The 288,358-nt window shown below is 42.3% G+C and overlaps 8 protein-coding genes and 1 pseudogene across 16 annotated transcripts in view; 2 read left to right on the top strand and 7 right to left on the bottom strand.

Moving 5' to 3' along the window:
• Positions 1-64,026: 64,026 nt before the first annotated feature.
• CENPC (centromere protein C) lies at positions 64,027-83,339 on the bottom strand (the record flags this gene model as incomplete). The annotated part of the gene is made up of 16 exons (XM_080638394.1): positions 64,027-64,103; positions 65,544-65,634; positions 66,043-66,197; positions 66,512-66,607; positions 68,066-68,164; positions 68,947-69,051; positions 71,346-71,414; positions 72,285-72,358; positions 73,582-73,620; positions 74,206-75,046; positions 76,206-76,594; positions 77,225-77,413; positions 78,320-78,536; positions 78,643-78,733; positions 79,805-79,890; positions 83,141-83,339. 16 exons carry the CDS (start codon positions 83,337-83,339, stop codon positions 64,027-64,029), a joined length of 2,817 nt encoding a protein of 938 aa, XP_080494520.1.
• Positions 83,340-89,662: 6,323 nt separating this feature from the next.
• Positions 89,663-116,590, bottom strand: UBA6 (ubiquitin like modifier activating enzyme 6). 3 transcript variants are annotated; one of them, XM_080631900.1, is made up of 33 exons: positions 116,471-116,590; positions 115,478-115,539; positions 113,829-113,923; positions 113,013-113,041; positions 112,124-112,218; positions 111,476-111,587; positions 110,304-110,384; positions 109,634-109,756; positions 109,268-109,391; positions 107,957-108,060; positions 107,099-107,161; positions 106,030-106,106; positions 105,295-105,361; positions 104,941-105,084; positions 104,224-104,291; positions 103,875-103,953; positions 103,592-103,672; positions 103,136-103,213; positions 101,687-101,868; positions 100,979-101,084; positions 100,177-100,266; positions 99,986-100,066; positions 99,256-99,384; positions 98,693-98,744; positions 98,526-98,589; positions 97,558-97,627; positions 96,804-96,875; positions 95,496-95,613; positions 94,340-94,533; positions 93,473-93,600; positions 92,542-92,629; positions 92,061-92,155; positions 89,663-89,965 (listed from the first exon to the last, which is right to left on the bottom strand). In XM_080631900.1, exons 2-33 carry the CDS (start codon positions 115,516-115,518, stop codon positions 89,830-89,832), a joined length of 3,066 nt encoding a protein of 1,021 aa, XP_080488026.1. In that variant the 5' UTR covers positions 115,519-115,539; positions 116,471-116,590; the 3' UTR covers positions 89,663-89,829. The 3 variants fall into 3 exon arrangements, with proteins under 3 accessions (XP_080488026.1, XP_080488027.1, XP_080488028.1); XM_080631901.1 differs by lacking the exon at positions 99,986-100,066; XM_080631902.1 differs by lacking the exon at positions 104,941-105,084.
• Positions 116,591-123,591: 7,001 nt separating this feature from the next.
• On the bottom strand, positions 123,592-166,273 carry LOC308218875 (transmembrane protease serine 11E-like; the record flags this gene model as incomplete). The annotated part of the gene is made up of 10 exons (XM_080613341.1): positions 123,592-123,753; positions 125,292-125,434; positions 126,158-126,417; positions 127,201-127,396; positions 130,498-130,536; positions 141,133-141,296; positions 144,472-144,539; positions 157,731-157,849; positions 158,575-158,696; positions 166,110-166,273. 10 exons carry the CDS (start codon positions 166,271-166,273, stop codon positions 123,592-123,594), a joined length of 1,437 nt encoding a protein of 478 aa, XP_080469467.1.
• A 9,520-nt stretch (positions 166,274-175,793) lies between these two features.
• On the bottom strand, positions 175,794-191,536 carry LOC308218870 (transmembrane protease serine 11E-like; the record flags this gene model as incomplete). The annotated part of the gene is made up of 10 exons (XM_080613329.1): positions 175,794-176,224; positions 176,631-176,773; positions 177,644-177,912; positions 178,114-178,294; positions 179,974-180,012; positions 181,000-181,163; positions 182,743-182,810; positions 183,214-183,329; positions 183,752-183,875; positions 191,444-191,536. 10 exons carry the CDS (start codon positions 191,534-191,536, stop codon positions 176,063-176,065), a joined length of 1,359 nt encoding a protein of 452 aa, XP_080469455.1. The 3' UTR covers positions 175,794-176,062.
• Positions 191,537-220,446: 28,910 nt separating this feature from the next.
• YTHDC1 (YTH N6-methyladenosine RNA binding protein C1) lies at positions 220,447-242,579 on the top strand. 5 transcript variants are annotated; one of them, XM_080629412.1, is made up of 19 exons: positions 220,448-221,784; positions 221,892-222,098; positions 225,630-225,731; positions 226,204-226,532; positions 226,665-227,019; positions 228,233-228,322; positions 228,826-228,879; positions 229,495-229,589; positions 231,383-231,491; positions 231,592-231,709; positions 232,729-232,813; positions 234,717-234,883; positions 237,389-237,471; positions 238,693-238,729; positions 238,822-238,861; positions 238,964-239,026; positions 240,540-240,674; positions 241,558-241,765; positions 241,865-242,579. In XM_080629412.1, exons 4-19 carry the CDS (start codon positions 226,227-226,229, stop codon positions 241,888-241,890), a joined length of 1,971 nt encoding a protein of 656 aa, XP_080485538.1. In that variant the 5' UTR covers positions 220,448-221,784; positions 221,892-222,098; positions 225,630-225,731; positions 226,204-226,226; the 3' UTR covers positions 241,891-242,579. The 5 variants fall into 5 exon arrangements, with proteins under 5 accessions (XP_080485536.1, XP_080485538.1, XP_080485534.1 ...); XM_080629408.1 differs by lacking the exon at positions 221,892-222,098; XM_080629410.1 differs by lacking the exons at positions 221,892-222,098; positions 228,826-228,879 and having other exon boundaries at positions 220,447-221,784.
• A 2,016-nt stretch (positions 242,580-244,595) lies between these two features.
• LOC308227129 (UDP-glucuronosyltransferase 2A2-like) lies at positions 244,596-259,640 on the bottom strand (the record flags this gene model as incomplete). Of its 2 annotated transcripts, XM_080629457.1 has the most annotated exons (6): positions 244,596-246,364; positions 247,894-248,113; positions 248,862-248,949; positions 249,370-249,501; positions 250,749-250,897; positions 258,905-259,640. In XM_080629457.1, 6 exons carry the CDS (start codon positions 259,638-259,640, stop codon positions 246,085-246,087), a joined length of 1,605 nt encoding a protein of 534 aa, XP_080485583.1. In that variant the 3' UTR covers positions 244,596-246,084. The 2 variants fall into 2 exon arrangements, with proteins under 2 accessions (XP_080485583.1, XP_080485584.1); XM_080629458.1 differs by lacking the exons at positions 244,596-246,364; positions 258,905-259,640 and adding an exon at positions 252,864-254,136 and having other exon boundaries at positions 247,382-248,113.
• LOC308226748 (UDP-glucuronosyltransferase 2A2 pseudogene) lies at positions 256,202-257,179 on the bottom strand (annotated as a pseudogene). The gene has a single exon. The product of its transcript is annotated as a UDP-glucuronosyltransferase 2A2 pseudogene (transcript).
• Positions 259,641-268,844: 9,204 nt separating the features above from the next.
• On the bottom strand, positions 268,845-270,363 carry SULT1B1 (sulfotransferase family 1B member 1; the record flags this gene model as incomplete). Its single annotated transcript, XM_080636275.1, has 7 exons — positions 268,845-268,977; positions 269,052-269,232; positions 269,308-269,402; positions 269,489-269,615; positions 269,721-269,818; positions 269,917-270,045; positions 270,216-270,363. 7 exons carry the CDS (start codon positions 270,361-270,363, stop codon positions 268,865-268,867), a joined length of 891 nt encoding a protein of 296 aa, XP_080492401.1. The 3' UTR covers positions 268,845-268,864.
• A 10,632-nt stretch (positions 270,364-280,995) lies between these two features.
• The window catches only part of SH2D4A (SH2 domain containing 4A), a gene marked incomplete at both ends in the record, with an annotated part of 8,910 nt that continues 1,547 nt past the window's right edge, over positions 280,996-288,358 (top strand). The window contains 8 exons of the mRNA XM_080626723.1: positions 280,996-281,170; positions 281,902-282,061; positions 282,588-282,747; positions 284,709-284,774; positions 285,199-285,337; positions 286,495-286,711; positions 287,110-287,240; positions 288,078-288,298. Coding sequence (XP_080482849.1) covers positions 280,996-281,170; positions 281,902-282,061; positions 282,588-282,747; positions 284,709-284,774; positions 285,199-285,337; positions 286,495-286,711; positions 287,110-287,240; positions 288,078-288,298 — 1,269 coding nt within the window. The remainder of the gene's footprint in view (positions 281,171-281,901; positions 282,062-282,587; positions 282,748-284,708; positions 284,775-285,198; positions 285,338-286,494; positions 286,712-287,109; positions 287,241-288,077; positions 288,299-288,358) is intronic.

Here is a 288,358-nt window from a genome sequence, read left to right as displayed (position 1 = left end):
GGCAATTCCCCCATATACATGTTCACTAACAGGAGGAAGAGCAGCTAGGGTGCTGGTGGCATTATCTCAAGCCTTCTGAAGGCAATGAAGGTTATTTTCAGGCACATCTCTCAGATTTGCCTCATGTCAAAACCCAAAGGTTTTGAGGCGCCCAGATTTCTTGACTGTTTAATTCTCACCAGTGAGGCCAGGTATCCAAAAGAGCTCAGCTCTGCCTAATGTAATTCTGACAGATATTTTTTCAAGTGCCTTTTTATTGGTATGCAGCACGCTAAGAGCCACTGAAGATTTGGCAATTGTGTTTGCTCTTGAAGTCTATTAGATTTAGAAGTGCCACCATCTCTGCTTCCTTGTAGGAGGGTTGTTTTCTTCAGCTATGGCATCTGTTCAAGCCCCCAAGGGGTTTTTGAGCCAACCAGGCTGCTCCCTCTGAGGAACCCCCCCCGTCCTGCTGACTGGCCAGGGGGCTACATCAGCATGTCTGCAACGTGGATTTCATAAAGGTTACCCATAGGAAAACCTCCCACCGTTCATTTCTAGTATTTGTGGGAATCTCGTCAAGCTGCTAAAAGACAGACCATTGCCTCTGCATAAAAACAAGTGAAAGTGTATTCCTCCCCAACTGTCTAGTGTCCAAATGAGATCAGATTGTTCAGACTCTCATATGGCAGGGCCTGGCTTTTGCAACTGCAATGCATCAGGAGATAATCGTGAGTTAATATAAAGCAATGGTAATGAACAATAAAGAATGCTTTATATAGTTTTATAATCATCATACTGCCCCATTATACCCAAATGTACCCATAAATCTGCCAAAGGAGGCAGCTCTACAGCAGAGACACTTTTATATGTATTTAAAAAACGGGGAAAAAGTCATATCAATCCTTGGCAGACCTAATCTAGTATCACACAACTTTTATCATAATACCAGTAGCATTAAACTGGATGTCCACTGCTCTGTGAGATGGTGGCAGTTTATTGCAAGCCAAAGAGAACTGGCACACTGAATCATAGAACGGTTAGGGTTGGAAAGGACCTCAAGATAATCTAGTTCCAAATCTCCTGAACAAATGGGGGCTTTGCCAGCAAGAATAAAGCACTTGTGAAGTGAAATAGGGAAACCAAAATTTCTCTCTGTGCCATGGACCCTTCATGGATAGCCAGACACTACAGAAATTTCCAGTGTAGCTTGCATGAAGCCTCAGAAATCCAGATGACTTTTAGGAAATGCTGTGCAAGCTGGGATGTGGCCCCAGTGGAAAAAGGAGGTGGCATTGCAAAGGGTCTCGTTCACAACTAGCAAGGTGCTTTCAGTACAGTCCAATACACATAGCAGGACTGTTGATCACATGTGGTTGGAGTATGTTGGATGTTTTTCCCAGCCCAGGCTTTCATAAATGAGCAACACCAGTGCTCACTATCAGAAAAATCTTAGAGCTGAGAGCTTGGCTTTCCCGAATTAGGCTGCAGAGAGGTGGTTGAAAATTTCTTTACAAGCTATTACTTGAGAAAAATTGGACTTTCAGCTAATCACAGGCTCATGCACAAGGGGCAGTTTTCAGTGGAAAACTCTGATTTCTCATCTTAGAAACTCAGCAAATGGAAAAGCACATAGTGCTTCATGGAAAACATTCACAACAGGAAAACAGAAAAGCAGAGACTTTGAGTACTACTTCCACTAGGCCCTGAGGTGGTGCTTTCAAACTAAGATATTTAGGCTGTTGTCTGCCTTAGTATTTTACGTTTCTGTGTTTCAAATAGGCCACAACACTATCTATATGGAAAGTGTTGAATCATTTTTCCCACACACACGGTTGAAAGTGAAGGTATGAATAGCATAAATGGTGTATACTGACACAAAGCCCTGCATCACATTTGCAAACATGACTGTGGATTTTATCCTTCCAACTTACACCATTTCTGGCTATCGGTGCAATCACAACCATTAATCAACTTTTAGAGGCCCCCAGTCGGCACAGAAACCCTCATTTATGACTTTCCAGAGAGGTTGCTGTTTATTTCTTAGGACTATTTGCAAACACTGCTGTCTGCTGTTTAAACACCCAAAGTAATTTTGCCTGAATATTTTCACTCCCCTGTTTATGACCTAAGCCAAAAATCTGGGGTCATTTTAAGCATTTCTCTAATAGCTGTATGCATCCAGTGAGCTGAGCAATCTTCAGAAGAGCAACAGAAATTGAAGAACTGGAAGGAACCAAGGCCAGCTTTAAAAGTGGAATCCAGAAAACAAAGTTCCTGCTAGTATTGCTGCAGGCAATCCAAAAGGCATGCCTGAGCTGCTTCTAATCATACCAACCCTGCTTCCCAGCAGGAGGTAAGGGAGGAATTGTGACACAAAACTGACAAACATACCTTTTATTTCACATCACCCAGAGTACCATGCTGAGAGTCATGATTCAAGCTTTTCTTAGGAAAACTCACTCTGGCTTATTGGGAGCATCATTTTAGCAACTGATCAGTGCGATCCCAATTAGAAAGAGCAGTCAAAGCCAGAGATGAGCCCCTCAGTGAGGGTTGGATCCTGCACTGCAGCCAGCAAACACATATTCCTGCACAATTACTGTCCTTCCTGGTAATGCATCGCCCCAAAAGCTGCCTGCCCACATGTGCAGCTTCACCAGGGATGCATCCCACATCATGGTGGCGGGAGGGAAGGATGTGCCCTCAGTGTCTCATGGAACAAAGGGAGACTACGGAGAAGAGTCACAGACCTACGAGCTCCACAGTCTGCTTATGGTAAGTGGTTATAGGCAGCTGTGGGTACATCAGAAGTGGTTTTAATATAGATCAGACGAATCTGCAGCAGCTCAGCAAGTGAGAGCACACGTGAGCCAAATGGCCAAAGTCCAGACTAAACAAGACCACATGTTGTGCAGAGATGTTTGCAGCTACAACGCCACCTGGCAGCCGGAAAGGACTTTCCAGTAAGAGCCACCTTGCTGTGACTTTTAATCATGCATGCATAAACAACCTCATCTTTGCGAGGCAAAAGGTCACTTTGTCAAGATAGACTAAGTTGCACACTTGATCATTTAATTGCCCTTGCTTAATTATTACAGTCTGGATCACAGAAGTCTTGATCTCTGAGAAAGGCTCTCCAGACCTTTCACTGGGCTCTACCTCAACGTGAACTAACAAGTGTTGGGGAATGAAATCTGAACTATAAATAATTTAAAGCAATGTATTATCCATGGACTGCTTTAAAGAATAGTGTAGGTGTAATAGGAATATAAGCCATGGCAATATCGGTGGAGAGGACAAGCTGCCAATCTTTGGTTTTCCTACAAGTAAATGTTAAGGGTTTCTTCGATGGCCCAGCTCCAAACATCAGAATCTCAGCTTTTGGTAATAATAATAATTATTGTAATTATAATTATTAAGTATAATAATAAATTCTTAGGATGATGGGACCAAAAAAAAAGAGAAAGAGATCATCAAAACTCAAACAAAAGTGTAAAAAAAAAAAAAAAAAAGAAGAAGAAAAAATAAGTTAAAATAATGATGCCAAAGCTCTGATTTTTCAATTTCCAAGCACATTTTATCTGCGGAGTGAGGATATCATTATGAAGGAAACGCAGTGCCTTCAAAGTTCATCAAGAAGCCGAAGTCCAAACAAATTTAGCAGAATGGATGAGAAGGGGCAAGATTTTGAGAACACAGCAGTGAAATGATAATAAATCCTCTTTCTGTGTTATTTTGTGAAGCTTACTCCTACTTTCAAAAATAACTTTATTTCATCAAAGGACTCAGTGACAGAATTGTTGCATGCCAGCCTAAATTACAGCCTGTCAACAGAAACAAAAGCCTTAAGACAGGAAAAGTTGTTGCAACCTATGACAGTGGGATGAAGCCAAGATGATTTAATATGGGAACGTAGGTGGTGTGCTGCACCCTTCTAATCAAAATCAATGGGCCTGAAGTTCAGTGATCTGCCGAGAAAGCAACATAAATAGTAACACATATCAGCATTGCTGTAGTTAATGAATGCTGTTAACACTATGGCAGGTCTTTGGCATACTTAGCCCAGCAGAGCTTTGCAGCCTTTGGAGAGGATACAATGGGAAAAGGATTGTGCAAGGCAATGAGACGAGCCCTAAAGTCTTTGCTCACAGTTATACAATTGAATAAAATTACTAAGTCTTAGTAGAGACACAGTTTGCCAGTTCTCATTATGGCAAAATAATGTGTGAAAATAATGACACCTGGGATCTCAGAATTGGGGAGAAATCATAGAATCATAGAATCATAGAATAGTTAGGGTTAGAAAGGACCTTGAGATCATAAAACCCAAAGATCTGGGGTTTTCTGTGCTGCTCATCTCCACATTTTGAGGGAAAACCTCAGGATCTTTCTGCTCATTGAGAAAACAGTGTAAATTGGATCCCATCTCCTTCAACAGAACTCATGCTCTACAAAACTGTGTAATATCCCAGCTCTTTAAATCTGCAGACCCAAAACCGAGGAGAACACAGGGATAGCCCCATTTAATAGAATTAAGGGAATTTATAGTTTCCTGGTTTGACACACATTTTGGGGGAAAATCACTTTCATCTTGATCTGAACTAACTCCCCAGTGACTTCAAGCAGAAATTAGAAGACCTCTAAATGTTTCATGGATTAGTGTTTTCCCGCCTTTGTAAAACAGGTTCCAGTCAGTTTGGCAGGGTGAGAGGCTCAAATAGAAATGGAACAGAGAACCATATCAATACTTGAGAGCAGATTGGTCTTTCCTGCATCTTCTGCCACACAGCACTGGTAGCTTAGGCCAGCCCAGAAGCTGAATTCTTGTCACAGGAAAAAGCAGGCACTTTGAGTTCAGTGTTGCTTCTCCATCTGCACAAGCTGCACAAGGGACAACCTCAGCACTGAGATGCTGTAAGAGGCCCTTATTTTTTCAGGTCTGTACTAGGCATGCAAGGAAAAGAGGTAGCAGGGGAAGAGAAGATGGAGTGTTCCTGACGGGGCAAGAGAAGACCTGCTCTCTAGAAAAGATCACCATGGGAAGTAGAAAATTGAGAAGCTATTACAGAGGTAAGCCAAACTCTAACTTTTCAATATATATTTCTCTTGCCTTATTCCCTGAGGAAAACGCTGTATTCAGAGGACTTGGAATAACTCTACCAACATATGCATTTCTTGTAAGTAGCAACTGCTGTTGCAAAGGTCAAAAAATTGGGGAGAGGGGAGATTATTACTGAGATCCATCTTCTGAACGAACCATCAACAGCATATTTATTTATCCTGTGCTTTGAGGGAATTGAAAATACCTTTAAAGCTGTTTGAGTTGCACACCCTTTTTCTTAAAAAAATTACGATTAAAAGTCTTTATACTTGCTGCAGCATGTTCTGTGGGAATTACTAAGAATTAAAATAATGGTTTGATCATGGTAATATGATCAAAATGGTATAACAGAGCTGTAAAAAAATGCTGAAAGATAAGGAAAAATGTCATAGATTTCTTTCCCGATCGTGGAAACTATTCAAATAAAAACCAGCAAAACATTATTAACTTTGCTTTCTAAGGGAGCCATGAATTTCAGACACTGTGTATGTCAAAGGAAAGTATTTTTCCACAGACATTTGAGTGAATAGTGAATGCCAAATACTTCTAACATACCTATCCACTTGCTGGCACCTTCCAGCTCTCCTTGCTTCAGGCAGCAAGATGTGAACAACCACTTGGCTTCTAGTATTTTTTCCCAAGTAACTCCCAAGCATCTTCTATTATTAAGGTGGGAAATTATAGCATCCATGATAATTAGAATTGATTTAATTATTATTATTATCATTATTATTATTATTAACTGCTATAATCAACAAAAATCGGAAGCTTTCCTTCCTGCTACTCAACCACAACTTTACTAAGGAAACATGCAACACAGCACCTCATTCAGTAATACAACAAAAGCCATCTGCTATTGTCTATGGCACAATGTCTTAATGCTGACCTGTCCATGGACATGTAACAAGTACTCTGTGCTAAAGCCAAAGCAGTGCTTAAAACATTGTTATTTTAGGTTTCTCCACATCTTACAAATTGAAGTGATCCATATATAATCAAGATAAAAGACATAGAGGTACACAAACAGCATTTGTTTTCATCTTGGTGATATGAAAAGGAAGCTCATGACGTACAGGAAATTACCAAGTGAATTACTTCCAGGAAGAATACAAGTTGTTTGACTCAAAGATTTAGTTATATTTGGAGTATCATGGATTAATTGAAAAGGCAGATTAGGAGAAACTTGAGAGATGTGTGTGTATACACAGATGTGAGGGTCTGACTAAGTTTATATTTGTATTTATTTGCAATAGTTGCTTTTAATGGAAATAAAAGAAACAGTCCAGACCATGAAACTGGAACTGATTTTGCAGGAATTAGATAAAAAACTACCAATCTAAAAAAATTAGAAAGCATAAATAGGTATCCATTTAAGACTGCAAAACATCCAACAGATAAAGATGATTTGGTATAAGACTCAAAAGACTGCAAATCATTGATAGAGGGTGAAATAATATACATATATATATAAACTGTATTCTAGTATAGATAAAATATTCTGTATTTTATATCTGTATATTTGTATAAATAACATAGAAAATTCACAGTCAGTTGTTTGCTCAATGTAGCTAATGGAGTTTCATGGAGCAGAAATGAGAGCCAAACTTTATTTAGGGTATTCTATGCAGTGGATCCAAAAAAAATGAATTCTAAAAGATTCCTAACTCATTTGGTTTCAGAAGAAGACAAATTAAACAGCAGAGGTGACAAAAATACTTAAGGCACACAAAACTCCTCTTGCATCTTTCTCCTTCAGCTCCTGAAAACAGAACTTTCATTTTATGGGACTTCAGCCACGGTAGTCATGAAATCAGTGAGAATCTTCCCAGATACGTTTTCTCTTCCTGCACTTCTCCACTGAAGTTACCTACATGGAAAGTGAAGACTCAGAGACATAAGGAAAGCCACTTAGACTTAGATTTTTTCGAAATTGATCTTTCGATCACTGTCCCTAACTGTCCCTACTCAAATTTCATTCATCCTTCACTTTAGGGCTTGGCCAGATAATGTGCAACACATTTGGACCTTGTCAAACTGAGGGACATGCCTGAAAGTGAAGCATCAGTGGTGCAAGTGGCCTATATAGGTAGAGATGACTGTGTCTTGACAGCTAATTTCAATTTTACAGCCTGCAACCGAATGCCTGAACAGATCTGCTTCTTTTCTGTCTAGTATGAGGGAAAAGCCACGCATTCTATTGCTAGAAGCAGGCCAGGCAGAACAGAGTGTGCAGCAGGTACCTGGTAGCGAGGCAGCTGGAGCTATCACACAGGAGACAACTTTTCTGCTCTTTCAGAGTGAGTGAGGATTATGCCAAGCCCTAATGTTCCATACAAAGGAAATGAAACCACTCAACATATTTTACAGCTCAGGGAAAATTGTTGCTTCATTTTTCCTCAGATGAGGTATTTAGCTCTATTAGCAGGACATTATTAGATTTATTACCATGTCAAGTCCAAGAAAGCTACTGGTTTAACTCTTGGTACAATCCGGTTGGAGGGAAGAGAAGTGCACAGATTTGAAGTGGGCAGGATTCTTGTTAAATGCATTAATAAATGCAACTGTGTTGAGCCAGTAAGACACATTAGGAGAATGCAGTCATCCTGAGAGAGAAATCCACATATAGCTAAGCATAGGAAGGCTAATGTACAAAGAGAATAATGATGCAGTTCCCACTTCTTACCTAAAAGCAAGCAAAAATGTTTGGGGCCCTGTGCAATATGAAGCTGCACAGTGTTTCCAAAGGTTGTTTGGGCTCTGGATTTCCTAGGAATTAAGTCCCCAAGTGCACTGCATTTCCTTAGCTGAGCTAGGAGCAGTTGCGCTTTAAATGCTTCAAGTTCAGAGTCCAATACCCCTAACTCTTTCTGAGCAGCACCGTACTACATCATTTCTATGAATTTCACTGTAATCATTTGTGAAGTAATATCTAATGCCCAAATGCATACTCTGCTTGCCACCACAGCTTGCTTTCTCCTCCATCTGAAGAGCAAGAAGAAATGAAAGTTCCCTATAATACCCCACTGCGTTTCATGTTCTTAAGTACAGTGCCCTAAAATAGACTTTTAATATCCCTTACACGATCAGTGAGTGTTGTGGCAAGCCCTTGCATCACCACAGTGGGATACTGTGAGGGACAAGTCTGGATGAAAAAAGAATTAAACAACAGGCTGTAGCTGAAGATTAGAAGGTGGAGGGGCAGATTTGATATCTAAGGAAGCAAAAGGGAGAAAATACACCACGAGCAGGCCCCAGTTTCCCTGCCCCCCTCCAGCCACCAGCTAGTCACAAAAAGAGTTCAGGAGAAGATTTGCATTTGATGGTGTGGCTTGTACAAGGCAATGAGCACAGACTCTCCATTACTGAGCGGTTGTACCACTAGGCAAGCAGGAGCAAAGGAAACAAACGGCACCCAGTACTGGCTAGGCAGCATGAAGGACAGTCTCAATTCCACCTACCCAGTGGCTCTGCAAGCCACTTTCTGACATACGGACCAGAAATGAACACCAAAAGTCTCCAGAGCTTTACCACTCAGTGATACAAAACCCACAGCACTTCTTGTGCTGATGCAGAATATCAACATGCTTTGCACTTATTTGGCTAATATTCATTTGTGCACACACAGATGCCAAGTCTGAAATTGCATTCATTCATTCTTGTCATTTAATTCAAGAAGCAAAGGGAATAACCCTGTTTTTACTAACGCCTATAAAATCATGCTGTTGCAGGATTCAGGTGCTTCTTGTCCACCAAAGTATCTTCCAAAAGGCTCAAAGAACAGATGTTGGGCTGCTAACCAACCCAAAAAGCAAACAACAAGCGTGAGGAGGGGGGGAAAGCAGGACTAATGAAACCCTAAGAAAGTGCTTGATGGTTTCCACAGCCAGCGCATCTTTCTCGGTGACAGATAATTCATCTTTTACCAGCTCCCACTGCCTAGAGACCAGGCTCTTGGTTGTTTTCAACTAAACCTACATAAACCAAAGTATTTTCAATCAGGAAACCAGATGTGATGGGGCCTGCCCCAGCCTGTGACAGGGACACACAGGCTAATTATGATTGATGCCATATCACTCTCCAGAAAGCACCCACTTGCCACATCAGGTGTTTTTATTGTCATTTATGGAGTGATGATGGAGGTGCCAGCAAAACTGAGGTCTGGGGTCAAGGAAAAAGGGACAGCAGTAAGAAATAGCCAATTAAGCTTTCCCTGCTCACCAGGAGGAGGAAATAGAAACACATTAAGCAAAAGCCACATAGTGATTTTTTTCCTTATGTTTTCCTGCTCTCTGTGGTCCCACAGTGCTGGCACTGCTCATGCTGAGGAAGACCTGGACGAGGAGGTGGCTGCCACGGTTAAGCTGTGGATCAACATGGACGAAGCTGGGAGGGGGATGCAGAGCCATGGGGCCTGCTGGGGACAGAGAGCTGGCTACGAGCACAGTAACAGCTGTAAAACCAGCAGCATTTCAGATTTTGCCGCACAGCATTGCTCCTCTAGGGGTTATTTCCTATCAAACATCTCTGCTTTCTAATGCATGTCTGACTTTGGAAGAGGAAAATGCTAAGAAATCCACATATGTGGGAGTTAGTGTGCAAACACACATGAGTCCTTGGCATTTTTCTAACTTCTACCCAGTAATGGATATATGTGGTGTGTGTCACACATAAACACAAGTGGAGAAACTCAGATTTCCTGTGCTCAAGTGTTGACTAGTTTAAGACAGAAGAAAGGCCTGAATCTGATACCTCACAAAAAGATGCAAGCCTCTCACACTTAAAATGTGTTCATTGCCATGCGGTGAGCTTTACGTGTCTTCTTAAGCATACTAATGCCCTCTAGAGTAGTTTTCACAGCCTTTTTCCCCAAACCAGTAACTGCTTCTGTCTGTGGACTCAGGTAAGTTAACATTTCTCTGCCTCTCACTTGGCAAAGGTTTAGTCATATCTAACTGACATGCTGCTGTGCTGGAAACTCAAAAGTAGGAGCAAGAAGTGCCTTGGTGAAGCAGGGAGGAAAGACAAGGCACTGTTCTCTGTTTTAACTATTGCAGTTGTGTAGCACTTCTGAATTAGGCATGGCTTCACATCAGACAGCCATAGCTGTCATCTTCTGTGAGTTACAAATATGGATCAATGGTAAATGAACTATTGTGCTTCACTTTATTTTATGAGTTAGACCAACTTATTGTCTTGATTTTTCATTAAAATACAATAAAGCTTATAAATTAATAAAGGCAATAGGATCTGCAGAGCCTGGTATTGAATGAGCTGGGTAATTTCATGTGTGAGGTTATTTATCCTCCAGTTGCAGACTCACTTTTTCTTTTCCCCCTCTCCTCCCCTCCTATTTAAACTAATCAGAGCCATTTCAGGGAAGGAACAAGGTAAAATGGAGTCCTGAAATTGGTTTGCTCAGGCATCATTGCTGGCTGGGGCTCTCAGCTCAGTGCCAGGACAGAAGGAGCTATCAGACAGCCCAGAAAGCTTTTGCACACTATTTTGAAGGCATTTCCATGCCATTAAGGACAAACAGAACACAGCTGGAAAACACCTTTCACTACCTCCTGTGTGTCCTCAACTTGAGCTGTCTAGCTCAACTTAACAAATTCTATGTCCAGCAGTACATGTTTGCAGAGTTGCAAATGATGCCTTTTCTCATGAGAAACATCATGCTTCCAATCTGGGGGTGTCAGATTTGAACGGTGTCTGGCTGTGTACGTGCACAGGCACCTCAGAGGGGGAAGCTTCCCTGGGTGCACCTCCAGGTGAGAGAGGGGCTATGATGAGTGCTTGATGTCTCTGCTGCAGGGAGACAAGGTGGTGCTGGGAGAGCAGACGGAGGAAGGGAGTTTGTCAAAGGGTCCCCTTGTCTCTTTTCCACCTGTCCCCATCCACCCAGCACCCAGGAAAGCGTGCATGCTGGGGTGCAGGTATCTGGCACCTTGTCACCTACACCAGGAATGTATGAGCATCTTAATTTGGATATTTATTTAGAAGTTCAGATGCTGGCCTGGCCTATAGAAACTCAACATATAAAGAATAAAGCTCATGTCTCAAAGCTTGGCTTGTCCACATATTTCTCCAACCAACTTTCCAAGGCTTTTTATCCTAACCTTGCAGCCCTGATGTTCCTCTGCAGTGAAATGATCAGCATTGAAACAAGGGATCATTTTCAGCAGATCATCTGGGTGTGTGTGGGGAAAAATAAACAACTTTCACATTAGTTGCAGAGAAGTGAACAAATGAATTACCCGCTGTTTTCAGCCAGTCATGAATAATTCAAATTCCCCTGTGTCAGTGGATCTAATTAGTAATCATCCAAACTACTCTTAAATTATCTAGTTTTGAGTTACTTGCATAGCAACGACACTCATTTCCGATAGAATTATTAATCCATTTGCCAGTGTGAGACCGCCAGGGCAGAGACAGTGGGAAGCCATACTACCAGTTAATGTTATTAACGTTTCTTTAACAATTAACCTATCCGGTGTTCAGGGACAAACGGCATATGTCACTTAGAGAGATATTTTTAAAGCTCTGTGGATACGTGCCATAAGTCCTGCTGATTTGGCCACCTTGAAAAGCAGGGAGCTGTCGTTAGTGAAGGCTTGACCCTGAATGTGCAAATTGCACAGGAACCGAGAGAAAATATGAAATAATAGAGTTACCAAGATATCATAGAATAGTGGATTCACACATAGAGGTGTGAATCCACTCCAAAAAATGATTTTGCAAATGGAACAGTGCTTTTCATTGTTTCCCATCAAACAAGAGAGATCTGTAATTTGCTTTCCCTGTTGCTAATTTGTTCCCAAATGCAGCTCATGTCTGAAGCTCACTTGAGAGGTCCTTTCCCACATTGTCTATCTGATTCTTCCATCAGTTCTTCTCAAAAGGGAACTGCTAGTTTCCCAGTTTCACTAAACTGTGTACCTCAAAACATGGCACAGCTGAGACTAGTCAGGAAGCGGCATGTTTTTATTTAGCATAATTCGGTAAATAATGAGTGTATCATGGGTTTTCCCTGTCCGCCAGGTATTCATAGTAAAACACCTGCTCCAGGATTGATCTGTAACTAAGCAAGGTCAGGGTCAGACCTCTGTTTAGGGTAAATCCTCCCACATCTATTGCTGTGGGATTTTCATATCTCATTGTGAAACATCTGGCACTGATGCTTGTCACAGATGGGATACTGGGTTAGACAAAGCCTAGATCACGTAAAAACATGTTCCCAAACTTGATTGGTTTTAAACGGGTTTTTAAAGTTACGAATCCAATATTTCCTTCAAATATACCCTTCCGGAGAGGCAGTGCCATCTTGCAAAAAGGTAACAGTTTGACATCCCATAGAGAAGCTCTCACTCTCAGCTAAGCAGCATCTGGATCCCTTGGCAGCTCATTGCAGCACCCCATGCCCTGCACCAAAACTGTCACTAAACCAATTAAATAGCAGAAGGGATGTGCTTAGGGCAGCTACCAGCCCTAACTCCATCACTAAGGAAGTCACTTCGGTGCATCAGCTACCAGGACTGTAAATACCAACAACTCACTCCTACAGCTCTTAATACTTTCTATATCATTTTAAAATGGGTTAACTCCTTTTGAAGCAAATCACTTTGGGGGCTTTACTGGAAACTGATATTTGCAAGCACACTACATAAAATGCTTTTAAAATCAGTAAAACCTAATTGTCAAAAGACAAAGGAGAAATGAACTTTTACCAGCCCAGGAAACCAAGAGACCTGTCATTATTTAGAATTGCGAATGTTTTCTCATTAGCACAATGTGCTGTGCTGGAGCTGGCCATGTGGAAAAGTTCTGCATGATAAAATTACATGGGAGAGAGCACAACAAAATTTTTATTAAATAAAGAAATACATTGATGCCACCAAAGGAAAGAAATGAAGCTGTAAACATATTTCCCAGACATCAGCTAACAGCAGGAGTTTACAGTTTTTCTGCAGTGGCCAAGTATAATAAAATTGATCTGTTGACTATACAGATCCATAAAATAGTTTACACAGAGATACAGTTGTTGCCAGTTGGATCAGAAACAAAATTCTTCCAAAAGAAAGTGGCCTTATAAGCATCCTTTTTCCATTACACATCATGGCAACTGCAGGGTGAATGAGGGCCAGATTTCTATGGAGTTAGGTGCTTTGGGCTGGAAAGGAATTAAAAACCCCTGGACATTCTCCTCCTTGATGTAAACACAGGCTGCAGCCCTGCTTCAGGCATTGCAATTGCCCTGGCAGAGGAAACTGGTTTGCAGGGTGCTTTGAATTGGTTTGGCAGAGACAGGAGAGGTAATGGGAGATATTCTCTCTTAACACCTTCCAGAAGCAAACAGCTTAAACCACCATTAGCACCAGGGTCCACCAGCTAGTGCTGGTGTTTAGCTCCCAGGTCTCCTTGTCCTCACTCTGATCCAGATGTCCTCCTCAGAACTCCTCAGACAAAACCCACCAGACCAGGCTTTCAACATTGTTACTCCATGCAATCAATTCTGGTCTATTATTAGTGACAAATTAATTAAATCCTAAAAGAAAAACCAAACCTTTAAATTTTCTCACTTAAAAACTCACTATCATCCAAACTTTGATGATACATGGTTCATAATCTTGATCCAAGAACCACATCACTGCAGATGGACATTCAAGCGAGCTGGGAATCGAGGAGCTTTTCTTATAGAATCTGGGGAAAAGGGACATTTGGACATAGAGAAAGAGAGTTACCTTATTTCAGGCCTACAAATCCATCCCTGTGAGGGAGGAAGCACTCCTGTCTCCATTGCACACACAAGGTTAAAAGACCTGTGGGAAGACAATGCAGAGCAAGAAACTGAACCTGAGGCTCCAAAGAGCCTGACTAATGTCGAAACTGTTGGAATAGGCAATACCTTGCTGCAAGCCTCTTTTCCCTAACATTAGTCTACCGATTACTAAAGAAAATCAGTATGTAAAATATGCAAAACCATAATTCATTATTTCACAATGCAACATACACAAAATCTTCCCCAATGCACTGGCATTTAGTTTGAAATATGCCAAGGTTAATAGCCGTAATGTAAAATCGTTATCTGCAGCAGAGTATTTATTAGGACCCTCATGCACAATGCATTAACAATTTGCATGCAAAGAGGGCTGCAGTGGTTCTCTGCAGGAGGCTGAGAGCATGGTATAGCTGACAGAGCTGGAAGACTTCAGGAAAAGCATCACACTGAGCTGTCTCACAGACCAAAGCGGGACTTTGGGCCAGCTCCAGATGCCTCTCTCCTGCCATATACCCAGGGCAAAAAGCAGTTTTTCTGGCATTGCTGGGCAGACAAGAATAAGTCATTTGTACCCCTTTTGGTGTAAAGAACCCTGCAGGCACTGGGGACATACCTCAGCATCAGCTGCCAAATTGTGACAGACACCTGTCAAAGCCTTCCAACACTAAGTTTTTCGGGCATGCATGTGCTGTATACGGTTTGAAAAATGCTGCTTTGGTACACAACAGGTCTGATATTTAACACTAGTATTAACAGAGTCAGCCAGCCCCCAGCCCCTCAGACCTGCAATTCAGCAGAAGTCACCTCTAAAAGCCTCAAAGAGGGACAGAAGTCCACATTTCTGTCACTTCTTTGAATTTTATAACTTTGGAAGACCTCACAGCCTCCCATACTCGACACTTGAACTCTCCACCTTGCACAGTAGCTCTAGGACAAAGCTTCAAAACTCTCATGGGAGACATGAAACTGCTTGTCCAGCTGTAGGAGCACAGCTCCTGCTTGCAAATATCCGCAAAAAGTGTATACATCCCTTCATCCTTCTTTTTCCTGTCTTGGTTAACTGTAGTATCAGATCTTTTTTTCCCCATCTGTATCTTTTCCATTCTTTTTCTATGGGGGTTACAGGTCTGGGTTGCAGTGGTTTTTTTTCCCTTGAAAACTCAACATTATCCAAACAACATTAAAGTTTAATATAAAACAGAAAACAAAGAAAATGTTTTTCCAGATAGGTGTTTTCCACATCCAAAATAGGAGCTATGGTTTTAAGCAACCACAAGGCACAATTAGATGTCTCAAGCAGCATGCCCAGAATTTATAAAGCCTCACTGAGGTCATAAAACCAGAAGAAAAGGGACATTGCAAGACCATCATGCACAAAAGAGGATGATGTAGACCGTCATGGAGAAGGACACACACATCTACAGAAGACCACTGACTTTATGGACTTTCCATCAGACCAGCAAAGAAAACTGGGCTTCTTCAGAAGCAAAAAAGCCTTCCTTATTTTTTAATTCTGGAGAGGAAATCAAGATCCCTCATCTCAGGTGGCTTTCATCTGAAGTGAAGAAGGTGCTGTCCTGGCAATTTGCATATATCTTTTGCCATGTTCCAGTGAAAATACTAAGCTGAGACAGACTCTTGGTTTGGCTGTGGTGCATCAGAGGTTCTTATTAATGTGATCTGTCACCAAGCCAATGGTTAACATATCAGTCTTTCTACAAGGCCCGTTATCTTGCTGCCGAACTCCAGCTATGAATGATGGCTGTGTGACTTGCAAATTGCTGGTACAGTCTGCGAGGCAAAAATCAATAGTCCCTCTAGAAAATTCCTGCTCTAATCAGGCCTGGATTTGATACAACAAGGACAAAAACATTTTCTTCTGGCATTTTTAGGCTAACTTGTGAGAGAACTCACTCATGCTACAGCATGTGCCAGGATGTTTGTAAGCTGTGCTGACGAAGTTGAGTGGCTCTAACGTTTGCACAAGGCCAGGAGTAAGCTGCCCATGAGTTTCAAGAATGGTGCTTGATAGCCATATAAACAAGGCTGCACAACAGGGTGACAAATCATGACCACCGCTCACCACTATTCCCCAAATGGATTGAATTTTTGTCAGAACACAACAAAGAAAACACCAAATGTCAGGTATATCACACTCCTAGCAGGTGTTAAAAGATATTTGTTCACATGCTTTTCCCCCCTTTTAATTACCATTAAAGCTCTCTCTTGGGCTCCTTTGGAGCTTCTTTTCCTCCCCAGCCGCAATCTGCTAGAGAACAAGTATTGGTGAGGCTTCAGCCAGATGTAGACTGATATTCCAGCCTGGAACTACTGATGAGGAGGCAGGAGAAATAAATCTCTGCATGCAGATGCCTGCCAAGCTCATCATCTGCTGAGCAATGCCTCTCCAGGGACCACGCTGACTTTTTAAGGATTTGGTTTATTTTTCTTTTAATAACAAACATGCAGCTGTTCCGTGTTTCAAATCACTCCCATTCACTTTTCTTTTTTTTTAAAATCTCGTTTCCAGCTTGTTTAGGGGAGGGCAAGTACTTGACATGCAGCAAAGCCATCAGTCAATGGTTTCACATCCTTGAACCCCAGGAAAAGGAAACTACATCCCTCCAACACTGCTCCCACACTCAATGACAGAACTCTGCCCCTTTCCCCCTTTGAGCTGTGGCACCTTACTGTACCCTCTTTTACCCCTTTGCCCCCTTGCATTAGCCAGCAAACCCAGGCTTCAAAGCCCCTGAGGTGTCTTTGATCCTCTCAGCCTCGTCCTGACAAATACTTTCCCCACCATCCAAAACTGAGGCACAAGATGAAAGGTGTGAAGATGAAAGAGCAGGAGAGCGAGCTTGACTCCTGAGGAAAGGTGGGACACAGCATAAAAGCCAGACTGCAGCTATCAGCACAGCACAAACAAGAAACATGACTTGATCCCAGTAAGAAGCCACTTTACTGCAAGCAGTTCTTAAAAATGCAGGGAAGGGATGCAAGCAATGGAGCTCTGCTGGCTAACGCTGCTCCATTCCAACCCACGGCTGCATGCAGCAGCATCACCTCGTGGAAATGATGGTGGGTGAATCTGCAGGAGGAACCTGCACTCTCACAGCCACAAAGCCAAATCCCAAAAGCTGCAAGTTGCAAGACCCTGCTGAAGCACATGGGCGTCACACAATTCCTATGACCTAAAGGCTTTTGCATCCACTCACACCACCTCTAGTGTCTTTGAAGAAAAGTTCCTTCCAAAATTCCAAAAACAGCAATGGAAAAGTCAAAAAGGGCAAACAGGGATCCCATAATGCTTAGAAACTTTTAAGACAAAAGCTGTTAGTAATAGGGGCCTCAAATGAAGTTTCACATCTAAAAAATAAGCCTTGCTTTCAACAGCACTAGTTGCTGCTGGGAGCTCTGGATATTTTTGTAAAATCAGGTATCATGACGAATTGCATGAATATACTCATTTTCATACTAAAAATCTGTTCACTATGCCAAATTGTGCCCTCATTTCTACAAGGGGTTATTTGAAATAATGGAGTCACCTCTTATCTGGGTAAGCTTAAGGTTGTCTGCTTGATCTTTCTGAGTAACTGCTATTCAAATATTTTTCAGTATTTTTTTCCTTTGGAACAGGATTTTTCTTTAGCAATAAATATCCAAAATGCAGACTTATTTTTTTAATGGCCTGGGATTTTCCTGCAAACTATGTTTGTAGTGTCTTGGGCTTTTTGGCTGCTCAAAACTATTTGGATAATCCATTTCGGTGACAAAGCATTTTGATAATCATTTGAATGATGCTTTCAGAAAAAAAAAAAAAAAAAAAAAGAAATTATTATTCAAAATCTTTTAATTTCCTGACAAATTTGGGCCACAGCTGGGAAACAACCTTCTTAATTCTTTGAGATGCTACCCGTTCTTTAAAATGGCTCCCCTCTCCATTCTGTGCTTAGATGTCCTATTACATCCCTTACCTATGATCACAGCAAAGATGAAACTTCTGAATTGCCCTGCTTCACAAGAAAAAAGAAATGAAAGGACAGCAACTCCATTAAGTCCTAAAGAACAGAACATTTGGATTCAGTATTGTGACCCCAATGGCTATTTGATCCTGTGAATATCTGAGGCATTTATTACCCCCAAAACCCACTGCAAATGCGTTCCAGATTTACGTACTTATTTTCCAAGGTATTTTTGAGAGTATTACCTTGGGTTTGGGGAGGGGTTTATCTGTGGATTCCTACGTTAAACATATGACAAATACTCCAGCACACCCAGATTGTGCCTATGAAGCTACAGAACTGCAGAAGAGCCTCCCTGGAATGAGCTGATCCACCGCAGCAGCCCTCTACACTCTGTCCAAGGTTTTCAAAACTACCTGGGTCACTGATAGTTATCATCAAGGTAAATTAAATTCTCTGTCATGTCATATCACAATTAGCCAAGCTCCCATAATCATCTTCTATCTTGCTAAGTCCCTGAGTAGGCAGTTTGCTATCTGCTGTTGGGAGATAAGATAGATGCCCACATAGCTGTGAGAAATGCCACTTTTCTGGATACACACAATCTCTTTCAAAGGCAATAAATGCCCAACAAGTGCTATTCCGCTTTTTCCCATAACCTTTCCTCCTCCGTAAGCTGACTATCACAGGTACTCTGCCTTCCTCCTGACTGCAGGCCCCATTTATACACTTGCCCATCACTTTTCCTAGTGTGGGCATGCAGTACGAGATACAGAAGTGCCTGTCTGCAATTGGAGAACTCATGCACCAACATATGCATGTATCCCTCGCAGGGATGCTCCCTGTGAATACTCAGCAGAGGCAAGAGAGGGAAATGCAGAACAGCCTCTAGTGCATAAAAAGAAGCCTTAGAACAAGAAAGGGTCTCCCTGCTTCAGTGTACCTATGCTTATACCTCTATGAGCTCAAAGTCTCTAAACATATCAGATTTCCTTCAGTGCAGTTCTGTGTCTCTCTTTACCTTGACTGTCATCTGGCTTTTGAAGATCAGAGCTGCTGAAATTGAAAAGTTTATAGCCAGCTTGTAGCACAGCTCCCACCAACAGCTAGTCAGAGCAGTGTCATCCTTCCACTGTTCATAAACAGCCTCAATGAGAGCAAAAATAAAAGCTAACAAATGGTAAACTTTTGTAAATACTTTTTATCATTACTCACCAGGCTCATAAATCTCTTGCACGTTAGACAGTCAGACTAACAGGACACAGAAATTTTGCTGTTAGCATCATAAATCTTTCTCATGTTCTTTCTGTGGCTATAACAACAGAAATTTATTGTAGCTTTCATTTCATCCCATATTCTGTGTAATTAATCTCGATGTGTTGCTGTGTACGTTTAGAGACAGTACATTTTGTGCCTGCCCATTTGTATTTTTTCAACAGCAAGTCCTGAGTTAATATATTGTGTTATATTATATATAACCACTGACCATAACTCAGAACACAACACATTTTCATTTTGTTGCCCCATTATTTTTGCAGTAAGTCGATACGATATGAGGTGAAGCGTGCCTTGCTCAGCACTTATCGATCTGTCTGTTTGCTCATTGCTTACATCAAAACACTACTTGTCAGCTCTGGCTCTGTTATGATTATCTTATCAGGCAGGAAACGACAGCCTCAAAAACTAAACGCTACTCAACATCCAAGGTCAGGTGATACCAACAACTAGCCCAAAGGTTTTCCAGCAAGGCAGAGATTAGTAATTAAACGGGACCAAGTCTCTTTTCTATTAAGGGCAACTCTACATTGCAATCAGGAAAAGCAACTATAGTAGACAAAAGAATGTTTCAACCACCTCTTGCAGCTCAATGCAGGGATGATGCTAGAGTCACAGGACTCCAAAATGAGAGGAACCCCATGGACCACAAATGACAGACAAGCTGTCTTAATTTTTTTGGTGGAAAAAGTAGTTTAGAGTGTACCAAAATGTTTTCCATATTGCTATAGGGAACACTGATTTCATGGGAGATTCCAGTGAAGCAGAGATGACATGGATTGGTTTGGACTTTTTACCTCCTCGGCAAGCGCCTTGCACACTGGAAAACCATAACCCAGATTGTTTTTAAGGACATTTAGCCAGTTGTGTGTTAATGCAGCATATCAGTATCACTTTGGACCACAACCAAATGTCCAATGTATCACCTCTCTGCACATTCAATGCACCAAGATAGCATATCACATTCATTCATCTTGCCCTGGCCTCATATGATACCACTTGAGCAACAAAAATCACTGCACCGTCTTTCCTCTGTGTTTCTAAATGATAGACTTGCCCTCTGTTTCTTGCAGACTGCTGCTCTAAAGTTGTTAAAGAGCTTTGAAAAATACATTTAGAAAGGCAGCTCTGCTCTTTCAGAGCATGCAGCAAGGCACTGCCTGAATAAATGAATACGATTAGCGAACCCCTGCTTAAAGGATCAATCACTTTGCCTTTGTAAAGAAGAGCTGTGGAGAGACAGACGCCAACACCCAATGTGCTGATGCATTTTAGAGTTTGTCACCATGGGGGAAGGTAGGGCTGTGAGTGACAGCAGATCCTCTTCAGGGTTTGGGTCACACTCTCTTAAAAATCCAAACAGGGAGATTTATGGCTGGATTACCAATTGACTGAAATAATCTAACCACCTACCCTGAAAATGACCAAGGCACACTAGCAACCTCCAGTGTACAGCTGTTCTACTACAGTTTTAAGTGAGCAGCTTTCCCATGCTTGGGAGGTACATACGGGTGAGACTTTGGTGCTCTGGAAGGACCTTGTCTCTCAAGGCTTGCGGTCTCTGCAGAGAAGAATTTACAAGTGGATCAGAGCAAAGAGAAACCCAAATATTCCCTGACACAGAGGGACTCTAGCAAGCTGTATAATGGCAGAGTGCAGAAAAGGCAAAATCTTCTCCCCAGTGCTTGGCATTACCCATTACCAAATTATCACTTGTCTCAATCCCATGCTTTGAAGGAGGTAGGTGAGATCAAGCACCATCAGCACTGAAGGAGGCCCCCAAGCAGCACAACACAGGGCTAACAAACCCTTGCGCACTCTATCAAGCATCTGCCATCTCCTCTCTGTGGAACAACAGCTAGAGAGTTCAACCTGGGTTGGTGCTGGACCTATGTGATCCTTGGGGGGCTTGAGGGACACAAAGAGACCTCAATCACCATTTGAGCCTCCATGAACTGGGTCAGGCAGCTATGTGGAGCACAGAATTTCTTCTGCTTCTTTCAGCATAAGGCTGCAAATCAAGTTTAGTCTAATTCATTTGTGGCTGTACAATGCCAGCACCCAGCAACTCAACAGTCCACATAAATACAGACCCAAATTATTTCTTGTAACATGCTTATAAAGAGGAACTGAAGAGAATTTCCATGCTCTGTATTGTTTGCATTACCGGTTTGGTTTGTTGGGGTTTTTTTAATGTAATCCAATATATTACAGCTAAATCTGATGAGGAAACAGCTCACTAAAGTCCCCAAAGGATTGTTTTCTTGTGTTTCCTGATTGACGACTGTTTGATTTCACTTTCATGCACTGGATTTCTAATTTCAACCTATCCATATCCAAGTTTCAGTCAAGTTACAGACCAAAGGGGGCTCATATCCCTTCTCTCGCCTGCTCTGCTGCCTGATCCAGCCCTTTTAGCAAAGCCCACTTTTGGTCTATAGAACTCCATGCTTTATGCTTTGATGCACACAGTTTTCCTACCATGTCTCTCCCTTAAACCTCCTAGCTTCTGCTTTGGAGTTTCTCATTTTCCCAAGTCTCTTTTTCTCTACGAGATGGTCTCTGACTTCAAGGCTCACAAGAGCTGCCTTACAGCTACATCAGCTTTTCCCCTCTATAGTTTGCAGAAAGTATGGACAACATCCTTCAAACCCATTTCTCTTTTATTATCCAGAAAAAGCCTCTTCTCCACAAAAACCATGAGGGGCTGCTGGCCATAAGATGCTCCCATTGCCTGGTATTTTGCTCCCCTGGGACAACTGAAAGGAAAAGTGCTAATGGTATGATATCCATTTTGCAACTGCAATATGCTTCTAGGGGGAGATAATCTAATTGGTACCTTATTACTGGAGCACTTTAACAGCAAAACCAGTGATGGGAACGTGTGCGCTGAAGCGCTCGGTCGTTTGGGGAGAGTTGATACAAGCTGTGGTAGCCCAGCTTATCACTATGAACTCTGAGAAAATTAGATAGAGGTGAGCTGAGAAAGGGAAATTCCTGAACTAAGCTGAACTCTGTTTGGATCCCAGAAAAGCCCAATTAACTTCCTCTCTTTTCCTCATCTTTTGGGACAATTCAGTTCCAAATCCTGCACCTCAGCACCTCTGATCCCAGCACTTCTCAAAATCCTGGCATGGCTTGGGGAACCTCCACTAAAATGGAACTTTAGTGTAATCAGTACAAGGCACTGCCAGGGTGCACCAGCCACTGAGGGTCTGCTGATATCCTTTGGGGCTTCACCCTTTGGCCTCATCTGTGCGATGAGGGCACTTCCAGCCTCCTGACACTGCTGACATTGAGGTGGTCAGAAACCACAACCCAGCTTACAAAGTACAGCTGAGTCTTCATTTGAATACTCACAAGGGAGAAAAAAAGGTCTTTTATTCAGTTCATCCCTCCTATTATTCTTCTTTGCACATGCTGCGTTTGTTTTTGTCATTAGGTTTCCAAGTGTCCCTAATAAGATATTAATGAGATGCTAATTCAACATGCAAATTACAGGAGACTGGCATGGAAGGGTTGCTATATTTAGAGCCAGAGCAGGGTTTTAATGGCTGTCTTCACCCATCTTGTGCCTTTTGTCAATTGCTTCCTTACTCCAGTGAGCAGCCTTGCATCCCTGAAGTGTATAGGTGACCTTGGGGGTTAGGAGAAATGACAAGAATTCTGGACTGAGTTACCACAGTAGTAATGAAAAAATCCCACTGTATTCCAAAGACATTGTCAAAAGGAAGCCTTCTTAAGCAAAACTAAACTAAAATAAAATAAAAATACCTTGGACCCTTGCCCATTCAGGAGCAATAGCAAGGGGAGGGGATGCCCTGAAAAACAAGATGCTCGCTGCTACACTGTAGATTTCAGGAGTGATGCCGGGATCAAGATGGGCCCCCATCACAGAAGCTTGTCTGAAGAAGCAGAGGGAGAGGGGTGCATTTACATCCTGTGGTCCAGCACAGGCAGCACAACCTGCCCCATGGCCCGACACATAGACAACGGATCAGCTCCTCCATCCTTACTCATAACGGAGCCATGTCTGCCTTGAGCTCATTGCAAGCATACCAGTATTTTGCTCTCTTAAAACAAATCTTGTCAGAAATCTTATTCAAAGAAAGCAAGCAAGCCAAGTGCTCAGGTGCTGAGGAATGTGAAATACTCAGGATGGACTCTCCATCCCCATCACCTTCACGTTCCCATGTCATGCATCTCTCTCACAGTCAGCGCAAAAAAGCACCTTCTTGCATTGAACATGAAGGGAAGCTCTGTGAGTCACTCCAGAGCTCAAGGCTTCTATTTTGTCACCTGGAAACTGAGAATGAGGATGCAGCCTTCTCTTTATAAATGTTGTAGCACCACTGACTACAAATAGATATTTTTAACCATAGTGACTTTAAAGGTGCTCAAGCGTGAAAGAAGACCTAAGCAGTTAAAGCAACATGTCCTTTCTTCCCAGAAGTTGTTAGAGCACCCTACCCCAAAGGTTATCATAGGAGGCCTGGATCTTGATAGGCTTGATAACCATGTCCCTTTACATTTTTAGTGTCAGGCTTCAGAGTGCTGGAACACCCTGCCCTTAAGTGACAGAATTATGCTTCCCTTCACACCAGGGATGAAACTCTTCAAACTGCCAATGTACCAGGCTTCCAGCCCACACACAGAATTTGTAGTATTACTCTGGTTTTTAGATATTACCCTGAATTTCTGACAAGACCTTTGCTTGCAGACAGACAGCTCCGTGGCTCTGATGCTTCTTACATGCTTTGATCATTTGCATCGGCTGAGAAACCAGCTCCGATTTTATGGATTTTTATGGTTTCTTCCCTCTGAATCATAGTCTCCAGACTAAAATGCTCCCAAAATCTCTGCACACTTCTCCCTCCCCCAATGGTTTTGGCTGGTTTTATTGTTCTGAGGCACCAGACAGTTTTGTTAATAACGGTAAATCCTTTTAGCCTCTGGTTAGTGCAGGTTGCGCTGTGATTGACAAGGTAATAAAAGTGTTAATGAGAGAAACTGGCACAGCCAGAGATCAATAGTTGCCAATAAGAAAAACAATTCTGATACTTAATTTCGTAGAATTCCCCCAAAGCGGTTGAAAATACATCACAATTGGTCTATTTTATTGTTTAATAGATGTTCTCTCCCTGGTGCTCTCAGAGATCAAATTAACTAGAGATTGGGCACAATGGCAAAGAAGAGAAGAGGACCTCTGTTCCTCCGGATCTCACAGGACTGTTGGGACATGGAGCTCTAGGGCAAAGCCATTTCTGAAATAAATGTGCTTGGGGCTATCGTTCCCAGTCAGATAATTTCCCCAAATCATTCCTTCTTTGTGCACACTTTTCCTGCAGTACAAATCTAGGGAGGGAAATACCACAAGGCCAGCTCTAGTGCCAGTGGTCATATCTGGGTTACGGCCGCAAGTTCAACCATAAGCAAAAATGTTGCGTCTGTTGTGCTGCCCCAAAGGGCAAAGCTCGAGGCACGATGAAGGAGAAAGGAAAGGGGGAATGTCCTTTTAATAAGAAACCTAAAGAAGCAGCTTTAAGGTTAGTACCAATCTGGGTTTTTGAGAGCTAATTAGAGCAGTAAATCACATGAAGCGGATGCAACTTATAGTATGGATTAACATCAGTTGCTTCCTAACAGGCTCCCATACATGGCACAACCCTGTGTGGCCCTAAACTCCCTGTAATACCCTAAATCTCCTCTCACAAATTTATGTGAGGCCAGATGCATATAAAAGCCTAATCCCATTTCAAGGGCAGCTGTTACATGTAGGAAAACATGTTCTGGCAGTAGGAAGCACTGCCAAACTAGGAATGCAGTGAGAATAGGGAAACAATTTCAAGGGGGGCACAGAAAGTCTGTAAGTCAAACGAAGGAGAAACTGGTATGCACTCATGAAAATATGGAGCAGGGGAGAAGGACCAGCCCTTCACAACGCAAAAATGACAGTGAATACATTTTCCAGATGCTGGTTGGATTATGCACTGATGGTAAGGCTACTTGGACAGCTAATAGATGACAGTTTGTGAGATCCCATTGGTTGTGCACAGAAGCATCTTAGCAAAGTCAGAGTGAAACACTGAGGCCTCTCCACATGGTCTGTGCTCACGGAAGACACTGCTGTGAAACCCTTTCCCTGGCATGTCAAAGAAACCTCCAGTTCTGACAGCAGTAATTTTTGATATATATACATTATTATCCTACAGAAAAATTCCATTTCTACTCCCGCGTTATGAAAGGCTCAAGGCATTTTGTTGAGCTGAACATAGAGGGACAACAGAGGATACTGATACAGGGCTGACTTTGAGCTCTAAGCCCAGCAGTCACCAACATTGGTGGCAAAATGTCACCTGACTTGAGAATAAGCAGAGCTTGGGCAATGTTGAAGGCTTTCAGAAGTGTCTCCACACTATTATTTTTATGCCTAGGAATAATACGTAGGTTCTAATGCAGACTCCGATAGTATTACACATCACTGGTGTCTGTGGGCCTTCAGATAGCCCTAAGAAAGCTGGGGAATGCACATACTCTCACTTTACATCAGGAAAGCTCTGCACAGTGATAAAGGGAGGGCAATTTTTCAGCTACCCAAGCACACAGATGGCAGGATACCAGGGGGCCGCTCCTACTGAAAGCTTCGGTGTGAGCTCAGAGGTGCTGTGAGCTGCACTCACAGCTGGCAGGAGAGGAGTTATGCCTGAATTTTCCAGCATGGGCCCTTCAGGTTGCAAGTAAAGCTATACGGAGCCAAACTGCAGCTCCAGTCAGGCACAAGAGGTCTCCTAATGCAGGCTCTGCCAAGGCAAGTACCGATGTCTGCTGAACAAATACAACTATAGAAGAGCCAAAAAGTGTAGCTAGCTCCAAAACACCTCTTCCTTCCCCCTCCCATCCCACAGCATAATTAAACAAACATTTCTGCCTCTAAACAGAAGAGAATAATTGGAATCAAAGAGCATGAAGGGAGACATCAGCATGAAAAGATACCCAGATGACACCAAGGGGTTTGGCTTATCCCTTTGGCTTTCCCCCCCTTTTCTTGTCCTGTCTGTATTGATGTGGTGCTAAAACCTTGTATTGTCTGACTGCATTATTATTAATAGCAACTGATACCCCAGAGGTCAGGGTGGCACTGCAGCTTGCCATTCACTTTAATTATCGACGTGTGTCAGCTTGAGGAATAAGAAGAGATAAGGTGAGGATTATTGAATCCCATCTTATGCTGTGTGTTATCACACCCTCTACATCCAAACTGGTTCCTATCAGCCTTTCTCAGCTCACTGCAGGTGGGGAGGAGAAAGCAAGAAGGTTTCCCCTTCACATTTTAATTTTGCCCATATCTTTCCAATTTTGTCCAACATAAATTCTGACCATCACACTAATGGCTACATTTGCCCTCAGGCTTGGCTTGTGGCCAAAGCATTTAGGTATTTAGCTCTTCAGATATCCAAATACTGAGGTATTTAGCAATACAGAAACCTAAATATTTAGATGTGTCTGCAGGAACTGTTGTTGTATTTAGCATCATATAATAGTTTTGGCTGGACCTTTAAAAGCCGTCTAGTCCAATCCCCCTGCAATGAGCAGGGACGTCTTTAACTAGATCAGCTTGCCATGACCCACATCCAGCCTGGCCTTGAATGTTTCCAGGTGGTGTTCAAGGCCAGGTTGGATGAGGCCTTGGGTGACATGGTTTAGTGTGAGGTGTCCCTGCCCATGGCAGGGGGGTTGGAACTAGATGATCTTAAGGTCCTTTCCAACCCTGACTATTCTATGATTCTATGGGACATCTACAACCTTCTCTGGGCAACTTCAGACTTTCACTGAGACAGGTCATGTTACCAAGTACATGGCTTAGTCTCATTTGGAAGGACCAGACCAGACTAAAGAGAATTTAAAGATGCAGACAGAATTCCCCATTCTCTGATAAATCTCACCATTTGCTGTCATTTTACCCAGTCTCAACACTGAACTAAGCGAGCTGAAGCAAAACAGGGAAAAAGATGGATTTTCCAATCAATGAGAAAGATTAACAAGATCTCAAGTGCAGTAAATATTTTCTCAACCCAAAAAAGCAAACTTTTGAGTGGCGTATTCAAAGAGAGAGAATTGACATGTGGAAAAAAATGAACAGATTCCCTCTATCTGCACAGGGTCCTCTCCATTTAGTGGGCATTAACACTAAAATAATATTAACGCATTACTTATGGAAATGTATGCAAAAGCTGAACAAGAGGAGGTACCCACATGCACTAAGCACGCATGTTAATTTTGAAAGGCAGTTCAAAAAATGGTAGCATTTTATCTATCCTGTCATTTACAAACCACATAACTCAGCTCTTGAGTTCCAACAAATTGCACACTCCCAAATGTAACTCATTGTGTTTGTTGGTGATAAAACAAGATTAAGAGAAAGGGAGGGGTTGAATGAAGCTTTCTGTGGGGAACACTACCCGAGCCACTATACAGCTTTACCCCATTTTCACGCAAGGCACACATACCTTGTTAGCATCTCTTTTAATGCTTCCAATTATGATCAAGAGGCAGGTAGGCCCGCCACATGAGTTAAAGAAAAGGTCTTTGACAACCCCCCTTCTGTATTGAAGCAATGAAATATATATACGCAGAGCTCCAAACAGTTTGCTCCCTTTCAAAGCATGATGATTACCTTTTACAGACGCAATGACAAGAGGCGCCTTTGGCAATCCCATGGTCCCCGTCTTCTGAGAACTGGCAGAATGAGGGGGTAGAAGAGCCTAGAAGCCTTTTTTATCCTCCTTATTTTTCTTTGTCACACCATTAAGGGTTCAATGAATCTCGAATTAAATTTCCCTGACTGCTGTCACCATTTTGATTGATAGGTGTCCTTGGATCCACCTCAGCAGGGCATGCTGTTGCACCAAGCCCCCTTTCCCCTTGCCATCCATTATCAGCTTCTTGTCATCATTACCTTCACATGTCAGTTCATTTACCACAGAAACGGTGTCACCAACTACTAGGGGCGATAGAAAAACATTTGTTACAAATAAGGAAAAACTCTAATAAATCAGGTTATGCCTCAGTCTGAAACTCATGGAAAATGAGTATTTGTCCAGCATGCTTGTTCACAAGTCACCCTCTAAAACACTTTTTCCTGTCCTTATATAAGACCCTAAAAAAAGCACACAAAATATACCCATTATCAGAAACAACAAGCAAACAGGGCAGAGCCATGTGAAGATGAAGTTAAAACAGCATTTACAGCTTAGGATTTTCTTCATTTTGAACAACAGCAAAAAAATATGAACACCAGAGTTAACTTCAAGTCCCTCGTACACTAAAAACATATAAACCACAGAAGCTAAGAGTCCTTGCTGCTTACATTGGAGATTTTCTACCAAAGTGATTTTTCATCAGATAGCAAATACTTTGTCAAAATTAAAGCCATTTATATGAAGGGGTCATTTGCAATTAATTTCTGATTGCAAAAAAGAAATCAGGAGGAGGGGAACAAGACATTTTGAGCCTCTTGAAATGTCATAGTTTTTACTTTTGTTTGTTTCAAAACTTGAACTTATAAGAAGTTATTGTTAAAAATGGAAATGTCCAAAGCACAATGTAAAATTTTAGATTCATCAAAAAGGTATTTACATTTATTTAATTAGATTTAAAAGAAACATAAAAGTTTCCTTTTGACTTTCACAGTCTCAGGACAGAATTTGTCTCTCTTTGGGAACTTCACTGAAACTGAGAAAATCTACATGGGGTGAGAAAACCATTCTGTGTTTGTCACCAGTGCATGGAGAAGGGCAGACTTCAGGTTACATATGTACATGCTAGTGTCCTGGCTAGGACAACTGCCAGGTTTTTGCTTCCTCCTTCACCATCTTGTGGAGAAGGAATCTGTCTGTGACAGACATGCCTGTCCCTGAAGTGATTTATATATAAAAAGGTCTTTATACATAGCACGCCAAAGACTGTATCCCCAAGGATTGACAGACAACCATTTGCTTCAATCTCTCTTCTCCTTTTCCCCTCTGATCACCACCAAAGCATGGAAACACCTCTAGATGCTTTCCAATTAACAACCCAGCAAGGGAAGATCTGCCCTTCAAGAATAAATAAGGAAACCCAGAACAGCCTTGCTAAATTATTTGCAAATGAAACCTAACTGCAAGTGTGCTGCAAAACACCATCATCCCCGTCCCAGCAACAGCTCCTCATACAGGACAAGGTCAGCATAAATTGTGCTGAACGTGTTAATGCTCAGGGAACCACAACTGCCATTTATATGAATGAGTTTCATCCTTTGCTAGAGGTTTTTATGCCACAGTAAAGGGTAGAAGTGTTGGTGCAACATGTTAGACAATTTTCCTAGAGCTCGAGCCCAGTTCTTACCTCTAGTTCCCACAGTCTATTCCAAGGGAGACAGTTAACCTCACAATAAGGGAACACTAGCTTTTTCCTTAGAGGATGTTTGGAAGACCATCTAAGCAATTAAACAGCTTCACTGCTACTGAAATCAGGAGGATTAGTGCTTTTAAACCCCAGGGATCTTCGGTTCATCAGTCCACCAGTACACATTTTTTCCTCTCTGTTTATAACTGATTTTAGCTGATGCTTCCAGGAGCAGCAGGATACTGGGTTCACATAGGGCTGTGACTGCTGGGGAAGCAGAGGATGCAGGTTTGCAAAGGCCACTCTGGAGCACCACAACACTGAGCAATCTGCTCTGATTTATTATGCAATTAGCAGTGGGTGCAGCTCAGTGCACTGCCTATAAGACACAACACTAGCAAAGCCCAGTGCTTAAGGCTGACTTCATACTCAGGCACCTAAATAACCACCCTGGTGTTTTTTACTAACTTCAATGAGAATTTTGTCTGGAAATGAAGATAACTTCCACAGATTCTCAGTGCTGAAAGTCTCCATCAAAGACTATAAAACTAGGAACAGCGATTTTAAATGGATGACTTTCACATAGCCTTACTGTACTGGATACTGTAAAGACACAGAACACAGACTCAGCTTACTGTAAAACCAGCAGTGAAAATGCTTGCTTTGCAATGGAGATGCATAGACAAATCAGAGACGAGGGATTCCTCTGGGAAATCAAGTCATATTGTAGCTATAAAAACCAGATGCACATGGGGAAGGTTTTCAAAACATATGCATGAACCATGATAAACGCTAGGCATGAGATGGCTGGGTGGATCATGTATGGCTCCTTCCCATACCCAGACCACACTGTCAGGTGGCAAAATATAGGGTGAACATCATTTTGTAAAAGGCAATATTATTTTAACTGCCCAATATTCTCTGTGCTTGCTTTTGTTCACTTGAAATCCTCCAGTTGTGACAAAACTCTCAACTCCTCACAATGTGGATCAAAAAAATGATAAAGTCATCCACTGCGTTTCTATTGAATATTTGTTCCAGTGACTGCCTCTTGCTTACTGGATACAACGAGTCAGGGCAAGACAATTACTGTTTGGGTTTTTTCCGATGGCTATTCCGAAGTGTCCGAGCAAACCACAGCTCCCTTAGCCTATTGAACATGCCCTCAAGGCAGCTTCCCTCCCCTCTGCCATTCACAGCAGTACACCTGCTTTGATTCTTCTGTGTGTTACTACAACCCTCTAACTTAGCAAATAACTTTGAGTGGTAGAATCACTCCTCTTCATCTACAAAAACTTTTCCCAGCTCTTCCTATAGAAACACAGGTGAAACACAAGTGCAGAGAAGTTACCCCTGCATGAGAGTGTCCAGAGATGAACAAGAGCCCTTCACCACTGAGGATGGGATGTGGTGCTGCTCTTATCAGATGGAAGAACTCTGTTGCTATAAAAGTGTCTTTTTGTACACTTGCTCCTTGCTGGCAAACAGAAGATTGAGATACAGAAATGCCAAGCCACTAATAGGGCCAAACTGGACATCAGAGGAACAAAACTTAAGTAAAACCTGACTGCACGTGGCTTTTAGTGATACTGTTTGTAGGAAATGCTTGAATTGCAGTTATAAAAGTGGTAAAAGGAGCTGAAGGAATAGCCCTCCCCAGCACTGCAGGCCTTGAATAGATCCCAGGGGGATCTATCTGTCCTGGGGCATCAGGTGCTACATACATTTTTCGTTTCTTTTTCTTTTCTTAAGCCACAAGTTTGACCATGAAGAAGGGTTTATTGAAAAACAAACCAACAAATTATTTAAATTTAATAAAAAATAATAATAAATTAGAAATCAATGATAACTCACAGCCTGAAGTCCAACTTTGGCGAGAAAGATCAGCGCACACTTCACTCCCCTAAACCTGGATGGTTCCGCAGCAGCCAAAGGCGTGGGCACTGCACAACCCCTTGGCAGTCCTCAGGGAAAAACACAATCAAGAAAGGGCAAAAACTGCAACCGCCAAGGAATGAGGTGGGGGAAAGTGTGGAAAACAGCTTTGCAAGCACTGAGGTGAGAAAGAAAGGAGGAAGGGGAAGAGGTGCTCCAGGTAACCAGAGCAAGATCGCCCTGTAGCGTGTGGAGGAAAGGGCCTACACCTGAGCTGAGGGGTATTTCCTGAACGTGTGACTTACTTAAATTAGTCTTCATTAAATTAATCATTTTTAAGAGATGGGAAACAATGAAAAGAGTATTCCTGGTGACTAAGCAAGCTTAAGCGCCATGAAAATGAGTTGTTCGGCATCATCACTACCAAAAATGAACTTTGCTTTAGCTATGAAATATGTCTGATGAGATGGTTAAAAAAAATGGAGGGTTAATTTGTGGAAGTGACTAAAATAAGAATTTCCTGACTGTCCAGCAGCAGTTTAACAGGGTATCTGCTATCAACTGGCAATTAAGAAGTGTTAAGGGGAGCAAATCCAGAGAGAGAACTGGAGTTCCTAAGTTCAGCATAGCTTGGCTTTCCTGGACTTCCATGAGCTCAGCACAGCTTAAACCATAATAATTATTATATTAATAAAAAAATATTAGCAATTGGTTACAAAGGACTTCTGAAAGTATTTTACAGTATTAGACTGAATGGAAATTTCGCATTTTCTCCTCATACTAAACTAAGCATCTCAAACTAAGGCTCAGCCAGGAAGAAATTTAAGGGTCAGAAGGCTACAAACAGGGAAGATTTTACCCAGCTACACCTGCAGCTGGGCTGGAAACTTTTATTTTGAGTCATTTCAGAGAGAGACATACAGTTTTGCCATGAATTGTTAAGGCAAAAGGACACACATCACATCTCTCAGTGAGCTATTCCAACAGTTAATTCTCTCATTGTTAAAATCTGCCCTTTGTTTTGTAGCCTTCAGTTTTCAGCCTTCAAATCTCATTGCACCCTTGTGGGCTCAGCTGAAGAGCACTTTAGCTAAAGAAAACATGGCTACACTCAGTCTTTGATCAAATCACTTTTCAGTTTGCTCTTTGTCAAGCTGAATGGGCAGAGCTTCTGGGCAGTTCTCACATCTTTCATTTTGAAGGGCAATCACGGAAAATGCAAGACATTATTCCAGGAGCAGCTTCACAGGACTCAGTGTAAACCTTATCCTCTTGCCCCTAAGTCTTTCAAAAGACCATCATATTTACACAGTGCTATCTTTTTCAGGACAAATAGTGCCACTAAAAGCAAGAAATTAGGTGTTCCCCCAGATTGGCACAAGATGCCTTCTATTCTCCAGCTCTGTGTCTTGCATCCTGAAAATTCAAACACACAACACGAATAACTCCACTCACTTTAAAGCACTGTTTCCTTAATGTCTGGTAGCTTTTTTCCCTTAATCTTAACCTACTAAGTCATTATTTTGCTTTAATTATAACTGAAGTGCTCCCTCCTGGCTGTGGGTATGAAGGGAGGCACAGACAGGAACTGTTTGATGTCCATTTCACTGCAATAAGCAAGTAAAAATGAAGATAAAATGATGCATAATTATTGTCACCATAAACACCACTTGTCATCACCCATGTCTGCTGGTGGGTATATTATTTATAATTTGTAATGTATATATGTATAGATGCGCCTATAGACAAACCTGGATATAACCACTCACAGAAAACAGATTCTTCAGGACAGAGCATCTCTGATCTGCAAACCGAAGCACCACCGTCCCTACCCAATTTGAGCTGATTGCTGCCCTTGTAATATACCTGTACTCACCAGCACTCAGGGAGACAACAGATACAAAGCAACCTGCAGCTCCGAGCCCTTCTGATCATCTAGGGGGGCAGAAGGGCTCTATAAAATGACATCAGGCCCAAAGGCTTCTCTTTATAAGGGCATAAGTAATGGTTTATACATATGATATCCAGCTCCTCCAGGGAAAGACCTCCTGTTTTATTCTACTCCCACAATGTCCCACAGCTGTGCCTTTGAACTGGACCTTTTTTCCATTGTTAAAGAGTTGTGCCATTTTCTTTATTTAGCGCTTGAGTTTTTGTTTAAAAATACAAACCGCCAAATTGTAAATCTTAAGCAGGAACAAGAACCATCTGTGCATACTTATGAAAGTATTCTGGCTGGAGATATGTTAAGGATGGAATATGGCACAAATGCAAATTCCTGCTTGGGATATATTTTTTAAATACTTTTTTTCTACAGAGGAGGCAAATGATTTATTTCTTCTGTTGCTTAGGTGCTTCAAGAGGAAAATGGGCACTTCTGCTGTTCTGCCTCCATTCCTAGGTGTAAGCCCACACATGTACGATAAAAGATAAAGCAAACCACAAACAGTCAAGACCTTGGCACAAAATGCTTCCTTGCTACTTTGCCCCCAGGCTAGATAATGTCTGGACTAATTGCTGCCTGCACGTGTATGTCAAACTGTCCCAGATGTTTTATGATTTACTGCTGTAAAATGAAAATCAATCTAAAAGCATAAGAATGAATCCAAGGTTAATCACCCTTCTGCTACCGACTCCAACTTCCCTACCACACACCTTCAAAAATAGGGGTTTTTCCCATGTTTTGACCTCACCCAAAACCAAACTTAGCTGGCTGAAGAGTTACCTAGTTGGAATTTAAGCCACCAAAGTCTAACCAGGATCCTGAAAAACCATCATGCAGCTGTTTCCTACACATAGTTCACCAAAATTCATCAGGCACCATGACAGATTGCCAGAAAGTTTCCAGGTTCTCCAGTCCTGCTCTGCATGCTGGAAAAATGTAAGCCAAGCCACTGGGCTTCTGCTCACATGCAATCCTAATAACAGCCCCCAAACAAAGGGTGCCTCATGCATTTCCCTTGGGCTTGTTTGGAGGCCCCCCTTCTGGGATTTCACACCAAACACAGTGGGAGAGGTTGCTCAGAGGGCAAGATGTGGTTATAGTCCTTGTCCTGTTGCAGTGGATCTGGACCCCTTCACTGTGGGATTCCAACCAGGGAAGAGCATTGCTGACCCTCCTTCCAAGCAGTATAACTGTGCTGGAAGAAATTACTTTGGCCAGGCAAGGTAACCGGAAAGATCTTGCGTTGCTCCTTCTATTCCATAAATAAGCATATGCACTGCAATATAATGCATGGTTGGACTGACCCTTTCCAGCTCACTGACTGCAGAAAAGTATTTTGAAAATTACTCTAATGCATATTTACCCAATGGACCAGAATAATTCACTTTGACACATGAATATGCCTTATTAAAAGCTGCTTACACACAGGTTACTCAACCCAATTCTCGTTTTCATCTGTCTGAGGCATGCATGAAATACTGTGTTTATTACATGTAGGTTAATTTCTCCTGTCTCCTGCTAGAGAAAAGAGGGTGCCTTAAAAAGAGTACAATAAAAATGGTTACAATTAGTGTTTCAGATGCTATGAACTGGATGAAAGAAGTCTGTCTGTAACTGAAGCCAAGGGAGGGGTCAGCCTGGCATTGCAAGCCTTTAGTAGAGCCTGTTGCGATAGAACAAGGGTTAATAGTTTTAAGCTAAAAAGGGGAGACTGAGACTAGATAGAAGGAAGAAATTTTTTACAATGAGGGTGATACAGCACTGGCACATGCTGCCCGGAGTGGTGGTAGGTGCACCATCCCTGGAAACATTCAAGGTCAGGCTCTATAGAGCTCTGAGCAACCTGGTCGAGTTGAAGATGTTCCTGCTTATTGCAGGCGGGGTTGACTAAGTGATCTTTAAAGGTCCCTTCCAACCCAAACCATCCTATGATTTTATGAATCTTCACACCCTCTGTAAAAAGCTTCCCATAGAAGGTGCAGCCAGAGACCCTTTTGCAACATGTTCTGAAAACGCTGGTTTTTCAGTGGGATAAGAAATCTTTTCCATTACCCTCATCCTTTGCGACAGGCCAGCCCACTCGCTACATGAGCCTTCTTCGCTTTATGTATTGGGGCCAAGTAGCACCCGAGCAGCCCTGGGGAAAAGTGCTTTAATTGCCAGTAATACAATAGCTCCACTTAGCACCCGCAAAGCAATTCAAAAATGGAATCAAACATTTTCTGGCTACACATTTAGGGAGCAGCCGGCTGTGTTGGCATGTTACTCCATTACTTAACCACTGGGTCATATATCTGTGACTACAGATGGCTTTTACATCCGCACCTCTTAAGCAGCATCTGATACCATCACCAAACCCTGGCCCAAGGGAAGGAATGCATCCGTTCTGACCAGAAAGACTTTTCCCTTTAAATTAAACACCATCTCAGTGAAGGTTTTTCTGTGGCCCCATTAGACCCATGGAAACAGCCTTCCTCGTCTTCAGCATGGGAAGGACTACTTGGCTGCAATTCAGCTGCAGCTCTGCCTTGCAAAATACAAGAACTGGCAAATAAAATGACTTTTCCCTGTTGATCTCTCACCCACGCTGCTTCTGAAAACTTCTAGCCATGTTTTTTAACTACACTTTTTCTCCAACTCCTCTTCATGTGAGTCTTCTTTTACAGGCATCTCCAAGGTACCCTCAGCCTCCAGGGATGGCTGCAAAAATATAACTGTGCAAGTACTGGCAATGTAAACCTGCTGGGCTTAACGCTAACATGGATATAACAGCTTAGCCGGTGGCTGCACAGGGAAGGTAATGCAGAAGATCAGCAAAAAGTGCTTTGGGCTACCTGAGCCAATATACCAGCAATGTCATGGATAGTCCAAAATATAAAAGCAGAATGGTCTTACAATCAGATCCACAATCAGCTTATCAAGTATCAATATGAAAGTATTCCCACTGTGGATCCTGCTGTAGGCCAGGTACTCTGTGGCAAAGAAGAACTGGTACAGACCGCAAACTCTTGTCCCTTGGCCTACTGTACTTATGTAGGCTTTGCCAAAAGCCTCAGTGGATACTTGTGGTCTCTCATCCCTGTCCTCAACCAGAAGCTAAACCTTCAAATGTCTCATCTTTTCTTAAATATTTTGACGTCTATGGTTATATAGTGAAAGATTGTTTTGCTCGAGGAAAACAATGATGGGTGAAAATCACATAAAGCTCCTCGGGACATATTTCCTTATTTGCATGCTTCCATTCAAGGCAAACCACTTATGACAGCAAACCATAGTACAATTGCTTCCTGAGATTTTGCAAAAACATGGATGCGACATGGTGTCCCAAACCTGGAAAAGAATCCCAGTGTGGAGAAACTTCCAGAGTCAGCTCTAGTTTGGGATATTTCACAGATTCACAGAATGGTTGAGGTTGGAAGGGGCCAGCAAAAGTCATCCAGTCCATCATCCATGTTCAAGCAGGGTCCCCTGGAGCACATTGCTCAGGATTGAATATCTCCAGGGAAGGAGACTCCACAACCTGTCTGGACAACCTATTCCAATGCTCAGTCCTCCTTCCTCACAGTAAAAAAGTTCTTCCTCATGTTCAGGTGGAACTTCCTGTGGTTTAGTTTATACCTGCTGCCTCTAGTCCTGTCACTTGTCACAGCCTCAGCCTTTCTTCATATGAGAGATACTCCAGACCTTTAATCATTCTAAAAGCCCTTTATTGGACTTGCTTCAGGAGCTCCATGTCTCTGGGTACTGTGGAGCCAGAACTGGATACATACTGGACATATTTGTACCAAAAGAAGCTATTTTGGCTCAGCACTGCATGCTCATCCTTCCCCGTGATCAGTCACAGCTGACAACATGCCAGTTGAAGATGGTCATAGGTGATGGGCTTTCAGAGTGAATTCAGGGGCTCGAGGGGCACAATTGGATGAACATAGCTCCAAACTGCTGCTGTAAATAGGAATTCACTTCTCAATGCATCTACTTCAATCCTTAAGTGGAAATCCTTGCATGGAAAACACTGGTGTTTTTCTCCAAAGCATCAACTTTTTTCATCTCACAAGCTTGTCGCTCTTAAGAGTAGCACTTGGTGTGTTTGTCTGGCTTTTAAATCTAGCAAAATTCATCATAATCTGCAAGAATTGTAAAGAAAAGACAGGGAACCACTGAAGAGTATGGTTGAGATAGTTTGGCTCAAAATGATACATCTCTCAGCACATGCTGTGCGTGGGTAGTAAGAGCTAAAAAAAAAAAAAAAAACCAAAAAACCAGCTAAAAAAAATAAAATCTAAAAAAAATCCTTATGGGATAAGATTAAAAATGAGGTAAGAAAGCAATGTACTAGGGAGGCAAAATCCATGGCTATGAAACTAACCTTACGTGTTTTGGAAGGAAGGCTTGATCTTAGGTGATATATGTGGCCCTGCCTGAAGAGTTGGTGCTGGAGGACTTATCTGAGGCTCATACAAAAGCCCTCTGTCACCAGTATCCTCAGTGCCAGAAAGACAGGGTTGGAGCCATGCTTTAATCGAGAGCTTAGATAAAGAGCATGTTTCTCCACTGGGGAATCTGGGTGGTATAAATCTGTACTCTTAACAGGTTTGAGTCTTGGGGGCAGGCATGCTCTGGTTGTGAGCACTTTTCCTAGGGGTAGATAAAAGGCGCCCATAAATAAAGCTTTGAAATCTTCCAGGAGAGGTTAGCAATACAAATATGGGCACATGAAGCTCTGCGTAAGCAATAATTCCACAGATTTTTATTAGAAAGCAGATATATGGGAGCAGCAATGCAGGATAAATCAACTTATCTGCCTCCTTACTGGCTTTTATGATAGGCATTAGCAGTACCGACCGTCACAGAGATCATAACTGCTTTATTTCAAATGTCTCTGTAAGGCATATTCAAATGCAAGCAGTTGTTATTCTTTTTTAAGTATAAAACTTAAATCATTGAATTGATGACAAAAGCATTCCTGGCAAACAACAAATTTGGGGGGAGGAAGAAAGGAAGGAAACAGTGATCTCATTTGTTTGTTTTGGTAAGGTTCTCTTGGAGCCTTGGAGGCAGCTGACATGCATTGCTCTGGACATGGCTAAAGCAGTGTCTACCTGCTGACAGGGTGGCTTGGGGCTGCTGAGGGGAGCCCAAGGACCCATTGACTTCTCCTTTAGGGCTCTGGAATGAGTTTTACTCTTGCAATACTGATGCCACCAGCAAAACACAGAGTTTAATCTTAGCTATCTCCTTGAATAAATCAGGTTATATATAATCTGATTATGCATATAATATAGATGTATAAATTAAGTAGATAATTGGTAAACAATGGCCTTGCCAACAGAAATATTTTAATACAAGGTTGGAGAGGCTGTTCTGTCTTCAGTTATATTTCTCTCTTTCTAGGGTAGTATTTCAAAGACAATTAACAAAGTTTTGCACCTAAACCTAGACCTGTAAAGGTAAACAACTTCTATTGGCTTAAATACACGTGGGAAACCAGGCACTCTGCTCTGGCTGGGAAATCCCCGGAGCCTATTCTAAGCTTTGGGAAGAGGAGACTGTTATGTTGGTATCAAAGTAATGTGTCCTTTCACCTTTCTCAACTGCTCACTCGACACATACCACGCAGTGCACAACTTGGTGAGCTGAATCATACAATCACAGAATGGTCTGGGTTGGAAGGGACCTTAAAGATCACCTAGTTCCAACCCCCCTGACATGGACAGGAACACCTTCCCACTAAACCAGTTTCAAACACCCAGCCTGACGCTGAACACTGCCAGGGATGGGGCAGTCAATATTTCTCAGTGGCAGCCTGTTCCAGTGTACCACAGAGATCATAACTTCACAAAGTAAAGAATTTGTTCCTAATGTCTAACCTAAACCTACCCTCTATTAGCTTAAAGCCATTCTCCTTGTCCTGTGTCCTTACAAATGTCTCTCCTTGTCTCCTTGTCCTTACATGTCCTTACAAAACGTCCCTCTCCAGATTTTCTGTAGGGCCCCTTTAGGTCCCGGAAGGCTGCTATAAGATTTTCAAGGAGCCTTCTCTTCTCCGTGCTGAACAAGCCCAACTCTCTCAGTCTGTTTTCACAGGAGAGGTGCTCCAACCCTCTGATCACCTTTATGGCCTCCTCTGGACTTGCTCCAACAGGTCCGCATCTCTCTGAACACAATACTGAAGGAAAGGTCCCACAAGTGTGGAGTAGAGGGGGAGAATCACCGCCCTCAGCCTGGTGTTCGTGCTCCTTTTGATGCAGCCCAGGACACGGTTGGCTTTCTGGGCTGGAAGCACACGCTGCCAGCTTATGTTGAGCTTCTCATCACCCAACACCCCTATGTCCTTCTCCTCAGGGCTGCTCGCAATAGTCTCTACCCAGCCTACTAGATTTTACTTGGAACTGCCTTTTTTCGATTCACTTTGTAGGCAAGACTGGATGCAGTGTCACATAAGATGGTATCAGTACAGAAGATGAAAGGTAGTTTTATCCACTGTTTCATCTTCTGCTGATTATCCTCCTCTTGCCACATCTGTGGCAATTCCACCCCTTTCAGTCTCTCCTGCCTTCCATAATACAACCCTGGAGAATAATCAGACATATAAACGCAATTTTCTTCCTCTGTGGTTAGTCCTGAAAAATAGTGCTTGGTCCATATGTTGCTTCTGACACTATAGAAATGATGCTATGGATTAATTACAGCTGGGGACACTAGGAGGAGGGAGTTTTGTGCATGTTGCTCTCCCATGAGGTGCACAGTTGCGAAGCAACCTGACACATCTGCCAGGGCTGTCTAAGAAACTATTAGCCAGTTGCTACCTCCTGTGCTCAAGAGCTGCAGGCAATTTCACAGTAATAGTTTCTCAGTTTCTTTCACGCAGGCAACCGTGGTGCCGAGATACTGACTTAAATATGTATCATGGAATGGCATCCTTAATAGAGGTTTTACAGGAACAAAATGTATATGGGTAATCCAGAAAGGCTGGTTTCAACTGACAGCTTCATTATTGCTCTGAAGATGCATGGCAGGCACCACAGGCTGGGAGCAGCCACAGGAATGGACAGCTTTGATTCGGGTCATGAGAACGATTCCCCAGCCTACCTGCATCATCTCAGGGATAAAATCAGAAGCAATAGCACAGGGAGCCTCAAAAAGTACAATATTATTGCCTGTATTGCAGTTGCATAGCAAGGCTTTGGTATTAGGGGAGTGACAGGGGTGGCTTCTGTTAGAAGTGCTGGAAGCTTTCGCTGTGTCCGATACAGCCAATGTCAGACGGCTCCCAGATGGACCTACCACTGTCCCAGGCCACGTCCATCAGTGATGGTGGTGGTGCCTCTGGAATAACATAGTTAAGAAGCAGGGGGAAAACCCTGCACAACTGCAGCCAGAGAGAGGAGTGAGAACATGTGGGAGAAGCAGCTCTGCAGACACCAAGGTCAGTGAGGAAGGAAGGCAGGAGGTGATCCAGGCACCGGAGCAGAGATTCCCCTGCAGCCCATGGTGCAGCCCATGGTGAGGCTTTGTCCCCCTGCAGCACATGGAGGTCTGTGTTAGAGCAGGTACCCACCTGCAGCCCATGGAGGATCCCACACAGGAGCAGGGGGCTACCCAAAGGAGGCCGTGACCCTGTGGGAAGCCGCTGATGGAGCAGGCTCCTGGCAGGACCTGTAGCCCTGTGGAGAAAGGAGCCCATGCTGGGACAGGGGAAGAGTCTGAGGAGTCCTCCCCTGAGGAGGAAGGAGCAGCAGAGACAACATGTGATGACGTGACCATCAACCTCCATTCCCTGTCCCTCTGTGCCACTGCGGGGAAAGGAGGTAGAGAATGAGGGAATAAAGTTAAGCCTGGGAAGAAGGGAGGGGTTGGGGGAAAGGAGTTTTAAGATTTGGCTTTTTTTCTCATTATTCTACTCTGGTTTGATTGGTAATAAATTAAATTAATTTCCCCAAGTTGAGCCTGTTTTGCCCATGACAGTAATTGTTGAGTGATCTCCCCCTGTCCTTACCTTGGCCCACAACCCTTTTGTTGTATTTTCTCACCCCTGTCCAGTTGAGGATTGAAGTGACAGAGCAGCTTTGGTGGGTTCTGGCATCCAGCTATAGAGAAGCAGAGGTGAGTTACTGGGAGGCTGGAGCACTCTGGCTTGAAGAAAGGACCACAAACTGGTTTTCTCTGTAAACACAAAAAGAAGGAAGACTTCTTTGCAGCAAAGCTGGGCCAAGTATGGAAGTTGCTTGGTGTAGTCTGGCATCAGAATGAATTTACCTTTGGTTTTTTTAGTAAGAGGGAAGCTGAACTTGAAAGCAAAGGCAGTTTGAGTATGTGTATTCGCAGAAGTAAGTTTAAGGCTCATTGCAGACCAATGAGGTAGGAGATCATCTTGGGGACTTGATTTAAAGCATCTGGAAGCCTAAATGACATTTAGTGCCTTCAGAAAACTACCTGAATCCTCGAAGCAAGGGCAAGCTCTAAATTTTGACAGCACTGTCAAGATGTGTACCCAGTGTTCGGAAACTCCTCCTCCTGCTGCTGCACCACTTGCCCTTAGCAGTTCCCTGCCCAAATGGAGAGAAGGCAAAAAAAAATCCACTAAAGGACCTGGCCCTGGAGGGATGCATTAGCTGGCATTATTTTCTCAGTTGTCAAGTTCCAGTGATTCAGAACAAGCAGTGATGCCTCTGTATGGCTATAATGACGTTCGCTGTCAGATACATGAGCCATAGGAAAGGACAGGGCTGTAACTTTATTTTAAGCTGGATGGGCTGTAGCTAAATCTCCTGAATCCCTTTCAGCTTCGGAAATAGCTTTCCCCTATCTCTATTTTCTACCTGGCACCTTCGCATTGTTTGTGCTAAAAAGAGGAATGATACTTTTAATCTCGAAAATGCCTTTAGAGCTTTGGAGTGGATCATTTTAAAGTCAACAGTGTTTAAAGCACATTAATGTGGGTATTCACCCAAAACAGTTTTATTTCTGCGTGTAACTGATAAATGTGTGAAAAAACATAAGGTGAAAGAGGTGGGAAAACAGTCTTGCTTGAAAAAGCAAACTGTGGATCCCCAGTGAAAGGAGCATCATACAGCACTGACGGCAGTTGTGAATTTTCCAGTGAAACACCTTTTCTTATTTTATATTTTTTTCCCTTGGGAGAATTCTCATTTGTCTCAACTGGAAAAAAATATCCTCAGAGGTTTCAATGGCATTTTGCTGGGAAACAGGCAAGCTGTTTGTCAGAGCACCCACCTGTACCATGAGCAGTCTTCCAGGGCTGAGGGCCGGATGGCAGCACCGTCCTCTCCCTGGGGTGCTGGTTGCCCCATTTCTTTGCTATCCCTGGTTTCCCACGTTTAGGCAGTGCCAGAGGAAGAGATGAACAGAGAGAAGTTTGTAATAAAAAGGGACTAGGTGGTTTTTTCTAAGCAAACTTAATTAAATGTGAAAACCAAATTTTTCCCTGAAGTTTTATGGTGACAATTTCGTGGGATATGCTTTTTTTTTAACTGTATTTTCCTGCCTAACAATTCTGGGTGTCAGTTCATGGCCCAACACTTTTCCTAGTGTTTGGAAAATGCTGATTAGTCAGACTATACTGGGAGAATAGCTTATTGGATAAGCTATTTAAATCTTTTATTATTTCTATTATAATCTTTTAAAACAAAGATGGTAGCTGATGCTCATCATCCTGGCATTATTCCTGTGCACAGACAGGGTAGTGGAAAATTGGGAAGGGCAGAAGCAAACAGTACTGTGCTATTCTAGCAGGAAAGAAAAGTAAAGAGAAAAACCCAATTTAAAATAGTTTAAAAATTAAGAAAGAATTGGGTCAGGTGGATTCTCAGGCATCATGCGCCCTTTTGCATTGACATTTGCCTCTATCAGTGTAGAAGACCTGAAAGCCCAAATGTAGATTGCATATCTGTTAATGGCAATAAATAAGTGCTATCGTAGTTTGCTAAAATGAACTGGAGGGGGAAAAAAATCAGGCCAATCATTTAAAACAGGCACTTGTACAGCTCTTAAAGATGTGCAATATGATTATAAAACAAATCAATAAGCTTTCAGACTTTCTGAATGTCATCGGAAATGATTAGGTTACATGAATGGGTCTGAGCTCACCCCTCTCAGGCCCCAGGGAAATCCGAAGTGCCACATTTGGACCAGAAGGGGTGCACTTGTCTCAGAAATGTGAATTTTTGTCATTTCTGCCCCTAAAGGATGTTTATTAAGAGAAAAAGTGGCTGGAACTATAGCACAGTATGCTACCATTGCGATACTCTTCTTTCAACATGGGTAGAAATCCGCTTCTAACAGCCCATAGGACACGCGTGAAAATGCATCAGCTCAAGCAGATATTCCTGTGAATTTGGGTCTTATGTAAACGGCATGCTTAACAAGAGCACCATAAAAGGGAGACATGCTCACCCTTGCAGCTGACATTTTGGAGGTGCTTATTATCCTTACATAGCTACTTAAGCCTTAAAGGTGGTGCAGACAGACTCATCATGAGTAGCAGAAACTGATGAAAGTTGATGTCTTCTTGCAGATCCGGCCTTGTTCATCTGAGTCTCCACTGCCTCGGTCCCTGTAGCTATTCAGATCTCTGTAAAGCCAAACTGGAGAGGTTTTAGGGAGGAGAAATCCCACTCCCCCCCGTCACGGTAGCTGCTTCACAGCCAAGGAGCAGAGATCACTCTTAGTTGGGGATGAAGAAGAACTCCGACCAAAAAGTAATTAGCATTGGCTAATTAATCAGACAACCTGCATGTGTGGATTTTCTAAACCACAGGCAAGGAGAGCTCTCTGGAAAGTAAAGTGCAGTATGCACATATTGCTCCCCAAAACGGGAAAGACGCTAAGGCAGCCCATTTCAGTTTGCCTTAGAATAGTATCAGTGTTGTAAACAACCTCCTTAGAGGAGTTTCCTGAATTATACTGGGAAAATCAGTCCCACTTAAAGAGAAAGCAATAGAAATATTTGCATGTGCTCAGAATCAGGCCAGAAAACTATTATTTCTTGCATCTTCCACTTATTCCTTTGTGAAAAATGTTCCCAGTAAACTTTCCTACCTTATATTTTTCTCTAAAGTCACACAAACACAATATTGGACCATAGAGGACTTAAGGCTTCAAAAATTTATTTTAGCCTTTTTTCTGTCAGCAATGACAAAGGCCATGGGGAAGAGACCAATGGATCTCATTATGGACCTTCACGGCTCTTCGGCCCAGCATAATGTTTTGATGAGAAAGCACAAAGTGGTGAACTGGGTGAAGGTGCCTATCTTGGCTCTTCGTATGGAAAAGACAGAACTTACAATCAACCACGCACAAAAAAAATGTACACCAAATAAATCTTGAGGGTATCAGCAATGAGATGTACTGACTTGGTAACCCCATTAACGTAATGCCCTGGCTTCATTGAACTCAACACAACTTTTGCTATTTTCAGTAAGATCCTGAGCTTTTCCGTTATCATCTTAACCACATTTTGCTGGGGCTGGGTTTGAAGAATCACTGAAAGATTATAGTTACGTGAAAAGCGAATTCTCATCTGTCTCCCTTGTAAATAAATAAATAAATAAATATGGAAAGGTCTTTAAAGAAGAATAACTATTCCACTTCAGCTCTCCAAACCAAAATGAAAAGCAGTTTAAATTCAGGAGGTTTTGTGTATTTGTCAAAAATACTTCGTATGGGGAAAACCGAGCAAACAAAACCCACGAACAGAAAGAATCACCAGCAGTTTCTCCCAGACAAATTTTCATTTTGACTAAATCTATTTCTGTTGTGCCCAAGGATAAAGCATATCAATCCAGGAAATAAGTGTGTGGGCAACTTCCAAGAATAATCAGGATTTGCAATGACCTTTTATTCTAGGCAAGCAAAGGCAAGCAATATGATGGATACAGGAAATAATTACTGAGAAACAAGGAAATTTGCATCCAGCACCAACAGCAGTGAAGGGGGCAATGAAATGTGCTCACTTTACACAGAGGGTTACAGTGCCATGTTATTGCAGACAAATGAAGGGCTTGTATTAAAAATGCATAATTTAATCAAGGGAAAAACTACTAAGCAGATTGAAATATGCAGACATGATATTGGTTTTTTAATATTAGTGTTATTAAATTCTTACAGAATCACCCAAATGTAAATTAATATAAGGAGAAACAGTTAACAAAATTACAGGACCAGATCAAACATTCCTGCTTGTTCACCAGCGTCCCGCTGACTTGCAATATTAGGGATGGCATAAAAGGCTTAGGATAAAATACTTCATGTGCTGATCTAATAGTACTTTTCCCCATCAGAGCAGCTTGAAATGAGCCCCGACGCGTTGATGGCACTAGGCAATCAGGAGCTGAGGATTGGTATCAGTGTCTCTGTCTTGGCCCAAAACAGAGCTGCCACCTCCCTGTGCCGTAACCTGAGCATGGCCAGAGGGCTGCCAGCTCCACCTGACATCAGCTCATGCTACGATGACCAGGAACTTACTTCCTGGACATAATCAACCTCCAGAATTAATATGTGCCCTGAGAAAACATTTATCTAATGTATTAAAAAACATTAAAAACATCCTCCATTTGTGCATGCACAGGTGATGCACTGCCTCTGCTCAGCGTCTCTTGGGCTTACAGCACCTGCCCTTACCCCGTGCTCTCACTGCTGGTACTAAACTGCAGGCTTCCTACTTGCCCATTTTACATGAGGGCGAAACAGCTGGGCAGAAAGGGGCTGTCAACTGCCAAGTGAAATAGTGCCTTGGGGTTAAAGCTAGGAAAAGACTCCAAGTCCCTTTTCTCCCTTTTGAGCATTTCTGATATGCCAGCCCTCAGCAGAGAGATGTCCTTGTCTTGAAACTCAAGGAACTTGGGGCTCACACTTGAGACTACGTGCCTGTTTCACTCTGAGTTACAGCAAGAAAGTCACCCTGTAACACTATTCTTTCAGAAAATGAAGAATTACTAATGTTGAATTAGTTTACAAGAGTGCCTAGAGGCTCCAGCCTCACTGTTTCAAGCAGCATAGATACACCAGAAGAATTACACTTTGTAATTTTTCTTCCCTTGTCAATTAAAACATAAACACTGTAGAGCAGAAATGCTTTCTTTTCATTTGCATTTCAACTGCTAAGGTCCTAATCTTTCAGGCATATCTGAACGCACACAAAGTGGCTCACCAAGCTACTTTCAACCATTTATCAGCAGTGGTGGCTAACCAGAGGTCTCAGTTGACGGGAGGTTAGCAAATGTGACACCCATCTACAAGAAGGGCCAGAATGAGGATGTGGGGAGCTAGAGGCCCTTCAGCCTGACCTTGGTGGATGAGGGAACGGCTGTAGACGTTGTCTACCTAGACTTTAGTAAAGTCTTTGACACCGTTTCCCACAGCATTCTCCTGGAGGAAGTGCCTGCCCATGGCTTGAACGGGTGTACTCTGTTGGGTAAAAATCTGGCTGGATGGTTGGGCCCAAAAAGTGGTGGTGAATAGAATTAAATCTAATTGGCAGCTGGTCACGAGTGCTGGTCTCCAGAGCTCAGTAAAGTGGAGCCAGTTCTGTTTAATCTCTTTAAACAATGATCTGGACAAGGGTGAGTGCACCCCCAATAAGTTTGCGGATGATACCAAGTGGGACAGTTGGAGTGCTGATCTCCTTGAGAGTAGGAAGTTTGTTCAGAGGGATCTGGACAGGCTGGATTGATGTGTCAAGGCTTAAGGAAGGCTGAAGGGAGACCTTATCATTCTCTACAACTATCTGAAAGGAGGTTGCAGTGAGGTGGGGTCGGTCACTTCTTCCGAGTAACAAGTGATAGGACAAGAGGAATTGCCTCAAGCTGTGCCAGGGGAGGTTTAGACTGGATATTAGGAAAAATATCTTCACCAAAAGGGTTGTCAAGCACTGGAACAGGCTGCCCAGGGAAGTGGTGGAATCACCATCTATGGAGGTATTTAAAAGGCATGTATATGTGGCACTTAGGGACATGGTTTAGTGGTGGACTTGGCAGTCCTGAGTTAGCGGTCAGACTTGATGATCTTAAAGGTCTTTCCAAACTAAAGGATTCTATAATCCTATTCTAAAACAGGTACCAATCATTTAATGTTAATACTGATTTCCACCAGCACTCTACACATGAGAAAAAGAGAAGATGCAAAGCATGAAAGCAAGGGAAAGTAAACAGCAGGTGTGGCCAGAAATACACGGAATTGTTCATTTTGCAGAAATAGCTGTAGACGCTTTTAGACCAGAAGCTGATGTGTCAGTGTCACTTCCTACTTCTTTTTCATTCTATATTATATTATATTATATTATATTATATTATATTATATTATATCTATATTATATTATATGAGCGCTTGTGACACTATGTGCAGCAGGAGATGAAGCCAAGCCAGATTCCCTTTGCTTCCTTTTTTCCCTGATTTTACCACCTGGTACCTGCCCTGATCATAGGTCCTGCATGAGCCAAGCACCATGGCACTGCACACACGTGGCCACCAGCAGCAATACATAATGTTCAGGAAGCTGCTGCTGCTCTCAATTCCCTGCTATGTTACACCAGTGTTAATGAGGAGTAAATAATAATAACAAATAAGCTTTCTTCAGCTGACAGTAAGGTGTTCAATATTCCTGAAGCCACTGGCAACTCAGGGCCTGTTTCCAGAGGCTTCTGCCTAGCAAATATTGCAATACTGCAACACCATATATCCTGGAAGAACAACTCTATGGCATAAACTTCAGCACTTCTCATCCTGCCAGGTGAGGAAATCCTTTGCAGATGCATGAAGTTGGAGGGGATACTCACCCTTATGGGTTGCAGCCTGCCTCGTGCAGCATGTGGCTCTGGCAACCCTCTGAGCTGCAATCCCACCTCAGTTTTTCTTCCTACCATAGCAGCATATCCTCCAAAAAGAGAATCCCAGCTCCTTATAAAGTCAAGTTCCCCAAAGGAATCTCACAGATTTAGAAGCAGCAGACAAAACACAGTGCTATAACCAGGCCCAGCAGCGTGGCAACAGGGCGAGCTTACACATATGCCGCTCACAAGACCCCTACTAGGCAGCTACAAAGTCCAAAGCACCCTTCCAAGCTAATGCACCGAGCAGCACTTTCTTGCTGTAAACATTTCTGGCCTTAAACAAAGTGTTAGGCAGAGTTAGTCTTTGCTGATTTGTGTCATGGGATAATTCCCAGGCCAACAATTGTTGTCCCAGATGGCTTCACCTGTTTGTGACACAGAGCTGGTACCACCATCTTTATATCTGAGGACTTTTGATGTCCCTAGGACTGAGATATGACCTGAGGATTCAGGAGGCAGTGGCTTTTGGGTGGACAGATGATAGAACATGGACAGGACCCTGCCCCTCAGCTGAAATCGGATGTCACTGGCTTGGTCACTGGTAAGCACAAAATTTAGGAAGATCCCCAGTAAAACGTAGTAGCTACAGGCATATCATTTCCTGAAACTCTTAAAAGACCAAAGCACTGGTATTACCCACTCTTTTTCTGTCACCTTTTTGAGGTCTCCTTTATTCCATGAAGGGTGATACAGAGTCAACAGCTAAGAATTGAAAACGTGGACGGAATATGTATAAGCAAATCAAGAGGGCAACCCTTTAACTTCTTGAAGGTTTCAGAAACAAAACACTGGAAGAAAAACTTAGCAACTGAGTTCCACTTCATTAGAGAGAGATCCATTTCCAAAAGAAGAAATCATCATCAAGATGGAAATACAACAGTTAAGCAACAGGTCGGGAAGGGAAAAAAAGATGGGTGTTTCTGCTGAAAGCCTTGCAGCTGCCTTGTCCTACACTTTATTGGCCTCTAGTGGAAAACAGAAGCTATGTCTTGCAATCACAAACCTACATTTACAGAGCACAGGGGAAAATATACTACTCCCCATCCAGAGTTTGAATACATACCTGACAAAGGAATGCAAGGCATGCGACTAAAAAGGAGGACTATTCTGCATTAGCTACATATACAGTGTTGGTCCTGCTACCATTCAAGGAAGACATTGAGTTACATATTTGCTCTTTTCTACATACATTCCCATTCAGGTGCATTTCTTAACTGTCTGCCACAACAGAAATAAAATTTCACCTGCAGAGGCACTAATTTTGTTGACATTTGGACTAGAAGTTCTGAACTGTTGTATGCCGTCTGCTGAATGTTAACCCTTGTGGCACTCAGATTGCAGTGGTTTGGCTGTAAAGTAGACTCTAAAATAAGGATTTCAGTTGCTATCTTCTGTAAACACAGGCTATCAAAATTAAAACATTAGCTTGTAGGGAGCAGACAGCGATTGCGGTAGCAGTTCTGCCTTTGTATATATTCAGTGATTCCAAACCCATGGCTCCAGATTCCATGGATATAAAGAAGACAGGTCTCCTCAATTAATTAAAAATAGGAACCATAATCAAAAGAAAGCACTAAGCAGGATTCACAGGAACAAACCTCCGGTAAGGTAAGTCAATGGAGGGCAGTAGGCTCAATGCAATGAAATTGGGTAACATAAAAGACCAAACACTGGACGGAGCAGAACTCTCAAAACCAGAGCCAGCTAAAAAGCAAACCCAGGTCTCAGTAGAACTGTGCACACCAACAAAGAACAGCTACCTCCTGAGCAGAGAAGGAATGTCAGTCACTGGTGAATGCTGGTCTCCTTCAGCTGAGTGTAAATCTGTGCGTCCCTCCAACAGCTCTGGCAGTTTGGCTTGGTTTCCTCCCTCCTCCAGTGCCTGCCTTCTGGAGCCCAGGGTGTCACAGTAGGGTTTGCTCCTGGGAAACCCTAGGGAGCATGGAGATGGTGGTAGGCAGATGGCAGCACCGCAGTTGGCACCACATGGGTGGCTTGGCTGGTGTTCAGCAGAGGCATGGCCCTGCATTCAGCTCCAAGGATGTACTTTGAATCCTCTGCAGAGGCTAGGCACTCGGGAGCCTCAGCACACAGGAAAAGAGCAACAGGCACTCTCAAACCTAGGATAAAACTGATTCAGAACATGTTTTCAGCGTATTTTGACTGGATTTTGTGTCCATTTGCTCCTGCATTCATTTTACCAGCCTCTATGCTAGCCTAGGGTACAGGGGCACGCTATTAGAAGCGTTTTGGAGGCTGAACTGCCAAAAAAAAAGTGCAAACAACCAACCAAATTAAAAAAACATGACAAAACATCACAGCATGCACGCATTCATTCGTTCAGAGATGATGCAAAAGCTACCTAGCAGATCTGGGAAAAAAAACATTTTTGAAAGCCAAGTGCAGTCTCCTGGCTTGCTTGTTCTGGCCAAATTGCTTGCATTCCCTGTTTATCTCTGAGCAGAGAACGGAAAAGACACCAACAGCCGAAAGCCACCAAGTTCATCTTTTTTGACAATTCAGAAGTGTTCACACCACCCACACCGTGTGTGTGAGTGTGAGAAAGCAATGTAAACAGCAACAGGGAAACTGCAAGCAGTAAACACCAGGTTACATCTTGCTTGAGTCCCCTTGGCTCAGTGCTGACCCAAGTGCTTTTTCTGCAACATTTAGTGGAATAACCTAAAGCAGCCTGATTCTTATGCCATAAATGTAAAATAATCAAGCACGGGACTTGAAGCCCAAAGAAGTTGTGAATGCTCCATCCCTGGCAGTGTTCAAGGTCAGCTTGAACAGAGCCTTGGGTGACATGATCTAGTGTGGGGCATCTCTGTCCATGGCAGGGGGGTTGGAACTAGATGATCTTAAAGTCCTTTCCAACCATAACTATTCTGTGATGCTGTGATTCTATAAACGCTTGGGGCTGGCTGAACTCCCACCTGTAAATGCTACAGATTAGTTATATTTATTTCCTTCATGAGGAAAGAAAAAAGAAATCAAATACAATCTGTCTGAGCTGGAAATAGGCTTCCCTCCACCTCTTGCACAGGCCGGGATCTTGGAAAGAGCAGCTGAAAGTAGACACAGCTTGTATGGTAGAGCTTCACCAGGCTGGGGCAGCACCAGAAGCAAAGCAAGGTTACTGTGGCACAGGAAAGCTTTCTCCAGTGTCAAGAGAGGCAGCCAGGAAAGCTTCCCACATCTCATCTACTTTACAGTCTTAATTCCTTAGGCTGCAAAATGTTTGGCACTGGTTTGATATATATCTGTCGGTTCAGCATGTGTATGGATAATGTGCAATTTAAAACAGAAAAGGGAAAAACAAAAATAAAAATCACATGATCCTTAACAGACAAATTAAACTTGCACATCTGCAGAGGAATGGGAGTCTTATTTTAGTAATAGCTGAATCACGTAAGAAAGCACTCACAGTTACGCACCAGCAGACCACATCCCTAGTTGCTTCCTAGAGGAAAGGAGGGTCCATTTAACTCAAGATACTGAGAATACACAAGAGACTCACATGGTAAAACCAATCCTGATCTGCTAAAGATGTGCAATAAATGTGACTTTTCATGATCTCTTCTACCATCAGTGGACAACCTGGGGCTTATGAGGCTGTTCTCAAATCCCAGGCACTAGAATTTGCCTTTACACCCACCATATTTCAAGGCTCAGAACTGACTTGGTAATCCCCAAGCAGCGACTCCATGGCTGTCAGAGCACGCTGAGCAAGTAACTCCTAATGCTGATTGGGATCATTTTTAAGACTGGTACTTTTCACCTATGACAATAAAGAAAATTAGGTTGAATTATTCTACAGAAAATACAAATTCAGCCTCAGCTTCTGCTGTGCCCCTTAAGAATGGCATGCCTTACCTGTGTGTTCATCACTTCTTACAGCTCCTGAAACATTTTAAACCTTCCAGTGACATGACAAACTTGAAAAAGTACATCTGTCATAGCTGGAGGAACTGAACAAACACCATCAACCCCCCCCCAAAAAAAAAAAACCAACAAAGAACCAATAGAAAGATACAGGACAAAGAAGCTCCTTGCTTCCTAAAAGTGAATACTGGGTCACCGTACAGGTTTTACTGAAACTGCCCTCCTTCTGTGAAGTTATGACTGAGTCCAATTAGCACAGGAAGGGCACATGTTCTGAGTCTTCCAGGTTAAGGCAGGTAAAAGAGAAAGTCACATTAACAATCTTCCTGATCATCAAAACACAGTACCTGGTATATGCGGTTATCGTTCTGTTTCTGTCCAATGCATTGATTTGATCCAATTAACAAGAAACTGCTATGGACTGTTCCGGATAAAAGCACCACCGAAACACTCGGCGAAAAGCTGTAATGATTCCTCACGTCAGATCGCAAGCGCAAGAGAGCATAACCCTGTCTGAACAGTCTGGAAGAGCAAAGACAGCCCCCAGATCCATGTCCTGCCTTAGGGATCCTGCATGGCAACCTACACAGCAGCTCACCAGACCAGAGCAGCGCTCAAGTCAAATCAGTGCTGGGTCCTCTGCAAGAAGGCCTAACCGTTGTATGATTCTATGACCTGCTCCTTCCCATTTCACACAGCCCAGGGGCACAAGCATTGCACACACTTGCCCGGGTAGCAGACAGCTGAGCAGCAGAGACACATTCTCTGTGGCTCTAGTTAATGGTGAATACTTACTGGAATTGAGAACTGCTGGTCAAAAGCCTGCACTTTAGCCAGGCTCTTACCAGCAAAACAGTGACAAGCGCTGCTTGCGGAAGGTTGATGAGAGTGAATGTTGTAAATGGAGCTTACAGAATAAGAGTAGAAAACTCCTCTTGCTCGCTTCTCTGCAACACTTAAATAAGTTCACACACTGTCATTTGTTAACACAGTACACTCTTGTTCAGAAGATTTTTTTTCCTTACCCTTTCACCTCCAAAAATTGTTTTGGTTCCAGAATTGTTTTAATACTGACCCAGACTCCAAGTTTTAAATGCTGGACAACTCCACAACACTTAGCTTGCCATCAAAGCAGTGGGTTCAGATGAGGCAGAGAGACTTTAAAAATAAACCAAACCAAACCAACTGGCCACCACCACGCAGCACGACGCGTGGTATGCCTGCAGTTCAGTTTGGGTTTTAAATCATTCCTAGGGAGACCTACTTTTACAACCCCCGGTACAGGTTTTTGAGAAAATGAGCTTGTTGCTGTGGAATTAATAATAGACCTATGCAAATTGATATTCCCAGGAGACAAAGTAAAGGGAAAAATATTAAAACCTGATGCTCCTGGCAAATGAAAAACTAATGGACCATATTTTCCCGAAGGGATGGGAGGTGCTTTCATTCTATTTCATTCTGATGACTATGCAAGACCTGCTGTAATAGGTAACCCTCAGGGAGTACCACCTCCAGCTAAATGGAAACACCTTGAAAATTTCACACAGAACAGAGAGGACAGCGTAAGTCACCACATACCAAATCTGAAGAGTACTGGACGATCGCAACACTGCATCAGAATGTGGCTCTGTCTACAATTTACCTAAAAACCAAGTAAGTCTGCAATATTTCAACCCAGAGTTTCTGTATACAGAAACTGTACACAGTTTCCTGCTATGGCAGGAGCAGCAAGGATTTGAACTGGTATCAAAGCAACTGTCAACGAGGGACATTGTTTTTTTTAAATCTAATATATATATCAACATGGCTCAGTGCAAGGTCCTGCACTTGAGTCACAACAGCCCCAGGCAATGCTAGAGGCTTGGGGAAGGATGGCTGGAAAGCTGCGATTTGGAAAAGGACCTGGGGGTGCCGACTGACAGAGCTGAACATGGGCCAGCTTGTGCCCAGGCACACAAGGCCAGCAGCATCCTGGCCTGTATGAGCAATAGTATGGCCAGCAGGGCCAGGGCAGCAATCACTCCCCTTTACTTGACACGGTGGAGGCCACACCTGGAACACTGGGTTCAGCTCTGGGCCCCTCACTACAAGAGAGACATTGAGGTGCTGGAGTGGGTCCAGAGAAGGGCACGAAGCTGGTGAAGGGCCGGGAGCACAAGTGTGATGAGGAACAGCTGAGGGACCTAAGATTGTTCAGTCTGGAGAAGGCTCAGGGGGACCTTATTGCTCTCTACCTGAAAGGAGGTAGTAGTGAGATGGGGGTCGGTCTCTTCTCCCAAGTAACAAGTGACAAGAGGAAATAGTCTCAAGCTGCACCAGGGGAGGTTCAGATTGGGTTTTAGAAAAAATTTCTTCACTGAAAGAGTTGCCAAACACTGGAATAGGCTGCCCATGGAAGTGGGTGAGTCACCATTCCTAGAGGTATTGAAGACATGTGGCACTTGGTGTAGATGTGGCACTTAATGACACAGTTTAGTGTTGGATGTGGTACTGCCAGGCTAATGGTTGGATTCTATAATTTTAAACATCTTTTCCAGCCTAAACAATTCTACAGTTCTATTCTGTGACAAATATTTTACTGTCAATTCGTTCTAAGAGTTTCCATGAACTCCAGCGGAGCACATGAAAGATTTCACTGTTGGTGACATCCTTGAAGCCACTCAAGGTAACTCGCATTATTTATAAATATTTACAAGTCAAACTCCTGCAGTTACCTGCATTTTCAAAACCACACAAGCTACTAGAAAATTAATTCCTAAATGATTTAAAAATCAAATCAATCAAAACTGATTTGCATTATTTAATATTTATTGATACAAAATTAAAAATAATTTGTAACAGATCACATATTTATAATTTACACTGGAGAAACACCTTTTAAGATCAATGAAACAACGTGCCCCTTAAAGCTGGGGTGTATTGCCGACTGGATGGTAGTTACAGTGTTCTTTAGAACCCATTTGCAGCAGCTGATCTTCAGTTTGCAGGCAGAGCTGTCTCCAACATGCTGAGTGGATTTGGTCTAAATTATAAAAAGAATAGAAATTAGTTCAAATTAACACAGTTTAAAAAGCCTACCTGACTGTGCCATGACATTAGGGGGGCTACTAGACAGTAAAGTGGAACCACTACAAATTTGTACTCACAGCAGCAAGGACATTCGAGCATTCACCTACTCCAGTGGCAAATCAATCAAAATATCAGTATCATTTCAATTACACTCAAAAAAGCACATTAGCCCAATTTAATTTAAGCAACAGTGGTCTCTAACAAACACATTCCTCAGTGCAAAGGTGTCATGACTTCCCAAATATGACGGATAATGGCTTGGCAACTTCACACGCTGGTTATTCCTAGCTTGCTATATGACACAGAAAAGGACCTCCACTTGAGGTGTACAGCATGTGGGTCCTCCCAAGACAAGCGTGAACTAAACTTACAGAAGAGCAGCTTCCATAGCATGGGAATCTCCAATTTCTCAGAGTGGCTGAGGCTGGAAAGGACCTCTGGAAGTCACCTGGTCCAACACCCCCTGCTCAAAGCAGGCCCACCATGAACCAGGTGCCCTGGATTCAGATAAGCTCTTTTTCTCCATATGTGAGCTTTCATCTGATCTCTTCTGTACCTCTTCACCCATCCATAGCAACCACAGTGGCAAGAATGAGGATGCCAAGTGTACTTGGCAAATACACATTCCCACCTGCAGGCAGCAAGTAGGCATGGAGGTAACAGGTTCTGAGCCGTGGTGACAGAGCTGTTCCACATAGAAGGATGTGTCCAATGAGCCTAATGAGGTCTTAACTCTGTCTCCAGGAGAAATACATGAAGGCAATCCTGAAGGGCCACAAAGCTCTTCCAGCTTATTTAGTCCAGGTTCCTCCTTAGACATCACAGAAACTTCAAAACCCAGGAAGATTCTCTTGGCATTTACCAGAACAGCCAGGCAGCAACGGGGTGTGAGAAGGCACACATGTCCACACCCATATATGCAGCAATGGGCACACACCACCATGCTAGACCTCTGTTCCAAAACCAGCTGGTGCCAAATGGCATTCCCACTGGGCAAGAGAAATGAAGATGTAAGAGCAGGTGAATGCCGGGACCAGCCTGCCAATGCAAAATTGGCACATGGCATGACGCCCAAATGATGGCAAAGCCACGGCAAGATTGTGCCAAGGCAGAGCAAGTCCCCAGCACACTGAATTACTGCTACAAGAGGAGCTAAAAGCACAACACTACAATACTCTGGGGTAAGTCTGGCCAGGGGGAATGGTGCTGGGATGGATCCTTTCAGCACTGCAGAGCCAGCCTCAACAGATGGACCAGACTCGAGGGCAATCATGCAGGCCTGAAGCGGTCTCAGTTCTGCTTCTGCAAGCAGCAGATGACAACAGTAACAAACACCTTTCCGGTTACATCCTGAGCTGACCTTCATGGGAATAAAACTACACAAAAGTCTTTCAAACAATGGAGGGCCAAAGGAAGTTCTGCATCCTTTCTCTGAATGAGAAACTGGGAGCTTTGCCAGGCCCTGTACAAAGCCTGAAGGAGAAGTAGCAAACGAACCTTCAGGCACAAGAACACCTCCAAAATAATTCAAATACCTGGAACTAAGTTAGAAAAATGATGAAGTCTTTGCAAGAGGCACAAAGACAAAAAAATTTATCTTCAGGAAGGGAAATTCATCCAAAGAAGGCAAAGAGACTAGTTCAGGCAGTAAGACAGAAAATGAAAGAGCAGACTGAAACTCGATACAGCACCTGAGCTGTAACAGTGGCAGGTGAATGCCTCATCTCAGCCTGCTCCAAGAGGAAGGAAGAAAAGAAAACCAAAAGGAGACAAAGAGCAACTTTGATGGATACTTCAAGACAACTGCCAATCTGCCTAGCAGGACACAGCATGTGCACATGGAATTAATTTCATAGAGGAAATTACTATCAGCATTTTTTCAAATACCTGAGGAAACCCATTCTTTGTAATTTCCAAAATAATTCCAGTTCCAGATAAGTGCACAGCAAAAACAACCCAAAGGTGGACATTTAAGCAAATTCTTAGCTTAGGCAGGCATCCAGTTAAGTAAGACAGGTTTCGTACTTCACCAGCATCACCATTCCGTGGAAATGAGCAAGGAGGGCCGTGCACCTCATTTGCAACCCTCAGCATCTCACCAGAGATGACCTTTGCAAGGTGAGAAAGTCCTTCAGAAGAGGAGCTAAATTATTTTCAGTAAAAGCAATAATAACAATTATGGTTTTCCCCTTTTCCTTTTTTCCACCCAGAAATACATCATGCAGCATGGCTGCAGGATGTAAGCAACAGAAGCTATGACAAGGTAATAATTTCTGTGAACTTGAGTTAGCAACTGAACAAAATGAAGCTATTCTAGATTTTGTTAATTCACAGGAAACTGCCTTAAGCTGCACCAGGGGAGGTTTAGACTAGATATAAGGAAAAATGCTTCCCCAGAATGGTAGTCAGGCATTGGAACAGACTGCCTAGTGAAGTGATGGAATCACTGTCCCTGGAAGTATTCAAAAACCATGCAGACGAGGCCCTCAGTGACACCGTTTAGTAGTGAACTTGGCAGTCCTGGGGTAACAGTTGGACTTGATGATCTTTAAAGGTCTTTTCTGACCTGCTTGATTTTGCGAATTCACTCAATGTAATTTGTTTGAAAGGTTAAGCAGGATGCTAAGATAGACTCTGTACACCGCAAAGTGAAGAGGCAAATAAAGCAAACATTTAAGAGTCGCTTTATCTTTAAAACACAGTGGCGCTTTTTCACTAGCTAAAATACTGTTCAAGTCTGGCAGCTGTGTTCTAATAGGTTGCTGCAGTGACCTCTGTGCTTTACCTATGAATTGCCATCAAAGCAGAGAGTAAAGCTTAGCTGCTCACCAGGCAAATGTCTGTTTCCACTAATATGAAGAAAATCAGCCACAATAGGAGTCAGAGAGCATTTGCTGGATGCAAAAAAACCTCTGCAATTATCACTTAATTGTCCTTCACGGGCCAATACTGAGAGTCTCATACTTTCCTGTTAAGGTTGCTCCCTCCTTCAGCACTTTTTCTTAACTGGCTACTTAATTAGTCTTCCTTCCTGGGCTTAATTGTAAATTTGTTTTGATTAATTAGCCTCAGAGCTGACTTGACACTAACTTTAATATAGGAGAAGTGCTTAGCTTCTCCAGCATGCATGTAGGCTACTGCATCCTAGGGAGCCCCCTCTTTGTCAGCAATAAAATTTCAAGTTCAGATTGTATTTGAAAAAAACCCTTCATCATTAACTTTCATTTCTTGTAATTGCCCCTTCTGTACTACAACACAAAAGTGATGTTAACGTAAAGAAAGGATAAAATTCAGGAAGTTCAGGACTCTTGTTCAGTGGATTATACATCATGTTCATTAGCTGAATCCTGCAGTTCTAGATAAGATGACATAATGCTCCTAAACACAAGTGATCATAGCATAACTAGAATCCCCAATCACAAGCGCAGCACAGACAGCCATATTCTCATGGTACCAACATCAGAGGGGTTTCTCTTACTGATTGGAGAAGTCTATGTTCTGTTCTTCCAAGTTACTGAATTCTATTGAAAATCCTTTGCACAACCTAGACAAGCCAGTCTGCAGCACCCTTAGATGCTACTATTGCCCTTCATTATGTTTACACCTCCCATCTCAGTCCTTTCCTCACCATCTTTCCTTTCATCTCCATCTTTACAGTACCTTGATTCCAGAAGATGCCTGCACACAGTGCTGCCATGCAGCTGCCATCTTGATCAATTCTAATTTCAGCCACTGTTGCCTTTTCCTGTGTTTTCAGTAACTTCAAACACCATGACCATGAAAAAAATGTAGTAAGCTAAATAGAATAATGTGTGTTAACATCCACTGCACCCATTCAATAAACTTCCTAAATAATCATCAAGAGCACTGCAATCTTTCGATTTTCAAATTTAAAAGTCCTTACCTATCAAGCTGGAAAGAAAAATTAAAAACCTTACTCTGGACATTAACATGCTTTTCTGTAAACACTTTTAAGATTTGCATCTCAACTGAACAGTCAGACTGAGAAAGTAAATATTTTGCTTCTTTCAGCTTCTTGTTTCAATTATTGCCCCTCTGGTACTCCAATCATGAAAAAAACTGCAAAGAAGTGCAAAGTAAAGGTGGTTTTACTACCTTTTGTGTGCACCTTTACTTGGGCACAGGAGTTTAAATTAAGCAAATCAAATCAGGAGCTTTGTAGATGAGCTGAAGAATGCAGAGCAGCTCTGCATGCATGTTTTTTAGCATATTCATTCCTTAATAATCTTGCAGCCAACTGGTTTGACTGATGATCAACTACTGTTTTCATCTTAGAACTGGACCATAGGAATCACTTTGGTTGTCAAATCCTAAATGAAGCTTTTCCATGCAATCTGAGAAAGGTTTGGCTCCAAGATCTCTTCTGAAGAGGAAACGTACCAGCTTGGAAAGACTAAGATACTCAGTTACAACAGCTGCCAATATCATTAAAGAGGCATCTTCCATACTCTTCAGTTAGATGTATTATCAGCAATCAATCACCGATTCAAGTAAATCCTGTATTACAAAAGACATTATGCAGAGTCTATACATCAGTAGAAGTGCAAGAAATATTCCTTCATGCTGAAATGCCTTTTCAGCTACTGCGAAATGAGGAAATAGCTCTTTAAGTTTACTGCATTCACCAAATGTTAATTTAAAAATCCTCTGCAGATAAGCAATTCAGTACTTGAAACCAGAAGAAATTGTATACGTGCTTCAGTTTTATATTGGTGCTATTTATTTTTCTGTAATTACTCAGCTCATATTCTCCTATTTTATGTTTACAAAGTTGTATAAGTACATATGTGTACAGATATCTGACAGTTTTGCAACCATTCTTCTGCTGCTTTAAACTGCAACAAAACTTTGTGTAGTATAACAGGAAAATGAAACTACAGAAAAGTTTTCAAAAGAACCTACTAACCAGTAAATTTTGGGGTTTGATTTTTGTGGGCTTTTTTGTTTTTTCCTTAGCTTTTTTTTTTTTTCAAAGGGAGCCAAAGCCTTCAAAAATCTGACTTTTCATTCTGGTGGGACATTTTCAATTGTCCTCCTTAAAATAAGCCTCTAGTTGTTACCATAATACCTACCATAGAAGACCTAGGCCTACTAACATGAAGTTGATGAAATATATTTTTATTTCTAGCTCTCTCAATTACTGCTGACAGAAACCAGTGATCCCCTCGAGGAGCAGCGTGAGTACCACACGGGCAACAGGAAAGGCCAACAAGTCTCTTTCACAACAACGATCACAGCTTCACTCCACAGCAGGTAATGCTGGCTAACCAATTTTGGCCTAGTTTAACACAAACCTGGCTCAGATTTCTGCTACTTTTAGAGGTGATGTTCTGTACTCTGATGCTAATTAAAAAGTTGTGCTATCTGAGCAGAATATGTAAACCATTTTAGTCTATGAAGTAATTTAAAAGCTGTTTCAAAAGCTACAACAGGCAAACAACATTACAGAAACCCTAAGAATATATATTTAAGCTCCAGGCCACAACACGCTCTGTATGAGCTATTAATTTAGCATTTTACCAATTCTAACTAATTTTGACACATAACTATTTGAAACCATCACAGCAGTAGTCAGTGGGAGTTAGATTACTCAACAGAATAAAAAATTTACTAATAAAAAGAATCATACATATACATAAGCCTTCAGAGGAGGCTTTTTTTTTTTTTTTTTTTTTTCTTTCTTTGCAATATCCTATTTGGTAAAGATAAAAATTAAACTACCAAAGGTTACCCACAACTACTAGTAGCAATAGTGTAGAAAGCAGGAGACAAAGCAAGTCCAGGTAGAGGTGAAACATCAACAGTTTCTTCTAACAACTGATTCTTGCTTGCCACACTGCACAACTCAGCACTCATGTCCTGGAACTCAGAACATTCTTCTGCACCTCTTCACACTATATTCAGACTAATGACACAGGAGCAAGTTTTTTTACAAGTGTCAAGTTTAAGAAAAAAAAACTAAAATGCAATCCAGACAAATGGTGAGCAACCTAGCTCAACTCAACACCCGCTGTATACGGATGGTTTAGAAGACAACTTTGAGCAAGTGGCTACAAGTAGTAGAACATATATGCTAACAGAACAAATTTAACAAGGTTTAGTGCCAAGTCCTAATGTTAATGCAGTATGATTTATGTCTTCTCGCAACAGAACTCAATTGAATTTATCTCCACCTATAACACGTTCTTCCTGCCTCTTTCAAAAACCAAACGCAACTGAACGTACATGCCCGCCAAAGTACAAACGGCTGAGCTTGAAGCTCCATCTAGTGACAAATCGTGGAACTGGTGCTAAACTAAAGCAACATCCCACATATATCACCACACCTGGCACAACTGATTTTGCTGCTTTTACTGAAAAAAAAAAACCAAAAACCAAAAAAACCAAAAACCAACAAAAACCACTTTGAGATTTGTTCAGACTACAAAATGTTCTCTGCAAACTATATAGGGCATTTCTCTCAAGAAACCGATGAGCCAGGAAGTAACAAAACCATCTGGCATAAAAAGTTACAAGCTTTACCAAAAAAGCCTTATTCTGTTGACACTCGCAGCCATAACATTAGGAAAACACAAAGAAGCATTCATGGAATGCTGACCTCGAACCTGTTCTTGAACTTCCATTCCTTGAACTTCATTCCTTGAATTTGCCACTTCCAGCCTGTGTCAGGAAAAGGTCTGCACACGTTACTTCTGCTTAAGAAAATATCCTGAAAGACGTAGTTCTCATCATTTACCCATGACCCAAAAGAAAACCCATTCAAAACCTTCCTGCCAAGTTGCAGTATAGTGCAGTGGGGAAAGAGACATCAGTGCCCTATAAAACAAAGGCAGTGTATCACCTCTCATCTGAGCCCACTGAACTAGAACACATTGCTAGAAAGCAGCCAACTGCCTTGAGCTCCACCACAACATACATACACACTTTCTTCTAGAGCCACGAGCTCCATACATAGTCCATACATGTTCACTAACCCCTTAAGCACACACCCCTCTGCTATCTAGCATGCAGACAGGTAACGCAGAAGAAAATTTGCAGGGTAACTCCCTGACCTTTAACACAACTGAAAAGTAGTCTTGGTCTGACCTTCATGTGGAATCAATGAGATGCTAGGCTCAAAGACCACCACATCCATGCCCTGAAAGGTGGAAGACAGGCTTGGGCGAAGAGCAGAGGATCTTTGGCCTAATATACTGTTTTCCAAGAGGCAAATTTCCAGACCTCTGCAGGCCTGAGGAGCTGAAAGACTTAAACTGAAATGTTTTAGTGGTTAGGATCCCCTCAAGTGGTGGACACAGCCAGTGTGCCCATCTGGTAGCTGGTATGGCTCCAACACAGAAGGGACAGTATGTGAATCTTGCTGACCTTGAAAAGTGCAACCCAAGCCCAATTTTATAAAATCTGCAAACACCAAATTATCAGCTGTAACTTAATGTCTTTTTTTAATTATAATTTCAACTTTCAAACTGCTTATGAAAGTTGAGGCTGGGAAAAAAAGAAGAAAGATCCTTTTGTGCAGTCTGAACTTTGGAAGCAAAGAGTTCGTATCAAGACAGAGGAAGAACTAAATGGCAATACACATGTTCCTCTTTCACCTTCTCGGAGTTTAGCAGTGAATGCAAAGATGCCACATAACTTCTACTAAGTATTTCCACGGTCGGTCTATATACACACTACTCATAGGAAAATACTGCTTGACAGAGTATGATTAAAAAAAAAAAAAAAAAACAAAAAACAAAACCTCAAGCTCCTCAGTCTAAAGGGGAGCTTGGATGTATCATAATCTTGGTGTTCCAGCCCTTTCACAGACACAGGAAGTTAGCTGGCAGCTGAAAGCTTAAGGGAAGCACTAAGGCCAATTCATCTTTTCTACTTTAATGTATACTTAAGATATAGCATAAAGATCATGGCCAAGACTGTTTGCACTCAATCCTGAAGTCCTTAAAGTTTATGATTCCTTTTCAATTATCCTTATCTCATTCCCTTCTAGAATACCAGTGACCACTGAGAGAAAGTACCCTACCAGAATAGCTACAGTTTACCCTTATCTTCAGCCAGAAGGAACCTGAAAGAGCTTGGGAGACAAATGCTGTGTATACCATCTGCTGTCTAGACTTGGCTTCTGGAGTATACAGTATAATTACAGTTTTCCCAAAGGTCCTCATTATTATCTAGGAACACAGCAAGCAAAACAAAAGGAGATATTAAAGTAATACATTTGGCAATGACTTATCCCTGCTACACAAAATAAAGCTATCCACAGTGTTCAGAGCTAATCAAGCCATAGCTTTCATGTGAAAGATACAATTGATAAGCTCCTACTTAAGAGCTCCCATTTTACAGGTTGAGGCACTAACCATACATCTGCTAAACAAGGAAGAAATACATGTCATTAACATAGTAGAAGGTGGCTGGACCCCAGCACACAAGATCCCAGCAACCCATCTCCTAGACAAGAACGTGAACAGCATGGTCCTACATTTAAATAGAGATTATTCTAAACAGTTTATACCAGGCAGACATTAAGACTACCAGAAGTTAGCTGAAGATGACAAATTTTTTTCTAGTGCTAAGCATCTTTACGGGAGATTAGGCATACAAGCTGGATCACCAACATGCTTTACCCACATATTTTACATGTACATCTTTCTGTCTTTGGATAACACAAGAACAGTAACTGATGCAGAGTGCCACCTCTCAGTATGTCACTCCTGTTCATTCACCAACTACTGAGGTTCTTTTGGGTTTGCTCTTAACTCTTCCATTGATTTCAGCTGCTTTGCATCAATTTGAAATGTTAAGCTGGGTGCACTCAATCACTTTTTGTACGTAAAAGGAACTTGGAAACATACAAAAGCTTTACAAGTGTTTCAGCAAATTTTTCTGCAGTAAGTTCTTCACCTGTCTTTTTTGAGTTGTGTGAAGAGAAGAACACTTTCTTTATTGAGAAGATTACGTATGTTATATCCATTTCCTACAAATAAAAACAGAGAAAGTTTTCTTTAGAAGCCAACGGTAATTTTTGAAGTCCTCTCTTAAGACAAATGTATTTCTATTTCACATATTTTAGCAGAAGGAATATAAGCCCCTACTCTAGAACACCACTTTTACAGGCATGTCATTGCATTTCAAAGAGATAAAAAGCAATATAGCTAGTTTCATTTATTCTAACCTGTGTTAAGAATAAAGTGCATCGTCGCTGAGAAGATTTTTACTGAAAAGAATGTAACAGGCTTGAGCACTCACCTCTTGAAGCCCACAAGAAAATTTTCAGGTGACTGAATTAACTTTCATTTATTCCTATTTAAAATCTCCATAAAACCCATACAAGGACTGCAGATCTTCACTCACAGATTTGCATACTAATACAACCACAAATATGGAAACATCTAAAAGGCATTGAATGTCAGGAACAATAGACATCCTAACATTTGTCTACAGCCACATTTGATGAAATTACAAAGAGATCACCCTCCACAACCAATGCATTGCCTATCCAGGCAATGTGAGACAGGCCATCAAGAAGCAGGTAAGAATGGAAATGAAGTATAGATCCTTATGGGCCCACAGAACTTTCAGCAGTTTTTATAATCTGCTTTTGCAAAGAGCAAACCACAAAACTGTCTCTGCAAACCCCTATACTTTTAAAATTAAAACAAAGAGAAAACAGCTTCAAAGCATCAAACATTATTTGCATAATGATTGTTCAATCAGGATGTTCTGGTGAAAAGTTAATGGAAAAACAAGTGGTACCTTGTCATTTTCTAACATAGCCTCTTTGAAAGAAAGCTGTACAAAAGCTCTCTACAGCTCCATGAACTGCCTGCTTTACAACTACTACAGACTCTCCTGACTTTCATCTTACCTACTGAAGAACAACCTCTCATATGGAGGAATTCATTCTACTTTTATCTCAGAAGGGCAAAATCACTGTCTAAATTCTCAACAACCCATATGGAGTTACAACCAGTTCAACTAGACATTCTGCACCTTTTATGTATCAAGCATAAAGTGCAAAAGGTGGTCCAAATGGATTTTCACAATTATATGTAGAAAAAAACAGCCAACACATAGCAACCAAAACAATTACATTAGCTACCACTATATATTAAGCTGTCTCTAAAGTTTCCTCAACATTATAGTTTAGGGACAGCATCAGAATACCAAGAGAAATTCACTCTTAGAACTTGGTAGTATCATAGGTAACTTTGAGGCCAACTCACATAAACAAGCAGTGTTTGTACCACTGCATTCACATCCAGTCTTGGGTCACATTCTTGTCTTCACAACCCTATGTTTTCCCACTCTCTACTCAAAGATATCTTTTCTTATAATTCAGCTCCATTTTGCTTAGAAGCTTGCTAACCGAGTCTCATCTATGTCCAACAGATTGGTTTTAAACACATGTACTTACCTGCTGGAACATAGAAAAAGTCCCCTGTAGTCAGATAATATGATGTCTTATGTAAGGTAACAAGAACTTTGCCACGGATAATATGGAAAGCCTTAATGAAATCCAAACAGTTTTAAAGTTAGCAATGTTTCTTCTGCAAACATTTAAGAAAGTTATCCAAGAAAATATACTCTTTGTTTTGCATACATGCTGTAACAAAATCAGAACCCAGGTAAGCTAGATACTTCTATCTTGCCTGCAAGATCCAGAAGAAAGTGTTCATTGACATACAGATTTAATGTGAAGCAAAGCAGGGCAACATGCATGCAGAGTGCCTATAACAAGTTCCTTTGGTTTAACTGATTTCACAACTGAAATGATTCATTAATGTTTCATGTATTAATTTGCATTATAGTGGGAGAAAACCCTGAAAAACCTACCAATGTTGCATGCACTTCTAACCAAAGATTTTATGTTTACATAGTCCATTTTATAAAAATCAGAAAAAAAGCATACTTACTATTGTATCCATGTGGACAAACTGATGTCCCTTTTCTTTAAATGGCTTCAAAATCAATTTACCAGTGGCAAAAGCAGATGTATTCAAATTTTTATATATTTCTACCGATTCGTCTTTGAAGAAGCATGCGTTACTGCTTTCAGTGTTAACACATTCTACAAGAAGGTCCAGGAGATCAACATTAATATTAACACATAATTAGTTTTGTTACTAGCGCAGTAACTACTTATTAAATCCTACACATTACATATTGTTTCAGTGCAACACCCCCAAGAACTAGACTCAGTATTTAGATGAAAAATCAGGATGCTTTTTTGTCTCTCTGTCAGAACTTTCTCCGGAAGAGCAATGAGTATTTCAACAGCTCACCCTTTTATGCCCAATGTGGCATGAACAGTTCTTCTCCTTATCAGTTTAAATACTTACTACAGAATTCAGATAGGCCCTTGGTCACACCCCTTCAACTCACCTAGAAGTACTTCCTCATTTGTTACTGGGTCCACTACAATGGTTGGCTTAGAAGTATCAGCTAGACTGTGATCCAAATTTGCAGGTATCTCACTTCCTGAGAAAAAAGGAAACCCACCATAACAAAACCCACAAAAATAATCACTCTACATTTTAAAAACTTGATTATTTAACCACAACTTTTCTACAACTTTAGATTTCACACATAAGTACTTAAATTTGGTTTAAGTGGCTAAACAGACAGAACACACTTTCTCGAAATAAAGGGAAACCTTCCTTAACAACTCCCTGAAAATGTAGTTTTCATTGGAATTATTTTTGTGTGTAACAGATAAAGGGACTCTAAAATTCTAAAGAATTTTCCAGGGGAATGCCAGCTATATATCCTATGCTATTGATGACAGTATTTATTAAAAAGGATCTATGTTTTAAGAGAAGTGCTTTTCTAGCAACAGATGCTGAGAGGATATAAAATACATGATGTATGAAGAGCAAGTTTTTTCCTTTTACCTACTGCTGGTGGGTGTCAGGAGACTTAAGACATAAAGTGTTCAAAAGAATAAGTGCATGTTCAACTTCTCTTTTCTCAAGAAATGCCATTAAAGGAATCTCACTTGAAGCTGTAAATCAGAGAACTATTTCTATAATAAAAAGGACTTTTCTAGAGAAGGAAACAGCCTAAGAGTTGATGACAACCTTACACTTTTCAAATAGAAATGAGACACTGGAGAATGTTCATGACAGCATAAATATCCCAAAGCTCTCCTGCAGAACTCTCTTAAGCAGACAACTTAAAACTCCCTAGTGCACAGGAAATGTCCTTAAATGCAGTCAGAACATGGATGTTAAAAGGCAGGCTTTAGCATTTTGTGACTGATATAGCACTCATGGCTGCTTAAATACTCTTATGCCACAACAGTCGGGGTAGGAGAAACTTGTTTGAAATAGCTTTGTTCCAATATAACCATCTCTCTCTCTGAAGCAGCAACAGCTGCAATTCTCTATAGCTCTAAACACAACATTTTTATCATATCAATAAAATTTTGGAATTTGTCCTAGAAATACTACTCAGCTGATGGTCATTATATGCATCACTTAAAATTCAAGGATGCAAGCAAAAGATTACCTGTAAGGGTGAAAGTCTGTTAAAGAGGAAATCTACCACTTCTGGAAGACAGTTCAAATGCACCTAAAGCACCTTGTAAAATACAGCATGAACAGTCACTACCAGCTCAGGTTTACATGGGCTGCAAATAATTTGCATTAAAACATAGACTGTACTTAGAGCAAAGGCTGATCTAGACCAGGATCCTGTCTCCCATCAATGGCCAAAAGTATACCTCTCCCTTTGTAATGCTGAGATGTTAAAGTTTCTATAAGATTATACAGCATTGCTATAAATACAATAAGAAAAGTTTTTCAATATCATCACATTAATACATTTATTACCCAGAGATATTTTTTTCTTTTTACAGCAGGAAAATCTTACAGCAATGGGAGTATTTTTTTTTAAGTATCAAAAGAAAAAAGTCTGTATTCATATTTGTTTTCGTACTTGTTTCATCCCTTCTCTGCTTGTGACCATCCTTCCTCCGTTTAATCTTCCTGTGAGGTTCTGGTTCTGGACACACTATTCCACTAATCACAAGCCCTCCTGAAACAAAAGAAAGCTCATTAAATCATAATTTTTCAAGAATGCAGACTTGCACAACCAACATGCATTTCAGTTTAGAATATATTTTCTTGATGTTGAAATTTTCAGATCACTTTAGAAAGCCAGAACAAACCAGAAAGCTTTTCAACTTCACGTATTTTGAAGTGCAATGAATCTTGAGACTTTTTTTAAAGAATTTGATCATATTTCAGAGAACACTTCAGAAATCCACGACATGAGAGTAATTTTTAAGACAAAACATCAATTTTAGGGACACAAAAAAAAATTATTTTCAAGCAGACTGATTGATTAGGAAAGGACCAAAATAGGCTGAACTGTCAGAAAAAAAATAAAATCCTTGAGAACATCAGATCAATTCAGATCAGATCCCGAAGATCTATTCTAACACTTTGAGGAATTTACACTGAGACTGGATAAAATACTATAATATCTACTCTGGAGAACAGTCTCCACACAAAGGGAAACGATCCAATGAGTGATCCAGTAGACTCTCTCTTTTTCCAGTAACATACAGAATCTTTGACGTAATAAACCTACTAGCAGAGAGAAACACTTTGCTCTTCTCTAAACAGTTAAGGCAAGGCTGATGGGACTACACAGAAAGATGACTAAATAGCTGGAGACCATAAATGATCCACATTCTAAAAAAAATAATTACCAAATGTTAAGAAACTAAAAGCTTTCACAGCACAAGATCAATCCACAGATTTCTCTTTACTGCTCTACGGGGAGAAAGCAAATAGGTATTTTGGAAGTAGTACCTGAAGGCCTCATCGTATAGTTCACACGCTCGCCTCGCCAATATTCCAGAGGTCTCAGTCGTAACCTTTTTGTCCGACGAACATTAGGTGTGTTGGAAGGCATTACTAATTTAAAGGATGAAATCATTTACATTAAGTATGAAAGGAAAATTGGGAAATGGAAAACATTACGTATCCTTTCCTGTTGTTCCATATCAGGGGGGTCAGCACTTCCTAGCTAATAATTATATCAAACTACTATCATGACAGGAAAAGGGAATCAGCATTGCCAAAAGCATTCTTTTGCATACATCAATATTTATTCTCCTTTTTCTTAAAGTCACCATGCTGACTTCATATTAGATTTCATTCTATATATCTTAGTGAATCTGAGATATAGACATTAGGGACTCAAGCACAAGTAGCAGCAAACACAGAACCATAGAATAGTTAGGGTTGGAAAGGACCTTAAGATCATCAAGTTTCAACCCCCCTGCCATGGGCAGGGACACCTCACACTAAACCATGTCACCCAAGGCTCTGTCCAACCTGGCCTTCACCACCACCTGGGGTGGAGCATTCACAACCGCCCTGGGCAACCCATTCCAGTGCCTCACCACCCTCACAGTAAAGAACTTCCTCCTTATATCCAACCTAAACTTCCCCTGTTTAAGTTTGAACCCGTTACCCTTTGTCCTGTCACTACAGTCCCTAATGAAGAGTCCCTCCCCAGCATCCTTGTAGTCCCCCTTCAGATACTGGAAGGCTGCTATGAGGTCTCCACGCAGCCTTCTCTTCTCCAGGCTGAACAGCCCCGACTTTCTCAGCCTCTCTTCATACAGGAGGTGCTCCAGCCCCCTGATCATCCTCGTGGCCCTCCCCTGGACTTGTTCCAACAGGTCCATGTCCTTTTGATGTTGAGGACACCAGAACTGCACACAATACTCCAAGTGAGGTCTCACGAGAGCAGAGTAGAGGGGCAGGATCACCTCCTTCGACCTGCTGGTCACGCTCCTTTTGATGCAGCCCAGGATACGGTTGGCTTTCTGGGCTGTGAGCGCACACTGAAGCCAGCTCATGTTCATTTTCTCATCGACCAACACCCCCAAGTCCTTCTCTGCAGGGCTGCTCTGAATCTCTTCTCTGCCCAACCTGTAGCTGTGCCTGGGATTGCTCCGACCTAGGTGTAGGACCCTGCACTTGGCATGGTTAAACTTCATAAGGTTGGCATCAGCCCACCTCACAAGCATGTCAAAGTCCCTCTGAATGGCATTCCTTCCCTCCAGCGTATCAACTGAACCACACAGCTTGGTGTCATCGGCAAACTTGCTGAGGGCGCACTCAATCCCACTGTCTGTGTCACCGACAAAGATGTTGAACAAGACCGGTCCCAACACCGATCCCTGAGGGACACCACTCATTACTGGTCTCCAGCTGGACATTGAGCCATTGACCACAACTCTGCGTGCAGCCTTCCAGCCAGTTCTTTATCCACTGAGTGGTCCACCTATCAAATTGATGTCTCTCCAATTTAGATGTTATGCAGGACAGTGTCAAACACTTTGCACAACTGTGCAGACACAAACTCTCAACAAAGACTAAGAACCCTGCCTAAATGGATTTCATTAGCAGCAGTGAAAAGGCACTGCCTTGATAGTGCAACAGAGAATGCATAAGCAGCCAAGTTCCAGGAAAGCAGCACTTTTGACAACAGAAACCCCACACATTTCCAAGACTTCTCAGGTATTTATCTTACTTATTACTACGTCTCAACTTTCAATTTGTCTAAGCTGCCATATATGAATACAGTAACATTCAATATTCTAGTGTTTGTAAGAAAGAATAAAAGCCCCTTGAGAGTTGAGAGCAAGTTAGACAAGAGTATTTAGAGGCTAAAAATAAAAATGGTAAATAACTTGCTGCAATAGTTTTTGAAGGTAGACACAACTATTATGTTGTGCATAATATACTAATGAAGGGAATAAAACCCAATAAAACATTCTAGTATGGGACTAAAATTGACTGCTTGCCCATTGCTCCATCCTATCTAGACTCAGACCACCACAGAAATCAGGTTATTTGCACCCTCAGTTATACTGTGTAAAACCAAACTCTTATTGTTCTCATTGAACTGTGAGCAGTGTCTTGACTCAATATTAAATGAAAAACAAAAATGTGACAGTTAAAAAGATAACTGTTGAATACAGTAATAAAAAAGAAATAATAGAAGTTTTAAAAGTAATTTAAAAATTAGAGCAGGGTTAATGTACACTGAAGAACTACTAAGCCTTATCTGTAAATACCAACATATGAACTCATTTCTATGTGCTTTCCTGTGTCTCCTTCAGCAAAGTTTACATCAAGTTGGAAATGCATTTGAATTTATGCACTTACAGTAAGATATTTTAAAATAATCTTACCTATTTTATGTCGTGCTAATTTGTCTGACAACAGCTGTTGTATTTGACTGTCCAATCCTTCAGAAGTATCTGAAAATACATTCAAAACCCACAACTATAAAAATATACTATTCCTGACTTTTATTCACCCTACCCACTAGAAGCAACCAAAGGTAATAGAAGCAGAAGTCCTTTTTCCTTTAACCATACATGAAACCCACTGTAGATAAACAGTATGTGCAATTAGCTTTTAAGCAGTGTAAGCTTGAAAATTACATGAAAACTATACATTCAAGTAAATATTTCCCATGCCCATTCCTCTGATAAAACAAACATTGGCAAATTATAATTACACGTACCATTTTATTGCTCATAGTGAAACGTCACTCAGCTTTATATCACTCAAGTCTGACTTTAGAACAACCTTCCTATCAGAACACATACAAAACTAGGTCTTTGAAGAAAACACTGCATGAATGAGTAACATTCACAACTGGCTCTAAAACACTAATGAAAAGACTTCCTGTCCCTAGGGTTCATACTCATTATGACAATATGTGCAACTTATGTAGGGGAACTTAAAAGGAAAAAAAGCGAAGTATTTTTAGGCAAACCAGCCATGATTCCATAAAGCTGTACAATTTGGCTTGAAGTGATCAAGTACCATCACATGGCAACACACCAAACTGGTACAAACTGTATTCAAAGTATGCTGGAAGGATAACTTCATCCTGGCAGGCCTAATGCCAAACCACGTAGTACTTGTCCTTCCAAAGCTAACACATGGTAAAGCCTGAATACTGTATCATGGATTTTGGCAGAGGTGACCAGAGCCATTACAATCTGCATTTCTTATCCTGGACAAGCAGAGCACAACATTGAGAAATTACTAAACCATGAAATACAACTTATAAGAAACTTATACATAAAATGAAAGAAAATAACAACTTTAAACATTACCTGAAGATGCATCATCCTGTTCACAAGACTGACTTCTGGAAGTGAATTTATCACAATGTTCTAGAACAGGCCTGCTTCAAAGGGAAAAAAAAATACAGCACTTGAATATGTTAAATGGCAAAGGAACATTACAGCACTACCAAAACCAGCAAATTTAAGGGATTTTTTTTCAGATCACATGAGATGGCTTTTTTTTCCTTCTAAACTTGTCTGTACTGATTAGACACTGAAGCAAATGACTGCTAGTTAGGAGTCACAGGTCTGAAATTCATCAATTGCTTCTCTACTTAGTCATTAGGCAGACAAACTAGTGTTCACACCTTCCCTCTAAACAGGTTTCTTAAAAATCTTTTAACAATTTCTTCTTTTTATTCCCTTTGAGAAGAAACAGACCTTCTCTCCTCTGTAGCACTACCTTCCAAACTATTTTCCACAGAACATGATTACGGAACTGCTTTAAAGAATAATTTGCATACTGTCAAGAAAGGACAATAAAACAGTTTGCAATTGTAATTTGTAGTATGCATTCTGACATAAAACTTTCGCATAAAATTACAATAATTAACATACATGTAACTCCACCAAAGATTCTCTAGCAATCAAATCACTTCTAGCAGGACTTCTTTTAGAACCTTAGCACTAGTATCCCTAACTTTTCCACCTTCCCCCATCTGTGGCTGTGCTTCACTGCTTTTACCATGCCAATGAAGTTCAGGGGTGATCCTCCAAAAGGTGTATTTCAATGCTAGATTTGCAAAGCTGCACTACAAATATGTCCAAGTCAGGAATAGGTTCACTAAATAAAAATTTTCAGTAGAATTACAACATAAGAATTTAATATATTCACAGATGACCACTCCTGTTTGCTTTGTTATTAAGTTCCCATCCCATGAAGGAGAAGGTACATGCATAGCTACATACACAAACAAGAGTTTTTATTGTATACATATAAGCAGGATATAGATACAGTTCTACACCTTGCTTAACAGCAACTTTATTAGTAGTTATTTCTAGCAGCACTAGTATTTCTGTTCAAAAATGATGCACTAATGTGGAAGCAAGCCTCAAAGGAAAAAAAATCCTCAAAGGCAAGTAACTTACTATGACTCCTTATTTATTAGTTTATTAACTGTATTAGCATGGTATTTAAACACCTTGGGCATGAATCACAATTCCTTTCTACTAGGCTCTTCAGTAGCAGAACACAAAATGCAGTAGTAGTACCAAACAGCTGTTCTGTCTCAGTGGGGCAGAACTGAGATTAAATGCCAGTTTTACAGGCAACTCAGGAAATTACCTTCCATGACTTGTAGGCTTCAGAGCTGCAACGGAATCTCTAGAAGAGAAAAACTTATTATTATTACATTTACTGTTAAGTCACTTTTGCTTACTAAAAGAAACCTGTATGTCAATAATATTATGTACTGAACAGATTCATTAAAAAAAAATTAAAAAGCACTGCAAAGAGCAGCAATTAAAATCTCAATTAGATTGGTAACTAAAAGAGTAAACCTGTTTAACCAATCAGTAGCAAAGTTAATTCTTCAGAAATAAATATAGTTGAAGAGATAAAACATTATTTTCTCTGTTTATAAACAAAGAAACAAACCTGACAGTGAAGTCATTCTACAGGTGGTGGGCTTGTGTGCACATGTAGGGGGGCTTTTTACTTTATTTGGTTTTGAGCTGGATCTGCTACTCAAGTCTCAAAGGAACATACTAAAAAATCCAGCACAAGTTTCCTTATGTAGAAGTAGACACTAGATTTGGCACCCACCTTTGTGACTAGGATGTTGATTACACCATTTGGTTTCCCTATTAGCTATTCAGTTTGGCGATTACTGCTTAAAAGTTAACAAGATGCATTTAATTATCTACCAAGTTATACCGCACTTGCAAGGAATTACATAAATAAACATACTTTAGTTTTTGTTGTGCAGAACGTTTTCTTTTGTTACTTTTTATTTTCACATCTGGTAACTTGTGGTTTTCCCTTGTACTTTCCTGTACAGAAGAGCTGTCAGAATCCATTTGAGACTCATTGTCCTCAGGGCCTGAGCAAACATCTTCACTGTTTCTGCAGTGACTCCTTTTGGGTATCTTCCCTGAAGACTTAGCTGACAGCAGTTTCCTTTCAGAATTCTTCACACTGCCTATGACATGCTGTAGTGCTTTTACAGGAGTCTTGTAATCTGCACCACCAATGGACTCCAACACATTTTTAGGCTTTTCAGATTTAGCCAAGTTCTGAATCACAGAAGTCTCTAATTCCTGATGCAGGACTGAGGCAAACACCTCATCCAATTTCACAGGCTCGCTTTCAAGCTCTTCTTCACTGGGTACACTGTGAGAAATCTCCTTTCTTTGTAACTGAGGCTTTCTATCACTACTTTTCTTGCCAGTTTTTTTAAGCTTCTTCCTCGGACTTCCTGCCAGTCTCTTAGCTACTGTACCCCCTGAATGTTTCTGCTTAACCGATTGTTTCTTGTGAACTAAATGCTGAGAAGCTTTTGAAGCTGACTGCGGATTCCTGGAAGACTTGAGGTTCTCTTTTGGAGACAGAGATCGCTCTTGCTGGTGCCCAGCTGAGGACATAAGTGAATCCTCACTTGGCATCACCAGTGTTTTACATTGTTCTGCATCACATGCTTTTGTTTTCAGTCCAGACTGTGACAACATAATTTTTTTGGCTTCTGGTTTCCAGGATGTGTCCTTTTCCTTGTTTGGAGAGCTTTGCTTAACTGCATCCTTTTTAGTCTTTCCTATCAATACACAAAACAGTTGGACATCAGTATCTTTTCTCATTAAACCTAAAGATATATAATTTAATAACTGAACAGAAAAATAAACCAAAGAATAATAATTTTTAAAAAGTATCACAAAGGCAGATTTTTCCCTGATGCTTAAAAGAAGGCTTTCTCTGAACTGCAGTATATAAAAAAATTAAAACCAGAATTTTTAGTGTACTTCCCAGCAGACAAAAAAACAGCAGAAACGTTACATTCAATCTGCTTTCCTGTTTTCAGTGCTTCCTGCTACAAAACCCTTCACAAATAATTCTTAAAAACTGATCTCCACCAGTTCAAACTTCCTTTCTACACAGACAGGAGCAAAAGCTTTTGGGTAGCTACCTTCTTTGCTCATAAGATAACACTGCTAACTTATTTTTTAATGTCTTAACAGAAAGAGCTGGATAGGGGGTGGGGTGCAAAGACACTCTGTCTCACCATCTTCTACACACCCACACTTAACTGCAACTGAAACATCAATTAGGAATCCATTAATGTCTCTCATTGACTTTATCCTTATTTCCAAATAAACCACCACAAAAAAAATCCAGCCATACAACCAGGAAGTCTAAAGACCTGTTAAATAACTTACCCATATGAGTAACATTTTGCCTTTGAGATTTAAGAACCTCTCCTTCACTGTCAGAGATGGAATCTGATTCTGATGTTCCTTCTAATTCATGCATTCTGACATCCAAATCATCCATTTTCTGTTTAGCACGAGCTTCAACCTGTACTTTTCTCTTCTTGCCTTTCTTACCCTTTGTCTTCTCCTTTTCTATACGAGTAATGTTTTGTCTTTGAGATTTAAGAACCTTTCCTTCACTGTCAGAGATGGAATCTGATTCTGATGTTCCTTTTAATTCACGCATTCTGACATCCAAAACATCCATTTTCTGTTTAGTAAGTGCTTCAACCTGTACTTTTCTCTTCTTGCCTTTCTTACCCTCTGTCTTCTCCTTTTCCATATGAGTAATGTTTTGCCTTTGAGATTTAAGAACTTTTCCTTCACTGTCAGAGATGGAATCTGATTCTGATGTTCCTTTTAATTCACGCATTCTGGCGTCCAAAACATCCATTTTCTGTTTAGTAAGTGCTTCAACCTGCACTTTTCTCTTCTTGCCTTTCTTACCCTCTGTCTTCTCCTTTTCCATATGAGTAATGTTCTGCCTTTGAGATTTAAGAACCTTTCCTTCACTGTCAGAGATGGAATCTGATTCTGATGTTCCTTTCAACTGATGTACTCTGATGTTCAAATCATCCATTTTCTGTTTAGTAAGTGCTTCAACCTGTGCTTTTCTATTCTTGCTTTTCTTATCCTCTGTCATCTTTTCAGAGAGCTGAAACTTAGAAACAGGAGTTGCAGAGCTAGCTTTTCTTGATTTTTTGTTCGTACTGGGTATTGATAAGAAAGAATTAAAAGATACGTCATATGATTCATCAATGAAAAAATCACATTCATTTTCTATATCTTGATCTTTCACAGGAGGAGGTGATGGAGGTGATATTGAGGCTGAATACCTAAAGAAAGGAGGGACAAAGTATTCACATCATGTGAGGAGAAAAAATGAATCAAAATCTCACAAATCTAGCGATGACTCTAGAACACCAAAATATGTTACAAGACATTCCTCAGAAGGATTACTAGAAAGTTCATCGTTCACTGCCCGTTAGCTTCCAAAGAGAACACAAGGCCTGCTTCTCCCTGCTTTGTGCTCATATGGACACCTCATTATTTCTCAGATGCTGGATAGTTGCTTACTATCTAACTGGTCAGCTCCATATTAACTTTGAAAAAGTCTGTTTGATAACTGCTGACTTCAGAATCACGTAAGGTTTTCCTGAATCCTCCAACCTACCTATCAAAACATCTCAGGCTCAACCTGAAACACTATTTAATAGCTACACACTATTTAATAGCTACACACCATTTTACTGGCAGACAAAAGCAACAGCACTGTTAAATCTTATCAGCACAAAACTCTGAAACAATTATTCAAACCATTTCTTAAGGGGCATTTTTCAGTATGTTTTGGGAAAGACCAATGTTTCTCCCAGACCATGTTTCCAGGTTAAAGGATGTTGCTCCAGTACTCAGGACTGAGTTATTTTACTAACAAATTACATTCCCTCTTAAGCCTCAAAACAAACCTTTTTCCAAGCGTTTCTGTTGCTACAGCTGCTAAGACAACTGAAGAGAAAGACTTCCTTTTCTGCACAGAAGACGTAGCAATACATTCTGTTCCATTCATGAGAACAACCTGCTCATCTCTTCCAGTCTGAGGTCCTCCCAGATTTTCAACCTCCATGTGGCTCTTCACTGCAGCAGGAGCATTTTGGCTATAAAAGTATAACCTATGTATGAGAAACAGCATTCAAATATGCTATAAATTCTGAGTGCACATTAAGCCTCATGTGGATGGACAGATGCTCTCGTTTTCTCTTGCGGACAGTGTCTCACTTCTCATGAGTGAGCTTCCATTTGGTAATTCGCTGGAACACAGGTCAGCTGTACTACTTTCCAGCATAGTAACAAGTATCTAAATCAATGAGGCAACATGGGGTCAGCCTGTGACTTGATCAAAGTGCACAGCAAGAACAATTCCTAATTTTAGGAGAATGTGATTCCAAAACTGTCAGGTTTCCTAGACTCCAGCTGCACTCTCTTTCAAATCTCACTCCATCAATGGGAGTCAATAGCATCTATTGGGATCAGTGTTAGTCCCCCTTTATGGAGAGTCAGTCCTCCAAGAAAAGCGGAACTGTGGCTGGGACCACTGGCCTCTAGCAACTGGAATTCAGATTTTCCAGAGAGGAGGTAATGATCAAACTGAAGCTGTTCTACTTTGCTTAAAGCATCAGTATATTCAGAGTGAGAGGAACAATGACTGCTCATCTCTGCTTTAAAAGATTTCTTAACTGTCATAGGACTCACTGAAAAAGTCTTGACTACTTGAGAAGTTGACAATTTGGGGCACTTTCCGTGAAAAAGGAATCCAAATCTGTTCTGACATGCTTCCTCTACTTGGGTACTGCACTTCTGGGAATTAACCCTTATCACCAGAATATTTAATAAAAACCAATTCTGCTCTTTCTAAACCCAAATAGGAAAATTTTCTCAAAAGCTTGGAATTATTTTTTTATTACCTCAAAATCCAAACTCATAAATACTTGAAAACACCATGTTAATTTACCCTGAGGGGGGAAAACACAAATGATACCACCACCACATTCAGATCTACTTACGTATCTACAGGAGGACCTTTTGCTTCCTCCAGAAGCAGCAATCTAATTGGCCCATGATCATCCTCAGGGTCCAAAGACACGTCAGGATTTTTGCGTTGTGCTTCAACATCTTTTAATGTATCATTTGTTTTTTCTTTAGACACTGGAGACTCTGGGGTTTTAGAATCAGCTACAGAATCACATATTACAGGCTTCAGAGGTGATTCATGTGACCATCCTGCTATATAAATAAAATAGGTTTAATTCTTCTACTCAAAACCTTAAAAAAACCCTGTGAAAGTTACCCAAAATAAAAAACTTATTTCAATAATAGTGCTACCAACCTCTGTTGTTGACTGGTTTTAGTGGTGACGCAGGTAAGGACTCTGCAGAATTAAAGGCTCTTTCCACAGGGTTAGTTAACCCTCCCGTTGACTGCATAGTTGATAATGAATAATGAGACAAAGTAAAATATTTGGTACAGCAACAGTGTTTTGACAGGTATACAAATTTCTACAGAACACAATATAATTTCCTTCTCTTAATTCTTACACATTTGAAGCACATTTCTATTCTAACTAAACACTTTCATTTTCTATCACTTAACACTTTCTAAAACTAACTGTAAATTTCAAACAGGTAAAACAGTGGGCAAGGTAACAACTGATCTGCAGCTTTGAACAGACAACCTGCTAGCCCACAGGCAACCTATTTACTCTTTTCACTAGAGTGAATGAATCTAAACAATTTAATTCATCTTTATTAAGTCAGGCTAAGGTTTTGCAAGAATTAGTTTGAGATTATGCAGGATTCTAGCATCAGACTGAAACAAATAAACACCATTATAAAGGATGCTTGTTCTCAACACTGCCATTAATAGAATATCCTATTTTTATAAAACACTACTAGAATCAAAACTTATTAAAACTGAATATACAAACTAGATTATTGGCATAACTCTGTCAGACAGCACATGAACAAGACTTCTGGCTTGTCTGCTCTCTTCAATAAAGTTACAGATATACAAAGTCATTGTACAGGTAATTTTATCAGGAGTCCACAAAGCTACAAGAACCATCTTTCGATTTTACTGTTCACTGGATACCTTAGAACTGTGTCCATATATCTGGCAAAGTGTCTGAAAGTAAAGGACTCCCAAAGGAGTCCAAAACAGCCTTACCCACCACCAGTTAAAAGGCAGATGCTTCAACCTAAGACCATGAGTGATTTTAGTACCCTAGCAAAAAGCCTAAAAAGCTTCTATTAGCAAAAAACCCCAAGAAAATAAGCTATTAAATAAATCTAGCTATAGAATGTTTACTATTATAGCACAACAAACTGAGAAAAAAGTATTACCAACAACTATTACAGAAGGTTAAATTATAGCCTGTATACTAATTCCAGTGACATCTGGAGCTTACTCATACAACACTTATACAGAACTAAACTCGTACTCAAGTAAAACTGTACCCAACGCTACATTGTGACCTGCTATAACTAACTTACCCTTGAAGCTGTGTTGTCATTTCTAACGATAGGAGTTGAGCAATGCGCTGGACTTGAAGAGGTAATTGTAAGATCATTGCCACAACCTATAAGAAAAAATTATAAAAAAGAGATTCTTGGAGTTGTCAAGGTTTTACTTATTTCACCAAGTTCTTAAGGCTTGTTAAGGTCACATAAATGCAAACAAGAAAGAAACCAGCTACTCAGGAAAATTATTACCTTTATAAGACAGCTAAGACACAGTTCTAAGTGGCTGGGGGAATGCTTTTAAAGACTGTGAGAAAGACTTTATTTTTACTCATTTTATCTCTATTTTTTATTACCATTATTTATTGACCATTAAATATAATACAAGGAAGATTTTTTTTTTTTTTTAACCAGCAAATTAAACAAAACACCAAATCAAAGCTTACTTTCAAAACCGTCCTGTATGAGTTTCAGTACGTTTTGACCTGGTTCTACAGCAATCTTACTTCTAGAAAGAAGAGGGGGAAAAAAAACCAAAATATTTTCAATTAGAAATATTAAATGTTCCTATCCCAGCAATAAGAAAGCTGTAAAGTTCTTACTGGTTAATATTTGAGATTATTATTTCTACTAGTCCCAAATTTAACATTTTACCTACCATTTCCATGCACAGATATCTGCAAAGAAACTTATCTGAATAAGGATTCCAGGAGAAAAAGCCCCACTGACACAGAATATAATGAAAATGAAGAAATCACTCTACATAAAACACGTAAGTACTGCAACAGCTCTCAGGTAGAAAAGCTTTGTACTGGAGACATGGTCTAGGGTGAGGCATCCCTGCCCATGGCAGGGCTGTTGGAACTAGGTCATCTTAAGGTCTTTTCCAACTCTAACTATTCTATGATTCTGTGAATATAGATTCTCTCTTGAAATCATCTTTTGAAAAAGCAGTCCTCAAGTCATGTTGCCTGCAGCAACGCAGCCTCAGCAGACCCAGAAATTAAATGCATAGGCATCCATCCCTTCATACAAGGAGTCACCTCTGCTTCCCTGTTATTCTGTGCTTCTACAAAAGTTTCAGCAGCAAGAACTGGCTTGCGGTATCAAATTAAACAACTCAGCTGCTTGGATTGCTATTTCAAACCTTCCCAGCACAAATGAAAATGGCAAAAGTGATGAACTAGCTAGAAAATGTTGATCAAAACAAAAATAACAACAGAAAAACCATGGAGTATTTCTCCATGATTATTATATGCCTTTAAAAACAGATAATTTGGTACATTTGGTAAGATCATGAAATGCATGTCTAAAAATGGATTTCAGTAACAAAAAGCTCACAGATTTATTACATGCCTTTAAAGAAAGCTACAGCACTGTAAATACTCAGGCTTAATATTTATCAGCAACGGCCGAATAAGCTAGAACTCTGTGTGTACTTCATCTCTCTACCACCTAAAAGGCAAAATGTTTGCACAGACTACTGTTTCTGTGCTCAGGCATCCTAGATGGGCTAGCTTAGGCATAGCTACACCACAGTTTCCTTCCCCAGCAAAGAAATACAAAGGAAACCCTTGATACTTCATCCCCTCCCTGCAAAATTTGCTCCTTTCACCACTAGAAAAATACAAGTTTAGGAAACAACATGTGATCAGCTTACTAACATACACCCAATAGTTTTGATGTTAAGCTCGTGAAGAAAAAAATCTGCATAATTTTTCCAAACAATTGTATCTAAGAATAAAATGTTAAATGCAAATTACCCTTTTCCACGGCAGAATCTTGCTCTGTACTCTTTTTTATAACAATCCTGTGAAGAAATAAGAATCAATTTTTACTAAGCATGGTGACCACTGACAGAAAAACAAACAAACGACCACCCTCCTGTTTCTCATGTAAGTCAGTCTCAGGAATTCTTGATCCATCTGAATCTAGTGGGAATTACTGCAACCTTGTTTTTCCTAGAACACCACAGCAGCCACAACCCCGGCAACAACTTCCAGAAATTTGGCTTTCCTCAAGAACCACAAAGCATCTGCTGCATTTAAAGTCAGAGAGACTTACAGAAGACTTACACAACAGAAATCATAAACAAACTAATGGTTAACAGTTCTGCGACAACTACAGAAATAATCTTTTAAGTAAGGAAAAGGAATGAATTACCACAAAACAAGCTAGGACATAACCTTACAATACACCTGCTGCTCTGTGAGAACTGCTTACATGGAGATTCTTGCTCTGTGTTTACCGCCGGCAAGACCAGGCTGATAGGCAATGACAGCATGTCAGCTGTTCCATGGGAAAACTAAAAGTCTCTCCCAGAGCTTATTTATGTACTTAAACCCCAAGGATCATTCAAATAGCAGACATGACTCCAGTTATCTATTACCATAACTGGAGTAGTATTACTTTTCATGCCAACAAATTTAATTAACCCTACTTTGCCTCGGCAGAGGCAAAGACTGTAGAGGATAAAAACAGGAAGTAAAGGCAAGTCAAGAAAAATTAAGTTAAGCAGAGTGCAGTTTTTCACCAATATGACAAGAAAACAGTGCAAAAATTTCTAATTTTAGCTGAAAAACAAACATGACATCTTAATCATTTGTGTAAATTAGAATAGAATGTATACGCAGTGTGGAGACTACCTAGTCCTAACACAATAGAATTTAGCATATTTTTCTAAGTTGGCCGTATTGGCATTACTACAGGTCACACAGGGAAACAACTGATCAAGAGTCACCAATTCAGAAACACTGCAGACCCATACTCCACAGCAAAGCAGTCACTCAGGCTTAAACTTCTTTCTCTTGCAGCCGAGCACGGTACTACGAACCAGCAAGCAACCTTTCGCATAAGAAAATGAACAATTCCTGTAACAGATCTACAAGAACTTTTAACAGTTTATTTATCGTTATACTATACTACATATAGAGCTTTTAAAACCTAAGCTCCCCGTGCATCTCTGACAGATAACTACAGGAGGAAGATGAGTACCTCTCCAGCACGTCTGCACAAGTCACTGGTTCTTTAACACGCTAACCCATGAAAGGAAGATCTCCAAGACAAGCAACAGGCGCAGCTGCAGGCAGCCCAAGGGAAACGGAGTCCCAATAGGCAAGTCCTCAGAGCAGAAGTGTTTATGCCAACAACCGGGACCAAGAGAGAGAGCAGACCACTCACACCAGCCCCACCTTCCTCAGGAGGAAGCCTCACCGCGCTGTGAGAGGCTAAAGGACGGCCCCGCCCGCCCCTCAGGAGCGCAGTGAGGAGAGGGCCGCGCCCCTACTTTTAAGGAAGGGAACAGCCGCTGCCCCCGACACTCCCCACTCCCCTCTCCCCTTCCCGCCGCTGCCTCCCGCTCCCTCTCACCCAGACATTCACCGTCCAAGGCTGCCGCGACGGCGGCGACGACGACGAAGACATCTGGACCGCGGGACCAGGCCGCGCGTCCCCACGCCTCCTCCCCCCTCACATACGCACACCCATCCCCCGCCGCCACCGCTTTCAAACCTCGGGCTGCTTCGCGCCGAGTGCTCGCAGCGGCCACGCCCCCTTCCCCGTACCCCATTGGTCGGCGGCCGCTGAGAGCCAATGAGGGCGGTCGTTCTTTGCGCGCGCGCGCACCCATACCACAACCCCGCTCTCTATGGACCGTTGTCTCGCTCTAAGGGGAGGTGCCGGGAGCGGCCCTCACGGAAGCGGCAGCTACAGAACATTTACAGTCGCCGCAGGGTGATGTACGTTTTCCTTTAAAGCATAAGTGAAAAACTCAACGAAAAGCAAAAGCCGCTTGGGAACGTAACGCTGTAATACCCGCAATATCTTACGGTATATGCAAAAGACGGCCCAAAAATATAATCGTAAAATGATGCTTATCCATACACAAGCAGTGTATGGCAAGCAGTGGACTAAGTGCTGGCTTGTCATCGCGAGCCTTGCCAAGCAAATGTACGGGTACCAGTGCTCATTAACACTCATCAGCAAAGTCCAAGTCTGCCATTTAAACAGAGTCAGAAACGAACACGTACAAAAATCTGCGCTTTAGCTGAAATTGCGAAGAGGTACCTGAGGAAACTCCACAGCAGCCCCCCAGACAATCTTCCAGGAGAAGCAGAAGATCACTGCTTTGCCTTGTTACTCCCAAGGTTACCTGTCTGTCCAGCACTCAAGATGACAGGTAAAGGCACACAGTCCCAGGAAGTGGATGTGTTGAAGCATTTCTTTGAAAATGAATTGCTAGGAGCTACAGGTCTGTGGAAGAAAATGTTTCTCAGCACTGGCTGACACAAATGGTTACACTGAAATCATACCTAGTTATTTCTGTGCATATTACAGGGGGGATTGAGGGAAAGGAAGGAGGGGAAGAGGATGATAAAATAAATTATATAAAGTAACAATCAATATCTCCAGGATCCTTAAATGCAGATTGAGTTTGACTGATTTCATAGCTGATTTCATAGCAATGTTTTCACCATTTCATGGTGAAAAGGCAATGAAGCTATCACAATATTTTTTTATACCAAGAGCAAAGTTTGACATGGTTATATTGCTCTGACACATTCTCTGTTTACTGGAGAACAATATCCATGATGACCTCTTTAGCGACACACCACCTGAAGTATATGTGAGATTCTTTACATCTTTTCTTTTCTTGTTAGTAGAACTGATGATTTAACTTAGTGTAGACTAACTGGGAAAATAAGAATGGGCTTTTTGACCCAAGATACCTATTTAAGACAAACCTGTAAACATCTACATGCTTGCGTATGTTACAATAGCATGTATGTTCACAGCACGTCCCTAATCAAGCTCATTGCCCTTTTTCAGCAGCTGATGACAAGCCCTGTACTTAGGGTTGCGAAGTCAGTTTTACCATACCTACACTCACATCTCTGTAGATACAGAAGCACAGAGTAGAGAAAAAGAAGAAAGGACAAGAATGGCAAAGAGAGGACACACTGTGCCTGCAAAATGTGATGGAAAAACACTGTATTGAAATTAGGCAGTACTTGTGGACTCAATTCTGTTGCTGCCTCACAGTGCAATAAACTTTGTGTTGAAAAACCCCATTTCTTGTCTACTCACCTGTAACAGCAGCCATCCTAAAGAGACAGCATGGATGCCTCACCTCAAAGCTGGGGCTTTGAGCACTATCAGAGAAGTCCAACACAGACCAAAACCCAGAAAATACAAGTCTGGGAAACTGAAACTGGGGGTCCCTGTTTCTCTGAAAGGCCAGGCAACCCTTAAAAAGGCTGGAACATGCCAAATAAGGCAGCTGGGGCTTTTTCCATGTTATGCGACTGAGGGAGGGCATAAATTCAAGCAAACTGAGACACCTTCTGCCCAGCTGAACATTCCCACCCCTCCTACATGCCAGCAGGCCCGCTCATCAGATCCTGCCATGAGTTGCTTCAGGAAACTAACCAGAAGTAAGTTGGCATCCCTGTTAGTTAAGCTCTCTGAACTACCTTCCCCAGGGACTGAGACGAGCCCCAGTGAGTGCAGAAGGACAAGACCGCACAACTGATAATGAGCAAAGGGCAGCAGAGCATGAGACCTGCTGGTCATACCTAAATGCTGTGTTAGGCACAGCATCCATCTTCTTGGAAACCAGGATCAGCCTTCAAAACATGCAACTTCAGTGATAAGCAGTAAGATCCAAATTTAGTATTTTTAGCCTTCAAATTCTGTCCTGAGTGAAGTGCTTACAGGATGGGTAGCCCCTGCTGAACTACACTCCTTCACAGTTAGTGGAGATGACTAGCTCCAGAGCCTGGCTTTTTTCTTTAAAAAAAACAAAACAAAACAAACCATGCATCTCTGGCAGTGGTGGGGAGCATTCCACTTCAGCTCAGCTGAAGGCAGCTATAATATAGATACAGAAGCAGCTAGCACCTTCACCGCACACACAGGGTGTGCTCTAGGTAGAGTTAGTCTTATTTCCAGACCAAGACTGATTGTCATGTTTCTTTGAAACCAGTTGAGAATCACAAATTAATGATTACATCTGGCAGGCAGTCAAGGCTTGGAAGGTTATTTTAAAAGAATGCCCATGAGTTTCTGAATAGTATATTATGTGTGACCATATAGGCACACCCACTGTATTTTAGAAGTACAACATGAGACATTAGCACTTTCTTTTCATGAAAATACTAAAGCTTATTTTGTGAAGATGGTGCTGCTCAGTATGCATCAGGTTAGAGCTGCAGGTCTTCCTCAGTATGAAACTGAAACTTGTGTGTTGCTGTGAGAAGTGGGAACTTAACACTTCTTCACCATATCTCACTTTTGACATGCAAAATGATTGACTTATTAGCAAGACACTTCTGCTGCTGTATCTGTGCTGTACCTCCTGCCACCTTTCAGCTTGAGCTTCAATAAGCTTTCTGCAGCATGAATAAATACACTAGCTACTTCATCGACCACAGAAAAGATATGAAAATACATGTTTACTAAAATAAACTCTGAAAAGCTATCTGGTCAAAACTTACCAACCTTTGGACAAAGGTTTAGACTGCTGCACTGTGGTGCAGCAGAGCATGCTTTCAGTACTGCAAAACAGTTAATGGGGATTGATGAACCTTTTAAGCTAGTAAATCAGTTGCATTTAACTGAAATTTGGTTCCTTTCTTCAAACAACTGGCCTATATTGTTTCAAACACATGGAAAAAGAACATGAACTTATCTAAAGCCTTTACTTATTTGATACAAGTCAGACATATACAAACACCCTGCCTAGTTCAAACCCACATTATTTCAGCATGTGAGATGCCATGATGAGGTGACAGGGTTTCTGCATTCAGAGGCCCAGCTGGTGCCAGAGTTGTTCTATGTAGTCATTATTCTTGGATAGTTGCTAAAGCACAAGAAGTTTCACCTCAACATGAGGATGAACTTCTTTACACTGAGGGTGGTAGAGCACTGGAACAGGCTGCTCAGGGATGTCATGGAGTCTCCCTCTCTGGAATCATTCAAAACCCACCTGGACATGTTCCTGTGTAACCTGCTCACAGGTTGGAGCAGATGAGCACCAGAAGTCCCTTCTAACCCTATGATTCTGTAAATATGAGCAAACTCTGTAAGAAAGCATTTGAGTGAGAAAAAGCTTTAATACTGGTAATAAAACTTCATCTCTGCAAGTCAGCTGCTCTTTCAACTAATACCATTTTGAAGGAAAGCTATTCAAAGTGTTCTAGTGGAATGGCTTCACTGCTGGCAGGGAGATGGCTAGCTGTAGCTGGATTAGAGCATCAAACAGTCCTAGACACACAAATGCTTTCATTACAAGGGGAAAATTAAAAAAAAAAAAAAAAAAAAAAAAAGGAGAAAAAGTGGCTCCGAGACTCCAAGTAGTGCTACAAGCCTCTGCACTGCCAGCATTGGTAGTGACAACACTGGAGATCTGAAGACCACCATGCTGAAATTCACTTGCCGAGTTCGACTGAGCCCTTTTAGTGTGCTCATGCTGAGCACCCGCTGAGATTTTTGATAAAAAGCAGCAGCAGATCAAGAAATGGGCTGTATCAAACCCAAATTCACCCTGAATCAATCCACTCCACTTCAGTGTCCATTCACTTTCTCAATATACATCTCACATTCACTATGCATATCAGCAATTCAGAAAGTTTTAAAACATGAGAAACAATTTTAATGAGCCACTTAACATGCACAGTTCTTCCATGTGAAGTCCTCTTTAGGTTATTACTTGTAAGATTTTACCTGGGTTAACTTATAGCCAGAAACTTTTAAAGGTCTGCTAATAAATACCTAGAGCGATTGTGCATGTTCAGTTTTTCCATCAACAACTGTTTTAATTTAGCAGAACCCATCCATAGAACAGACATCCATCCAACAGAGACACACAGTAAGAGCAGCACAGAAATACAGCCACGCCTGTAAATTCTGGCTGCAATCCCTTCCGACCTTGACCTGGACTTTTGGCAAGGGTCTCACACATTGTCATTAATAAAAGCCATTATTAATTATATCTGAAAATTTACTTTAAACCCTGAGGACTATCAGATGGCATTCTAACAAAGTACTGAGACTTTATTATTTTTATATGCTACTTATTTCAGAAGGATAAGCATGATGTTAACACCACACTAATGTAAAGTGTACTTAAGGTTTCATTTGTTTCCCAGTTTCCAACTGTGAGAGCTGACAGTGCTTTTGACTTGACTTAAACCTTTAAGTGACTCTTAGCGCTAATTAGTGATTTCAGTTGAGTTCAGATGCTAATACTGCTACAGTGAAATACGTTTTAGTTATTTAGAAGTAGAAACATGCTGTCTGCTTGTGCCTCCTCTGCACTCTAAAATGTAGTAGCCTTTTCTCCCGTTTCAAAAAGTTTCTCTAAACAAAGCTCTTGGAGAAAAAAATCATTTAGGTATCTCAAAAAGCACTATTATTAATCTAAAAAATTATATCTATAAACTTAGACTGTAAAACTATATACACCTTCCAGAAGGTATTCTGCATGTCAGACTAAATCCCAAATATTGGAATAATTGTGTTGATTCTCTCTATCCAGTTCATATGTCTTGGTGTTCAAGTTCCTAGCCTAACAGCTGCTATTCTTGACTACAACTGAGAAGGAAAAAAAGGAGAGGTAAAATTCCTGCCCAATAATGTTCACTAATCTTAATGTGAAGATATCCTTAAAGCTTAATAACTTATAATCAAGAATAAATAGCTAAGTAGTCAATAGCTTTTGCAACAGCTGCTGGAGATAACACACAATCATAATCTCAAAAGCTTAAACACATTAAAAGACTTTCCATTCATAGTTTTATTCTAACCTTACTCTATCATCATTGGAAAAAAAGAAAAAAAAGAAAAAACAAAACCAGAACTACCAGTTCAACTATCCAGTGTTCAAGTGGTAGAGAACATAAGATAGTGTCACAGATGTTTCTCCAACGCACCTTTGCCTCACCACAGCAGCAAAGCTCATCCTTAATTATTTCTGATTTAGCAGTTTCTTTATACTTGGATATCCTAGTAACTGACTGATAAAAGCCTCAGTATTCAGTGCAACTCAGACGTGTGCTGTGAACAGGTGCACAGCACAACCATTTGCTAGAAGGTAATGGTACCAAAAGCAGCAGCTGAGGAAACAGTATTTGCTATGACAAACATCGAGAGCCCTTTGCCTTTTCTTCCTTTCAAACTCATTTGCTACAGAGTTTTTAATTTGGTGAGGCTAGAAAGGCTCAATCATATTGTTCTGGGTTCAGCTCACTACACCCATCAACCATCTTCTCTTTCCTGGAGACAAAGTTTTAATGTTGAAAGTGTTAACTCAGCTCTCCGATATGTCTCCACCTTCCCCATATTGCAGTATTCTGCAAAAAACAGTCTTAGTGCAGGTAACAACAGTTCCAGCTCCCCTGAGCAGGTGTAAATGGACCCAGCTCTCATGAAGTCACAACCTGCCTCCCTATGCTCCCATGTTGAGACTGACATAAGGTAGCTGCTGTGACACTCAGCATCACTAACTGTTCAGAAGAGAGCACCAACAGCACAATAAAACCAGCTCATCTGCTTTTAAGTGGGAGTTCAAACCTTTTGGACAAATTAAATCTCACATGTAGATGGCAAGAACAAAATTTTTGTTTGAGAATTAAATAACATGAGATGGATTTGAGATGTTCTTAGAACACCAGAAGTATCATAAAATGGCAGTCTCCCCGTTTTCTGCACTCTTCTCTAAGCAGCATCTAATTTGCACATGGAAACCATTTGTTAGGTTGACCATTCTTCTTGCTTTCTTCAGCTCCCCACAAATCAATACAAATCTTGTCTTTAAGGTAAGGACTGTACTGGACACTCCATCTCATGGAGTGACCAATCTTCCTTTGAGCAAACAGGTTTGAACAGGAGCAGATGAAACATAAATCCAGTTTGTCTTCAGTGCAAAGCCACTGATTTTCACCATTTGTTTTAATTAAGGCTTCACCAAAAAGAAATATATAGTACCATCTTTAATAGCTGAAAATTAGCACACTCCTTTCAGAACAAATGGTCCAGGAGTGACTTCTGTGTCTCTACCATCAATTGTCTTCCTGAACAAAGTAGTATCTCACTGGTGGCCCTGGCAAGTCTTCCTCTCCATCAGTCTCTGGAGCAAATGACACTGTCAAATCCACATACTTCTTATCAGCTGATGGTTTCACAAGCTTTTGCATCCTACAAGGAAATGAAGGACAGTTTGTTAATATACCAGAAGGACGACTGGCAGTGGGAATTCAGGGCCTGGCTAGGATGAATTTCACTGCCAGCAATGAAGATGCACATTCTAGAAATCAGATTAAAATGGAGTGTAAGCTGCCTTTTAATTTTGATACAAAAGCTGGTCCTCCACCTGAGGTACAGCAAATGGTATTCCACTTTCATGACAGACATAGCCTGTTAGTGAGCTATTACAATGTTCATTAACAAGTGCTCAGTACAACAAAGAAGAGAAGATGGCCAGTTTCAGATGGGATTCTTCACCAACAGAATTGCTCTCTGGCATCCTACTGAGGCACAAAGCAAATTTAGCTTTCTGTGCAGGCTTCTGGTTAGTACAAGTTCTCAGTCTACCAAAAATGGCTGTTCTTAATGTTATTAGGGAGAAGCAGTCCAGTGCAGGCACTAGACAGACAGTCAACCAACCTCACTTTCATTATGTATCTTTGGATGTCTCAAAATTATTTTCTTGACAACTTGGAGCACTAGTTCATGAGCTCAAATGCTAAGAGGCTGGGGGAATACAGTCACTCATTTCTATTCCTCACGGGTCACTTACAGAAGGATTTCACTTCTGGCTATGCTTTAGCACACGGGTCAAAAAGCTGCTTCCCTCAAAGTACTTGTTCCCTTGCAAGAACACAAAGCATTAGCCTCTTCTTTAGCAGAGATACTGAGATCTTTCCCATTTGCATGAGGAAGTCCCAAGGTACAGAGGAAGGTAGATAACTATGTCTCTAAAACTTGCTTTTAAGGAGTATGCTACCAGTCAATGCTGTAATTGTGAAATTAAGACAAGAGTCTTGCACTGCTTGTCATATTACAGCAAGAGAAAGATTTTAAACACGTTAAGAAAAAAACACACAAGCAAGACCAAAGTTTGCTGTACAAATACCTTATAAAGCTTTTGGGGCTGTTTGTAACAAAACACCGAGCTGCTGTAACAACATGGAAAGCTTGAACAGGGTCTCAGAGTTATAAATCCTGACATTCATAAGAAGCCAGCTTCACACCTTGCCTTCCAGTTTATTACACACACCACTCAAAATGATTTTTACAGCTGTAGGAGGAGGAATATAAACAACTTACCTTGAGATAGGGTACAAATTCACATTTATGTGAATTATTATTAGAATGTGCCAGGCATTCTAAAGGCAGGACCAGCCTAGAGGCTCTTCTCTCCCTGGAAGTTGGAAGTAGCTTGCCCATAGCCTATACTACTTTGCCTGGCATTACCTCCTGGCAGACCTTCAGAATGGTACTGATCTACTTGTTCTAGCAAAGCCTGTGAACACTTCCCTGCATACAGTTCACAGCTGCTGTGAGGAACAAATTTTGAGCTAAAACAGTTCAATCAACATATAAGGCAGAACCAAACCTAGGTGAGATCTGGCTGTTACTTTGCAAAGGCTTATCAGTCAAAACTAATGCTCTGCTCTCACACCCTCACAAACTTCCAGTCTTTAGACTCCAGTTTCCTGTCAGTAAGTGGCACTGTAAAGCCTTGTGTAAAGCCTTCATTTTTAAAAGGGCTAAAGTGAGCTAGAATCTCAAGGAACTACTATGAGCTGAACAGACTTCCAGAAATCTCAGTCTGCATCCAATACATTAACTCCTTCCTAAGTAAGTGTTTCCATTCTTTGAGGTGAGTTGCTAAATATCACCATTAGTTTTTAAGCCAGTTTAAAAGGTTTGCTTAGTCTTGTTCATCTTGAATCAAGGTACTTTTTTCACTCTTCACCTCTCAAAATAACCCAACTTACTGTCAGACTTCTTTGGGTTTCTCATTCTAGCATTCGTCAGTTACAGTAGCATTTTGCAAGTCTCCTGTCCTCACTACAGAAGTTAATTCACTTTCTCTTTTGTCTTTCCACCACCAAAAAAGAAAAAAAAAAAAAAGAAGAAATTACCTCTTTTCTTTCCCAAATATTAATGACTAGCAACCACTTTGAGACAAAACACTGCTGTCAGGCACAAGTCTTTATGATACAACCAGTGAACATAATTTGTACATGCAATTGCATCCCTCAGTCCATTCTCCGGTTATACTTACGTCAGCTTTAATCTTTTAATATGACCTGGCATCACAGGAACATACAGCATTTTGACTCCCTGTACAACCATAGTTGGTTCAATTCCATACTTCTCCTGGAATTCACAAATTAAACTTATTAGAGGACTAGGAGAGCTGCAGAAGCCAGCAGATACTACTAATACTACAACTAAGTATTCAAGGCCATAAAATCCCAACTAGAAAGCTTGCTAATGCATGTATATTGGCAGAAGTTTTATTAAGATACATTTGAGCCAGTCGAATTAAAAAATCTTAAAACAGGTTTGGACATGTTTACTTAAAGACATTCCCATTGACATAAGTACTTTATAGAATTACTCTGCCCAATAACTTGATAAAACTAAAAAATAAAAGAAAAAGAAAAAACCCAAACCACAACCAAAAACCCCAAACCAACAACCCAGACGAAGAAAACCCTGTCCTCTCACCTTGTATTAAACCATTACAGTGGATAACTTACTCTGACAGCATTTATGAAGTCCAACAGAGTAAAATCCTCTTTCCCATAAACTGTCCACCTGTCCCAGATTGTAAATGACAACCCGTTTCTGTTTTAAAAGAGTAAGGTTTTTGTGACTTTAGAATGCAAACTCAGGCATTTCCTTTAAGCATGTATTGAAAAACTGCTGTGTATTCTAGCAACTTGCTCTTTTATCTTGAGCAAAATTTTCTTCCCTCTCTGCTGCCATTTCTCCAGCCCTTTGACCTGACTAAGCACAAGACACACTAAGAACTCTGAGTAAGCATAGTACCTGACAAAGAACTTTTAGTTTTCAGACCTACTTAAAATTATCTCATGTACTGATTAAGATGCAGAAGTGTGCCTAGTCTAGATGAACATCCTAGACAGGATGTTCTTTAATAACCATGCCACACATCTAACTCACCTGGATTTTTATAGCCTCACAAGCAACAGCTTCCATGGGAAAAAAAACTAAGCCCTTAAAACCACTACTTTTTAACAGGACAGAAGACATGCTGCATTTCAAAAACAGGAAGTTCTTGAGCAATGCATTATGGGACACCCTTGGCAGTACTTATGTCTTTAGAAATACATAGTAAATGTAAAGTTTGATTGCAACCACTAAGTGATTCATGATCTTCCAAGTTTAAAGAACAACAACAGCAATGAAAAAACAAAAGAACAACAAAAAAAAAACCAACCAAACAAAACCACCAAGAAACAAACCTGGAATATCTATAATGTCTAATAGGGAGTATGACTATGAACTGTGGTTGTACCATAGTTCCGATATGCAAGCACATAAGACCTTAATCTAGTTATCTGGATTTAATAACTGTAGAAACATCACACTTGTAATGGCTCGCCAAGTTCTAAGCATTCATTTCCCGGTTTCCAAATACCACCCTTCTGCCATTGCCCTTCCTACCTAATTTCTGTTCTTCTTACTTCAGCAGTTTCTGTAAAAACCATTATGGGAATGGCTAAGTTCAGAAAACAGTTCTTGTATGCATCAGCTGGGTAGCCACCAACAACTTTGATGAGTTCCAGTGCAACCTGCAGAAAATAAGAAGCCCATACTTCCGTGAGAGCAAACACAGGTTTTAGGTACTGTGTTACCAACTAGTCAAGAGGAGAGCAACTACAGAATAAGCTGTTAACGAGATCAGTCTTTCTGAAATCAGCAGAGTAAATCACATCTGGAAATGCAACCCAATATGTCACAGAAGAGGTAATGGGTGTAAACCGGGGCATAAGAGGTTCCATGTGAACATCAGGAAAAACTTCTTTACTGTGAGAGTGACAGAGCACTGGAACAGGTTGCCCAGGGGGGTTGTGGAGTCTCCTACATTGGAGATATTCAAGGCCCGGCTGGACAAGTTCCTGTGTGATGTTCGTAGGTTACCCTGCTCTTGCAGGGGGGTTGGACTAGATGATCTTTTGAGGTCCCTTCCAACCCTCGGGATTCTGTGATTCTGTGAAATAGAATCTGTTGCTGCTAGTGGAAATATTTCAGAAGGAAACATTGCAGAAAACAAGCCAAAATGCTGATCTTCAACTCCTCTTTCTGGTCCGCAAATCAAAAATAAAACCAGCAAGGGCTTACCAGATCTAGAACCAAGAGTGACCTTTTCTCTTGGTACAGAAGAAAAAGAGATTGCTGAGTTTGAAATAAACCCTTTTCTTTAACGAGGCTGTCAGGGTAGTGTTAATCAATATCCAAACAACAGTGGTTTTAGGCAAGGAACAGTAAGAAATAAATGTGCATTTTAAGCATTTTACAAAGCATACTGACCAGCCCTGACACTGCAGCAGTAGCTGTTGCAATCGCAGGAATAATCTTTCCAGCAATGCGTTTTGTTTTGAACCGATCTGCTGGTTCAATGTTGTACATCTTGGCTCGCAAGTTTGATGCTGCTGTTATGAAATCCATGTGCCCATTACTATCGTCATCTTTTTCAAAGGAGATGGGCTTCATTTGCAAATCATCTGCTCATATAAAAACCAAACAAAAACAAACAAAAAAAAAACCACGGAGCAAAAATTATTAGAAAACTGAACATGTCCTAAACTTAAGTTATAGGGAACTAGAACCTTAACAAATGTAAAATTTCACATTCTGGATCTTGGTGCCTCACATACAACTTGCTTTCCCCATAGTAGAAGTAGAAATGCCCCATCAGTTGTTAAAAGTGAGTAATCAAAGAATTACCAACAGAGCTCCATAATTTTATTTTCCTTGCAACACCAGGAATAGATTTTGGACAGTCATACGGATGTTTCTTATTCAGCTCCATCCTGTGAGAATTCCCTCTATAAGCTTTGTTTATCTGTAACCATTTCCCTAGGGACTCAGTGGCGTGGGAGACAGAGATCAGGGTTGACACTCTATGGGATAAGTCAGAGCTAAACTAATCTAATATTTCTCCTCTGTGTTCACAAGCTAAACATGCATGCATGTAGCTGTTGTCTAAAGACCTCTGCTTGCAGCCAGGCACAAAAATGGATTCAAGCATCCTCATTTTAACATATCTAGAGGATGCTGAAGAAGATTTTAACAGCCTTCATGATTTGGGATAATTTCAGATTGATGCCTGTAAGTAGTAACTCTCGGCCTTCTCATATTAGAATCACTTTCAGACATCTGGGATCTAGCGATCACCCTTTCCCTCCTTAAAAGTTCAATTCGTTGCTGCCTGCTCACTGTCATCAGGGTTGTGTTTACATGCAGTATAACAGAGAACCCTACACTTGCAGAAATCTCAGAAATATAGAAGCACAGGGCAATGTCAAGCACTAAGGACACTTACCTGCATGGCACCTCAGAAAGCTTTCAGAATTACAATTCTTGCAGAATTACAAACTGTTTTATCCACAGCCCTGAATGTCATACTACTGGCAGTGCAATAGCAAGATGTTACTAAGCTATGAAGCTAGTCTGCACTACTCACTTTCCAGAGCTTCATTGGATAGTATAGACTTCTCCAGCTGGAAAATAGCATTTCTTTCATCCTCACTGCTGACTGGAATATGATCTGGTTTTCTTGCAGTTTCATCAGTCTGTACAACCTGCAAGTGTATGCAGTGCTTGAGTAAGAAAATACACAAACTTTGTACAACACAAGTGTGAAGTGTATTAGATTTCCTGTCTTCCCCACAGTTATTTCCTCCCCAGTTCAAGAGACATAGACTTACAGAAGCAAGTCCAGCCAAAGGCCACAAAGATCACTAAGGAACTGGAGCATCTCTCATACAAGCAAAAGCTGAGAGAGCTGCATCAGTTCAGCCTGGAGAAGTCTCAGTGGGATCTTATCAATGAATATAAACATCTGATGTAGGGGAAAGTACAGGAGGCAGAGCCAGACTCTTTTCACTGGTGCCCAGTGACAGGACAAGTGGGTATGAGCTTTGTGCATGTTTGAAGTGCATAAAATTCTGTAACAAATATACAAAAATTCTTTAAAGAAAAAACAAAAAAGAACCCAACCAAAACTCTGAGGATGGTTGAACACTGGCACAGGTAACATAGAGAACCTCTGAAGTCTCCATCCTCAGAACTATTCAAAACTCAATGGGACACAGTCCTTGATGACCTGCTCTAGCTGCCCCTGCGTAAGCAAGGGGACTGGACTAGGTGGTCTCCAGAGGTCCCTTCTAACCTCAACCATTCTGTGATTGTGAGTCAAAATATCACTTTTGTCTCACAATGCAAGCATTCATGAAACAAGTGTTAACACTGGGCAAGAAAATATGAGAACACCCTGGAACATATGCTAATTTTAAATGATGACAAATGCTAGCCACTGCACAGTAGCACTTCAGCTGTTTTAAAGTTAACACTTCAAAAATAAACATAACAGTAATGACACTTCCTTTACAGTACCTAGAAAGAAGTAACAAATTGACACTAGCTTTGGATTGCTTTAAAGTTGCTGGGTAAAATTTTACTACTTTTATTAATATAGCATAAATAAAGATAAACTTAAAAAAAGCTTGCAGACTTGCAATCACACTCATCCATGGAAAACAATGCTACAACAAATTATTTGCAGAAAGCAACATCCTGCATTTAGCATCTGGGATATAGGCACTTTATCTATATCCAGTTAAAGCAGACCCATATGCCACACTCTTGTTTCCCCAAAACACATTTTAAATTTGTGTTTATTTCTCATCAGCATCAATGCAAGATGTATTTGGAGATGTGGGATATTGCTTGTGGATTTATCTTTTTTCTTTAAACAAAATATCACACTTACTTTGTTTGAAGGTCTGAACTCTGGTACCTTCACAGCTGAAATAATCTTCAAAATAGTTTCCTCTGAAAAATCCTGTTATGGTTTAAAAAAAAAAAACACCACAAAAAACAAAAACAAAGCAATTTAAATTCACATCAACACAAAAAGGCCCCCACAAGAAGACTGTATATCCAGTAGCATTTCAAAGAATACCAAACCCAAAATATCCCACAAATATTCAACAATGAAACATCATCACTGAAACACCAAGTGACATTCCAGTTCCCACAGTGAACCAGAGTGGTGTGGAGTGCCTAGCACTTGAAAACTGAACAAGTGTAAACATGACTTACAGGAAAATCCAATTAGTAAAGAAAAGAAGTAACAACAAACAAGGGATAAGCAACAAACAGGGGCTGTGAATAATAAGAATAAAGCTCCCAGACCATAACTAAGACAATTAAAAAATGCCTTTCAGAGATGTTCTTTTAGTTCATTTACTATATTGCACAGGAAATAGGTCCATCAAAGTAAGAATTCCTGAGTTCCTGAGTTCAGTGCTTAGTGAAAATACCCAATATATTACCCATTTCTTCTCCAGGTTAAGGATTTAAACAAAGACAACTAAATGTAAGCAGCTACTGAACAGCCAGTGCTGTTACTTCAAGAATCACTTTAGTCAGTTCTTGGAAAGAACTGGCAACTGGACAGTGGGCCAAAACTGAATACATACATCTGAGTTATGTGATAGGGACGCTGTTACAGTACAGATTACCTTTTCTGTAAAAGGAACACAGTACACTGTTGCAAAGAGTTTTGCTGCGCTCACAATGAAACCATAGTGCCTAAAGAAAAGAGGAAGATAATTATTTGTTTTGTTGACTTTTTACTTCAGTTGCTCAAAGGTTTGCAATCATATTCAAAGAGGTCTTGAAAACACACACAAAGAAACAGAATTTGCACCCTTCAGCCTTCACAGTACAAACCAGATGACATGCTTTGAGGGACTTGGAAGTCACCCTCAAAACTAAGCAAATTTTGATGAGTGAAGAGTTATTTAAAGAAAACCGTATTTCCTTAACCTCTGCAGTCAAAAAAACAAATGTTCACATGACACCAATGTGATAATAAAAAGTTTCACCTTAGCAATACTAATTAGAAATAAAAATTTGATATTTCTCATGATCTGTTTTCACCCAAAATAAAAATGGTGATCCAGTTTCTCAAAGCAGGTGTAGACATTCAGCAGAAAAAGACTTTTCAGTCCTTCAACTGCATCATTTATTTTAAATTATCTGTAATACCCAAGCCATCTAGATCAGACCCAAATTATGAAGAAGAAAAGGGGTCCCTCCACTAGGTCTTTTGAGACAGTCAATTTAATTTGGCACATCCTCCATTTCATGAGGCAAGCTGATGGGGGCAGGGGGATATGACAGCAGCAACTCAGTAATGTTGTAGTTACACAATAAATGAAATGGGTTGTTCTAAGCCATTAAATGGCTTAGAACTTGTCAGAACTTCCCACAGCACATTCCAATCCCCTGTCAGTGACAGTTAAATTACCTGCAGTGAAAGCATGAGGCAGCTCACCAAATCTGCCACAGTGTTAAGACTAGGCACTAGTACCTATCAAGTACCAGTCCAGCTTCTAGTGCTATAAAGCCACTGCCTTGGACTTTCTGCTGTAGGGCAAGTTTTATAGGATGATATAGAGCACATCAGTGGTAGCACCATACTTACAAAGGATCACTAAATTCAAACTTCACTGGGAAAGGTGGCCTCTTTGGTGACTGCCAAAATAAACCTGGTAGGAAGACAGACTAAGATGAAATCCTAAGGGTAATCAGATACAGCAACACACGACGTATGTGAATTCATAACGGGCACAAAGGGGCATATGTACTTACTTCCATCTTTTAATCGTGTATCAAGGGGAAATGAATGAAGGAGCTGAAGAGCCTAGAGGAAAAGACAGAGTACATTCAGTAATTTGTCATAAACAGTTTGAAATTACCACGCTGTAGGACACCTGTGTCAAGATGGAGAGCTTAAACACACAAGTACTGCTAGACAGAGTGATTTGTCCATTCATTCACAGGACAAAGATGACAGTGTGACCACATCCATTCAAAGACCAAGCAAAACACTTACTCCAATGAGCAAAGCATTCCCCCCCACTCTGTGGTCACTTTACGATTCTTGCATACCGATTCACAATTGGGAATGCAATGTTTTCTCAATGTGACAACTACCAGCAGGACAATATATGCACAGATTTGTATGTTCATGAACAGAAAGCATCATGATCACATCATTCCTACAAAATTATACACACATACACTTTAAGCAACACTGTGGACCAGATTCTCAGAATGACTGGCTCTTATTTCAGCCCACCTTCCTGTGACATCTACAAGTTTTCCAAGATCCCCATCAGTCTAGTGCCACCTCACTTCCAGGTCTTACCTACCTTATGGCTAAAATACTTCTCAAATTTTACTCTTGCTAGTTCCACACATTGAGTCCAACTTCGGGGTCTTCTACTGAGTGTTTTAATAACATGGAAACAGCCTTCTAAGCTCTCCCCTGATTTTATTCTCTAGAGAAGGAAATATGAAAATGTTAAAACACACAAGATTCCTCCCAATCCAGTCAAACAGTAAATACGTTTTTAGTAAGTTACAGCAAAAGGAAACAGAGGGTTACTTTGTGAAATACTATCCCTTATGTGATCCTCTCCACTGGGTTTTTCCTTACGTACTGTAGTCTACTTATTTCTACCCAGCCCTACAGACAATAGGCCATTAGAGACTCACAAAAGATAGATATTAAACAATTCAGTCTAATTTATTACATAGTTGAATTCAGTTGAAACTAAGTGTTCCCTTCATTTTTCCCAGCTAGTTCCACATCAGTGTGACATCTACTATATACCCACCAGAAGTACCTCAGTATTTCTGGTATTTCTATATTGTGTAGAGCACGCATGAGCTAAGGAAGCAGCCAATGCACGAGAGCCTTTGGCTTTTAATTACGAGACATGCCAGAAATACTGTTCAACTAATGACTTGGCCAAACAAGGCTTCAGTTTTTTTTAATAAAATCAGAAAATAACTCTAATCTCACTGAACTTAAATAGAAACAAAATCCATACAGCTTTAGTTTAAACCCTATATTTTAGCCTGGCAACATTCCCCTACCTGTAAAACTTCTTCTGCAGATGCATAGGTTTGCCAGAATTTGTTAAACAATGAAGGCTTGTGAGAAAATGAACTTTCAAACTAGAAAATAGAAAGAACAAATATGGCATTTTTCAAGAAGTGTAACATATCCCCCACGCTTCCAAATACACAGTAAGTTATGCTGAATGCCAGTAAGCTTATTCCCTTACCTTATCTCTTGCCCACTGTATCGTATGCTCAATGGCAGCTGGGAAAGACTTCAGGGTGCAAAAAGGTATTTCCTCTTCCGGTGGATCCCGCTGTAATTAAGGAAAGTTGTGCGTAAATGCAGATTTATTCAAATTTATTGCTAATAAGAGCATGAAGAATTTCTAGACTACTTAAAATTCAAACTGTTATAAAATACAAGGTGGCATATTTATGCTTAGAACAAAATTTGTTTACGAATACTAACATAATTTCTTATTTATGAAGAATAGTTTAACTCAACACTGGAAAGCAAAATTGAACCCTGAAACACAAACAACAGAAGAAATCACCAGCCAGCATTTCCAGGATGTGCAGTCAGCATTCACATAGGCTCTCACCCTTTCACTCAAGGCCAGAAAGACTTCTTTTGTTGTGAACCCTATCAGGACCATTAGGACGATCGAAATCCCATCTCTGTGTCCAAGTACACCATTTTGTGGTGTCCTCAACCAGTGAATTTCTACCTTATAAAAGCAGTATCACAAGAACTTAAACAGAAGGATACTGCAAGAGTTTGAAGGTTCATTATTGGCCTATGTGTAATCATTAGCTAGGTAGCAAACATTATATCTCTAGTCTGCTCAAATTTTATTTCCTCCAAGCTTTTCTTCAGAAACCAAGGAAGTAATTATTTCCTAATAGTACTGCTGTTCAGCAGCTCACATAGACCACTTATTTTAGACACATACATGAACAATTAAAGAATCAGAGGGCATTATGGGACTAGTTACAGAAAGGAAGTAATGATTTTAAAACACTTACATGACTATTATAGGACTCTGTCAGATGCGGCACAATAACTTCTGTGTGTCCTTTCGTTCCCATAGTTCCAGAGTCTATAAGAGGACGCAGGTTTGCTACACAACGACTGATAGGGAAAGACAGAATCACTACATTGTTGCCTTGCAGGCGTTACCAGAGTGTAATCACAGAATTGACTTTAGACACTTTCAGAAAAGTGAAAAGCTTATACGAAACTCAGGATAAGAGATTAAATCAGAAATGTTTATATAAATAAAGAAAAATAAGATATTAACTAAGAAGAGCTATTTCAAGTCACATCAGGATACTGTAAACCTCAGCCTACCTGAATTAGGAGCAGTAGTAATTCTTTCTAAATGTAAACACCCCTACTTATAAATTTAAATACACATTCTTACACAAAAATAATTCAGCCTTAAGACTGCCACAGTATTTTCCCTTCCCTCGTTAGACCTTGACAGTTATTCATGTCCAAGAACTCACTCCAAGACTCTATGCAGTGTGAACCGTATGAGCCGCACAACACCAGAGCTGGTTTCCACCACAAGTATAAATCCCATCCTCCCCCCAGCCAGCATCCTTATAAAGGAGCAAGATAAATCTGAGCAATTCAGATCTTATAAACAATAGCAATCAATAATATTAATGGAAAAGCAGAGTTCACATAAGAACGTGAAAAGCAGCCCTCGCTTCCTTTCCACAACCTACCTATCAATGTATCTCCTTGCCTCAATGTTATCCAAAGCAGTCACAATCACATCTTGTTTGGTATAGAATTCATCACTGTATGTGCTCTCAGTGGCTGGACAAACTTTATTAATATATGAGTCAATCTTTAAGTAAGGATTGATGTTCAGAGTTGCTTCTGCTGCAGTATAGCTTTTAGGTTTCTGAAAGTATAAATGCATATATAGATCAATGATATTCAGATAAATATCTGGGACAGAATTATCAATTTCATTTGCTGATCAGACAACAATTCACTGACAGAAATGCTAGTATGCAAAACATGCAATGAAGGAAATTCTTTAATCATGTACCTCCCTCGCTAATAAAATATAAAATAAAAAAAATAGAAATAAAAAATCTAGTTTTATTTTAGTTTTATTTGAAGTAGTGCAGCAGAAATGTATTGAGTAACTGAAACTGATGGCAAGTGCTGCCTCTCATGCTCCCAAAATGCCATAAGATAGGAACAGCTCATGACTATCAAGAGGATAAACCCGTTAGTTATTGCGACTATGTCTATGCCGCACAGACATCAAACATCCATGAATAATTACACTATTACAAAGCATTCCACACAAAGCCAATTTCAGAAGCTAAACTGAAATAGAGTTCTTAACCTACTTGACATTTCTAGCCATACTACCTTCAATTATCTAGGGATCAGCACTTAGAACAGCAGAACTCAAGACTGTGGCTTCTGAAAGCTTGAGGAGTTCACTTTCCATTTATCTACTCATTCAAAATGTAATCCGTTCCCAGATTTGCTAGACATACATAGGAGGTAGAAAATTCAGCTCCTGGATTTTGGCCAGCAGAGTCCCTTTTCCCCATTGCTGTCAAGATCTAAGACACCTGTTTTATTTCGTGTTGTGTTTGTACAGGGATATTTTCTCCCTGCTTCTACAGAATTAACAGTTTCTGAATCACACATTTACTGCATGTATGTTTTTTTACCAAGTTATTTACCAGCTTAATGAAGACTGAAGTCAGAAAATAGCAACTTCTGTCAAGTTCCATTAACAATAGCACTGCTATTAAGAACACTTCTGCCAGTGCCGTCTACTGCTTACTGTTCTGTTTTATTCTCCCCCAATTTCAGTGGTATAGAGTAAAGCGTTTCTGGCATATTAACCCATAGCAGCATCTTACGCAACACAGTATTCCTTATCCAGTTCTCAAGTTTGAGACATTTCATTAGTACCAGTACAAATTAAGATCAGACGAGTCAATTTTACTCAATGGATACTAGTGATAAGTGGGATGCCAACGTAGTTTGAGGTATTGTTTTAAAAGATACTGGATTTCATTACAGTTTTTATCTCTTTTCTGGACAAAGGTACATACACTCACAAGTTCAGCTCTCAGTCAGGACACAGGATGGGGAAACAGAACAACAGTCCAGAAAGTTTACTGAACAAGAAAGCCTACCTGTATGTGATGAGGTCGAAAAAGAAACTGCCTGTTCAGATTGGATTTCTCTATCAAGTCTGGATCTGTAATTGTAACCTAAGTCAGAAGGGGTAAAAGCAACAGCTGAAGTTACAATTAAAATGTAGCACTGAGCAATAATCCTGATGAAAACACTGCAGAAACTTGTCAAAGCAAAGCAATCCTGTTGGCATCCACTATGGCTAACAGCTTGGCCTATACTGATGGATTAAATGTCATTTTAAAATCAAAATACAGCAAGACTGCTCAAAGTGTGCTCTGCTTCTAATTAATTGCACACTACTTCCACTCCATGCTGAGGCCATTTTAGTCTCTGCTCAGAGATTAACCTGAAATAAGACTGAGACTTTCAACATTTTTGAGTAGTCTAATTATTTAGCTATTCCTTGTCATGTTACTTTTTAATAAGCAAAGTGAGGTTAACAGGTGACTTACCAATCCTTTGTCTTGCCCAGTACCGACACCAAGGAGTGCAAAGTTTTTTAGCATTTCACAGCCTATTGCTCCACAGCCAACCTAAGGAAAACAACATTTTTTAGAGTCAGAAACATAAGTGAACACCATGAAGACAAGTATAATAGCCAAGTCCCATTATAATTTTATAGCATTTATTCTGCAGTGGCACACATCATCAGGGCTGCTTTCATTATTTGGAAGACAGTGGACATTAGCTGTATTGACAAAGCATTTGCAAAGTCTAAGTGTCAGTCATACTCACCAAGAAAATATTCAAATCGTGCAACTTCTGGCACAGAGAGTCTCCAATACAAGCTCTCAAGGCATCATACCTATCTCCCCTATGCAGGTATAGGAGACAGAAAGAGAAGACTACTAAGTTGCCATTTATCACCATAGCATCATTGATGCCAAACTGCACTTTGACATGAACTAAGAAAATCAGAGTGAGTCCCCTATAGTTCCTACTCCTCCCATACTCAAACAGGACACACATTCTCAACCGCAAACCTGTCCCTCTAGCAAACAGTGCTGAACTAAGACCTCTTCTATGCCTGCTTGAGACTCAGATCTGAACAGTACATAAAACAGCAGACTGTAGGTATATTTACCGTGGGAGAAATTCTTCAGAGCCCATCTTTTCTAGAGGTGTTACTATGTCTAACATATCTATATACAGCTGTAAAACAAAAAAGAAAATGACCCAGTAAAAACCTGTGAAAGTCATTCATGGTATTTTCATTTAAAAACCAAAGTAAATATTTTCAGTGTACAACAGAGTCTAGAAATTTAGAAGCATTGAGTTTTTACTGCTAGTGGAAGACTAGACAGCATTCAGTTCCTACAGTTCACAATTTTAGTGGACAGGAAAAAGCACCTGGTCAGAGAGGGGAAAAAAGCTCACTGAATCGTGAGCCACAAGCTTTTGACTTCCGACAGGCATGTCACACCTCCAAATTAGACTAAGAAGCTTATTAATCTAATTTTATTCTGACACCTATCCCGAGAGTCTGAAAGCACTGCTCGTATGTACAGTAGCTTAAGCTGGCATCTGGACTACCTCACACCTTTACAGCCATGTAGGTAGGCCTGTGCTTTCCTTGCTTGTGAGTGAAAAAAAGAACGTGATGTCTCAATCCTAAATATTGTAGACACAACAACATTATATTTTTTCCTAAATTCAGTCTCAAGTCTCTCCTCTCCACCCCCCTACCCCATTATTGAAGTTGTTCAGGCTACTTTGATCATACAGCATACATGTGTACGATCAACCATACATTCATAACAACACCGTCAGAAGAAAGATCCAAAACCAAAGACAGCCTTACCCACTGCTGCAATGGAGAAAATTTTCCTGTTACTGCTTTCAAGACTTCCTGGCTTGCAACACCACCTACTGCTGCAGCCAGAGGAGCTAGAAATCCCTGAGCAGTCCTAGACAGCCATTTCACTACATCTCCATTCACCTGAGGCTGAAAAATAAGACATAACAACAACAGATTTTTCCCCTCAATTGAGGGGAAACACGGATTCTGTATCCTCACATGGCCTTCAGAAAGCCAGCTGAACCATCTAAAGATGGATACAAAGTCCAGAACAATAACCAGCAACTAAAGCATGACCTTAGGCAAGCAAACAAGTGCATCAAAAATTACTCATAATGACTACAGTTCCTTACTTACTTTGTTTTCCAGTGTTTCACTTATAGACATGGCTATTTTCAGCATTTCCTCAGCATCTTGGAGGCATCTAGACACCAGGGTAGAAACAATAATAACCATTTAACCATTCCATAGTCCTTCTAGAAACACAATCAATGGCAAAAAAAAGCACTGGATACAGTAGGAAGAGTTTGGAAATTTATATTGGCTTTAACAGTGAGCATTAAGTATGCACTTCTGAAGGTTACAGTTAGCTCAAGAACAGGAGTCTCAGTGGAGAAGCCCATGTGCAAGTCCAGTCTTAAGATTTATACTTTTTAAGTACTTTTGTCTCATTGAACTAAATTATGTGCATTAAGAAATACATCTGAAAAAACATACTGAAAATAAAAATACTTCACACCTTCTAGAGTGTTTTTTAAATCCATAAGGTACAGAATAAGTCAGGAAACATTGAAACAACTTTGCTATATTAACCCCTCAATGTGAAAAAACTGAAACAGAGCAGAACTTCCTCCAGAAGCATTTTCTGTCTACCTAGACCCAGAAAGTGCCATTGCTATACTGGGAAAGTCCTGTTACAAACTAGACATGCATTAGGTAACATTTTTCATCTAGATTTCAACTTTTCATTTCTATGCCTTCTATTAAGTACCAGACAGACAAAGTACCCTGCTGCACATCAAACCCATGACTACACTAAATGGAGAGATCTCTCTGATTCAAGACTTAGCAGAGACAAGATCACTGCATTACCCAATATTCGGTCCACGACCAAAGTTCTCCTGGAAGTGGTTTAAGGCAAGCATGGCAACATGGATCTGCAAAGGTGCCTGTTAAGACAACAACAGCTGCTAAAACTGAAGGAAACAAAAGCAACTATTTGAACTCTTCTGTTACCATTTCATTTCCTTGTCTCTTAACCATACCGCTCAAAAAACAAAGATTAAATAGCATTAAAGATTTATTTTGAAACACCTTTCACTCATGATTTTACAAACTGAGATTATGAATTATTACTGAGACATAATGCAATACCCTTCATACACATTCAGCACTCACTTCAACTAAGTCCAACTAAAGAGTTCCCAAAAGAATTTAGTGCTGAAATTGAAAAATGCAATAATCTTCTTTTAACTAGACCCCAATATGCATTGCATTTTGCCAAACATCAGTATCAAAACCCAGCATTAAGGGTCAAAAAGTAGAAAATCTGAACAGGCAAGTGAGACCTTACATTACCCAAAAATACCTCCAAAAAATTATTAGATCAACATTTTTTTTAGTTTAAGGTTTTAATGAGCCCAAGACCTTGCATGTCCCTAACACTTAACTAAAATGGTGTTAGAGGCAAATACTGCTAGATTCCAATCAGGTTTTAAATATACCTCTGAATCATTTTTTCAAAGGTAAAAGAAAAGATTCTTACACTTTTAACTGCAGTTTCTAACCAACCTATGACCATCTTTTTATGATTATCACAGCTTTGATGCCAGTGTGATTTTTATCAACCAAACAGCATTGTGTCACTTGCAAAATTTACACTCCCATGAAGGAGAGACTTATCAAAAACTATTTTAAGCAGCAGAGGTGGCTGAGCCATGCATTTCAATATGTTGGTGCAAATCATGGATAAAAAACCTCTACACTGATCTAAACTATAATGTATATTCTGTGTGACTACACAAACTGATATCTCACTCATATTTAACTACTACAGAACAGAGCTAGGAAATAATATTGTTCTATACATAAAGCTGCATATTACATTCCATGTAGTTTTAACATTAAAGCAGTTACACAAAAATCCCCACATGCTAATTACCTCAGGCTTGCTAAAATCTGCAACGAGGCATAATGGATTTGTTATCTGCTTCTCCAATCGTTCCTGGAAAAACAGAATTCATGATAACAAACCCACTTAAGGATACAACAGTCGGTGCTACCTGAAAAATCAATACTCCTCCTGGAAAGACTAAGGACTAAATATCCTTTCTTACTAGCATTGCTCTTACTCTCTCCATTATTAATGCCACTGAAGCTGCATATAATAATCACCTACTGCAAGTTCTGCCAAACAAAAATGGTTAAAGAGATGTTTCACATCCTAGTGGCAAGACTCATTTCAAACTGCTCTGAAGTCAGCTACCAGAGATTTTTTAGGCAATAAAAATGTGGATGTGTGCTTGCAGAACTTCCCCACTCAGGAAGAACAAGAAGCAGCAGCTACTGCTCCACAGAGACAAGATACTGAGCTATGCATTCTCAGATCAGAAGCAGCTGGTCCTCACTCCCAGCTTTTTAGAAGCATCTAAAGGAAGCATCTGCCAGGATCTACTTTCTGCAGGCCCAAGAAGGCACACAGCACCATGTAGCTTGCAACCCATCTTATACAAACTCATCTGTCTCTTTTTCTCAGAACGCCACCAAGAAATCCCATATTTGGAGTCCCCAGCAGTATAACAATAGGCTGCCCATAACTTATTTTTCCCTCTCTACACTGGCAGATAATTGAAGTATTTCCTGTTCTCTACGGTTTAGTAAATTGGTACCACTATTCTTACCTAGTAAAATTAGTGTAAACCCAAATCAAGGTAACTAAATCATGTTATCTGCTGAACTCTGCTTCCAGTGCTCGTAACAGTAACACTCAAGAAACTGGTTATTTCAAGCACACACTTACAAAGTAAAACATCTTGGGCGTCTTCACTTGGACAGCTATGCCTCCGTGTAAGTAAGGCTCCATATCTGACGTATCACCAATGCTGAAGGAATAAGGTGACACCACTGAAAAGAGAATAAAATAAACAGTGACTGACAATTAAAAGTGTCATTGGATGCAACAATTCTGTATACAATAAATTATGGTTTTGCCAGTGCTTTTTTCACTGTAATTTTGTAGTGTGCAACCCTGCTTTGAAAGCATAAACACAGCTGATCCTCCTCAAAGGATTGTCTCTCCTTCCCAGTTTCTGGACTAAAGTATTAGTCTCACATGATCTGTTACGAAATAAGCTTTTTAAAGTGGCAGCAGATATAACAAGAATTCTGATGACCAGAGCTCTGTAACAAAAATGAAATAACTCTTAGTTTTGTTTAGACTGTGCACAGCAGTGTCCAGTACACTGCTCAGAGTAGGACTGCAACCCCGTGACTGAAACAACAGGCAATCAAAAAGGGCAGCTGAAGCATTTAAGTCACAACAACCTTTCTCTCATACCATCTGGAGCATCATTCAGATCAAGCAAGAAGGCACAAAAATTGTTAATACATGGAAAACTGAAACCAAAAGCAGAGCTGTGCTTAGAGGAAAAGAGGAAGCACTGAACACAGCATCAGCAATAGCAAAACAAAAGAGAAGACAGACTCAACCATGCTCAAGAGTACTGTTTTTGTCTCAGACCACAGAATAACCCCCACCCACCTGCTCTCTCTTCTGCTTGAGACAAACAGGCATTCAGATCTGGGAAATGAGCAATTACCCAGCATCCACAAGGAAGCAAGTACATGAAACATGCATAATGCAGACCAAAGCAGGGTAAACACAAATCATAAGAATCACTTCAAAAGCATGCTTAGAAACAGATGTGAAGGCATCCCTGAACGCTTACATTGTCACCCAAAAAACAAGGCAAACTGTGACACACATAGTGGCATTAATTTAGGCCAAAACCATGATAAAAGTACAGGTGTTATGGGACCCTCCAAAAAATGAAAGAGTTTCATGAGCAAACTAATGACAATAGTTTCAGAGACTGCCAACCAGTTTTCACTAGCTGAGAGTTTCCACTGCCACTTAAGCAGCAAGATGAGTTTGAAAGACTTTAGTAAATGGAGTCAAGACAACACTAGGAAGACCTCTGCACCAAAAAGTAGATTTTTCTGTGCAAGCTCACTGGAGGTCTGCACTCCTCTGGCTACAGTAACTTACATTACAGCAAGCTAAAATAGACCAAAAAATAAATACCTTGCAAAGGAGTCAGCAACATTTTACCTGTTATTTGGTGTGTGGATCCATTTAAGCATGACATTCCATTTACTTCCCGAAAGGTTAAGAGCTGTCCTGTTTCAAGCATGTGTGGATGATTTTCAAGGCAAGTGACAATACCAGGATTTGACTGAAAGTGAAAATGGCAAAATTAGCAATGAGGAAAGTATCTTGCATAAAGAAGTCATGCTTTATTGTAGACACATAGCTTTTTGCCTATTGAAACTGCAGCCTCTAATACTTCTAGCACATCAGTTCTGTCATAACAAAGGAGTTACCTATGATAACTTTTACAGTCCTTTTGGTCACAGAGCCAATAACAAGTCATTATTAAGAAAAAAATAAAGCAGCACAATGACTTCTACCCCTTACTTGTGTTATATTTGAAATGAAGATCTCCTTTGGCTCCTCTCCCGTTGTATCCAGCACTTCAAATTCATCACCAAAGTCACAAAACAAACGTGAACATGCTCCATATACATCTGCACTGATGAACTACAAGAGAAAGTAAAACTCACGAGTATCCCTAAAGCAGCACAAGCCAAAGGACTGACTTCTCTCATTCAACCTTGTCCAAGGCTAGCAGTTTACCTTCTGTTGTGGAAACCTGTCAGGTGCACCCAGGCCACTGACTATATAGCACAGCATTCATGACAGACTTTGAATCTGCATGAGCATTTCTGAACCCCTACACAAACCCCAAGAATCATACAGTGAAATACTGCCACTTCTACCACTGTTACATTTGGTCTCAGTATGTTCTTTCAGAACTATTGTAAGTTCACAGTGAAAACCAGTTCTTCATAGAAATTTTCTGTTGTTGTTAAGAACCAGACTATGGTTACTCAGGCTGGTACCCAGATAATACCAGATATATGTACAGAGTATGAGTATTGTACTCCCAAAACTCATACTGCTCAATCAACATGCTATCTGCATAGAACTATACACCTCATTACCAGCTTTCCCAATTTCTGGATAGAACATGTTGGAGACCCTGAACGCTCACTGTACAGATTATTCATGTGTTTACTTCTGTTACCTTAATAGGTGGCTGTTGAGCATGACAGAAGTCATTAATCTTTTTCTGCAGCAGCAGGCTTACTTCAGTCAATATGACACACTGCAAACAAGAACAGAAATGTATCTAAGACACTAAAAGCAATCAACATCTTCAGGCTATGAAAAAAAGTAGTAACAGTAAGTTGGTCAGGTGTTCTGATTCCTTTCCCACACACATAACAGAGAAAGCAGTCTCGAGCCAGTTTTCTCATTACACATTAAAACCCATGGGTTACTGCTCCACAAGTTCTGCAAACCAGATGAGCAAGAGCAAGAACAGCAAATTCTCACCTTCGTTTTACTGCAGCTATGAAACTCAAAACCTAATTAGAATAGTTATGAGAACAGCTACCGGTAATCTCAGAGAGAATGTGGATCTTGAATTTTAAGATTAAACTTAGCAAAGCAAACACAAATAATACTAGTAAGTGCACACCGAGAAGTCTGCACAATTTTCACGTAGTGGTGCTCATCAAACAGCAGACATACAATTTCTGCAAGCATTCTTTTAAAGTTTAGGATAGTATTGGGTTACAAAGCATGTGCACTGCATCCCATTCAGTTATACACGGCTTATTAAAGCTGGGACATTCAGAAACTTGGTAAGCTTGGATATAACCAAAAGCCACACAGTAAAAGCTCCCAGCTCAGACTGAGCCATGTACACTGGCGTGAGACAGCTGACTGAACAACTGAAAACACCCTCGTTCCAACACAGAGGAACTTACATTTCATAGATACAGGCATACATAAATATCTTTCTAATTATATAGCCTGAGTTTCTACCACCTGGAATACAGCACACAAAATACGTGCAGAACATCTGTACTCTGTAGCTGCAAAAAAAGTCACAATTGCACTTTTGAACAACAACAAAAATTGTATGGCAATCTCTATTAGCTATTTACTGTCATAATAAATTCCATAGTAAGTAGCATAAGAAAGTGCTAGGAACACAAACCCACTGTTTCAGCCTTGAAGAAACAAGCATGGCAATTTCCTTAGTCCAAATACAAGACCTACTTCTTTCTTTACATCATTTTAAAATATACTTTGGTTCATTTTCATTTTATTATATTAAAAAAAAAAAATACATCTAAGCTGCTTGCTGTGAGAAAAATGTCACATACAACAGCCTTAAGAGTGACGTACCTGGTACTGCTTTAGAAAAGACAGATCTGTGGTTTCATCTAGTGGCACAACTGATGCTGCTACATGGACATATGGATTGAGCTCTGCAATGCGATGAAGTGTAGCCTCAGCCCTGAAAGAACAACAACTTTCAAGATTTTTCATGCACCTACAAAACTGTATTTTCGATACAGAATTTCATACCAGACATGCCCTAGGAGAGTCCCTCAGGAAGTCTCCTAGCAACAATCACCAACTCATTTATTCACACTTCAGTTCCTAGCAGGTTTGAGGAAAAAAGCTCTGTCCAATGTATCACAGGTCTCATGATCATGTGGTATCATGACTGTTTTCTAGTCTCGCCCAGATGGCTGAGGAAGCCCGAAGAAGAAATTCACCCTGGCCCCTACTATTAAAGTTACATTACAAATTCCAAACTGCAAGAAGTGAGATATTTGACTAAGAACTCCAGTCCTAAATTAGACTTCCCTAATACCCACCTGGGCACTGCAGTCAAAGCCAGTAACTCCAGAGAAAGGATGTAAGAAGTATTTGTATATGTATCAGCAGTATATGTATCAGCAGCTCCTGGACTATTATTTTTGTGGCTGATTATACTGTTACTCCTAGTCAAGTTCAGTCTTCCCTCACTCCAAAGACTTCACCAACCTGTTCCTTTGACTGCTAATATCATCTTCATGGATGAAGAAGTTGATCCCCAAATCCCATTTCGTGCACTGCTTGGTGTCATGAACTGTAAGAGCCTATGAAAGTTTAGCAAAAAGCATTTACTGGAAGAAGTGTACATCGTCATAGCACCCAAAAAGACGGATTAAGCCCCACATAAAATGCTGGAGGACTAGCACTGCAGAAGATTTAGTTGTTCCATGTATACAAGCTCCTCCAATCTCTTTTCCAAGAAAGCTTACTGTTTGAGAGACAGAAACACATCTGCACCATGCATTTCACTAAGCATTTTCCTCCCAGCTAGCAGTGATGACAGCATTTAAATAATAAGGATGATTTCTGCCACACTGTGATTATAGGGCAATCTGTAAATTAATGGATTCCCAAAATTATAAACAAGATTTCTTTTTCTTCTCCATTGGAAGAGTTTTAAAATGCTTCTGTCTAATAAAATTAATCCCAGCAGCACAAAAGCAATTGTTGAATTAAAACGTCCAACCATTCTAATGTCTACACAAAAGGATTCTGGTGGATGACAAAATAGGATAATATTTTGAATAGTTTGGCTTTCGAGTTTACAGCAGTCCATTTAGGAGAGGCCATTTTATACAAAAGGATTCAATGTCTGATCAGCAGCTGACTAAAATATTACAAGAGGTTATTTCAGAGTGCAGTGGACATCACTGTTAGAGTCTGACTGTACCACTTGAGCATCCAGATTATTAAAAGTTTTCACCCCCAGGTCCTCAAATGCTTTGCAATCCCTGTACTGAAAGACAGTTTCAGAAATTTAAGATTAGCTACATAGTAGTGTTGTCCCTTTTTCTCCAGCTCACCCAAGAATACCCAACAACAGAACTGTTTTACATACCTTTACTCCAGCCAGAATTATATTTTTGGCTGAAAAAAAACAAAAACAAAACAGAGAGATGGACTGTTGCAGATATCTTGCACATCTGTAATTGAGTAGTTACGTGGGTAGACAATAACAGTATGCCATTGCTAAGAACTTCACATCTTAAAGGTTTGTTCTCTTTTACATTCAGCTTAAGCATTCTACAGCACCACTGAAAGCAGAATAACATAACCAATGTTAAAACGTCTCTCTACATTTGTCATTTGTCAGCTGCTCATCCCACAGGCATGATTACAGAGACACTAATGGCAATAAACTGGAAAATTCCATGACTCTCTTCTGGCATCTGTTGCAGAGTACCATTAAAACCAACTGAAGTGTAATAAGCCACGTAAGAACCAGCCAAGACAAGTCTTGCTCATAAAAAGTAAGAGAAATTGTTATGGATTCTCTTGCACGGGGGCAGTTATGTATTTTTCACCAAACTGCATCTGTTCTCCTACCTTCCACCCCACAGTTCCTACATGGGGATACTTAGGTTATAGCTGCTTTTGTGTTACAATCACTGATACTGATGTCAAAAGGAGTAACTTGGATTATCCACCCTCAACTCTCAATCAATACACACAATTTTGGGTAAAGCAATCTGGCCCTTGGAAGCACATTTGAAAGTAAAAAGTGAAATTATATTCTAGCAAAAAGTCTCCTAGAGAAAACACATATAAATTCACTCAGATACTTCAGACATGCTTTTCAAATCTATAATAAGTATTCTGGGACAGTATGTTTACATATACATGTGAATGCTTAAATAAACGTTACCTAACTTACCAATCTCCACACCAAGGCCACCTATACCACTCAGGAATACATGGGACTGAGCCATCTTCTGCATTGCCGTGTCTCCAAGAACATACCTCTGGCGACTATAGCAAAGATAAATTCAGATCAAAGCAAGATAAAATAAGTCAAGAGCACATGAAAGCAAGTCAAGAATCCCCAGTCATTTCCAAAAAAAAGTTCAAGTATTTTCATTTATTCTATTGTCCCAATCAGTTTCTAATCCACCATACCGATTTCTGCAGAGGAGTGTGTGTCACTAGTGACGTGCACAGTTCTATTTACCAGTCCTCTGTTCAACGAGCCACTGAGGAGATAACTTTTGTGTATTTGAACTGTATAGTGCTTTAGGAAATAAATGTGTGTCAATTGTAATATTTGCATGCACAACCCAAATAGTAAAATGCATGTAGCACAGATCTTTTCAGTGTGAGGTGTTAGAGAAATTACTTTTAAATCCACGTAAAGCCTTTTTCAAGATTTTGGAATTAACTATTGAAGACATAAACAAGCCTAAGAACTTCTTTATCAGAGATCTTCAAACCAGAGGGTCCAGCAGCTTTTTGAGTCAGAACCTGAGCTCTGGAACCTTACAATCACCTACACAATCAAACTTAAACCATTCTAAATACTGCCTTTTTCACCAAGGAAAAGTAGGACTTTCATAAGATAAATGCCAAAATGTAAAATGACACATATAACACAGGAAGCTCAATTAAAAATAAGCCTCATTTTTTCAGCATGTGAGTATTTGGTTTTTAAATTTATATGTGTGTGTGTAGATATATATATATATTTAAATAATAAAGTAAAAGCTTTTCATCCACAACATTATTCTAGGGATACTATTTGTTCCAGTACAGGGTCTCTGAACTATTGCCATGCCACATGATTTCAAGCCACTCCCAGCTAATAAATTAAAACAACAGTAACAATAAGAAAATAAATAGGGTTGTTTGTTTTTTTTTTTTTAAATCTACCAAAAAAACCCAAACCAAACAAACACCAAACCAATCCCAAAAAACCCAATACTGTGAAGTTTGGAGGATAACAGAGATACTGATGACATTCATGAGGACAGAGAAGTATGTTGAAGACTGAGGAATAAATGAAATTATGAAGGAGCTAAACTACATAATGTACAAAAAGAAGGCAGCGAAAGCCAAGGAACAAGAGAGGAATATCTGCCTTGTCAAAGGGGAAACAAGTTAAATACATAAAGAAAATCCCTATTACAAATAGGAGAAGTATTATTCCTGTTTTCCAAAAAGCACACATTATTGATAGTGTTGGAACTTTGAACAACTACCTAGTATTTACCTATGCTTTTTACTGGTCAAATACTAATAATGGCCATAACACACCTGTTACAAGACCAATAAAGGAACAGTTTTACAGAATGAGGAAATGTATCTTCAATTCAACCAGTTCTCATCACTAACTTTGCAAAGAAGTGGGTTCTATTTCATTTGCTGAACACTTTGGGGGTTTTGCCTTATAAGAGGATGGACACAGCAGCACAAGCACACACACTTTTACCTCCCCAGCAGCAGACAGTGTTTTCAAGCCTTGTCTTTCACATTACCACATGCAAACATGTTGTAAGTCAAGAGCAACAGTTAAAAACCAGATATTCTTACCTATACAAAGCATCATCAATTTCCATAGAGTCTGCTGCCATGATTGATATGATTTGCTTACACTAGAAGGGTTAATAAAAGAAATAATCTGGTTACACTGGATGCAATGTCACAGTTGGCCCCCTCTCCCTGCTCTACTCAGTTCTTCAACACAAGGAATGAAAAAGTTCCCCTCGAATCAAGCCAGTATCATCTCCTAACAGCCAAGAGCAACCATTCCTAAACTGCTCTGCTCCATAATCTTCCTCCGCAAACAGCAGAGGCACTCTGGGTCTGCCCAACATAAACAGATTGTGGTACTAAGGTGAGGAAGGTGATCCACCTGGATAAAAACACCCAGCCTGCTCTGCTGTGGCTACTGACATCCATCTCAGTGTGCATCCCAAACAGCCTTTTGTAACCAACAAGGATGTGCAATCAACACACAAGAGAACCTTCTCCACCTGTACCACACAGACCTGTGTGACAGTGGTTCTTTCAACATATTTATCAATTCTCAGTTGTCATCCTGTATTCTCTGTTACAGCACTGAGCTGCTGCAGGTATACCCATCAGCTATGGCAAAACCTTTCCTTCCAAAAGACGGCTTAGTGGTACTATTATGAAGTAGTTCTAAGACAAAGTTTTGTTACTATATTCCTACATCAAATTTTATTTCTCATTTCAGTTTAACCTACTGAGTCTGTCTCACAGGCAGGTAATACAGGGAGAGAAGGAGAGGAAAGTGATTTTATTATGTGTTAGTTCTAACCAGGTGGTTGACATTTACACATTTGCCTGTTTCATTTCTAAAAGCCAACGCTATCAGTTTTAATGCCAGGCTCCTATTTAACTGCTTAAGTAATGCCCTTCATTTTTAAAGCCTCAGCTGCTTATGGGACACAACCCAGGGACAAACTGCGAGGCTGCATGTTATCAAGAAGGACTGAGATGTTCTGAAGAGCAGCAAAGGCACAAGAGCTGTAGTGATGGGCTCGTTTCAATGCTTCTTACCTCCAAGTCAGCGCAGGCTGAAGCAGTATTAATTAGTTGCTGTTCAGCAGGCTGGGATGGCAGGGAGGCCTGGATTCATCCCACCTATCCAGCGTTTCCAGAGGCGGATCCCAGCCGATGCAGTTCCCTGTTCAGGCGGTGGAGAGAGAGAGAAGACGCTCAGACCCACTGTTACCTGCTCAGCTGAGCTAATGGGCGAAAAGCACCTCGGATCTACAGCGGAAACCGAGACAGAGCCGGCCGGCCCCCAAACGAACCCGACCCGGCTCCCAGCACTGCCCGACCGGCAGCAGCCCCCAACCCCGGCGCCCTGGGGGCGTCCCCGAGGCGCTGCGCACCGACACCCGGCAGGCTGCGGCCCCCCCCTCCGGCCCCTCCGCCGCCCGCCCTCACCACTCTGGCGGCCTGGCGTTGCGATCGAGGCCTGAGCCCTGCCGGCACCACGGGAGAAGAGGCAGGAAGGGGGTAGGAAACGGCAGCGCCGGTGCCGCGGCGCTTCCCCGCCTGCGCCGACATGAGGGGCCGGGCTAGGGCCGGCCGGCGCGGCCCGCCTCCTCCTGCTTCACGGCGGGCGGCCCGAGCCCGGCCTGAGATGGCGGCAAGTAGAGTGCGCTGCTGTGGTACCCGGCGGGAGGTGCTTAAGCCATTAGACTGAAAACATTTTCTGCCCAAGAAGTAACACAGCCCGTTGTTTAAAGCAAACAAACAAGGCCCCGTTAGGTTGAAGTGTTACCGTTTCAGACGATCGAGAGCACCGCTGAGCCCTGCTCCTTAGGTCCCTGCATCTTGCAGGACCGTCCCAGCAACGTCGTGCCTACCTCAAAAATAGGCAAAATGTCATTAAAAGGGTCTAGGGAGCGAAGTTATGAAATGCTGCAGAGTATCCAAGGCTGTAGAGGAGCAGAGATCTGGCGAAAAGGTGTCAAAACCAGTGTGGCCCTTGCCAGCACGGTATATGTTGTGGAAACATTTTCCCTTTATTTTTGTGTCATTTAATCAGGAGGAAGCAAGCTGCAGCAACCACCACTCTGCATCACCACAGCTCAACATCACCTATAAATATTCTCTCCCGTTCCTCAAGCTCTCATCAAGAGCCCAGCGCTGCCCACCTTACCCCATCAGGCAGTTCAGTCTCCCTTTCTTCAACTTTAACCCTGCTTTCCCTTTCACCATTTCCAGTCGTTAGGGTAGGTGAGAATCTGTCTTGATACTGTTAGCCCCTTTTAGCTGGAATGGGAGGGATTCATACTGCTGTACAAGCAACAACTGAAAAATGCCAGTGCATGCAGTTGTATACGTAACAGTCACATTATATTTGAAAACATTTGTAACTTAAAACAACTACCTGCATCCTACAGTACACGGGAGAGGGAAAAAAAAAAAAGGCAAGCCTTTTCTGTCTTGGTTGGGGTTTGGGAAACTTGTAGGGACAAGAGAGCACAAGTTTTGTGCTCTTTCTTTGTGAGAATACAATGCATTTTTTTAGCATTCATGTCTAACAATCTTAGCAACCCTCCACATCTTCCTCAAGGTTTACACCTTGGTCCAAGGACACATGAAACTCTTGTACTGAATTAGTAAAAACTACTTAAGAGCAGCTGGACAACGCTCTGCTCTTTCGAACGTGGGCTTTGCTTTGGCAGGATTAGGGTGAAAGAGCTTGACTGTTACACAGCTTTTCTGTGTCACACAGGAGTAACAGGAGAAGATGTGGGCAAATTTCGAAGAACCACTAGAGGCCAGTAGAAGTCTGAAATACTGGACTGAAAGATAGGCTAAACGGAGAAAGCAGTTGAGCTCTTCAGGATGGCAAACGCAGCCCTAACCGGTAAAGGAATATTTAAGGCTGGTATTTGCCCTGTAGCTTTTTCACATAATCAATAAAATTACTTCCATTATTTCAAAAAGCAATTCATGTACCCAAGGAACAAAATTAACAAGAGTCCCAGCTGTAAAGGACAGGGGGTAAGTGAAATAGTCAGCTTCATTGTGCTACTTTGCTAATTAAGTTCTGTCAGCTATTTTCACGTTTAATTTTGTGGTATCTTGCCTTAAAAATTAACCTTTTTTATTATTTTTTTTCAGGTTAAACTAATAGTTTTGAAGAACTCAATCAAATACGCTGTGAAAAATGAAATTAAAAAAAAAAAAAAGTCTGCTACCTACTATCTTTCTGTCCTGATCATTGCAATTTTTAAGATACCAGTCACTTTGATATTCAGTCATCTCACATGAAACAGGTTTTGCATAGTAACAATGAATGCTGACAAGCCTTCTGCCTACATGGAGAAACAACAACATCTAGTTAATTCTCACCTAACAGTTCAGTGGTAATTAAGCAAAGACCATCAAGTGAAACTGTGAACATGGGCATTTTAAGATAAATTGCCAAATAGAAATGAACAGATTCTGTTTACCCCAGAAGCCAAAGCAAGTGGTTCCCAAATACAGCAATTAGCAGGTATACTCAGGAGCCCTCTAGATTGATGGCACCAAACCAAAAGTATGCAGGTTTTTCTTTTATTTTCCAAGACTGCAAAATCTGAAATAGCAAAGCCATTTAACTTTTCCCCTTAGCCTTCTCTTTGAAAAATACATATAACTGTAAAATCTTAGCAAATTTGGTTAAATAAATAAATTTTAAGGGAAATCCCAACTGCATATTTGTACCATATTAGATTGGCAAAACATATGAAGCAATGCTGTGATTTTATTGACTTGCTGAAGCAATGAGCGGTACCTGGCTGTGGTCAGAACACCACTACCTCTGGACTCAGGTCTGTTTGTGCCCCAAATCTCTGTGTCTTCAGTTCATGTGCACTGCTGTAGATTTGTTCTGCATACAGATATTGAACACATCTTTAGGTCCGGTATTTCCATAGATTCCAATGTATATTTTGGTATATATGATATATATACCAAAATATATATATACACACACATATATATGTGTATATATATACATATATATGATGTATATATGATATATATAGCTGTAAATCTAATTTCATAGACTCATAGAATAGTTAGGGTTGGAAAGGACCTTAAGATCATCTAGTTCCAACTCCCCTGCCATGGGCAGGGACACCTCACACTAAAACCATGCCACTCAAGGCTTCCTCCAACCTGGCCTTGAACACCGCCAGGGATGGAGCATTCACAGCCTCCCTGGGCAACCCATTCCAGTGCCTCACCACCCTAATAGTAAAGATTTTCCACCTGATGGGGAAAATCCCAGCCACTTGCAATTCGTTTTCTTTTTATTTTTTAAAGTAAGTCTTTTAATTTCCTGATTTCCAGACATAATTTCACATTCTTAATGGGGACACCAAAGTGGGGATTTGAGGGGCATCTGTGTCCATGATCCATTTAGTTAATAAGTAAATTAGCAGACAAAAATGTATGTAGTTTTCTCCCTAGAAATGTGTTATTTGAAAGTACTAAGGCAACACAATTCTGTTTAGCACACAAGCCAGTGCAGAGTTGACCATAAATCCACATCAGTATCATTCAATGGGTTTCCCAACATCCTGCCATAGGCTACGGTCTCAAAGGAGTCAAGTGCTGACTGGCAAGGCTTTGTTACCTCTTTTTGGCACAACATTGTGTAGGAGTGCTTTTGCTGTCATGTCTAAAAGGACTCCAGCTTCCCAATGGGGTGGGCCAAAGGATCTTGTCACTTAAGGCTACTCAAGCAAGTGACACCTTCCTAGAAACCGTGTTAACAATGTTGCTAAAATCCTGATCTAGATAAACAAGGGCACCAATTACCTAAGCTGATTCTGTGCTGACACGTGCATGAATGAATTTCCAAAAGCAAGAGCCAGCTTTTCCATGTGTGTGCATCTCTAACGCAGGCTGCGAGGTGCCAGATAAATATTCATTGCTTTTGGCAATTAGTTGTAAGAGCTTGTGGCTCTCAGCACTTCTAATTTGTTAACAGAAACAGCAGATATGAGATTGGAGTTTCCACAAGCTTTACTTACATAAGGAATCCTGGTGACAGATTGATGCCACTCAACCAGACCTCCTCACAATTAGTCTCTTATTTCTTTCCTACTTGTGCTCCAGGCTGAAAATTAGCATGGGCAGGCTTCAGACAAACAATTATAATAATCAGAAGTTTGGAATACATTTCTTGATGCTTTAAATGTGCTTGAGAAATCTCAGGAGAATTGGTACATCAGCTGCATAGACCTCCCTACAGCCAATTTCCAGGAATGCCCCGTTACAAGGATAAGTTTTCAAGGCTAGAAGTAAGGTGGTGGGTTCTTGGATGAAGCTTCAGATCCATTCTCAAATTTGCATAGCACTAGCTTAACTGAAGTTCAATTTTAGAAAAGCAGAAGCATCACCTTTTCTTTGCTGAAACATCTCTAAAGCTCCAACCACTGTTAAAGACAAACAGTTCCTAGGATGGGGAATGAACAGGGAGAGCTGCAGATTTAGAATAGTCTTATATCAAAATAAGGAAGATTAGTCTATTTTGCATCATATACAGTTTTTAGCTTGGTTATTATTAAGCAAAAAAAGGACAAAAAGGGAGGAATTGTTTTTAAATACATTTAATGCTATGAAACATAATACCTTTATATCATTTAAATCCTTGCTAAATCTTAACATCAACGATAATAAAAGGTTTTTATAAATGTTTTCTTTAACCACACAATATTCTCTTTGTTTTATTCTAGGGCAGAAAACAAACAGAGTCTTCATAAATAAAACACTGACATGGAGAGTAAGACAAACCCAGGCCAGACAGTGTGCTAAAAAATCTGTGAAAAGTGCATCTGGCTGGCTCAGGACTCCCTGAGTAAGGCAGACATTCTCCTAAGCACCTCTCGGCTGTTTGGCCTCTCATGAGAAAACATGAAATAAAGGCTGCCTTTCTCGTTTTAAAAGTATTCTATATATACATTTCACTTTCAATGTGAGGTAGAAACCAGTTTATAGGGGTTGTATCTAATCTGGGCCTCACATCCTTGCTGTTGCCCCTCCATTTACTAGGCAAAAAGATAGATTTAAGTGCAAAACAAAGACTTAACTGTCTATGAAAGTGAAACTTTCAATTGCAATTCATCAGATGATTGTAGGGAAGGACACTTGTCATGATTTTCACCTTCAAAGCAATAAGAGGCACAAAAAAACTAGATGTATTTTTTTTTCCAAAGGGTGTTTCATAAAAAAGAGGACCTAGACACTAGAAGAAAAGTGTTTCCAAGTGACCTAATCCAAAACTCTGTGAGGCTTCTATTTTTAACTGAACCTGGCCCAGAGTAAATTCTTAGGTGAAAAATAGCAGCAACTCAAAAGTGCATAAATTACAAACTTCATTAATAAATTAAGAAACAGATTTGCTGCATGTAACTATCTTCCTGACTGTCCCAAGATCCTTTTCATTTTGCAATGGACACTGAAAATGAGACTAAAGATACTACTATTTCAAAATCAAAACCTTCAATAATTTTTTTTCTGAGATAAGGCATCTTGTCTTTTACTGAAATTCAAAAGATACATAGACAGGAAGGAGCCTAATAATAAGACAACCCCCTCCTCCACCTCCGAGGCTTAATCAGTGTCTTTTCCATCCATACGTAGATTTGTAATTCAGGGTGTGAGTTTTCAAGAAATGCTGAGCATCTCATTGCCAGGGATGCTGATTGTTGCAGAACTTGCACAGTAGGAAGGCTGAGGACAGACCCAGTCCTGAGCAGAAAGGGAGGCAGGATGCTTCAGAGAAATTTTCAGCTGTAGCAGGTTCAGCTGTGAGGCTTGCAGCTTCTTTCATGTCTCCTACAGACTCTTGTGAGTCCTGTGTTCACAGTCTAAACATTCCAATTGGCATTCGAAGTCTGCAGGAGATAGTACTGGAGTGACATTTTGGATCCTCATATTGAAGGCCTGGGCTTTAGGGGACAGTAATAGTCACGCCACTGGACCCCCCTCCACCAGCAATCCATGAGATGTCATGAACAGAGGTAGGAAAAGTGCTTAATTGGTACATAAGGATCACGTTTACTCTGAAGTTCTTATTGGGACTGTTATTTAATATGAAATTACTCTTCAGCCTCATAAGACATGATCATATTAATTCATGGAGAAATGAATCCATCAGTGAAGCACGACTGTGTCACTAATTGCTTTCTTTGCAGTGAGATGGTTTCCGCTGGCTGGCATGCCCTGGAAAAGCACACTATTTCTTGAACGAAAAAGGTTGTTCCCACTTCACTGTTGGTGAATATTTATTTTTTCCTTTAGCACAAATTTAAATGCTGGGTTTTCTTCCAGGGAGGTTGTTCGTGAGGACACACTTGTTACAAACAAATCTGGGTGGAGCTTGTCTTTCTGTATCTTAAGCATATTGTGAGTTGAACAGAGTAGATCTATAAGGCATCTGGTATAGAGGTAGCAGTACAGTGTTGTGATAAAGCACTTTCACAACAGCACTTTCAAGCACTTTGAACCTCACAGAATCCAGAAAAAAATTCCTGTTAAAAATGTGCTTCAAAAGAAGAACACCAAGCTTTACTCTTATCCCTTCCAACTTACTGCAGGCACAGAAATCCTCCTTTTCCTTAGCTAGGACCTACCCTCGATCCTGACTGATCCACCATTAGTGATCAAGAACATCGAGCAGGGTGAACATGCAGGGTCTTGGCTGCAGTCTGTGCAGATGATAATCTCTAACAATATTAATAATCAAGGATTCACTTTTGCTAGAAAACAGCTGTGCCAGAACCTGCTTCAATGGAGGAGGAAGATTCAGCTTCAGACCTTGGCCATCGCTGAATTAAAAATTCTTTTTTTCCCTGGAAAATGCTTGTATTTATAACACAGGTAAAACTAGTAGCTTTTAAATGTTAGTTTAATGACATCAGGTTGTAATTTCTGATAAGTGAGAATGTTTCAAGGCTCAAAGATGAGGCAGGCTATCTGATATGTTCAGTATAAATTCACAAGGGGTTAGGATCTCTGACAGCAAAGATAGCGCTTGCTGTGGGTGAAGTTTGCTTTAACCAAAACTACATAGGAATGTATACCGAAAAAATAACTTTTCAGAATTACAGACAAATATGAGTTACATATAGTCCATGTAGTTAAATCCGTTTTTGATTTTGGAATTAGATGCCAGTTTTCAAGGTAATCCACTCACGGAAATAAGTCACTCGTGTGTAAACTCCAGGTTTATTTGGTTTGGCACATTCGTCTCCCCAGCTCACTATTCCCACGAGGTACCACATCAGTCTAGAGTCTGGAGTAACCAGTGGTCCCCCAGAGTCCCCCTAGAGAAAGAGGAGGGGAAAAAAAGAGATTTAATTGATCAGAAGGAAAAATACAATTCCCTCCGTGGACAGGAGGGTGTGCCCAAGAAGAGGAGAAAGCAAGCAGTATTTCAACAGCTGCCATTCGTGCAGAACGCAGGTTGTTCTTGAAACTTGAGTCAGAAGTCTGTGGCTTTTTCCTGTTTGCCATGGAACCTCCTGACCTGCCTCCATAGTTTTACAGTAAAAAGGAAAAAAGCTTCTCTTCTGTTTTGTGAAACACTGCTTCCCATCTGCCTTGTCTTCCTCCTCAGACAAAGGAGGGAAGCACAAATATATAAAACAATCTAAGTAAAGAGGAACTTCTTTTTTCCCCCAAGTAACCACTGTTCTTAAAACAAATAGTCACTTGCAGTAATAACATTTCATAACAGATTTCATCAAGAACTTGGTCTTCTAATTAGACAATATCTCCTTAAGATAATATCCACTTTCAAAGGGTCAATTCAGATACTGTTAATAGCATGACATGGTAATAATATTTAAACTGGAAACCTTACAGGCTGAAAGGCAATCCTCACCCAACAGACCAAATTCCCCATCTTCCAGCAAAATGCACCCTTTTGTGCAGGTCTGCTAAATGGTGTGCCAGCCAGGAACAGGGGAACTGAGCCTCCCAGACTTATTCTGCAGGGGGTTTTACTTTGGACACAAATTTGTAGGACTGTGATTCTGGAAAGAGTCTGTTTTGAACCAGCACTTGGGAGTGCATTCTTTGTAAATAACATAAATAGAAATCATGGTTTTTAAAAGTTTCCATTATGGAAATACTTTTGTTCGAACATGAATGTTTCCTTGCAGCATTTGCAAACCTGCACCACACGCGTATCCCTACCATTCTATTTACACTTAGCTTCCTTACAGTTATCTTTGTTTTAGACAGTTTTCCTTCCTCTGATCAAAGTCTGTTACCAAAGATCATATAACATGTCAAAGTCTGTTACCAAAGATCATATAACACATCTGTATCGGGATGATCCAGTCGAGAATTTAATTTCAACGAGTGATAGTGCATTTTTGCTGGCTACTTAACTGCTACATTCTTAAGCTTCTTCCTTCCTAACTGCATAGTTGTTTGTCTTGATTACTTAAGACATTTAATTTTTAGCTTATATTTACTATTTCAGCATTTAGTATCTCTGTCAATTTCTTGACATATCCATTTGCAACCATATTGTTCGTTTTCACACACAAGAAATTAAGAGAAGCAAATGGGCTTGTAGCAGCTTTTTTGAGTTACAGAATAAGATTTAATTTCATGCTATGAAAGATTTAAATGCTGAATATTATCATAATTTAGCTGTCTTTGTATAGGTTTTATGTGCTAAATCATGTGCAATAAATGCTATTTCATTTTACAACTTAATTCCTGTTTGAATGGAGCCTACATAAAGGACTAATACGTTGTCAGTTAAGATTTGGTCAACCAGAATTAGTATTGGTCAATACCAGAATTAGTATTAAAATAGTTTTCCATTCTAATTTTCAGCTACAGTTACCTGACAAGCATCTACCCCTCCTTCCAAGTATCCAGCACACAGCATCCTAGGTGTTATGTCCCCATCGTACACTTCTTTTCTGTTGCAAGTCTTTGAGTCAATAAGTTTCACTGTTGCTTCCTGAAGAGCATTTGGAGCTGGACCTAAGGGATAATACAGTTTGGATGTTTTTTAACAGAATTACCTTGCAGTAGTTGAGTACAAGAAGAGCATCTAATGTTCTCTCATGGAGGATCAGCTTGACTTGGTATAATGTAGAGGTTTTGCTTGTTGATCTGTCTAGGTTAGGCCCTTAAGGAAAATGTACCTACTCATAGTCTTAAAAACTGTACCTTTAGGACAGAAGTAACAATTGCGTGGCACATAGTGCCTTATACACATTCCATATAATACCGTGGAACACAAATTACCTAGCAATTTGAGCAGATGATACGAAATGAAGATATCTTTGGTTCCATTGCTAAATCTTAGCATGGCCTGGTAAGTGTCTGAGCTTGGGTCAGTCACTGCAACTCACTCTGCTAATTTACTTGAAAGCCCAGAGTTACCTGTAGCTTCTGGCTAGGGCTGGGAGAATATTTTTTTAGGTGCTATAGAAACACATGCATTAATAGACTACATGTCTTAAGAATTTACAATGTGAAATGGAAAGGCTGGAAAAAGAGAACATTTTTCTGCTTGAGTGGACTGTAGCTCTTTGTCCAGTGTAATTTTATAACAAGAATCTGCTGCTTACAACTAAACAAACCTATTTCTTAAAGCATTAGGCGTGTTGCCATACAACACGTATCTACAGAAGAGGTATCAATTCAGTAGCACAGCAGAGCTACTGTTTATGCAACATACAGGTTGCCTGGCAGACTCACCGTCATTGGTAAGTGCTCCCCAGCCTGTGATGACAGCGTAAGTATTGTACAGAAAAGTCTGAGATGGCTCAGGTAGACAGACACGGTGTACGCTACTTGTAAACTCAACTCGTTTCGAGAGCTGCACAAGTGCAATGTCATAATCATGTTCTGGGTACTGGTACATTTCATGGATTATAATAGTCTTGATTGAGCGTTTCATGCTTGGTGGCTTCAAAAGAGCTCCAAAAGTAGCAGTCCACTCCTGAGGGTGACCCATGCTGAAAAATGTAAGAGTGCTGTTATTTAGCTGTAAGTAAAGTTGTTCAGGACTTTAAACTTGGTTAGCACCTTTACTGTAAAGCTGCTTTAAGCCAGGTCACTAGTAGGTTCTTAAGGCTTTCATCACTTTACATGTGATGTTGTGCTGCTGCTAGAAGAGAACAATCTTCATTCCCTCCTCAGTCATGGTCTCATACTCCTCCCCTGCTCCTTGTCCCTGATCCAGCCATTGTTTGGCTGCAGGGTGTAATCAAATCAAAAAGCTCTTCTGCCAGAAAACTCTTCATCTCCATTACATCATTTGAATGTTAATAATCTGTTCCATTTTACATGCTCTGCAGCTTCACAATTGCCATGCTTGAAACGAAAAAGAGCTGGAAGTGCATGGCTGAATAGAGGGGTGGGAATGTGAGATTATAACTTGTGGTAGCAGCCTGCAGTGGCAGCAACCTAACTTGAACATGAAGGAGTGCCACATTCAGTGCAACAGGAAGTAAATACTCTGCCATTTCAGTCACATTACCGTCTGTGCACTTTTTTGCTCAATATGCCAAATGACTACTGATTTCCACTCACAATTGCCAGTTCTGCCCAGTCTTTAATTTCTCATTGGAATAGTCAAGTGATGTGTCTGCTTAACCCTGACTTTTCTCTTCTAAGGCAAAAAATTATTTCCCTGGAAAAGAGTTAGGAATATGGTGCAAATTTGGAAAGTCACATAACTTGATACACATAGAATGGGGCACATTCTGCTGCAGATTCTCTCTAAGATGGGAACTTACTCTCTGAAGCAGTGAGCTGCAGATACAAGCCAGGTATTGCTGATGAGTGTTGCACCACAGCGATGAATATTATTGTACTGCAAGCTAGCTTGCCACGGCCAGTCCCCGGTCTCTGCAGAAGACAGTCCGCCAACTATTCGCAATGATGACGATTTTGCCATTGACTTGACTGACCTATTCTGCCGTAACCCACAGACTGTCAAAAGGAGAAAGAGTGTATCAGCTATTCTTCTGTTGAGTAATATGCCTGCCAATGGCTGTGGAAAAAAAGGTAGAGTAACACATCACTTAGGTTCTCTAACACTATTGACATCAACAAGAAAACATACCTTTCACCAGTCCCCCAAATCAGAGACCCTCATGCACAACCCATTCTGTTAGAAGCCTGAATGAACATCTGACTTTTAGAGAGCCATGATGGTCAACCATTCAGGCTTAACTACATGAGCAGCCCAAATCAGAAATCAAAACCATCACCACGCACCCAGGACAATTCCCAAACACAGGGAATTTGTCATTAATGTCCCAGGTAATTTGTCATTAGGATAAAACATGAACAAGGCAAAATCTAAGATAGGAATGATCCAAGCCATGGGTTTTTGCCACACATGCATGCAGATTACGGCAGCAAGATGTCACCCAGAAACAGGCAACTGTGCATTGCACAAATGGCAGTCTGCAAACAGACCTGGAAAGGCACTTCAGGCAAAGAGCATCACGTTAATCCAAGCCAGAGAAGACAAAGGCATGGATACTTCCAGCACAGTGTGCATCCATGTCAAAAAGCATTATCCTCCAAACCCAGACAGAAATTAAAATATGCATGGTTTCAGCCACTAAACTCAGGATATTCAGAAGCAGCTGAAGCTCCCCCATAGCTTTGAGAAATTCCTTGACGGATAGAGCTGCTTCAGCTGTCTTCTCCCATCAAAACAGCATCAAATCCCTCTTACCTGGACCAAGACCCACTAGTTTTCATCCAGGCCCCAATTTCAGCTAGACATTAACAAAGTTGACAGAAAGGACCAATTCATTAAAAAAGAGACAGGGCTAAGAATTATTTGCATAGTGACAACACAATCCAAACCGTTGCACTGCCTGTTTCCTGCAGTGACCCAGAGTGGGACAAAGCAGAAATCAGTAGTACATCTCTAAAGAGCTGTCAGCCCCAGGGCCCTTGAATTCCTCAGAAGTGAAACACTGGAGCCACACACAGTATAATCTCTGCCCCTTCCTGCTAGGATCTGCACAAGGTTATGTTAACAGTACCTCATAGTCAAAAGAAGCAGCGATAACACAGCAGATTGAAAGCTGTTCATAGATTTTGAAGAAAAAAGAAAAAAAAAGTCATGTAATATGGAGAAGTTCATGTGCTCAGTGTAGAGTCTGCCCTGTTCTGAGACATAAAACCACAATGAAGGAAATCGGTGAAATTTGAATCTACTTGTGCAAAACTTACATGTGAAAGGAAAACTGAAGACTGTACAGTAACTCGCAAGACTGTCTTAACTAGCATGTTTCCCTGCAGAAAGCTATTGGTAATTCTTAATTACTGGCCCTAAAACTGCATAATCCTGATAACCATCTGAACAGTCAGTGTTCAAAACACAGGGAAAACTCACAGTTTCATCAGTATCCCAGAACACCAGCACCTAAAACCAACACCAAGTGATGTTACTTAATCTTCCATTACTTGACAGACTGCTGCTAAGGAAATAATCAAACCTCTCAGGGTCAAAAGAAACCCAAATTGTAAGCAAAGATGGCTTTTTATAACAACTGAATCTTCAAACAAGTGAACTTCCTTCTCTGAAAGCCTAAAACCATCTCTAAACCAAACTACCTCAATCTAACCCCTACAGCATTACCTTGAGACCAGTCATATTGCCTTTTATGTCCATAAGGAACAATTTTGTGCTACTAGCCATTCCAAAATCCAAAACATTTTCATTATAATCACTTTCTAATGTAACTTCTTTACATTTCCTTGTGGTCCTTTCTTCCTTCCAAAGCACACTTAAGAAAATGACATATTCCCAATTTCTGAGAGCACAGAGAAGGACAGTATTCCAAAATCTCCTGCCTGTGCCAAATCTTACCACTTCTGGGGCACTTCTCACTTGCAGGCTGCATTAGAGGTCTGCTGCTATCCTTAAAGCATCAATTGAACAACATGCTGGTACATGTGCAGGTGTAAATCTTATCACTTAATTTGTGTATAGGAAAATAACAAGTAGTAAAGTGGACACAAATTGTTATGCTACAGCATCCAAGACAAGCGTATATGAAACAGATTCTTCAGTCACTGCTCCAAGATGCAGTTCTAATACTTTACATCAGGGAGACAGAAGACAAGCCTGTGTAGGCAGGATTAGACTTGATGGAGTGTTCTATTTAAGCACATGTTTTAATCTGCTTATAATAGAGATTGCTTCTAACTGCAATCTGCTCAAATATAACATGCACTCAAATCTGTGATGAGGAGTCTCCTACCTTTAGCATGTTATGGTACACCCTTCAGCTATCTGTTGTGCATGACATTAAGCAGTCGTCTAGCCCAAGCAATTAAATTCCTTTATTTCTTGCAAGTTCTCCTTGCTTACTCAGTTTTACTACATACACCTAGGAGTCATCTGCAATGCCTTAGCTTTCATGCAGAAACATGGCTTAGTGTCTGCATGTCCAAATACACAGTTAATCAGACACAGTGTAAAAGCTTTCGCTGGTTCCAACAGCAACAGGATCAGGCTAGTAAATAAACAAATGTCCTGAACATTACAGTGCTCAGCCCTCACTGGCTAAGTTAGTTCTTTCCTAGATGACCAAGTTTACATTTAAGATGCACTCTCCGCCTTCCACACCAGCACTGCTGGAGACAGAAGCGTGCCATGGTCACAAGCAGGATCTGCATGCCTCCTCTCTGCCCAGCACTGGGGATTTCTATAGAGCCCTCAGCATTTGCACTTTTCTCTCAGAATTGCTGATATTTTTAGCAGAAAGAACATCTCACTACCAAAAAAATGACCAGGGAACTCAGCAGTGGGTCCAGACTTTTTACCCCACCACCAATTTTCAAGCCAGTCATCCCTAGCATCCCAGAAGACACTTTAAGAAAAAGGCCTCCTCGTGACTGAGCAGGATTCCTAAACACATGGCTTATCTGTGTGAAGTACAAGGTCACATTCATTAGACAGAAGGACAAGAAAAGGTTTTTCAGGGTCATGAAAAGTCCTCAGAGACTATTAATGCTAATTAAAACAATCAGAGATTTCCCAGGCTTAAAAAGCCCTCACTTACTGTCATTGAAGAGGGCTTCTGCTCTTTTTGTCTCCATATCTGAAACAAACAAACAGTCAGGGTAAGGCCAGGACAGCACAGACAAGGTTTCTCATCTGCGTGGTCATCCCCCCAACAGCTGTGTGAGTGCAGGGCAACACAGGATGTACAGCTGAGGGAGACTGTCTAGAGAAACCAGTGGAGCTCTCAAGTGGTCACATTCTTGCGCTGGCTGTTGCACTCCTCTCTGCAGTGCTGCTTGCTGTTCTCCAGCCAGCCAGCAATCTCTGAGGAACAGGCACAGGGTCTCCCCCGTCCTGCTGGGCCCTGATGTTTCTGGAGGGTAGTACAGACAAAACAAGTCCTGTTTTACTCAAGATCTACAATTTTGCTGGGGGGAAGTTTTTACAGTGGAAAGTTTTGAAGTTCCTTTTTTGTAGAAAATCAGTTGGCCATATTTTACATCAGAGTGAGGGCCAGTAACTATCTACTAAATAGATAGTTAATAGCATGGCAGAGCAGGTTCTAGCAATACATTCTCTTTTAATATGCATGTTGCATGTTTATGGACCATACAGTATGATCATGCTGACAGGAACAATTATTGGCTCAAATGTCCGCTTCTTCCAGAATGCTCTTTTCCTATAGCTACCATTTTAATTGCCAGCAGTCAAAACAAGTAAAAAATAAAACCACACTTTTAAATTACACAGTGATTCTTGAACAGCATTCACATCTTCACGTTTTGCAGCTGGATAACCTTTCGTGGCAGATTCCTGTCCTTATCCACTCACTTCATTTCCCTGTTCTCTTTGCAGCTACACAGCATAATATTCTAGTTTTGATCCAAAACAACACCAAGCCAGGAGGAGTCTCCTTTGAATGCAAAGGGCTCTAGCTCATACTTGTCGCCTGTTGTGCTTGTAACACTTGTGTTTTTCTTGTGGGCTTGACGCTCTTCCTGGTATGCAGAGTGAGCTGCATGTTTGCAGTCCACCATTACCCGAGGTGTACCCATTCATTCCTTAATGTGACATTAAGCAGATTATGATAGAAGAAGGAAACAAACAGAACTCTGGTGCATGTACAGCTTGACTGCAGGGAATGTTACAGAGCAAAGGCAGGGCTAGGAATGCCATACATGCATGCCTCTGCTGCTTTATTTTGTAAGAATAGGAGATGAGTTATAATTGGACATTTATATAGCAAGTCTTATTCATTATAAACAGGAACTTTTCACATAACAAAGATAAATAAGTTTTTCTGGTGGGCAAGCAACAACTTGCAATGTTCCCTTCCAGTCAAAATGCTCACTGTTACTTCCTCAATTCCTATAAAAGAAGGAGGAAAACCTTCAAGTACAGATGCTTTTGCATTTCAGGAATGTCAGTTGTATGCTGGAATTTGCATGGATAATATGGTTGGTTGTTGCCAAGATCCCTTACCCCAAAATGTCCTAACACCAGATGGTAAAAGCTAGGCCAGCAGAGGGATTCAGTGGTGGCGTGAAACATTACTGTTTGATAAGTTACAGAGCGAGGGAGAAAAAGGGATGCTGAGCTGTGCTAAGGATTTGTCCTCTTCATCTGTATATTTATAATGGCAAGAAGTGCTTTGAAAAAAATGGCCCTGCTTATTTCAACTATGATGAGCATTCAGTCTTTTCCTAGAAATTCATACATGCTTCAGAACTAGCTCATCATTTGAGTCACTCTAATATTTTATAGCTGGAAACTGGTAAGAAACCAACAAAGAGCACCTTTTTCCTTCAAGAGCAATATCAATAATAATGTTTTTTAGTTTCTCTCTGGGTGGAGAGACATTTACCTCATAACGCCTAATTATAAAGCCTGCAGTCAATTATTAGCACTTACATTATGTTGCAAAGCTCATCGAGAAGACAAAAGGAGCAACCAGCTTGTTCAAGTGCAGTGCCGGAAGCAATTCAGTTGGCATGTTCTCGCTGCACTGAGTTTGCTGTGAGTCATGCAGCTCTTCTGCAAGGCACCTGTCTATATCTCTATTTGCCTTTTTATGAGGCACCTAGGAAAAAGTACAAACCTCATGTAGGCAATATTTTACCCATTGCTTCCAGCTGCACTGACTTGGAATTGGAGAAACACGTCTCACGTACACATACTGCAAGTCTTACATAGCATGCACAGCTTTGAATTTTTAGCGTATTTTACAATATATCATGACTATGCAGCCAGTGTGCTCTCCCACCTACCCACTGCTGAAGGAAAAAGGGCAGTGACACCTGTCAATAAATGCAATGCTGTATTCATCATGGTAGGGGCACCACTTTGTTTTAAAGACCTGCCCTGACCATGTATCCCACACCGGGAGCTGGAACGAAGTAGCAAAGAAAACACCACAGCAATGTAGAGAACCACAAAGTAAAGGGAGTTGTTAAGAGGTGAAAGCAGGCCTGTTTGGTGACAGGCCTAGAAATCCACCATGCAGATCAGGACAAGTGAAATTAAGGGCGTAATACCCAGGACTCAAAACCAAGATCCCAAACCCAGAGCACGCATGTGTGCTTGGAAACATGAACTAACTGACACTATTTTGAGTGAGCAGAGCCCACAATACATAGAATCATAGAATCACAGAATAGTTAGGGTTGGAAAGGACCTTAAGAGGTCCATCTAGTTCCAACCCCCCTGCAATGGGCAGGGACACCTCACACTAAACCATGTCACCCAAGGCCTCATCCAACCTGGCCTTGAACACCGCCAGGGATGGAGCATTCACGACCTCCCTGGACAACCCATTCCAGTGCCTCACTACCCTAACAGTAAAGAATTTCTTCCTTATATCCAATCTAAACTTCCCCTGTTTAAGTTTTAACCTGTTACCCCTTGTCCTGTCACTACAGTCCCTGATGAATAGTCCATCCCCAGCATCCTTGTAGGCCCCCTTCAGATACTGGAAGGCTGCTATGAGGTCTCCACGCAGCCTTCTCTTCTCCAGGCTGAACAGCCCCAACTTTCTCAGCCTCTCTTCATAGGGGAGGTGCTCCAGTCCCCTGATCATCCTCATGGCCCTCCTCTGGACTTGTTTCAACAGTTCCATGTCCTTTTTATGTTGAGGACACCAGAACTGTACACAATACTCCAAGTGAGGTCTCATGAGAGCAGAGTAGAGGAGCAGGATCACCTCCTTAGAATCATAGAATCAGCTATGTTGGAAAAGACCTTTAAGGTCATCAAGTCCCGCCGTTACTCCAGGACTGCCAAGACCACCACTGAACAATGTCATTGAGGGCTTCATCTACACTGTTTTTGAGCACTTCCAGTGGTGACGCCACCACTTCCCTGGGCAGCCAATGCCTGACCACCCATTTGGTGAAGAATTTGTTCCTAATCTCCAGTCTAAACCTGTCTTGGCACAGCTTGAGGCTGTTTCCTCTTCTTCTGTCACTTGTTACTTGGGAGACAGATCCCTACCTCACTACAACCTCCTTTAAGGTAGTTGTAGAGAGCAATAAGGTCCCCCTGAGCCTTCTCTTCTCCAGACAGAACACCTCCAGTTCCCTCAGCCATTCCTCATCACACTTGTGCTCCAGACCCTTCATCAGCACCACTGCCCTTCTCTGGACCCGCTCCAGCACCTCAGTGTCTCTCTTGTAGGGAGGGACCCAGAACTGAACACAGGATTCAAGTAATGAATATAACTTTGTCACAGGAGATCCCATGAAAAGCAGGAGTGCTTTGGGTTATACAATACTGCTGAAGATCAGGTTGCTCACTGGCTTGCCTTCGTTTGTTACTACCTTGACGTTTTGGCCTGGTCAACAGCACAGCTGCTCACAGAATGCCAGCCAACATGTTGCAAGCCCTGCCTTGAAGCAATCACTTGTAAGGCACGAGAGGCAATTTTGCTGCCCTGCTCATCTAGTAGTTGCCCTAGTTGTACGCACTGCCAAGAAAAAGCATCAATTATTAACAATTAAAGTGTCATATCTTGTCCCAGCCACATACAGCTGCAAATACAGTTGTTGTGCTGCATTTAGGAAAACAGTGTTCAAGCTTCCACTGTAAACAAGAACAAGTTCAACTTGAACATGCACTGCCTATCTGTAGAATGGAACTTGCTATTAAATTGAAGCTTGCCTAACTTAAAAGAGAAAACTAATGTTTAAATTAAAATCACAGCAATCTATGGAAATGTGACTTAGGGATTTCATCTTTCAGAAGAGGGCTCTCTTCTCCAACCGGACAATTTTGTTAATACAGTTATTTTTCATATTTAGTAAACAGAATAACCTTAAAAACACTTAAATTGTTGGTCTTAGTTTCCAACTAATGAGAATAGTGACTTGCAGTTACTACTTAAGATTAATAATGTATCAGGAAATAACTTTTTTTTTTTTACTCTTCAACATATGTGTTTTAGCAAACATAGAAAAAAAAACGGGAGGAAGCAAGAGCAGGAAAGCATCTTTATTTTGGGAATTGTTTGTATGCAGCAGCAAGTTAAGGTCAGGATTTCTAAGGGAGTCAAGTGCCCAAAGCCCATGGATCTATTTGGTGACCATCTAAATAATTGCATTTCAGAGTTAACTGCAGTGTGAACACTTCTTTCTCAGGGATTCAGGGATTTCTACAGAAAAACACTTTCTCACTTTGCCACATCTCTAAATAATATCAATGCCACTGCATCAGAAGGATTAATCTTGTGGCCACTGACTCATTTCATTTTAGTCACAGAGATCAGTGTTTATATTAAAAGGAAAATAATAGGCAGAACTCAGTGACATGAATGGACCAGACATTATACTGATGTAGTTGTAGCAAGGCAAGAAAATGCATTATTAGGGGTATTATGCACTTTCAGTGTGGAAAGGTCTAGAGATGGCTCTAAAATGAAAGATGAGAAATCCATTTTAAAAATCTGACACAGCTTTACCCAATTACATAATTTTTCACAGATGTTGATTCTCACAAGAAACTTGATTTTCTTTAAAGGTTTCCACCTGTGATTTGCTATGTGTCATATTATAACTGCTAGCTTCAAAGACAAACTACATGTTCTATCCTCTATTATCAAGTTCCCACATTTTGCTTGTGTAAGTTGGTTTTTTGCACAGAGAAGGCAAGGTATAGATTATCTAAAATGGGGTATGAAGGGAGAAAAGGTTTGTAAAGAAAAAAAGTAAGAAAAAGTGCCTGCTTCAGTACTAACACCACATTTTTGTACATGCATTATTTAAAGCACAGCTTTGTGAAATGCACCAGGGAGCAGAGGAAGCATTTTCTTTGTCACATTTTAATAACAACTTCCTCGAGAAGAGAGATCTCAGATAACAAAGATCTCAGTTGCATCAGAAACAGGGGGCTCACCTGGTTGACTGTTAGCGAGGGTAACAACAGTGCATGCAGGTGAAAAAAGGATTACTGGCAAGTTTGAGTAGGTCCCCAACCTAGACAGCTGAGAGGAATGTCAACAGAGTGCATCTGTCCTGCAGTGCAGACAGAGGTGGGGATAATAGCTCTAGTCTAATAATCTAAATTACATTAAAGACCATGAAGGCCCAAGGTTTTGGGATGAAAAGGGAATAGGAGCAGTGACCAGCAGATTCAGTCATGTTCCAAAAATTGTACTCAAAAGGAAATGCAGGAGTTTCTTGAAAGATGGCAAAACATGAGCTTTGGGCTCAGCAGGAAAGTCATGCTTTTGCGTGGTTACATAGCGCATATGACTGTCACATAGGTTAACCCCAGCAGGCGAGTACCAAGCAGCTGCTTGCTCATCCTCTTCCACTGCTGGTGGGATGGGGAGGAGAACTGGAAAAAAGGAAGTAAAACCTATGGGTTGAGGCAGTGTTTGATAGTTGAAATTAAATAACATAAAATAATAGTAATTAAAAGAGAGACAACAAAAAGAGAGAGGGAAATAAACCCCAAGAAACACAAGTGATACATGATACAATTGCTCACCACCCACTGACCAATGCCCATCCCATCCCTGAGCACCAATCAGTGGCTCCTGTCAAGCCCCCTTCCCGAGTTTGTACAGTGAGCATGGTATGGAATATCCCTCTGGCTTGTTCAGGGCAGGTGTCCTGGCTTCTCGTGCACCTGCTCACTGGCAGATCATGGGAAGCTGGAAAGTCCTTGACTTTAAGCACTACTCAGCACCAACTAAACATCTGTGTGTTATCAACATTGTTCTCATACTACAGCCAAAATATAGCACTGCACTACTAGGAATATTTAGTCTACCCCAGCCAAAACCAGGACAACAGCCTAAAATGTCTCCCCACTAACCTTCCAATACTCTTGCCACTCTCTCAACAGGAATTGCCTCCCTAGAGTTATGCACCCTTGTAGAAGTAGCAAAACATGGCTTAGATACAGGTGATGCAATTCTCATTTCTTCAACAACAGAGAGTAACCTGGTGAAGACAAGACAAAGACCTTGTACCTCTAATTGTCTCTGTCACCCAGTCCTTCCCTCCCTACTTATGTCCACTGCTGGACCTGTCCTCACATCCACAACCCCCTCTGCCGTCAACTACATCTTACTGCTGTCCATGAGGACAGAGGTCCACACCTAGCAGCATACTTACAACTCCTCTCTCTGGACATCCTGCAGCCCAAGGAGGGATCTGCATGACCCTGAACCAGGTCTGTAGTGTGTATCCAAGCTAATACAGTTTTTAGCATTATCTTTCTTCCTGACCTACACCCATGCCCCAGCTGTAATCAAGGTCTCACTACAGTAGGGGCAGCCTAAATCACTTGCAAGCTCTGCAGGCAACGCAGAGGAAGGGAAAATCAAGAATTGTTTAATGGAGGAAATCAATTAAATCAACATATCTGGGTCATATTAATCAGACCAGGATGATTTCCTGCTCAATTCCTTCATCAGAAGCATGTCCTTGAAAAATATTAATTTAAAAATACATTTCAATCAGCCTCTCTAGACTGTTGCAAACATGAAAAGAACCACCTTGTGCAAAACTAATGCCATCGAAGTGGAGAAATGTCAGATCTCCACTGTATTTCCCAATGCACAGGTGCATGTCTTGCTTCATTCCCCCAAGCTGCTCTTGTGGCTGGTAAAGTACAAAAAAACAGACTGCTACGTACATTATTTGAAATGAAACATTCCTCAGTCATCCAGGTCAGACACTCATTGGCATGTCTCCCACAGAATACTCAATAAAGAAGAATCTGTCTCCTAGGTTCTGTACTTTGCAAGAAGCTTTAGCAAGCCCCAGATTACAGATAAATAGAGATAGTAGCAGTTGACTTGTTGATCAAAACCAATTCATGACTCGTTCATAGTCAAAAGCCTTGGCTGTGCAACAGGTGGGAATACTTCCTGCTTGCTTTGAACAGTGCCAGTGATCTCGGAAGCAGTCTCTTTCTGGTGTCAGAAGTACATTCCCAATAACATTTTGGGAGACTTCCAACCTAGCTGGCAAAGGGAAACAGTCTGGCAAGCCGCTCTATGCTTTGCTTAATAGGGATCCAGGCTGTGAGATGACTCTCCTCCTAACCAGGAAACCCCCAGGTAAAAAAGAAATCAGCCTTGTAGGAGGTCTCTTTGGTGCCAGAACTATACACAGGACAAACTGCAAGACCTTCTTTCAATGCCCGTGGAAGAGCAAGTCCTAACATGGGTGTTTCCAAGTGACCCATGTTTGATACATCATTTTGCTGGCCCTTGCACTGCTGTCTAGAAAAGATAGCACTTGGTTTGCTTGATTCTCCACTGAAAATATTTGGGCTTCCAATGGGGTTTGTACACAAGTGCAGAGATCACCTCCTATTTTCTATCAAAGCTAGAGTGGAGGTCTGGAGATACCACTGTCCTTGACCAGGGAACTATGAAGTCTACCTACAGAAAACAGGGATTTCAGTAATAACATATCTGAAGACATCCCAATACAAATATATTTTTGCAGCCCTATATAAAGAACATATACTTTTTTGTGGTGATACAAATCAGAGACTATTATTCTGGTTTCATTCTGCACACTTACTATTTTTTCACTTCACATCTGTACGATCAAGCTTTTCTCTCTTTTTGAAAAGACAAAACAAAACAACTAATAAAACATTGCCAGTTTAGATTTTATCCCCTCTTTATTCCCAATCCTCAGGAATGAAGCAGCAAAGCAAGTTGTACCCCTGATCTGGCAGACTACTTTGTACTACTGCCCTGAACTGCAGCTGAAGATCCCCAGTGTTACACCCAATTTGCAGGAGTTTGTTGGAGCTTATCGTCAAAGCAAATACTTTTGAGTGAAGTGCAAGTTGAGACATAGTGTTGAACAACAAGATGATTAGATCCAGGAGGAAGACTTAGGGAGGTTCTCCTTATCAGACCCTCCTAATACATGTAAATAAGTGCCTGACCTGGATTTGTTCAACTAGTTAGCTATGTTTAGCTAAACTAAGCTATATCATGGCGCCTAAATTAGAACTTTTTGATAAGGTGATTACAATGAAAATGTTAATTATTTTTTACAGGCCATTATGAAAATGTTCTGAGATTGCCTCAAGATAATTAAGGATTCCAGTTGAAAGAAATATCAAAACCACAATGAAACAAGATGTAGAAACGTGTTGCAGAACATGGAAAAATCTAGGCCTTCTTAGGTTTCCTTGGCTTAAATACTAATGCTGGAAAGGACATTTCAGAAGGGGAGAGAGAAGTGGGAAATGCAAAACCTAAATCCTTATCTGAACTTCCAGGATCTGTTGAAAATTGTCACTTCTCTCAGGTGTGAGGAAGAAGATGAGCTTTATGAATTGAGACCTGCATCTCTTCTAAAAGCACCAGAGTGCTCTGTTCTATGCCCTTCACTTGAGTCAACCTGGTTTTCTTAAACAGCAGCCTCAACAGGAGCTTGCCTAAGCCTCATAGCACTGCTGAAATCCCATTAGCAAAGAAATATCCAAATGGAATCTTTTATTGTTGTCTCCTAGAAATGTCAAGGTATTGTTTATGTTCCTTCGTGTCACGTGTATCCATTGCACAATGCTAGTCCTGTAGTGAGTAGTAGACCTGTGTAGTCAGTGTTTTATGGCTAGGCTGGGAGAGCCAAGAAAAGCAACACCAAGTTTATCAGACAAGTTTATCAAAGTAAGACAGAGATGCCATCTTCTACCTAGACCAAATATTTAATGAAAACATTGTGATTCAATTATGTCAGCTAATTTTTCTAACTAGCAACTAGTCCATTACTGCAACAGCCCTGATGCAGTTCAGGGTCAACTAAAACAGAGTTTTGAGTCAATTCCCACTCAAATAAGAGCAGCTAATCAGGCAGCTCAATGAGAAGATCACAGTCTTTTTCTAACAAGCTTTATTTTACTCCTCCCAATTTTATCCTTTCTGAAGCTTCGAAATTCACTAAATCATGACCAGACTGCTTTTAAAACAAACAAAAAAAAAAAAAAAAAAAAAAACCAAAACAAAACAAATGGAAATCCCCAAAAAAACTCAAACCTGTTTGAATCTCTCTAGCTAATGTCCATACACTACCTGAGAGAAACTACACATGCACTTTGCTGAACTGGAACTATGGGCATAAAACAACACTGCAAAGAAATGGTGATTCTTTGCCAAAAGGGGCATCACCAATCATCCTGAGGCATTCCCATGGTGGCCCATCAGGAAACAACGTGTGTGTGACAGCTTATATCCGAGTTCCACTGCATTGCTGCAATGCCATGTGCCCAGTGCAAGCACTAACAGAGAGAACAAAGGGTTGCTCCTGATCATCTCTGAGTGACAGAAAATCTGCATCCATCCAGCATGGAATCTGGCCCAGGCTTCTTGTTCTTCCACACAGCCCTCTGGCTTCTACAAGATCTCTGCCTGTTTAAGTACCCACCTATGTGCTGCATTGTCACCCTTGTGATTAGGACTAAGCGTAAGGTCTGCAAAAACAAATTGAGCTAGTATCTGTCTCTTCCTTTCAACTAGCGCTCTTGAAAAGTCTGACACCCAGAAAAAGACATTGACTATATATAACTGAAGCCAAATCAGAGACAAGAGTTTAAGCTCGCATGAAAGTTCTCTAACAGATCAGATGTGTAGAAGAGGAGAGAAACTGGCCTTTCAGTGCTTGGTATTTCACTAAATCAAAAAGAGAGTGCTGTTGATTTTCACCTCCTGCAGATGCCAGTCTGGTTTCCAAAGAAGGTGCTAGATCCCCAGCCAAGAAGTCACAGAGGTAATAAGATTTTCCCTTTCTTTCCCTGTCCCCGGGGAATTTGCAATGACTTTGATCTTCCCACCAAATATTATTTTTTCAGTGCATTGTGTGTTTCCTCACTGTCATCCAAGCATAGCTTCTGCATTTTCAGGCTCCTCAGAGAAGCAAAGACCTAGGGAGCATGTTTATGTTGCTATGTACTGAAGCACCATGGTGAGGCTCCTACTCTTTGCCCTGATAGTAGCATAAGGTTTACACTGCAATTTGGAGAGAGGCTAAGACTGTACTGTGAGGCCACAAAGCAGCAGCTCCTGTTTATCTATATTTAAGACATAATTAAAATACTTAGGTGGGGTTTATATATTGCCACTGTCATTCAGACTCAGTAACAGCCACCAACAGAAGGGAAAAATCAAGTCCCATCAATCAGAACAGGGCAAGAACTACCTTCAAGAGAAATGCAATATACTTACTTGAGATGGTAGAAGATCTGACATTTATCCGCAGAGGCCCTGTGTATTTTTTCATGCCCCTCCGTAAGATCCTCTCAACTTTTTCTCGCAGTGCTTCTCTAGAATCCGTGGATGAGAACCAGAATGTGAGCAAAGCCTCTGCCATGACACCATCAGCATCTGGGCTACAAACCAACGAAACAGTCGGGTTACCCTCAGCATATTTCTGCATTTCTTAGTTTTTATCTTAGTTCTCCTAGGAATGGCAGTGTAACATAAAGGGTTAGATACATTTTTGTACATTTTTTGAGAGAAAGAATTGACAAAAGGAATCCGAGCAAATGCTGGATGGTCAGATGTGTCTTAGGATAGAAGAAGGCCAGATACCTTCTGTGAGAAAATGGACAGACCAACGTTATAATGAAGTCTAAAAAGCAGTCACTGACTATATGCTTGGGAGAGAATGCAGGAGAGAATGAACTCGTTTGATTGCAATTATAATCTAGATAAACAGCACTTCAGAAACAACAAGTAGATGGTTAATGGTATCTACACAGACCTTTCCAGGGCTTTGTACATACACAGGAGAAACATCCCCCATCACCACCAAAAAGGTATTTGAGCAAAGGGGGAGATACCACACAACCCAATCCCACCACTGCAACCTCTTGGGAGAATATGACTAATAGCCTCACATTATACAACAATAAATAAAACTCAGCAGCTCATTTGGACTGCTTATGATAGTCCAAGAGATGGACGCACAGTTCCACAGTTCCAATGTAAGATCAGATGAAAGATAAGGAAGAAAAAAAATCTTCTAACAGACTGCATTCACCTGGCAGCAGTATTTATTTTTCCTTAAAGCATCAGATACTTCAAGAGACTGAATGCCAGACTACAAAGCGTCTAATCTAGTGTAATAAATCTTGCTGTGTTCTTATAGATGGCTTATCCTTGGTCATTACACAGGGAAGATAAGAGTGTGCACCGAGAGCCTTCTCTCCTGTGTTTTCTTCTACCTGAGCCAAGAAGCAATGACACAACAGGTGGAATTTACAGTTACTTCATACAGGGGGCGAACTAAAAGCTGGGTGCTCTGTCTGAAGCATCATTCAGATAGGAAAGGAAACGGATAAGATCTTCCAGTTATACCTCACTATCTTGATAAGTTGTATATAAAGGAAACATAAGAGAATTAAAAATACAATGCAAGTAGCTTATACAGAAGTCACACACTCAGGCCACAATCTTCAACAGGAGCATGCACAAAAATGAAAAAGACATTCCTGATATTGCCAGTGAAGGGCAAATAAAAGGCCATGAGCACACCAACGCATGCTAAGTGTTCAGTAGCTGAGTAGAAGGATATGTTCCTTGCCTCAAGGATCTTATAATTGAGACTGAGTAGCTATACATGAACTTTCCAACAGGCTGTGTTTGCCCTTTGTGCCAACTTCAGTGTGACTGCCACTCCATTTATTTTCCAGATATTATCTGATCCAACTGTGGGTGTTGCTCTGCATTTCTGAGGTGTTCCCTTGCCTCTCCCCCCACTCCTCTTCCTGTGCTGTGCCACACTGGAATTACCATATCAACTCTTGCAAGCACACCACACCTCTTGAAACCCTCAGGTAAGTACAGCCTGCCTTGAATCACTCACTGTATAGCAAAGGTCGAGAGCCAAATGCACCTTGTCAAGATTTGTTTTATCTTTCTCAGTGGGCATTATTAATAATGCATTGCTTATACTGAGCTAAAAAATATGCATGGTACTTTCCAAACAAACTCACAGCTGTGACTCTGCTTAAAAGAACTTGCAGTTTGAGCAAGGCATAAAGCTTGCATATTTAAAAAAGCAAACAAGCTTTGGTGCATACACGTCTTGCATCCATCACAGCAAACATCACAGCAAATAGCTGAACTGTCCTTGGGAACAAGGAGTAGTGAAAAAATATTACTTCTCCCTGCAGATTTGCCTCTGAGATAATTAAATCACCTTGTATACGCTTACAGCACTCTGGTCAGTATAAATAAAAGTTTCCTAAAGCTACATTCATATAATGACTTGTGTGGAACTGGAGATTAAGCTAAGGGAGAGCGCAAGGCATGATGTCACAAACCACAGAAGAACAAAGAGAAATACATTCACAAGAATAAGATCTTGATGCTGCTATTATTGGTCTTGCAGCTTTGGTGCATGATTATTAAGACATTCAAGTTTTACTTGCAAAGCAATGGGCACTGTCACTCAGGAACAAGACCTGAGTATTACAATAGGCAGTTCTATAAAAAGGTCATTTTCAACAATCAATAGTGATAAAAAAAAAAAAAAAAAAAAACAAATCAAACATTAAGTATTATTGGCATATGAACAGACAATAAAAGAGAGAAAAAAATCCCATTGCTCAATGATAATCCCAACCACAGGTCTGAACCCTTCATCTCAGGGACAGCAGACCTGGAAGATACAGAGCGGGGTGACAAAGTGACAAAGAACAAGTTCCTGCAAAGAATGGCTGAGCAGGCGGGGACTTTCAACTGGGGGAAGTTAAATAAATAAGGAGAGTAGAGCTCATGTGATACAAGAGAGAAAACGGATATGATGGGAGTGTCCGATACCACTAATTGCATGGAGAGGAGGGATAGAGATAAGCTCTTCAACACCTCTTCTAGCACAAGAACGAGGGGTCACTGAATGATCCAGAGAAAGTGGCACTTCACAAGTAACTCTTCCTAAAGGACTGATGCACATGAATTTTAAGAGTCCAGGAGAGACTGAACAAATCTTTGGAAAATAACCCCAGCAGTTACCGCTAAACAAACCACAACAGCTTCAGGAACTCCCAAGTGGTAAATATCTGAAGGTAGGAAGCTTACCAAAAGGCAGTTATACATATCTGTTGTGCTGCTACTGTTCTCTAGGCACCTACTCATGCCCTTTCTCAGAGATGCAACAGCGACAAGTGGGACCTTCTGAACAAGCACACCTATGCTTGAGTTTTATGTGACAAGCCCAGCACAGTAGCAATGCTAGGAGTAAAATAACATCTGCATTATAGTGAAGGAAATAGTTTTGAAAATGCTTTTTCTTTTTAGATAGCTCAAGTTATACCTGCTTTATTAGCTATAGCTTGCTCAAGATCTGGACATGAACTTGTATATTATTTGGAGTAACTGAAGTTTATCTTCTCCATCAAGATACAAAGGAGAACATGGCTCAGAATAAGAATATGTTCAATTGGGGATTATGCTCTGGTCTTACATAAAATACACTTTATTGAATCAGATCAAATGGCTCTGTAGCAGGGCACATTTCAGTTTATCTCAGCTGCATGCATTTGTTATAATCTCACATACCTCACTCTGATTAAGCGTGAACGGATGTATTTTTTCCTTAAAATGGAATTGTAAAATGTCTTGTCGATCTGTTGAGAAAAGAAAAATATAAGATAACAAGTCTGTTCATCAGGGACTGCAGTGATAGGACAAGGGGTAGTGGACTCAAACTAAAACAGGGGAAGTTCAGGTTAGATGTAAGGGAGAAGTTCTTTACTGTCAGGGTGGTTAGGCACTGGAACAGGCTGCCCAAGGAAGTTGTGAATGCTTCATCCCTGGCAGTGTTCAAGGCCAGGTTGGACAGAACCTTGGGTGACATGGTTTAGTGGAGGGCGTCCCTACCATGGCAGGGGGTTGGAACTAGATAATCTTAAGCTCCTTTCCAACCCAAACCATTCTATGATTCTAACAAAAATGGAGGGAAACTAGCCTATTGCTGGAAGGAGCATTGAGAAAGCAGCTTTCAGTTACAAATTCATAGTTTACAGAGTCAAAGTAACACAATCCAGGCCAGCCTGTAGTTACATTTGCCACAGACTTTTCCTAATTGTCTCCCATTTGTCCTAAGGCACATCATAAAAAGTTAACTCATTTTTCTAAATACCCTATTACTACATCAGTGTGCTAATATAGTGCAGTCCCATCCAGTCCCAGGCATAATGAGGGATATTTAAACATCCTTGAAACACACTACTGCAATCTCTCAAAGCACAGCCTCCTAAAGATGGCCTACCAAAAGGCTACAGCGTGCTGTGCTCGGCCCTGAGCCTCTCTTGTTGGGGTCCTTTCTGATATAGCACTTATCCTTAGTCCTAGAGAAGTCTATAGCAAAAACACCAGTGATCTTCCCCTGTGATTTGCCACATGCTGGAGGGATTGGCAAGCAATTCTCATCAGAAATCTAGGACTCATAAGGAATCTATACCCAAATGACATCTTTGCTGGTGCCTGATTAACCACATCCTGCTTTAGCCTGAATGTTATCTCAACATTGCACGATCAGTCTGAGACAGCACAGTGTGATATAACATGGATGAAATTCTGCCAGGAATGGCTCAGGATCACTGAAGTATTGAGAAATAGCAAAGTCACTAGTGAGTTATGCAGTTCCTCCTATCAGCAAGAGCCAGTAAATGGAATGTGTCCTGTAAACATCAAATGCATTACAGGAAAAAAAACCAAACTAGGTACAAATGCTTTACAGAATCATGCAAGTTGTCTTTTTATTTGTAGTTTTTAGCCCATAAAGGCTGATTTAGCCAAGTCTCCAGATTTTTTGTCTTCCAAAGGAAAGAAGAAAGAAAAGCAATGGCTCTCAAACTTACATGTTGTATGTTGAAATCTTTCAGTTACAGAAACAATCACGTAAGCATGAAATCTGGGAGTGATTCCTCCCAAAGAACACAAAGAAAGACCTGTTGGCTGTCAACATGAAGCCTCATGTCATTACACAGTGATACTGAAGCAGAATAATTTCAAGATGAAAACTGCACATTGTTTTAAGGTGGTTTTAAGCATACATTCATGAAGAAAAATAGAAAAGCTCTTAATGGTCATGCATTGAGCTGGTCTTTTATCTCGCTTTTACTGTTACTTATACATTTAGAACAGACAAACTTCTATGGGAATATATATCGACTGCAACAAGCTACTGTAAATATGCAGAATGCACTTTATGCAGCCTGTTCCAACACCACCCCCCCTTGGTTATTGGAAGTATTTGCCCTTAGACAGAAAGTTATTTTTATGTTATTTTTAATGATAACATCTGCTTATTGTTTTGTGCACAGTGTTAACTACTTCACTGATGAGTGTGTAAGCAGAAGCATGCAGTTAAGCAGCACTGCCAGCTTCATGTCATGCAATGGCATGTGCTATCTTTGGCTGCACTGCCACTAAGAACTTCTGAGATCTCTGGGACAGGGACTTGTTTGCTGAGTGCTTTGCAAACAAAAGAGCCTTGAGGTAGGCTGAGGAACACCTCAACCTTTTATATTGCTAAAAAGTAAAGCAAAAGCAGGCTGACTTTAAGGATTTCAATTGAAGAAGGCAAGAATTCACAATCCCTTGCAAAGGGAGAGTTAACCCTTTATCTCCTCCTGGCAGTTGTGTTTTCAAGATACCTGTACTGTCTCATCTCAGAGATTGCAAGTGTTTTTACTAGAGTTTCCATTGCATTTCTGCAGCAGACACGGGGATCCTTACTTCTGCCAGCCATTCCCTTATATATCTTTGCTATAGCCTGAGCTATGCGATTGTCTATCTTACCAAGAAAGACATGCTAGCCAAACATCTGCACCGTGGCCCCTATCTCTCACCTGCTGATGAATGTTTGAAAGATGTGAATCTGTCGCAAATCTCCACTTCCCTTCAATGATGATTTGGGTAACTGAATTAACAACAGTAATCTTTATATTCATCCAGATTTTATGTAAAAGCTGTAACAAGATGCCTTCAGATAATAACTTTAAAAGATTAATGTTCAGTCTCATGTTTTTACTGTTCATCTTCTGGTAAAGCCTTTAACACCTATATCAAAGAGTATATATCTCTCCAGCCTGTTTATAGCTTTCTTTTCAGCTTGAGCCACAACCCTGGAAGCAAAGGCAACTAGAACTTTGTCCAATAACAAGGTGGGACCCGGACCTGCCTGGAAGAAGCATCTACACTCATTTTAAGTACTTTGCTTTGATTACAACCACTCATAAGTGACGCTGTCATGACCAGATCCCTCAAATTCACCACTGATTAATTGTATCTCACTTGTTTTCCTGTCCCTTGTCTACAGACTGCTCAGTGGTGACAGTTCCTGCTGCAGGCAATGTATATAAGCATTCATAACCAAGCAGCAAGTCCCACTCTTCTCAAGTGAGCAGCATTTTCCTGACAGCCTTTATTTTAGCATTTGTTCAACAAGATTTTCTTTAAGTTAACTTTTGCTGGCTAGTTTAGCTTAATGCCATCTGGTATTTCCTCAGTGTAATTTCAAGCCCTCTATAATTTCAACAAAACTTCTCTGCATGCAGTATAATTTGCTAAGACAAACTGGACCTCATTCCTGAGCACTGGTCCATCTATGTCAATGCAGGAACTAATAGTGGCTAGCACCAAAGATGCAACAAGAGGGCAAAATATTCCCACCTGTACAAACACAGCCACAAAGGAAATTCTGCCTTGTTCCTTGCAGCTGGAAGTTTCTTTACACCTTGATGAATAGGACCTGTTTTGCTATTTGATCTTGAATAACTCTGGATCGCAAGCAACCTACTAAAATCCTCACAGTTTCAGAGTCATCCAGTATGCCCTGCTTCCCAAGAACCCCAAAAAAACCCAATCTCTGGAAGTAGGTCACATAGTCTGGAACTGACCCAGCAAGATTGGCTGTGTCAGCCCTTGCTTTCTCCCAGCACACACTGCACACAGGGTAACAGGATTTATTTTTGATAGAGCTAGTAAATAAATCCAGTATAAAACTTTTTGGTAAATCTCTTAAATTGGCAGAACTTTCCTCTGGAACATTTGCTGAACCCCCTGAATTACTTGTGTGATATTCAGAAGTGTTCAGTAGGTTTCATACAATCACAGACTGGTTTGTATTAGAAGGCACCTTAAAGCTCATCCAGTCCCAACCCCCCTGCCACGGGCAGGGGCACCTTCCACTAGACCAGGTTGCTCAAAGCCCTGTCCAATCTGGCCTTGAACACTGCCGGGGATGGGGAAGCCACAGCTTCTCTGGGCAGCCTGTTCCAGTGTCTCACAGTAAAGAATTTCTTCCTAATGTCTAATTTGGGAGCACAAATGCTCTTTTTGCCCAGTGCTATTGCCCTTTTGCCTGCTGCAAGTTAAATGTTTAACTCTTCAACAGTAATCTTCATAATACGTTTTTCCTCTTGCTTCATTAGCTCTTTAGGATGTAAAACCTATTAATAGTGATTTGTAAAGCCTATTATTGGAGATTTTTAAAGCTTTCTGACCAAAAATACTAATTGGAACATACTACCTGCTAATTCTGTACCTAGCACCCAACTTGCTGGCCATTTTGCATCCAATTTACAGCTCCACCCAGAGCTGACCAAAATGCAAAATCGAGTAGCAGCTCCCTCTAGAACTGGATATAACTTCTGCCAGGTTTCAGCTGAGGGAGAGAGAGCAAGAGGAGAAAGACAGACAGGGACACCAAACCCTGAAGCTAGCGCTGTCCCAAACCAGGATGTGGACATCACTCTCCCCTTAGAAACCGATCCAGTTACAGCAGTGACAGCCCTACAGACACAGTGCTTGCTGAAGGCAAAGAAAATAGACCTGAAGGGGAGCAAGTGTAATGGTAGCCTCCAGCTAACCAGATCAGAAACTTCCTGATCAGAAACCACCCATACACAAAGTTGTGTACATCTAGTTGGTGACCAGTCACTAGGTCCCGCAGGGTTTGGTATTGGGGCCAGTGTTGTTTAATATCTTTACTGATGATCTGGATGAGGGGATCAAGTGCCTCGTCAGTAAATTTGCAGACAACAGCAACCTGAGCAGGAGTTTTGACCTGCTGAAAGGTAGGAGGGCCCTACAGACAAATCTGGAGAGGCTGGATTGATGGTCTCAGGCCAATTGTATGAGGTTGAACAAGCCAAAGTTCTGGGTCCTGCTCTTGGGCCAGAACAACCCCATGCAATGTTACAGGCTTGGGGAAGAGCGGCTGGAAAGCTGCCTGGTGGGAAAGGACCTGGGGGTGCTGATTGACGGAGCTGAACATGAGAGCCAGTTTGTGCCCAGGCAGCCAAGAAGGCCAACAGCATCCTGGCCTGTATCAGAATAGTGTGGCCAGCAGGGTCAGGGCAGTGAGCATCCCGATGTACTGGGCACTGCTGAGGCCGCACCTCAAATACTGTGTTCAGTTCTGGGCCCCTCACTACAAGAGAGACATTAAGGTGCTGGAGCAGGTCCAGAGAAGGGCAGTGGTGCTGGTGAAGGGCCTGGAGCACAAGTGTGATGAGGAATGGCTGAGGAAACTGGGGGTGCTCAGTCTGGAGAAGAGAAGGCTCAGGGGGGACCTTATTGCTCTCTACAACTGCCTGAAAGGAGGTTGCAACGAGGTGGGGGTTGGTCTCTTCTCCCAAGTAACAAGTGATAGGACAAGAATTAACATCCTCAAGCTGCACCAGAGGAGTTTTAGATTGGATAATAGGGAAAATTCATTCACCCAGAGGGTGGCCAGGCATTGGAACAGGCTGCCCAGAAAAGTGGTAGCATCACCGTCCCTGAAAGTGTTCATAAACCATGTAGACAAGGCCCTCAGTGACATGGTTTAGTGATAGCCTTGGCAGTCCTGGGGTAATGGTTGGACTTGATGATCTTAAGGGTCTTTTCCAAAGTACTCGATTCTATGATTCTGTGAAAAATAGCATGTGCCACAGCAGGCAAGAGCAGCGTGATCCCATGCATCTGCAAATGGTATTGCAAGCTCTTCACAATGTTTAAAGTAATTGGACTGCTAAAGTTGGGAGGTGACTACCTGTGCTAAAATAAAGAGCTCAGTTGAATGGTTGTTTGAAGTGTCAGCTGCAAAAGAGAAATAACTGACCTCATACAGTAGTTCCTAAAAAGACGGGGTTATTTTGGATAAAAGAAATTAATAGGACTAATACATGGGATAATGTCAGGATTTAAAGTACCATGCTTATGCCTAGTGGAACCAATTTCAAAGGCATGTAATGGCATGAGAGTTTCATTATAGCCATGTAATAGTGACAGCTGGAATTAAGGTCACCTAAGTATTCCCATTCCTACTCCCTGCTTTCAATTGTCCATAATTATCTTCCTAAAACTTTCACACTGCCACTGAAATTTTGCCCACTTAGGGAGAAGATTTCCCACCTTTAGGAGACAAAAATCGAGGTTGGAGAGAAAATCATCTGGGTCAATATCCAGAGAAGGCTTTTGTGTATTCCCACCCCCACTTCAAGTAAGTATGCTTTTCCCAGGAAAATGACTCTGCACCTTCTGTTTTCTTAAGCAATAATTAGAGGTAAGGAGTTGAAATACAGGAATGAATAGCTCTTAGAAAAATAATAGCTTTATGAAAACTAAGGAAGATCAATGGTGATGTATTCAGGTTACAAGTACCCAAAAAGCATCAACCATACAAGCTCAGTACTGAATTTGGATTCTCCCTTTTGAGAACTCCATGTTCTAAACAACCACTCTCTTGACCAGCCAGATTTTGATCTCAGTGTCACCAGTTCACATCTTGAATCACTTCATTGATTTAATTACCTGTAAACAATGCAGTAATTCTGGACTGTGGGTCTGTAATTAAGATAAGGTTCTACCCTTAATCACACACAGTATCAATAACTGCCCTTTATTTAATTTTGAATTCCTTTTCCAGCTCAGGTTCACATCCGTTTTCCTTGTGCACATTTTACAGCCTTTCTTGCCACACACTGGACCTGAATTAGGGCTGTTTTGGGGATGGGGGAGGAAGGGGTGTCTGGCTTTGTACATGCTTATTAGACCTTCTGTCTTGATGAACCAGGAAAAAAATTAAACATCAGCTTGTATGCCTATTACTTGAGAAAATTACACTGCGTAAGTTGAAGAATCAATGAAATTGAAGGATCATTGAATTTAAATTAGATAAGAAGTTGGATATTAGGCACATTATTGATAACCAACCATTTCATCCTGTAAATTCATGCTATTTAAGTAGAGCACACTGATGGTTTGAGATCTTACAGGTGGGGAAAAACACTGAGCTACAGCTTCATGCACTACACTGCATCAACTCACACTAGCGTTTAGAAGTACTTGGCACTTTCCTCAGTATTTTTTTAGTTCCCTGTGCTACTGTGACGTATGGGAAGAGGAAAAACTGGAGGCAAAAGTTAAAGTAAGAAAGCATCTCAATTTTTAAATCAATGCAGTATGTATGCCTACATCAGTGGTCTTTTTCTTCTGATTTCAATAGGAATCTCTGAAAAAGGCATCACAAGCAAGATGCAAGAGCTTTCGGTGAGTTATTTCCACTCTCAGTGTACAGCATTCCACCTATATTCTTAAGACCACACCTGCGTATATACATATACTGGCATTCGAGTGTGCTGTCACCCTCTAATTCCAGGGCTAAATAAACAAGTTACCACACAGTCATCTTGGCCACTGTTAACATTGCCATGTGTCCCTATTTGGCTGAATTACCGGGGAAAGATGCTTTCTGCTTTGTTTCTGGCCCCAGTCGCCCATAGAGGGCAATCTTATTGTATCATGCTAGTCCAAGGACAATGTTTCGTATTCGAGAGAGCCATTCCCTTAAAGTTTCTGATGCAGAAGTTGTCAAATGCCATAAATGTATTTTAGGTTTTGTTGGGGTTTTTTTTTCCCTCAAAATGCTCCTTAATCTTAATACCTTTTTTAAATATTTTTTTTTTTTCATTTTACAACATTAATTTGCAGAGCAAGAAAAAAGGGAGAGTATTTTTTAAAAAGTCCATAAAAAAACTTCATTTAAGTCTTCACTTTTCTGGCTTTTGTACCATAGATGCACTCTTAAATAAAATGGCATTAAGTGAAGGACAGTAAAAAGGTTTATTGAAAGTTCTGTTCTTTTTAATTCATACCAGTACTAAGCAAGTACTTGAGGGAGCACATACAGAGCCTAGGAATGCTTGGGTTTAAATAAGGACTTGGGGTTTGAAACTGGGGATTCGTATCTGAAAACAGTGCCATACAGGAAATTAAGCTACATGATACATCTAAATATGTGTGCTTTCCAACTTGCTGTGAAGAGTCATGTTAGACTCCCTTGAACTTCAGCACACTCACTTTTCTTGGGGCACGTTCAGTTGTCACCTCTAACAGTCCTCACAGTCTGGTCTCACAGAGCAAATAGCCTTTAGGAGTATTTCAGAAACCTGCTGCCTTGGGGATCTGCTCCTACTGAATCAATCTCCTGGCCCAAGGACCATAAGGCACTGATTGAGCAAGCCCTGCACTTCTGAGCTTTACCTTAACACCCACATGGAAGATGTGACAAACACACCTCTTGTACAGTTTCAGCCAGCTTTGCTGCTAGCTCTTGGCTCTGAAGCGATTTGTCTTTCACCTCCCAAATATACACATGAACACTCCTGCCCCCCAGGAAGACCTGAGTCATGTCTGACCCTAAAAAGGCCAAGTGTAATAAAACAGTGGTCTCATCTACTTACTCACTGCTGCCCATCTTTTCAGCTGGGCTTCCTTTGACTTCACCGCAAATGGAAACCTGAGCCAGTACTTCAGGCTTTGTCCATTCAGATGTGCAATAACCACAACTCTAGGATACACAACTGTAAGGATACAAGGTACTTCCTGATATCAGGATGGCAAGCTTATCACTGGGTATAAAGCAGAGCCTTTCAGTTACAAGCTAGCAACTGAACTAGTTGCAAGTTGAAGGCTAGCCTATCCACCAAACAAGCTTATCAGATGTTAAATCTCTGCTTTCCATGGAAGCAAGGGTGTCTTTATGGGAATTAAAGAGAGAACACAAAGCAATGCAAACACTGTGAAGAGGGTGAATAAAATCTGAATGTGCCAAGGGAACTGAGTCCTTTCCTGACTACCCATAAGCACTTGAAAAAATCTTTCCTATCTCTGAGGATCTCTTCTCAGGTGCTGAAGTGGCTTTATGGATTTGGCCTTTCACTCTCTCCAATAGTCCTTGGCATCCCTCTCTCACATTAGCAGCACAAAGAACTGGAGGACTGTGTGGGGCGGGAGGTCCATGGTACGTCCTGCTCCTCTGCTTCTCCCCCATTGTAGTGAGAGAAATGTACTAACAACCTCTAAAATCATCATTTCCCAAAGGGACAAAACTGCCTCTTTCATTACCAGCTCCAGTACAGAGACTTATCAATGAGTCCTTAAACTGACAAAGAACAGGCACAGTCATCAGAACTATTCTGCAGCATTTTCCTGTGGTATTGCAAGTGCTTCTGCAATACTCAGTAGAGACACTATTTCTAAATTAAACCCACACTTATTCGATTCTATCGGACAGGACAAACTTCAAGAGCTGTATTCATCAAAAATTCCTCCCTCCCAGTATCTATACTTAAGGACACAGAACATTCTTTTATCACTTGAAGTTATGAAGCAAGATGTCTCTTTCTAGAAGAGATGTCCTGAAACACAAAACTGAGTCCTGAGGCAAGAATTACTTAATGAAATTCTGTAACTTCAATGAGTATACTGGGATAGGCAGTAGTTTCCCAGGGAAGGTACCTAGGTCTCTTCTTTACACAATTCCCAACCACTGTGCCCAGATCCAGCCAGTGTTCTGTGGCTGGTTTCAGTGTTGTTCTGAGTTGCTTTCAGACAGCAGAAGGATGGGGGAGAGACCAGGTGACTTGCAGGTGATGAGACAAGAATAGAAATCCATGCTAGACCATTCTGTGGCTCAGGGCATTTATGGAGAGAAAAGAAACACTTCTCCCACAGCCACCCAGTTAGCAAAGGAGCAAGTCACACTACATTCATAGCTACATTCATCCATCCACCCAACCCACAGCCTGCCCTACCATCATACAGGATCAGGAGAGAGTAGTGGGTCATGAACAAGCCATAGCCTCAGAATTGGGCTGCAGTACAGTCAGTACAGTGTCTAACACCAGGGTTCGGAAAGACACATGTACTAGGACAAGGAGAGCAGACCAACAGCAGGGCTGGGAACAATTCTGGCCAGAGAAGGAGACAGGGAGATACTAGGTGTCTGGAAAAGGAGAAGGGTGGCATAGGCTGTCCTGTAAGAGGGGAAAGCCCACAGTGTCTAGGAGAAAGTATTAGAAGGTTATTGTGGTAAGAAGAGCAGACTGGTACATCTGCAAGTCACTTGTGGGCAACGTAAAGGCTGGTGTTTATTTTATTAAGCAACCAGCCATGTACTGAAGGGACCATATGCTGTGGCTGCTTGGTACTCACTGCTCTCTCACAGCTAGACACTTGCCAGCCTTCAGCTGAGTCAATTCTCATTTAAGATGGGCTTGATGAGGTACTCATTTCAAGCTCTTCTGAATGCATACCTCCTTCCTTTGGGGCCAAAGATGACTTTCCACACTGGACACAAAGCCCCTCCACCCTCCTCCCTGTGCATAAGACAGTTATTGCTGCTGTCCAGAGTAGGAAACTGGGATCATCTCAGTCACCCAAGTCAATCTAGAGCTGATTGTCTCCACTCTCTTCATACATCAGGGTGCCAGAGGGGCTGAAGAAGCAAAGCTTAAAGCAGGGCCCTGGAAATCTCCCCCAATATGCTGTTAGTAAGAGAGTAATTGGGGATTCCCAAAGCATTCTTGGGAAATCTGAAAGAATTAATACATTTTGTGGGTAAAGAAAAAACAAATCCAAATCTGCTGCAGGAGTTGGAGACAAACAGTGGGTAGTTGTGCAGATCAGCCAAGCATTAAGTGAACCCAGTACAAGATAGAGGCTCCTTGGGGAAGGAGCCATTAAAGGCTATGACTGTGCCGTTCTTATCCAGTGCAAGAGAGCACAATCTGTCATGTTATAGCTTGGCAAGGGAAGAAAAATCGGTCCAGCTCAGAAACCAAGGAGGCCCTGGTGAGCTGGAACATCTTCTTCCACAGTGGCAGCTAGTCAGGTCTCCTTTTTCAAGACAGCATAAAGAAAAGGCTCACAGCCACTTGCAGGAAGCAAGGCAAGGAGAAAAGACCTTTCATCATCTGTTCCTCAGTCCCCCCAGCTCCACCCCACAAGACATTTTCCAGACTTTCCAGTCAGCCCTGAGATGTTGACTGGTGCACCAGCTTCATCAGCTCTCTGGCATGACCTCGGCTGCATTCCCTCCCACCTTTAATGAGATAAGAGTCAGGAATGTCGTTCACACAATGGGTGTTACTACTCAAGTCTGAAAACCAAAGCAAACACCAAGACATTTGCTGCCAGTTCCAAAGAAGACATGGGAAGAGTTCCCTATGGGAGTTGAAACTTCGTTCCTGATGAAACCTCAACTCTGAAAAGAGCTCCTTTCAGGGTTGTTTTGGGGACAAATGAAGGAGGCCTCGTCAGGGAGGGATCAGAGAAGGGAGCACTTGGCAGGGAGTTGCACTAACTCAGGTAATTTGAATGCTTCTGATTATCAGAGATGATTCACTTCTGTTCACTTTGCACCAACTATTGTGAAAGACATCGCATTTATCTGCATTGACTCACTGTTTCACAAGATGAGTTTGAGGTATCGTTACTACTATGACATGGAAAGGCTTGGACATCCAAAACCCTGACACCAGTTGGGAAGAGACTACAAAGAATTTTGGTAAATCCAGACAAATCAGGAAATGTGGTAAAACCCTCTCAACTCCCTCCTCATCTATTAAAGATATGGTGTGAAAACCCTGAAGATAAAAATGCCGATGATGTTCAATGTTTCGAGACAGCTGACTGTCAAGAAGTCAAGAGAATATTTGTGTCTTTGGGAAGATTCGTTTGATTTTTACCACCACAAGCTGAGTTCTGCTTGTAGAAAATCAGACTTACAAAGAACATGCCATTATTCACTAATAGTATAGTGAATAATTGTACAGAGTCAAATTAAATAAGCTTATGGACAATTCTCAACCTCATACATCCTTGTTAGATGGAATGTCTGGAGCTAAAAACCACAAAAAGTCAAAGTTTATGGCAGGGACCGTTTATATCTGCTAACCTAAAATTACAGCAAAGAACTCATCCAATTTGAGAGGGAGGTAGAAGTTAATGGCTGAATTCAAGACAGCTCTTAAGAAAAGTCATGGGAATGAAGGAAAGGCAACACAGTTCCCTGTATTTGGTAGGGTGATACTTATCAGGTACAATTAACATGCCCTGAAATAATGATTCTCACTGCTCAACCAGCACTGGTAGTTACTGTCACTACTATCAGAGGTGCTCAACACCCACAGAGGAGACAGTGTTTCTACATTAGGTTCCATTCAGGCATCTAAATTAATAGCCATGTTTAGGGGAAATCTGACTGCATTGGACACTGTCTGAAATAACTTCTCAGTTAAAATAAGCATTTCTTTGCCAAAGGAGGCACATTTTCAAAAAATGAAGAGGGAATGGAGTGGGAGAAAGGGATGCAGCTTTGTTCAGTGAGGTGTAATTCCTCAGACTTCTACCCACCCCTTGCCTTCCTCCCACCTCAGCAATACACAATGTCTTCTTGGTCAGGGAAAACATTCCCTCTCCAAGGTCCTATATCACAAGGTTAAAAGCCTGCAGTTATCAGGTAATAGTTGTAAAGTGGTAGCAACTAGATAAATGCAGCTTATGTAAGACTCTATACATACAGATACGCACCAGAAGCAGATCTTGGGAAAGCTGGTACAGCCCCCGCTAGGCAAAGAGGGCAGAAAGGAAACAAGCACAGAAAAGAGGACAACTTGACTGAGATCTCTGAGGCTCTTAGCAGTGGAGCCAGGAAAAGATGCTAGCACTGCCAAATCCTTATATAGCACCCTAGCTCTCCAGAACAATGTTCACCACAGCTCACGTTTTGCTGTGGACAAGTGACATGGCCCTGACTAAATGACAGTGGAGAGCAAAAGCATTGATTGTCCTGTTAAACTGAGCATCTGTGCAAGGTTGCTAAACAGGAGGCAGGAGATACAAATTGGACTCTGATGAATGAAACACAAAAAGATACAACCACAATCACATGCTTATTGCTGTAAAGAGCTGAACTCTGTAATTAGCATCTGTGGGGAAGTGTCTCAAAGAGAAAACAAGAAAGGAAATTGTGATGTGTCTATTTATTTCCATAGCTACCATATGACTGAGAGCCACTCAGCAGCCTCTGCTATTTGTAGGAGAGTTTCCCAACAAAACATACCAAAGCTGCAGGAAAAGGGCTTGTGTATTGTTTTCTCAACACACAGCAACAGTCTGACAGGTTCCCCACCCCATAAGGAGAGGGTGTAAAAGCATGCTTTCCTTTGAGACAGCAGGGCATAAATCACAAATCAGGGCAGGGAAAGAGAAGACTCACACAAGTGATTACTGATAAAGGAAGAAGCTGAGATTATTGTTAATATCTAGTTCACCACTGCAGGGAAAAAGAGAAGTGACATGCTAGAACAAGTTGACTGGCAAGTACCTGGTCTGTCAGGTAAGGTCATGATCCATGGTCTGCTAACCATGGGGGCTCAGAATACACCAGACGCCCATGGTCTAAGAGTGTGCTGTTCACGTTAATGACTCTTGTATTATCACACAGTCCTTAACAGAAAGGCACAACAGTCCAAACTTACCAGTCTCTCAACCCTCTCACTCAGGTCTCTAAACCTTCCTGAGGATTGTCTGGACAATTCATTGTTGTACCGGATGTTGGTGATTTTTACGTTGGCACTGTAATAGAACAGCTTCTGATCTGTAAGTGAAAGAAGAGGAACAGGCAATACTCAAAGCACCAAGACACATGAACTTCTGAGAAACATCTGGGGCTCACTGATATTCAGACATCTAGGGGGTGGATGAGCCTTCACCTGTATCCAACCCATTCAAATACAGCTTCCAAAAGGTATGAGAGCTCAGCTGAATTATGTGATCCAAGCCAAGCAAGGACAAAAAGCCCAGTTTCCCCAATGGTTACTATTTGTGGCCAACCATCAGCACGTTGGGCTCACACAGGAGTCACACTTTGAGCTCACAAGTGGCATCTTGCTGGTCAGTTTGCCTTTGTTTCTGGTTTGCATGCCCACTCAACACCAAGCCCTGGCAGGCAGCTGCTGGTGATCAGGGCAAGGGAACAGACAAACACCACTGGTAGAAACAGGCTGAAGGCTGTTTGTTACTCACATAAAGGAGGCCAGAAGACTCGTGTGTTGACCTCATCACAGAAAGAGATCATGAGAAAGAAGTGGAAACAAGTGAAAGCCAACAGAAACCACAGACTTAAACCACCCTGCACAGCATGAGATGTTGCCAAGACATCTGCGAAGATGCTAAATGAGAAAGGAAAGAGAGCTATAGAGAAGCCAGTGGGTTTCCCCCAAATGGTGCGGGGGACAGGCTGATGGAAAGCAAGCTCCCAGCATTGTGTTGCACAAGAAGCAAGGAAATTCACCACACATAGGAATGTTATATTAAACTTACCATATGCCAAAAAATAAGCTAGAAGACCAATGGTGATAGCTGCTGCCACTGCTGCTCCAATCACAATTAGAGCAATTTTCCAGGGCTCAAAATGTCTTATTTTGATGGCTGGCTGGTGAATTCTGAGAGAAAATAAAAACAAAGGGTGAAGATTAATAAAAGATCCGTTTCTATTTAAACATCCTACACCCCCAAACAAAGCTCCCTCAACATCAGCTGAGTCTTCCCAGCAGCACTAATTGACTTCTCACCCAACAGCCTTGAATTGAAGCCATGACTCAAGACTATTTTGAAATAGATGTTGGGATATACAAGAAGTCACAGAACACAGACAAGGTTTGAGGTGTTGGGGGAGAGTGGGGGCTGTTTGTGGGGGGTTTGGTTTAGTTTTGTGGTTTGGCTGGTTTTGTTAGGTTTGTTTGTTTTATTTGTTGTTTGCTTGTGGTTTTTATTGTTAGGGCCAAATTAAATAGAAGTCCCATTGAGCACTTTCTTATGTGACTCCCGACTGGAGATTTGCAGGAATAGAACTCATTTTTTTCATCTAGGTGAACTTTCATACAGCAATGTAGGCAGATTTCAATTGGTTAAACAAATCAGTTATCACAGACACGCTGGCGCTTCTGCTCCCAAAACTGCTTTGTAGAATAAAAAGCATCCCATGCTTTGTATAGTATAGATCTATTGAAGCTACTCAGTCCATTTCAGCCTGCAAGGCTGGACAAAAGAAGAGAGGTATTTCAGAGGGCCAGCCTGTTCTTCCTGTTTCACTCAGACTAGATCTAACAGCAAAAGGTAAGCACTGCTTTAGCTTTATTTGCTGCGGGGATGGAATGACAGGGAAAGGCAAGAACACGTGAATGGATCAAGGTAGATGGGTAAGAAGCCTCATCAAATACTTCTCTTTGACATACTCTTAATTATACAGGTGTTAATCCAAATTAACACAAAGGAAGTCAATAGTCAGTAGGTCAATATTACAGTTGGATAAAAAAATAGCCTGAAAAAAGATTGATCACAGCAAATTCTGGCTTTGACTATAAACTCAAAGACATATGAAGATACTTAAAGCTGTACTTTCTACTATGTTATCAGCCATTACAAAATACAGGACAGGAAGCCACAATTTCTGACAAGAGTCCTTCATTCTAGGAGCCAGGTACCTCACTCATGCAAACATGCACCCCTTCAGGTCAAGGTACAGCCATCCCCAGGAAAGTAGGCTGCAGGGATCCTCTCCTGAGGGTATGAGGCATCCCACGTTCATAACAGAATACATGCAGCTCATTTCTGAACCACACATCTCATGAGCCATAAGTTTAAATACATTAAAATAAGCTGGAAATAATTGCAAGTGACCACTGCAGCTGTGTGCAGGAATGAGATACCAAGCACACTGTGCATAAATTCCAAAGCAGATATTGATATTTCATTCTAATTTCAATGTAAAGCCTTACAATTAAAGCCTTATTACTTCAGCTCGGAAAACAACTGACTCACGTGAGGCTAAACATCATGACATTTGTTTGAGTGAAAATAGGAATACTCATTTGTCACTCCTATCTGTTCAGACTTGTCCTGGATCTCTCGTATCAGTGCAAGAGCAGTTTCAGGCTAGAAGTAATATGGCCAGGACACAGTTAAATATCGAGTACTGGGTAGTTTGGAACCTTTTCAGTTTTCTTTTGTGCATAACATAACACTTTTTGTAAATCTCATTCTTCCCTTTCAAGTGCCATGGTATCATTCAGCAAACAGAAACCCCAGCCTGCAACTGCTACTCACACATGTAATTTTAACTCACACACGTGACTTTCACTTCATTCATGAAACCTGTTTGAGAGCATCGTGTCAGAGAGGTGCAGAGGGGACTCAGCGTCAGCTTCTAAACTGAGTTTCCTCAGACAAGAGCCTGTTTTGACAAATACATCTTAGATAGTCACATAATAGAAAGGAGGGCTGATTTGGGACTTGGGATGTTGATTTTTTCCTTACTTTTTTTCCTGCCTAAACTTTCCCAAATATTTTGAAACAAAAAAAAAATTGTTTAATATTGTTGAACAACAATATGAAACAATTGTTAAGGTTTACTCTTCACTCCTGATTTGTTTTAAAAACAAAAATTGGTTTTAAAGACAAAAGATATTTTTGAGTAAAATGTTCTTGGTTAGGCTGTACCATCTTGGTACTTCCCCATCTGAATAAAGGATTTGAAGGAGGATTTGAAATCCAGGTTTTTAAAGATATCTGTGAGAGAAAAACAAAGATTTCTGTCCTGATACTTTCCTATTCCCATTAACTTTGAGTTATATTGCTGCTTTGCTCTGTCTCCTGAGGTTCATTTCTCAACAATCAATTATTTCATTTGACATGAAGTGGTAAATGCTCCATCCCTGACAGTGTTCAAGGCCAGGCTGGACGGAGCCTTGGGCGACATGGTCTAGTGGAAGGTGTCCCTGCCCATGGCAGGGGGTTTGGAACTAGATGAACTAGATTTTCCAACCCAAACTATTCTATGATTCTATGTCCCATTGTGTAAAGCTGGACAATGTTTACAGGGATTCAAGACACACAAGAGAAGTAACTATTCCAGAACTGAAACAGCTTCCATCCACATGATGACCCATCAGAGCCTGACTACTCTGCAGAGAGCTGATAAAAGCTGAACAGTGGAAATTTGTTTTCTCAGATCAAGAGTCAAGCAGTCCCTGTTAACTCCTTGGGAACTAAGAGAACAACAGAGAGGGAACAGGGAGCAAAACACAGAAATGCACAGCAGGATTAGAAACACTTCAGCTGAGGTTCTCACTGAAATCCAGCATAGGAGAAATGGAGTTTTTAAGCCTGGCACAAATAGCAGCTGAAAGCCTCCCACTAACCTCATCAGGCTTTCTGATAGGGTCCTTTCTGCCCGCAGCCTAAGTGGGGGTCCTCTCTACCCCAGAGACTCTGCAGTAATCTTAAATAGACCACAGTCAGGAACTGGGTTTCATCTCTCTGCAGAAGACAGAGAGAGTCCCTGATTGAGATTTGTCTGATTAGGAAGAGGAGTGAAATATTTCCTGACAAAGATAAATGACAAAAACTGATATAAAATCACTCCTCTGCTGTAACCATTTTACTTGGTTGTCCTCTCTTTGTCTCCTAATTATTCCTAACACTGTCCTGGCTTTTTCACCTGTTGTCCAGCTGGCGTTTTCCTAGAAATGCCCACTGAGGTGTTTCCTGTGGTGGTAGGTGACTTGGAGCCCTGTGTTCTGCATTTGAGTTCCTCCCCCCACTCTTAGAACACAAAGAAGCCCCCGAGAAACCCTGTCCTCAACAAGGAGCTCACACCAATAAACACAGAGCCTGAGTGATCCCTCCACTTACGCACTTTACAAGGCAGACATAAGAAGGACGTAGTGAATTATGTCTGTTGACTTTCAGTAATAGGGGAGCACTGGGGGGGGGGGAAAGTCAGTCTCAAAGAAAAACTAAAACTCTTACATAATATCCTAATTTGTTTCATTTTAAAGGGTGCCATTTATCGTAAACACCACACTGAAATATGCATGCACGTGCCTCGCTGCAGCCTGAAACTGTTGGTTTACAAAAGAAATGAGTGCCTTTTACCTACTGGAATTTAAACAGCGTAATGAAAACTGCCTGTTTCAGAGGAAAAGCCTCAGAGGTCTTCCTCACCAGGGCAGAAAACACACTCTGACACCTACGGGAACCCCTCCAGTGAGCTTCGAATCAGAGACAGTGTCTAGCTAAGTCAGCATGCACCTTATCTGCTTTGGCATGCGTGCACTGACAGTGTCTGCTCAAGGTGCTGACAGGACAGCCTAACGGCCAAACCCAAAACAGTCACCTAAAGATGATCTCTTATGGGCTATTAAATGTCCTTTGGGTTTAGTCCTATAAGAGAGGCACACTTAGACAAATTTTCTACCACATGTGGTACTTCTCTCTTATTAAGGTGCTTCAAGAAAAATGAATGATAAAACCCCACCATCAGCCTTAGTAATAATCATAATATATAAACAAATGTAATAGGGCAGTGATGGTGTTTTAACCTCTTTACCAAAATAAACCTCTTTACTGGCACATGCAATAACACTGTAAAACAACTATACATACATCGGTTTTGAGGAGTTCTGCAAATCTGATACAACAGACCAGCCCTTCTGCCTGAGTGATCCTTTGTGTGCATCTATGACAGCTTATATCCACTGAGAATCTGACCCAAAGTATCCCATTTTTCTTGTAGCCTGGAAGCTTATGTTTCTGGCTGAATAATAAGTTTTTCCATATTTTATACTTCATATATAATAATTCATAGGCTGGGTAGATAGATAAACAGCGAGATACTGTAATCTAGCAATGTATTGTCACTGATGGACCCATTTCTTCATGAGAGAAATGCTGCTGAAATCAGAGGAGGCTCTTTAAACAAGAGGTTCGGCTGAGACTCTGAAATCCCAGGTTGTTCTCCATTGGCAGAGAAACTGGACAATTCCCATGTTCCATCCTGTATGAAATCTGTCCCCCTGTTATCACCAAAATCTACCCACAGACCACATGAGGTGTTCAGATTTTCTTGTATCTTTCACATGAAAATGTCAAATTAAGCCATGCCAAGCTTTGTGTTAGCTTGACTTGATTCAGAATGAAGATCTCTGAGTAACCAGAAATACAGATATCGAACAAGTATGTGATGGAAGCAGAATGACTCACTTTAAAAGCTTATGCTGACCCAAAATGCCTAATCCTAAAGCTGTGAAAAACGTAAGTAAAGTAAGGTGCTTCTGCAGCACACTCTAACGGGAACAGCAGAGGCCAAAGGAGCTGTGGGATTTATACTGGGGCTGGCTCAGTTAATGACAACTAGATTTTGAGACTCAGGAGGAGGTCCTTTCTCATTCTGTTTTTTCTGTTTAAAACGGTCAGAAATTGAGGGAATGTGGCAAGGAAACACAAACTGTACCAACTCTGTAAGAGTTAAACCAGGTGTGGTGTGTACCAGAATCAGATGTATTTCACTAGGTTTTACCAGAATCAGGATCTACTCTGGGACAAACTGCATAGAATAGGTTTCTGTTTGGTACCATGCGGGAACTATACCAGCCTCTTGCAATGATCAAGGCTTAACTCCCAGTAAGGCCAATGGGTCATGAGTGTCCCTGCACCAGGGCTGGTATCCATTTTCTGCTACACTTCAGCAGTCTGTACCTTACACTCATTTTGCCCACACTAATTTTGCCCACCAATTTGCATGACAAATTGGTGCAGGTGGGACTGCATTTCCACCTGCACATTCACTTTTAGGCTACCATATACAGCACCAGCCACTCTGTAGCTCTCCCTGCCAGTGGCACAAGATCTTCACAAGGAAGTTATGGCATGACACTGCATTTGCTTCCCAGACTGCAGGACACAGCACAACAGAAGAGGGACAAGACCAGCAAGGCTGTTTGCTCCACCCTGCTTTCCTTAGTAGCATTGCTTCCTGAAGGATTTTATGGAGCACCCATTCCATCTTGAAATGTTGTTAAGAGGCATATAGGAACTCGATAAAGCTAATACCGAAGCACTGCTCTTATAAGAGACTAAGGCACAGCATGGGATGAGCTCCACGCTTTGATCGACATCCCTGCCCAAAGAACTCTGGACATTGAACAGGCTACACAGGGTCTTTGATTAAGACAGGGCAGTCTCCATCCTTTCTCAAACATGTAAATATTTAATTGTCCAACACAGATTTCCCCTAACATACTTTAGATTATTTTACAATATCTATTTATAACTATCTAAACAACTAAATCCTTTCCTAAATAGGAGGAGACCAAACTGGACTCAGGTGTTGTTTAACGACCTTCTAGCACACTTATTAAAATTACTTACAACACTGTTGATATCAATAAGACACAGCATCTAGATTTACACATAACTAGAGAAAGAAATGACTTTTCAATTCTGCAAGCTAAAGAACTCTCACTCAGTTTTTGCCTTTTTATGTAACATGCACAAACTGGTATCCACAACTGATGGTGATTTCTTTCTCACCTAACTTAGCAGGATAACTTTTAAGGTATGGATATTATACATAGCAGAAGGTATTGAGCAGGGTACCACAAAAGAGTACAGAACCAAAAGCTGAACTCAGTCTTCTCCTGGAAAAGCCAGCACTATTGACTAAAATGCCACTGTCCTCACAAAATGAGAAAACACTTAAGTGGGCATGAAGAAGAAGTTTTGTGACTCCAGACGCAATGTTTGCATTTCAGCATGTCCAGAAATTATTAAAATGAATAAATAAATAAAACCCAAACCGCAACATTTTTAAAAATACTGAGGACAGATTAAAAACCAAGAGCTATCTTGCAACCATCCACAGGCGTTTGCCCAAAGCAATGCCAGAGACGAGACTGGTGTTGAGGTCTTCAGCAGTCACCGAGAACCTCAGCCATGCAGCCAGATCATTCGGGTGTTAATCAAATTCTTTTCTATTTTTGTTTCTGAGGTCATACTTTCAAGCTTCATCGATCCCTGAGGCAACAATAAAAAACAAGCTCAAGGAGACTGAGCATCTCCTGTTGCCACTTGAATCCAGGAGCCAGAGCATTTAGATGGAAATAGCAAATTCCAGGAGGCTCACTGTGCATTTATGACCAGATCCCTGCTCTGACCCAGTAGAGCACAGAACAGCATCACAGCCAGGAGACTTATCTTTGCAAAAACACTCTGAGCTTTCCAGCACTGTCTGAAATACTGTTACAGTAAAACAAAACTAAAGACGTCCAGCACCTCTGACAGCACAAAATCATTGAGACAATACATCTCGTCAGTACACCCTAGAAATCACAGGTTTTTCCTTAAAAGTAACAGGGTCAAAACTGTAATGGTGAATAACCGTAGTGCTCTCCTTCTGCAGTTGTGCTGCCGTCACTGACTCAACTGGGACTTTTTGCAGGGTTTGGGGGAAATAATATTACAACTAGACCTGACCAAAAGCCATGGTTTCCAAAAATCATGTTACTAACATTTCATTTTGACACAAAAGAGCTTCCTGGATTCTGCACTGCTGCAATAAAAGCTTGCTGGGGGCAGGATAAGACAACCACCGGGAGGAAAAATAAGTGTCAACCTGAGCCATCACATCGTCTTTTCTAAACAGAAAGCAAATCTTTGTGCTTCTGGCAATGCTAGGGAAGGATTTCTCACTCCAGCCATAGCCATGTCATTTTTTGCATCCAGACCATAATCTGCAAAACCTCCCTTTCAACCTGTAACTTGCTACTTAGATTTCCCTCTATCACCCCTTTTCAGGCTGCATATTTCAGACATATCCATGATGTACCCTAAATCTAAAAGGGTGAAAAGGGCAGAGACAGAGCAGTGAGGTCCAAGATCAGGCAAGAGAACAAACAGATCTCTCTTCCAGATTTACATATGTGTCCTTGAAATCCTAAAGCTGCCCTACAGTCCGCATCCTTTATCACCATTATACCTCCCAACCAGACTTGTGAAGTTAAAAACACACCACCTACTTTTGAAGATCCCATGGTAGATCCCGGTAGGTCTGGTAGCCTTTCTGACCGCCAACCAAGGCTTGACTAAAGTCTGGACTGCGTAGTGAATGCTGCTGGAAGACGCAGGAGCCGCACTGACTGGTGTGATGGGAAGGGAAAGGTGTTGAATGAAGATCCTTCATTGAGGCACGGCTGAGCAACACCCAGCACCCTGTGGGTTATTGCAAAACGAGGGAGCGAACTTCAGAATAAAAACAAACAGAGGCAAGCATGGAGTTGATAAGGACACTTCAGATCAGCTCCGCATCAAAGAGTTCCCCAGGCAGAGATGGACAGAGCAGATAAACCAGCCCAGGCAAGGTGACTTGTTCTTCACCACAGCAGAACAGGAAGTGTGTGAGATTTCCCTTTTCCAGCACTCCCTTTCTGTCCAGCTTGTTTCTATACGGCAGGCCTTCTCCTGAGCAGCAGCACCTTCCACCATACGCTCACTGCAGAACCCACAAGTGAAACGCACCACGCTATCCGCAGTCACTTGCCTCTTGAGACAGCCAACACAAAGGCTGAACACAATAGACACAAATGGCTTGGTCAGCCAAGCCTGGTCTCCCTTGGTGCTCACTCCTTCACAGCTGTCCTGGACTCCCTTGGCATCAGGGACATGACAACTATAAGTATCCAGCCTCCTAATTACATGTTAGTCATTTAATGGTTGGCATAACCCCGCCTGTGGAAAATGCTTACTCTGTGAAAAAGGCCACCAATCTCCTTGGAATTCCCTTCTCCCAGCACAAACATGATTCTTTGGAGGTAGCTGGAAAGGGTTAAAATGGATATTCCCTTCTCCCGGCACAAACGCGATTCTTCAGAGCCAGCTGGAAAAGGGAAAAGTGGATATTCTCTAGCAAGAAATTCTACACTTGCAGAATTTATTCCAAACCAAAGAGGAAAATTACCAGAAAACAGACATCTGGTTTCTCATCTTCTATATGCTTAGATTTGTGCCAAAATGTTTGAAACATTTGGTTTTCCAATAAAGTCTCAGGATTTCACAGTAATTTTCATGGGAGCATTTACTACCTTCCAACTCCCCAAGAAAAAACAGCAAGAGGAAGATTTCACCTAAGCATACCAAGTCCTTTTCCAGCTTCCCCAAAGATGCCCATTCGCAAGCATTTCAATGCAATTATGGAAGCACATCTCTGGACAGTTCATTTTAGGACTGCAGGAAAAGCTGAGCACTGCTGCATGGTATCTCCTGTTTCACTAACAGGATCAATTAAATCGATTGGGGTTTTTTGGCTTCTCCTAGCTCTCTCTAGAAAGGGCATCACTGAAGTTACCTACTTTATGTGAGGCTTTAGCGACTGAACACACAGTTGCCCGCCAAGTACTAGCATCCTCCCTGAGTATTCCCTTCCCTCTCTATAGCCCTGTTATTTTCCTTCTCAAGATTAGCAAAACTCAGAAAAGTTTGTGCACAAAAGGAATCCCTGCTCCACCCAGAAACACCCACCCGCCTATAGCAACTCCAGCACTCAGCGGGGTGCTGAAGATGGTTACAAACCAATTCCATCCAGGAGTCAAGAAAATACCTTAGAATTCCTTGGTTCGTTCTTTGTTTCGTTTGGGCTTTTTTTTAATGCTGTGATCAGAAACCCTGCCATCCTTACAAAACACGGTCCTACAATTCAGACAAAAACTTAATTAAGTTTGGGATGTAAGACAAGAAAGCACATAGCAAATTCTGCGCAGAATGGCCAGGCTGAGGCTGTTCATAGCGGTCTGCTCTGCACTGTTACTGGTTTAATCAGTATTTAGAGACTACTAATCAGGTGCCCTGAGTACCCCGGCCAAGCACACTGCGAAAAGATGGCTCTTGAAGAGTTTACCCTGCAGGATGCAGAGAGTTTTCCCTGATGTGCCCAGAAGCCGAGAGACCAGCTCTACCCACTGAGTCAGGTAAAAAATATACTCCAGCAGAAGCAGTTTTTAGCAAACAGCTAGAGTCTTAGACAGAAGTTACTTGAGACCTTGGGCTCTGCAACAAGATTTTGTGGAGATAAAGTGCATTCATTGGAAGCATACCAGGTTGCAAAGAGTCTCAGGAGGTAGTAGAGGAAGGGGCTTAGACAACAGATGCAAGAACGTCTGGTAACTTTCAGAGCAGACTAGGATAGACCTTCCTGCTGTTAATCCAGAGTATGAACTACAGAGATATTCCAAAGGCATGATGTTGGTTTGATTTCCTTACAATCAAGAATTTTTTGCGATCTGCCTAATAGAAATTCAAGTAGGTTGCTTTTGTTTTCAAATTAATTAACCATGAAAATGAACCGCCCTGGAAAACAGTGGAAAATAAGGAAATAACTTGCGTTTGTAGGATTATGCAAAATCAATTTACACATGTCCCCCAGCAACAATGGTACAGGTAGGCCAAGAAGACACAATCATTAAGGAACAATTTTCCTCACAATAAACTAGCAAGCTGCAAAGTGCTGGGTGTTACAGGGTTATTCAGTAAGCTAAAGGCAGTTACTGCCCTTTTTGGTTAATACTAGGGAAGCAGTGCAGAAACTAGCAATCAGTGTGGGGTGGAAATGTGGAGAATGTGGGTACGCAGGACTTCGTGAATGAAAGTGTAAAAAGATGTAATGACCATTCTCTTTATTTAACCCTGCAAAGTCAGCCCAGCCGGTCAGACAGACTGCTTGCCTAAGAATACTAATAATAGACTACCTTAGTTTATGTTTGCATACTTATACAGGTTCCCTGGCTGCAGATACAAAGAATGCCTTTAGAGGAGACTATTGGCAAGCCCCATAGCAATAAAACCTTTGGAATTTAGAAGCAAAGACGTTTAACATAATTGTCTACCAGTTACTCAATCCAGGCCATGAATTTTGCACCAAAACCAGCAGTCAGTCATTACCTTTAAACTGAGAAGTGAATGTTCTTGCTGATAATACTTAACAGAACTGACAGAAGTGCTGTTAAGTAGTATTGCTTTAAACAACCTGAACTAATTAGACCTGCTTTGAGCAGGGTGTTTGATGAGATGACCTCTATACATCCCTCCCAATCTAAATTACTCTCTGATTCTGTGAGCATCTGATAAGACCAAACTGGTACAATGCCATGAAATCCTTCCCTAGGACAAATCCACTCATTTCCCACCACCATGTCTTGGCAGCTGAATTACAGCTTCAGGCCTCCTCTTTCAAAAAACACAAAGGCATATTGCATTTGGCCTTCAAAATTCAGAGGAAGCTCTAAATGAGCTGCATTTCTTTATACTTTTTAACTTCAGCTGTAGACGTGCTGCACAACTTTTCCATTTTGACAAGTTTATTATACCATGCTTGCCTTTGCCACACAAAATTCCCAGCTATAGATTCATAGAATAGTTAGGGTTAGAAAGGACCTCAAGACCATCTAGCTCCAACCCCACACCATGGGTAGAGACACCTCATGTTAGACCATGACCCATGGCTTTCCATAACTGATAAATGGAAAAACAAAACCAGAAATTCCACTAAAATGACAGAATGATTCTCTAGAGCCAACATCAGGCTGGGAGAGAAGCCAGGTGCTTTATCTTGAGCCTTGAAAAGTCACTCGGGGCCAGATCTTATTACATGCGCATGCAGCTTTGAGATACTGAATGTGTGGAGGCTTTCAGATGCTACAGCAATGGCCTCAAGCGCCGAAGTACGCTAGATCCTGCCCTGGTTGGTTTCCAAATAGCCCCTCTTTCCAGCCCTTATAACAGAAACTGCTACACCCGTCTGAGCTGCAGGCAAATGGGCCTGCCCAGAATACAGACAACGCCCTTCGACAACAGAAGTCCCCCACTGCCAGAGTCATTAACAAAGAATTCATATCCCATCGCACTATTTGAGGCAAAAAGGCAGCACACATGTACCTGTCCTCTGCTCAGCCAGAGCTGCTACTCGGTACAGTGAAACAGGACAGCCCGCATTTTCTTCCCCATGTTGCCTAGCAATCAGGCTACACAAGCTGCTCTACATCCACTGCACAGATCCTCTGGTCCCAGTCAAGACACACAGCATCTCCAAAGAGACAGGAGACCTTTATACTAATTAGACAAGGTCTACAAAGAAACATGGCACATTAAGATATAAATAAATCCCTTACAGGCACAGCTCAAATTAAACAAAAGAACAGCAGCATTGTTTCACACATCAGAAGTGCTAGAGAGACCTACTGGGAGCACTAACACAGAGGTTTGTGGAAGCCATCACACTCTAAGCAAGACTTTTCCTACATCTGTTTATCCCTAGAAAAGGGTTAGCTTGGATTTTATTTCATGTTATCTGTTAGCAGCTAACTTGCCTGGTAGAAGCCAGAGTCTGGCTCTTTGAGATGCTTTCTGCCACAGCTTTCTAGCAGCATGCAAGATCCTAAATGTGATTCTTGTGAGCAGTCGCCTGATTTATCATACACTGCGCCAGCCTTTGAGACTTCATAGGCTAAATTAGACATAATGATAACCAAACCCAAGCCCTCCATCCTGCAGCCATTTCAACTCTGGCTGCCCTTTCTACTACAGTTCAGGAACTGAGTCACTCTGACAGAAAAATGCAGCATGCATCACGCAGCATGCTCAATACGGGTTAAGAGTCTTACTTGCTTTGCTGCCTCCCTGCAAGACCTTCTAGCTGAGCTTCCTCCTGGGTAACTTGCTTTCTACCTACGTGGCACAGAATGGATTGTTCCCTCCTGTGCCCTGCTATTTTCATTGATTACTCAATCAATAGTAACAGCGCCAGACACGATGGGCACAACAGTGCCAAGTACTGCATCCAAGGGTTAAGCATGAAGACAGCCTGGTGTCTGCCTTTGGGCTGTCGACCACAGCATTCATTTGTCACAGAATCAGCAGAGAGACAGTCAGCTCATCTGAGACAGTACCCACCACTTAGCCACAGCTGTGGGCCATTCACTGAAGCTGATAGACACTTCGGAGAACAGAATCACAGAGTAGCTGACATGGAAAGGGGACTCTGGAGACAGCATAGCTCAAAATCCCTGTCTAAAACAAAGGTAGCTCGACCACAGTGCTCACGATCATGTCCAGTTGCATTTTGTGTATCTCCAAGAATGGAGACTACATAACCTCTCCTGAGAACCTGTTTCAATGTCCAAGCACTCTTAGAATAAAAAGCTTTTCCTTATGTTCTCACCACTCTCTAGCATAGGAGACATTATTTCCTAGTACAGTCCTCCCATCCGGTCTGTCCAGTGGGGAAAGAATGATCCCAGTTACAGCTCCCCTCAGCATGCAGGTCATCTCTGCTGGCCTGGAGAGCAGTGCCAGACTGTCTGGGTCACAACTCCAAAGGCTGCAGGTGATCCCAAGAGCGTGTGGAAGGTCAGAGCTGCGGCACGACTGCTGGCACATCACTGTATTGATTTACAAAGAACAATCTGTGGTTAAAACAGGCTCTGGATGCTAGGCTGATGGTAAGTGCTTCATCAAGGGAGGGACTGCCCGGTGGCACAACTGGAAGACAGGAAATGCAGAAGCTGAGGGGACAGACAGCACGTAGCAAGCACAACCTTCCAGATTTACTGGAGGGAGGGAGGAAGGAATTCAGTATGTAATCAAGTGAATCAGAGACATGCTGTGTATTTCTTGGACCTAATCATCAAGCTTACATAAAACAAAACAATTGCATTTTTTGCTAACAATTTCCCTTTATTGCACTTGACCCAGTATAATATGATGAAAGGGCTACTGTTCTTCCAAACATCCATCTTCCCATCCATAGGCAACCTTGCATTTCCTGTAATATTTCAATACAGCAGTTGCACTCCTTTTTACCCTGTTAGATAATCTCAAGTGCCGTGACCATCCCTTTGGCTGTTGGATATTACAGACCAGAATCAATGAACTCCAGCATGTTTCAGTCATTAAAAACTTGATCTCCTAGCTCAGAATATGGCGCAACTTGTACCACGCTTCCCATCCTGGTGGGAAAGGGGAAAGAAGAAGTGTGGTAAGTGCCTTTTGATCTACAAGAATCTTCAGGAGTTGTCAAAATGGTAGGTTAAAGCAAACAGCAGCTGTATGCCGCTGCAAACCTCCCATCTGTCAAATTCTCCAAGTTACTGCTGCTCTTTGCTATGCTGATGAGCTCAGAAACCAGATCCATGATGCCAACAATGCCTGGCAACGTGCCTTTCTGGCCTCCTTTCCCACAAGACAAGGGTCTGACTATAGTGTGGCAGAGAACCAGGCAAAACCTTCTCAGGCCCTTGCTTGCAGCCATAGCACACCGAACCTAACATATATAAAGGGGAGCATTTGATGTCAACTTTCTCATGAAGGAAAAGGCCAAAACTCCCTCACTGCTGCAGAGGTCTATGCTAAAAGCTGAATGGCTGAAGTCCCCTCAAGCTTTGCAAGACAATTGTGTAGCATCTCTCCATCTTCAAGGCAACGTGGGCATGGCGTCTCATCTTCATGTCTACAGAGCTGGAGCAGAGCACCACCAGCAGCCTGAAGCATAAGGTTCTTACACAATACGATTCACCCTCTAGTGGTTGACACAAGACCTATTTACCTGCACACAAATTTGGGTAACCTCTGGCCAGGTGGGTAAATTCTGTCCAAGTCTGGATGGTGTTTTGCTCTTCTAAGAGCTCTGCTGTTCTTCCAGTATGCTCTTCTAACGAGTCAATAAAACCAGATGGTGAAGACTACATAAAAGCCAGTACATAAATACACAGTGGAGGATCGGTGCAACATGTTCTAAAACGGAGGAGCCTCCATCTTACATGATGCAGGTAATTAACAAGTACATGAAACAGAAGGCAAATTTAACAAGTTTTATTAAAATTACATATAAATTACATTCCTATGTGTCATGCATGATTGTAGTTAGATACATCCCATTCTGCATTGAGTGAAAATGTTAATTCCTCTGAAAACGTGGCTGAGAGAAGATGAAGCTTGTGGCTTCATAAATAGGTGAGACTGCATCTTAAAAGAAACACAAATCTAATAGGCCACATAAAACAAATAAAATGGTTTGACCGCCTTCATTGCTCCAGGCTTCCATAATTTCCTCACAGAAAAAGCCAGACAATGCTGCCATCAGTGTAGTTTTGCCACAAGTAAGGGACTTGAACCCATCATATCCCCAGCACTCCCAGTATATGAGGGGTGTTCTTTCAAATGTGCTTCTTGACAATCCCTACTTATACTGCTTTACATCACCAATAGGCTTCACAGCACATAAACTACATTGCTTCCAGGAGAATCCAGATCAGAATATTTGTTCCAGTTGCTATCGGGAAAACTTCACAAGGCAGTACAAAGTAGAGGCTCCCAGAACAGACACGATGTAGATGTGAGGTCCTCTTCAGCCCCCTCCTCCTGGCTGCACTGTGCTGGCATTCAGTGATTAAGGTGGGTAAAGTACTATATCTGAGTAGATGCTTAAGGAACTAGCAGTTCTGAGTGACAAGTTCATTGCTCCTGCCTTGTGTGCACCACTTTGGAGGATGTATTTGCTGCAGCCTGTTGCATACAGAGCAACATGCTTAGCACTTTCTGATTTTGTACCCAAATACGTGCAACAGGAATGTCCACAGATGCAAATAAGTTTCTTTGGACATCTACTTACCTGTTTTGGGGAAAAAGTGAGGTAGCTGGGATTTGCAAGACTAAAACTATTAAGTTTCCAAGTTATAATCAAAGCCCTGGCATGGGGAAACCATTATGCCCTTTGAAAACCCAAGCCTAAAGTGCTTTGAGAACTGGAAATCCATGACATCCTGTAATGATGCTTTTTGTTCATGAAGACCAAATTTTATTCTGTGCTAGTAAGAAAACTTGTTACCAGCAAGGAAAAACATAACTACATGTACTTGTCATACACCACTATTAAGTTTCCTCTACAATATACTTCAAAGCCATGTTCTGCTTAAGGGACTAAGATGAGATGTGCTGGGCCCAGACCTACAGAACTAGTCTGCCATTTTTTACTCCTTATGTAGAAATGAAGCCACCAAAGTTTTGTTTCTAAAGCTTACAACATTCCACAAGAAAAGCTCCCTGAGAAAAAAGAAACAGAATTAAGTATGAGGTTTCCTGATACACACAAGTATAGAACAGACAATAGCTGCATACCCTCATCTTTCACACAGACCTTCTCTGGGCATCCAAATATTCCAGTACCTCGAGTGGGGCTCTACAAAAGCATGGTTCTCTTTACTGGCAAGCAACAAGATCACATAATGTGTAATCAAAATTTTCCTGTTAACTCATAAGCATAGACCAGAGGGGATCCCCTGACCTGCCATTGACTATGTCAACTGACTTGTACTCAATTTGGACAGCACTTTGATCCCAAGACTGTAATCATTGAGGGCCTGTTTCCCCAGATTTTATACATATAACCTTGCTGAAAGCCTTCTGTTTGCCTTATGCCTGGCATAAGATTCTTCCTCACTTGTCATGCTGCACCAACTCTGAGACTTGGCAGTGTGGCTAGTATCTCCTTTGCCAAGTTCTTTCTCTTCTGACCACAGAGGGGAAAAAGAGATCAGAGTAGCTCATTATCTAGCAACTAAGACCACAGCATTTGCTGGTGTCAGGATAAGCATCCTTATGAAGCACTGGAAGGAGTCTGCAGACCTACCAAGGAAAGCATTCTCACTAGCAACAGGCATGTTCTGCTGCCAAAGTGTGGAAGGCGTTTGAGATCAACCTTGCAGATGGAAACATGAGCTCCTGAAAACAAAGTCAGAGAGAATATGAAGTTTGTGTGGTCGAGATTAAATGAGTTACCTATACTCTGGCAATGAGACACAGACAACTCTTAGTTCCTGACAGAAGAGAGGGATCTTCACATAAGAAGATGAGGTCAGTCAGAAGTTTTGCCCTGCTCTGAAGGAGATAGGTTTTGTGTTATGGTGGAAATACCTATTTTTTTTCGGGATGCAGCTGAAGATGCACATATTAAATTATGAAGACTTGAGAACAGCATTTACAAGAATAAACAGTCTAAAAGGTTGGGGGTTTCGGCACTGGTCGTACTGAGATCATTACAATCCTTCATCCTGCATAAAATGTCATGGAATTTTATTCAGAAAAATACAATCTGTAAAGTTAAAAATAGAAACTAATCCAAATACTCTAACATGACAACAGACCGATAGGAAGGCAAGGTGGGTTTTGGTCTTAAATCCAGCAATCACTCTCACAAATCACAAATCAAAAAATCACAGCAAATGCTGTGTTAGGGGTTGTTCATATGAAGCGATGTATGGGTTTGCATATACTTGTCCAAAAGAAGGTGGACAAAAGTTAGTGTTTTCCACTGATTCCCTACTCAGCGCAACACAGCAAGGAAAAATTCTCTGTTCACCTAAGTAACAGTCTGATGTGATATTAGGAACCAGGACTCTTTTAAGCCATCTTCCATTCTTCATTAGAGTATGCTCCCTGGAACGATGCAGGAAAAATCTCAAGAAGAATTCAGAAGCACAGCAGCTTTGGAGTCAGGGGCTGGACTGTAGCTGGTGTATAGACAGATGGGGCCTTGGGAGCACACAGAAAATGGGCGGGCCACGTTTTAGTTACAACTTCTCTTGGATGCTGGTAAATGATTGTTTGGTCTCAAGTGCTTTGCCTGGGTATAAAAGTTGGGGATAAGGCATTTGGCCACAGAGAAAAAGGGTCAGTATATTGCATGTATGCATGAAGGCAGTTGTCCCTTTGATAGATTACTTCCTGAACAACAGCTGTCACATGTATAAAGTCTGTTCCTGTGTGGCTATAGGCCAAACCAATTTCAAGTCCTAGACTGCTCCAAGCTTGCTGGCACTTGACACATGACCACAAGCTAAGCCAGCAGCTGTTTATAGGGTAACCACAGAGCAGAATGTGTCAAAGGAATAGCTGCACATAGCCCACAAAACTTAATCCACTGCAGGTTTCAGATGCCTGTTTTCGAGTTGATCCAGTTTCGATAGTAAGTCACTCTTGTGTACACTCCTGGTTTATTTCGCTTGCCACATTCATCTCCCCAGCTTACTATTCCCACCAGATACCAGATTCCTCTGGAGTTCGCATTCACCAGTGGCCCACCAGAGTCACCCTAAGGAGAAAAATGTCAACAGGCAGAAACAAAGTAAACAGGGTTCACCTCACTAATGTAACAGAACAATGAGGCTTGCTGCAACAGAGATCTGTCTCTAGACCACAGCTATAATTCAACCTCTACAAAGTTTACTGACAACACAGAGGCTGACATCCTATGTCTAAATTCGGTTTCTCCCTCTCCACATCCTCCCATCTATTCTCTCACATGTGCATTACATACAAACCCCAAGCCTCTAAGTGCAGACTTCAGCCCGTGGAGCATGAAGCTCTTCATTTACATTTGTCAAGATATTTAACCCCATAAATTTAATCAAGATTCCCCAAAGTACATTTTATTCCTAGGAAACATCACTTCCTGCCCCTCCTATTTCCTTTTTATTAATACCTATGAAGCAACTTACCTGGCAGGCATCCACCTTTCCCTTCAAGTATCCAGCACACAACATTCCAGGTGTTATCGCTCCACTGTACACTTCTCTTCTATTACAAGTTGCAGTACTTATAATTTTTATTTCTGCTTGTCGAAGCTGATTAACACTATAGCCTAGAAAGAGAATTTGCAGACACGAAATGAAGCTAAAACACTTAAGGATTAGGAGCAGTCAGGTTTTCCTACAGCTTTTCTCTATTACAGGCAACGAAAGGGAGCTACCCAACAATGTCTCACGAAGAAATAAGGGGTTGTTTTTTTTCCTCCTCTTAAAGTCCTTCACTTGTTCCCAAACCTAACTTTTTTCAACTTTCATCCTCACCCCATGCTCTTCAGCGTAACAGATAAAGGGAATTTTTTACATGTTTCAGTGCTGAACTCAGCTGTAGGCTACAAGATATGTCCTTGTATCATTGGAAAGGCCCATTTGATTAATTGCAGTGTAGCTTTGGACAGTCACTACGCACCCCCTATACTACTTATATAGTTCAATGGATCTCATAAGCAGATACATAGACATAGACTCACTGACATAGACTAATTTGAATGAAGCTCACTCAAGTCATCGGATGAAGACAGATTTATGACCAAAGAAAGAATAACTGATGAAAACTGTCATGATACATCTATGACAAAGCTGAATGGTGAAAGAGCGTACGTCAGAGCTAAACTCAGGTGGACTAGGCCAGTGGGAATGGAAAACAGAATGTATTCAACCAGCACAATGCATGACGCAACAAAAGCTGCTCTTACTCCTGTAAGGCTAACCTGTAAAGACTTTCGCTGTACTGACTTTCCAACCTACTGAGCAAGCCAGAAAAACAAGCAGCAAACTAAGCCCAGAGGTGTATCATTAGCACGTGCACCTATCAAACTAAGTCTAAGGAACCCAAAATAAAAGAAGAAAAAACCCCAAACATAAAACTAACAGCAGTCTTCTCAGATACATGTGTGACAGAGCATGGAAAAGCAAGAGACGCTCACCATCATTCTCCAAAGCTCCCCAACCTGTGACAAAACAGGAACTGTTGTCTGGGAACACATGAGATGCTTCAGGGAGGCAAACACTGTGCACATCACTCGTGAACTCAATAGCAGAGGCAAGTTCAACAACAGCCACATCATATTCATGGTTAAGGCCTAAGCTGTTGTATCTTTCATGAACGATAATTCTTCGGACTAATTTTTTCTGGGTCGGAGGTCTCAGCAGAATTCCAAAGCTGGCAGTCCACCTCCTAGGATTTGTTCTTCCCCTGTAAGGTATTTGAGCTTATGTCACAGCCACACAAAACAAGATCCCCAAAGGAGCTTAGCTCACCATTGAAAAACCAGACTTACTCAACTTATTATTATCTTTCCACATATACAAATATCAGCAGACCCCAAAAGGTCAGAGCATCCAAGAGTCCTAAGACCTGTAGGATCAGAAAGGTGCTGAAGTGCTGATGACTTACCCTTTAAAGCAGTGGGCTGCAGTCACTAGCCACGTATTACTGATCACTGATGCACCACAGCGATGGCTCCCATCATACTGAATACTAGCTTGCCAGGGCCATTCCCCTTCCCGTGCACGCTGCCCGCCGGTTATTCTCTCCTCTCCTGTGAAGGAGAATGCCTGTTTTCGTATTCCACAGCCTACCAAAGAAAAAACAGCTCTGCTTTACCTGATTGAGGGAAATCAGGGTGTTGCTTTGGGAAAGGCCCTCATGGCTGCAGGCAGAGGTATAACAGGGCAAGGTGCATGAGACAGCCTCCACCTAAACCAGTGCCTCCAGCAGCAGGGAAACCAAGTGTCATGGTCACAAGCATCTCAGGATAGATGTGCGGTAAACAAAGTTTGGTAGAAGAGTCACTACTTTTTCATTAAGCCAGTTTTCAGACACACAAGCCCATAGGCACTTCCACGGGAACTGAAGGCTGTCTATCTGAGACACTGTGTATTTTCCCAGTTGTAGCTGTTCACCTGTTTAGAAAGATACTGCTTCTACAAACCTGGTTTGCTTTGATATTTGACTAGAACTGTACAGAGAGAAAGGTAACATATGCAGTCACTAGTGTATCTGTGCATACAGGAACACAGGCACAAACACGTGCGCTGGTAACCTAAACATTTACATCCATATAGCTCTCATAATAGCAACATGTAAGTTTCAGCTAAAGACTAAACTCTCTCAGTAAGGAACATCATCCTCAGTTTTTTGTTTGCCTTTAAGACTTCTTAAAAATTGAGTATGAAAATACTGAGGAACCACCACACCAAGGGGGCTCTAAGCCCCCCCCCCCCCACCAAAACATGCACAAGACAAACACTGCACATTACTAAAGAACTCAATGGAGTCAATCTTTCCCTTATTTCTAGCATCCCACCTGTCTAGCAAAGTCAAGGCCAACACAGTCAGTACAGCTTTAAGTGTCACAGAATTCCTGAAGACTAGTCTGCAAAAGCCCCACAGAACCAAACAAAAAAACCCACCCGCAAACTGGGCAAACAAAGAAGGGATTTTGTCAGGTCACCTCCAGGTCAGCTTTGACAACAGCATCAAAAAAATAGCATCCTCTTCTTCCAACAGTTTACTTATAGCCACTGTACCAAGAGCACAGACATGTATTACTCAGCTGAAAAAAAAAAACAACCTTAGCTCCAAACCAGTTAATTCTCAGTCCATTTAAAGATGGTAAGCTAGTGTGCAAAGGCTCTGAGACCATGCAGGGGACTGATGGAGCCCTGTGGGAAGGGATTGAAACTGTCTCCCTGTTTCCAGAGGAGCTTTAAGACCTCATAGGGGAGCAGACAACAGGAGAGGGACTTAGAACCTGCCTCTCTTCAGGGCTGTGTCACTGCCTTGCCCTCACTGTGGACAGCTCTTCTCCATATCCTACGCTCTGGCCTTTCCCTGTATATCACCAAGTTTAGCTCAAATCTGACAGACAACTATGGTCAAACCTTTCTGCAGAGAGGAGGGGGCAAGAGGGAAAATGGTTTTGGAAGGATTCCAGCAAGAATCCTAGTTTTGTGCAAAGCTCACTAACAGCAACTCATCTACTTGCCCCTACTTCCCATAACCAACATTAAAGCAACTGCTTTACACTTTTGCACCACCAAATCAGAATGCCTGATTCTGCAAACACTACAGAGTCAGCCTGACTGCAGGAAACTGAGCTGAAGTCTTCCCTGGCTCATGCTCTGTCTACTGCTCTAGTATCTTTAACATGTTATTTTTTCCAACTTGCATCTTAAAAGCATAAGAATCTTGTAAACACAGAACCAATAGCACTATGTCGCTGGACCTTTTCTATAGAGCATTTGTACTTACAGTTGTTTAAAAGGTTATCGCCCTTTTCCTTATTCAAGTCTGGAATGAAAAGCAAACACACAGTAAATACATCTTATACTGCTATGTGATTTAGCACAGATTGCCTCCCTATAGCCAGCAAACACAAATTAAATGGTTTACACTACTGTATGGAGTGACAGTATGGTAAAAGGAGTAATTTGCTCTGTTGGAGAATTTCAGTTAAGCATCTGTTCCTCACTGAAAGCATAAGGCCAAAGGATACGTCTTTCTTGCCTTAGCTCAAAACTAACAGAAGCAACAGATGACTGCAAATACATCCAAGTAACATCTACACGTATATTGTGCACAGCCACCAGCAAATGCCTACATTCAGGTTCAGTATGGCAACATGGTCAAAACACTCTTCACAAATCCTCAGTGCTGGGGTTGACTGGAGCTAAACTAACATTACTGATTTCTTTCCTACAAAAACCTGCCAGATTCTGATGGCAACCAGCAACAGATTCATGGGAGAGGATTACTGCCCAAGGAACCTCAGGTTTTGTTATGAACACTGGCTACAGCAATTTGTCAGATAAGCAAAGGAGATACCAGGGGGTGAAGGGAGCCATCTCAGCCTTGCATTTTTTTTAATAGCTTGAAGACTCCGCATTTCAGTATGTGGTGATACAGGTTCTCATTCAATTCACTATGTGCCTTAAAGTAACCTGTGAGCCCATGGTCACAAAGTTGGGCCTTTTTTTGATGAATCAGGGAGGACAGGACACGACATGACCTCATTCAATCAACAGAGCTAGACCACACAGAGAAAGCCTCTGGTACACAGAGCACTCACTCATAAATCAGTGCCAGCATGCTTTGGTTCTTTTAATGCTAACTCTTCCAAGTTCCCAGGCTGTCAGCAGTAATATAGCACTTGGAAAAGGCAAAAGAAGAAAATGAGAACAGTTTGCATTTGCATACTAAGATGACACTCATTACACTAAGAACAGCAAAGTATAACGAACAAATTCCAAGCTGAAAACACAAACCTAAGCCACTTGCCTGTGAGTCTAAGGGTAGACTCGTCAACATTCAAGAGCGTGGAGCTTGATTTTAGCCTTCTGCGTAACACGTCGTTGACCTGACTCCAGCTTGTTGCCTTACTGTCAGCCGAGGCAAATTTAAATACCAGAACAACAGATGCAAGCACTCCACCAGCATCTGGGCTGCAAACCAACAACAACAAAGTGGTGTCATTCTCTTTGTTCCCCCCATTAATCCTCTTTGTTCTGCTGTGCACTGTATGCTTTCTTTACATGAAAATAGGTCTGGTCTGCACTGATGTATAGAACAAATACTATAGCTGTGCAGAAGCGAAGGAAGATGATGACATATCAGCATGCAGCAAAAGGCTTGGTTCTTGCTATAACAGTGGGAGTACTCCCCACTGTTCCCATATTCCCAGCGTTTTCTGGGAACTCTTATAGGCAGTACAGATGAGGAGAGGAAGGGTCACACCCTTTGGCCTCAACACTGCTCACAATCAGTAGGACAATACAGCAAATTAAAACCCTTTAATAGACACCCAACAGGCCATTCCTAACAGCCATTAAAAGACCCAGTTTAGAGCCACAGAAGTTAAAAAGGTCCTTTGGCATTTCTTTCCATTTAAGTCACTTGTCCACTTATTGGTCAGTTAGCTCCATTTATCTAGAGACAAAAAACTCAATAGCTTGAGTTACTTGAGCAAGACATGATCACTTACTGTCAGTATAAAATATTGGACCCAATATTTTAGGCTAGCAGTCTAAAGAAAAGCCAGCTAAAGCCTAGAGGGGATGACAGCAGAGATGCAGCTAAGCTGGTCCAGTGCCTAGTTAAAGATACCTACAACATATCTGTAGCAAAAACAAGCTTGGACGAGATACACTGCTTGGTCAACCTAAAAGGTTTGCAGCCAAGCTCCCAGGTTCTGCAGTTTCAGTTGACATACAGTATGGAGGCTTGTGGAAGAAACCAGCAGCAGAAAACAGTGTGGAACAGTTTAAGGAAATTACTCATTCCATCCAGAGAGAGGTAAAGGCAAGAAAACCCAGAAGTGCTGTGGAGAAGGACATTTGTGGGAAGTTTGGTATTCTTCGCTGTCTAGGAGAAACACTCCACAGCAAAAGCAAGCCTTATAGAAATATATCTCCAAACCAAAAGTAATGTGAAGGAGAAGGAAGCGATGACTCTTATTGCTGAGAGCAATACATAATTACTGCAGAGACAGGAAAGGCTTAAAAACTCTTAAACAGGACCTTTATAGCTTTTTGCCCCACTTCTTTCCCTCAGCTCTGTATCCAGGTATCTCACATTGGCATCATTTATTCCTTCAAACCTTTTCAGAGAGGGAGGAGAATAGTCATCTCCTGCTATACACCATGCAAAGGGGTAAACACCAGCCTGAGTTTCCATAGGAAAAATTAAAAAGAATAAAAAGCTGACCCTGCATCTCTCAATCCCTTAACTGGTAGTAAAAACTGGGATCACCTAGTAACTTGGTTACTGCATCACAGCCATAAACAACTGGTGATCAGGTAATCAATCTGCAGAAGTATAAAGGCAAATTTCTCTTCCATGCTGACCTCTGAATGTAACTGAGCCCTCCGTGTTGTCAGCACTGAAGGAGAGCAACAACCAGCCAACTTAGTCATGCTGCTAGTGCAATCCAAGCATAAACAACCAGGCACACTCCATATGGTCAGGAAGGAAGAAAGAATATTTATCACATCCCTGCTTATTTCCGACATTCACATTACTTACCTTAAGTTGACAACATGCGACCTGATGTACCTTCTACTTAGAAAAGACCCATTGAATACTGCAGACATCTGTTAAGTAAAAAGAATGTGTTAAACCACACCTGTAATATGTACATGCTCTCAAGATTTAGCAGTCTCATGAGCCTCCGAACACAAGAAAATGCCTTCAGAACTCCATCTCTACACCAAAGATCTTAAATTTCCATCAGAGGGTACAGAACCAAAATAAACAGCTGAGTTGGCCAATTTTGTTGTCCCTTCTGCTCTGTGGGTGCCTGTTCCACCACACAGCTACTGGAACAGACAGCACCTGTGCTTACCATCTGCTTGTGCACAGTCAGCAATGCATCTTTAACTCACTATAGCAAGGTTTGAAAGGTAAGTGGCATAAGGATGAGGCACAATCACCTCTATTTCCAATCAGTCACAGACTCTTCACCATAGGGCAGGCACAAACAGAGAAACAGCTTACCATGGTTTCAACTTCTTCACTTAGGTGCCTGAAGTCTTCTGTGGTTTGCTTTTCATACTGAGAGTCATACTCGACATTAGTGACTAGGAAAGTTGCATTGTAATATCGGTCCTCATCTAGAGAAGAAAAGTGAAGGTGGCTGACCTTCTGCAGTACAATTCAGAAGGGCACAGTACATCAGAGTACGGCACAAGTAAGGTTCCCAGGCTCTGGCTGTGACCCTGTCAGCTGTGGAATTACAGCTTTATCAGCACTTTGGGAAAAGGGGGCTCTGGACAATACCCATGGAGGCACTGGGGTAAGACAAGAAACTAAAAGAGGGAGAAAACTTAAATCCCTGCTTAAAACAAGTACTATTTTAAGTATTCTTGTAGGTTTTCTAATCAATTCAGATCTTGAATAGGGTGTAGTAAGTTTTCTTACGCAGATTCTATACCAGGGGTGAACTGTGTACCTAAATCATCATGCAAGACCACAGCAGGAACTGAAACACAACAGATCCCTGAAGACTTGCGACAACAAAGACTGGTGCACTTACCACGACGTAAAAAGTATGTAGTCAAGCCAATGATGAGGGCTAACACCAATACCACTGACACAACGATGACTGCTATCTTCCATGGCTCCATCCGCTTCATTGCTCTGTCCATCTGGATCACTACCTGCGTTGAAGAAAACAATATGGAGAAAACACTCTATTGCACAGACAATAGTACATCCTGAAACAAATCATACCTGGCACAGCTTAACTCAGCTGACAGACCTCACAGAATGAGGAAGGTTGGGAAGGACCTCTAGACCTTGTGAGTCTGACCTTCTGTTCAAACCAGGTCCCACTACAACAGGTTGCTTCAGACTTTGCCCACCCAAGTTTTTTGTATCCTCGAGGACAGAGACCCTCCAGTCTTCTCTTAAGACTTGATCCAGTTTCTGATCAAAAGCAAAAGCTTTTTCTTTGTATCTGGTAAGAATTTCCTCTGCTCTAACTTGCTTTCACTGCCTTGCATGCACCCCTGAAAAAGCCTAGAGCTGTGCAGGTATTGCTAGTAGAGACAATTTCCCATTAAGAAACATTAAACATATTTCAAGTGCAGCTGACTGCCCACACAGGTGCTTAAACTGAACATAAATGTAATAATTCATGACTGATTAAATAAATTCTGAACCAAGAATAATCTAGGCTACTGGAGATGCCATATAATATACAGCCTTGATGTATTTTTAGTTGGCATGAATAGTAACACTTATTGATCTCCCACAAGGTCTAGGTTTTATTGCATCAAAACCACACATACACTGTAAGAGACCACATCCTGTTTTCCTGCCAGACAATCCGTCAGAAGTGAGAGAAATAGCTACTCGTGTAAATGTAATATGGAAATAAAACCTGGACTTTGTGACTCATTGAAAGACAACAACAGATCTGTAAAAGGGTCAGGAACTTTACCTACACATGGACAAAAAACACATAAGCATTTTTCTTCCACTTATGTCCTCCTTTGCAGCAGTAAGCAAGAGAACATGAGGAAAACTGCACTTGCATGTGTCCTCAGGAGCTTTGTTGTAGGACGGTGCAAAGCCTTAGGCACAATTATTTCAGATCCCCAGTAATTCCACACCACACTTTGTAATAATTGTTCTCATGCCTCTCATTATGTCCCTACATCAATGGTCAGCATCAGTTCAGGGTAACAGAAAAACACATGGGATAACTTCTCAAAGGTGCCTGGAGTGACAAACAGCAACAGCCAGCTCTGGGGAGGAGGTACTCTGCTGTTTACCATGCTGTTTTAAACCCACTGATCCATGTTTTGTATTGCTGTAGACCAAACATACTAAACACAATTTTCCTCTTTCCAGGCACAGCCATTTCTAAGCAACACCTGAGAAAACAAGGGCAGGAAGGGGCAGAAAGGAACAAAGAGAGAGAGAGTAAGTCTTTGCAGGTTTTTCGACAATAAGGTGGCAAAAAAGAAATCACAGTGAAAGCGGAGCCCAGGCTGGCCAAGATTACTTTCTCTGGAAAGTGCAAGCTGCAGTAAGCACATAATATACACACACTAGAGCTCAACTGGTTCCACAAAGCTTTGTCTTCTCACTATTTAGACCTTCACTATATACACTGTCCATTACTTCTGAGGGTTTCACAGATGCAGAGATTCAGATAAAAACCTAAGACCAGTGGTACTGTCCTGCCTCAGTTTCTTTAACATGCTGCAGCTTCCAATGGACCGTTCCTATCCTCATATCAGTCTTTTCACAGTCACATCTCATGGAATTGGAGCATACTTTATCAGCAGCCAGTTACTGCCAGTTACATGGAAGTCCCTTGGCTAACTACAACAGCCCACTATGGTAAGATGCCTCTGCCCCTCCTTAGCTAGCCACCTCTCATGTTTTAAAAGATTCTGCTTTAGCATCTCACTTTGCCCTCCTCACTGGAGAGATTTTGCTCTCCATTCTGAGCCCCTGTTGCATATCTCAGTCAGCCTGGTTCCCTATGCTTCAATCAGCCCACCCCAGCGTGCTCCCACCCAAACAATTCAAGCAATATCCCTCCATTGCTCTTAACGGAGAACACACAGCATAGCCGTGATGGTATATGGCTGACCCTGCAGATACTGAGGCAGCAGCACTCTTGTTTCATATGGTTTCAGTTTCTTAACTGTACATAGATTTCCTCAAGATATGGCCTTATGCCTCAGCTATGACAGGTATAGGCTCACACTTGAAAAATGAGCACCTCGCTGCCTGTGGGACTCACACTCTGACAGCCAGAATTGTCCTCCATTTCAATCTGTCTCTATTTCCTTTTCATGCAAATAGCAGCTATCTCAACAAACACGGGCAGCACAGACCCCCTTCTCCAGCATTTCAGAACTGCTTACTCTCCACAGGTCTTACAGACTTGTGAGGGGAAACAGACACTTCAGGAACTGCTGCAGTGCTAGTGGAAATGGAAACATGGGATATGAGGGATAAAAACCTCCTCCGTTTTCAATACTGATTCAACTTTCATTTTTTTAAAGAAAGCAGTTTAAAGTATCCACTTCTGTAAATTTCTAGATCAGAATCAATCACAGAATGGTTTGGGTTGGAAGGGACCTTAAATATCATCTAGTTCCAACCCCCCTGCCATGGGCAGGGACATCTTCCACTAGACCAGGTTGCTCAAAGCCTTGTCCAACCCGGCTTTGAACACTGCCAGGGATGGAGCATTGCAACTTCTTTTTACTGTGTCCCTCCTCATGATATGGGCATCACACCCTTTCTTTACCATGAGGGTGGTGAGACACTGGAAGAGGTTGCCCACTCCTTATATATAGTCTAACTCTACCCTCTTTCAGTTTAAAGCCATTACCCCTTATTCTAGCGCTACTTGCTCTTATAAAACACTCCTCTCCAGATTTCCTGTAGGTTCCCCTTTAGATATTGGAAGGCTGCTCTAAGGTCTCCCCGGAGCCTTGTTCAGGCTCAACAAGCCCAACGCTCTCTGCCTATCTTCATAGGAGAGGTGCTCCCCTCTCCTACGATCCAGCCCTCTGATCATCTTCACGGCCCTCCTGTGGACTTGCTTGAGCAGGTCCACATCCCTCTTGTGTTGGGTGCCCCAGAGCTGGATGCAGCACTGCAGGTGAGGTCTCATGAGAGCGGAGTAGAGAAGGATCACTTCCCTCAACCTGCTGGATATGCTCCTTCTGATGCAGGTCAGCACATGGGCTGCAAGTGCACATTGTCAGGTCATGTTGAGCTTCTCATCAGCCAACATCCCCAAAGTGTCAACAACCACCAACAACCTTATATAGGTAATTAGTACAAATTAAAATGGAAATGCCTTTTCAAAAAGAAAAAGGCTTTCTGCTCCTTTTGTCTACTTTATCAGCAGACATGCTCGTCACCAACTGTGCTGAATGTCAGTAAAGAATAACTATTTTTAGCTTTTTCAGGACATACCTAATCTTTTGCCACCCATTTCAGGAATCAGTATGAATGTAGGGGATAGAGTCTTGTTTGGCCCAAAATTAGCTATCCTTTACTCTTTGAAGAACAGCTCGACTACAGGCAACACCAAATGCGTATTGCTTGTATTAGAGCAGCATATATTTCCAGTAATGTCCAGGAGTTCTAGCCTTTGACACTTGTATGCTAGGGTACATAAGCATGAAACAAACCACACTCACAACTAGGTCTAGTTTTGAGCCTACCTCTGCTGAAACCTACTAGGATGTTTAGTGACAGTTCTTGCCCAGGTTATGTCCACTCAGTCCAATCAGTTATTAATCACATATATTACACCTCCAACTCACTCTTTTGCTATTATGTCATGGAGGGCAGAATTGTCATGCTTTACCAGAAGGACAAGGATCCCTGTCCTGGGACATCTATCTCTATAGTTAAATAGTTCAGTTGCAGGTGGATCTCCCTGTTTAGGAATCAGACTTCTGCATGGTCTTATCTGCACTCTAGTAATCAAGAAAACTCTGCTCCACCCAGCAACACTCACCAGCCAGAGAAACGCTGATCCTCTGTGGTGCTGACGAATACAGAGGCAGAGATGATCTCATCACTTTCGACCATAGATGCATCCTTTTTCTCTTCTGTGGCAAGGAGGCACTGCTCTAATGGCTAGTTATGCTCCTGAGAAGACACTCCCCAATACCACAGCTGTCTGTGTAGAGGCCTTCCAGAGTCAGGTGTTTTTGTACAGCCTCATATTTCTTGTTTCCTTATGCCACATGCTTTGATTTTTCATTTTACTGCCCAAACTCTATTAAGCTGCAAATTAACTCTCGGGAAGGCAGACAAGGGAATTCAGGTAACAGTAATGCATCCATCCTCTGGTACAGATGAGGATAACTGTTATTCCTCAAGAGCAAACTTTAATGATATCAGAAGCCAGACTCCACCGAGAAACCTCAAAGGCTGAGTCCTCTCTACTCTAAAAAACACCTCCTCACAGTCTGCATCTGGTAGCTTTCTGTCGTCAGTGAATTAGCAAGAAGCTTCAAACCCAAGATCTTTTAGTTCAGTACAAAAATTCTTGTCTTGGCAATACTATGGATGAACATTAGACCTCCTATAGCAACCCCTGTTCTCACTTAAAACAGGCTTCATTCCCAACAGGAGCCCAAAACACACCCATGGAGACAGCATCATTTGACAATTTCATAGCATAGTTCATTCCGTGTGTAAACCAGGAAATGCAAACTATTCATTTTCCTAGTTTACACACCTTGGCTCTGACACACAGACTGTGTTTTGATCACTAAAAAGTTAAACCATACTGAAGACATTTCATTCAAATGCACTATTTTGGAAACAGCTGTTTATACAGAGTTAAAGTATTTTAATTACAGTGAAGTTGTGTTTACAGAGAGATAAATTAAGCCTCAGTACAGGATATTTTAATATGTGCAATACAGCAAGAAATAAAGTTGCATTAATAGTTATTGGCACATTAGGAAGAAGAGCTGTACTGAAATTTTCCTAAAATTGTCTGGTCTTCCTTGTGAAACCAAGAAGAAAACAGGATTTCTGATCAACCCCAAGTGAATTCCCTACCTTCCAATTTGGCACATATACCCAAAAGCAAAAGACAAGCACAATACACAGGTCACAAGCTGCTTTTCCTTTCTCATCCTTTACCAAACTCCCTGAAAGTTCATTCACAATGCAAATGATCAAAGTTTGGCTCCCATCCCCTGCCTGATAGGATTTGATTCACTATATTGAACTTATCCATCTCTTCTGGTAGAGCTATTGTGTGTTATAAAAGCCTCAGCAAGAACAATACCAGAAAACTGAGCAGAAAATGTCTGTTCAGACAAGTAAAGGAAGTGTTAACTGTAATCTAAAAGGCCCTAGTCACTGAACTGCCGGATAAGCAAGGAGCAGCTACCCTGGGTTTTTATACAGATCTGCTCTTGACATTTTTTGACTTCTTAAGCTAAGCCCTCACAGCATCCCCAGCCTAGATTTGGTTTTAGATTAATCTAAACCATGTTTTCTGGCTCTAGCAGTTTACTGAAGGGGTTTCACCATGCACTGAATAGAAGAGGTTGCATATTTTCTTCTATTTGATCTGCTGCTGGCTTCCTATAATAAATTCATTATTATATTTTTTATTTTATACCCCTGTTCACTCATACTCCAATACTCTCAGAAGAGCCAGTGTCAGAGCTTGGGTGGCACATCTGCTGATGACGGTCTCTCCACATTTATAGCCATGACCAGTTTCTCCATTCAAAGATGGATTCAGGCACATCCCTATAATCATTCTTCCTAGGAGTGGGACTTTTCACAAGACAACTGAACAGACTAGTCTGCTGGCCTGGTGAGTGCACTTTGAAAACCCAGACTAGGTTTGAAACTACCTACCTTGGCACAGTGGTTGGGAACAGCAGTAACTGAAATACATCTGGCTTAGTCCAGGAGTGCTGTAGCAAAAGCAAAGAGCCATGAGGCAAGACATGCTATTTCTGCTCCCACCTTTGCCACAGTCACACCTACCTAATACTACGCCTCTCCTCTTGTGGCATACTTGGGACACACACTTCTAAGATAATGGGACAACAACCTTTACTACTTTGGGCATTGAAAAAGCAGCAGCTAGTGCCTGAGTACCATATGACCCTTGCTTGGATGAGGTCAGTTACCAACCTCAGTGACTCAATGCTTAATACCTCCCAAGCTGATACAATGGAAGACTTCCAGATATTGAAGGGATCTACTGAGGGAAACAAAACTTGTGGTGTTCCATGCGTCATGCTGAATCAGTTGATCTCCCCACACCCTTGAACATACCACAAAAAGTAGGTGCTGCATGCCACCCCTTTGCAGTCAGATAAAACATCACTAACAATTTGCCACTACTAACTGAGCTCCTCCTCAACCATCCAAATCTACCAAGATCTTGATGCTTACCAAGAGCACACTTCAGCTGGGGAAAGACAACAGTTCCAAATACTGCTCTTGTCATTCGCATCAAGATTCAAGGGCAGCATTCAGTCTTTGCGATGTATTAACTCAGAGCTTACCAGTAACTATCCCCATGATGCAAAATGCTCTTCATATATTATTTGATCACCTTTGAAATCATCACAAAAGTTCTGTTGCTTGTTATTTTCTCATCCATTTTGTATAGGGCTTTTTGGAGGTTATGAGATGTTCAATTGTTGGGAAAGAGCTAGCCTCCTGTACCACTACGACAGTCTGTGGAACATAACTGACATCAACAACTGAAATATCCTTGTTCAATAGAGCATCTTTATACAGTTGACTGCCACAGCCAACATCTCGAGAAAGTGTCCCATGTTATGAAATAAGATGTAGTAGAACTAGGAGGGCTACTCCTAAAAGACTTTACAATTTCCATGAACATGCGAGAGGCCATCCCGATATATAGGAAACATTAAGTACATGGCCACTGATTGCAATCAGTTTAGGATAAGGTTCTGCAACTTCTATATCATCTTTACCTTTCAGATTTCCATTTCCAGCTACATTTAGCATAGACAAAGTATCTTATTCTGTTAGCTCGGCAGTCCCAGATTATAGAAGTAGTTGTCTGCTTTTCAGCCTTTGAAAATAGCTCTGCACCATATAGTTCTCTCTTCATCCTGTTTTGACTGCTTGAAATCCAATCCAGAAGCAAGACACAGCAGTTATAGTCCTTGTGGATTTTCAGTTTGATTTTCATTCCAAGGCAGGGCGAGTGAAATGGTCTGGTGCCAGATTTGGTGCATTTACAAACCAATTCTGCACAGATTAACACTTCACTGGCTGCGTACACAGCCCATGAAAATAAAAAAGAGCACAAAAAGCTATTTTTACTTTGTTTACTCCATTTGCCCTTTTGTACCAGGTTATCAACTCAGTAGTTGTGACTGCAACACATTCTAACCGTACTAGCACAAGCAGATCAGAGTTGGGGCGCAGTTATGACTCTCACCTGCTTCCTCACCACAACTTCCAGTGCCATAGGCTACCTTAATTTGTCACCATACAATGCTGTAGAGGAGCTGAGGAACAGTTGAAAAATAAATGTGTTTTGAGTGAGGAGGAATGGTGAAATATCAGAAGGATTACCAATACATGGAATGCAGCTCAAATCAGAAGAAAGCTCAGAGCGCTGCCCTCACCCAAAGCTCAAACTGCTCTATAAACTTACACATGATATAGCCATGCTGCCCAAACTACCAAGGAGCAAGTCAGAGGCTGCAGCACTCACCTTTGGGGACCACTGAGAGGTCAGCAAGAAGCTCTTCTGCCTGGGAGATGCACTGTCCCAAATGCCACAAAACACTGTGCAGCATCTCAGCATAGACTTGAGGCTTTATCTCCCGAATTAGGAAAGAAAGGAGTCATAGGCAAGTCAGAACAAACGAGTCCAACAAGTCTCAGTGACAGAGGCTTACCTAGTAGTATGATTCCTCACCTAAAACAACAACAATACACTTCTTTCATCACACCTTTCATCCAGGAATCCCAAAGACTTTTCAGAGCATTAACTACACCCTGCAACACCCCAAATCAGAAGAGCCATGAAAATTTTGCAAGGCTGCAGCATTTATTTCCTTCTCCAGTATAATTAAAAGCAAACCAGACATTCTGGGCAGGACCAATGCAGAAAATTTGCATGCTCTAAAGAGACAATGTTAGTGAGAGGCCAGATACAGAGCTGACAAACTGATATAGATCCAGTGGCATGTGCCTCTCAGTCAATTTCAAGGAAATTCAAGGGATCTATTTGGCCAAAAAAGAACATGCCCCAATAATAATGGATATATTCAAGTTTGTAATTCTTCTTTAACTCCTTAAATGTTGATTTTAATTGTGGCCCCCTAGCCACACACATAACTCTGTCCTGGTAAAATTCTTCTAGGTCATAAACATTTGTGAGAAAAATTTGCAAGTTGTCTAGATAAGTATTTCTAACTGTGCTACTTACAGCAAACCAACTAGCAGTGAGTTAATGCATGCACAAACTCTAACCTAAAGTAGCATTTCTCAATCTTTTCTTTGCAATCCTTTTTTCAATTTTAGGTTCTCAGCTCCACCAAGCTTATTAGAAGATATATATGCCCACATAGCCTTACACACAGATTTGGTTCAGAAGGCAAGTAAAGAAGACAGAACATCACAACAAAATATGTGTGGTATATATTTGCTTTGCTGCAATGAAGTTTTAACATCTAAGGACTCTTTTCCTCCACCTTAATGACCTTCATTTGACCCCTCTACAGCTCAGGAATCACCAGATTAATAACACTCATGCAAGTACATCTTACATCTGGAACTCCTCCTCTTCCATGTTGTGTCAAGTTGCTAGCCAAGTAACAGGAAGACTGCCTTTCTGGGAAGGCCAGCTTCTTTTGAATGAAATGCAGGCTAAAGATAAGCCTTAGCTTCTCATAATTTGGATTCAATGTCTCAGCATAATTTGTTACGAAACACAATGAATAGTGTTGATAAGGATGCACATAATGTAATTACTTCTCAATACTAGAACTGGAACATCCCATATAGGAACACTTCTATTGAGTCAGTCCAGATATGCAAGAGAAATGCAGTCATAAGCCTAGCTAGAGGGTGGCAATTTCCCAGGGTAAGGTATCAAGTCCCATATGATTACCTGACCTATGCATAGGTGGTGGGAAGACATATTCGTTCCAGGCAGCCCATAATCTTCAGAGACAGAGCCCTTTCCTGTGACCTGATCGGGGCACAATTGAAAGACATACGCAACAGAGGTTTCATGGCAATCTCTGAAGAGTCTCACCAGCAGGCAAAAAAAGCCCTATTTATGATGGTTAAGGAAAGAGGTTAAATTGAGGCAGCTTTTTAGGGCACTGAAAAGTTCTTCCAGGCCTAGTGTTATGACACAGAGATACCAAACTGATTAAGAATGTAACAATTCTTGCACTGATAATACTTCCCTGGAGCAGAAACCCCAGCTGAGAAAAAGGGACAGGCAATAGCTTTCAGTGGTTCAGTTACCAGGTACCAAACAGGTTTGACTCCTAATTCCAGAAACAGTGTACTGGTGTGCCTGCTGGTGCTACACTGACTGACATCAAAAAAGCCTGGACTAAGGTGGGAAATGCTGGGAAGGAGGCAGGGGTTGTGGTCCACCTGAGCACTACATAAAAGATAAATTCTGGAGGCAGAACATAGGATGCCAAAGACCTGGACCCCCATCATAACAAAGGAAGCAAAGTTTTAATACACAATTAAAGCAATGGCATAAAGAAAACAGGCTCAGGCTCATCAGGGACTGGGGAAGCTTCTAAAGAAGATTAACCATAATAAAGGCTGACCAGATTTCCACCTGAACTGAGACAGAAAACAAATATGTGCTTCACATAAGTAATATCATACAGAAATTTCTCAAGAGGAAATGGGAGACCTGGTTACCCAGGATATGGAGAAAGCTGGAGGTACTCGGTGACTTCTTTGCCTCAGTCTTCACTGGCAAGAATTCCAGCCACACCGCCCAAGTCACAGAGGGCAAAGGCAGGGACTGGGAGGATAAAGAACCACCCATACTGTAGATCAGGTTCAAGATCATCTAAGGAAACTGAAGGTGCACAAGTCCATGGGACCTGACAAGATGCATCTGTGAGTCCCGAGGGAGCTGGCAGATGAAGTTGCCAGGCTATTACCCATTGTAGTTGAGAAGCTGAGGCAGTTTGGTGAAGTTCCTGTTGACTGGAAAAGGGGAAATATAACCCCCGTTTTTAGAAAAGGAAAAAAAGACCAAGGGAGCTACAGGCTGGTCAGGTTCTCCTCAGTGCCCAGCAAAATCTTGAAGCAGATCCTCCTGGAAACTAATCTAAGGCACATGGACAATAAGGAGGTGACTGGTGACAGCCAGCAGGGCTTCACTAAGGGCACATAATGCTTGACAAATCTGATAGCCTTCTGTGACAGGGTAACAGCATTGGACAAGGGAAGAGTGACTGACATGACCTACCTGGACTTGTGCAAAACATTTGACACTGCAACCCCGCACCTGGGTTGGGGAAATCCCAAGCACAACTACAGGTTGGGCAGAACCTGGACTGAGAGGAGCCCTGAGGAGAAGGACATGCTGGGGATGTTGGTTGATGAGAAGCTCACCATTACCTAGCAGTGTGCACTTGCAGCCCAGAAAGCCAACTGTATGCTGGGCTGCATCAGAAGGAGCGTGACCAGCAGGTTGAGGGAGATAATTCTCACTCTCTGCTCTGGTGAGACCCCACCTGCAGTACTGCATCCAGCTCCAGGGCAAGTCCAGCAAGTCTAGAGGAGAGACACAAAGATGATCAGAGGACTGGAGCACCTCTGCTATGAAGACAGGCTGAGAGAGCTGGGGTTGTTCAGCATGGAGAAGGCTCAGGGGAGACCATATAACAGTCTTCCAATACCTAAAGGGGCCTACAAGAAATCTGGAGAGAGACTTCTTATAAGAGCAAGTAGTGCTAGGATAAAAGGCAATAGCTTTAAACTGAAAGAGGGTATCTAATTTAAATTAGACACAAGGAAGAAGCTCTTCACTGTGAGAGTGGTGAGGCACTGGAAAAGGCTGTCCAGAGAAGTTGTGGATGCTCCATCCCTGGAATTGTTCAAGGCCAGGTTGGACGGGGCTTTCAGCATCCTGGTCTAGTGGAAGGTGTCCCTGCCCACGGTGGGGGGGTTGGAATTAGATGATCATTAAGGTCTCTTTCAACCCAAACTCTTTTATGATTCTATGAAATTTCAAATTGACAAGTACAAAAACGAAGACTTGTGCATACAGGACGCACTGTTCTGAATCCTGTGGTCAACGCTGCAACCTCAAGAACAGGATGGAAGTTGACAAAAGTCAAACAGGAAAATAAAAGTAGTAAAAAAAGTTTGATGTGAATAGAATAGCAACACAAGTCCAAAACAATGATTTCCATTTCACAGAATTCTCTAAGATAATGATGGCACAGACCCAGAATACTTGCCTTAAACAAGGACATGGACACAGCAGTTATAAAGGAAACATTGTGACAGAAAAGCAATGAAATGTAGAAATCCCAGGGAACTACTGTTTCCAATTGTTTAAATTTCTCTGAAGTAAAATATAAAATCTGTACATAAACCACTCATAAAACTTGATTTCTATGTGCTGTGAATAACTATTTCATGAACAGGAAGTTAGAAAACCTACAAAATAGGAAACAACTCTTGACCAGTACAAATATTTCCACCATATACCTGAACAATGTCAGCATGATATGCAGCCTTTCACCCAACACTACTTTATCTAGAAGACTGAGGGAAATCTTTCCAAAAAAGCATTCTAAAGCAAGCATGGGGAACATTTGATGGTGCAGTGTGATATACAAAATGCCCACATTAGCGCAAGCAATTAAATAATAAAAGTAGCATGTATTGCTATAAATCTACTGTATGGGGTGAAATCATCACAGCTTTTGTAAAGCAAAGCACTGCCTTGCAAACTTACCTCAGTTCCTGAGCAGGTCAATAGCTGGTGCATGAGGCAGATCTGATTGATAAGGTCTGTTTGGACTTCCAAAAGAAATTAAGTAAGATCTCTCACAAAAGCTTCTTAAAGGATCTGAGCTGCCATGAGATATGAAGTCTTGAGGTGGAAAACCACCTAAGAGAGGAAACAGGAAATAAATTACAATGCTATCTCACAGGAATCTTTGCTATGTTCATAAATGGTCTAAAAAAGAAATACCGAGATGACAAACATCCAGCGATAACTGCCTACTCATGACAGTAAAGAAAAAAGCTAAAACATGCTGCAGAAACATCTCATAATATTGAGATGCTACACAATAAAACAAGAGATGAACTTTGGAATGAAAAAGCATAAAGTGACACACAAACAGAAAAAACAGCTCTAACCTTACCCATAAGTGTCAGGTGTTGAGTTGGTTATTCTTTTCAGGAATAAGACTGAGGCAGAGTCTCCTGTGTGAATATCAACTTAGAAAGAAAACAACAGGAACAGTAGAAGCTGCTTCTAGGGAGAACAGAAAAGCAAAAAGGGAACAAATATATCACAACATTAATCCACATTATGCCTTTATCCTGAATACTGTGTTAAATTATACCATTTGCCCACCTCAAAACCAATACAGATAAACTGTAAAAGGTCCTCAAAGAAGCAGCACAGCTGATCAAAGGAACAGAGCAGCTTCTATGCACAGTATGCCTGAATAGACCAGGATTGTGCAACCTGAAAAAGGTATGAAGGAAGGGGTAGGGGACTAGAGAGTAATGTGTGGGTCAGTGAAAGTGAACAAGAAAACACTATTCACTCTCATACAATAACAAGGGTTTTCAAACAAGAACAGCAAGTTTAAAGCAAGCACAAGATGATATTGCCATATAATATACAGGCAAGGTACATGAAATATTAAATATTTTTCACATTTCAAAGGAATAATCACTTTTCTGGAAGACAATTCCACATAGAGCTCTTAAATATGACTATTTCACCTTTGTGATCCAAGAATTTCCTACTCAATTCATTGGATGTTTCAAAAACACTCTCAAGAAGCACCATAATCTAACTGCTGTGTTCTCATTTTCCCTAGGTGTTCTCCAGTAACTACTCCACAAGTCTATGGTTACTTTAGCTGCCAGACACTCCCTAATAATAACAGTGAAGTATTATTAATCCTGTGATAGAACAACTGCTAGCCTGGTATCAATGTTTTCTCCAGCCGTCTCCTGAGTAAAGTGTGGTCTGACCTGCCTAGCTAGATCGGTAGTCACAAGAAAGATGTATTGATGTCTTTGCTCTTAGACAGTTAAGGAGCCATGGCAGCCCTCTCATCAGAACAGTTCAGGTGGAAGGGTCCTATAACAATCATCTAGTCTAATTGCCAAAACCATGATTCTTGATATTTATATCTCCTTATCCTATCTTAATGTCTCCTAGATATTTAGAAGCAGCAAAGTTTCAAAGATGTGTAATTTCCTGGGATAAACTCTAGTTAGACAAACTTCACTAAATGCCAATTTGCAGCCAAGAATTCACTCTGACCAGCACCCTGGCTAACAGTTAGGCCATGTGAGCACAATGCCTTTGCACAGCAGATGCTGAACTATTCCACTACTGACTGCCTGCGCATCTCTGAAGACCTAGATTCAAATCCTCATCTAGTAGTTAAAATAAAGCTGTTGAAAAACAAAATCAAGTCACTTTTCTGGAAGTTTTCAACATCGTTTATCAGGCTCAAGCAATATTTACTAAACCTTCACTTTCCTTTCTGATTTTATTGAGGGAGCATCTTTCATTATGAAACTTCAGGAAACAAGAGAAGCTTTTAATACACAAGGACCATCATCCACTTTCTGCCTTTATTTTTCCTGGCAGCACCACTGCAGCTGGCTGTCACAGGGCTGTGTTTGATTACAGTTTACAGAGGATTTGCTGCCCAGATTTCAAAAGCTAGACTTTTTTTGTGGTGTCAGAACAGAGACACCCTATGGTAACCAGGTATGTATGTCAATTAACCCTGGTTCTGTTATCAAAGAGAAAGTAAAAATCCATGAAGGAATACACACGTAGTTGACCCCCAGCTTCATGTTAAGGTTTATTTTAAGCATTTCTTACATTGTGTGCACAGAAAGCAATGTTTTCCCCACAAAGACGTCACCATCACATCTGGTCCACGCTCTGGTACCCAAATAATCCCAAAATCCTATGACTTCAGTCTCACTCCTCACATAAAGAATATAGTAAGAAAGCCATAACCAAACGAAGGTAAGTGTTGTTTCAACCTTTGGAAAGGCATTTACTATCTCCTTTTAGAACGCTGCTTTAATTTGCCAGTAACAAAACGTAACAGGATTAGGTTGCTCTGCTAGAACCTAACTGAACACAGGCTAGAGAACATCCAGGATTCTGTTTAGCAGCAACCAGTCTAAATACAGCTTGCATACAAACCAGAAATCACTTAAAGCAAACATAAGTCTTCACTGTCCTCTTTTACTGCTGTACCACCAACTTAATTGAACTCATGTGTATTGCAAGCAGGTGGAGAAGAGATCCAAAGCTGGTGGATACAGAAGCAATTCTTTATGCCTGTGACCTTTCACTTTTGGGATTATTTTTTTTTATCCATTTTGCTTTGCTTCCTCTGCCCGTAAGAGCAAACTGTATGGTTTCACCTAGGGCTCTGAGTCAAGCAGCATTTACTCAGTCTCTCACTTAGGATAATCCCCCAAAAAACCTCCTCCTTATTAAACTGCACTGAAGTAATTTTCTGTTGGGAGCCTCCTGCTGCCTTGTCAATCTTTTCCTTAATTGAGAAATGTACATTATAAAGAACTGCCTCAACTTGCAGAATGCTGAAGAATTGACTTAAACACTAAGCCATTAACAAGATCTTGCTGTACTAATGTGTCATCAGAATTGCTTCAGCAACCTTTATGACTCCCTATCACGTTCGCCATGACAGCTCATTTTCCTCCTTAGATAACAGTCATATGCATGCCTATGCCATGGTATTTAACCTCTCCTTGGGCAGTTCTTGAAACAGAGGCAAGAAAACCAGCTGCTGTTGTAATGAACTGCTCATGCAGAAGTTAATACAAAAATAGAAACCGATATCCAGGCACAGGTCTATAGCTGACTCAAATCACCTTCACTGGGTAACCACATACTAAGCTGTGCTAATACCCACTAGCTGAAGATTTCTCCCCATTACTTCTGGGATGGCTATTCAGGTAAAGGCAATGATGCATGTGTTGGAGACTAAGCTATAAGTCTTGTAAAAGCAAAGTAAAAAAGTGGAGAAGGAACTGAGATTAAAAAAAAAAAGTATCTCCCCTTATAATTTGGTTTTGGGTTGATGTTCATCTCTAGGGGATGAAAGACAACTCACAAATATAAAATTGCTTTACTCTCTGGTTTTCTGTTTAACATAATTGTTCTACAGAGCTAGTAGTAAGATGTAGAGAAATTTAATTACCTTATTTCTATCATGAAGAATGAAATTAACAACATGTCCATGACAGGACAAGATATTTCCAGGTTATCATTACTCTCTATGAAGGAGACTCAACAAAATAGAAGTGGACATGATCTCGAGCACAGGTCTGGTTTCTCAATCATGAAAGGGAAGGTGGTGATGAGGAACAGAAAGATGAGAATCAAAAGTACTGCAAATTAGACCCTGGAGCATTTGCCCATGAGGGCTGAGGCTGCCATCATTCTCGTGCCCACTTCTAGCCTCCAGAAAGGAGACAGGAAAATCTGAGGCTACAGCAACAAATAAAGGAATGTCAATATTTGAACTGCTGGACAGCAAAAAGGACCAATACAATTCAATACAAGCTTCGATACAAGCCTAGCAGACCCTGCAGTCTCTTGGATCCAGAAATCTTCCCGTCACACTGAGGGGCATGTCACAATCACAGTACAGATAAACCAGACTTGGGGAACACAGATCAAAGACACCACAAAAGTAGCTACCAGCATGTGAGGGACACCACCCATGACCTATTACATTTCATTACTCCTGCCCATACTATGCAGACCTGCACTACACCATTATCAGCAAGAGCACAGTGTTGTCCCTGGCTGTACACAACTGCCTGCACTTCCCAGCTCCAATACTCAGAGTTTATTCTTGCGGAGTGATCCAAATTCCCTCCTGCACCCCAGTATCCCAGCAGTGGAGTCAAACAGCAACCACAGATGACTTCTATAGTAAGCTTCACCACAGCTTTATCCCCTACAGGAAACAGCAAGGTACAGACCATGCTTTGGGTACCCTGTAACACTCAATGCTATGAGATTGTCTCCTACAGTGTACACTATCTTTTTATAACCAGCAATCTTCCACAGCAAACATTGAGAGTCAGTGCTTCAAGACTTTTAGTAGCTGAAATACAGCATTTTAAGAATATTTAAAAGAAAGAATTAAAAAAAATCATGAGGACGGCCCCCACCCTGGTGCCAGTACCACCACATATTTAGACTAAACCAGAAGGACACATACCTGTGTAACGCTTAGCTGTAACTGGGCTGCAATAACAACACAGCGACATCTTTGTGCAGAGCACACGGGTCATCTCCCAGCAGACAGGGTTTGCAGGATGTTCTACCCTTCCTGCTGGATGAGACTGGGTGGGCCAGAGACAGCCTGGTCTGGCTTACTTAAAAATTTAAGAAAATGCTTACAAAGCATTTGGGTGGGGAGAAAAGATCAAGCAGTATCAGTGACAGCTGAGTTTCTCAGGCTGTCTACATACTACAAAAAGCCTGGGTACCTCCCTTATTTGTGGGGAGATGAGGCTCTTTGACTTCACTGGAAGGAGCCTCCGTCTCCCCTCACTTCTCTGCTCCAGGCTGATGGGAGCAGAGCTGAACTGAGTGGATAGTTAAAGGCTTGCTGAAGGGTTTGTTGCTGCTGCAGTCATTAACCCATGTCCTTCATTGACAATGAGCAAAGACACACAGTGTGAGAGACACTGAACCCACCCTCACTTCTGGAGGTACAGCCCTCAGTCTTCTGCTTGTAAACTTGCATCCTAGAGGTCTGAAAGGGGTGATACACCTAACTGTATGGGCCTAAAAACAGTTACAAGTTAGGACAGAGGAGGAAAAGAAGTCAGCTCTGGAAGCTGTCGTAGACTAATGTGAGAGTACACCATACTGAATTCTGTCCTAGGTACTTGGAAACAAATCAGGATTTAATTCAGAATTAAATCAAGTAACAAATATGACAGTATGCAATAAGACAAAGTGCAAGATCAAATGCCTGTAGAATAAACAACTCAAAACCTAAAAGATCATCCACTGAATAAGGGTAAGTACTTGATCATGCTGTAAGCAATCCAGAAATTGCTTGGAGCCAAAACTGTGATTCAGCCATCAAAAAGGAAAATATAAATCTAGTTGGTATTACAGATGAGCTACTTCAAGAAGTAGTACGCCATGCACTGCAACACAGACTCCGTCTGGAGCACCATGTACAACTCTGCTACAGGTTATACCTAGAGCAGACATGAAGGAGGTTGTCAAGAGAATGAAAGCAATGGAAAGCTAGTCTTACAAGAGGATAGTAAAAACTAGATAAGACAGAGGTCGATGTTTATTTTAAAAGGATATTAGACAAGAGCTAGACAATCAAAATCTGTTTTGCCTGATATTGCACTAAGAGACTTGGCTGGAAATAGAAACAGCTTCAGTGTCGTAAACACCAAGCCACGCAGTGGATTAACATCCTACATGTAACACACTACATGGCAAGCCACGCATTTTTCCTGGAAACAGCCATACTTTGACACTGCACCTGATGGAATCATTTTGACACTTTAAGAGCTCTTTTGCATAGCATTACTCACATTCTGAAAGACAAACGTCTTCAACAGCAGTGGGGAAACACTCCTAGGCTGGTTTCAGGGGATTAGAGGGAGAAGAGTATCTTTCTGGTCCTCTTGAATGGTAGTTCATCCTTAAGTAGTCAGCTCCCTCTTGACTAACCCTTTTTTTTCCTACAACTCTCTGGACTTCAGTGGATGGAGCAGAGGACACAGAGGAAAAGAACTATGTCTGGAAGAGTACAGAAATGGATACATGATGTTTAAAATAAACCGACTGCATGGTTTCTAATTATGTAAGCTTTCAGCACACAACTGATAGGTTGAAGACACAGGGCAGGAAGAAATCACTCCATATAAACCCACCTCAGTTTATCCAGCAGTTTTCATTGCTGGGCCACAGACAAAAGTGTCCGAGCTTTGCCAGACTAACTACAATGCTTTTCAGGAAAGGAAAAGCCATGCACAGAGGGTAATTTTTCACCCTTCATCTGTATGCTGCCTCTCCAAAAGGCTTCCCTGTAGGATGGCACACAGAACAAGTCAATTCCACTGCAAGACGGGCTCAGGCCATCACATGGACAGGATCAACAACAGGAACATCATTGTGAAGCCCTCTCTCAAAAGCTTTACACACTAAGTTAGTCTCAAGATGAACGTAACAGGTTTGTCAAGGTCAGTACATAACATTCATTAAAAACTGGTCTTTCACCCATTCTAAAACAAATGCTTTGTAAGAACAAGTGTTGCAAAACAGGTGTTGTAGCCCAGAACATTCATGACTGCATAACTCAGGTGCTAATAAAAACAGGAAATGTCTTTTCCTCCACACCAAATGATGTTTAGTAAAGACAGCAAATACTGTTACAAGTGGAAGGCATGCAAATACCCTCTGTGCTTGATCCAAAGCTCATTTAACAGACATGTGAGCACTGGCAGAACAGAAGTTTAGACATTTAGATGACTTTTAATTCAGAAAGTCAGTAAGACTTACTCACGCTGACATAGTCCACAAAACAAATGGTGACTCTACAAGGGTTTGGCAGTTGACTTTGCACAGACTAGTATTCATCCATTATAAACAGTGAGACCTCACTTGGAGTATTGTGTGCGGTTCTGGTGCCCTCAACATAAAAAGGACATGGAACTGTTGGAACAAGTCCAGGGGAGGGCCACGAGGATGATCAGGGGAGTGGAGCACCTCCCGTATGAAGAGAGGCTGAGAAAGTTGGGGCTGTTCAGCCTGGAGAAGAGAAGGCTGCGTGGAGACCTCATAGCAGCCTTCCAGTATCTGAAGGGGGCCTACAAGGATGCTGGGAATAGACTATTCATCAGGGACTGTAGTGACAGGACAAGGGGTAATGGGTTCAAACTTAAACAGGGGAAGTTTAGATTGGATATAAGGAAGAAATTCTTTACTGAGAGGGTGGTGAGACACTGGAATGAGTTGCCCAGGGAGGTTGTGAGGGCTCTATCCTTGGTGGTGTTCAAGGCCAGGTTGGATGAGGCCTTGGGTGGCATGGTTTAATGTGGGGTGTCCCTGCCCATGGCAGGGGGGTTGCAACTGGATGATCTTAAGGTACTTTCCAACCCTAACTATTCTACGATTCTATGAACTTCCCCAGGCCAAACCCTTAGGAAGTGCTTGACAACTCTTTATCCTATGCTGGAAATGAGGAACCTGTATTCAAGATGTTCGGCCACACATGGCATTCCCACCGGAGTCAGCAAGATGTGGGTTCTGGAGGAAGAAAAGCCTTCAACTAAAAGTCTTCACTTAAAAAAAATTACAATTTTCCAAAGATATCTTAACTCAAGTTGTTTCTGCCACCAGCAGGACCAGAATGACTGCTAATCTGTTCGAAAAGAAAACAGATTTCCAGCATCTCTGGCCACAGATGGAAGCAGAAACTCTTACTTCCATAGTAACTTAGCCATACTTTGAACATTGAGACAATCACGATAATACTAGTAGTAGTTGACACTCACAAGTGTCAAGTCTCCTCCTCACCCACTTAGCCTAGCAGTTAGGTGCTGCTGGACTGGCTCTTCTGCCTCCTTCTTGGAGATAAATGAGCCAAAATCAGGCAGCTCTAAGCCTGTGCGAACATCTGTATCACGCACAGGCTCCAACTGCTGCTCAGGAAGGATAAGGGTCTGCCCAAGTCCTTTGTGCTAGACCCCAGAGGACAACTCAGATACCCCAAGGTGTCTTAGATAATATTAGAAGCCAATATAATGACAATTGGATAAAACCCAAGGGACGCTGCTCTTTCCATTGCAGGGACAGGAATCTCCATTACACTGGCAATAAAACACACTTCAAGTATTCTCCCTGAAAGTTCAATACTGCTGGAGGAAATTTAATTCTCAGACTTGATTAGATAGAAAAGTCCTGTTTATATCTTAGATAATCCAGGATCCTAACACTGACAGCAACCTATGGGAGACACTGCTAAGTAATTCAGGCTTAACTTTGCACCAAAACCACATTTCTATTTATCTACAGAAACAGCTCCAACAGCTTCTTTTGAAAGAAACAGGCGCTCTATGCCTAGCAGCTTTCAGAGTCCTATGTTTGAACACAGAAGCTTGCCTTTCAAAGCTACCCATCTTTAACTCTGTATGTTGGCAGTTAGGACGGCAAGGGACAAGTGTCTTGAGGTGGTCCTGTAAGGAATTAAGGCTAAGGAGAGATGACTGCTAACAGTCAAGTCACCACATGACAGCTAGCTACAAATTATCGGCTGAACTGTATGAACTAGTCAATTGCAGTGTAACCTGAACTTACTTCCATCTGATTTATAACAACATGTTAAGAAAACATAATCTTGCTTTGTACTGTGATAGGTCAGAAACAAGCATACAATCCACATCAGCCAGCTGAGCTGTACTGCTTTGAACAAAAGCAATTCAAAGGTCACTGCTTCTTCCAGCATCCTCAGCAATCCTTCCTGTAACTCTGGGGTGCGGCACCTTCCCAGAATTACCAGTGGTTCACTATTAACCCCTTCCCCTATCCTGAAGAGAAATACATTACAAAAATTAGAAGAGAATGTAAGAAACCTATTAACCATTAATCTTTTCTTCCCTCTGTCTCCCCTCCGTGTCTTTTACCTGTATGGTCATCCTCACAAATAGCCCCGGGTGTAGTTTACTTAAACTGTACGTAACCTCTCCTAATTAATGTTGGAGAGAGGTGGAGCTGCTGTTGTTAACAGCAAGAGGCAGTCTGTCACTAGCCACAAGATTCAAGATAAAAACCTAACAGTCAGAATTCTCCCACACACCCTACCAAGGACCAGCAAAAATCTAAATGTAATCAGTTTGAGGAAATTTAAGTCCATGTTACTCTACCCCAAGTATAATGTTTGCCAATAACATGGAAAACTTAATTGTGTGAGTAGCTAATATCTACTTCTGGTGATAACCACACTTCTTTCCTCTGTAGATTGCGGGTTTTAAAATGACAGCTTGGTTACCGACTATATTCAGTTGCATCTACATGGTGGAGAGGACTAACTGCTACTGCCTAAACATACATCGGAGTGGTAAAGAAAAAGCCTTCTGAAAATTAAATAGAAGATCAAAATACACTGTGGTTGAAAGATGCTTCACTAAGACCTAGATTCTGACTGCCTAAAACCAGAATCAGATTGCTGCACGCAGCAGCATGTTACTAAGGTATGATATATATTATATTTATACATATTTAATAACAAAGGGTATTTTATTTTTTCTTTTCAGGTCTTCATTCTCTTTCAAGGAAGTCAAGCCAAACAATGCAAATCTCTTATGAGCAAGAAGCCAGCTGGAGAATCAGCGGGGCTTACTGTTGCTAGAGCATATAACCGCAACACCTCAACAGGTTGGACTGGAAGTGGCTCTGACTGCCAGCATAATCTTCTGAAGACCCCTGTGTAGTGGTATTGAACACTTGGAGCAGGGAGATGATCTGTCTATAGTTCACAGATTTATACTGTGGATAGCAAGGCAATTCATGGTCAGCTGTTACACCCTATCAATAACTTAAGGCTTTTAAGGCTGGGGTTTTTCCCCCTCTCATTTGCATGCTGTACTTCCTGGGATAAATCTGCTTAATGCTCCACTATTGCACTGCAGTATCACTGTCCCTAATATTCACAATTTAACAGGGACAGTTTCAACTCTGAGCCCCTTCTTGTGACAGCTTACAAACATTATCCAGGTCTGTCACTGCAGAGCGTGTCCCAAGTGTTAGGCAACTATGTCTCAGCTCTGCAAGAGGGTAGAAAGGACCAGTAAAGACAGCAAGAGCAATCACAATACCTGCATCCCCTTCTTTACCCAGCAATCCTGCTTCCACCACATACATGTTTAATGAACTGCTTCCCAGTGCACAGAAACCACGAACTGAGAGGCCTACCATGGGAAAACAGGCAAGCTTTGCTTATTCTTTATGTCTTCCACCTCTCCCTCCCTGTCCTCAGCCACTACAGCTGGGTATTTAAACCCTGAACCCACACAACAGCTCTGCAAATTATTAAGGCAGGCCACATCTACTAGTGACACAGCTCATGCTTACTGTTGCCCAACCACAGCTTACAGTAGGAAAAACTGCTTTTCCTTCTTGGCCTGACCATCTTATGCATAGAGAAGCTTTCACATGAGTGAAAAAAAAAACCCAACAGTTTAGACATAGTCGGTCTCATCTGCACCTAAATGAGAAGATTAACTTCTTCCTTTCCAACACAATAGACTTAAGGCAGTTTCCTTGCACAAATTCTCTAGTGCCACACCAGTCACACTCTTCCTGTTTCCTCCAAGAGTCACCCATACCTCTTGCACATGAGCTACCACCAGTCATTCCTTCCACACCCTTATGAAACAACCAAGGTTGTCCATGGCCATCTTTCTTTTGCAGTAGTTTTCCATAGCAGCGATGCTGCAAATGTCACTGAAAGGCTAAATCCACCTTTGACTCTTCCTGACAAAGGATGAAACAGGAAAGAAACAACAAAAAGTGCTGGAGGCAAACCCCTCTACCCATATGAAGACTTTTCCAGATATGATACAGTGACTATACAGGCCAAGCACATACTCATATGCATGCAGAACTTTCTCTAGGTAGCTACTGGTACCTAAACCAAACCATCTTAAAACACACAACAGTGGCTCAACCCAAACAAAAGGAGAAGCAGATATGTACCACCATTGCAGGTTAACTGCTCAGTTTATTCCGTCAAAGGCATTGCTGGCAGCCTATACCAAGCTTAGCTGGTCAGGCATCTTCCAGAATGCAGCTTAACCAATTTAATCCTACCTGCACAATGTCCGCCACACATCCAGCCCTAAGAGTGAAAGCAGCGTTGGTGTGTTGGACCTATTCTTAGTCTCTCCCATCAGGTCTCTACAACTAAATGGGTTAAACATTTGTAAGAAATTTGAAGATTGTTTAAGGTCACCGTGCTGGAAGCCTGGACCAAGTTTCTTCTCTTCCGACAAAAATGGCTTTAGGAACAAGGGAAGACAGACAACACAGAGGAAGGCAGTCTATTAAGAAGATGCCTTTCATGAACCTGAAGATATGTCCAAATGCAGATAAAAATCACAAATTCTGGTTCATAAAATGCCAACACAACATAACAAAGGCTCAGGTAAAGATTCACTGAACAGTGTGATCAAGACAATCTGACTAATAAATCTTCTCCCAGCAAGTCAGAGCAGGAAGTCCACAGGATCAACAGACTATCAGACTATTAAAGGAGTACTGACAAAAGATGCATTCAAAATAAAAAGTTAAGGAAGTTCTTCACACCAGCCTAAGGAAGTTTATACTCTTTAGAAATAGATGATATCCTATATTCTCCTCAAAGTTAAGCGTCAGCAGAACAGAATTTGATTTTATTCATTCTTCCTTACCACTTCCTAAGGTTGAGTAATATTCACCCAAACATTCATACAGAACTCCTTCAAAGGGGAGCAGGAAGAATGGGAGAACAGAATGTTCCCCTCCTGAAAACTGAGACTTGCAAGGGCAGCTAGGAGGGAGAGTTACTATATTAAAACTTGAGCTGTTTCTCAAGATGCTACTTCCACGTATATGAGGTAGCTGGCAAACCAAACAGAGACTATCAGCACATGGCAATAAACACATGAGCAGGAGTGTGACAGGCATCAAAATCTGTCAGGTCTTGGCTAAACCTCAAGAGAGAATGGGATGAAAAACCACAGGCCTGAAAACCTCAGCAGTCCACCTAGTAAGGTAGCAAGCAACCATGCCCCCAAAAGAGCAGGGAAACATGCAGCGTAGTAGTTTTAAATCAGCCTGTATTTTCTGATATCTCTGCCAACATTTCTAAATGCCTATAGTCAGAACAAGCCTCACCCCTTTTCAAGGAAAAAGGAAGTACCTCCTCTCAGATTTTTCTCCTTAAGATAACATGACACACAGGAAGAGGTACTGCACTGGAGAGGGGCTGGGGGAAATCACACTAACTCCATTAAGTCAGAAACTGCACTGATCCAGACAAGACTGTACAGCATCCAGCCTTTTCCCAGGTCATGGAAGAGGCTGCTTCAATCTATTGCAGTACACACAGCCACAGACTTGCCCTGTCCAGGAGAGCGCTGGGATTACCACCTGTATGTCAGTTTCAGAACAAGGTCAGCATGGAAACACTTTCAGCTACATACATAGCCTCAAAATCTCATTCCTGAAATCAATCTAAAGACCTAGTAATGGCCAAAGGATTATTACTATCATTCTCACTTTTATCACTCAAGTCTCAGAATGAACACAGACAATATGAATTCTCACTGTAACACTAGCTGTGTGGGAAAAGTGAAAACAGCTTGCCTACTTGCCTGCTCTTTTATATCCTTTAATCTTTTTAGAGGCTGATTACTTAGCTGCAGTGTGACAGAATCACTCTGAGCTGTTTAGACTGTGTTTATCTCAAACATATTACTGCTATTAAGAGCAGACATGGAAATAAGTCTTATCCAAAACTGAAAACTAAGCGGCTGAATATAGGCATTTACAACATGAAATTGTAAAGTGCTTTACCTGAAACACTCAACACTGCTTTGTCTCCACGTACCAGCAAGAGACATGACAACCACCTACAAGATGAGGTTTAAGTTCCAGCACTTGAAAAATTATCAGACAATGCAAATGGTACAGGCATTTAGTGAAATTAGAAGTAATGAGTTTATAGTGGGTTTTTTATGCACTATACAGTTACTACCTTGCTGCACGATATGAATGTGCCAAACAGCTTTATAATATTTATGAAAAATATAAACCAGTTGGCTTTAAATAACAGCGCAGCTCTGGGCTGACATCACTCCTACTTGTAACTGGAGGGAATTTGTCTCAAGCTGTGGCAATACTGCAGAAGTAGTCACTCAGCATGTTGCAAAGCAATCAAATGGGTCATAAAAGCAAGGATCTCCCCAGGACAACCTCCTGCACAACTGGCATTGGCCAGTAAGAGACAAGCTACCACATCAGTTAAACCTGGATCAGGTTTACAACATTTCTGGTCCACCCAACTTGCACTTAGATAGCTGCATTACAAAGCTGTAGAGGAAAAGAGAATGAATAAGCAACAGGCATATCCTTACAGTACCTCCCATGGCATTACTCCCATTATGACCTGATCATTTGACTATATCCACTTCTACTATTTCCATTTTTTCTTTAGAACTACAAGTGAAATGGCAAATCTAGGTTCGGATCTGTACCAGACTGGTACCATATCCATCCTATTTGGTATGGAAATCAAAAAATATCACAGCCTGGTTTCTTACAGGAAAGTGTCTTTTGCAGTCACACTTTCTCTGTGTTTACCCTAAATAATTCTACGCCACCACAGATGACATGTACACCCCTACTGAAAGAAAGGATGGAGTTTAAACTCGCATCTTCTAGACACTAGGGAACTCTCATGAGCAAGGTGATCAATGACAGTCAACACCACTGACGAAAAACCAGTGGGATAAAGATCGATACAAACCCAACTTCCAGTCTCACTGCGCACAGCAGCTGTTTTGGGAAGGCAGCAAAAAAGCTGACCTTGACTCTGTGAGCAGTGCTAGTAATCTGGACAGGCAGCAGGAGTAAGGACAGGCACAGAGATATTGCTAACCAGCTAAAGCCTCTGATCCAAGAACTAGGCAAAACCCCCTAGTCTGTTACTCCACCAGCAGTGCCTAGCTTTTAATTCAGAAGACAGCCAAGTCCTACTCTCTTGTGCAATAGCAGAAGGGAAAGCAATCATAATGCACCAGTCCTTGCCAGCAGGTTCTCCAGAAGCCAGCATCTATGCATGTCAGGTTAGCTGGGGCTGCCAAGTAGCCTGCCTGCACGCTGCCTGCTGCCATCTGTGACAGGCCTCACCTGGGGGAGAAGGTCTCCCTTGCTGCAACTCTCCAGACATCTCTTGAGTGGCAAGCTTTGCAGAAATTTAAGAGACTTTTCAACTCAAAAAGGCAAGTTTTACTAGAACCTAAATTAACTTTTTAAGCCGGAAAAGCAAAGTGCCTATGCAAAACACAACAGAAATAAAACAGATTTATAGACAGGTCTCTCCTAAGAGATTCTTCCTTTTGCAGGTTTGATTCTCGTCACTCTAGTGGGTTTCTGGATTCCAGCAAACCCTGTACAATCCCTTCTCCAAAGAAGTTGCTCTTTCTGTCACCAGAAGTCTGGCCAGCTCTATAGCATTCACCCATCAGCAGCAGGATCCCAGGGCTTTAACATCCATTTCACCACATTGTCAATCAAGGAAAGATTATATCCTAAGCATTAGGCTCCATGACCTTCTAATTGTTGCCCTCTTTCATTTGGAAAAACCAAACTTTACATCATCTGGGTTGCCTTGTGTCCTGGGTTCAGCAGTAGCAGTCATTCTTCTTCTTAGCAGCTGGTGCAGTGCTGTGGTTTTGACTTTCAGCCTGGGAACAGCGCTGATAACACCAATGTTTTTAGTTACTGCTCAGTAATGTTTACTCTGGCCAACGACTTTCTGAGTCTCATGCTCTGCCCAGGAGGACAGGAAGCCGGGAGGAAGCAGAGACAGGAACCTGACCCAAACTAGCCAAAGAGGTATTCCATACCACAGCACATCATACCCACTATATAAGCTGGGGGCAGCTACCCAGAAGGTAGCTCACTGCTCGGTCAGGCTGGGTATCAGTTGGTGGGTGGTGAGCAGTTGTATTCTGTTCCCTTGTTATTTCTCTTATCATTATTATTATTGGTGGTAGCAGCAGTGGTTTGTGTTATACCTTAGTTACTGGACTGTTCTTATCTCAACCCGTGGGAGTTACATTCTTTCGATTCTCTGCCCCATCCCTCCAGGAGTGGGGTGAAGGAAGGTGGGGGTGAAGGAGTGAGCGAGCAACTGCGTGGTTCTGGGTTGCTGGCTGGCCTTAAACCACGACACCTTGATACTACCCATATTTGTGTACACAGTCCAACTCCATCCATGTAAAATACTTTTAATTCACTGCTCAAATTAAATTACATGGATGTGATGTGATCTGCTTGGTAACACAGGAACCAAAACTAGTACCTCTCAAAAGCAATCCCATAAACACTGTAAGAAGGCTGAGCCAAAAAACAGGGCCCACACACTTTCCCACAGAAAAAGGGCAGCTGAGAACCAAGGGGACTCCAAAAACTAGGTATGTCTACTCCAAGGAGGGACAGCTGTCATCCAGCCTTCTGAAGGTTCAGGTCTGAAGGTTTCTGGCTTCCTCAGTGTCGCAGCCTCCTGTCACACCTAAGACTAGGAGATAGTTACTTAAGTTGAGCAAAATATCCTGTGACCACATCTCAAAATTATAGGCATTGCAAGTGGAATTAAGCTGAAGTGAGTAGCTCAGATACTGGAAATTTTTAATGCTTTTGCCCTATAGAATAGCTTGAAAAATAGAACTTGGTTTGTTTTGGTTTTAAGAAAAAATATAGAAGCCTTAAAATTTAAGTAATATAGCACTGTCAGAATGACCTTGAGAAAAAACATTTTGTTCCCAAAGCAAAGTTATTTTTGCTCTTCTTTGAATTGTCAAGTTCTATCTAATATATCCACACCTGAAACAAAGATAATACCCAAGAAAGCCATAATTAAGATAATTAGCCTATCATATATACATAATTGATATTTCAAGACTCTGAGAAAGAACATGTTGTTACATGACAAATAGAGATAATAAAGAGAACTTCAAAAGTAGCAGTTAGTAGGCTATAAAATAAAATAGGAGGCAATTAAAGCAGTTCATCTCCTTGCAGAGATTACTGTCACAGAACACTACATTTGGTCTGGTTGGGTCGTAGTCAGTTTTCTTCACAGCAGCCCATACGGTGCTGTGCTTTGGATTTGTGACCAAAACAGTGTTGATAACACACCAATATTTTAGCTTTTGCTGAGCAGTGCTTGCACAGCAACAACGCCTTCTCTGTTTCTCACTCTACCTGTCCCCTCCCTGCCAGCAAGTAGTCTAAAAGGTAGGCAAAAGATAGGGAGGGATTAGAGTCAGGACAGCTGACCCAAACTGATCAAAGGGATATTCCATACCACATAACATCATACTTGGCAAAAAAACACCAGGGGCAATATTTTCCAAAGTAGCCATTGCTCAGAGACTGTCTGGGCATCCCACTGCCTGTGGAAGGTGGCCTTTGCATTGCTTGTAGCCCAGTTAGTTTTACCCCAACTCACCCACCCCAAACCCCATCTTTCTTTTAAACTGCCTTGATCTTGACCCACAAGTTTTTCTTTTGTTCTTCTGATTATCTCACTCATCCCACTGGTGGGCCTGAGCCATCAGCAGAGGGGTGATTAGTTGCTGGCCAGGGCCATCTCCTCTCAGAGTCACACAAGACAGTTACCCCTGGCAAACGAAGGAACTAGGAGCCATGCAGGTCAGATTAAAGAAAGTTTAGTACGATTTATGGCACTGCAAAGAAAAATCACAGGGGAACTGAAAATTCATTGTATAACAATTTCAAGAGCAGAGAAAAAACAAAGATCATGTAGTTTTTCCATTACATCAGAAGCCAACTAGCTGAATAATTTTTAAACGACCAAGACAAGGATAAAGCAGAAAAAGTCACTGCAGTGACATTGCATATTTCTGCATCCGCTTTCACTTTTAGGGGATGTGGAACAGAAGATCTTCAGGCTCATGTTAACTGTTTTCAGGAAAATGCAAGATACTTAAAAGAGCCAAAACTCAAAGCACCAAACCCCACAAATATGCTCATTTGGGTCTCACAGTCCACCCCTGAGTAACCCAAGACCAGCAAAAGTGTAGTAGAAATGAAACATTAAATTTCACATCAGAAACAAGCAGACAAGTGAAGCTTGTGACCCAACAGTGCTGACAAACTCAGAAACACCCTCTGGATTAAATTAGATCTATATATTATGACTCATCTAAATAATTGCCCAGCAAACTGTGGCTGAAAAAAAAAAATACCTCAGCATGCAAGAATTTCTACACTTGGGTCAGAGAAGGCGAGATGTACTTGGCTGCCATGCTTTGCAGCAGAACTTGTCAGTGCCTTGCAGAGAAAGCCAGGTGGCAGAGGAAGAGCTGAAAAGAGACAAAACAAATTACAGTTGCAATGTACTGCAGAAGCAGATTAGTCCAACAACCAACAGATAAAGAACCAAGGTTGAGAAGAAAAGGATAAGCAATGTTTCATATGCATTGACACAGAGCTGTATCAAGAAGTTTGATGAGTAGATGCTCCCAAAGAACATATGAGACGCCAAGTCAAATTCTTAAGCTTTTCTGTAGTGAATCACCATTGCCTGCATCTCAAATCTGTTCCATTTCGTTACCAGCTCCCACAGTTACTCCTCTTTGGGACAAACCCTACAAAGGCACAGAAGTTGCCTAAGGCCCCTCCTGCTACCTCTGACACATGTGCTTTCTCCCTGAAAATCACTGCTTTTCAGCAAGGCTTTCCAAGACCCACAGGAAGCCTTGGCACACAACTGGCACCATGGCTTCCAGCAGCAGGATTCAGTCATTAGGAGTTAGCTGACATACATCACCTAGCCAAAGCACCGTATGTACCACAAAAACACAATGTAAAAGGAGAGGGGTTCATCCACATTGTATTCTGCTTTACAATGATGGACTTGGGGGAGGCATATGCATAACTGGGTGAAACTTTAAGGTTCCAAATGTACAGAAGCTCTTCATGCTATAATTTAAAATATATTTAGTTTGAATGATTCTAGAGGAACAGATGCACAGGCGGAGAAGTGCCATGTCAAATAGATATTTCTAGAATCATAGAATGGTTTGGGTTGGAAGAGACCTTAAGGATCATCTGGTTCTACCCCCCCTGCCACAGGCAGGCACACCTTTCACTAGACCAGGTTTCTCAAACCCCATCCAACCTGGCCTTGAACACTGACAGGGATGGGGCAGCCACAGCTTTTCTGGGCTATCTGTTCCAAAGTGTCTTCTTTTCACCATGCCACCTCTTCCCACTTGTCTACTCTAGACACGGTACTTCCTGGTAATTTAATTTGATTCCTTTGACACTTGGTGAGGCAAAGCACTGAAGTATGAATCCTACTTCCAAAACTCGAAGGCAAAAGAATACCCCCCCTCACGGTATCCAAGCACTTAATAATTGTCCAACCTGTTCTTCCAAGCTTCATTTACAGATATTCTGTAACTTCTGTAAATAAACCATCAGGATCACTTAAACTGTTGTTAATCATGCCTGTTGTGGAGGAGGAATCAGAAGACCCAACAATATCCCTTCAGCCCCAGCTTCTATTATATCTCTACTACTCACCTGTGAAACTTCATGGCTTTGCTATTTCAAGCATCCAATGAGGGCAACACAGATAACCATCCCATAAACTCACACAGAAAAAACCTTTAAGTAATTGAAACAGGACACAGAATTAGATACTTTAAACTCCAATCCTATGAATGGATATTCCAGCAGCCCTAGAAACAGAAAAGCATTGTGATTTAAAAATAGGGTGTGATACCAGATAACAGCAGTGATTCACCTGAAAGAGAAGGAGAGTACAAAAGCAAGAGACAAGCCAAAACCTGCATTGTAATGACACCACACAGAGTCACAGCCTTAACAGCATCTTTGGTGCTGGAATGGAATGAAAGGTTAAGAACAGGGCAGCCTGGCTTTAATGAGAACAAATCACAGGAAAACCTATGTCCCTCACAGAAGCAAACGCCACCACAAACCCAGATAGTTATTACTAGTTTGTCTATCAACAGCGATGCACACTGCAGCCATCCACAATCAAATATAGCAACCCACTTTTTAAATCAGCATAGATTTTGTAACGTGAAGCAAGACATTTATTCACAACCAAGAGTCTGACCATAAAGACTGCAGATGAACAGAGGGAACAATATGGGGAGCAAAGGAATTTCCTCTGCTGCAGTAGAAGATGCATGTATGTATCAACTTGACCATCATCCACATATTTATATGGAGAACGAGACTTTAAGTTCTTAAGCAATTACTAACGTTTATTTGCATACTGTCCTTTATTATGAACAACATAACATTTGGTCCTATTCTTCTGGGGTTTGTGTTTTTGGAGTCAAGAGTTGGATATATACTTAACCTCTACCCCAAATCAGATACGCTTGCCAAACTAACATTCATACAATTATGAGATAGATTTTTTCTTAGCTGCTTCCTGCCCTTCAATTCCCCTCAGACACTCTTTCTAATTGTCCAAGCCTCTGAGCAGCCAGTTTTTTGAACCTGATTTATCTTTAAGAAAGACAAATAATGCAGACAGTGTCTGCCAACAAACTCAGCAGGCTCTGAAATTTTAAGAATTTGAAGGAGGGGAAGAGTAGGGTAGGGAAAGAGGATACTACCCCTATTGAGAGAATGGCATTTATGCTCACTCCTTGTTAGACACCAGAAGCTCCACTATAGACAGATGGGAAACTGGGTTTTGCTTCAGTTAGGCTCCCAAGGAATTACTTATTAACACAAAGTCACCTACAAGCTCAGACACAAGCTTCCTTCTCTCTGTAAAGAATACTTCCCAGCAACAATACCCCAATGATTATATTCAGCCTTTAATCAGGCCTCCAACAGTGAACAGCTCCCTGTAGCCAGAAACTAAGCAAGAAATGTTCACAAGTGTCAACATGCTGAAGGCCTTGCTGTATTTGGCTCCAACAGCGAGAGCTGGAAAAGGTGACCTTTACAGTCTGCTATCCAAACAGCACATAGTGCTGCATCTCTTGCAATTGTTGTTTGAAAGTCTGTACTAAACCCTCTGCATTTCTTCCACAGACAGGACAGAATGGAGGGGAAATACACTGACATGACACAGGGAAACATGACAAGTTCTCTCCATTATGCTGTTGAATGCTCTCTGTCCATCATGTACAGCCTTAAACTACGCTACTGCCAATGGGTGTGAATACTTACTGTGGACAGAGCACTGGACAATTTTTGGGACCAAAAATATTCCTTGGTTTGCATCAGGGTGCTATTCATCTATTTCAGGATAAGTTAAGGTAGGGCTATCTAGCTAATGATAGGGTCTGTCACAGTACCATGTAGACACCTAGTCTTGTCAAGCCTGTTCTTTAAACCCCTGTCTAATTGGGCTAGACAGTTTGTACCACACAGTAATTGTTCATACACTTCCAGTGAGATGACAATTAAGAAGAGAGCTGTACTTTTCAGCAACTATAAATTACATCAGAGACAGGGGAGTGAATAGAGAATACCAAATATATTCCTCATCCTTTCAGTGCAGCATAGGATATAACCCTAGCCCCTAGCATAGGGCTCACAGCAATAAAAAGCTAACTGTAATACAATTCAGCAAGGAGAGTAAGACCATACTTATCTTAAAGTATCTGTTTAGAACCTCATAGTTTCTGTAAGGTTCAGGCAGGAGTAATCATGGTTCTGTAAAAACCCATCTGAACTCAAGACAAGCAAATGCAAGTGTCAAAAACAGATCTGAGAAATACATCTCAGGGATGACCTTAATTGCAACCGTACAGCCCCTCTTGTTCCACAAAAAACAAACAAAGCAAGCAGCAAAAAATTACCACTTAAAATATCACCTAGAACAAACCCTACCATCTTCACACAAGGTCTAGCTAGTCCAAGCAGCACTTGCATGCCAGTGATCTATAGTGGACCCTTTATTTCCTTTCCTTTAGCCATAACCACTTATAGACCACTTTCAAGCAGCAAAGATAAAATAGTTCACACTGGTCTGGGATCAAAATAGGCTCCAAACGCAAAATGCTGCCACCTCCTGATGCAGTAAGGGACTGATCTAGAAAACCCACAAAGCCATACTGAGTTGCTGCTGGACTGAGCACGCCTAAACACTACTCAGTGATGCCAAAAGGGGACAATCGCCTTTTCTCCGTGTTCATCCTGCCTCTTGAAAAGCCCTTTCAATTTACCTTTGGAAAGTTATCCAGTGAAGAAAAATTAATCTGTTTTCTTTCAGATTAGCAATTTAAATCGGGTCACTGATGGCCATGAGAACTGCGGTCAGCATAATTGAAAGCATAGGACAGAAGAGAGAGAAGAGAGGGTCACCACGTTCTGCAGCAGAAATGCACAGCCTCAGCTATATGATCTAACCCTCCTTTAGGGGATCTGAAAAGGCAGGTTTCATGTTTAAAGTGGAAGTGCTCAAACAAGGGAAATTGCAGCAATAATTATGAAATGCAGACTCTTCAGGTCTCTCTGCAAAATCAGCATCAATGGTACCACCCAAACTCCACTTTGTCCTAACTTGCTTGTCACTGAAGCAACTATTCAACTCTCCAGGGTCAGCCTGTCTCACACTAAACACTTCCAAAAGCATTTCTCAGGTTTTATTTTTCAGAAAAATCTCAACCTCCTTGAAACCCAGTGCAAACACGTATCACCTTTAACACTATCAGCATGAGAATCACATTACCCAAGGGGAAAAAGGAGACTCATCTGAGTCTGAGAAGCCTGAGGGAAAGAAAACAGGCAACACATACAAACAGGAACAATGATGGGGAAAAAGCAGCCAAACTTTTATCTTTTGGGAAACAAGTGAAAAACTTGTTGGCTTCTAAGAACTTTAGTTTCCCTTTTCCCTCCCTCCCCCCTACTCCATCTTAATACCTTACTAATTAAAAATATATTTTTGAGTAATACCTATAGGGAGTTTCCTGTTTACACAGCACTAAATCCATGAGCCAATAAACTCCCTGGCCTTGACACACAGTCAGTCCAGAATACAGTAATTACCTTGTAAACAGGAAGCACACCACTGTCAATGCACCAAGGCCAAGAAGACAGGGTACACAGAAGTTAGACTTCTGCACTAGCACCTCCCACAGCTACTTAAAAGGCACATCAGAAATTAAATCAAATCCAAGTAATACCTCATGGGTACCTATGCCAACAAGTGTGTGCCAGCACTCTCTGAATCTTTCATTTAAAAAGAAATCACAATTTTTTTTTTAACCAGAAGCTTCTTCCACAGGCTGACATGGGCAAAATATTTTCAGGCATCAGAGGGTAACTTTAGAAAGGCTTTTATGCGTAAGCAGATTAAGGTGAGGTAGAAGAAACTTCCATTATAACCTACACCTTACTGTTGCATGTTGTAAGCAGAGAACATTTGGAAAGGTATCAGACTTCATGGGAATTAATGAGGTGTCCTGGGTTCAGCAGTAGCAGTCATTTTTCTCCTTCTTAGTAGCTGGTGCAGTGCTGTGGTTTTGACTTTCGGTCTGGGAACAGCACTGATAACACCAATGTTTTTAGTTACTGCTCAGTAATGTTTACTCTGGCCAAGGACTTTCTGAGTCTCATGCTCTGCCAGGGAGGAGGGGAAGCCGGGAGGAAGCAGAGACAGGACACCTGACCCAAACTAGCCAAAGAGGTATTCCATACCACAGCACATCATACCCACTATATAAGCTGGTGGCAGTTACCTGGAAGGGTTAGCTCGCTGCTCGGTCGGGCTGGGTATCGGTTGGTGGGTGGTGAGCAGTTGTATTCTGTTCCCTTGTTATTTCTCTTATCATTATTATTATTGGTGGTAGCAGCAGTGGTTTGTGTTATACCTTAGTTACCGGACTGTTCTTATCTCAACCCATGGGAGTTACATTTTCTCAATTCTCCTCCCCATCCCTCCAGGAGTGGGGGGGAGGAGGGGGGGGTGTGAGCAAGGGCTGTGTGGTTCTGAGTTACGGCTGGCCTTAAACCACAACATGAGGCAACACCATCCAGATGAACAGATGTGAAGACTTACACAGCAGGATACAGCTGCATGAATGGCTCCCTGCTGACTTGCATCATACAAAGTCTGCCTTTTGAGAAGGGCAGGAGTAGTAATAAGTCTTATCCTCCGATCTGGAAGACAAATTCTGAATCAGTGTATTTTGCTGATTTTAATCTAACTTAAATAAGCTAACCTACTTTACAGAAGTGGTATCCCCACTTCATCTTACTTTTCCACAGTTCCAAGTTACACAGGCTGGAACAGGCCTACGAAGAAATAATTCTCAAAAATATACCTCCTGAGCTGTCAGCAACCATCCTCACTCAGTCCCTTGATAAACAGCAGAAGGCCTGGACATAAAAGCAGGCCCAAATCTTGTCTCTAACGTAGGATGCTATTATTCTCAGTCATCCTAGTCATTCCTTAATAGCAGCCCATCTCTAATGCGCAGTCTCCAGAGAATGCCCATAAGTAGTCACTTGCATATAACATACAGACAAATGAGCTAACACTATGATGTTATAAAGACCATTTTACAGGGAGAGCTTGCAAGCAGCTGTTGTAATCTGATTCTGACAGGCATTCTGCAGACAAAAGAATTCTTAAATATTTCTTCTAAAACAGGTTTGGACAAAGAAATTATCTGTCCCTTAAAATAACAGTGTATCTATCAAATCCCTGGCACAGCAAGAATTTAAAGAAAACCCACTATCAAGTTCATCATCTCCCTCCTTCCCCGCTCCTCAGTTGAGATTTGTTACATTGCAAGTTATATGAGAAGAGACAGGTACCAGCTGCTTTGCTGCACTAAGGAGTTTCTCTTATCTCATAATTCTTGGACAAGGGCCCATCAATAACAGAACAGAAGCACGTTAAGGTTGTAAGGGACCACTGAAAATTGATTAGTGTATCTAAAGTCACTACACCCTCGAGAAAAACATCAGCAGCTACCCTCACTCCAGCTCCTCACACTACCATAAAGTTGCTAGACCTATGCTACCAGTATCTGAACTCTCAAAGGCAACATGAAAGGCATGAGGCCCACCAAAAGAGTCACACTTAGCTTTAAAGCACAGCCTTCTCAAAAGCTGTCTTGGTGCACTTGCAAATTCAACAGTTACAGAAACTAAAATAAACTGCAGCTCCGTTTAAGTGCCCTTCCATTTAACTCATGTTAACACCACCATCTAGTGGATTAAATGCAGATACACAATTAATTGGGTTTAGATCACAAACAAAACACCCAGTAAAGTAACTCCACAGGGTAATTCCTAATAAAATCTAAAAACGTGGGCAATGCTTATGAATAATACATACTACAGAAACTTGTGTCCATGCCAGTCGCTGAAAGGTCACTCCAGAAGTGGCTTACCGAATTGATGGTTTAGGAACACAGACACACAGGAATTGGCGGTTTTTCACTACAGAACCAAGAGATTAAGGGCATATTAAGTGCATAATACAGTCAAGTCCTGCATATTTAACAAAATAAAACTCCAAAGGAGGAACAGACACATGGGATGAGCAAATGATCCATCACTTGTGGCACTTTGGCAATTAATAGTAACATTTAATCAAATCAAGAAGCCAATCCAAAGTTGAAGAACAGGCATCTTTATTTCTGTAAACTTCACAGTCACCTCATCATTTTTGCCTTATCACGTAATTCCAACTTCCAACATATCTCTGCAAAAATACCTCCATTCTTCAGGAGATACTTTTATCTTCTTTACAGGCTTTGCTTTAACCATTTTGAAGTGAGATGGACAATATCAACCAGTGCTATGGAGTGCCTCCTGCACTGCAGCCCTCATTAGTGGAAGGGAAAGGTGCCTTCCCAAGATAACCAACAGCTACTGTGCTGACCAGTAGCTCATTTTATTAACCCAAGCACACTGTGAGCACAGGCAAACACAATGAATATCATGAGTGAGGCATCCTGGAACTGCATTGCTCTGGAGGAAGAAATTAAAGTATTGACTGGCTTCACCCATCAGGCTACTCAATACCTGCAGCCTTAAAACAAAAGTCACCATTTAGTCTACAGAATTAATCTACTTGCTATGCAACTACTCCAGTTAAAGAGAAAAAAAGGCATGTAGAGATTTCATAACAGTAGCATGGCCAGCTAATAGTATTTAAAATACCACAGATGAAACAAGCTCTTAATTGGTAATGCAAATTGGCTTTATAAACTACTGGAGGCCACTCAACAGGACAGGTTTCTTCACAAGCTGCCCAAAAGGGTAACCAAGATGAGGCAGCAGGTTTTCACCTAGGCCATGGTAGAGAAGACGCATGCCTGAATCCCAAATGTCTTTAAAGACATCTATACATTAAGATTGACAAAGGGCACTTGTTTCATATTTAAAGAGGCACATTACAAACCAAACTGAACATCACCATGAGCAGGGGAAAAAAATATTACAAAAAACAACTTTGCATAAGGAAGAAAAAAAAAAAACCAAACAAAAAACAAAAACAAACCCCACAAAAAACAACCCGAACGCTTAACAGGTAGAGGAAACTTAAGGAACAGGAACACACAACGCTGAGGAAGGCCATAGCTGCTTTGCCCCATTGAAGAACCACAGCACCTCACAGGGCTGTAAGAACAGCGCAGGGAGCTGGGAAGGAGCGAGCTCTCCTCTGCTCCCTTCGCAGGGAGAGAAGAGGAACTCCTCCGTTCCTTACAGCCCTTTTCCTAGGGGCGGGAACACCTCACCATCCCACACCACCAAGCACAAACGCCACAGCGATCCCCAGCCACGGCTACAGAGGGGACGCCGAACGAGAGACACTTTATACGCGCGCCCTCGCGCCGCCCTCCGCGGCGCACGCACCGCCCGTTCCGCCCTCGTGACGTCCGGAGCGTAAACAACGCGGTGCATTCTGGGAAGAGGGAATCGTTACGTGCAGGAAGAGGGAACCTCCATCTTAGGCGTTCGACGGCGTCGTGGTGGCGGGATGGCGGCTGATAGCCGGGAGGAAAAAGGTAGCCAGTACTAGGGGTGTGGGCTGTGACTAGGTGCTGGGGAGGGGGAATGGGTTGGGAGGAGCGGCATCCTCCTCCTTCAGACGTTTCTCTTTCCTTGGGGCCAGGTCTATTACTCGGCCTTCAGTATGGGGTGTCCGTGAGGAGAGCGGAAGGGGAGCGGGGCCGGGAGGCCTTCTTCGAAGAGGATTCTTGTGTTCTTTAGGCGTGACGTGTGGGGAAACGGTCCCTTTTTGGCGCTGCGGTGCCGGAAGGAGTAGGATGGATCGTCATGCTGTAATTTGGTGCCCCGGCTGCAGTGGGCCCAGGACAAGGTGACTTGAGAAACGGGCATAGAAATAAGCCCGTGGGCCTTAAGCTCAACGTTAATGGCAGCAAGTTACTGCTGATTATCTTCTCGTAGGAAGTACTGGGGCTTTTTTTATTTACGCTTAGATCCATGGCCTTATTTTTTGCAGGAATTCTTCTGGGGGATGTAGTTACTTAAGCAGAAGCTGATGTTGGAATATATATGTTTTTGTGTGATGTTTGTTCGGCTTTTTGCAGTCAGCTTTCTGAGCACTGTGAACGAGTAAGTTTGGATTAGAGGAATCAAGTGTTTCCAGGGTAATGTGTGCTTGCAGCTCTTATAACTGCCTGTCACTGTTTACGGGAGCTGAAGTGATCCCCATGTCGTCTGTGAGATTATATGAGTCAGTCCTAACAAAATAGTCCATTTAAGAATTAAACACAAAGTTTACCTGTAGAAGGTTGCTGTTTGGTGGTTAGTGCAGATAATAGCAGTGCTACAGAAAAGGGAAAGGATCACTGTGTGGTGTGATTTGCTTGGCTTTTCTATGGAACATACTTCTTGTAAAGTTTTTGCAGGATACCTGCTCATGTCTCTGTCAGAGTAGTGAGGGTTTGCTGCCTTTAATACTTACTGTGAAACTAGATCAGATGTAAAATTCCCATTAGATTTTGCTAGAACTGCTAAGTAAAATTATTTGTCGTGCGTGATTATTAACAGCGTTACTTTTAAGACTGGTGGGGTAGGATACAGTCAGGTTGTGTTGAAACAGATGTGAGCTGCCACCATGGAGGAGCAGTGAAATTAAAAATACTTGCTGTTGTCACCTGTAAATTTCTACTCATAGAATCATTTATCCAGATGGTCTTGAACCTCTTTATTCTTTGGAGGGTTTTTTTGTTGGTTTGATTTTGGGTTTTCTTGTTTTAAATCACTGAGAGTAGTCAGGTCATGAGTAGCAGTCAAGAAATGTTTGTGTTTTGTATTTTAGCTTGTTTTTATTCTTATGGCCTATGAAGGGATTGAATAACAGGTGTTAATGCACATTTGTTTGTAGCTGAATTTATTTAGGCTGTAAATGCTTTATTATTTTTGTGCTCCTTTTTGGAAGAGAAATGCTATGCCACTGCATAAGAAAGTGGAAATAAATTTTGCATACCCTTTTAACCTGAAATTGCTTGGTCTTATCTGTTCTGTTTGCCAGATCACATTTTTGCTTGGATCCTTCCTTGAATAGATCTAATGTGCATGGCCAGCAGAGGAAAAGTGGCCTCCCCAAGTTACTTTAATATTGTTTTGAATGAGTTAAATTTGTTCATGGAAGGATCCAACACACCCAAGTCAAGAAAAGATGAGTTGTAGCAGACCCCAGCTGCAAGTATCTGTAATGCAAAGGAGTTATTTAGACCTTCCCCCTTGAGCAGTGATTAACTGTAAGAAATCTGTCCTCTTAACAATTTTTTTTGTTTATTTTCTTTTGCATTTCCTGGTGCTTCTCTTGTCTGTATGAGATAATTCAGCTCATCAGGTTGAATGCTAACAGGGGCAGTTCAGTGAGTGGAATCATCTTGTGGAAGTCAGTTGAGCAGTATACTTGATGCAAGGGAGGGATAGGAGTTGTATGTTCAGATTGTCCTTTTTGCAGCATCAGGCTGCTAAATAAATCTGGAAGTTTATTTTTAAATAAATTGGATGAATGTATCTACAGAAGGAATTTGGAGGCAGAACTCATCCTGCTCCCATCTTTTACGTACTTGTTTAGGGTTCCAACTATAAATCAGACCCACCTAACCTGGGAGGGATTTATTAGAGAGTATATGTCATGTCAGATTTGCATATTCTATTAAATTTTCTTTCTCATTTATTACTGAACCAGCTGATAATGTGAGTCTTTTAGCACCTCTGAATGTTACTGCAGTAGTTAGGTCAAATGTAATTGCTTTGCCAAAAGGGAAACAAAGTTAAGGTTCAATATGTGTGATACAAGATTGATGGCATGTTTAATATTCTAATCCTAGTGCACCTCTTTTTCATTAGTGTCCAGTAAAAAAATCTTGTGCTTTGAACTTGCCCAGTCTTCTGCAGGGAAGCAGAATGAAAGCCAGGAAATCACAGCCCATGTTTAGCAGTTGCACAGCTGTGAATGTCACTGTTGTATATCTCTCAGTAACAGCAAGAATACTTGCTGTGAATATATAGGTATCTACAAACATAAAGGACTGTTTCCAAGAGAGTTACAATGCAGCTTCATGTGATACTTAAATGCCCTTTAACTGTGAACTGCCAAGGAAAGGCCAGATGCACCTCTCTGCACCACTCCCTTTGCATCAGCTACTGCTTGTGCAGTTCAGGGACCACTTCTGCATTCCCCTACCATAGAAAATGTGGAGAGATGCCAGCAAGACAGCTAGCAGACATGCTGACTTGATATTCAGTAGTATATAGTCGAGATACAATTATAACATTTTTTTTGTGGTGTGGATTGCGTCTTTTGTGATACAGCTAAAGATTTTGAGATAAACAAATTGCCAAACTCTGGAGGACTTTGTTTGCTGCCTTACAATACAGGAGTCCTTACCTGCTGCTTTATAACATTATACAGTCTGTCTCCTACAGGTATTGTCAACTAGCTGAATCCTTGGAGTTTGTTCTGCTTTCTGTTCCCTGAACACAGTAAATAGAATCAATTGTAGTAATATAAAGTGGAAAGAACTAAGAATTCCAGAGTTCAGGAGAAGAAATAGAAGCTTCCAAAATTAATACCTTTTTTATTATTTTTTGCTTTGCATGCTTAGGCTTACCTCAGTCTTATTTTTTAAAAGTGCTTGAAATATAGATCTGCTGTCTTAAAAGCTGGTGAATCCTTCTTCTACCAGAATTGCCTTATATCCTCTTTGGCTTCAAGCAAAGTGAAACAGTTGGAAACAGTGATAAATATTACAAGCTGTGTGACCAAGCGTGGCGATTTACTGCTTCTAACTACTTCTGCTTGCCTTCTTAAACTTTTTCCCTTTTGGTCAAGGTAAAGTAGTTGTATGTTCTTCTTGTTAACTTGCTCTGTTGTGGTTTTTCTACTTGGAGATGACCCACAAAACTCACCTTCCTAATGTAGCAAAGACAACAAAAATAGTGGGACAGGAAGGGAGACAATTTAAGGTGCAAGTTCTTAAAGATTTTGAGGAGAGAGGTCCTTCCTCTTTGCTTTTGGCACTCAGATTCTCTCGCAGTCTCCTTTTTTTCAAATTTTGTACAGGCTTTTTTGTTAAGCTTCCATTTGTAGGTCAGCTCTCCTGCAAAGCTTGTGTGACATGAGGAGCCAAATTGGACCTTATTCAGAGTCCTAAATGCATCCTGTGGCGTATTTTAATTCTTTTATTGGCTTTGCTTGATTCTTCTAACTAAAATTGTGGAAGTAAATCAAGGAGACATTAATTTTTGCCTTGTGGCAGATCTGAAACCCTAAAGGAAATGTTTAGGTTTGTAAATACTAGTTCTACTGTAGTATAAATACCCAGACTTTTTATAGGGTATTTTTAACTTTTTTTTTTTTTCCCAGATGGTGAACTCAATGTTCTGGATGACATTTTGACTGATGCTCCAGACCAAGATGATGAGTTGTATAACCCCGACAGTGAGCAAGATAAAAGTGAGAAAAAGGGTAGGTAGTGGATATTGTGCAGAAATGTTAACTAGGTTTCCTTTTGTGTCAAAAGCAACTACTGAGTCTAGCTTGTTGTGAATTCATTTGTTCTTAGTAAATGATTGTCTTTTTTGGTTCAGTGAAGTGAAATGGAAATAGAGCCAAGGGGTTCCCAAAGTCTGGTTCCTGCTCAGTTTTTGTTTTGGCTTTAGGTCAATTCCATAAGCATTTAATTCAGCGTTCCCATATATAAAATTTAGAAGTCGCCTGCCACAGCCTAAAGGATTTATCTTTTAGAATAAAATGCGTGTTTTAGAACATGAGCTGTTCCTAACAAGCAGTTTTGAATGTTATTGCAAAGCCTACAACTGGAAGATGCTACCCCTGACTGCAACAGGGGAATTACCCAAAGTAAAGAAAGTGGGAGCCTCTGCACGTTTTTTTTGTTTGATATACTGAATAACGTTGAACTTATATCTTTCTATTAAAGGATCAAAAAGAAAAACTGACAGGATGGAAAATGCTGAAAACAAGAGACAAAAGCCTTCTGTGCATTCATCAAGGCAGATGATGCCAAAGCCTCCTAGTTCATCAGTTAGCAATAACAAGAGAATAGTGAGTACGAAAGGAAAACCAATATCAGAATACAAGAATGAGGAGTATCAGAGGTCTGATAGGAGCAAGCGTCCAGATGGTGATCGAAAGACACGCATGTCAAGCAGTTCCAGGGAACCATATAAAGGACAACCAGAAAAAACTTGCTTGAGGAAGAGGGATATTGACAGAAGGGCAAAGTCTTCTACACCAGATGGTTCAGAGGTATTAAATATTCTTGCTGCCTTATAAATAAAGCAATTATATGAGACTTTTATAAAGCACATTCTCTTAGGACTGTGTGTGCATCCTGACAATGTTATATGACTGCTGATTCACTTTTTCTTTAAACATCAGAGAATCAGGCATGATGTGGATAGAAGACCAAGCAGATCCAGCCATTCTTCTAAAGAAGAGGTGAACTCTGAGGAGTACTGTTCGGATCATGAGACTGGCAGTAGTGGTTCCTCTGAACAGGGCAACACAGAGAATGAGGAGGAAGGAATGGAAGAAGAGGAAGACGATGAAGGGGAGGAGGATGAAGAGGTGGAAGAAGATGGGGAGGAGGATGAAGAAGAGTATGAACAGGATGAGAGAGATCAGAAGGAAGGAAACGACTATGACACGCGAAGTGAAGCCAGCGATTCTGATTCTGAATCTGCCTCTTTCACAGATGGGTCAGTTAGATCTGGGTCTGGTTCAGATGCATCAGGTAGGTAATATCTAGCATGTGAATCTGAAATAACCTTGCCATTGAAATTTTAGCTGCTTTTAAAAATAACTACTTCCTGACTATGGCAAAAGTAAGTCTTAGGAAGCCCAAGTCAGTAAGATACTAATTATGAAATACACCATCATAAGTTTTTTTTCATAGTGTTATTAAGACTGCTTTGGCCTTGCTGTTCAATTCTTTGAAATATCAGAATTCGTATTTTCTTAGGTATCTAATGGCTTAGGTTCCCATAAGATTATTTTCAAGTTGGTGTTGAACTGTTCTGTATTCATCTAGATGAGTGACAAGGTAGACCGGTGTACTAAAACCACCATCTCCCCAAGGAAAGGTAGTGTAATCTTAAATAGTAGCTGCCTTCAGCATAGGAAATCTAAACCTAAATTGAAATGCTTAGCTACTAAGGCAAACTTGTTTCTAGTTTTTGCTTAAAACATTTCTAAGTGCTTTGCAGTTGTATATTACAACTGGTCCTAACTTACACATGTGAAGTGTTAATGGTGTATATAATGTTGTGTTTGGCTGTTTCTGATTTGGTTTTGTTTTTGTTGCTGTTTTTTTAAGAAAACAGCTGGCAATCCTGTTAAGATTCCTCTTGCTTATCTTCCTTGTCTGAAGTCTCCACAGGTGGTCATCCTGCTTAACATAACGCCTTTTTTAGCTCAGCTCTGCTGTTTGGAATTAGAGACCAGAAATGTGTAACCTGAAGACTAGTGAAGCTGTAGTAACTGTTCTAAAAAACTCTGTAGTATAATGTAACACTTTCAAGAGTAGAAGTGATTGCCTGTGTGCCACAGTGTTTTGTTTTCATACCTCTTGCCTTTTTGATGAGCTCTGAGCAAATGAGCTCATTTCTGTGTCACAGCCCAGTTTATGCTCTGTGTTGCAAATTTGGCTGAAGACCTAAGCTACTTTTTCTTAAAACACCTAGGAGATGAATTCTGTCTCTAAACTTTGCACAGAATTAGTAGATTTTTAGAGTTTCTTTTTCTTTAATGAATGAAGAACTTAAGAAATCAGCATTAGCTTCTTTTGTGTGTGATACTTTTGGGGCAGCAACCACAATTTCATGTGCAGGTTAGATGCCAATATCACTATTACAGATGTTATTTTCCTGTCTCAGTACTTCTAATCTCAATTTTGCCTGCCATTTGATGTTTAAAATACTGCCTTTATTCGTTACGGGTTTTTTTAGATGAGAAAAAGAAGGAGAGGAAGAGAGCTAGAGGTATCTCTCCAATTGTTTTTGACAGAAGTGGAAGTTCTGCATCTGAATCTTATGCAGGTATTCTTTCCTTTTATTGCTTGTCATCCTGACTTGCATTGAATCTTAATGTGTAATCTAAAATAAATGTAACTGCCTATAGAGATATATGGGCTATGTAGCTTTGTATAATTTGGTATTGAATTCTGGCATGTTGTGTGTGGATACCTTTGGGGGGAAGTAGGCTTTCTTGTTACTTTAATGCTATTCTGTTGCTTAAGTGGAATTTTCACTTTTTTTTTTTAACTTGGAAGATGATGATTCAGTGACTAGTTTTCTGAGTAGGAAACTGTTCAAAGACTATTTTAAAAAAACAAACCCAAACCAAACAACCCAAAACCAAATCAAAAAACAAACCTAAAACAAAACACTCGTGCACATTGAGTAGTACTTTTTGTGTGTGTGGGTGCGCGCCAGAAAGCATAAATTGTCATGAATGAAAATTGTATGTGACAAGGCTGTAGAAATTGTATCTTATCTCTATTAAGGCTCAATCTGAACAAATGTACTTTGGCTAAACACAGGTTCAGAAAAGAAGCATGAGAAATTATCATCTTCCGTTCGTGCTGTCCAAAAAGGTATCATTTAAATTTGAATTTTTAATGCATGCCACATAGCAAGCCATTGTCTCTGTTCATTAAATTACCTGTAAGTAGTAATGTTCCGATATAAATCAGTTTGAGCACATAATCGTTCTAAGCATAACATGTGAATCTTGAGCTACCTTTGCATATGTTGAAAGCAGTATGCAAAAAGTTCAGTCACTTTGCTCCTTGCAAAGATGGCAAAGCAAAAAACAAAGTGCTTGCATCTTAAAAGAAGAACATTTCAGCATTCTCTATTAGACAACTCATGGTGATACGAATATTACCCACTATTTGACCAAACATTCTTAAGCAAGGAAATTAAGGCCTGTATATCGGAGCATCACTGAATCATGCTGATTTTATTTTATTTTTTATTTACCTCAATATTTAAGTTTTAGTTTTGATTTGGTTTCCCCTGGCATCTTGTGCTCTACAGCTTAGGCTTCAAGTTTCAAGTTGGGTGGTTGACTGTGATAATACACAGGTAGTAACTGGGTGGGATACAGTGTATTTTGAAAGAAACAAACAAATATTTACACGCAAAGTGACATTTTTTGCAACTGTAGATATTTACAGTTCAGCTTATTTGACGCTTTGTTTTTTCAGACCAAACAAGTAAACTTAAATACATTCTCCAAGATGCAAGATTCTTTCTTATCAAGAGTAATAACCATGAAAATGTATCACTTGCTAAAGCAAAGGTAAGTTGAATTTTCTTCAAATTGATCACTTTGCCTATTTTCAAACACACCCACGTTACTATAAGAGAGCATATAGATAGATGCATTCTTTTCTCCATCTTGGTAGAGGCAAGGATGAAAGCTGCTGTCCTTTGATTCTTCAAGGGTAGCTATTCTGCTTCCACTGCAATCTAGAAATGCTTCTAGTAGTTTATCTTGGTAAGAGTAAGGTGAAAAAGTGGCCTCAAGTTCTGTTTGGTAACATCCTGAGTTATCCTCCATTGGGAGTGTGCTCTATGGTATTTTCTCTCATTCATCAGCACCTGTGTTCATATCACTGTACTGTGGGGAGGTTCAAAATATTGTTTTGGCTTTAATGCTATAAAAATAGGGTTTTTTCAGTTTATTCACGGATCTGAAGCCTTATTGTAGAAATGTATGCCTGGCAGTGCTGATATAAGGGAGCTCTGTGGAAGGGATTCCAGTGCACTGGACTTCCTCTGAGGAATGGCACTAAGCCACTCTGATGGTTTTGTATTTGCATGTGTTACTTGGAGCAGCTTGTTAAACAAAAGAGCTGATTTGCAGTTACACAATACACACAGAGTAGGTGTTTCTATTGATGAATATTTATCTAAAATGCTGGTCTGGTTTGGCTCCTCCCATTCCTCCTGCAGCCCCAGCTTTGGGTTTGATCTGTGCGGTTAACACCATTATGATGGGTGTTTGATTTAGCTCTTTCAAGGAGTATATCCTTCCTGGGTCTCATTCACACTTGGGACTGCAACAATATCCTTATTCCTAAAGTTCTTGGAGTGGATGCTTTGTGTCTCAAGTGTGTAGATGTCAGTGCTTTGCCACTGCACTTTCACAAAATTTGCTTTTGTGGTGACAATGTAATAAGTTGTTCTAATTCACAGTAGGACTTCACAAGTAGCTAAAAGCAATATAAATCTGATTGAAAACTGTTGAAAAAAGAGCAAGTAGTTCACTGGTAACTAACGAATTCTAAGAGTCAGGCAAGCACTAATCTGGGCATAGAGTAGGACATGAGAACATACCTTCAATAAAAGAGGAAGGGGTGGAACATTTTCTTTGATAGATCCTAGATTACATTATGAGGCTGAAGTTTAAACATACTAAACCAGCATACACTTCTCCTCTGAGTTTGCCCAGAGAATATACTGGGGAACTGATCTTGCTGAGAAATAATGCATCAAACTGGTATTCTGTAGCTCAGCTCAGCTGGTACCTTAAAACAAATTTGAGTTATTGTGCATGGCTACACAATGGCTGGTGAAAGGGAAAAGGTGGGAGGCGTGTGGGAGGCTGAACAAGCTGGTTTGAGTTGTCTTGCCAATTTAAACTGTTGGTCTGGTGTCTTTAATGTTTCTACCCCTTCACTAAAAGAGTTTTAAAATCTGCAAGCTGTTCTCCACAGATCTGTCATGCTAAGGTTACTGAACACTGCCTGCCCACCATTCGATATATATGCTGCTGGTTTTTCATCATTCATGCATATGATATAATAGATGACCTCCCAAAGTTACTTAAAACATACATTAAAAAAAGTAAAGCCAAAGGTTTCCATACATCTGACCATCATTATAATTACAAATGAAACCTTAGGTTAATAATATTTTCTGAAATAAACTGAATTTAGCATTACTTTCTTTTTCCATTCTCTTCTATTCCAGAACACGAGTTTGGTCTTGTTTCCCTCATTTGCAGTATATACTTCTATATATTTAGCTAAATCCCTTGAGATGAATTCTTACATTTTTGGTGGTGGGATGGGTATTGCTTTGTTTTAGGGAGTATGGTCGACACTTCCAGTGAATGAAAAGAAGCTCAATGCTGCATTTAGATCAGCAAGGAGTGTTATTTTGATATTTTCTGTAAGAGAGAGTGGCAAATTCCAAGGTAAGGGAAAGTGAGCTATTATAAAGGTAAGTGAAATTAAGTTTTATGTGCAGCAGCTTTTATGTTGTGTTTTTGTTACAATTCGTGTGAAAACTTTTAGGATTTGCAAGACTCTCTTCAGAGTCCCATCATGGAGGATCACCTATACACTGGGTGCTGCCTGCAGGAATGAATGCAAAAATGTTGGGAGGTGTCTTTAAAATTGACTGGATTTGCAGGTAAATAATTGTTGATTTACATTACTGTTTAGTAACAAGGCATTATAGTACCTTTTATGTGTAAGACTGGTGGTGACAGCATCCTTTTGAATACTTTATTCAGCCAGAGATCTCCAGTCTCCCCAAATCCTCCATGTTCCTGAGCTTGGGACTCAGGTCTTCACCTGACATACACAATAGAAATTTATTTTTAATGTAGGCAATAAATTAAAGATTTTTAAATACTTGATTGTGTTCCTTCATTGATCTCTTGCACTGAAAACAGAAAGCTGTATTCTGTAGTCCTGGAGTAAAAACTGCTCACTTGAATAGGCAGCTGTGGATAAAAGGGAAGAAAAATCCTGTAAGGACAGATCTTTCTTTGTCTGACATGTTGGCATCTGGCTGAACAATGAAAATGCTGCTGCTCTAAAATAATGACAATAGTACAGGTATTTTTGCGTAGTGTATAGATGATGAGCAGTAAATTCACTGACTTAACTGAGTATGTCTTAAGGAAAAGATTTTAGCTCTTTAGAAAAAGAGCTGTATCAGTGCTGTGGGATATATTACATGGTTGTACAAGCACTTTGGACTGCCAGAAAGAAGTGAGACTTAAAATTAGAGAAAAACCTAGGCTGGAAAGATCCTCTGGAAGTTACTGACTCCCACCTCCAAGCACAAAGCGGTTCTGTCTTCATAGTTAGGTCAGATGCTCAGGAATTTATTCCAGTGGGTACCATGAGCTACAACCTCACATTGAGACTGATCAGTGTATTCAGATGCTGAGATTGTACAAAGACAAACATTTCTTCAGTAAGATAGCCTGTCATAGTGTGGACTAGGTAATACTGGAATAAGTCAAAGTGAAATCTTCAGTTAGTAATACTTCGTACATACTAATATATTCATTCTGAGACCTGACAGTGCAAAAGGCAACAGGATTATTTGCATGTAATGTCCTGCTGTATTCAATTTTAATTTTTTTTTTTAATGAAAAATGGAGGCAACATTATAAATGATGCCACTTGCATATTTAGGCGTGAATTGCCGTTCACTAAGTCTGCTCACCTGACCAATCCTTGGAATGAACATAAGCCAGTAAAGATTGGACGCGATGGACAGGTCTGTTAATTTTTTCCTTTTTAACCTTCATGTTCTACTGCTTGCTTTTAGCTTTGTACATACAGAAGTTTTTGAATCTTCTAGATCAGTTGCTGCTTGCAGTAGGGTACTGTGACAAAGGTACTCAGCTTGTTTCTAATGTTGTTGTGGACAGAAAACAATAGGGTTCCGATTCTGTTGTCATATTTGTGATTAATAGTGTTTGATGCTTCAAAATAATGTCATGTTTTGGATGTGAAATGTAATGTCCCTTGCATTGTATGCAAACCTGTTTAGCATCCGTTTGTAAGAACAAGTTCTGGTGTTTCCAGCTGCATTCTGCATTGCATTATTTTTATATACTGAATTGCTTAGGGCATAGACTCTACCATTATAAAGTATATGCTGAGTAAATGTTAACCGAGGTGGGTGGCTCTTTGTCTTGTCAGACATACCAGAGTTGCTGCTGTCATCAAGTAACCCAGCCTTGAATAAAATAACAGGTTCTGTTTTCTTACAAGAAAGTAAGATGGTAGTTGCACAATCCACATACTGTATGGAAAATGTAGATTCTGTGTGTTATATTGCCTATAGACACCTTCACTTTATTGGGTAGCAGAAGTAAAATGGTATTTTTGGTCTTGTTTATAATATAGTGTGAACTTTAAACAAAAAAAAAAAAAAAAAGGTATTTTAGTTTGTTAAATGGTTAAGAAAATGTATCTTTTTAATGTTTTGTCCTCTTCTCTGTAGAGTTGCAGTCTTGATACGAGTTTCATCATTTCTCATGAAATTGCTGTGCTGTTAGCACAGCAGCTGCTGGGCAAACATTGTGTGATGCTTGCTCTCCCTGCTTTGCAACTCTGGTTATTTTCTGAAGTGGTGGTTGTTTATCCATTTACATTTTATGTAACCCTGAATGGATTTCTCTTCTGAGGCTGTGTACCCTGAGCTTCTTGCATTTATGACATCCTTTGGGAAGGTGTTCCACAGGCCTGCTAGTCACCAGGTTGAAGAAACACCCTTTTTGGATTATTTTGCAACTGACTCCTGTTAGTTTCATTTGATGGCCCTGAGTTCTTGTACTGGAAGAGGGAGTCAACATGTTGATCTCTGTCACTCTCTCCTCCAAACAACTAGTGGTGTCAGACGCTTCCAGTGTGTCCATCTTGTCCCCCATGCCCCGCATACTTCTATTTTATTCTAGGCTGGAGAGACCCAACTTGCTCAGTCATTGCATGGAATTGTGCTCATTCGGCTATCCTTGCTGCATTGCTTTGAAGCTTTTCCATTTCTGCTGTTCCCATTTTTTGAGATGCAGGGGTCAGTATTTAAGGTGTGAAGTCCATGGAACATGGACTTTCAGTGTGATATGATGACTTCCTTATTCAGTGTTACTTTCCTAATAATCCTGAACACACGATTTGCTTGTTCTGACTGATGTCAAAATTGAGCTGGTATTTTCATGGACCTGTCTATCATACCTTGAAGAACTCACTTTTGACTGGTAATAGTCAACTTCGTCAGGCCACGGCTTTATATGTGAAGCTGGGATGGATTTTTTTTCTTCCCTGCACGTGTTACTTTTCTTTCTGTAATAGGTGGTTATTTTCTTTGGTTATGAAAAACAATGCTCTGATTTTGTGGCAAAAGAGTGATGTGGCTTGTATGGCTTATGGGAAGATATGGTTGCCCCAAGTGTTGGACTATTTTTTGAGTAGTCCCTAAAGAGTGAAAGGTAATGTAAGTGAACTTTGCACTGTCTCATGATACTGAAATCTTTTCAGAGTGTTTTGTTCTTGTTTCTTGGTTTGGGTTTTGGTTTTGTTGGGGGTTTTTTTATATATATATACGTTGTTAATACATTTGGGGAGAGTCATTTCTTCAGTTTATAAACTACTACTGAACTTCTAACTAATTCTAGGAAATTGAGCCGGAATGTGGAACCCAACTTTGTCTTCTCTTCCCTCCTGATGAAAGTATTGACTTGTATCAAGTCATTCATAAAATGAGGCACAAGAGAAGAATGCACTCACAACCCCGATCAAGAGGACGCCCATCCCGTCGAGACCCCGTTCGGGACGTGGGAAGGTTAGAAACGTTCTTTGGACTGATAATAGGCACATGTATCAGAATAACGTGATGGAGGAATATGATTCGTCAAAGCTTTCCCTGCGATAAAGAAGAGAGAAAATCCTCAAATCAAGCTGCATGGACAAGTTTGTGGCTTCATTGAGGATTTCACATGGTTCCCCGGTCTGTCATTTTTCAAGAGGAAAATGGGGATCTTTACTTTTGCAGAAAAAAGCTCTTAAAATGCTGTCTAGTTTAGACTAGATGATTTATTGAGATAATGCAACATGTAATGCTAGCTGTAGGTAGGCTTGGATGGATAAAGAGCAGGCTAGATGGAGAGAAGGAAATATTTATATGCCAAAAATGTGTTAATATCTTGTAAAAGCCTTTTCTTTCAGGTATGTCTCTGGATAAGCCTTATCAAATATGGGACTTTTATAAGGATCACTTAGAATTTTGCAGAAGATGCCGCCTCATTTTGGGGATAAAATATTTTAAGTTATTTTGATATTCAAGAGGAGCGTTATTGGGACTGTTTCAAATTGTGTCACCGTGATGTGTTAACCCCATTGCCAAATATTCTCTAACATGTAACCACTGAATTCACACATCTTGCTGAGCTTCTGAAAACAGTAGGTTCTTTCCAAAAGGGATCAAGTGGCCCTTGGAGACCCGGCAACAAACCAAAAAGAATGGCTGTTGCTGTGTCTGTATATACAACCTTTCCAGATGCTGGCAGTACCTGTGGACTTTAAGTATTTTTAGAGGATCGACATGGTTATTGATCACTGCTATATGAACTTAACATCATTTTCCAGAAAAAAGGGGGGATAACTTGTTGCAGAATTGGAGAAGTCATTGCAAAGAACTGATATTAGCCCTTCTGCCAAACACCTTTTCCCCCGTGTAGCCACTTTGCATACAGACTGATGTATGGTTTGGGCTGAAACCTTTGGTTGAGTTTCCTCTTTGTGGAAACATCCTGTGGTAGGTACAGATACCCAACAAGAGTCCCCAGTTCCTTGACCTTAAAAAAAGGACACTGTAACGAGTAGGTAGGAGGAAACCTGGCAGCACCCCCTATTTTTGGCTTTAAAGGACTGAACACCAAGATGGCTTTTGAAGTTAAGCTAAGAGGTTTCCAGTGCAATAAAGTATATACAAGTGAAGGTTTTGCAATGGACTGCAAACTATACATATAACACCACCACACCTTCTCAAGCCTGCCAGGGCCTCCATTTATGTGTATGGCTTACAGCTTAAAGTCAGTAGTTGGACTACTATATGAACTGTTTCTATCATATTTTATACCGGTCGTAAATGCACTCTCAAAACTACAAGAAAGCGGTATGTTTATTCTTTACACCAGCTTTTATTTTCCTTGATCTGATTTTGCTGTTAGATGCAACTGCTTTGGTTTTTGGGCTTTTTGCTCATAGTAAAGAATCTGCTTTCATTTTAAAAAGCTTAGTAACTGGGTATGGTGGGCTTTAAAGGTTGAAGTGGGAAAGGGGGAGGAGAAATTATTATAAAATTAAAAGCTATGTGAGTTTGTTACTCAGTGAGCAAGTTACGAGTAATTAAGTGATTTAAGAAAGTGTGAATTTTTTGTCATAAGGAATTGTATTGTTGGGGGTGGGGGAGGGCATGGATTTGTAGCTGCTTTGTCTTTTAAAACACTGTTCTGTTAGCATTGGAGTCTCCCATTAATGTCTCTGTACATTGGTGGAGCAAAATTAGCAGCCAGTTTCTGTATTAAACATAACAGTAACTGGAATGTAACTGGTTTATAATTAAGGTTCCTCCCTGAGAGTGAAGTTCTTAGAGATAACATCTCTTCCGTAAGAAAGCTGTTTGTATAGAAAGGATCCCCAATTAATTTAATTATTAGGAAGCTTAAGTGTTCTTAAACTTTTTGTAAGAGGCACCGCTGCATTGCTGGTACATTGCTTAGAATAGAAATTGTTAGAAATAATATCATTGGTCTACCCAGTTAAAAGAGCTACAGTGAAAGAAGCTGTTTCACAAAGCATGCACAATTTTACTTATAAATGGAAATAGGCTTTTTATAGAATTCTTTACTCCATAGCTATTGAATATAGCTATGTCCATGCCTTCTGACTGTAATGGTATATCTTGCTATCTGTTTTCACTGTAGTTCTGTAAATTCTTTTGTTATCCAGTAGGTTGTTTCAAAATGTAATGTGGGAAGTGCAATGTTAAAGCATTAAGCCTGAGTTTGTTTTAGAGAAATTTGTTACCCTTTGTTTGGTACAGAAGTACAGTTGGGTAGAGTTCCTTCCTTACCTACCAAAGCTCCTGTAGCCAGAAAATAATAGTGGAGGGTGTTTAATTGGACTGTTGTTCCCAATTATTGAATTTAAATTTAATCTGTAGCAAATGGAATTCAGAACAATTTAATTGAGATCCTGGGCAGCTCAAGCTGTGTCTGTGAGGTATTCTGCTGTTGACGAGTGCTCCAAGCAACCTTGTTTAATCTTTGATATCTAATTTGTGTAGGCGTCGACCAGAAGATTATGATATTCATAACAGCAGAAAGAAACCAAGGATTGACTATCCCCCTGAGTTTCACCAAAGACCAGGTTAATATCTCTACTATGAAGATTTGTGTTCACCAATTCACGAATGTTTTCTCTTTTAGTGTGTCCTCATTAATTCAGAAGTAAAATATTGATATGTCTGGGATAAAAAAAAAAAATGAGACTTGTCCGAAGTGCTGCCTAATGGTTTAAAGCACCTCTCACAGAAATCAGTGACACTGTTTCACTGGTTTGAGAGGCAGCTGAGTTGATCTGGGCTGAGCCCTTTTAAGAGCCTCAGAATTGTGTATATTTTGAATTATGTCCTCAAGTGTTTTGTTAATACTGGCACAAGAAGTGGTTTGATCTACTTGACAGTGCACTATTTGTCAAATTAAAGTGCTGATCAGAAATTTCCAGCTGGGAAAGTCAGCTGAGGTTGCCTGAATAGCAGCCTCTGCTTAGAGATGATGATACACATCTGGTTATGTTTTCAGAGGGAATTTATTTACAAGCTTGACAAGAAAGGGAGGGGGAAGTTTTGCAGCACTTTACAAGAGGGTCTAATAATGAGTTTGAGATGCAAAAAGAGTGGTGTTGCTGCTCCCTGGCTTTCCAAGACCCTTGTTTAGACTACAGAACAATTTTTTTTTTGAAATAATGAAGCTTGGAAGGGTAATTTCACAAGCATAAGCATGCACCATATTACTGAGCTCTTTAAAGTTTATTTCCTGGGATTTACTGAAGCTGTAAGAATTCCTTGCCCTGTGGGGCTTTTCCAGATGTTTTTGTTGTTTTGTATTTTCTGTGTAACATTGTATACAAAATATATTGGGAAATCAGCCTTAACAGTTGCCCAGATGAACATGTTCTACTGAACACACAATTAATAGCTAGTAGCAGCCATGTGCTAACTGCCGAGGGACGGTACACTTTGAATTTTTGGGCATTCCCAATTATTTGACTAAAATTCAAGTTTTACTTACACAGATAACCCCTTGCATGTTTACTTGTACAATGGGCAAGTTCCTTTGGGTGTATCTGTATCATTTTTTGTTACTACACAAAAACGTAGTAACATCTTTGTTAAAATTATACTGTTTTTCTGTACTGTCTACAAGAAGTTTTAAGGTTTTGAGAGGTATTGTGAAAGCAGAGGCAATGGCAGGTAGACACAACGTCATAGCTGACACAGAATGAAAGGGCAGTTTCTAATGAGAATGTTTTTTAAGACTGTTAACTTGAGATGGTATATTGAATTCATACTGCTTGATGTTTGAACAGGGTATATAAAGGATCCCAGATATCCCGAAGTAGACAGGTAAGGTGTGTTCATGTTATTCATTTTATGGCCTGGTAACTTGCCTGTACGGATAAATTGGATTTAGTTCTACAAATTTTTATTCCCAACAGACGATTTTCAGGAGTCCGACGAGATGTATTTTTAAATGGGGTAAGTTGGTGCATGCAGACTTGGGGGGAACTTTTATATTCAGCTTTCTACACTTCCGAAGAACACTTATCACAAATGTTAATATTATATCTTTCATTTTAGTCCTACAATGATTACGTGAGGGAATTCCACAGCATGGGACCACCACCACCGTGGCAAGGAATGGTTTGTGTCTTGTTGAATTCAGTTTTTCTCTGTAGAATATGTTTTTTTTTTGTTCCACTTGAGAGGAGCCCAGCATATTTAATGTGTGCTCAACTCTTCAGTTTTCCAGAATGTAAACTTTTTAGGGGGAAAATTATTTACATCAAGTATCTTGTAATATACAGCAGTACAATAGCAGGAGTCTGACTTGATTTTGACCTGTGAGAAACTAAAAAATTACGAGGAAATAGCAGAACCCTCCTGTAGCCTACATAAGCGGATGTGGTGAAATTTTGTATTCTGATAAATATTCATTGCAATTAGCTTTCTCTTAAACAGCAAACACATCAAAGAGGTGGACTTGCTGCAGAGGCTCATGGAATGGGCTGGTGTGCTCTAGTGTTGTGTGGTAGCTTGCTTTTGGCTGTGGCAGTGAAGCATGCAGCAAAGTAGTAGAATGCACTGCACACTGTAATCAAAATAAGTCTTGCTGTATTGCAGCCTCTAATGAAATGCACTTTTTTCCCAGTCATGAGCGTATGTATGAGCACACGTATCTACAGCTTCATACATGGAAATCAACTGACAGTTCATTTGTACAGCTTTGGTTTCACTGTGTCAGGAGGAGTAGTCATAACTAGTCACTTTGATATATTTATTAATTCTGGCCCTGAGTGTCCTGATTTTGGATAACTGTAATGAGTCTTTTGGCTCTTGCATATGCTGTGAATGAGCAAAAGGCAGTGCTAGATGCAGGGATGCCACTGCAGCTTCTCATTTTTCTCAGGTGAAACACAGCTGTGTTTTGTTGTAACTGAAATAAGCAAACAAAGTTGTCAGACTGGGAGGAAAATGTTTTTTCAAGCACAGCTAAGCCTCCAGGGTTTCTTATTGCCCCCCCCTTCCCTTCTCCTCCATTCTGCATGCTGTTATCCTAAAAGAGTCATCCTAAAAGCCAGCACTTCCACCTATTTCCTTTGTGACAATAATGCGAGCAAAGATGCTTCGGTTATATGGGAAAGAAAGGCCTTGCTGATTGAAGAAATGGAATAGAATACCCAAGAGACATCTTTTTTTAAAAGAAAAAAAGCTGCTAAGATTTTGTCATATAATTTGTCTTGCAGAGTAAGTTTATTCATTTAAAATAGGAATACAGTTATAAGGAGTGGCACAGAAAAGCTTGCTGGTTTGAACAGAATTCACGTTCCATATACATAGATTTAAAAAAAAAAGAAAACAAACAACCAACGCTTAAGTAGCAAAGTTTTCCTGTACAGTGTCATGGGAAGGGCATGTTTGGGGGTTGGGAAGGGTTTTGCCCAGACTTCTAAAATTCTACCATTGTAGAGAAGTAGTAAAGCATGTAACTTAATGTAAAATAGTCTGCTGTTCATTTAGGAAGCTGTGATCACGTATATTTAGGTGTCGTGTTTTCTGTCTGAATGGCAGTAGCTTCTGCTCTTAATTCCCAGGCCTCAGCTGTGTGTGCATTTTTTTTGAAATCCTCAACAAACTTCCTGTAACTTTCTTGTAGCCACCGTATCCAGGTATGGAGCAGCCACCACACCACCCTTACTATCAGCACCATGCACCTCCACCTCAGGCTCACCCTCCATACTCAGGACATCATCCTGTACCACATGAAGCAAGATACAGAGACAAAAGAGTAGTAAGTGTCCACAGAGGGTGACAAGAGTCTGCAGGCCAGAGTATGAATTTGGGGTACAGATGTAGCCAAACCCTGAGACATGTTGATTTTGATAAACTGCATTTTTAAGACCTTAGTTTTCCTTGGAAAGATCAGTTATTAAGATTGACTAGAGACTTTCAGCATCCTTGAAAAGCCTCCCTCTCACAGGTGATGTGTAAGTGCAAAATACTCAGAATGTAACTCTTGCACTGAGATGTGTGCTTAAAATGGCTTCCAACTGTCTAGCTCCGAAACTTTTCATGGTGAAGCCGTGTGAATAAGGACTTGCCTGCAACATTTCTTGTGCTCATGCAGACCAAATTATCAGCAGAAATGTTTGTGTTTTATAAATTTTTAGACTCACAAAAAATGGCAGATTGTTCAGTAATTTCTGTTAGCTGGCTTTGAAGGCTGCCAAGCTTTCAGGTCTCTTGAACCCCAGCGTCTGCACAGTGGAGGCACACACATAGTGCTACCCTGAAGATGAAAGAAGAAACTTGTGTTTATGGATCATAGAATCATAGAATGGTCTGGGTTGGAAAGGGCCTTAATATCATCTAGTTCCAACCCCCCTGCCATGGGCAGGGACACTTTCCACTAGACCAGGTTGCTCCAAGCCCTGTCCAACCTGGCCTTGAACACTGCCACGGATGGGGCAGCCCCCTCTTCTTTGGACAACCTGTGCCAGTGCCTCACCGCCCTCGCAGTGAAGAATTTCTTCCTTATATCTAACCTGAACTTGCTCTGAATGCTGGACATAATCCCACCCCCACCCCAAGATTTACAGCCAATCTTATGGATAAGGCAAGGAGGGGATTTTAACCTGGGAAAGAAAATAAACATAGCTGTCCTTTCATCACAGCACGACTATGACATGAGAGTAGATGACTTTCTTCGCCGCACACAAGCAGTTGTCAGTGGACGGAGAAGCAGGCCTCGGGAGAGGGACCGAGAGCGGGAACGGGACCGTCCTAGAGATAACAGAAGAGACAGAGAACGCGACAGAGGCCGGGATCGGGAAAGGGAGAGAGAGAGGATTTGTGACCGGGACAGAGACAGAGGTGAAAGAGGTAGATACCGAAGATAATCTATCTGGAACCAGTGCTCACTTGAAACAAAAAAAGCTTGTATTTTTTTGTGTGTTTACAAGTAGTACCTTTTATTTTCAGCTGTCTGCTTAAAGTTCATTGTGTAGAAGGATTTATAATGAGCCTCTCTATTCCAAGCATGCAGTGAACTGTGAACTGGAAAAACCCAAATCGGCCAAAAATAAAACATGCGAAGCTGACACTCAACTTCACGTTTCTGTTGGAGCAGAATGGGAAACAGCTGAGAATGTAGATATTGGTTAATTCTCAGTAAGTGTTCATCTACTTAGTGACTTTATTCTAGGTTTTTGAATACTGATGGATAATTGCCTTTTTTTTTTTTCCTTTTTCATTTGCTTTGATGTTTTCTTCCTGTGTTTTCACATGGTTCAGTGGGAGAATGCTGCTATCAAGTATGCAAATATTGAAGTATGGTTTTTTGGGTTTTTTTTTTTGACTGTATGGCAGTGTTGTAGCAGCCTTTTTTCCACCCCCCTCCTCTCCACCCCATTTTTTAACCCTATCTGTAAAGTCAAGTGTTTTTTCAGTCTTCAGTAATGAAAGCAATATTAAGAAGACACTGTTGATATCTAATTTTTAACCTTTTTAAAAACTATTCCTGTGTTCAGTAACATTTTGGTCAATTCTCTTGTCTAGTCTCCTTCCCAAATGTACACATTGCTTGAAATGTTCACAACCTGCCTGTGTGGAACCAGAAAATATTGCTGTATTCTACATTGCTACAATTTTTTTATATAAAAATAAATTGGTAACTATTGAAATGATTAAAACTCCAGATCGAGTTTCTTGGTCTTCGAACTTTGCCAGCTTTGATAGATTCTGGCAGCTCTAGGAAAGTATTTGTCTTCAAAAATAGATAATAGGTTCTTGTGGTAAGTGAAGTTGAAGCCTGAATTTAGGTAAAGAACTTACGAAATAAAAAGTAATTGATTTTCTGTTTCCACAATTAAGTAGTCAACAGCTCCTGCAGCTAATCAGAGTTAAAGCCATACATGTTCAACTTAATCAAATGATCCTCAAGCTATTGAGAGGCTGTCCTTGGCCATAATCATACCTGTCTCCCAGGAGTGTGTTAGTTGTGCAAGATCCAGACTCTCCCTATGTCTTCTTTATAGTGATTACTGCATCACTTGCTATTTCTCTTATCTAGGAAATACTTCAACCTAAGTGCCAATGATAAAACTGAAAAAAAGAAGTAAAACTTGTAGTAGAAGTTGTTCAATTTCTGCACCTATTTTGTACTTCTCAAAACTTCTTGTCATGGTTTAAGCCCAGCTGGTAACTTGGAACCACTCAGCCAGTTGCTTGCTCCTTCCCCTCCCCTCCCCTGGGTGGGATGAGGAGGAGAATCAGAAGATTGTAAACCCCATAGATTGAGATAAGAAATGTCCAGTAACTAAAGTATAATACAAAACTACTGCTACTACTGCTAAGAATGATAAGAGAAGTAACAAGGGGAGAGAAAATGAAACTAAAAAGGGGAGGGGGGGAAAAAAACAACGATAAATGCAAGTGATGCACAATACAGCCACTCACCACCAGCCAACTGATTCCCAGCCTGACCCAAGCAGCAGTCTGGGCCTTCTGGGTAACTCCCCCCAGTTTATATACTGGGCATGATGTGCTGTGGTATGGAATACCCCTTTGGCTCATTTGAGTCAGGTGTACTGTCTGCTCCCTCCTGGCTTCTTCTGCCCCTCCTGACCGGCAGAGCATGAGAGACTGAAAAGTTCTTGATAGGGGTAAACATTCCTTAGCAGTAACTAGAACATCAGTGTTATTGGCACTGTTCTCAGGCTGAAACCGAAACACAGCACTGCACCAGCTACTAAGGAAGGGTCAAAATAACTGTTACAGCTGAATCCAGGACACTTGTGTGAGTAGCACTGTCTCAGTGGACTTCATAACCTTTCTTCAGTGTCTTCTCACGTAACAAAGCCAGATTGTAGCATTTGCTTTAAAGACCTCCAACTCCACAGTGCTGAGTGCTGTAGCCATTTTTACAAACTGTAATATAGGATTGGCCACAATGTGGCAGTTGTGGAAACGTGTGTTTTAGATAATTTGGGCTCTGTATATTTTAGTCTATGCAGCTATAGTAAGCATCTACATGTGCTACATAAGAAGTTTGACCTCCCAGCATGCAAGTATATTGGGAATTTTTTAGATGTTGAATGTTATATTCCTCAGAACAGTGCACTGAAAGGTGTGCGTGTTAGCAATAGGATTAGATCAGTCTATCCAATTCAGTACATATACTATGTCTAGTTGGAGAAATGCATCATAGACCACCTTCATTCTTTGATATCATTATCTGCTTTATATACAGACTATTAATATTTATATAGAGTGAGAGTGGTGAGGCAATGGCACAGGTTGCCTAAAGGAGTTGTAAATGTTCCATCCCTGGCAGTGTTCAAGGCCAGGTTGGATGGGACTTTTGAACAACCTGGTCTAGTGTGAGGTATCCCTGCCCACGGCAGGGGGGTTCTAGCTAAAATGATCTTAAGATTATTTCTAACCTAAACAATCCCATTGATTCTCAAGAGAAGAGGAAGGATTGGTTTTGGTTCATTTTACCTTTATTTTTTAAATACAATACTAGTTAAGCCAATTTTTTCTGATTAAGTTACAGAAAAGAAGCTCCTCTCTAAAGTGACTGCATAGCATTTTCTCTTCCAACCCTTCCCAGCTATTCTGTTTCCTGAGTACTTTGTTAGCCCTGTCTGACCAGTGTCCTAGTAGTGTGTTAAGAGGCTTGCTGGCCTACTGGCAACCAAACTAACATACCAGCAAATCTTGGCTGGCAGAAGCTGGATGATGGGGGCTGTTAGTGATCAAGTTTGGTGGAGCTGTGCCTGGGGACAAGGCTGTATGAACAGTTACAGAAAAACCTTTCACATCTGCAGCCTGAATGTCAGGCTGGCCACTTCTGTTCACTATGTTTGTTTCAGTGTGTATTCCTGCATATGATCCCATCATGACCATAGGAACAGTGTGGTAGAAGTTACTATGACAAGCACTAGTCTTGTTCTAACCCTTCTTTAGTTTGGAAGCAATTCACTTGAGCTTTTGTAAATGTTGTAGTTCAAAGAGATTTGAGCAGACATTGAAGCCATTGACAATGCTAATAAAGTTAACAGAGTGTAGGAATTTTATTATGTAAACAAATATGCCATGTTTTCTCAGCCTGTTCTATTTGAAAACAGTTCTGTAGTATCCAGAATACCACAAATACCAGTTAAAATTGGGATTGGTTTCTTCTTGAGTAAGGTGGCACAGCAGTGGAATAACCTTGCCTAGAACAGGAGGCTTCAGCTAGCAGAATTTTAGGGAGCTTTCGTCAGTAAGTGCACCTTGAACAATTTAAGGAGTGCTGCATTTACTACCACTCTTACCTGAGCCAAGAGCAACATTATTTTCCCCAAAACTTTTCAGGCAAGGCAAGTGACTGTTGCGCTGTTCCCACATGTAATGTTACTTCCTTGCAAATTCCATGTCTAGAGGTTTTCCTGCATTTATGAGTTAGTATGGCTCAGGGGCAATTGGGAGACTAAGATGGGCAAGTTCCTGAAAGAGGTGGTTTTCAGACCTTCATACTATTGCAGCTAGAACAGTGGCCTGCGCAGCAGGACTGCAGACTGAATGGGAAAGAAGTTATTTTCAGCAAAGTAATTTCTCTGGTTGTTTTGGGACTTCGGTCTCCCTTCAGCTGCCAAGTAGTGCATTTGTAAAATACAGGCTTCACCAGGCACTTAGAGCTCCCAGCTTTTCATGGTCTTGGCTATTCAGATGAGTGCTTTTTAGGAGCCCATGACTGTCCAATCTGGAGAGAGCTATTCTGACAGGAGAGGCATTTTGGTTGTGAATCATCAAACCTGGGTGTTATTATAGGAGAGGACAGAGTTAAGGTAGGGAGACTAGATGCAGATTAAGGGACCCACAGTACCACATTTGGGAAGGCTGAATTTGTGCAATATCAAAATGAATTTGAAAATCATCAGCAATCATCATTCTGCAGACCATATATGTGATCAGCTAAGGGGGTCCCAAGGCATAAAGCAGCTATAATTTGATCTTATTTAGGCCAGAAGGAATTTGCTGGTTAAGCAAGTAGCCCTGCCTCACAACAGATTTTTAGTATGACCCAGTTCAGTGGGGTGCTTCATGATATGCCCAGCTTAAAGCATATGCTAATCATTTTATTTGGGAAGGTATGTGCATAAATGCCTTGCTGAATGGGCCTTGGAGAAGAAAAAGTGCTGACAGAAACAGGATGTTTATTCTTTCTTCCTCTTTGCAATCCCTTTGCCACGTCTCCTACAGCAAAATAAGCAGCACTTGACAAGAATGAAGACAGCAGTGGCTGTACAGGTGAACAAGAATGCCAGAACATCCAGGCTGTGGTACTGGTACCAGGTGAGATTGTGAGCAGCTGGTCTCAAGTGCTTTGCTCCTTTGTGACGCATGACAAATTCAACCCAGAAGACAGCTCTGTCCAGAGGCTTAAGTGGCTGGTCATGGTGTATCCTGGATAACCTTAGAGCATTTTCCTTGTAGCTGAGGAAAGAAGAAGAAACCAATGAGATTTCTCACTGATTCCTGAAACAACCCATTCAGCACCTGCCAACGTTGAGGAAAATAGCCCTGCTTTTACTTTCATCAGTGTTTACTCAAATGTATTTGAAACTGGCCCAGTTTACTCTTATGTGCATAAAATTGGATTATGAACAGTAATAGAGAAAGCCAATCTTTTATAAAGGAATTTTAGTCAAAAATATTCCAGATACTCCTTTTAAAAAAGCAGCATGGGAACATTTGCAGCATTTTCTGTTCCAGTATAATACAGGGTGATGGGTTTGGCTGGGATAGAGTTAATTTTCTTCATAGTAGCTGGTATGGGCTATGTGTAGTGATAGGACATGGGGTAATTGTTTTGAACTGGAAGAGGGTAGATTTAGTTTAGATATTAGGAAGAAGTTTTTTACTGTGATGGTGGTAAGGCACTGGCACAGATTTCCCAGAGAAGCTGTGGCTGCCCCATCCCTGTTGGTGTTCGAGGCCTGGTTGGACACAGGGGCTTCGAGCAACCTGCTCTAGTGGAAGGTGTCCCTGCCCATGTCAGGGGGTTGGAACTGGTGATCTTTAAGGTCCCTTCCAGCCCAAACCATTCTGTGATTCTATGTTTTAGGTTTGTGCTGGAAACAGTTGATAACACAGGAGTGTTTTTGTTACTGATGAGCAGTAATTAACAGAGTCAAGGCCTTTTCTGCCTCTCACACCACCCTGCCAGTGAGTAGGCTGGGGATGCATAAGGAGTTGGGAGGGGACACAAGCAGGACAGCTGGCCCTGGCTGACCAAAGGGATATTCCATATCTTATGATATCATGGCCAGCATTAATAGTAAGGGAGAGGTTGGCAGGGGAGGACAGAGCTGCATGCACTGGATTGCATCCGGGTCTTTGAATGCCTGGTCATCATCCGGGTCATTATAGATCACTTTCACCATGGTTATTCCCTCAGATACTGGATACCTTCACCAATGTTTGTCTATTTGCTTTGGAAATTTTCAGGTTCTTCCTTGAAGGGATACCTGTCCTTCACCCTTGACGAGAGTCACAGCCGAAGACTGAGGACTCCTGGCTTTTTTCTAATCCTTTGTCAATGATCTTATCCTTAGCAAGGGATTCCAGCTGCCAGGCTTCCTTACCCTTCAGTTCCAGACTGATAGGTACAGTGACCTAAGGATATGGGTAGCTCGGGTATAGAAGGAACTGTGGCTACAGACAGCATAGACATACAACAGCTGTAATTGTCAAGGGAGAGAGAGCAGAAAACTGTCTCAAGAGTTGCTCTGGGTTTTCCAAGAACTTTTTATCAAAGGGATCATAAAATGTAGTAGGAGGAAAATTAAATTACTGATCTCTGAGAAATGCTGATGCTCAGAAATGAAAGACAGTTTTCATCTGAAACCCAGACTCCAGCTACTCAGTATTTTTGGTTCCCAGGAGAGCCACCAGAATGTCTCACATCAGCAGCCCAAGATTTTAATAACCTCATCCCACTGCAAGGCAAGAACAAAACTCACGTGGAATTGTTAATGACTGTATTCAGTGCATCAACTAAATCCTGCGTCGTCATTGTGCTGAAATCCAGCTCAACTGCAGCTCCCTTTGCTCTCATGTGAGCCACGTTGTCATGCTGGTCGGCAAATATGGGAATCCCAACCATTGGGATCCCATGGTAGATAGCTTCATAGATCCCATTGGTCCCACCATGAGTAATAAAGGCCTTTGTCAAGGGATGGCCTGGAACAAGGAAGGAGAGACATGTATAACAGCAACTGTGGCAGACTAGATTCACTAGGCTGTGAGCACTGCAAACTGCACTGCTAGAGAAGCGAACAGCCCTGACCTCTGACTCAGCATCAGAGCTTGCACACTCAGCTTTCACACATGTATGTTTTTTTTAATGCAGTGTGTGATTCGGCATGTTTTCCAGACTGTCCCAGAGTTACTTCAGCCTGTCTCCTGTTGTGCAGGTACAGCTTCTACATGATACTAGGTTCACAACAGCCAAGTTCACAACAGTTCACAACAGCTGCAGCCTTGCTTAGGTCAAGGATTTTGAAGAATGAGCTCTGGAGATTAACTACATGTCCAGAGTACATGTCTACTTTCATACTAACTCATGCCTGCGCATGTATTTTAGTCCTTCCAGACAATTGCCACTGAGCTCCATAAGAAAGGCTTTTGCTTTAGTGATGCATCTCCATAGCTAAGCTCAAGTTACTGCCTTCTTCAGCTACTGCTCTACTTCCTTCACAGCCTGGCTGTATCTTCCATGGTTCTTGTACAGCAACCTATCTTAAGTCAAAAATAGGCTATGAAGTTAAGGCTTCAAGAGCAAACCTCTGCTGTTTAAGCTATAGAACTAATTGTGGCCACAAGTATTATGTGATTGTTTTGCCTTGAATAAGCCATTTTAGTGGAAAAAACAAAGAAGGAAACAAGTTTTTCCAAGGGCTCATTGCATCCCGGGTAGAATTAGTCTCACCAAGCAAGTCATTTTGGGGTATCCAGTCATAAATCCTGGTGTTGGAGCCGAGAGTTTCTGGTTTTTTTCCTTTGTACCGCCAAAGGACCTTGAACAGAGAAAGAATAAGATAAATGTTGTGCATGTGACGTGCCCTTCTGTATTATTACATGCAATGTAGGGCTTTATCTCCAACCCATGTACCTTTACCCAGTAATTCAAGTGCCTTTGGCTCCAATTTAGCTCTTTGATTAGTTACGATGTGCTTACAAAAATCTCGTAGAGAGATTTTTGTATTTTGGCCTACGAACGCACCTCCATGTGATTTGGTTCAGAGAAGGGCAACACCAGAACTCCCCATGAGCTGACTCAGCAATCTGTCCCCCTGCAGAGCCCAGCTTCCCAAGTGTGGCACGTGCAGCAGAGATGCAGATAAAAAACAGGCCAGTCCAAACGTAAAAGGCTTGCTGAAGGCAACAGAAGTGACTAAAAGCAAAGCAAGTTGGTTTAGACTTGAAAGGAAATTCACCTTTTGTGGAAGCTGGCTGAGGGCTCTGGCAATGATATTGCTTTTTTCAGCAGTTAGGTTGCAGACCATCGACCCGAGAGAGAATACCACAATGCCATGTTTCCCTGAGCTCTGAACAAATTCTTCCATTTCCTAGGAGAGGAAGAACACATACTAAGAGTAATTATGCACTAGAGATTAATCAGTTTTCTATCAACAGGGAGCATAACCTTTTTAGCTTATCAAGATGGTGGTGGTGTATAAGCACCACTGGCCACACAAGGGCATTACAAAGAGAGATCTGGCCCTGTGCGGAACAGTTTCTCCCCAGGAGGGTGCAGGACAAGTTGAGACTTGTGACAAAGCTTTGTCTTCTTGAAAGTGAGTCAAGCAGTTTCAGGACACATTTCTTTCAGAACACAAGCAGCAGGAATGGATCCTGGCACTGGTGTGAGAGGGCTACACCAGTGACACCTTCCCTAACATGGTCATGATTCTGGATTTTCCCAGAACAAGTACTTTGCATTTCATAGCTCTGCAGGAAGAGACAGTGCTGAAAACTGACAGGGCTTTCCAGCATGCTGATGAGATCATTGAGTCACTGTTGTGAGTCAGCCAGTTCTCTATTTTTTGCAATACAGCACATGCTGCTAAACAGATTTTCTAGAAATCAAACCAGTAGGTTTTCCTGCTCCTTTTTATAGTGTGTGTCATGTGAAATGGAGCAATAACATCCAAAAGAGAATGGTTATCCATTTTCCCCAATTCAGCCCCTGCTACAGGGGAGTAGGAAGGTTTCTTTTAGCAGACAACTTGCCCTGAAAATACCCTACCTCCTCTAAGGCTCCTACAGGAATGATAATCTGGACCAGAGCTTGTTGTGTTGCGGTCTTTAGTATCTGTGGGTTTCAGATTTCACCAGAGTATTGCCATTCACGGCAGAGTGTAGGCTGAAGAGGCCAAGTATTTTACTCACTTCAAGATGTCTTAAACTAAGCAACAGTAGAAAAGTGTTTATCACTCTGCAAGTCTGGACTCCGTTTTGTCTAAATAATTTGTCCTGTCACAGTGCCTTTTCGTATCGGGTATGTCAGTGTCACTGTAGGCTGCCAGTCTGTGTCTTAGAATTAAATCTTACACTTAACTAATGTGAGGTAGCACCTATTTTTCCTAAAGCAAACAGTGTATTCCCTCCTGCTGATCTCAGCTATCGTCTTTGAAGACAGCAGGCTGTCATCCCAGCCCTCAGTTTGCACAAGTATGAACAGATTGCTAAATAGCTGCATGCTTGCCATTGGCAGCAGAGCACCTTCTTTAGGAATGAGATTCCCCAGAATATGGCTTGCAGAGTTGATGAGGGAGAGAAAACAACCAGCCAGCAGCAGAACAAAGTTGGGTACCTTTGGTAAGGGCTTTGCGGGCTGGCAGTGAAGTCCTCCAACGAACTCGAAGTTGGGCAGGAAAGGGCGTGGAAATTCAAAATCCCAGTAAGTCCTGATTAACCATATCTCTGCTTTCCCCATTGTCTCACACAGCGTTGTGGGCCTTCCTATGAAGAAAGTACAAAGGGTTTACAATATGCATGGGAGCGGTCTTGTTTGCTGTAGATTGCGAAAAGGAGCCTTACCTTTTGGCACTCCCAAGTCAGTGTAGTCTTATCAAGTCACGCATGAAATGAAAACCTAGACCTATCCCTTGTCCTGTCCTGTGCTCAGCCTTGGCAGGTTTCCATGAGCAAGGCAGTACAATCATTAGAAGTATTTTGAACCTTCAGAATGAACGTAGAGCAGTACAAGAGCAAGTAGGAAGCATTTAATTCCTGTGACAGAGAGTGCAGTTCTTGTACCACTGAAAGACTTTCTTATCTGTGCTTGGAATAAAAGCACATTTTGGGGAATAGAAAAATCACAGAAAATTTAGTTCTGAATGAAAAAATAGATGAATTAGAAAGAGATGATCAGCAGCCAGGGAGGAGGAAAGTACTGAAAGGTCTGTGGCATTTTTCAAATGGTGACTCACTCAGTGGCCGCTCAGGCTACAGTAATACGACTAATAATACTACTATTACTACAATACTACTACCACTACAGGTGCATCTATCCCTAGTTCTTGTAGGGGCTGGGTCAGCTCCTTCTGACACATATTGGGAAAATTTAGCCAAATCCATAGATGTTTTTTGAATGTCTTTTTATGCAAAATCCAATGTCTTCAGAAAATGATCTACAGAAAAAAAAAATCCAATGGCTAAAGCAGTTTTATAACTTCCCATTTGGAAACATCTATATTCTCAGGTACATGTTGCAAGTCGTGTTTGCAGTATTTTCCCCACAAAGGGGAAGTGGAGAGTAAAAGGGTTAGAAGTGTTGGTAAATGATTGTCTAAAGCCTAATGCAAGCAGGAACCAAGCAAACTAAGCAGCAAGAAAAAAATCTATCTGTAGAGTGTCTTCTTATACTGCTTGATCAGCATTATAATTTACACCAGTAATTTTAAAATGTTTTTTTTTAGGTAAAGAACAATGAGTCAGTTATGAAGTTACTGAGGTGAAATGAAGCCTGCATTTACAAGTACAATGATATGAAGTTGTAATTACATCTTATGCGGTGTTAGAAAAATAACAATCAGGGGAAAAGGGACTAGTTTGCAGAGCACAGAGGTTTTCTTGGGAAACACACGAAGAGGTTAAAAGGCAGCAGAATAGATGGCCTTGTGCCTGCAGTTCACTCCTTATCTGCCTAAACACAGATGTTCTGTGCAAGATTCAAAGTCCATTGAACAAAAGGTCTCCTTAGTAGACTTTGAATCAAGCCTGAGTTGTACTAGGTTGGAACAAAAATTTCATTGATTTGTCTAGTTTCAGGAGACTATTTCACAATCTGAATGGTGAATGAAAGGGAAAGGTGACAGTTCTTAGCATTTAGTATTGAAGAAAATGAACTCATGCTTAGTGTCCTGTACTACACAGGATTCAAAATGATACCTGCAGACATACGCAGTGAGAGCAAAGGGTGCTTTTTTTGCTCTGCAGTTGTTCAGAGACAGACAGTGTTCCTAGTTACAACAGGGTTAACTCCATCCTTGTATTGTCAATGGAGCTGCCTCCGGTGCCCCACAGTTAGGAACAATTTTGTCCTCCAGCCTTTACCTACTACCACCTTAATTGTAAAAGTGCCAGTCATCAAGATGAAGAGGCAACAACAGTCTTCTGAAAGCACTAAAATGGGAATACATCTCACTGCAAGAGCTCACCAGCAGTATCATCATTGGCAAAGATCAGTACTGCGTGGTCTAAAGACCCTTAAAAGGAACTAGAGCAAAACTCTAGTAGTGTCTGTTAGACTAGGAAAGACCTAAAAGGGAAAGCAGAGCCTCCATGTGACTGAAACAGGATTACCATCTCTGCTGGCCAGCAGAGTATTTTGAGACAACAGCATCGAGGCACCAAACATTAACTATTCTATGATTCAAAAGGCACAGGCTATGCAAGAGGAGAAACCACTCAACAGCTACTTTACCTAAGATGTTACTGTAGTAGCCATCCCATTCATCTCGCCAGAACTTCAAGGAAAATAAATCCATATAAAAGTAAACAAGGAAGTTCTTCAGTCTTTCTGTGAAGGACATATGATCTGTCAGCCCACTTGTGCTAGCAGGCACATAAGAAGGTGGGGATGGGAGCCCACCGCACAGCCGCTCTATGACGTTCCCATAAGAGAAGCGGAAGCTGTAGACAAAAGGGATTCCTAGGATTTCTGCTACGAGCTCCCCACATATAGACAGGGGGTCAGCAATCAGAACATCAAAATTGGCCTGCTGCAGCTTTGCTATCAGTTGAGTGTTTGTCACAAAGGTGTGACAGGTCTGCTTCAACATATTGCTAAAGACCTCCTCGTCTTTTTTCATCCTCCACATGAGCTCCCACGGTGATTGATTAGAGACCTCATTCATCCAGAAATTGAGGAAGTCATTCATGATATCATCCAGGTCCTTCTCAGTAAAGGGGACTTGCAGGACCTCAAAGGTGAAGGGGGAGGAGGTGTCTTGGTAGTTGATGAGCAGATTGCTTGAGGCCACCAGCACAGTCACTTCATGACCCTGGAGAACAAGCTTTTCCAGCAGCACTTTGATATTGATCCAGTGACTTGCGTCCGTGGGCCAGACCACCACCTTCCCACAAAAGCTGGTACTCCAGCAGCATGTGTAGGCCCAGAGCAGCCAGAGGAACCTTGGCTGCATCATCTCAGTGATCCATGTAAGACTCCAGTCTGACTAAGCTGGAAGGAGTTCACTGCTACTGTGTGCAAACGCTTAACAGCCAGCCAATAAAACTGACATCCACTTGCTGCCAAGCTTGGCCAGAGGGCATGCCAGTCATGGGAGGATAGGGCAAGCAGCAAATCTCATTCTGGAGCGTCCTGCAGAGCCACAACCGATGTTGAAATAACAGCAACTCCTGTTTCTGCTTACTCACTTGTTGCCTGTCACTCCCCCCAGTAGGAGGGGAAAAGGAAGGGCAAAAGTTGCAAAACTCATGGTTTGAGATAAAGATTGCTTAATAAACCAAAACAACAACAAAAAAAACCCTAAGAAAAACTGGCAATTTAGAAAGAGCAATTGCTCACAGCAGCTCACCACCCAGTGTGTCCCTGAACAGCTGTGTCAAACTCCCCCTTCCATCCCAAAGCTTTCTTTGCTGAGCACAACATAGAATCATAGCATAGTTACAGTTGGAAAGGACCTTAAAATCATCTAGTTCCAACCCTCCTGCCGTGGGCAGGGACACCTCACACTACATCATGTACTATGGGATATCTCTTTGGTCAATTGTCAGCCTAGGTTTGCTTCTTTGCCCTGTAAGAACCAAGCTACCTGTAAAGCTAGTTACAGTTTTTATTTTCTCACTTATTAGGCACAAAATGCCCTGCAGTGATTCACATCTAGCCCACAGGGTTCTCTAATTCTGTCTTCTCTGTAACCAGATGTTGTGGATACACAACACTCTCACTGGAAGGGCACAGTCCTGGTAGAGATAACTCCAGTGTCAGGCCACCCCAGGAGACAAACATGATGAGCAGGCAGACTCCACAGCTCGTTAAAAGTTGTAAAGCAGGTATGCTTTATTCAGCACTGAGGCGCATGGGGGATCGCTCCTCCAAAGGCATGCATATCTCAGCGTTGTTCTCCTTCATATTTATCCTCTATTACATACCCATCAGTTTTACACAACACACTTATACGTATTCATGACCTATCCCCTCTTGTATTATGATGAGGTAAAAGGTCCTCGCTTGCATAGTGTCTCCTGGTGGTCGTGGGCGAGAGTCTCAAGATGAAGTAAACGAGTCTTTCTTGAACTTTTCACCTCTAGTTGTCACGCATGTTCCCCGGTGATTTAGTCACTGTCCAAACGCAAAGCTGATTTCAGCCAGTTTAGGGGTCCGGAGAACAGGAATCGAGTTACTGTTCCTGCCTCTTATCAATAGCCTTGGCCCTCCGACCCTGTTCCAGCAAGCACAGTAAGTGTTGAGCAGCATTTGTTGGGTAAGCATGAGTAAGCAGTAACATGTTAAGCAATTGGCTTAACCCTAACACCCCTGTACATCGATTAACCCTTCACATCAAACAGAAGTAGGTGAGGAGCACAGGTTTTGCTCACCTTCCTGCTTAGGTACCCTGTTTTGGGAGGATGCTGCAAACTGGCATCAGTGTATCTATATCATGTAGTCCAGGACAGAGAGTGCCAAGACAAGAGACCTGAGTTCTCCTTTTGACTGTATCCTGTGGATATAGTGGAGATGCTTGGATGGATGCTTGGTGCTACTGATGTGTTCAAGGAAAAGAACAGGCAGCCTCTCTCCTGAGCAGAGGGCAAAAGAGGCTCAGACTGAGTCTAAACAGGGCCTGAGCACTCCTCCAGGAGCTCAGCATGATCATGTGACCTTCCCTGACTAGACTGACCATGGAGCAAGCAGTATTTCATCATGCTTCAACCCCATCTCTTGAAAAAGCCTTTAGGTAGCTCTAGGAAAGCAGCTAGAATAGTAAGAACCCTGAAGAAGATTTTCCAAAGCAAAAGAGAAGTTGCTTGCATGCACTGCAGGAGCTGGGACATTGCCCCATTTCTGCGGGATGCTTGCCTCTGCCTTTCACACCTCCTTCAGGACTAGATACACTCCAGATCAAAGCATATCCCGGTAGAGAGCAGCTAGGCTAACACAGCTAACAAAACAGGAATTACACATAAGAGTGTTAAATGCTAACCCCCACGTTTAGCAATAAAAAAAGACAACCCGGAATCCAAGCAGCCCTGAGGCTTACACAACAGGAGATTGGCAAACTATGCTTCTGCCAGCACAAGATTTCCTACTCTCTGTCAAACATGATAAGCAACACATAAACACACAGCTAGCTACTCTAATAGTAGGATGTCGTAACAAATTAGCTGCCCACCTCCAATGCATGTATGCTTGCCCTATTTCCTTTTAAGCATTACAATAATCAGAGCAGAAATGTGACAATAATTATGCAACCATTATATAAAAAAGAAAAATATAAAGAAATAAAACTCTATTTTAATAGTTTCTTTAGACACTTTCAAAAAAGCAAAGAACTCTCTGCTGGGAGCCTTCGATCGCTGCAAACTGGGGCTCATCTGCTCTTCCAGTCCTTTAAAGGACTGGAGGAGGCCATTCTCTCTTATTTTGAGATAAGCTAGCAAACAATAAGGGTGCTAGGGGAAAAAAAGGCAGTATTGTATAGCTTTCCAAACCCATTTTTTATTTCTACCTCAAAAGGTTTAATTCCCTGCTAGTGTTCGGCGGGTATATAATATTATTTCACTGTTCTTAAGTGTCTGTGAATACGACTGATGAGCTGTGTTTCAAGTGGCTTTAGCACCATACCTGTATGAACTTATCTGTACTAGTGTTAGCAGGTCAGGATTAACAGGTAACGTTTGTACTTGCCTGGAATGTTTGACTTGACATGGGAATTTTGGAGGACAGAGGGTGCGTCCAGGGCTGTTTTGCTTCTAATTTGTGCCTTAACCTCTCAGCTCTGAGAATTTACTCTTGTACATACAGCAGATTTAATTTTTGGAAGTAAAAGCAGCCTTACCTAATACATCAGTGTAGTATTGATCCCAGCTTCCCCACATAACGAAATGATATATGAAATCCTGAGCAATGTAGGAGAAGATGTTCTTTAGCCTTTCCAGGAAGGACATCCTATCTGCTAGGCGGCTTAGGGTGGCTGGTACATAAGAAGGAGGTGCTGGGAGTGTCCCACAAAGCCGCTCCACTGTGTTGCCCAGGGAGAACCGTATGGTATACACAAAGGGGATACCCAGCTTCTCAGCAATCAGCTCCCCACTGGGTAGCAGTGGGTCTATCAAGAGGACATCGAAGTTGGATGCCATCAGTCTCTGCATCAGTGCCTTATTCTTCAGGACGCTATCACAAATGGCTTTGTTTAAGTTCTCCATCTTGTACAGTACTTGAGCGATCTTGTAAACACTTTTCCAGATGGGTAGCTGTCTCTCCTCATACAACCAAAAATAGAAACCTTCTTCCAGCATGGCAGCCATCTCCTTTTTGGTGATCGGCACCTCAATCACCTCAAACTGGAAGGGTGAGGCCTGTGTGGCATTGAGGATGAGGAAGCATGAAGGCAGCAGCACGGTCACCTCATGGCCCCGGACCACAAGCTCATCGAGTATGTACTCCATGTTCAGCCAGTGGCTGTTGTCAGCCGGCCAGACCAACACCTTCCCTCCAGACCCATAGCCCAACACTGCCAGCAGCCACAACACGGCTACCTCCTTCCTAGCCATAGCCTGCCCTGCGCAGCAATGCCCCACAGGGAGAAGCAGCGCTCCTAGGCTGGGCTGGGCATAAGTAACAGTGCCGTGCTCCAAAGGGCAGGCAGCCAAGGTCCCCGGTGTGAAGTAGTGCATGGATAATGGCGTGGTTTCCTGGGTTAAACTGTGACAGGGATCAGCTGGCACCATCTGGTGGTAAATGGCTTCTCTGGAGCTGTACAATGTGCTTCCACTGGAGCAGAATGGAGACCTGTCAGCCCTGAGGGGCAAAATCCAGTGTGGACTGTGGCCCGTTGGTTATTCTAGCCCTCCTGCCTAACTACAGCCTCTCTCTTATTTGTTTGGTAGAAGAGGTGACTTTTTCATTCTTCTGGCTCTTTGAAGCACAGCTGGGATGCACCAAAGATGTTCACCCACTGTGTGAGCACCCTGCTACTTTATAAAGCCAATAAGCATCTATTCGCAGTGCCCTTAAGGTAGCAATCCAGGGCTGCAGCTAAAAACTTGCATCTTGAAGCGGATAAAACTACACAGCAAGTGACTTCAATACCAGAGTAAGACTGTCCTCAGTGAACTTGTCTCTTCCAGCAAATGCATCACAAGAAAAAGCTGGTGGGCTGCCCCCCTTCCACTTAGTGCCAGCTATGCACTATAAGTTGAATCAGAAAATCCGTTAAACAGTTTTATTTATGGTCACCCTTCTGATGTGCAATTAATACATCCTGTTAAGTCCTCTTCACTGTGCTAAACATTATCATCACTGGGCTTCTCTGCTGCTCTGTCACACAATGGTTTCCTGTAGTTGTTGTGCAAGGCTTTTGCTGCAGCTTCCATAAAGCAGCCTAAAGCATCTTTTCCTGCATGAAAACGAGGGTGGTGGAAGCAGCTGAGCTGTGAGAAGCCAAGCTGAGACACCTTGTCTGCTGTGCATATAACAACAGTTTTGTGTACTTGAGGTGTACAGTCCTGCAGCATACAGGTATTTGCAGGCAGTTGAACCCTGAGAGGTTTACAGTGCTCTTTGTCAGGACCTTAATGAGAGGTTGCTAAAAATGGCATGTTGATCACATGTGATTAATACCTAAATAAACATATTTTTCTACATATTCACTTGAAACAGCCCAGAAGAAAAGCCTGCAGAGAAAGACTTGCTGCTTTCACTGTTTGCTTGTGGGTAGAGGCTACGTTTTAACAAAACTTGTTTTGTGCAAAGAGGATTGGTTTTATGCGACCACTGACTTAAGTGAAGTCTCTATTCAAAAGCCACAATGAGTTTCAGCATTGTTACTGATGGTGATGGGGTTGTCTTGTAGTTTACCAGCTCCCCTCTCCCTGTTACGATATTCTGGATTAGGAAAACAGCTCTGTACCTGGATGTGTAGGCAGTTGTTGGAGGGGGGAATTGTGTAAGCTGCGCAACCTTGCTGAGGACCCTAAATGCTGTGGAAGTTGCTTCAATCTCCACATTAAAAATCATTCCGGCAAAAGCAAAATCCATCAATGGGTATTACCAGTGACTGCTGCCTCAGTGCATGGCATAGCATAGCACAGCACCCTGACAGGGGAGCAGGTGAAACTGATGGACCCTGGTGGCTCCTTGTCTTTTCCACATAGGCACATAATGACAAACTACTTGCTGACCCCTCCCAGACTTTGCAGCCCTGCCAGGTTCGTAGCCCTGCAGCTCTTAAGGAGGAGGCTGGGATGTAATGAGCAGTAAAAAAATAGGAGACTTACCTAAGACCTTGCTATAGTAGGTATCCCAATGTCCCCAGTAGCTCTGGAAAATGAAGTCTTGCAAGTGGTAAGACAAGATGTTTTTTATCCTCTCACCAAAGGACATGTAGTCGGTGAGCTCGGACAGGGCTGCGGGTGCATAGGACGGTGGTGCTGGCATCTTGGCACAGTGCCTCTCCACGGTGAAGGCTGGGGAGAAGCGCAGCGAGTACATGAAGGGGATGGACAGCTTGAGAGCCAGGAGGTCCCCGCAGAGGGTGACCGGGTCTGACAGCAGCAGGTCATAGCCGGACCCCTGCAGGTGGGCCATCAACTTGTGGTTGGTTAGCACTGCGTCACACATCAGCCTGTTCATATGGTGCCACTTCTTGAACATCTTCCCCAGCTCCCTGTAAAACTGCCAGAAGGTCAGGGCGGTTGGCCTGTTGTTCAGCCACAGTGCCACTACATCCGCGATCATGGTCTCGATGGTGTCCGTCTTGAAGGGCACGTTATAGACCTCAAACTTCTCCATGGCCTCATCCCTGGGTTTAATGAAGAGGGAAGCGTTGGACACCAGGACAGTGACGCTGTGCCCACGGCGGATGAGCTCCTCTGTAACTATCTTCATATTCAGCCAGTGGCTGCCTTCTGTTGGCCAGATCAGCACGTTCCCACAGAAGACAGGCCCTAGAAGAGCAACTTGGAAAAGGAGCAGCTGGAGAGATTTCTTAGAGCTGATGGCTTTTGTGGCCATGGCAAGGCAAAAGGGCCAGGTATCCCGGGAATGTTTCACTTCCAGTTGGGAGTGCTGCACCTCTGTGCTCTTCACTAGCAAAAGCAGGAGTTTGCTGTTGCACAGTTGAGGCCTTTAAAACCCACTTTTGGTCTCAGGTCTGAAACAACAGAAGAGGATGTTTGGTGATTCACTTCTCCCTTTCTGCCTTCTATCCTGGCAGAAAGGAGAAAAACCTCTCAGTTTCCCTGGTTAGCAGGGTGGCAGCAATCCTTGCTGCTGTCAAAGGTCTGCCCTCAAGCTGCTCCCTCTGCACAAGACGAATTTAATCCTCTTTTTTAATCTACCTTTTCTAGTTTCTCTGAGGAATCCTGGTCATAAAAGCAAACAACAGGGGATCTCTTCTGTGTAATTACTGTATGATTAAATGCTGGCAGATTTACTGTCAGTATTAGCAAGTAAGTGGCACTACTGACAACGCTGGAGAAATACGGAGATTTGCAGGACAACGTATGATCATGTGTCGTGGTTTAAACCCAGCCACGCAGTCTCTCTCTCGCTCCCCCCCTTCCTCCCTCCCCCCCCCCCGGAGGGATGGGGAAGAGAATCGAAAGAATGTAACTCCCACATGTTGAGATAAGAACAGTCCAGTAACTCAGGTATAACACAAATCACTGCTGCTACCACCAATAATAATAATGATAAGGGAAATAACAAGGGAACAGAATGCAATACCACCTGCTGAGCGATACCCAGCCTGACTCAGGCAGCGGTCTAGCCCTTCCGGGTAACTGCCCCCGGTTTATATAGTGGGCATGACGTGCTGTGATATGGAATACCTCTGGTCAGTTTGGGTCAGGTGTCCTGTCTCTGCTTCCTCCCGGCTTCCCCTGCTCCCTGGCAGAGCATGAGACTCACAAAGTCCTTGGTCAGAGTAAACATTACTGAGCAGTAACTAAAAACATCGGTGTTATCAGTGCTGTTCCCAGGCTGAAAGTCAAAACCACAGCACTGCACCAGCTACTAAGAAGGAGAAAACTGACTGCTACTGCTGAACCCAGGACAGTATCCGCCCCTTATTCCATAGCATTCACATCATGCTCAGATCCCACATTTTCAATGCACCATCACTCTTACTTCATATATATTCATATATACACACGCACACACACACACAGAGATCATTCCTTAGTGCATGGACCATTCCCTATAAAGCTGCTGAGTCCATTCAGTCCATGATATCGGGTTCCATCTCTTGTAACAGTCTTTCAGAGCAGGAGAGGCTGTGTGCAGTGTTGGATCGTTGCCTGCTGATGCTGATCTTTCCTTTACCACAGAACTCATCAGGTTTGGTCACAGTTCATTGTCTGTTGGGCTGATGGTCAGAGGGAAGTCAGAGCCAATCACTGATGACCTGAAGACATCTAGTTGGTGGGCTATAAAAGTGCTACATAGCAGGCAACAGCATACAATTGAGTTCATTGGCTGTTTTCCCCTAAAATCAAATCCCCTTGAGGTATACATCGGACTTCCCCATCTTCCCGCATTACCCACCAAGTATATCCAGGTCCCTGAGCAAAAGCAATCCCACGAGTGGGTTTGCCTTTACCTGAAGCAGGAATAACCCAGACTGTCTTCCCCAGCAGATTCTTCGTGTGCACCACAGGAACTTTGTCCCCCTCTACAATATGTAAAAGTCCTGACTGGGCTGGGCCAGCCCTGTTGGCCGATCCTCTGGTGTTGCCCAACCAGGCGGCCTTTGGTAAATGTGTATCCCAATGCTTGAAAGTTCCCCCACCCATTGCTCTCAGTGTAGTTTTTAACAGCCCATTGTACCGTTCGATTTTCCCAGAGGCTGGTGCATGGTAGGGGATGTGATATACCCACTCAATGCCATGCTCTTTGGCCCAAGTGTCTATAAGGTTATTCCGGAAATGAGTCCCATTGTCTGATTCAATTCTTTCTGGGGTGCCATGTCGCCACAAAATCTGGTTCTCAAGGCCCAGGATAGTGTTCCTGGCAGTGGCATGGGGCACAGCGTATGTTTCCAGCCATCCGGTGGTTGCTTCCACCATGGTAAGCACATGGCGCTTGCCTTGGCGGGTTGGTGGGAGTGTGATATAATCAATTTGCCAGGCCTCCCCATATTTATACTTCAGCCATCGTCCTCCATACCAAAGAGGCTTTAACCGTTTGGCTTGTTTAATTGCAGCACATGTTTCACACTCATGAACAACCCGGGCAATAGTGTCCATTGCTAAGTCCACCCCTCGATCATGAGTCCATCTCTATGTTGCATCTCTGCCCTGATGGCCTGAAGTGTCATGGGCCCACCGGGCCAAAAATAATTCACCCTCCCCTTCAGCAGTTTCTGCAACTTGTCGTTATCAGGTCTGTTGTTATCTCAACCCTTCGTGCCCCACGCTGGGTGCCAAAAAGAACTGTCGTGGTTTAAACTCAGCCACGCAGCTCGCCAGCTCATTCCCCCCTCTCCCCACCCCCACTCCCAGAGGGATGGGGAGGAGAATCAAAAGAATGTAACTCCCACGGGTTGAGAGCTAAGAACAGTCCAATAACTAAGGTATAACACAAATCACTACTGCTGCCACCAATAATAATAATGATAAGGGAAATAACAAGGGAACAGAATACAACCGCTCACAACCCGCCAACTGATACCCAGCCATACCCAAGCGGTGATCTAACCCTTCCAGGTAACTGCCCCCAGTTCTACATCCTGGGCATGATGTGCTGTGATATGGAATATCTCTTTGGTCAGTTTGGGTCAGGTGTCCTGTCTCTGCTTCCTCCCGGCTTCCCCTGCTCCCTGGCAGAGCATGAGACTCACAAAGTCCTTGGTCAGAGTGAACATTACTGAGCAGCAACTAAAAACATTGGTGTTATCAGTGCTGTTCCCAGGCTGAAAGTCAAAACCACAGCACTGCACCAGCTACTAAGAAGGAGAAAAATGACTGCTACTGCTGAACCCAGGACATCACGTCTGATTTTAAAATGCCTGTTTTCAATTGCAGCAGCCCTGGTATCTGTATCCTGTGATGTTTCTACCACTTAAGCCTACCTGTACTTAAAGATACATTTTTCTCATTCTGAGTTTCCAGTCTTTTTCCACCTTTCTTTCCAGAAGCAGCACAGGGGCTTACTTAGCTGACAGGCAGCAGTGCTATTGCTTGAAGATACTGCTAGACCTGGGGCAAGAGCCCTGGCCAGCACAAGGTGGAGGGACACCTGTGATAGGCAAATTATATCATAGGCATCCTTAAACCTCCTCAACCCTTCTACAGCCATGTCCCTGCTGGTAAATAATGAGGCTTCCTGGCAGTCATGCCCCAGCCCCTACAGAAAGCTGCTGCATCTCTGGGCTTCACCATTAATTCAAGTTGGAGCATCTTTACAGAGCAAGATGAACCAGACCTCTGGGTGCCAGCCCTCAAATAAATCACTTGCATTACACACCCATGAACCAGTGATGCCAGAGGCAGGCCAAGGCAGGAGGGGCCACAGGGTATATGTAAAGGGCTGACTTGGAAGTGGCATCCTTTTTCAGGGTGAGATGTTAGAAGTGCTGATGTTTCCCATGCTGATAGAAGGCAGGAAACCCTTCATTTGAGTGATGATAATGCCAATAATAACATGTGGTTTGTTCTGATACGTGACAGATGGTTTCCAGCCACTCTCAGAGAACTCGACATGGGGAGCTCATTGCTACTGTCTGGGGCACATCACCACCAATCTGGTCACGTTGTGGGCTCAGTTCGGGTGTCTAAACATGGGTCTGAGGGCCTCCTAGCCCCTAAAGGTGCTTCTCGGAGCAAAATCCACATCTTTTGGGATGGCTCTCACTTGGAAGGTCAGTGCTTGAATGTAAGGCACTATGTCCTCGGAAGAGCTCTGAACCACCAGGAGCCAAAATGACAATTAAAACCCATGCATAGAATGATGCACGCAGTCCAACATAATTTGGGGAATGAATGCCATGCAGCAAAAGCTCTTACCTAGTGGAGTCTTCCCAGGTACGTAAGCTTTGAGTTGCAAGGTGCAGTTTGCTTACACCAGTTTGTGTCTGTGTCTTGCTGCTCACCCGCTCTGTGCCTGAGCTGCTCTGGCAAGGTTGGGTATGAGGCAGAAGGAGCTTAAATAAGTTACCCTCTTGTCAAAAAGGAGGAAGTAATACAATATGGGGTGATCACAACAAGGCATGTATTCTGGCGTTATTTATTGCTTTGCTATGCTCCAGTAATTTAGCAGTCGAGATGGTCTTCCTCGTGCTGGGCTGTATTCTATTATGCTATATTATATGCTATATATATTATTGTGCTATGGCAGAGCCAGATCCTCAGGACTTTGCATCCTGTAGCTCAGAAATACGGTGTGTGACAGCTGAAAAGACTTTCCTCTCCCTTTAGGGTCCCAGCTGGCAACATAATAGTAGTAATAATAATAATAATAATAATAACAATAATAAGTAATGGACTTGTTTGTAAACTGTGCACAGGAACAAAGAGAAAATCTTGTGGTTTGTTTGTAGAGCTTTTCTAGAGGTGCTGTGCTGCCTGTGCTGGGTGCGTGGCCCTCGGTTCTGGAGATCCAAGTTTTTAATGACTCGGAAACAGAGAAATCTAAAATGCACTTCCATTGCGTTCTGTTCACTTCCGTTGCATTCACCATGGGGTCTGAGTATTTTCCACGATATTCAACCTGACTTCGTCTAAGCCCTCCGAATTCAGGGCAATGATGCCAGCATGTTTGGCCTTACAGCCAGGAGTTTCAGTATGATCTCTCCACAGACCTCTGTATTCAGGATAATATCTTCTTTTTCAGGCTAATTTGGCTTATTTGGGAAAGTGCTACAAAAAACATCAAGCTTTTCCAGCAGCTGTCAAAAGGCCATATTCATGTGGGCTGGGACAGATTGGAACCTGGGTTTCATTTCTAACCCCTCAATAACTAATTCCTCCATAGCAAATGAGAACTACTATGAGTTGCAGTCCCTCCTCTGGCCTCATAACCAAAGTGTTAAATTTGTCTTGTTTCCATGTCCACCTTTTTAAAGATTGCTGCTCAGATTACTCTTAATGCAGAGAAGATAAGCTTTGTGAGAGGATTAAAGGACAAAATCCAGCAGCAAATGAGAGAAAATTGGGGCTGAAGAAAGTAGATGGTGTTGGGTGTCTGTATTTCACACACCTAGCATTACGAAGAAGAAGTACTGCAGGCACTGATGCAACCTTCACCCTTGTTAAATAACAAAAGGGATTTTTTGAGGTGAAGGTGAGTAATGAAAAAGTTAGGCAATACAGACCAGTGTTTTCCATACACGGGTCTCTTCACCATTATGGTGTGCAGGGCACTTTTATGTCTAGAAAACCTTGATGCCAGCCAGCACCTCAAAAACTCAGTGCCAGGGTGGAAAAGGGAAGCTTTTGCCCTGAGAAGCACCACATTACTCTGTGGTTTTCCTTTCACTTATAGTAACAAAGCAGACTTCAAAGGTTTGACTATATTTTTTTTTGGGGGGGGGGGTTGTGTGGGGAGGATCAGAGGCAAGGCTGGATAGGGTAAATATCAAGGTTGTCTCACCCCTGGGTACAGACAGGAGTGAGTGGATTGAGCAATTCTGCAGAGGCACATGTGCAAGTGCTCAGTAAAACGTTTACTGCCACGTAATGCCCCGGGGTAAAAGGAAACTCCAGCAGAAGTCAGTGAGCTGAAATAGCCTTACCATAACCGTGATTCTCAGCTAAATAGGATCTTTCTGTCGCTACCTCACAGCTGTAGGACAGGAATACCTCATGGTAGCTTTATCGCACTTCGCTTGGTTTTAGTGATTCAGTTTAAGGTTTCATGAACTCTCTTCCTTGCTGTTGCAGTGTTGCAGGGGACACTGCTTTTCCTCTGATATCGCATGTTTGGAGCTGATCCATCAGGCTCGGTGTGGGAGGCAGAAGGGAGCTCCTCATCTGCTGCTGAGTGGAGCGTGGAGGAGTGGTTCTGCACGCCTGCCTGAGAAGCAAATAGAGGCTCCCTGTCTGCTCCCGGGAAACCAGGTCTGGAGGTTTGGACTTGGGCTTCACCTCGCAACTTAAGGGGTGCCATTTCATCCCTGGGGTATTTCACCAGGGTAGGTCTGTGTTTCCTCCTCTGTTTCCACCGGGAGCATGGGTGGGATTTCAGTGAGGGCTGCCGTGTCCTTTGCCTGAGGTGTTTCAAGGCTGGAGGAGTGAGAAACAACCAGATTTGGATGCTGTTGGCTCGGGTGTCTGGGCCTCCGCATGTAACGTGGGAGCACCCTTGACCACTCTTACTGTGAGCATCAAGGACCCCACACTTCTGCCTCTAAGCCAGCAGGAAACCCCTTCTGTGGTCCATGGCTCCACTCTCTGGCATCTGCGCATGGCCATGAGGAGGAAGGGTCCTCCATCCCCACCACGCTGTCACCCACCACATGTACACCTTGGCACTGGCAGCATGCACTGCCTTCATATCAAGGGATTCAAAGTCCGGTTTTTACAGGAGTGCTTAAGAGGGAGCTTGTGTGGAATTACACATTCCCTGATGTGCCACATGTGTGCTTTTAAAAGAAAAATGACTTCCACTATCGCTCCTCTGGCCTCGTGACACAATACTTGTTTCTTCCCTGGGGTCTTGGCAGTTCAGGTCCTCACAAAACTCGTGGGGCGCGGCATTTTAGCCTCCCCTGCCTGGTTGTGTTGCAACTCTTCAGCTCTCACAAGCACCCTATCTACAGCAGGGAGGGCAGTCAGGTTTGCACTTTGAGCCCAGGGACAACAGATACAGATACAAAGCCCCCTGCTTCTCATGGAGAGCAGGGAATGAATGCACCTCTGGAAGCATGTTTGATGCCCTTACACATTTCACAGGAGCTGCTGTCTGAACTATGAGGAAGAAAGAGGTGTCATTAGAGAATCATCTAGAGACGAGAGAGACTTTGCAGAAACAAAACCCAAATCTGTGTGTTTCCACACAGATGGAAGCATCCAAGGAGCAAAGCAGGGGTGACTGGAAGGCCTGGCTGGATATCCAAGCAGCAGCAAACAGATGTGCGAGAGATCTGGGGAAGGAAGAACATGCCTGAAACAAATTAGAGAGGAACAACTTATGGACAGTAACTTGCAAGAGCAGCGGGGCCAAAAGACACGCTGGTGGTGCTGAGTCACAACAGCAGGAGTAAGAATGAAAGGAAATTCCAGCGGCAAGACGTCACGATGTTGAGAGGCTAAGGGATAAAACAGCAGAGGAAATCAGTGCCTGAATAGACTAAGATGCCTTCAGCCTAAAAATGCACAGCTGGGCGGCTGCATTATAAGGGAAGGCTATGGAGTCCCAAAGGATGGGGCAGATCAATGTGGATGAGTATCTCAGGGCATGAAGTAAGGGGCCTCAAAAAACATCCTCCCAGAATAAAATAAGCTGGGAAGGAAAAGCAAATCCCTAGGGGAGGAACAGCATGGAATGGGATGTGCTGGATGTCACAAGAGTCAGGGCTTCAAAGGCACATTTACAGAGGACAAAACTACAGAGCGACCAGACGTAGGCTCAGGAGCTGCTTTCCTGCATGGCGTCTTTTCCGTATGGCAGAAGCGGCTGAAGCCACTGCTCACCAGTTCAGGTATCGCTGCTTCTGTCTGTAGTTACCTGGATTACTTTTGCCCACTCCCTTACTGGCATCTCTGTTTGTACTTGGGCTGAAAGGTGAGAGGGTTCAGAGCCTGCTGCATTGTTCTGTAACAAATCACTGCAAGCAAGTGATGCACAAACCACATCCTACAACACGGAGGAGCTCCCAGCATCTGAGACAGAACCAGAAACCACTTGCAATTATTGCATTTTATTATGACAACGTAACATCTCTCTCAAGGCAGAATCACAATCTTGTATCTTCTCTTTTTAGTTTTCTCTACACAACTAGCTCTGCTGCAACACCCCTCACCCCCTACTTTTGCTGGGTTTATGGTACCTAATGGCCAGACTCCAAGGATTTTGCTGAATGGTGATATTTTACTCAGTTCTGCTGCCTGTATTCCCAGACAGGTCCCACCTGATGGTCAGTCTCCTCCCCGGAGTACAGTGGAGCTGTTTCACATCTGACAGCCCCTGTTCCAGCACTGGGTTGCATCCCTCCCACCTTGCCGGCCTGCCCAGGTTCCCAGTCATATTTTTTTAACCTCTTGGCCTATTGCACCCACTCCTGAGACACAAATCACATCCTCAGAGATGCTCCATGCCTATGAGCAATGAGTATTTCCTCCGCTTTGCAGGCAAGTTTGTCTTGCACATGTACCAAACAGATGATGAGCATGGGCAGGAGGGGACAGCATCTGAGGAACTGGGACCCAGCAACCTTTTCTTAAATGACTGCACCATAAAACCAGCTATTTTAAAGCACCAGCTTTTAGCAGCGCTCTTCCAGCCCCCTCGCTCCATCATGTCCTGCAGTGTGCCCCTTAGCTGTGGTTCTTCTGGCTGTGGCTCTGGCCATCATCTCTCTTCTGACAAGAGACTGCAGGAGCTGGGCCTGTTTAGCCTAAGGAGGAGACTGAGAGGGGATCTCATTGATGCATATAAATAACTCAAAGGAGGGTACCAGCTCCCAGGTCCCTGGGAGCAGAACAGCACAAAAGCCACTGTCAGATCCTCCTTGGTGCCAGCTCCCCAGGCTGTGCCCATCTCCCAGCCATCCTGGGGCTGGTTTTGTCCCCATCCCACTCATCACCTCATTTCTTCCACATGGCCCCAGCAGTGAGTTGGGGGCACGGCCATCACTGTGCCCCCTTGTGTCATCCCCCCTAAAGAGTGACATCAGCAGGAGAATCTGAGGTAGGAGGTGGTGGGTGCAGGACCCTATGTGGGACCTGGCCATGGGGGAGATGCTCATGTGGGGGCTGCTAACACCTTCCATCCATCGTGTGCTGGGAAGAGCTCCGTAGCACGTACTGGCTTTTTCATTCCTCAAGAGCCACACAGGCTTATCCTAAGCATGTCCCGGGCTGGGCACACGGGGCTGGGGTGATGCAAGATGGGATGAGGCTCCACAGTGCTCTGCAGCAACACGGCAGCTCTCACATGGGTGCAAATCTGGGAGAAAGATACGGAGATAAAACTTTATTTCTGCAAAATTCCCTGTGGCACAAGGAGGAGGGAGGTCCGTGGGCAGTGCCGGGACCGGGAATGGCGAGTTGGATGGGGAGGGTATAAGCCAGGGAGTCTCAGATCTGGGTGCGGAAGCGCAGGTCGGTGTCCGACATCTTCTGTTCGTAGTCCTGGTCGAAGCGCTCGTTCTGGGCCACGGTGAAGTGGTTCTTCCAGTCTCCAGTGATGCCTGGGGGCAGGTGAGATGGGGCTCAGTGGAGTCCATGGGGAACAACGTGCTGGGAGCCCCCCCTGGCCACTCACCTTTGCGCATGAAGGGGGAGGCGCTGTGGTCCATGAGCTGGGAGGGCACCATGCTGTAGTTGGTGGTGGGGTTGTCCCGCATGGTCTCGAAGGAGGTGTGTCGGGTGATGGTGTCCAGGGCCGCCTCTGGCAGCTCCTGCCCCAGGAACTGGGCCACCTTGGCAACCTCCTGGCGGAGATCCTGTGGGAAACAGGTCAGTGCTCACCCCTCCTGCCACCCCCCAGGCTCCTCACACCATCAACCACAGCCCCTCACCTCCTTCAAGTCCTCGTAGAAGAGGTAAAGGATGGGGTGATCCTTCCTCCGTTCCCAGTAGCCCTTGACGTGGTTGTACCAGGAGCCATATGCCACTGCGTGGAGGGAGCAGCCAGGGGGTGTCAGTGGGTGACACTGCTCTGTGGGGTCCACGCGTGCACCCGTGGGTGCCTTGTCCCACCTCTGCCAGCCATGAACTCCTCCAGGTACTGGGCCCATGTCCCAGGGTGCGGGTGTAACTTGTTCATCAGGTCAAAGTGGTAGAAGGAGACGGCCACGTCCTTGGCGTTGCGCGCCACGTAGATCATCTGCAGAGAGCTTGGTGATGCGTGGGGCCTTGCAAGGTCCTGGCAGGGCAGATCCCCCCTTTATCTCTGCTTGTCCCTGTAGGTGTGTCCCCTCCACACTGTTACCTTGCAGTGGTTTTCCCAGAAGGATTTGGGCAAGATATGAGCTGGGATATGGGTCTTGATGATGCGAGGGGGTGCCATGGCCTCCAGCTGCTTCGTGCCTGCAGAAGGTTTGCCCCAGGAGCTCTCCCACCACCAGTGCGGTCCCCCCCTTCAACAAAGCCTGGCCCACATTCAGCACCCCCTGCCACCCCACTACCTGGCACCATCTTCCCAGGGGCGGCAAACTCCAGCATGGGCACCCGGTTGCTGATGGCATCCTGCTTGCACTTTTCGGGGTCACAGCCTTTCAGGATCATGTCCACAATCTCACTGACCCAGGTGGTGCCTGGTGAGGAAAGGTCAGGCACGCGGCTGGCACCATTCCCACTGGAGCCCCATCTTGAGCACCAGAGGGGCCCCATCTCCCTGGCATCCCCACAAGTCTGAGCTCAGGAGGCTGCAGGCCGGTGCCTCCTCTCCCAGCCCAGCTCCTCTCCGGTGCACGGGGATGCTCACCAGATTTGGGGAAGCTGATCACCACGATGTCCTCGGGGTGGCTCTGGAAGGTGTCAACCTTGTCCCAGGTGTGGGTGAAGGCGCTGACCATGGGGATGCCATGCACCATGCTCCAGGGCTGCCGGAGGTGGGTGTCTGTGTCGGCCATTCTGCTGAGGATAGGGATGCAGCGGGGGGCTGGCCGGCAGCGGAGGGCATCACGGGACAGGGACAACCCCCACAGTCCCTGCTGAGCCCCACATCCCAGCTATGGGAAAGGAAACATCCCTGGAGGTGGCACCTGCCTCCCGCAGAGATCTGGGGGGCAGTGGGCAGTGCAGAGAGCATGGAGGGGCACGGCCAGCCCCGGGGGCTCAGGTCAGCACAGGCAGTGGGCAGCTGCCCGTACCGTGATGGAGAAGCTCGCAGGGGCTTTGCTGGCCGCAGTTTCACGCTGCTTTCTGCCCCCTCCCCGCAGCTTTCTTTCCCCAGCTCCCTATCGCACAGCAGCAGGGGGAAGCCCCGCCTGGGGGGCTCCGCGGGGGTTTGAAGGAGATGGGAACGCGCAGGAGGGCTGACAGCGGTCTCGCCGGGAATCCTCCCTGTCGCCGGCCGTCCCCGCTCTGTGCTCCCTGCAGAGCAGCTCTGTAGCTGGCCTCCGTCTCCAAGGGGACACCGAGCCCATACGAGCCCTCCAGCCCGCTCCCCGCGAAGGCCAGGCTGGGGCACCTCAAAGCGGTGACCGCGGCCAGGGTCTCCCCGTTACCTGCCTCTTCTCCGGGCGCTCTGGCGGCGGGGAGGCGAAGCTTCGCTCCCAGCCTGGCGGGGCCGGATTTGGTTTTCTCCCTTCCCCGTGTGGAAGATGGAGCCGCGGGGAGGTGCCTGGGGCTGCGGGAGGCGGGGGCTATCATTAGGGAAGGGACGCGGAGGGAGCCGGTGCCGGCGCTGGCGAGCGGGGAGTGCAAAGAGCAGAGAGCGCAGGGAGCAGAGAGAAGGGATGGGGATGCAACCCCGCTGGGGACGGTGCCAGGAGCCTGGGATGAGCTGCGCCGGGCTCAGTTCCAGCTCCTCCCGCTGCTAAACACACAGATGGCGGCGGGGGAAGCCACAGCTTCCCCCCCACCCGGCTCTCGAGCAGGGTTAGGCTCTGGTCACACACCGCCCCTCCAAGGTACTCAAATACGGGTCCAAAGTTTGCAGAGTTGCACAGTGCTGGTGCAGCTGATATCGTGCTACTGGGAAAGGGGTTTAAAGGCCCCCGTGGTGGTAAAATGCTGACCTTTGCCTGTTTTCCACAGGCAAACGTGAGCCGAGAGGGAGTGGGTGAGGCAGGAGAGATGGCAGCAGGGCAGGGGAGCAGCTCGCCTGGTGGCAACCTTGAGAAAGAGGTCCCTGACTTGTCCCCAGGGCCAAGCTCCTGGTGAGGCGGTGTCACAGGCGAGTGATGCACTTCACTCTGAAGGTAGCAGCAGCAATCTGGTTATTGATATAAAACAGAGATTTAACAAAGCTTGGTAGTAAATGTGACTGCTGTTTAACAAGATTTGGTGGCAAGGTACACCTGAGTATTCACTGCATAGAGGACAGGATCAGGCAAAACTGCCAGGGAGACCCTCCTGTTGAGTCATAAGGTTCAGGAAAGGCCCCCTCACTTTCTGAACAACTCAGAGGGGAGTTTGGGCTGCAGATGGATCCATTCCTAGTCCCAGACTTGGTCATTTATGTCTAAAGTATCCTATATGCACAACCAATCCTGTTTGTCACTTGGCTAAGATTTTGAGTTTAGCATCCTCTTAATCACTACAAGAACCTGTTGCAGGAAGGGACTCCTCCTCAAGGAGTAGACTTGAGAAGTCCTTACTGGAGGGGAGCTCCTAGCGCACAGCTCACTGCCATGCATGGGAGCTCAACAGGCCCTGGGCTGTCCACTAGTTATGGAGTCAGATAATTGATTTATAGCCTTATTTGTGTATTGACTACAGAAGTTAGTTTCCTCCAGACTTGGTTTGAGTCGGACCTCGACCAGCACTATGGTTAGGTGGGTGAGTTGTTCAGATTAGCCCTTGGCTATTGTGTTATCTGTCTCCCTTGAATCCACTTTGAGTCAGGTGCAGCCTTCATGACCAGACACATCCATCGTGACCTCCACTGGTGGTTGTCAATTGAGCAGGTTGAGGGGAGCACGCCGGCACAGACGGGACGTGCCAGACAGGCATCCAGGATGTGCCCTCCCTGCCCATCACAAACGGGCTGCGTGTGCAAACCTCACAGGCAAAGCTGGGAGCTGGGGAAGCACAGAGATCCCCATCGGCATTGAAGTAAATACATGGAGAGGGTTTATTCCTATGGGAGAGGGCCCTTCATAGCTCTGCTGCTGTTTAGGAATCAGGTCCAGATTGCATCTCTTTGGCAATGAAAACAACCCCATGAGACTGCCTTGCCGAAAAACTGCAATCTTGGAAACTCAGGCTGGAAATGGGACATACCTAGGGAGTTTGGGGCTCCAAAGCAAAGCCGTGTTCCCAGTGGGATGGGGCTGTATTTCTCCAGCCACCCCTGAGCAAGGGCTCAGTGGAGCCGGGTTGGAGGCTGGGTTCTCCAGCTGGCAAGGGCATCGATGCTGCTGAGCACACAATATGCAGCAGGGAGGCGTTTCCTTTCGCCTTTGGTCTGCAAAGCACAGGGAGCCCGGGTGAGCTCCACCACCGCCCGCTCTGCCAAAAAACCTCTCACAACCCCGACGCACAAAAGCTCCTGAGCACACAAGAGCCACTGCTGGGTGAAAACCACTGCATGTGCCCACCTAATCATGCAGGAGCTGCTGCTGGGATTCAATCCCAGCTGCTGGATTGAATCCAGGGATTCAGGGCACTCAGCCCCACCGCGTTTCCCTGCTGGCAATGACTCACCCTCCAGTTATTCCAATTTATTGCCATGTGAAAAGAGAATTGGTGCAAGGATGTTCCACCTGGACCTGCCCTCCCTCCTGGGGGGGGGGGGGGGGGGGCGGGGGGAGAAGCGCAGCCCCACCAGGAAAAGGGATGAGCTCCCCATGGCTCCATCTGGAAGAGGACATCGGATCCTACCATTACTCCTAGTAACGCTGGGCTATTCTGTGCCACAGTGAAGTGGTTCTTCCAGTTTCTGGAGATCCCTGCGAGCAAGAAAGTGAGTGGGGCAAGTCCTGACACCCTTGAAATAAGTGTAGCTGTGCATGAGGGCTGCAATGCAGCTCAGGGACACCCCTCTCAAGCCCTTCACCACTGGTTAAACCCCACCTTTCCAGAGGAAGGGTGAGAGGCTGTGGTCCATAAGGGCAGTGGGCATGGCCTCATAGTTGGCAGCAGGGTTCTTCCTCATATCCCCAAAGGACATGTGGTGGAGGATCCTCGCCACCATCCTCTGCACCACCTCCTTGCCCAGGAACCACAGGATCTTCTGCGCCTCCTGTCGTGGGTCCTGTTGGGCAGCTGATATGGGGAGGCTGCCAAAAAGGCTGGAGATGGGGGGGACTGGTGTGCCCTCTTCTCCATCCCACCCTCATCTTCTTCATATCCTCACAGAAGAGGGAGAGGAGCTGCTTTTTCTGCTTCTTCTCCCACCATCCCCACACATGCTTATACCAGGACCCATAGGCTTCTGTGGGAAGTGATCAAGAGGTTCAGCCTCCATCTTTGCCAGCCATGAAGGTCTCCAGGAACTCTCCCAGTGTGCCATGCTCAGGAGCATCTTGGACATCTGGTGGAAGTAGTAGGAGAAGATGACAACATCCTTGGGGTTGCAAGCCATGTGGATGACAGGCGAGAGAATGTGGATGTGTGGTGCAGAGCAGTGCCCCTCCCTGCCACTCAGACAGAGAGGTGGGCAGCACCCGTGGCATCCCCTTGCAGTCCTTGTCCTGGAAGGAGGCCAGGAGCAGCTGGACTGGGAGTTGGATCTTCACTAAGGGGAAGCAGCTCGATGCTTATGGAACGGGGGGAGCTTAGCGCTGCATCCCCAGCACCCGGCTCAGCCCCACTGCCACACGGAGGTGTTGCCGGTGGCCCAGGACAGTTGTGACATCGGGGCCCCATCCCTGCCGCCGGCAGTCCCTGCCCTGGGGGCCCCGGCTCCTCCGCTCCTCCCCAAGCGGCAGCGGGTGTGTCGTGGTTTAAGCCCAGCCGGTAACGCTGAACCCAGGACAGGGTAAGAAAAGCCGGCTCTGCCAAGGGCACGGCGAGCCGGTAGCAGGTTTAACGGGATGGCAGCCGAGGCAAAGGGGTTTGCGGCCGGCACCGCAGTGGAGGCACCGAGGGGAGCGGCGGCCACTGTGCTTTACCCTCCCACAGCGCCAGGCGGCGCCATTGTCACAGGATCGGAGCGCCGGGTCCGACCAGCGGGGCTGAGCAAATACGGGGCCCCGGGCGTGCTGTGGGCCGGGAGGAGGGCGCCGCTGTGCTTCGAGGTCAGGCGACGGGAAAACGGGGAAAACCAGGGAAAACTGCGGGAACCCGAGGCGGCTCCTTCCTTCTCCCCATGTCGCTGGATCCGGTGCGGGAGCGGGGCTCCGGCCACTGCCCGTTCGGTGCTGCCTGGAGCTCCGGCCCGTGCCCTCCTGCAGGCAGATGGGGGGTGTTGGCGCGGCTGCCGATTTCCACCACGGGATCAGCCCCAGCTCCATCAAGCCAGCGGCTCCCGGTCCTGGCTCCCCGCCGTATCCACTGGGGGAGAAGAGGACCCGGCGAGGCTGTCGGTGACCCTTCCTGCCACCGGGCTCCCTTTTTCCCGTGCAGGCACCGGCTGGTTTCTTCTGCCCAGCAAGGGGAATCACACATGGGCTAACAGAGAGGGGAGATCAACGGGTGTGTGCATACGTTATTTGCAAGAGAAAACTGATCTTCATCTCTCTGTTCCTCCAGAACGGCTTCTGTCCCACCCCATCATCTAACACAGCCCCCTCCTCCCCATTACCTGCCTCTCACCACACTTTATCTCTCCCAATACTCCCTTTTTTCCTCAAGAGTCCTCTGGAGAATGGCAGACTCACATCACTGCCTTCTGCATGCCTCCTCTTCACACAAATAATTTGTTCCCCTTAGTAGAACATACAATTTAATACCGCATGTAGCTTTAAAAGCAGTTTATAGTTACAGGCAAGAACTAAATGTCCTTCCTTCGCCTCACAGAATCCGTATCATCACAGACTTGTGTTTTACCCTGCAGTATTTCCTCAGTGTTGCGTTTCAGTGCATTAACAGCAAATCACTCCTGAAATCAGAGAGGTCTGGGCCAGGGTCAGAGTTATCAGGGTAAACTTCTCCCTCCCAGGGCAGTACCCACTGAAGAGCCAGGACAGCCCCGGGTCCCATCAGCACAGCCCCTGTGGCTCCCAGTGCGACCTCTGAGAGGCTCAGAGCTGCTCCCGGCCCAGTGCTTCTCGTTTGCCCTGTGGCTCCCAGTGGCAAAACTGCATCAGGGTGGAAGAGCCGTGGGCTTAGAAGGGTAACTGTGTGGAAAATGTAAATGACAGCTTTGTGTGCCTGGTGCAACTCGTAACAGCTTCCTTCCCACTTGCAAGAACAGCCTTTTCCCTGGGACAGCCATCAGTGCGGTTAGCTAATATAAATCTTGTATAAATATTTGTCGTATAAAAACTCCAATGTTTTTGTTTCCCCAAAGTTGTTCAAAACCTGCAAACGGACTAAATTAGGTCTCATGGTTAGGAAAACTCCTTTCTTAGAGTGGCCAGGTTTGTCTGGGTAGGTGATCCTGTGTGTTAACCTATAGAAGCCCCCACCCTTTCCACCACACTGATCTTTCCATTGGTAATTCCCTAAGTAACTCTGATACAGGAAGATGATTCTCACTATGCCTAGATCAAGAAGTATTTGTATTTAATTCTAGCAGGGAAAAAACCTTTTCCTTGAAAGCAGAGCCATGCAGCCTCAACCTGTGTTCAGTAACCACCATTGTACCACTCTATTTTTCCTTACTGCCACCCCCATCTGTTTGTTCCTGCTGTAAGATAACCACTGCCTCCTCCAGCAAAATCAGGGACCTACAAGGCAAGTCAGTTCAGCTATAGGCAATTTCAAGGTGATTCATGTTGTGAAGACTTCACTGGCTTTGTTCTTTTACGTGTTATATGCAAGCCTTATACAGAATCTATTTATGCTAAATAAGACACAAGCAGGTCCAGTTCCAACTTCAGAGGGCCCTTATACAATCATGTTTCCTTTCTGCTATGACCAAACGAGGAGTTTTCCTTCCATCTGAAATAGCAAATGGCAGGCTGAAGCAAAACTAAACAGAAGGCCAGGAATGAATCACTCCCCTATTTAGAACAGGATGAGGGTTTAAAAAAACCCAGCCAACCAACAGCGAAACAAATAAACCACCAACCAACAAAGGCTAAAGCCCAGAAGGATATTTTGGTGGTGACCTTCCCGATGCAGCTGCTCACATATAAATGTTTTCTAACAAAAAAAAGCATCTTACGAACCAATGTGTGCCGGTTAACCCATGAAGACTTGTGTGCTGATAGAAAGGTGTGGGGAGTGATTACCTTTGACCATGCTGATTTAAGGTGGGTTTGGTTATTCTGCTTTGCTACAACTTCTGCAAAAAATCAGCAAGCCCTTCCCTAAAGTCTGTCAGGGAGGTGATGGCATTGGAGTGGCTGGATTTGGAGAAATCCAGCAAAACCTGAGCAAAATATCTCCTCAGTGCTGCAGGCCTTATTTTGGCAAGGGGAAGGAAACTCAATTGCACTCTCATGGCCCATCCTCTTGGCCAGGGAAAATAACTCTTGATGGTGCCTCTGCAGCCGTTTGTTGCTGAGCGGAAGACTGGCTTTAGGAGGAAACTCTTGATTTGAAGCAATGTAGTCCCACCATTTTCTGAACAACTTGGTCTAATGTGCTTTTTATGGGGAAAGGTACTTCATGACAGTGGAAATGCTCTTAGCTCATCAGGCTGCACCCTGAGGCAGCTTTTCTTGTGCTCTCTTTTCTTCTCATCTCTGAGTTTCTTGGGTTATTTTTAAAGTTACCTTTACAGCAGAGATGTGTGCAGCAGCTTGAAGAACCTCCCAGAAAACCAGCTCAAGAACCACCATTCAGCTTGTCCACTATTTCATTTTATGCCCTCCTATTTGATTTATTGGTGTGAATCGTATCAAACGCCTGCGTAAGTAGGTTCGTTTGTTATTTTCTTGGAGAACCTTTCCCTCTACTGGCAGCATTGATGGTGAGGACCAGGAGAAGGATGCCAGATGAGGGTGTCCTGTGAGCCTGTTGGTGGTCAAAGCGTCCCCTGCTGCACATGGGAGCAGGAACTCATGCCAGCTCTTCTCAAAGCCATCACATTTGTACGCGTATTCATGGACTTATGTTTCCTCTGTTAATAGTAGATCATTTACAGGAGCACAGAGAGGAGGCTGCTCTCCAGCAGGTGATTTAAATGCTGCCTGACCTTGCTTTCTGAATTGCATTTACCCGTATGGCTTTCAAGTCAAGTATCTCATATACAAGTGATAGAGCTTCAAAAGCCCTGTTTTGGCTTCCCACTTGATCTTTTGCTATTTCTGGCTACTCTTGTTGCCTATTCCTCCACACAACCAGCTCATATCGATCACTCTCATGGAAAAAATGCAAGCAGTAGGAAGTTTAACAAGAGTCCTACCAGAGTTTTCCTACAGCTGGGGAAAGAAGCCCCGCTTCACCACCACAGCTTTGCTCACTGCAAATTTTAACTCTGCAAAATAGACCACTCTAGGCCATGTCTAATACCTCCCGTGCAGCCAAGGGGTGAGGAGGAAGGCTGACTTAATGGTGAGGTGGATTCAAGCTGCTCACTGCTGTAGGAAGAGGCAGGATGCACAACTTGAGCTCATATTCTGTGCTTACAGCCAGTTCCAGCTGCCCCTGCCAGCCAGAACTGCACATGGCCCCTCCTTGGCAGTAGCAAAGACGACCTTACAAGATGATTTTTGGCCACCCTCTTTTCCAAGCACCCCTCTAGCTAGTGAACTGTGACTGTCCTGAAGAGTTGCTGGGGAAAAAGCAATTCTGATCCACAGCCAGAAGACAGAGCCTGACCACCTGGCTGGCCTTCCCCCTTCCAAGCAGGATACTGAGTGCCCTTTGTTTAACAAAACCACTTGGCATTTAACCCACACAAACCATAAATGATACCTTCACACCTGAAGGGAGTAAAAGCATTTCACCTCCCCATATGCTACAAGTCTCTTTTGTTAAAAGCGCCTTCGATTTTAGGTATTGTAATTTATTTCTGTTGGCCCATGGAAGGTATCTCTCCTGGACCACCAAGCTCAGACCATGGCCAGAGCTACCATCCACTTCAGTTACTCTTAAGATCACTGAAGATTCACAAAGCCTGTAACCCTGACGGTTTCTCCAAACAAAACCCATCCTGAGCTCAAAGAGATAGTTGTGTCCCCTACAACCACAGGAACATCAAATACCTTCTGAACACATCAGTTTACCTAAAATAAGCCCCCAGATTTGTGTCCTTCATACTGCCTGTGTTGAACAGATCTTAAAACACACACAACTAAAAGCTTAAGGGACATATTTCTGTTTAAAGGCACTTTTCTGACACCCTGATCTGTGCAAACAGCTTTTCTTTCAGGTAGTGCTCAGGAGGAGGAGGCAGTGAAACAGCAACCCTTCCAGCAGTGTCCCCCAGTTTTACAGTTGTACTGTGAACAGACAGCTCAGGTACCCCAAGGGAAGAGGGACTGCTCACCAACACCATCTCAACAAATGTTCTTCCCTTTCTACAGCTGCAGCCTCCCATGGCTCAAGGACAGCCCAAGCCCCTTTGGCTACTGAGCTGGAACAATTCAGAAAGTATTGTCCAGATGAGACCACCTCACCAAAATCCCTTTACTTTCTTTTTTTCAATCAACAAAGCCATTTGTTTAAACAAAAGCAATACAGATTTGGAACAGCAGCTCCATACTTCTGGAATTGTTAACATTTTTTATTAAAAATGCAGCTCCTCCAGCTGCCCCAAGCTCTTTCAAGCTCTCCCTGCTGAAAGTGCACAGGGATGTCACTACAATGGGGCTCTGTCTCCACCAGTTTTAGGGCAAGCCACGTTCAGAAGTGGAGAGATACCTGCTTGACAGCCTGCCTGATCCTGGCATGGGGGTGAGAAGGGGGAAGATGAACCAACACAGCAGGCATTGTCCTGTCAGATTGACTTTATGAAGGCTGCTGTTGTGCTGCCCCATTTCAATTAATTACATGTGTTCTGTATGTGTACTCCTTGGGAAGCTTGAGTATTGCATTCACTGCTCTCCTACTACCTCTTTCTGTTATTTCATTTAATTTGGCAGAAGCCAAGCAATCATACTCTGAAGGTGAACGTGCTCCCAATACTTTACTTCCAACAACTGAGTCCCTAGGGATCTAGCCCTTCTCCTCTAAGATGGTTAATAGGTTTGACCCCAGGATTTAATACATACCGCCACTTCACTCCAGTACAGGTCCTTCTGCCACGTCTGTGCCCTTTGTAACTCAACATAACTTCCCCAGCAACCCCCTTCCTCCCACCTACTGTGCTATGTCCTGGTGTACTTGTTCCTTAGACTCCTAGGACTTGTGCAGAAGCACACAAGTAATCCTACTAGCTTTCTTTGTAGCCTGCTGGCATTATTTACTAGGAGTTTGCCCAGAAAGCCCCCGTCAGCCCTGGCCAGCCCGCCACCCTGCTCTGGTATTGCGGTTCATATGTGGCTGTCGGCCTCCCTGTGTCACAAAAGTTCTGCCAATCAACCTTCTGATCTCCCCGACTTTATCCAGATAAGATAAGGAAAAGAGCTGGTTCAAAGGTTCACATTTTTATTTTCTCATTTGGCATCTTCTCAACTGACAGGAGAGCTCTGAATTTTCCGGTGAAACTCCTCTTGTACATACAAATCCATAAAGCATAGCTGTGTGGGTGTTAGGACCTTGCTAGCACGCACTAGACATGACCTGTCATCCTGGGCAGGAGCAAGGGTGCTCCTTCTCTCCATCCACTTCATCCTGTCATGCAGGGATGTCCCATGCCAGGCTCACTGTGTGGGCAAGGTGCATCAGCAACACGTGTCAGACCAGGAGCTGCCTCAGTTCCTCAGTGACTGGCTAGCCAAGTCATCTTTCTTCAAAGCAGCTGCACAATTTGTGCTCCCTTGACTTGCCATGAGGCTGCCTTTGATGGACAGGAGCACCCCAAAATTCTTACTGCCACCTCAAAAGCAGAGCCAAAAGCCCTCCACCGAAAGCCCTCCCCATCTCTCTTTGGTGAAACAAGGCAGGCTGGGCTTTTGATCATCAAAGTCTTCCCCTTCGGAAGGAGGAGGAGCTGTCTAGTCATGGGTTCATTGATTCCTTGCCCAGCAGGAATGTTTGCTTGGGCACAGCCAAGCCGCACCTCTGATGACTGTAACAGGCAGCGCTCTCTCTCTTTTGATATACTATCAGCTGGGTTTATCAGAGTATCAACAACCACCGCATTCAAGGACTCGTCCCTCTGGTCAGCTCTCCCTGCAGAGTGGACAGGGGCTGCGTGGGAGCTGAGCTCACCTCTTATTTCAAGGAATCTTAACAGCAGGTTTTAAGCTGCTTATTTACCTTTTTGGTCTATGCAGGAAGTCTGAGCTAAAAAAAAAGACAGAAGTATAATTACTCTGGCACGCCTGCATTCCTGCTCCAGGCTCAGGCGGGGAGAGACTCTTTCTTGTCGGAGCCAGGAAGAGGAGCTGATCCCTGGAGATCATTGCCTGAAACGTGCGTAACTGAAACCTGCAGCCATGCTGAAACAGATACTATCGGAAATGTACATTGATCCTGACCTGCTGGCAGAACTCAGTGAGGAGCAGAAGCAGATCCTCTTCTTCAAGATGCGGCAGGAACAGATCAGACGGTGGGAAGAAAGAGAAGCTGCTATGGACAAGACTTCAGCAAAGAAACCACTGCCGAGAAAATGTAAGTCTTTGCCTGCCAGCTGCTTCCCCATCTGGCACAGATCTGGCCAAGTCAATTGCTCCCTAGAAATTAGGAGATAATTTCCTTAGAGTGATTTCTTCCCTCAGGGGCATATAGCAGTCATATTTCCAAACCGTAACTAAACCCAACTGCAGTGGGCTAGTTTTGACAAGGCAAAGTTCCTGGCCCAGACACTCTGTCCTTGATCAAATTGCTCAACAACTCTAGCTGGAAAGACAGAACTTACTTGGCCCCAGGAGGTGCATCTCATTAGGTGTCCCACTAAATGGGGCCTCTGAATCTGCCCATTAAATAACCATGGACTTGAACGTCTGTCCTGGGGCACCAGATCTGCAAGGGGGTTCCCGTTGTGCCTTTAGACCTGAAGTCCCTTTGCCAGGATTACAGAGTGTGCCAGCCCCTAGGAAGATAGCACTCTTCTCTCAGAAGTATGCTCTGTTTGCAGGTAGGTCACCCTCACACAGTCTGGGGAGGATGGTGGTGAGCCTTCTCTGCCCCCAGGCTCAGAATTGCCTCCTTCACTGACCTGGCTTCTTTAAGGTGAAACGAAATGGGAGGCATGCGCCATCTCCCAGCCCAGCTTTCTCAAACTGCAGATGCTTTTGGAAAGGCTCTGCCATTGGCAGCAGCCAGGAGGGCACAGCAGGCAGGATACACACCCTGCATGGAGGCACCAAACAGCGCTTGCCAAAGAGCTACTTTTTTTCCAGCCAACAGGAAGTCGGTGACATGGAAGCTCGGAGCTGACAACGATGTCTGGGTCTGGGTGATGGGTGAGCATCCTTCAGATAAATCATACGCTGCCATCTGTGAAGAGATCCAAGCACAAAGGGCAAAGCGGCTGCTGAGAGAGCAAAGCAAGGAGGGCAGGTAAGCACCCTTCAGTCAGAGGACTCGGTGAGCAGACATGGAGGAGAAGGCATTTCTAAGGACCCAGAGGCTGGAGTCTTCTCTGTAGGGGCTGTGGCTACCACTGTTCCACTCAACTTGCAGGCAAAAGGCAGAAACAAAGGCTGGCTGTACGTACACACAGTGCTGGCAGAGACCAGACCCAGCCTGAGGCTTGACATGGCTCATTGAGCTTCCTGTGATATGGCCCTTGCATGGTACCCTCTGCAGACCACAGGAAATGCTAACTCTATTATTACAGCACATGATGAGGCTGGATTGCCACTGATTAACCAGGGGGTGCCCATGCACAGCAGGACAACAGTTACTCACCACAAGCCATTAATTTAATTATTCCACCTGCCTGATTTGAAGCTATGATAGCTGCCTGCACACGTTGCTTCATTGCAGCACTGCTCTGCCTATGTGCAGCTTCCTCACAAGATGCCCAGATAACAGAAAGTGACTCCCTCAGGTTCTTAAGTCCTCTCTCACTCTTGCATTTCAGAGAGACTGACTCTTCTGTAACACAGTCTTTACATCTACAACCAGGAGTCCTAGGTGAGACAGATCTTCATGGGAAAAAGAAAAGCACTGTGGAGGAAAAGAAGGAATGTGGGAGAAAAATTACTGCTGCTACAGCAGGGAAAAGCCAGGAGATCACAAAGGTAGTTTCCCCCCTTTTTTCCATAACCATCACAAGCATGTGCTTTGAGAGCTAGGAAGTGCAGCAAATCCTAGCTGCTGTAAATAGTAATTTGAAGAAGAAAAGAAGCCAGCTAACTGTTAAGGCTTTTCTTCTGTAGTCAGAGAAGAAGCCATGCTGTTATATCCTTCCTCAGGACTAGAGAGGTCCAAGTGCTATAAGTTACTCTGGATTCATTTGCTTCCGTTCTCCGTGGGTAAAACAAGGGTTGCAGTGCTTTTCCTCCTGCTCTGTGGCAGTTTTGGATGGCTTTGAGGCAAGACCAGGGAGGGTATTCCAGGATCTGTATATGCAGGGCCACAGCCCTGAAACAAATCATCTACTTGTATAAAACCAGATGATGATAATTTTACCAGCGTACTCTGACATGCATATTTTAGGTTCTTCTTTTTCTTTTGTCTTCTAAAATAGTTAAACAATAGCTTATGATATTGACAGCACAGGACAACTCCAAATGCAGTAACTGCAGTGTCTGTTTTGCTGTGGTGCTTCACTACAGAAATACTTTTCTTCAACAATAAATATACCTATACTTTTTAACTGGCTACAAAAAGCCCTTTGCAGAGAACTGAGAAAAAGATGAGTTGAATTGACTATCCATGCAACCAAAGGTGAACAGAGGAAACAGAACCCCCTGACAATTCAAAGGGAGAAGCTCAGTATCATTCAGCAGTGTTTTCATTCAGCCTTTTGCTTCTAACCCGTATGAGTGTTCATTCTTTCATTATACAGCCACTCCATATTTCAGTGTAAAAAGCACGATAACTGAAGGTTAGGTTTTGGCAACGCGCCTCTCCTGCTGCTCCCAAAATACTGAAGTGTATTGGAATGGCTGTCTCCCTTACCAAGAGCCTCTGACTCACACGGGGTTTTCTTAGCACTGTTTGCTGAAGTTGAGCAACTATGTGGGAGATTTTTTTCCTTTCAAAGGAAGCTGTTAGTCACAGCTAATAAAGAAAAAGTAAAAACAAAACCCAAACAAAAAATCCCATCGCTCCCAAAAAATCTAAACGCCTTTCAGAGTCTTGCACATGGCAATAGAAGGGGGTTACATATCTTACTTTTGGTTTCTGTCATTAAATTGTTAATAATTTTTCCCAGGTTTCTGGGACATCATTGTTATTAGAAGCAGGGATCCAGACCAAAGATCCCTGTTGCATTTTCTAGGCCAGGGGAGGGGTTTTTTCTTACCTCTCTTTGTCTGCTGCAAGGCATAGGGGACTAATCTAAGAAAGTGAGCTGCTTCACGCACATTTGAAGTTCCTAGTTTCCTGTCAAGGGAAGGGAAATTGGAAAGCCAAGTTATATTAAATATTAGCTAAGAGGGTGATGGGGATAAAAAAAAGTGTGTCCTTGGTAAGCAGTGTAGTACAGTTAACTCGCTACTCACTGTGCCATGGAACGCAGTCTGGGTCCAATGGGGAAGGGGGGCTGTTTGCTCAAAGACAAGTCTAACTGTTTGTCTTCAAAGGCAGGTCTGAGCTAGCGGCTGTTGCCAGGGTAGCTAAACTGGTTTGCAGGGAAGAGTAATCACAAGACACGCAGCTACCTGGGTCAGTTTGACAAGCAGGGGTTTGCAGCACCTCAGACACAGCAGCAAATGAGAACAGGCAGATAAAGCTGGGGATGGCAGGTTCAGTTAAGGCTTGCTTTAGAGGGAGGGAAGGAAAGGGCTGCTCCCTGGGAGCACCTGGGAGAATTGTTTAGCAAATCCAGGCTTATGACGATCTTGACACCCCTGAGTTCTCCTCTTGTGGCATATTAGGCCTAATGTGATGAAACAAATCCGTGCTTGTTAGAGAAGGCTGGCGAAATTTTTTAACGTGTCACGTTGCTGCTTCTGCATTAAATACCTATTGCTCAAAAAAAGAGCAATAGTCCTAATGGCACATTTATTTCTCACCACTCTTTTCCTCTGCCCAGAGGGAAACCAGAGATATTCACCAGATGCTGGCAGCCTGTCACATGAGGAAATGTGGCTTCCAACAGGTAAGTGGCAATGTAGAATGCTTTCAACACATTGAGCAGGGCCCAGACTTTATCCTAGAGTCCCAGTCAGCCTCAGAGTTCCAGTCAGACTCACCTGACCCGAGAATGTCCTCACCAGTTGCTGGACCAGTTTTATCCATCATTTCCATGCTCTTTATATATGGTGTGATGATTTGGAGATGATAAAAGCAGGCCAGGCTGGCAGTCTGGAGAGCAGTACAGGGAGGTGATTTCTGGTAGACTGTTTTCCCTTACTTCCTCTGTTGTCACCTGCAGTAAAGATGCAGTGTCTATATGTTGCTGAAATCAGAGGGATTTACAATAAAGAATTTACAATAAAGAAATAGCCAGTATTTCAAGGCTAGCTAAAAAGCAAGGTTAAAACTAGCTTGGGACAAACCTGAACATACTGTTTCATTCATAGACAAAAGAAGCACAGAGGAGAAATCCAGGAGAAGAAACCACAGCCCCCCAGGAGGCAATACTGCAGAGCCACCCCAGCTCAGAGAGCCAGAGGACGCTGCAGAAATTGGATGAGAATGAGCCTGAATGGCAGGAATCCTGTAAGATGGGGCTTGAGAAATCCTAGGATTCTGTGGGATCATCTCAATCCTTCTCACACACTGGAACTGAATAATTGGTTGGTGGGTGTACTGGTGAGAAATACAGCGCTGCATAATCAGAAATATATCACAGCACTGAGTCCACACAACACTGGGACTAGAGCTGGGCAGGGAACGGAAAATTTTCCTACAGATAATATATTAAAACAAGCAACAAATAGAAATCACATGCGTATAGCCAGGATAATTAAACTAGAAGCTGGCTTTCTGTGGGCCTTTGCAGTAATCATTGCTCTCAAGGACAAGGATAATGGGTGACAGGGACTAACTAAAAAGGGGTTTCCGTGCTTGACATCCAAGGACGATCCCACCTAAACAGGGCCTTGCTGCCCTGTGTTATGTAGTAAACCCAAAAAGATACGAAGAAAAATGACAAACACATACTTTGCAGTATGAAACTTGCAGTAGGGTCCATCACTGCTGCCAAATACTTCCGGAAGGAGAACCCGAGGCATTTTTTAACCGTTCCTCCCCTGCTGCTCAGCAGATGGCAGTGCTGTACTACCAAAAGCTTCCACTTCAGGCCGGGGGAGTAGCCTGGTTCAGGCCAACCGGAGAGCTTGTGACTCCTGAGACTCCAGGATGAGCTGGACCCAGACAATCAAGGCAGTTTTACGGCAAAAAACTCTATCCAGTCAAGTTCTCCGCTTTCTATACAAATTTAAACAAGACCCCCTCCACCCTCACAATATGACCAGCACTTTCAAATCCTTCAAGGATTGATTTAGAGTAATTCCAGCTGCTTTCATTCCATAACCCCTCCCCACTGGCTCTCATGAAAGGTACGACAGAAATGTATGTCTGAGCCAGGAATCAGCATCTAAAACAGAACCAAGTAGTCTCTAGGTTCAAAGGGGCCTACCTGGTGCTCAGAAAGAACCCAGATATTTAACCTCTTGAAGGAATAAGAACTGAACCCTGTTAAGTAGCAGATAACCAAAAGTGAGAGGAGACACATGGCAAATGGCCTCACAATTGAGTGCAACCTTGTGAAACGGGTTATTCTTCCGCTTCATCAAACAGGCAGATGGCCAAAGGGCAGCAAGCTTAAAACTTGCCTGCTTGTTCGCTCCTGTAGGACTCCTTTTTCGTTCCAGTGCGGAAATCCAAGGCAGCAGATGAGAAGAGACGCTCTCTTGCACGGCAAGCCAGGGATGACTACAGGAGACTCTCACTGCAGGGCATTCACAAAGGGAAGCGGGCAGATATTTCCAAGGGTGCCACAGCAAGAGATCGGCGACCACTCCAATATCCACCTCTCCCACCTAAGCCTAAACTTCTACCTCCTGTGATGTCAAACGGGAGAATGATTCGGTAAGGAAAACCCTGTGCACTGTGGAGGGGAAAAGGGATTAGATTCTTCTGCTCTAGCATGGGATGGTTGAGATGGGAATGATTAGCTCTCTTTCTCACGTGGAGAAGACTCCCCACAGGGAAAAATGCAGAGCCTAGGCTATATGCCAGCCTAGGATGTGATGAGGCATATTTGTTCACTACTGAAATGTAACAGGTTTATTTAGTAGAGTATCCTAAGCCTAAAGTGCGTACATGTTCTATGCTGAATCTCCACTGAAAACCATATAAGATTGCTGACAGTTGCACTAGTGTAAGTTCAGGGCTGTTCTTAACATTCTCAACAAAAGGGAAGTCCTGCCAAGGACCCAAAAGCCATTGTTTGCATTTGATGCACTAACCACAGTCTTTTCAAGCAGGAAAGAGGGAATCCAGAGGACAATCTCCAATTCCACTGAAGAAAGCATCATCAAGTGGTTCAGAGAGGAACAATTCCCTCTCCGAGCTGGCTATCAGAAAACCACAGACACAATAGCTCCTTGGTTCCACGGTGAGTCCTGAGCATTTCTGCCCCAACCCAACTCTTTAAGGAGCTGTTCCTGCTACACATGGCTGCTGCACAGACTGGGCCCAGGAGCTTTTTGAAGGTGGCTAGGTTTTCCATTTTAAATACCTATGAATGTAGTTTAAATTCCCTTAGCATAATGAGAAAGGGCAAGCTGAAGTATTAGAACAGTGGCCAGATCTCAAAATGCCCTATATCTTTACGCCACTCCTTCCTCCTTGTACTGGATGCAGGGTCACTGGTAACTGTTTGGACCAGGGTGAGAGAGATTTGAGCACACCTCATCCTCGGCGCCAGGTCATTCTCCCTCCACAGGTGCTCATCATCCATCACCTTCTCAGTCCTACTTCTAATAGGTCGTCATGATCCCATCCATCTCCCTTGCTTTGGAAACACCTTTGATCTGAGGCTGCAGCAACAAAAGAGTTATCCTCTTGTAACTGGGCTTTCAATGCTTACACAGCTTTCTGACAGGACCTATGGTTACTGTCTGCCCAGCCCTGCTGTACTGGAATCAACATACAACACACTGCAATGCTGTTCTCTCTCATAATGCAGAAACTGTCCTTTTGAGCCATGTACATTCATAATCATCCGAGCCTGGAGAAGTTACCATAATGCTAAGTTAGCATGTGGCCATGGTTTGTTCCTAGCAATGGCAGTAATGTTCTTCCTGGGCTACTGGGCAAGGAAACAGCACAAAGGATGGAAGTGCCATGGACCAGCTTGGGAGCAGTAAAGCAGATTTCTTGCGAGAACTGTTCCATCCAGTCCTGCACACATGTTTTTCTCCCTTCAGTTTTCTGGTTTGGTTTTGGACAGGTATCCTAACCTCTAAGAAAGCAGAAGAGCTTCTGAATAAAACAGTACCAGGGAGTTTTCTGGTCCGGGTCAGTGAGAAAATCAAAGGCTACGTGCTCTCCTATCGGTCTGTAGAAGGATGTAAACACTTCCTCATTGATGCCTCCAGTGATTCCTACAGCTTCCTTGGAGTGGACCAGCTACAACATTCGACACTGGCTGACCTTGTAGACTACCACAAGGTGAATATCTAGCAATGCATTCATTAACTGCTCAGTTGCCTCAGGGCCCTTCAAAATAAG

Source organism: Psittacula echo (assembly GCF_963264785.1).
Source record: "Psittacula echo genome assembly, chromosome: 1".
Taxonomy (NCBI): domain Eukaryota; kingdom Metazoa; phylum Chordata; class Aves; order Psittaciformes; family Psittacidae; genus Psittacula; species Psittacula echo.
This window is presented reverse-complemented; position numbering and strand designations above follow the sequence as displayed.

Excerpts from the sequence above, each read along its gene's own strand:
- YTHDC1 (XM_080629408.1), top strand. The coding sequence starts at position 221,757 with ATGGCGGCTGATAGCCGGGAGGAAAAAG. Across the intron at positions 221,785-225,629 it reads TGATAGCCGGGAGGAAAAAG|ATGGTGAACTCAATGTTCTG; the intron begins GTAGCCAGTACT and ends TTTTTTTCCCAG. Across the intron at positions 240,675-241,557 it reads GATACAGAGACAAAAGAGTA|CACGACTATGACATGAGAGT; the intron begins GTAAGTGTCCAC and ends CTTTCATCACAG.
- UBA6 (XM_080631900.1), bottom strand. The coding sequence starts at position 115,518 with ATGGCAGCAGACTCTATGGAAATTGATGATGCTTTGTATAG. Across the intron at positions 112,219-113,012 it reads TAATTCTGGCTGGAGTAAAG|GCTCTTACAGTTCATGACAC; the intron begins GTATGTAAAACA and ends AAACTTTCATAG. Across the intron at positions 101,869-103,135 it reads TTCGACCTCATCACATACAG|AAACCTAAAAGCTATACTGC; the intron begins GTAGGCTTTCTT and ends TTATACTTTCAG.